The sequence below is a fragment of the Desmodus rotundus genome, chromosome 4 (genome assembly GCF_022682495.2).
Source record: "Desmodus rotundus isolate HL8 chromosome 4, HLdesRot8A.1, whole genome shotgun sequence".
In the NCBI taxonomy this organism is placed as follows: domain Eukaryota; kingdom Metazoa; phylum Chordata; class Mammalia; order Chiroptera; family Phyllostomidae; genus Desmodus; species Desmodus rotundus.
The window spans coordinates 136,009,903-136,245,610 of NC_071390.1; the positions used below are offsets into that span (position 1 = coordinate 136,009,903).

Genomic DNA, 235,708 nt, shown 5'->3' on the forward strand with positions numbered 1-235,708 from the left:
TAATACCCCTAACTGCTAGCGACCTTAATTAAGGTAAACCTATCCCACCGGGTGAAGTGAGAAAGGAGGCGGAAAACCACTGTTTCCAGGAAGGCGACCCAGAGGGAGCAACCGGGCGCAGCCCGCTCGGGCCCTGCGGCGGCGGCGGCGGCGGCGGCGGGGCGGGGCGGGCGCGCGGGGTCGCCGGGCCGCGCGGCCGCGGTCGGCGAGGGCACGGGCACGGTCTCGGCGCCGCGGCAACGGCTCTGAGCTCCACTGCACGGGGCGGCGACGCTCCGCGCGCTCGCGGGGCGCCGGCCGTTTAGCTCGCTCCTAGCAACCGGCGGGCGCGCACCGGCGGGGCGGCCGCGGAGCGGGGCGCTGCAGGTGAGTGCGGGGCGCGGGCTCAGGGCGGCCCCCGAAGCCCGCCCCTCCCGGGGGCCAGGGTCCGCGGCCTGCGCTCGGCCCGCGCTGGCGGCTCTGCAGCCCTCCGCGTGGTTCGAGAAAAGGCGGCTTCTCGCGGACCGCGCTTCGGTCCCTCTAGCCCTCCTGCAGTTCTCTCTCCGGCCGGAGAGCCGCCCCCGCCCCTTTTCCCACCACCCGCGTCCGACTCCGGGCTCCCCGAAGACCCCCAGCATTTGCCCGGACCTGGGGATTTCCTGCTTCGTCGCCCCGCGTCCCCGTCTCCTCGCCTACTCGCTCTCTACTGCGCCTCTGGAGTCTCCCTGCCTCTCTCGCCCGCCTCGCCTTCCTCCGCGCCCCGCGCAGCTGGGCCTCCTTCTCCGTCCGCTCTGCGTGGTCTTCGCGGCCCGCCCCTCCCCGCCTGTCCCCGGACCCCCTCACCCTTGTACTCAGCCTCCAACTCGGACGCCTTTCGCGTCAGTTCTGAAGTTTTGATTTTCCTGTAAGTCTCAGTGAGTAGCTTTATCGTTCAAGTAATGCCGGTGACCCGCAATCGACGTTACCAGCCACATTTCTAGATCTCAGAGCGGATGATCACGTTCCCGTAGCCTCATAAACAATTCAGTTTTGCAGAAATTATACGTGAATGGGTTTCATTTTATTAGTGTAACTGGAAGCTTGTAACTGACCCTTAGGGAAACAAATTCTATTTTATTAGGTTAGTAGAGAAAATGAGTGCACAATTTATGGAAACACACACATGCACAGAAACTTTTGTCCTAATTTTACTTGTTAAATGTCTTTAACATCTTACATTAACTCAAAGATATGTACTGTGTATTCATTCACCTGCATTCATTTTAACCATGTTGCTTAGGCCAAAAGAACGCATGGACTGGCAATGGGGTAGTAGTAACTGGGGAGCAGCCTGTCTTGGTAAACTGTTAGCTTTTGTTACTTTTTTTTCACTAAGTTATACTGACTGACCATTTTTGAACACCACTGGAATTAGTTGAATAGGTGCTGTCGTTTTGGTTTTCTTGTTAAATGAAGCCATCAGAAATTTCTCATAATTAAGATGAAAAACCACTACGTTACCCTGTTTTCTTTTTAAAAATTCATTCAATTAGGCCTGCAAAGCACTTATCCTTTTAAAATTTTTAAGGTCTTTTGTACATGATCTCCTCTTCTTTGGGGGTGTTCATAGCCCTGCTGAGATTTTCTTAAGCCTTTGCTAACCAGCTTTGTTGAATCAAGCCTGTCCATTGCTGCAGCTCCTGGTTTACTAGATTGAGAAAAACAATTTAAAGAGATTCAAATATGTTACACTTAAATTTCTATAAACAATTTATCATGATGAAAAGAAGAACTTTTTGTATTTCTTAGCCCTTTAAGTGTTTTCCAGGGAGTGACTATATGGTATGTTGACTGTCACTGTCTTTTTTTTTTCCCCACATTTTTTTGCTGTTCAATTACAGTTGTCCCCATTTTTCCCCCATTACTCCCCACTGCCCTACCCCACCACTCCCGTTGTCTTTGTCCATGGGTCCTTTATACATGTTCCTTGACTTGACCCTTCCCCTTCTTTCTCGTGTTATCCCCCTACCCCTCCCCTCTTTGCACTGTCAGTTTGTTCTTTGTTTCCATGTCTCTAGTTCTAGTTTGCTTGCTTGTTTGTTTTGTTGATTAGGTTCTTCCTATAGGTGAGATCATAGGTGTTTGTCTCTCATCACCTGGCTTATTTCACTTAGCATAATGCTCTCCAGTTCCATCCATGCTGTCATGAAGGTAGGAGTTCCTTCTTTCTTTCTGCTGCATAGTATTCCATCGTGTAAATGTACCATAGTTTTTTGATCTACTCATATATGCAATCTATGTAATTTCAATTTTCTTGAAAAAGGTAAAAGAAGGGAATAATGCACACTGTAGCTTTATAGGATCACCAAAACAAGTCTTACGCTTAAGATTAAAAACAAACAGAACTGTCCACCTAAGTCTTTCTATGTAAGATAAAGCTATTGAATATTTGCACTTATTTGTTTGCACTGATTCTCACAATACTGGGAAACTTAAGAGTGTCACACATGCTCATCAGTTCTTGTCTCTGTGTTCAGCCTCTCCTAATGGAAACAACACCCTGGAATACTAAAGCAAATGCACAAAACAAATTTGTACCTTAACTATGTACATTTTATTTTACTAGCACTTTTATATGTACATGTACATAAATACATGTTTCAACCCTATCTGATGCAATACTCGGCTTTTATAGCAAATATATTGTAGTGCCTACTTTGCTATTCTGAAAACAAAATTATAGCTAATAATCCTACACGTGTGTAGTTTTAAATAATGATAGTACTCTAACTGTAAAATAAGGGAAAATTAAAAGAAAAATAATTGTGCTAAAGTGTCAGCATAGATAAATAATGAAGTAGTCAGATCCTCTAGCCTTACATTGAATTACTGCCGATGTAGTAGCTCTAAGTGAAACTGATACAGATATGTCATTGAAACTTAAATTGTGTGACCAATGGAATTCTATGCAGCAGAGAGAAAGAAGGAGCTTATACCCTTTGCAACTGCATGGATGGAACTGGAGAACATTATGCTAAGTGAAATAAGCCAGACGGTGAGGTACAAATACCATATGATCTCACCTTTAACTGGAACATGATCAACAGAAGAAAAAAGTGAACAAAATATAACCAGAGACATTGAAGTTAAGAACAATCTAACAATAGCCAGGGGGGAGTGGGGAGGGGACAGTGGGGAGAGGGGATTACAGGAACTACTATAAAGGACACATGGACAAAATCAAGGGGGAGGGTGGAGGTAGGGGAGGGAGGTGGGTTCAGCTGGGGTAGGGTGGAGGGATGGGGAGAAAAGACATACAACTGTAATTGAATAACAATAAATTTTTTTTAAAGTAAAAAAAAAAAAACAGAAACTTAAAGTATGTGACTAGTGTAGCCGTCAGTGGTGTGACTTTCCAAAATGCTGAGCTCTTGGTAAAGTTACATATAACATAAAGTATGTACAGCCTTCCTCTGATTTATATGAGAGTTGCAACCCTGGAGAATGCAGTATATATTAAAACTGAAAGAATACTTTCTGATTATTTGTGGAGACATAGTACTTACCTGAAGTTTTTCAGCCGCTAGATACCTGGAGGTTGTAGCAGAATTCTTCCATGTGGAGGCCTGTCCTGGGCATTGCAGGACATCTGGCATTCTTGACCTTCATCGCTAAATGCCAATGATGTTCTTGTCCTCTCCTTTTGATGATGAGCCATCTGTACAAAATATCTGTACTGCTCCTCAGCAGGTGGTACTGCCCCATGGGAACCACTGATGTAGATGTCCCTGTTGCTGGATTGCAAAGTAAATTCCCCAAGTCGTTTCTATGGAATCTTGCTACATCTATGCTTTCGTAATAATAATGGGGGGCTGCTAATTATATTCTATGTTTAACTTTATAACCATTCTTCTAATATTCTGGAAGATTTTAGTGATCTATGTTATTACAAATGAGGAAACAAGCGGTATAAATTATCTGAAAAAAGTCATAAATGTCCATTATGAATCAATGTCAGAACTTGTTTTCTAACTTGGTTCATTCTTAATGTTAGAGAGAGTGATATCTGTTTAAAAATCTTCTTTTAAAGACAAAATTAGCCAAAGTGAAATTTTTTTAATTTGAATTTCTGTTTTAAATTTTAATGCTAGACTGTTTTGGTAATCAATTTTGATAAATAGCCCCCCAAACATTCTCTTTTGTCCTTACATCTCTCACATTTGCTTTTAAGAAAGTTATAAATTGCAATAAAATATTATGGGCAGAGGGTACGGTATTTGGATTACTCAAATATTCTGGTTTATAGGATCAATATGTGGTATACCTATTTTTAGAGAAAATTAAAATTATATTTCACAATAATGTTTTTATTCTATTTCTTATTAATTCCTATGGCACTTGGGGGACTCTCAGAGCTTCCAGAATCAAGCTCATCAGTCATCTTTGCACTGATGCAGATGTGATGATGATAAGGAAGTCAGGGTAACAGAATTAATAGGATAACTTTAAACGATGTGTGGCCCAGCTCTAAAGGGCACATTGCTCACTTCAGTCCCAGCAGAGCTGCAAATCAAGGGCCACTTCTTTTTTTCACTTGGGAGTTTTCTGTTTCCGTTTGGGCCTTTGGAAATGAGAAAGAAGTATTCATTTCCGGGCAGACAGAGATTGGAAATTCCTTAAGTACTAGTCAGTTTTACTTAGCGCTGGTTTAATGAAAATTAACTATTGAGTTGAGGAATTAGATAATTAAAAAATCAACCTCTAAGATCAATAAGCTCAATGTGGGTTGGGTAGTACTAGTTTAAAATCTTGAAAATGAAAAAATTCCCAGTGAAGAGGTAGATGCTGTAGTCTCCTTCTCTTTCTATTCCAATGTAGTGTGTGTGCTGAGCTCAGCTCTGAGTATTGTTGGATCCATGGGCGTGGCACTGACAAGATCAGCGCAGTGGACCGCTGCTGGATATGGACCCAGAACCCTGGAAATTACCCCTCTCAATGAAGCCATATTGAAAGAAATTATTATATTTGTGGAGAGTTTTATCTATGAACATCCCCAAGAGGCAAAGTATGTTTTTGTAGAACCACTTGAATGGAAGACCGATTTGGACCCCTCAGCATTTGAGTTGGGTTATGTTGTCAGGTAAGCCAGTTAATTGCTTCTGGAATTGAATATCTTCATTGTACACATTTTTATTGATTTATTGTGGGTTTTGGACAAGTCATTGAACATCTATGAATCTCAGAAATCTTCTAACTGAAGAATTGCAAACCAGAATCACTCAGGTTAAATCTAGGATGTTTTGTTTAGCCGACACACTAATTTTCAATTTGAATTTGAATTTCCTTTGATAGGGAATGCATTCTCTATCCCACACTCCCAGCCTTAGCTGTCATTTGCTGTCTGGCCTCTCCACTCATCTGTATCACCTGCACGATGCCCGTAGGCATTGTTTTTGTGACCTCTGAGGTAGACATACCTTCTGGTATTTAAATCTGTCAATTTCTGGAGTGACACAGGGAGAATGGCAAATTTTGCTCAATATAAGGGGGGAACTTGTTAACAAATATTATCTTCAAATGAGAACCTTACAAATCTGAGATAAAGAAAATGTACCTCTACTTCACTCTGTAAGCCATCAATTTATTGCTTTTGAACATAGCTAAACTATAAATTTTATATAAATTTAAATAAACATTACAGAAATATAAATTACAGTTATCTATGATAATATATATATAATTATATATATATATATATATCATACTTTGCTTTGGTCAGCTTCAGTTTATTTTCCACTTCAGGCATTCTGGCCTTTGGTTTTGCATATGAACTTTTAAAGTCTCACATATCAAGAACAGTTCCCTAATTAGCCAGAACTTCCTATAAATGCCTTTTCCTTTTTTTCCTTTGGGGTTACTTGTGAGAATAAACTCAGAATTTTATATTTAGAACTGTAAAACCTTTCTTGAACTGCATTTCAAGAACTCTTTAGTTCTGATATCATGCTCTACCTTTTCTCCAAATATTCTGAAATCTTTTTACTTATTTTTATTTTTTACTGGTTTTTTTTTCCATTTTTTAATTTTATTGTTGTTCAAGTACAGTTGTCTGCTTTTTCCCCCATCCCCTCCCTACCACTTCTTCCACCCCCACCCTCAATCCTAACCCCTTTGGCTTTGTCCATGGGTCCTTCATACATGTTCCTTGACAACCTTTCCCCTTCTTTCCTTTGTTATCCCCCTCCCCCTCCCCTCTGGTTCCCATCAGTCTGTTCTTTATTTCAGTGTCTCTGGTTCTATTTTGCTTGCTTGTTTGTTTTATTGATCAAGTTCCACTTAAAGGTGAAATCAGATGGTATTTGTCTTTCACCACCTGGCTAATTTCACTTAGCATAATGATCTCCAGTTCCAGCCATGCTGTTGCAAAGGGTAGTAGCTCCTTCTTTCTTTCTGCTGCATGGTATTCCATTGTGTAAATGTACCACAGTTTTCTGTGTCAATCATTTACTGATGGGCACGTAGGTTGCTTCCAACATTTGGCTATTGTAAATTGTGCTGATATGAACATTGGGGTGCGTAGGTTCTTTTGAATTGGTGTTTCAGAGTTCCTAGGATATAATCCCAGCAGTGGAATTGACACTTCAACAAATGCTGTTGGGAGATCTGGACAGCTACATGCAAAAAAAAAAATGAAATTTGACCACCAACTTATACCACACACAAAAATAAACTCAAGGTGGATAAAAGTCCTTAAATATAAGTCACGATACCATAAAAGTTGCAGGAAAATCTCAGATATTCCGTGCAACAATATTTTCACCAATATGTCCCTTAGAACAAGGGACATAAAGGAAAAAAACAAATGGGACTTCATCAATTTAAAAAGCTTCTGCACAGCTAAAGAAAACATCAACAAAATGAAAAGAGAACCAACTGTATGGGAAATATATATTTGCAGATGATCCCTCGGACAAGGGTTTGATCTCCAAAATATTTAAAGAACTTACACGACTCCACTCCGGGAAGACAAACAGCCAAATTGAGAAATGGGCAAAGGGCCTAAACAGACACCTCTCCAAGGAGGACATACAGAGGGCCCAGAACATATAAAACATGCTCAGCAAATCAAGCCATGAAATCTTTTTTAAAAAATGTATTTTATCTCTAACTCTGCCTATGGTCACTTTCTGCCATAGTGCTTGTTGTTCGTTGTTGGTCCCACCTAAGTTCAGTGTAGTATCATACATTGTTCTTTTTTTAACCTTTGAAAGGTAAACTCATCTGCAAAAGCAATTGAAAACATGAACAACTTAGTACCAAGATAGATTTAAAGCAGATGTCAGAGGGGTATCAAGATTGTCACTGTATCTTGACTATGAACTAATTTGTATTCCAAGTACAAACATGACCACGTCTGAGGCCTCCTTAGGTGGGTTTGTTACACACCTCAAATTTATCACTATTTCTGTAACTTTGTCCAATTTCTTTTTGCTTTATTTATTATACTCTACACAGTATTTATGTCCAATGTTCCCTCTTAATCAGGATGCTTTGGTGTTTTGACACCATGTATGTTTTGAACCAACCACCCCTTGATTGTCTCCCTCTGTCAAATTTACAATGCAGCTTTTCCTTGGGCCAAGTCTTCTACCCTTCATTCTTGTTTGTGACCTTTGTCGATGACTTTGATGTTGGAAGGGATGCGAAGGTTCTGGTAGTGCTTGTTGTATTTGAAGCAAACATGCCTCTGTGGTTTGATAAAAACCAGGTAGGTACTGATTGCCCTGAAGAAGGCAAAGTCTATAGCTGAGATTTTGGTAATAATGGAAAATGCCAAATGCTTTCATACCAAGGTCTTTATCACGCCCCTTGTTCCATTGTGCGCCTCCCTCCCCTCCCCCGCTGCCTCAACCAAAGAACCATCAGCAACCCTTAGGGAATTGGAATTGACTATGCCTAGCCACCTAACAAGTGGTGTAAAACAGAGATGTCTTGATGGCTAGAGGAATGTATTAGTAAAACAGCCCCAACTACCTTATTCCTTGGTTTCCATCCACTCTCCTTGCTTAGCTGCTGGCCCTTAGCACACTGATTGTGCACTTATACCATACACAAAAAAAGAAGGAACCTTGTTTTTTTCCATACAGGATTCAGGTCTGTAAATACAGGTGGATGGCCAAAGTCATTATGAAGGGTTTGGGCTTGGAGTCTGCGTATGCTTTCTGCTAAATAGGATATCTTTGGATGTTTTAGAATAAAGGCATATTCTTCTTTCTATACATTTTCTCGGACCCCCTGTTGCAAAACCAAGTCACTTTTATCTGCACAGAAATTTTAGGTGCAGGTAAGGTCGAAGTAGGTAAGTTACCCTCTCTTCTGTTGATCTCTACAGATGCTTTTGGGAATATATGTATCCTTGTGGCCTCACTTCTCATTTGGTGGTGTGTATTTCCAAGTGCACTCTCTGCAGTAGTCAATGAAAATTTGATCAGCCTTCTTCATTAGGCTTTTTGGCATGTGACATTCAAACTGATCTTTGAGTCACACACTGAAAAGGCTTTACATTTCATCAGCTCTCTCCTTGCCTTTTCTGCTGGCTGGTTTTAACTGAACACAAAGGCACAGTGCTTTGCACATGTTGCATGATTCATTCTTTTCCTTTAGAATCATTCCCAGTGTGCAGCTGTTCAACCTGTAATAACATTTGTCATCATCTCTCCATGTTCAATTTGGGCGGGGGGAGTATCTCCACTTTCATTTTAATGGAAATCATAGGTCTCCTTATTACCATTTTCAATTGCTTTTGTTCTTGTCCGACAGGATGAGATTAATAATCTTCCTGAAACACCTCAGAATGAAGCCCAAACCCACTGTAAACTAAAGACAGATGACGCCGCTCAATGGTAACTCCATCTGTTGGCAGTCCACGCAGCTGGGGTGCTTTGATTCTTTGGAATCTAGCTTGGAAATTTATAAATCGGATAAGCACTCAGAATCACTTTGTAAAAATGTTACCTGTTCTTTTCTCTTTTTTTCTGGTAGAACAATAATTTTTTAATCACATTCACTTTAGCATTGCAATATTTCAGTAGTGAATCTTTCTCTGCTTTGTCTTTGTGACATATGTGAGTTGGGACAAAATTATATGCTGCCAAGGGTTCTGTGTGGATGCGGAGTCAGGATGCCTTGTGCAGTGGCCCTTTCCCCCACGTAGTAACGCACAAGTCACTCACCGTAGTTTTCTGGCCAAGATCATGAAGGGAGGAGTTACATGATCTCCAACCTAAAATAATGTATTTTGATAAAATTTTGGAGTCATTGTATAAGACCACTGGCCATGCTTTTGTCACTGGGCTCTTTGTTTTTCGCCCCTGAGAAATACTGAATCGTTTCTCAACTCTAGACTTATGTCCTATATGACTATTTACATGTACATTTATTAAGTAGTTACAATGTTCTGGACACTAACCTAGACCCTGCAGACTAAATAAATAAGACATTTTCCTGCTGAGTATTTTTAGCTCCCTCCCCCAATTCCAGTTTTAAAGTTTCTTGATCGGGTCAGTGGATTTCATTTACAGCACGTTCTTCTTGACCTTCATGAGGTGGGTGCAGCATTTTTCTTTCTAAGAGTTCTCTTTTTTCAGGTGTGAGGAACTGTGAGCCCAGAAACTGAAACCTGCTCTTCCATATCATCCTTATAGCTGGCTCTGTTAAGTTATGGGTTTCAGCTGGTAGGAGCAATGAAAAATGTCACCTGTGCCCCTCAGTTCTCCCTTTTTCCACAAGGAGTTTCACGTTCTCAAGTTAGTAGCTTGATATTGTTGGCATTCGTTCAGCCTATAACTTAGTTCTCACCATCCACTTAGCACTGGTGTTCAGCCCTGATTCCAGGCCTTTAAGAAACCTCCTCAATCCCAAGGACATTACTCCAAAAGATGTATTTTAGAAAAAATATACATTTTGTACACAATGTACATCACTGGCAAGTCTAAAACCATTTTATTCCTTCATTTATTCCTATTATGTTAGTGGAACAGCTTCTCTGTGTACTTACTATGTGAGGTACTGGGATAGAGCAGTGGGCAAGACTTTAAAAAAGCCCATGTCTTAGCTTCCTATTGCTGCTGTAACAAATTACTACATACTCAATGGGTTAAAACAACATAGCTTTATTATTTTATGGTTCTGGAGGTGAAAAATCTAAAATGAGTCTGTGAGCTAAAATGCATGTTGGCAGGGGCGTGTTTCTCCTGGGAGCTGAGGGAAATTCATTCTTGCCATTTCCAGCTTCTAGAGGCCACCTGCATTCCTTGGCTTGGGAGCCTGCATTTCTCTGACCTCTTTTTCCATCCTTGCATCACCTTCTCTGGCTTCACCGTTTCTGCCTGCCTCTTCTAAACACCCTTATTGGCTACCTTGTAACAACCTAGATAGTTCAGAGTAGTTTCCATCTCAAGATCCTTAACTTAATCCATCTACAAAGGCCCTTTTGCTGTATAAAGTAACATATTCACTGGTTTTGGGGGCTAGGATGGGAACAACTCAGGGGAGCCATTACTCTGACTCCCGCGGTTTCTATCTTCTTATTTCTGTTCTAGTGAAATAGTATTAGTAGTAGATAGTCTGAGTCCATCAGATTTACTTTTTCTGATAAACTGTTAATCTTCACATCTATTTATGTGCATTACAATTTAAACTATTAGATTGAATCTTAATATTTGGGCAGTTTTACTGGGGATATAATTATGTAATAAGAAACCTAGGCAGTTTAATCTTTTAAGTGATTGAAATCTATAGGAATATCACAGCCACAAAAATCTTAATATTTTTAAAATGCCAACTTAAAAAAATCATTAAAATGGACAGAAACACAAATCTAGGAGACCCAATAATTTCTGATCAGAAAGAGCCCATTTAGAAAAACTGCTTAAAATCCTAAAGTAAACCTAATTAAGGTGTTTGGAGTGGAAAAATAATCCACAAAGAGGATTTAGTTTGTCTTTGTTCATAGCTCTTTTGTTCATAAACAACACAGAGTAGGCAAGAAGATTTCTAACCACTTATTGCTGTAGTGTAAAAATTGTATAAATAAAATAACATTAGAAGTCCTCAAAACATGAATGGTTCTGTAGAATCAGTGATGTTAAAAGATGTCAAACACACTGTTAGAAAAACAAAAGCTGGTTGAGTTCGTGTAGGTGTTTAAGAAATTGCTTAAAATTTTCTTTCTGGGTATATCATATTGCTCACTGTGACTCCTAATGAATTTGGGGATTTAAAGTCCTGAGTGTGGATGAAAGTGGGAAAATGGCTGAGCTTCTAACAAGAGGTATTTATATTCTCTGTTTTATAATGACACATGGGAATAATTAGCTGAAATATCTTAAATTTAACTTCTGCTGGCATCCAGGTAACCCTAATCTTTCAATTTTCTTTTTTCATTTATAGTGCAACAACAGTCACATCAGAAGAAGTTGATAAAAATGGACAGCCTTTGCTATTTTTTTCTGTACCGCAAATTAAAGTTAGGAGCTTTGGACAGCTGTCACGCCTGTTATTTATTGCCAAAGATACAAAGCTGAAGGAAGCACAAGCATGCATTGAAGGTGATGTTTACACTCCAGTCTGTGATTTGAACTTTTAGAGATGTAATCTTGGGGCAAATAATTTGTTATAGTCTTTTGAAAAAAGTTCTGTTACCTAAAAGGTAAAAAGTAATATGTTCAGCTTCATAAAAATGTCATTAATTTTACTTGGCTGAAATGTTATGCTGATATCAAATTTCTACTTTAAAATGAAAGGCCTAATATATTACCAGTAGTAAGCTTCTAGATTTCTAATTTTAAAGAGAGCCTTCTTAGCTTCTGGAACAACCTGAGGCTTGTAGCCTCTAAGGTCCATACCAGAAGAGAAGACTGAGATGCGTGACCGGAATGCACACCGCACTGTCCCCTTGCATACTGCTATGACGGACGACGACCTCCTTCTTTCAAAGTGGATGTAGACCCTTCCTTTAGCGGAGATAGTCCCTTATAGTTTCCCTTCCTGTTAGTCTCAATGCTATTCCATTATAGGCTGTACAACTGCTGTGATAGTTACAGTCATTCAATGGGAAATATTTTCCTTCTGTATTAAGGGTGTATGATGTGCTCATTCTTGTCTCATATTCTAACATCGAAACAAGAATGTGACCAATTGCCTGTTACCATTGTGCTCTAAATACTTCTTAGGAAAAATACCTAATAATGTTATGTATATGTTTTGTTTTCTTGGAATCATCAGACCAGTGGGTCGCTCCTAGGCATAAGGTACCTGCGTTCTGCCACTCATCATTCTTTGCCCAGGTTTTTTTGGGGGGGGAGGTATTTTTTTTATTGATTATGCTATTACAGTTTTCCCAATTTTCCCCCTTTATCTCCCCTCTGCCCTGCCCCCCCAACTCTCCAGCATTCTTCCCCCTTAGTTCTGGGGGGAGACCCAATGTTCATGGGTTGCACATATAAGTTCTTTGAGTCCTGTGTTTCCTATACCATTTTTCTCTCTCCCCATCTGTTTTATGCCTACTAATTATGCTTCTTATTCCCTGTACCTTTTCCCCCCTCCTCCCCCCTTCCCCCTTCCCACTGAAATCCCTCCGCGTGATGTCCATATCTCTGATTCTGTTCCTGTTCTAGTTGTTTGCTTAGTTTTTGTTTTCGTTGTTTTTCTTTTAGGTTCATTTGTTGATAGTTGTGAGTTTGTTGTCATTTCACTGTTCATATTTTTGATCTTCTTTCTCTTAGATAAGTCCCTTTAACATTTCATATAAAAAGGGCTTGGTGGTGATGAACTCCTTTAACTTGACCTTATCTGGGAAGCATTTTATCTGCCCTTCCATTCTAAATGATAGCTTTGCTGGATAGATAATCTTGGCTGTAGGTCCTTGCTTTTCGTGACTTCAAATACTTCTTTCCAGCCCCTTCTTGCCTGCAAGGTTTCTTTTGAGAAATCAACTTCCAGCCTTATGGGAACTCCTTTGTAGGTAACTCTCCTTTCCTCTTGCTTCTTTTAGGATTCTTTCTTTATCTTTAATCTTGGGTAATGTAATGATGGATGTGCCTTGGTGGGTTCCTCTTTGGGTCCAACTTCTTTGGGACTCTCTGGGCTTCCTGGAAGTCTGTTTCCTTCGCCAGATTGGGGAAGTTTTCCTTCATTATTTGTTCAGATAAGTTTTCAATTTCTTGCTGTTGTTCTCCTTCTGGCACCCCTATAATTTGGATATTGGAACATTTCAGGTTGTCCCAGAGGTGTGTAAGATTCTCTTCACTTTTTTGAGTTCTTGTTTCTTCATTTTGTTCCCGATGGATGTTTATTTTTTCCTTTTGTTCCAAATCATTGGTTTGAGTCCTGGTTTCCTTCCTGTCACTGTTGGTTCCCTGAACATTCTGCTTTATTTCACTTTGGGTATCCTTCATTTGTTTTTTCATTTTTCAACCAAGCTCAATCAGATCTGTGAGCATTTTGATTACCAGGGCTTTAAATTCTCCATCAGATAGGTTGGTGATCTCCTCCTGGCTTAGTTCTCTTTCTGAGGCTTTGCTCTGTTCTTTCATTTGGGCCATATTTCTTTGTATTGGCGCAGCTGATAAGTTGTTAAGGGGGCGGGGCCTTAGGTATTCACCTGGGCAGGGCAACCCTCCTTGCTGCACTGTGGCACTGCCTGTGAGGGAGGGGCCAGAGAGGAAACAATGCAGCTCACTTGCTTGTCTCTAGTGTACTTTCCAACTCTCATGTGAGACTGGGAGTTTCTCCCACCTTAGCAACCACTGTAGCCCACAGTCAACTCTGAGTCTCAGTTTTGCCTTCAGCCAGCCCTGCCCACGCAGCCTGCAGCTTCCTCACCACAGCCATCCCTACAGGCCTGGTCCACCATGGTTTTTCTGAGTCAGCCGAAGTGGTCTGCCACCTTACCAGTCTGGTTTTTCTGGTTCATTTTTTCTTTAATTCCTTGGTTGCTGGAGTTCCATGCAGTTTGATTTTCTGGTGCTTTTGGTTGTTTATTGATTTTAGATTGGTGGTTATCCTCCTTGTGGTTGTGCGAGGACACGAAGGGTTTCTACCTACACCTCCGTCTTGTCCTGACCTTTGCCACTGTTCATTGTTGTGAGGTGAGAAGGTGGTCTTTTCCCTTCTCTTTTTTCATTGGATTTAGATGTGTACCTTAGGACAGTGGTCTCTTTTTATTTCTTGCCTACTTTTCCCTATTAGGCTGTCCTGTACACCAAAGCTGCTTTCATGAGGAAGAATGAAATCTTGAGAATAAAGCTAAACTCAAGAAGATAGTTAATAGGGGCACAATTGTTCATTAAATTCAACTTATATAAATTTAATACATAGACTGCTGTATATATAACAGCTAAATATGTGGTTTTTTGCTACATTTTACCCTTTCTAGGTATAACTCTTAGTTTTAGGTCCAAATTACATGCTACCTGGCAATTTGGGAGTCAGTTTTATATCTTTCTCCAGAATTCACCTAGTACTGTTTTTCATATATTTTTATGGATGACATTCATAAGGTTGATTAGTTGAGATTACATGATGGGAGGTACAAGGAAAGGAGACCCAACTTTCCTTGAATCTCCAGTCATGCAGTCTTTCCTCAACCCTATACCCTCTACTGTTTCCTGGTGGCACAGCCCATATCCTGATCAGGAGTTAATGCCATTACTGTGCTTCTCTTCTTCTCATTCAGGTCAGCTTTCTGAATTAGTCTCACAGCCATTTCCTTTTTCCTTGTCCAAATGCTTATATATTTCATCTTACTTGAATTTTTTCCTAAACATTTTTTTCTTTCTCTCTCATTTTCAATCATATATATTTTAACCTTTATCAAACTCTGTTTTTAGCATCTCTAAGTTCAACTTTCACATCTGTGTCAGCCTTGCGCATGAGTTGGTATTTACGTTTTTCACTGTAGTTTTGGTATGTATGTAAACACTGGTTAGATTACTTTTTCCAACTCTAACATCAAGAGACATTGAAAAGATAAGCAGTACAGTGTTAGGAGATTATAACATGGCTAAGATTAGACTAGGGGACGCATGCTATTTCCCCCTTTTTGTTGAATTTAGGAAGCATGTTATTTGGGAAAGAAGCATGCGTTTGTGAATCTTGAGCATTGGTATACACACTCACACACACACGCAGCTCTAGTGATGATTCTTCTGAGGAGGCCAGTATTTCCCTATCTTCATATCAATTCTGAATATATTCCTTGAATGCCTGTTTTGAATAATGCCTCATGGTCAGCTAAAAAAAAACAGGACTGTCTTGGCGTTTGTGCTATTAGGGAGATGATATATATACATCATATTACTGTATAAGATAGACCATCTCAAAAGGAAAAAAAAATTCCTAAATTCAGTAAATCTGAGAAGTGGACATCGATTCTAATTGGGTCGATTAGAGAAAAGCGTAATGAAGGAAACATAGCTGAATGGGTGACGGTGGATTTGTTCATCTTTGTGTTTCTTAGAAGAGAAGAGAATAATTGAATAATTTTTATTTACTTATTTTGGTCAGCTAATAGAAATCCTGTAGCAAAAATCCTGGGCTTCGATTACAATACAATTACAGAAGACTCATCTGTATTAAATATTCTCGATAAAATTACTGAAGACGATGACTCCGAAAGTGAGGTTAAGATGAAGATAGCCATGCTGCTTAAGGAAGTGGATCTGCACCTTCTCAACCACTCTCTAAAGCATATTTCATTGTGAGTATTAGAAAAAAAGAAACATATAAAATTAATTACAAAAAGTGCTCTTTTTAGGACAAAACCCCAAAACTATGGAAGTTATTGCCATTGATTTAACATTCAGTTTTATTGGAAAAAATTTTGTTTATCGCATGGATATTTCTAGTTCTAAAAATTATAATTTACTCTTACCATTGCTAAAACATTCTAGTAGGGTTTCATCTAGCTCTGAAGACACTAAGTGTCCTTAGAATTTCCAGAGTCTTTCTAAATTAAGACTCTTAAATAAATTATTAAATTATAACGCAAGTACCATGTAGAGTTTATCAGTTTTAAAACTTGTTCATTTTTCTAGTGTTTTCTAGTATTATATAGTATTATAATTAGGAAACAAAGTGAATATTTAAGTTAGTGTATTTAATGTATTAAACAGTAGTCAGTAATTCCTTGATGGTTTGACAGTGTTAGGAGATTATAACATGGCTAAGATTAGCTTCAACCTTGTTGTTATTGTATAATTCAACTGCGATTTTAATTATAAAAAATACTTCCCTTGACATAATGGAGTGCTGTCATGTGTTTCTTGTAGAGTTTGTTTTCAAATATTTTAAATTAATATCTACACATTTATTTCAGAGAAATACGTTTAAATCCGGAGGCAGTTAAGAATGATGTAGAACTGCTCAAATGTTTCTCAGGAAAAGGAGAAGAAACAGGCTTGGAATCTATCACATATACCTCAGGTTCATATCTTCTCAGATTCACTTATGTTATATATGTTTTCATAATTATTTTTCAAAATGCCTCAACAGCTACATTGAATTTAATACTTAAGAGAATAAAAACAAGCCCTGGCTGGTGGGGCTCAGTTGGTTGGAGTGTTGTCCTGGGTGAGGGTTTGAACCCCAGTTAGGGTAACCAATATATGTATCTCTGTCTCATCGATTTTTCTCTCCTTTTCTCTATCTCTAAAAGCAATGAAAAAATGTCCTTGAGTGAGGGTTTAAAAAAAATAAAATGAAAATGAAAACAATTTTAATATTTCCTCTTTGGAACCAACATATTTTACAAAACTCTAAACTGATTGATAATTGGTTTCAGATTATGAATTTTCAAATGGATGTCGAGCCCCACCTTGGAGACAAGTTCTTGGGGAAATGTGTTATGTGCTCGTGAAACCACATGATGTCGAAACTTTGTGCATTACTTGTAGTGCAGAAGGAGTATTTTTAAATGGTGTAAGTAATATTTACAAAACAGTATTGACATTGGTACTTAGCTTGGTGTCTGTAAGTGTAGACATGTCCCTAGAATTGAAACCCAATGACCATAGAAAATGAAATACTGTTCTGTGGGATTCAAGTAGATTCATTTGCTATATGTTTGCTGGGCCAATCCACAGCTGTCTCAGAATTAGCGCCAGTGTTCCCTGTGGCATGTCATTAAGTCAGTCTTCTGAGAAATGGCCTTCCAAGTGACTCATTCTACTTTATAAAATGGGCACTGAGATAACACAGAAGTGATCACTGTGGGTTCTGCCCTAAGAGTTGAGGGACAAAGGGAAGAGGAGCGGGGTTGTCAAAATGCAGATGCCTGGAGAATGTGCCCATGAAACTGGAACCCAGATGTCTGGGAAGGGGGCACTTCCAGGCTGTGCTGGTCCCTTAGGAGCTCAGAGAAGGGGCTCCCACACAACTGGGACTTTCACCTCTGGGGAATGGTGACTTCTGGTTGTGTTAGTCCCCTTGGAGCTCAGGTGGCTTCTGTGACACTGGGACCCAGACCTCTGAGGAGTGAGTGCTGCGCAATTACCGCTGGTCCCTCAAGAGCTCAGGGGAGGATCTGGGCAGAGCTAAGACTCAGAGCTTTGAAGATGGTGCCCTGGTAGGCTGATGATGGTATTTCTGGGGGTGGGGGGCTGATGAGCCCTGTTTGGGACTATATGTAAGAAAAAACTCTGGAAATTAGAGCCAACTGTTGCTATTAGAAGCAACTGCCACTGCCAGGGGTGTGGGACTGTTGCTGGGTTCGCTAACAGGAACAAGGGACAAGTAGGAGGGAGCATGTCCCTTCTCCTTCCACTTCTCGATGATCGAAGTGAACCTAACTAGGCAAAGGAGAAACACAGTTTTGCAGATTCTCAGCCCAGATATTGGAAAACAGAGTGTGGAGGGTTGGTGAGCTTCAAGCTGAGACAGAGACAGCACATAACCTTCTGGCTTTTTTAGATTAAAGAAACTTTGTTCTTTAAGAAACAAAGAAACTCATTTTGTTCACTGAACTTAGCTAGAAGGAGCTCAGCTTTCTCCTCTGCAACACCCTGTCCTCAGTGTCTTCAGTGTCATTTTGGATCTCACCAGAAAAATTCTGCAGGGAGGACCCAAGTCCTTAATGGGGACCCAGGTATTACAGGGGAGTGCTTGGAGAGTTGTCAACCCGGACTTGGGTTGGTATTGAATTGCCGGTGCTGTCTTCTAATTCCTCGTAGGCACCTTTCTGACGTGCCTTAGGGGCTTGCTTTTCAGCATGACACTTAACTTATTTCTGCATTCAAGGGGGAGATGACCTAAATATAATTTTGCTTTTGGTTTGTTTTTATACTTTAGAAAAGTGAAATCTCCACTTAGGAAATAAAGAGATTAAAAAAGGAATGGTTTTCTTTGACCTTCTAGACTGTGACAAGGAACCTATGCTTCTTATAAAAGGCTACTTATTAATTCACAGACAAGTTTATTTGATATGGAGATATCTAAGTATCCCTCTCAGTTAAAAAAAAGAAACTATTCAATAAAATGTATAATACACTACAGTTATATGTACGTATATGTTATACGTAGTTACATATATACATATGCATATATTTATATATGTTTGCTTGATGGGGAATATATATATTTATATATGTTTGTTTGATGGAGAATCTATATACATTTGGTTGATGGAGAATAACAGGGGTAGGAAAGAAGGGAGAAATGAGGAAAAGAAAGAGACAAGGAGAGAGACAGAGGCAGAGGGTAGAGGGACAGATGGTTGCAAAGAGATCATAACCCTAAAAAAGAAGCCCAGGGCAATCATGCTACACACAGAACAAGAGCATGTGACGAATAGAAACAAAGGCATTTCTGTGGTGACATTCTCATCTCAAGGCCTTTTATGACCTCGTCAGAAGCTCTTGAAGTCATAATGTGTTTTCACATTAGAAGAGCACAGAAGGAAGGTCTGTCTTCTATGCTGAATAGCAGAGTGCCCCACTGCGTATAAGAGGTACTCAGGAAAGGCTTGCTGAATGAATGAGTGATTGGATAACCTTAAGTTAAGAGGGAAGGGTTTCACCTTTACGTTTCATGTGCAAAGACTGCCGCATGGATCATTTAGAGAAGCAAACCAGATGTGCACTTGGGTTGTGATGCTTTGATCAGGTTTTTATATTGATATTGCATTAATAATAGCACCAAACTTTTTCTCTCAAAGGGCAAAACAGATGATGAGGGGGAGATTAATTATGAGCGAAAAGGAGCGATTTATAAAGACCTCATCACATTTTTAAAAGAAAAATCAGCAAAATTTTCAGAAGTTATGTCTAAACAGGTAAGTTTCACAGTCTCTTCAACTTTCATAGCATTATATTACTTGACAACTTTTTGTAGTATAAATTCTGTGTTGTTGGACACTGCTTCTAGTTATTGGAGTGTTTTACACAATAATGTAAAGTAAGAAATACTGTGAATGGGGTACTTAAGAATGTTTCTCATTTTCTTTAGTTGATAGGTATAATATTTCACTTTTTTCCATTCTCCCTTGTGAATGAATAACACTAAGAATAAAGGACTCGGCCCTGTTAGTGAAGCCTAGATGTTTTGATTATTTTCTTCCCATGATTACTACCTGACTGAATTGTCTTAATAAGTGTGCCAACTGCATGTGCATGGAAGTGTGCTTCTCTTGTGTTCTCCAGTGTTTTTTGAAATAGTGCTGAATGAAAAATTCAGTCAATGTAATATTTTATGAAATAAAGTTCTGGTTAAAGTTGATATGGGTAAGGAATGAAGAACTATTAATGTGATACGCTTGAGCCGGGCTGGTTCTCAAGCTGGTGTCAGCTCAATAGACCCCCACGAGACGGGTCATCAGGGGCATCTTCTTCCAGAGCACCCCACTTCTCCCCAGTCCGCTCCCGCTCTTGCCATGGCACACCTCTTTGTCATCCTCCTGTGAATTCTCTTTGCTTCCTAGTGTTTGATCACCTGTTTCCTGGACAGGTGAGTTTCCCTTTGTTTTATCATTATTGTTAGAAAATACATAAAATGTAAAAGTTGCCATTTTAACCATTTTAAGTGTATCATTCAATAACATTACTTAACACTCACAATGTTGTGTAACCATTACTACTGTCTCTTTCAAAGCTTGCTCATCATCCCAAACTAAAATTTGTACCCACTAAGCAATAACTCCCCAATCCTCCTCCTCCCAGCTCCTGGTAAACTCTAATCTGTTTCCAGAATCTATGAATCTGCCTATTTGGGAGATTTCATATAAGTAAAATGATACAGTTGTCCTTTGTGTTTAGCTTATTTCACTTTGCGTAATGTTTTTAAGGTTCATCCATGTTATGGCATGTTTCAGAACTTTATTCCTTCTTATGACTGAATGATTTTCCACTTACATATATATCATATTTTGTTTATTCATTCATCTATTGATGAACACACCTTTGTTTTTTGTGAAAAATGCTATGAGTATTGGTATACAAGTATCTGTTTGCATCCCTGTTTTCAGTTGTTTTGGGCATATATCTAGGAGTAAAATTTCTGGGTTATATGGTAATTCTGTGTTCTATCTATCCATTTTATCTATCCATCTATCTATCTATCTAGCCAATCTTTATTGAGAAATATGAATCCTAAAACTTCGTTCTTATTTTTCAAGATTGTTTTGGCTATTTGGAGTTTTTTGACTTTCTATAGGAATTTTAGGCCTGGTTTTGCCATTTCTGGGGAAAAAAATTAGGGTTTTGATAGGGATTCTATTGAATCTGTAGATTCTTTTTGTTTGTATAGTGTTGCCATCTTAACATACTAAGTCTTCCAATCTGTGAACATGGGATGTTTTTCCATTTGTTTGTGACTTTTTTCATTCCTTTCAGCAATGTTTTATAGTTTCAGGGTACGTGTCTTTTGCCTCCTTGGTTAAATTTATTCCTAAATATTTTGTTATTTTTGATCTTATTGTTAATGAACTTATTTTTGTAATTTCCTTTTTGATTGTCCACTGCTTGTGTATAGAAACACAAGTTACTTTTCAGTGTTAAAAAATCAGATCTGACTTTTAATGTGAAATTCAAAATTGAATCCTGTAACTTTCCTTAATTCCCTTTTAACTCAGTTTTTTTTGTAAATCTTTACATTGTCTACATATAAGATTTTTTTGTTTAAATCTTTACATTGTCTACATATAAGATTAAGTCATCTCTGGACAGAGATAGTCTTTTTTTCCAATTTGGATGTGTTTCTTTTTTCCTTTTTCTTGCCTAATTACTGTGGCTGGAAATTTCAGGACTATGTTGAATACAAGTGATGAAAGCAGGCTCCTTGTTTTATTCCTGATCTTAGTGGAAAAGCTCTCAGGCTTTCACCGTTAAATATGATATTACCTTTGGGCTTTTCATATATGGCCTTTATCATGTTCCTTTCTGTCCAGTTTTCCTTTTCTTGGTGCACCCCATCATTTTGGTAGAGCTGCCTGAGTCACAGAGGCACATTGGAGGGAAATTTGAGGGTTAGCATGTCTGAAAAATGTCTTTATTCTTCTCTCACAGTTGTTGTTTCTATAATGTCAGTTTGAAAATAATTTTTACGTAGAATTTTAAACGCATTTTTTATGTGACTGTTTGTGTTGGCTTTTGCCATCTAGTGAAGTCTTTAGGGTTTTCTCTTAGCCTTGATGTTCAGTAATTTTCATGATGATATGTTTAGTGCTGGCTGTTTGTTTTTCATTACTGATCACATATGTTCATAAAAAATGGAAAAACATTGTTTGTGTTATATCTTTAATCATGTTTTCCTCTCCGTTCTCTTTTGAAACTTACTTGTTGGTTGTTGGGTCTCTGAGATTGACCCTCTGATATTCTTTTCTGTCACCACCCATCTGCCCTTTCTTTGTTTCTTTACCTTCCAAACATTGCGTATACCTTTAAAATTTAACCTCTCTTGTTTTTAACATTCTGTTTATGGGTATTTATTTTTGCATAACACATGCTTTTATTTCTCTGGGGCAAAACCTAGGAATTAAATGTCAAGATCATATCATAGTTGTATGTTAACTTTTAAGCAGCTGGTGGACTGCTTTCCAAAGTGGTTGCAATATTTTACATTCACTCTGACAGTGTATGAGAGTTCCAGTTCTTCCACATAGTCATCAATAATTGACATGGTCAATCCTTTAATTTTAGACATTTTTATAGGTGTATACTGGTGCTTCATTGAATTTTAATTAGCATGTCTTAAATGCATCTTTTCATATGCTTATTTGTCATTAATATGTCTCATGTGCCAAAGGATCTATTCAGATCTTCTTCCTCTTTTTTATTGGATTGTTTGATTTCTTATTTTTGAGTTGTCAGAAGTCTTTATATGTGTGTTTGGCTATGTATTCTGTCAGTTATATGATTTGTAAATATTGTCTCCCAGATTGTGGCTTGTCATTTCATTGTCTAAATAGGGTCCTTCGAAGAGCAAGTGTCCTCGATTTTGATGAAGTCCAACTTGTTAATTTTCTTACACTGTCATAACTAATAAAGCTTTGTCAGACCCAACCATTGTCACAAAGATATTCTCCAGTGTATTCTATAAGTTTTCAAATGCTCTGTTTTACATTTTAGATCAATGATACATTTGAAGTTATTTTTGTAGATGATGTGAGGTATGGATCAAAGTTGGATCTAGTTGTTTTAGCACTGTTTTTTGAAAAAAAACTACCTTTTCACTTAGCATAATGCTCTCCAGTTTCATCCATGCTGTTGCAAAGGGTATAAGCTCCTTCTTTCTCTCTGCTGCGTAGAATTCCATTGTGTAAATATACCATAGTTTTTGGATCCACTCGTTTGCTGATGGGCACTTCGGTTGCTTCCAGTACTTGGCTATTGTAAATTGTGCTGCTATGAACATTGGGGTGCACAGGTTCTTTTGGATTGGTGTTTCAGGGTTCTTAGGGTATAATCCCAGCAGCGGAATTGCTGGGTTGCATTTACACAATGGAATACTATGCAGCAGAAAGAAAGAAAGAAGGAGCTCCTACCATTTGTGACAGCATGGATGGAACTGGAGAGCATTATGCTAAATGAATTAAGCCAGGCAGTGAAAGACAAATACCATATGATCTCACCTGTAAGTAGAACCTAATCAACAAAACAAACAAGCAAACAAAATATAACCAGAGACATTGAAATAAAGAACAAACTGACTAACCAGAGAGGACGGAGAAGAGGAATAATCAGGGAAAATAGGGGAAGGGTCATTAATGAACATTTATAAAGGACCCATGGACAAAGCCAAAGGGTGAAGGTTCGAGTGTGGGAGGCCAGGAGGGGTGGGGTGGGGGGCGTGGTGATGGGAAAACTAAGACTACTGTAACTGAACAATAAAAAAAATCTCCTTTAGCAAAAAAAAAAAAAAAAAAGAATAAAAGAAAAAAAACTACCCCTTGTCCACTGAATTACCTTTACACCTTTGTCAAAAGTTAGTTACCCATTTGTGTGGGTATATTTCTTTTTCTCTATTTTTATACTGATATCACACTGTCTTGATTACTGTAGTTTTATAATAAGGTATGAAGTTAGGTAAAGTCAATACTCCAATATTTTTCTTTTTCAAAGTCGTTTGGCTATTCCATATCTTTTGCATTTGCATTAGAATATTCAAGTCAGCTTGTAAGGATGTCACAAAGCCTGAAGGATTTGTGACTGAGGTGGTGTGGAATGTGCAGATCAATTTGGGGAGTACCCACATCTTACCAAAATTGAAGTTTCCAGGCCCTGAACATAGTACATATCCCACTTACCTGGGTCTTAGTTAGTTTCTCTTAGTAAGGCTTTGTAACTTGCTGTGTGGAGGTTGCGCGCATCTCTTGTGAAACCTGTCTGTATTTCATATTTGGGGACTATTGTTAATCCGAGTTTTCAAATTTTTACTTCTGATTGTTTGTTGCTACTATATGAAAACGCACCTTATTTTTTTATATTGACTTTATATCCTGAAACCTTGCCAAATTTACTAGTTCTAGTATCTGGTTTGTAGATTCTGGCAGGTTTTCTATGTAGATGATCATGTTGTCTGTGAATGGAGATCATTTTACCTCTTCCTTTCCAATCTGTTATTTTATTTCCTTTTCTTTCCTTATGCACTAGCTGGAACCTCCAGTACAGAATTGAAAAGAAGTGGTTTCTTGTTCCTAATGGCAAAGGGACAACTTTGTTTCTCATTAAGTATGATGTTAGCTGTAGGCTTTTCACAAATGACGTTCATAATGAGGAAGTTCCCCTCTATTCCAAGTTGTTGAGAACTTTTATTAGGACTGATGTTGGATTTTATCAAATGGTATTTCTGTACCTATTGAGTTAATCATGAGTTTTTTCTTTTTTTAATTTCATGTGAATTCCATTGATTTTTCTGGGTCAAACTTCATTTGTTAAGGATGTATTATTGTTATTGTATATTTTTGGATTTAATTTCCTTACATTTTATTTAAATGTTTTATATCTATGTTTATAAGATTATTGATATGTAGCTTTCTTTTCTTTAATATCTTTATCTGGATTTGGGATCGGAGTAATACTGGCCTTAAAGAATTTGTTGGGAACTTTTCCTCCACTTCAATTTTCTGAAAAGTTTCGTATTCTTTCTATTTTAAAAGTTTGGTAGAACTCACCAGTGAAGCCATATGCGCCACAAGTGTTGTTTGTGGGAAAGTTTTTAACTACAAATTCAACATTTTTACTAGTTGTAGGGCCATGGAGGTTATTGATTTCTTCTTGCGAGAGCTTTGGCAGATTGTCTTTAATTTGTCCATTTCATCTAAGCTGTTGAATTTACTGGCATAAATTTGTTCATATTATTCTCTTTTTAGACTTTTAATATCTGTGGAATCTGTAGCTACTTTTAGCTCTCTCATTCCTAATGTTGGTCATTGTGTTTTATTTTTTTCTTGATGCATCAGGCTAGAGGTCTGTTGGTTTCTCAATATCTTCTAAGAGCTAGCTTTTGGATCTATTGATTTTTCTCCATTCTTTTTTTTTCTACTTTGTTATTTATTATTTCTTTTATTTTCTAATTTGGGTTTCACTTAATTTCTCTGTTTTTTATCATATTTAATTTAATCTAGTCATATTTTTTATTGATTTTAGAGAGATAAAGGGATAGAGATAGAAACATTGATTTGTTGTTCTACTTATTTATGCATTCATTGGTTGATTCTTGTATGTGCCCTGACTGGGGATGGAACCTGCAGCCTTGGCGTATCGGGATGATGCTCTAACCAACTGAGCTATTGGGCTAGTCATATTTGTATTTAAAGGAATTTTGGTGGTTTCAGATGTCAATATTTTACTTGGAGCATATAAAAAAAGGGTCATAAACTAAAAATATTCACATTAATTAAAAGAATTCTTCTAAATCTACATTCAGCTATAGAAAGCTGTTCATCTTTTGTTTTTTTAATATATTTATTAATTATGCTATTAGAGTTGTCCCATTTCCCCCCCTTCACTCCACTCCATCCTGCCCACCCCCTCCCTTCCACATTCCCTCCCTATAGTTCATGTCCATGATTACTGTATCCATCAAAGCTATCATTTAGAATGGAAGGGCAGATAAAGTGCTTCTCAGATAAGGTCAAGTTAAAGGAGTTCATCATCACCAAGCCCTTATTATATGAAATGTTAAAGGGATTTATCTAAGAAAAAGAAGATAAAAAAATATGAACAGTAAAAATGACAGCAAACTCAGAAGGCTGGTCGTCTTTTGGATAAGGACATTCAGGGGATACAAGTCAGCATTTCATTAGGGGCAGGACAGTGGTAAAATGTAGGGCAGTCATCACTTTTTAAAAAAATTTTAAATGTGGATATATTTTATTTATTTTATTTTTTGTTTTTCTTTTTTTATTGTTGACACTATTACAGATGTCCCCCATTTTCCCTCTCCTTTGCCCCCCTCCACCCAGCCCCGCCCTTTCCCTGGCCTTCACCAAATTTGTTGTCTGTGTGCATGGCCTATGCATATATGCATGTCTGACGAATTTATTCCAGTCCCCGCTTCCCCCTCCTCTCTGAAACCTGTCAGTGTGTTCCATGTATCCATGCCTCTGGTTTTGTTTGTCAGTTTATTTTGTTCACTAGATTCCACATATGAGTGAGATCATAAGGTATTTGTCTTTCTCTGACTGGCTTACTTTGCTTAGCATTGTATTTTCCAAGTCCATCAATGCTGTCACAAAGGGTAAGTTTCTTGTCCTTTTTTTCTTACGGTCTAATAGAATTCTATTGTGCAAATGTACCACATCTTTTTTATCTAGTCATCTACTGATAGGCACTTGGGCTATTTCCAGATTCTTTTCTCACCATAGTGGTTGACATGTGGGAGGTGCACCCTGTTTTTTTTTTTTACATTCTATTTTTACATTGTTCAGACTGTTTTGGGTTTCTATTGCTCTTCTTTTTGTAGTTTCTAAAGGTGGTATCTTAGACCATTGATTTGAGAATTTTCTTCTTTTCGAATATAAGCATTTAATGCCATAAGTTTTCCTCACAAAACTTATGCTGCCTCCCACACATTTTGATAAGTTTTATTTTCATTTTCATTGTTTTGTGTATTTTTAAAAAATTTTTTTCTCGAGACTTCCTCTTTGACCTATGGATTATTTAGAAGTGTGTTGTTTAGTGTATAAGTATTTGGAGATTTTCCTATTATGTTTCTGTTAAGGATAGTTTGATTACATTGTGGTCAGATAATACACTCTGAATTATTTTAATTTAAAAATTTTGTTGAGATGTGTTGTGTGACCTAAGATGAAGGTCTGTCCTGGTGTATACAGGATGGGGCAAAAGTAGGCTTACAGATGTTTGTTTGGAAAATAATACAATAATTAATAAATAACTATACAAGAATAAACTCTGTGTTTCACATGCTCACAACTGTAAACCCACTTTTGCCACACCCTGTGCATTTTAGATGCTTAAAAAGAATGTGTATTCTGCTGTGGAGTGGCATGTTCTATAAATTTGGATTAAATTATGTGGTCTTTGGTGGTGTTGAGTTCTGTGTTCTTGCTGATTTTCTATCATTCGTTGAAAGGGGTGTATTGACATACTCCAGCTGTAATTGTGGATTTGTCTTTATTTCTCATTTTAGTTCTGTTTTTGTGTTTGTACCTCTACATATGCATTTAGGATGATTATATCTTTTTGATAGATTGACCGTTTCATCATTATATAATTTCTCTCTCTGTACTTAGTAATTTCTTTCTGAAGTCTACTTAATCTTTTTTTATAGTATATTTTATTGATTATGCTATTACAGTTGTGCCATTTTCCCCCCTTCATTCCCCTCTGCCCTGTATCCCGCTTCCTACCAGCACTCCCCCACCTTAGTGCATGTCCATGGGTAGTACATATAATTTCTTTGGCTTCTCCATTTCCTATACTGTTCTTAACCTCCCCCTGTCTATTTTGTACCTACCATTTATGTTCCTTATTCCCTGTACCTTTTCCCCCTTTCTCCCACCTCCCCCTCCCCACTGATAACCCCCTATATAATCTCTATTTCTGTGATTCTGTTCCTGTTCTAGTTGTTTGCTTAGTTTTTTGTTTTTTTGTTTTTTTTAGGTTCAGTTGTTAATAGTTGTGAGTTTGTTGTGATTTCACTGTTCATAGTTTTGATCTTCTTTTTCTTAGAAAAGTCCCTTTAACATTTCATATAATAAGGGCTTGGTGGTGATGAACTCCTTTAACTTGACCTTATCTGCAAAGCACTTTATCAGCCCTTCCATTCTAAATGAAAGCATTGCTGGATAGTGTAATCTTGGTTGTAAGTCCTTGCCTTCCATGACTTCTAATACTTCTTTCTAGCCCCTTCTTGTCTGCAAGGTTTTTTTTGAGAAATCAGCTAGTAATCTTATGGAACTCCTTTGTGGGTAACGATATCCTTTTTTCCTGCTACTTTTAAGATTCTCTCCTTATCTTTAATCTTGGATAATATAATTATGATGTACATTGGTATGTGCTTCCTTGGGTCCAACTTCTTTGGGACTCTCTTAGATTCCTGGACTTCTGGAAGTCTATTTCCTTTGCCAGATTGGGGAGGTTCTCCATTATGTTTTCAAATAAGTTTTCAATTTCTTGCTCTTCCTATTCTCCTTCTGGCACCCGTATGATTTGGATGTTGTAACATTTATAGTTGTCCTGGAGGTTCCTAAGCCTCTCCTCATTTTTTTTTTTTTGAATTCTTGTTTCTTTATTCTGTTCTGGTTGAATGTTTATTTCTTCCTTCTCCAAATTGTTGATTTGAGTACTGGTATCCTTCCCTTCAATGTTGGTTCCCTGTACATTTTTCTTTATTTCACTTTGCATAGCCTTCACTTTTCCTCTATTTGGTGGTCATAGTCAACCATTTCTGTGAGCATCCTGATTACCAGTGTTTTGAACTCTGCATCTGATAGGTTGGCTGTCTGTTATTGCTTAGTTCTATTTTGGGAGTTTTGTTTGATCTGTTCTTTTTTTGGCTGTATTTCTTTGTCTCATTGTACCGAGTTACATTGTAAGGGGTGGAGCCTTATTTGCCAGCATGGGGCAACCCACGTGGCTGTTTTGTGGTGCTGTCTGTGGGGGAGGGCTCCAAGAGGAAACAATGGCACTTACTCTGCTCTGGGCTGGCTTTCAGTCACTTCTCTGCTACCCACAAGCAAATTGGGCCCTGCTGGTGGTGATTCCCAGGTAGGTGGGTTTGTGTATGTTTTAGGACCCTGTGGGTCTCTTCCACGAGCTCTCCTTTGAGGCTGGGAGTTTCTCCCGCTGCTGCAACCCCCACAGGTTTTTATAGCCAGAGGTTTTAAGGCTTCCTTTTCACACGCTGGAACCCTGGGTTGCACAGACTTTCTTGCTCCCAAGTCTTTCCTCCCAGTTTATCTTCACACAAATGTGGGACCCCCCTGGTCCTCCAGTTGCCTCCTGGCCCACCTGTTCTCCAGCTGCTGCCTTGCTGGGTATCCTCTCTTCCCCGGCTCTCTGTCTTCACCCCTCCTACTAGTCTGAATGAATGTTTCTTCTTTAATCCCTTGGTTGTCAGTCTACCATACAGTTTAATTTTCTGGAAGTTCTGATTATTTTTTATTTTTAAATTTGTTTTTGTCCTTCTTTAGGTTGTACGAGGAGGCAAAGTCTATCTACCTATGCCTCCATCTTGGCTGGAAGTCCTGAAGTCTACTTAATCTGATGTCAACATAGTCACTTCTTCTTTCCTTTAACTAATGTTTGCAAGGTGTATTTTTCCCCTCCTTTTACTTTCATGCTACCTATATCATTATATTTAAGTTCAGTTTATTGTAGACAGCCTATAAATTGAGTCATTTTTTAAAATTGACTCTGTGAAACTGTATTTCCCGATTAGTGTTTTTAGGTCATTTACATTTACTTAATGATATGTTAAGGCTTAAGTCTGCTGGTTTAGTTTTGTTTTTTGTTTATTCTCTCTGTTTTTCATTTTTCTTTTTCCATTTTTTCTTTGGATTACTTGAACATTTGTTTGAATTCATTTTCATTTACCCCTAGTATTTTGAATGTATTTCTTTCTATAGATTTTTTGTGGTTACTATAGTTATTGTGTTATATTATGCATGCATAATTTATCATAATCTACTTAACACTTTACCAGTTTGTGTGAAGTATAAAAGTCATATCTCCCTTTAAGTCCCTTACCCTCTCATTTATAATTGTCTTTATTACATCTACTTACGTTGATAATTAATGAGACAATGTTTTTTAATGTATTTATTGATTATGCTATTACAGTTGTCCCATTCTCCGCCCCCACTCCACTCCATCCTGCACACCCCCTCCCTCCCACATCCCCCCTATAGTTCATGTCCATGGGTCATACTTATAAGTTCTTTGGCTTCTACATTTCCTACACTATTCTTACACTCCCCCTGTCTATTTTCCACCTATCATTTATGCTACTTATTCTCTGTACTTTTCCCCCTCTCTCCCCCTCCCACTTCCCTATTGACAACCCCCATGTGATCTCCATCTCTATGGTTCTGTTCCTGTTCTAGTTGTTTGCCTAGTTTGCTCTTGTTTTTGTTTTAGGTGTGGTCATTAATAACTGTGAGTTTGCTGTCATTTTTACTGTTCATATTTTTTATCTTCTTTTTCTTAGATAAGTCCCTTTAACATTTCATATAATAAGGGCTCGGTGATGATGAACTTCTTTAACTTGGCCTTATCTGAGAAGCACTTTATCTTCCCTTCCATTCTAAATGATAGCTTTGCTGGATAGAGCAATCTTGTATGTAGGTCCTTGCCTTTCATGACTTGGAATACTTCTTTTTTTTTTTTTTTTACACTAAATTTGTGGTGACTTTTTTTTTTTTTTATTGTTATTCAATTACAGTTGTATGCCTTTTCTCCCCATCCCTCCACCCCACCCCAGGTGAACCCACCTCCCTCCCCCCTCTCCACCCTCCCCCTTGGTTTTGCCCATGTGTCCTTCATAGTAGTTCCTGTAATCCCCTCTACCCACTGTCCCCGCCCCCACCCCCCACCCCCGCCCTGGCTATTGTTAGATTGTTCTTAACTTCAATGTCTCTGGTTATATTTTGTTTGCTTTTTTCTTCTATTGCTTATGTTCCAGTTAAAGGTGAGATCATATGGTATTTGTCCCTCACTTCCTGGCTTATTTCACTTAGCATAATGCTCTCCAGTTTCATCCATGCTGTTGCAAAGGGTATAAGCTCCTTCTTTCTCTCTGCTGCGTAGAATTCCATTGTGTAAATATACCATAGTTTTTGGATCCACTCATTTGCTGATGGGCACTTCGGTTGCTTCCAGTACTTGGCTATTGTAAATTGTGCTGCTATGAACATTGGGGTACACAGATTCTTTTGGATTGGTGTTTCAGTGTTCTTAGGGTATAATCCCAGCAGCGGAATTACTGGGTCAAAGGGCAGTTCCATTTTTGGTTTTCTGAGGAAATTCCATATTGTTTTCCACAGTGGCCTCACCAGTCTGCATTCCCACCAACAGTGCACGAGGGTTCCCTTTTCTCCACATCCTCTCCAACATTTGTTTGTGGATTTGTTTATGTTGGCCATTCTGACTGGTGTGAGATGATATCTCATTGTGGTTTTAATTTGCATCTCTCTGATGGCTAGTGATGCTGAGCATCTTTTCATATGTCTCTGGGCCCTCTGTATGTCTTCCTTGGAGAAGTGTCTGTTCAAGTCCTTTGCCCATTTTTTAATTGGGTTGTTTGTCTTCCTGGAGTGGAGTCGTGTGAGTTCTTTATATATTTTGGAGATCAGGCCCTTGTCTGAGGTATCATTGGCAAATATGTTTTCCCATACTGTTGGTTCTCTTTTTATATTAATGCTGTTTTCTTTAGCCATGCAGAAGCTTTTTATTTTGATGAGGTCCCATTTTTTTATTCTTTCCTTTATGTCCCTTGCTTTAGGGGATGTGTCTGTGAGGATGTTGCTGCGTGGAATGTCTGAGATTTTCCTGCCAATGTTTTCCTCAAGGACTTTTATGGTGTTACGGCTTATATTTAAGTCTTTTATCCATCTTGAGTTTATTTTCGTGTATGGCGTAAGTTGGTGATCGAGTTTCATTTTTTTGCACGTAGCTGTCCAGATCTCCCAACACCATCTGTTGAAGAGGCTATTTTTGCTCCATTTTATGCTCCTGCCTCCTTTGTCAAATATTAATTGATCGTATAGACTTGAGTTTATTTCTGGGCTCTCTATTCTGTTCCATTGGTCTATGTGCCTGTTTTTATGCCAGTACCAGGCTGTTTTGATTACCGTGGCCTTGTAATACAGTTTGATATCAGGTATTGTGATCCCTCCTGCTTTGTTCTTCTTTCTCAAAATTGCTGCAGCTATTCGAGGTCGTTTATGGTTCCATATGAATTTCTGCAATGTTTGTTCTATATCTGTGAAATATGTCATGGGTACTCTAATAGGGATTGCATTGAATCTATAAATTGCTTTGGGTAGTATGGCCATTTTGATGATGTTAATTCTTCCAATCCATGAACATGGTACATGCTTCCATTTGTTTGTATCTTCCTTAATTTCTTTCTTCAGTGTTGTGTAGTTTTCTGAGTACAGGTCTTTTACCTCCTTGGTTAGGTTTATTCCTAGGTACTTTATTTTTCTTGTTGCTATATCGAATGGGATTTTTTTCCTGATTTCTGTTTCTGCAGTTTCGTTGCTGGTGTACAGGAATGCCTTTGATTTCTGGGTATTGACTCTGTATCCAGCTATTTTGCCAAATTCATTTATTAGGTCGAGTAGCTTTTGAGTGGAGTCTATAGAGTTTTCCATGTACACTATCATGTCGTCTGCAAACAGTGACAGTTTCATTTCCTCCTTTCCAATTTGGATGCCTTTTATTGCTTTTTCTTGTCTGATTGCTGTGGCTAGGACTTCCAATACTATGTTGAATAGGAGTGGTGAGAGAGGGCATCCTTGTTTTGTTCCTGATCTTGGTGGGAAAGCTCTAAGTTTTTGTCCATTGAGTGTGATGTTGGCTGTAGGTCTCTCATATATGGCCTTAATTATGTTGAGGACTGCTCCCTTTATTCCCACTTTGCTGAATGTTTTTATCAGAAATGGGTGCTGTATCTTATCGAACGCTTTTTCCGCATCTATTGATATGATCATGTGATTTTTGTCTTTGCTGTTGTTGATGTGATGTATTATGTTTATTGATTTGCGAATATTGTACCATCCTTGCATCCCTGGGATGAATCCCACTTGGTCATGGTGGATGATCTTTTTAAGATATTGTTGGATGCAGTTTGCTAATATTTTGTTGAGAATTTTAGCGTCTATGTTCATCAGCGATATTGGCCTGAAGTTTTCTTTCTTGGTTGTGTCTTTATCTGGTTTTGGGATTAGGATGATGTTGGCTTCATAAAAAGAGTTTGGGAGTCTTCCATCAGTTTGGATTTTTTCGAATAGTCTGTGAAGGATAGGGGTTAGTTCTTCCTTAAATGCTTTGTAGAAATCTCCTGTGAAACCATCTGGTCCAGGGCTTTTGTGTGATGGGAGTTTCTTGATGACTGCTTCAATTTCCTTTGCTGGTATTGGTCTGTTCAGGTTTTCTGCTTCTTCTTCATTCAGTTTTGGAAGATTATATTTTTCTAGAAATGAGTCCATTCCATCTAGGTTTTCAAATTTCTTAGCATACAGTTCTTCATAGTAATTTCTTACGATCCTTTATATTTCTGTGGTATCAGTTGTAATCTCTCCACTTTCATTTCTAATTCTGTTTATTTGGATCCTCTCTCTTTTCTTCTTGATGAGCCTACTTAAAGGCTTGTCGATTTTGTTTATCTTTTCAAGGAACCAGCTCCTGGATTCATTGATCCTTACAATTGTGCTTTTAGTCTCTATGTCATTTAGTTCTGCTCTGATCTTGGTTATTTCCTTCCTTCTGCTTGCTCTGGGCTGTCTTTGTTGTTGTTCCTCCAGTTCTTGTAGGCGTAGGGTTAGGTTGTTTGTTTGAACTGTTTCTAACTTCTTAAGGTAGGCCTGTATTGCTATGAACTTCCCTCTCAGGACTGCCTTTGCTGTGTCCCATAGGTTTTGGGTTGTTGTGAGTTCGTTTTCATTTGTTTCCATGAAGTTTTTGATTTCTTCCCTAATCTCATTCTTGACCCATTCATTGTTTAATAGCATGTTATTCAGTCTCCATGATTTTGAGTGTTTTGGGTTTTTACCCTTGGCGTTGGTTTCTAGTTTCAGACCCTTGTGGTCAGAGAAGATGCTTGATATGATTTCAATTTTCTTGAATTTGTTGAGGCTTGCTTTGTGTCCTATCATGTGGTCTATCTTTGAAAAAGTTCCATGGACACTTGAAAAGAATGTGTATTTTGCTTCTTTGGGATGAAAAGCTCTGTATATATCAGTTAAGTCCATTTCCTCTAGGGTATTGTTAAGTGACACAATATCTTTGTTGATCTTTTGTTTGGAAGACCTGTCCATTTTTGATAGTGGGGTGTTAAAATCCCCTACTATAATTGTGTTGCTGTCAATATCTTTCTTGAAATCCTCCAAGATTTTCTTTATGTATTTGGGTGCTCCTATGTTGGGTGCATATATATTTACAATGTTTATGTCTTCTTGGTGGATTCTTCCTTTGAGTATTATGAAGTGACCTTCTGGGTCTCTCTTTATGGCCCTTCTTTGGAAGTCTATTTTGTCTGATATGAGTATTGCTACCCCTGCTTTTTTTTCCTGTCCGTTTGCTTGGAAAATTTGTTTCCAGCCCTTCACTTTCAGTCTGTGTAAGTCTTTTGTCCTGAGATGGGTCTCTTGTAGGCAGCATATGTGTGGGTCATGTTTTCTTATCCACTCAGCTACTCTATGTCTTTTGATTGGAGCATTTAATCCATTTATGTTTAAGGTTATTATCGATAGGTAGTTATTCATTGCCATTATTTCCTACCTGTGTTCCTCTGTCTTTCTCTTTTCCTTCCTTTCCTTAAAGCAGTCCCTTTAGCATCTCTTGCAGAGCTGGTTTGGTGGAGCTGTATTCTTTTAGACTTCTTTTGTCTGGGAAACTCTTTATTTGGTCTTCTATCTTGATTGAGAGCCTTGCTGGGTAAAGTAGTCTTGGTTGCAGGCCTCTGGTTCTCATTACTTGGAATATTTTTTGCCATTCTCTTCTGGCTTGGAGCGTTTCCATTGAGAAGTCAGTTGCTAACCTTATTGGGGCTCCCTTGTATGTTACTTCCTTTTTCTCTCTTGCTGCCTTTAAGATCCTCTCTTTGTCTTGGAAATTTGCCATTTTAATTATGATGTGTCTTGCAGTGGGTCTCTTTGGGTTCCTCTTGCTTGGGACTCTCTGTGATTCCTGGATTTGGGTGACTTTTTCTCTCCTCAGATTAGGGAAATTTTCCATCATTACTTTTTCAAACAGGTTTTCTATCCCTTGCTCTTCTTCTTCTCCTTCTGGTATTCCTATTATACGGATATTGTTACGTTTCATGTTGTCCTGCATTTCCCTTATTGCCTCTTCATTCTTTCTGAGCCTCTTTTCCTTTTCTTGCTCTTTCTGGGTGTTTTTTTCTACTTTGTCCTCCAGCTCGCTGATCCGATCCTCTGCTTCATCAAGTCTGCTTTTAATTCCTTCTACTGTGTTCTTCAATTCAGAAATTGTATTCTTCATTTCCTCTTGGCTCTTGTTGATATTTTCTATTTCCTTTTTCATGTTGATATAGTTTGCAGTGAGTTCATTGTAGTTTCCTTGTAGTTTCTGGTAGTTCTCTTTGAGCTCAGAGAGCTCAGTGAGCTTCCTGATGACCATTGCTTTGAACTCAGTATCTGATAGTTGACTTGCCTCTTTTTCGGTTAGTATTCTCTCTGAGGCTTCCTCCTTTCCTTTCATTTGGGAATTGTTTCTTTGTCTTCCCATTGTTTGTGAGGCTCTTCTTGTTGGCCTCTGCTTCTTAAATTGCTCTGTTCTGACTCCCTGGGTTTATGATATGAACTTCTATGGTAGAATGCCAATGGGATTCGGTGGTGCTGTCTCCTTACTCTCCTGTGCTCACTGGTCTTGAGCTGACATTTATGTGTTTAACACGGTCTAACTCTAGTCTTTTCAGCACTCCAGGTTTTGTTGACTCACCTGTGGGAAAAAGAGAAAGGGGGGGAGAAAGAAAAGAAAAGAAAGAAAAATAAAAAACAAAGATGGGAAGGAGGGAAAAAGGAACTAGGAAAGGAGGAAAGGAAGGAAGGAGGGAAGAAGGACTAAAGAAAGATCGGAGGCAAGATAGGAAGGAATTTTAACAAAAATTAAAACATAGAAATAGATAAAAGAAGGCAGGAAGAAGACATAAAAATGGTAAAGGATGGGAGGAAGAAGGAATGAAAAAAAAAGAGAGAGGAAGAAGGAATTCAGGGGGAAAGGAAAAAAAAAAAATCTTCTGCTGGCTTTAAACCGGTCAGGTTATTTCTGCTGGTGTCCTGTCTGTGCAACAGGAGGGGGTGGTTGGAAGGATTGGTTTCACTTTTCTCCCTTCCTGGGTCACACTCTTCACTGTTGTTCAGCCTGCAGACTCTCCTATCACTGCAGCTCTCCTCTGCTGGGTGTTCTGCCTTTGTCCCAGAGAGTTAGTAGGCCCTGCAGGGTGCGCACTTGTTAGGTAGGCGTTGTAGGTGTGGTCCCTGGCAGGCAATCAGGCTGTTGATCATCCAATCCAGCAGCTTTGTTCGTGGGACACGCAAGTGGCGGCTCCAGCCGCTTTGGCTTGGGACGCGTGCGCCGACTTGGAATACTTCTTGCCAGCCCCTTGTTGCCTGTAAGGTCTCTTTGGAGAAATCAGCTGACAGTCTTATGGGAACTCCTTTGTAGGTAACTGTGTCCTTTTCTCTTGCTGCTTCTAAGATTCTCTCCTTCTGTTTCATCTTGGCTAATGTAATTATGATGTGCCTTGGTGTGTTCTTCCTTGGGTCCAGCTTCTTTGGGACTCTCTGAGCTTCCTGGACTTCCTGGAAGTCTATTTCCTTTGCCAGATGAGGGAAGTTCTCCTTCATTATTTGTTCAAATAAGTTTTCAATTTTTTGTTCTTCCTCTTCTCCTTCTGGCACTCCTATAATTTGGATGTTGGAACGTTTCAAGATGTCCTGGAGATTCCTAAGCCTCTCCTCATTTTTCTGAGTTCTTGTTTCTTCATTCTTTTCTGGTTGGATGTTTCTTTCTTCCTTCTGGTCCACACCGTTGACTTGAGTCCCAGTTTCCTTCGCCTCACCATTGGTTCCCTGTACATTTTCCTTTGTCTCTCTTAGCATAGCCTTCATTTTTTCATCTAGTTTTTGACCAAATTCAACCAATTCTGTGAGCTTCTTGATTACCAGTGATTTGAACTGTGCATCTGATAGATTGGCTATCTGTTCGCTGCTTAGTTGAATTATTTCTGGAGCTTTGAAGTGTTCTGTCATTTGGGCTTTTTTTTTGTCTTGGTGCTTCTGTTACTTAAAGGGGCGGAACCTTAGGTGTTCACCGGGGCTGGGTAACGCTTGTGGCTGTGCTGTGACGCTATACATGGGGGAGGGGCTGAGAGGGAGCAATGGCGCCAGCTCCACTCTCTGCCGGACTTCAGTCACTCCCTCCACTACCCACAATCAAATTGGGCCCCTCTGGTGCTGGTTCCCGAGTGGGTGGGCTTGTACACACCCTAGGCCCCCGTGGGTCTCTCCAAGGACCTCTCCTATGAGCCTGGGAGTCTCTCCTGCTGCTGCCCCAACCCCCACGGATGTTTTCACTCAGAGGTTTGAGGCTTTATTTCCCTGTGCTGGAGCCCTGGGTTATGTGGTCCGCTTCGCTCCCCTCTGTTCCTCCCAGTTATCTGTGCGTGAATGTGGGGCCGCAGGGTCTGCTAGTGGTCAGACTGCCTGCCCAGTTTGTCCCACACTCCGCCAGTCTCGGTCGCCAGTCTCGGTCCTGCCACAGCAAAGCAAGTCCTCTCCACCCTGGCTGCCATCTCCGCCCCTCCTACCGGTCTGGATGAATGTTTATTTTTTATCTCCTTGGTGTCGGACTTCCTTGCCGTGATCTTCTGTGAGTTCTGGTTGTGCAAGGAGGCGCAGTGTGTCTACCTATGCCACCATCTTGGTTCTCTCTAATGAGACAATGTTATAATTTTTGCTTCAACCATCAAACATCATTTAGAAAACTCAAGAGGAAAAAGTGTTTTATATTTACCCCTATTTTTATTCTGACCATTGTTCTCTTCCTTTCTGATCATGCAAGTTTCCTTCTCTTACCATATCCTTTCTGTTTAAGAACTTACTCCTTTAAGGTAGTTCTGTTACAAGTTCTCTATGCTTTTCTTCTTCTGAGAACATCTTGAATTCTTCTTTCCTGAAGAATATTTTCACTGGATATGGTGTTCTGGGTTGACACTTCTTTACTTACAGCACTTGAAAAATGTTGTTCTAGTCCTTCTGGCCTTCATGGTTTCTCATGAGAAATCTGTTACTGTAATTGTTTTTTCCCTTTTAGGTAAAATATTATTATTCTCTCACTGCTAAGAATTTTCCTTGTCTTTAGTTTTATGGTTTGATTATTATGTGTCTTGGCATGGATTTGAAGGTTTATTGTGTTTAGGTTTTTTTCAGCTTCTTAAATCTTAGATTTATGTCTTTTTCCAAATTTGGAAAAATTTCAGACATTCTTAGAATACATTTTCAGTTTGACTTTATTATTCTTCTCCCTCTGGTTCTATGATTACATGCATGTTGGATGTTTTTGTTATGGACCCACAGATATTGAGACTGTTCATTTTTTCTAATCTATTTTCTCTTTATTGTTCAGATTGGATAATTTCTCTTGCTATATCTTCAAATTAATGGGTTATCTCCTCTGTCCTCTCCATCTTCTTGCCGAACCTATCCCGTAGTTACTTGGGTTTGTGAATTTCAGTTTTGAAATTTCTCTCCAGTTCTTCTTTATATCTTTTGCGTAGTTGCCGATACTTTCTCGTGTTTCATTTGTTTCGAGTCTCTTTAATTGCTCACTAAGGCATTTTAATGATGGCTGCTTTAAAATCTTGTCAGATTATTCTAACATCTATTTCATCTTGGTATAAGCATCCATTCATCATCCTCTCTCATTCAAGTTGTGAACTTCCTAATTCCTGATGCAATGAGTGATATTTTTATTGTCTTGGACATTTTGGCAGTTATGTTGTGAAACTTTGGATTTCATTTAAATCTTTCATTTTAGTAGGCCTTCTCTGACATCTCAGTGGTAGAGGTCTGGGGTTGTAGCAGGGTGAGGGGGAAAGTCCAAGTTCCCCACTAGTCTCCATTGACAGCTGTGGTGGTATGGGTGCTTCATTACTACTCTCAGGGTTGGAAGTCTGGTCTCCCCACTGGGCCTCTGCTGACACTACCCTGGGTAGGAGTGAGGGGTACTTTATACATTCTTGCCATGGGGCCTCCACTAACACCATGGGAGATGAGTCCATCACTGCTTGGGTGTGGTGATGTTACTGTCATTGTGATAAGTTTAGTGCCATTGTACTAAGAGAAGATACTTTGTTAGTATTGTAGTTCCTTTAAATATGCTGATGTTTGTTTTATGGCCCTGACTGTGGCCTCTTCTGGTGAATTTTTCCTAGTGCGTTTGAGAAGAACGTCTATGCTGCTGCTGTTGGCTGGCATGTTTTATAAATATCAACTAAGTCAAGTTGATTAACAGTGTTGCCCAGGTGCTCTGGATCCTTAGTAATTGTATTGTCTTCTCATTTTATTGATTACTGAGATAGGAGTTTTGAGTTCTCCCAATTGTGGATTTATCTACCTTTTCCTATTAGTTCTGTTTTTGCATCATATATTTTGAAGTTCTGTTGTTTAGTGAATATACAATTACAGTTGTGTGTTAATTGACTCTGTCATTATGTATCTCCCTCTTTATCCTTGATATTATTTGTTTTGAAGTTTATTTTGACTGATTTTAATGTAACTATTCCTACTTCCTTTTAATTGTTTTTAATGGAATATTTTCTCCAGCATTTTAGTTTTATATCTTTATATATACAGTGGTTTCTTTTACACCACAAATAGTTGTTTTTCTTTTTTATCCTTTTTCATTTAACGTAACTACTAATAGAGTGAATTTATATTTACTATGTTGCTAATTGTTTTATATTATTCCCCTTTGTTCTTTTTTCTTTTGTCCCTCCTCCTTTGTTCCTTTTGAATTGAGCTATTAGAAATGATTACATTTTATTTATGCTATTAGTTATGCTTTTAAAAAAGTTTCTTAGTCGCTGCCCTAGGGCTTCATATATATATACACACACACACACACACACACATACACATATACATACACATATACACATGCATGTATGTTTGTGTGTATATATATATGTGTACATATACATGATCTTCATATATAATTTATTATGTCTGACTTTAAGTAATATTATGTAATTTCATAAATAGTTTAAGAGCCTTACAGTAATGTATCTTGAATGCCTCTCCCTGTCCTGTAAGTTATTGTTGTCATACGTTTTGCTTTTACATACTGTTAAACCCTCAAAACACTGTTACTATTTTCTTCAGTAAATTACATCTTACAATGATTAAAAGTAATAGTCTTTTATATTTATTTTTACCATTTCTGTAGATTTTCATTTCTTTGTGTAGATTCATGTTTCTGTCTGGTATGAAATTCCTTGGGACTGAAGAACTTCCTTAACATTTCTTCCAGCACAGGCCTCCTGACAATGAGTTCTCTTGGTTTTTGTTCATCTGTGAAAGCCTTTATTTTTCCCCTTCATCTTTGTAATATTGTTTTTTCATCCCAGTGTAGAATATTGGGTTGACAGGGTTTTTTTTCTTTTTCCCTTTTAGTAGTTTGAATATATAATTCTCTTTTCTGATGGCTTGCATTGTTTCTGAGGAGATGTCCATTTTCACCTTTATGTTTCTTCCTGTGTCTGTAATGCCTTTCATCTCTGCCTAGGTACAGCTGTTCTCTTTTTCCGGGTTTCAGCAGTTTGAATGTGGTGAATCCCAATCAAAGTAGGGTTTGAATTTAAGTTTTTCTGGTGTTGGTGAGGAGTGAGGGGGTCAGCCCTGTGGTTGAATCAGTGTGTGCTACAGCAGAGGTGAAGTTTAGACACATTACTGTCAGTCTAACGCCAATGAAGGATTTGGATAGAAAGTTGCCTTTATTCAATTCGTGTCACTAAACACCACCAGTAAGATACATCTGACACTTCTTTTCCTGAATTTATCACCAATGTAAATTTTCAGTTAGCACTGGATAATTCAGAAGTGATGTCACTGTAAATATTACTCTTATTATTTTCTTTAATAAAGCATATTAGATTTAATGAAGAACTGCAAAATGGAAAGGATCAGCCAAATGAGACATCTAACAAGAAGGAATCAGATGCCTCACCTAAAGCTGTTAATGGTTCAGACAAAGGCGTGCTGGAGAACAAACAAATTAATTTGGGGAAGAGGCAAATGACCAAGAGATTAGAGCCAAGTTTAAACTGGAAGACCACTGTTGATTACAAAAGGTATGTAGACATTTGCATGATGAGATTTTTAAAACATCTCCAGTGGCCACATTTGCCTAATATTTCACACAACTTTAACTGATAGTAGAAGACTACAGAGTAGTATAAGAATACCTTCCTCCACAATACAAGTTGATTCCTTCCTGTTCCTCCTTCATATTTCAAGCGGAGAGATTTGACAGTCAGCAGGGTTAATGCGTAGGCCCATTTTCATGTAGTTGGTGAGTCAGGGCAAATAATATATGAAAAAGATATTAAAACACATGGAGAAATTGCATGCTCTTCTCTGTTAACTGGGAGGTGAATTTTTAAATTTGGTTTTTTCCATGTACTTATTTTTTTTCAATTAAGAATTCACTCAAGTATTTAATGAAAACCAAGTAAATTCCAGGGACTGTGCTAAACTTGGAAACATGGAAAATCAGATACAGTCCCTCCTGCAACATTGGGTGGGGAAGGCAAAAAAAAAAGGCAACTATAGGCAGGGAAGGAAGACACTAGATGAGCAGGTACCGAGGGAAGGACTTTTGTAATGGTGGCAGCCTGTGAAGCCTGCTCCCAGTGCACAGATACAATGAACAAATAGTTTGTTTGTTCATTTGTATTTGTTCATTGTATAGAATGCACGGCTGTGCTTGAAGGACGAAAGTGTGCCAGATGAGGCTGGAACTCATCATTATTCTCTGTGTCAGGAAGACACATCATTTGGGTGCATGAAAATGTCGGAATGTTTGTGTACATTTCTATTTTAATTTCCTATTAATCAGCATAAAGTCATCAATAAAGGTGTAATGTGTTTAGCCACAGATCCTCGCTAAGAGACACCCACAAGGAGAAACGTGGGGGGAAACCCGAAAAGTCAGCACCGTCTGTTTCACCTGGAAAGACACAGTTAGTGTGGTATGTTTCTGTTAACATGACTCATTTTTAAAAGCCATTTCTCACACAGTGGGCCAGCTAATGCTAATTAATGGCATTTGTACTGTTATATTGTGGTCCTTAGATACCTATGTTGACATTTACTGAGAATGTTGTAAGAATGATCATATTGAATTTCTTTCAGTGCAGAGTTACTGGAAGAAATGCCAAAAATCTCACATTATCACTTGGGAAAAAACTCTCTACTACAGTTATACTATTTTGGGGGGTGGTCAACATAATAAACTCTTCAATTTAACCATTTTTTCAACTTTTTATTTTGGAATATTTATGGATTCACAAAGCATTGCAGAGATAGTACAGAGAGGTCTCATCCGCCCTTCACCTATCTTCCCCTGTGGTCTGTGTTTGGGTAACTTTAGTGCCACATCGAAACCAGGAGGCTAAACATCGGCACAACGTATCTGTGTACATCTGTGCCGTCTGTCACGTGGAGATTGGTGTGGTGGCTGCCACAGTCAGGAAATAAAGCTATTTGATCACTGCACAGAACTCCCTCCTGCCACTCCTTCAGACTCGCACCCACCCACCCCCCGGCCCCCATCATTCCCAAATCCTGGCAACCATTCATCTGTTGTCCATTTCAATAACATTGTCATTTTGAAAATGTTGCATAAATAATATCACTCATTTTTGGTACTGGCTGTTTTTTTCATCACCATGATACCCTTGACATTCATTCATTGTTTGTCCCTTTTTATTGCTAACTCACATTCCATGATATGGATGTACCATAGTTTAGTTATTCGCCCATTGAGGGAAATTTTAGTTCTTCACAGTGTTCGGTCATTAAAATTAAAGTGGTGGTGAATAATCATGTACAAATTTTCATTTCTCTACGATAAATGCCCAATTGCTGACATGTATAGTAATTGAATGTTTCATTTTTTAAGAAATTGCCAAATTCTTCCAGAGTAGCTGTACATTTTACTATTCTACCAGCAATGTAGGTGACTCAGTTTCTTCTTATCCTTGCCAGCATTTGGTATGGCCATGGGTTTTATTTTAGCTGTGCTAAAAGGCATGTGGTGATGCTCACTGTGGTCTTAGCATTTCCGTAATGGCTAGTGATGTTGAACATCTTTTCATGAGCTTATTGCTCATCTATGTTCTTCAGTGAAGTGTCTCTGAATGTCTTTTGCTTATTTTCCAATCAGATCATTTTTTTAATGTTGAGTTTTGAGAGTTCCTTATCTATTTTGAATATCCTTGATTGGATGTATAGTTTGCATATATTTTCTCCTCTCTGTAGCTTGTCTTTTTATTCTCTTAATATAGGGTCTCTCATAAAACAAGTTTTTAATTTTGATAAAATGTAGTTTATCAATTTTTTCTTTTATGGATTCTGTTTTATGGATTGTAATGTCTAAGAACTCTTCAGGAAGCCCCTAGTCCTGAAGATTACCTCCTTTGTTTTTCTCAAACAGTTTTGAAAGTTTTACATTTTACATTAAAGACTATGATCTGTTTTGAGTTAATTTTATAAGGTATGAAACTTAGGCCAAGGTTCATTTTCTTTGCCTATGGATATCCAGATAGCCTTTTCACCATTGAATTGCTTTTGGCCTTTGGTCAAAAATCAGAGTGTACTCATGTGGGTCTGTTTCTGGGTCTCTGTAATGTTGAGTTGATTTTAATAGCTGGCCCCTCAGTACCACACTGTCTTTATTACTGTAGCTATATAGTAAATCTTGAAATCTGGGAAAGTGGGTCTTCTCACCTTCTTTTTTAAAAAATTTGTTTCAGCTATTTTAGTTCCTTTTCTTTCCACATAAACGTAGAATCTTGCTACATCTACTAAGAAACATGCTAAGGATTTTGATGTCTTCACTATGTAGACTCTTCTAATCTACGAACACTCTGTGTGTTCTATTTATTTAGATTTTTGATTTATTTCACCAGCATTTTGTAGTTTTCAGCATGCATTCCCTGTACAGGTTCTGTTAGGCTTATGTCTAGAACTAGAGGCTCCAGTGCTGTGTCGAAAAGCAGCGGTCAAAGTGGACAACCTTGTTTGTTCTCGATCTTACGGGGAAAGCATTCAGCCTTTCACTAGTATGTGTGATGATAGTGTAGGTTTTGCTCATAGTCTTTACAAGTTGAGGAAGTAACCCTCTGTTCTTGGTTCTCTGAGAGTTTTTAATATCACTTATGTACATGTTGCTGAAATAGTAACATTATAACTGCATCCGTGCTGTAGCATGAATACACTTACTATATGTTGTTATTATTCCTAGTAAGAGTGTCAGTAAGATTGAAGAAATTGTTAGTGAGAGCTCCTCAGAGAGTGAAGAAGATGAAGAACCACCTGATCATCGTCAAGAAGCAAATGCTGATTTGCCATCAGAATACTGGCAAATTCAGAAGCTGGTAAAATATTTAAAGGTAAGAAGGGCCTTTTGTATTATGTTTGCAATGTTTATATTAAACTCTTTCCCCAAAATGTATATTCTGCTTTCAAGTTTCTGTATATTTCTTTCAAATATGGGTTGTAGGCATCCCTATTTTTATTTAAGTGTGTACAAGGGAAGGTCTTATTACCTCAAGGAAAACAAGGTTAATTCCCAAGGAATCAGCTCTCTTCCCTAGCTCGGGAAGCCACCAGATATTAGGACTTACAGCTACGTTTTTGATTTGCAGTATGGTGTGATGGCAAGAGCATGGATTTTTGAAGTTGGACATGACCTAATTTTTCTGCTGTTATCACTAGCAGTGTGGCTGTTGAAAAAGTACAGTTTTGAGCCTTATTTTTCTGTACCCCTGGAGTAAAATAAATATCTATCTATAGGATTAGTTTAAGGATTGAAAAAAACATTTGTAACATGTTGCATAGTGTCTTATACATTGTAGGTGCTTAAAATATGTACTGATACATTTCCATTATTCTCTTTAGTAAGAGCACATGTGTGAAAACATTTTACATAGTAACCAGCCTTATAATGTTATATGTAAGTTGCAGTGGGAGGTGCAAATCAGGGAAAATGATTTGCCAAAACCCAGATTAATATTAATTTCTGATATCAGATAGCTGATACTGATAATACTTTATATCAGATAGCTGGTATTTAGGCCATGTCTAAAGCTATAGTCCAGAAGCACTTGTGAAAACAACATTTCAACTTTCAACTTAGTGTTTTCCTTATGTCTTCCATGTCTTTGGTCAAATCCACATGTGCATTTGCCAGTGGCTTTATATAATTAAAGATATTTCTGTGACTTTCAACAGTGCCAACGGGTACTTTTTCTGTGCCTTTGAGGTCTTCCCAAGCTGACTGGTAAAATAGCCTATTTGCACATATTTTTGCGAAGTCACAAAAGCTCTCTGCATGGACACAGCCTTATAGGCGTGTTAGTTGAAAAGATTTTCCTGCAAGAAAAATATGCTCCCTTGCTCTGATGGACACAGACAAAACTGCGGTTCTCGGGGGAGGGGGGGGGGGCGGGGGCGGAGTTTTCCTGCATTCTGAATCCCAAGGAAAGATAGCCAGGAAATTGGGAAAAATGGGAAAAAGTATTCTAATTCTCCTTGGGAAATTAAAATTTAGACATTATTAGTTCTAATGAATTTACCAACATCATTGAAAGCAAGAGTAGTTAGTTATGTTAACCTTGGTAATCATTCCACAATGTATATGTGTATCAAATCAGCACATTGTACACTTAAAATAGAGACAATTATATTTGGCAATTATTCCTCAATAAATTTAAAAAAACAAAGAAACTCTGACAGCACAGTCGAAGTTGAAAGCAGGCATTTCCCGGCGTCAGGACAGAAGCAGGTAGGAGAGAAGCGGTCCCAGTCTCCTCAGTCAGCCTTGCTTGTAGCAGTTGACATGCTCGAAACGTGTGTCTGCTGCTGACGGTGAGTCATCCTCGCATAACCATTAGCATGTTTATGTGCATAGTATACTTTGTGCAAATTCCAGTGGTGGCGTTCCAAGAAATAAGAAATTTGGAAGCAAAATAAGTCGTTAAATTTTAATTGAAATTTCCACCTGTGATTCTGTGTAGCCTTGTCAAGCTTGCTAAGTAGATCTGCATGTTGTGGTATTTGGATGTACTACCCAATAATTTTGCTGGCTTTTTTTTCAGTGTTTGAATATTATTACAATTTGTTCTTTCTAAGTAATTTAACAGAAGAAATGCAAAGAGGATGATGTGATTATGTTGTGGAACACTCCATTTTAAAACCAGACACTGACCTAAAATCTGAATTAGCTAAAAAGCAAGCCTTCAACGGCCAAGCCAGAATCAGGACAAGCAGATAAAATATTGCCATCATTAAAAAAGGAAATCACTTACGTGAAGCAAACCCTAATGTCCACCTTGGCTATGCTTGTGGGAGCCTCTTAACAGTTTGACCAATGTCAATGCAAAATGAAAGACTTTTTTTTACATCTGGAATATTAGTCATGAAACCAAAACCGACGCTGTTGGGTAGGACTATTAATGCTCTGTGTGCTTTAACATTTTCATTTTAAGAAGTGTATCTTATAAATAATATTTTAATCTTTCAATTTTAAATGGCTTTCATCGGGCAATTATTTTATATTAGTGTTTCCTTTTAGTGTTTTGCGGTCTCAAATATCAGGCAGAGATTATCTTTAAATAATGTTATTGCAATACATATAGTTTATTTTTTTTCACAGAAAAACCTCTGAAAATTTCTATCACAAAGAATGATTCAGTTTAATATTATGGAAATTATTCTGTAGCATAGTCATGATGATTATTTTTTAAATGTGAGAATTTAGGAAAATGTATGGAGTAACTTATGATTTCTAGAATTCCTGAGAATTTCTGGGAATTCTTATTCCAAATCTTGAAGAGTTATATCTGCTGGGCATCTGGAAACACTAGCATGGAGCGCAGGCTGGACTCAAGCTCCCTGCTCCTTCACCCATGTGACAGGTGTCTTTGTTTACAAACGATTTAGTCAAAGCTCAGCTGGGCATCGTGGCGGCAACATCCAGACTCAGGAGGCCTTCCTGACAGTACCATGATCCTTTAGTGGGCCATCGAGCTGCCCTTGATCTCTCCTCTACTTGTAAAGAGCATGTCAGCAGGGGGAAAGACTGGCAGTGGAGCATTTTGTCACCCGGCCTTGTGCAGCTTGAGCCAGATGAGTGTTGGTGGTCAGACGTGGCCTCTGGAAGATTTGGAAGAGCCCTGCTGTTAATTCAAAGAATTCTGGTCTATTGACTGTATTTCGTTATTAAAGGGAAACAAAGAGTCAAAGGGGAAGAAGCACCAGCAGGGCCAGGAACAGAATAATGGAGTAACAGTTAGAATCATGATCTTTGATGTCAGAGAAGTGTCGGTTAACTTGGAATCTGCCATTTACTAGCTCAGTGGCCTTGGAGTTGGTGGACCTCTCTTAGACCTAACGTTGGCCAAGATGGCAAATAAAGTTTCCATATTTTAGGATTATTATGCACATTAAGTGAGATCTAGTACATGTAAGATATTGGCAATAATAATACTTTCTCTTACACATTATCACCATAGAGAGTGTTTGGTGTGGAGACTTGACATACACAGGTGGCCCTCAAGTTCTGCTTTACGTTTTATAGCAACCAGCAAAAGGAGGGAAATGCAATGAGTGAGTACAGTGAAGGAAAGACCTGCCATAGCAAGGTAGAAATAACCCAGTTGCCCATGCGTGTAACCCATTCTGGTGATAAGAGTGGAAAGAATTTTCTCCCTGGTGACTTAACAGGGCAGGTTGTGAATGAGGTAGTGAATGACTTCTTCAATAATATAGCCTCCCAGTGAACATGGCAAAGAGGTTCTCCAAATAGTTTAATTATTGGATAACTATTTTAAGTTTTTCAACTATTTTAGGATAAGTCCATATAATACTAGGCCAAAAAGGGATGCACTATTTCTGTCCCCAAACAGCTAAGGAAAACATTTATTGATGAAGTGCTACTTAAGCTTGCACAAGCTCTTCATCTATAAATTATGTGCAAATGTGATACTTTTGGCCAGACAGTAAATTGCTTGGAATTATTATAGTTCCCACAGGTAAATATGCTTAGCATGGCCAATAAAATAAAAAGTATATCTACAAATGATTTCAAGGTTTTGACACAGATAAATGTTTTATATGGAGACACAAAAGGATATTAAAACTCTGTGAAATGCAAAATTGAATGTCTCTAGGTAATGTCAAAATAAATTTTAATGACAATTTAATTTATAAAAATATGCCTAAATGTAGACTTAAACTAGCAGAGAAATGTTAATGTTGACCTGACTTTCTACTTACAGTTTTCCAAGTACAGCCATGTCTGTGATTGTTGAAAAAAATTTGATGAGCTCATTAATACCCAAACAGGTCGATGAACTATAGCTTATTATTTATCCAGAGCTATGAGCTCAGATCTTGGCACTCAAGTAAAGGGAGTTTGTATTTAATTATTTGGCCTTAACATACATTCATTACATCTTGCAAGTTTTATATGTGTATATATTCTTTTAATCTGGATTTTTTTAGAAACAATTTAAACTTTAAACTAATGAATACTTTGCATTTTTATTCACTAACTTTCCAACTTCTTTTTTCCCACCTAGCTGATGACTCTCTACCCAAGTTCTAAATGAAGCAGTAAACTCTTTTTCAACTACCTTAGTGAGATGCACTTACATTCTACCTTCTTCTATCATTATGGTGCAGCATGTCTGTCTTATCAGCTTCTCCTTGAGTGGAGAGACCATATTAAATTTATGTTTTGCAGAGGTCTTCTTAGTGAGCACAGCCTTGCCTCTCTACTCTGCCCAGAAGGTGTGATGGGGAGAGCACAGTGTTCTTGAGGGACCAGGCTGTGCTGTTCTTCACGCTTGGGTCCTTGAGAGCAGTTCTTCCATCTGAACCAGAGTCATTCCTTCTCCAGTTGTCCTCTTTCCCCAACTTCCCCTCTCCTCCTTTCCCTGCTCCCTTTCTCTTTGTAGGTGTACTATTTTGTATACCTCATTTACTAGCTTTATATGGATATTATTTTTTTCCCTGGCCAGGACTGCCTCAAAATATTGCAGTTTGCTTTGGATCAGTTCCACAACTGGGGGACATGGTTTTTTTAAGGTGTATGCACCACACTAATTCTGTGAATCTCTGTAAAAATATAGAAGTTTTACTCATTTCTAGTGAGGTATGTGGAAAACCCCTTTGTGAAATAGGAGAGTCGGAGGATTTTTTGTTTGTTTGTTTGTAAATGTGGATTTATTAGTCACAGGTATTATAACATAAATTAATACAAATGAGTTATCTTTGGTAATGTGAGATAAAATGTTGAAAGGCCATAATTATAGATCTGCATTTCAGGCACATTGGTGTAAGTAGTCTTAAAGGGAAGAATGAATCTTGGGACCCAAGGTTTCCAGCCCGTTGAAATCCATTTCAGTGTGGATTGGGTAAGGAATTTAATACCATAGGATCAATAAATCCAAGAGAAAATTGAGAAGACTAGAGTGAAGCCAAGAAAATGGTTGTTAGCTTTTAGGTGATTTGGAGGGATCTCAGAACCTGGCTCCAAAATCACGCTTCATTCCCCTTCCAGGCATTTCCCAGGACTGTGCGTCGAGGATGAGATGTCTGTGCCATCCTGGCATCAGCGCCAGGCTCAGGGGGAGTAGTATTAGCAGGCAGGTTGGAAACATCTGCCCCTGCTCTCAAGTGCTTCATTGGGCCGCTCTATTTTTGAATACTTGCTCCAATAATAGAGGAATCTAGGGTCAAGCCCCAGGCCCATCTCCCCAGGTATACCTCCTTCCTCCTGGATGCCTATTTCTGCACCTGAGATTTTGATAAGAGTTCACCTGGGAGAGCAGGATGATGACAGCTCTGACTGAGAAAGCTGAGTCCGGCAAGGTGGCATGCAAAATGAATCCGAGTGGACAGTGACAAGGGCTCGTGTTGATAGTGGAGGTGTATTGGGGGCTTGTAATAGGACACTGGCCTTGGAAGCACAAAGAAATGACCAAGAAAGGAGGAAAGCCAGTTGATAAGGAAGGTTTGGTTTAGGACAGGTTAAGTTTGAAGACAGTGAACTATCCAAATAGATATAGCACATGCAATAGTGGAAATAAATGCCTGAAACTCAAATTATTCGTTAAAAATGAAGCTACCTGTTTGGGAAGTAGGGGAATGAATGAGACTGAGGAGTGAGACTAGAGCCTGAGTCTTTTTTTTTGTCTTTTTATTCATGATTTGCTGTGACTTCTTAATAGCAAATCAGAAAGTTCCTGCCTCTCACTTGGGTTAGTATTGCATTGGCCAAAAAGTCTGTTACATTTTCTCTGCAAAATGAAAGACACAATTTTTCATTTTCACCAATTACTTTATTGATTTGGATATTGTGAGCATGTCGGCTATCTCCCACAATTGGCTTCTAGTGGGAAGAGGCCAGAACTGCTGCTGAATATCTTCCACAACCCACAGCAAAGAGTCATTAAGACAAAATGTCGATAGTACCAAGAAACTTCGCAAGCCACTTTTGACATGTTTGATCAGTGACAGCATCTTTGCCATATACTTCACAAATCTTTTTTTGCATTTCAATTGTTTTTACCTTTCTTGAAACAATAAAACATAATGCCAAAAATTTGCATATTTTCTTCCATCTTCAATATTAAAATGGATGCACAAAAATTCATCAATTTTGATGTTTTCTTAAGTGCACACTGATATCAAAGCTGCCACAATACAGTTTAATGAGATTCTTTCAAATTAAGTTAAAGACTAGAGTTATCATATGGAAAAAACATAGTGGACTTTTTGGGCAACCCAGTGCAACTAAGGCAGTATTTTTGGGTGAGAATTCCTATGCTAGAACTGGTGGTCTTTCCTCTTATAAGCAGATTACATCATTGGCCTTTAAAAAAAATTAAAGTAACATTTTATTTGCTAATTTCATGCAACTAGCTCTTTGACACAAAAGATTAATTAAAGGAAAATAAATAATTTGGAAGATTTGAAGCAAAAAGAGAAAAATGTCTACTTTTAAAGTAAGTTTTCTTTGCATTGAAAGCCCCTATGTACTGAAACTCTAAGGAGCTGGATATGAGGACTGGGAATCGATGGGCTTTTCAATGTAAAAATCACAAGTTTGGTACCAGCCTTGGGTGTGATGCTGGGGCAGCCCTCGTTCCTGTGTTCTGGGGGAATAATGTGATGTCACATTATTGTCAACACCTGTCGCTCAGTGGAAGACGTGTGCTCTAGACTGCTGAGTGACAGCTTATGATGACAGCTGGACATCACCACACTTTCATCCTCTCCCCACCCAGATGTGCTGGTGAGGGTCCTGCCCCCTCTGTTCATTCTATGTGATCAGTTTCATGAAACACTGGTGGTGATCTCACTTCTCACGTGAGCCAGCGGTCTTGCTAGTTTGTCTTCTGTCATGTATCCACAAATTCAGAATTCTCAGGCCGTGAAAAGTGAAGATGCTAGGTGATTCCCCCCACGTAGCAGGGACCAGGACTCCCCTTTAGAGGGACATCTAAAATTGATCACCTCACAAATCCTGTGAGGCTTCCCAAGAAGCACTCAGGGTTCCCTCCCCAGCAGGTCCTGGATTATCAGCAGTGGCATTCTCATCCTTGAAAACCTTGGTTAAGGTTGCTTTTGTGGTGTTCAGTTTCATAATGATCTTTGATGAACTGATTGAACAAAACACACACCTCTTAATTGGTTAAATAGTTCTCAGTGGTAATTGGGAGTGACAGGCTTACCTACTTTCATGGTGCTTTATTGCGTTTCACAGATACTGTGTTTTTTACAAATTGAAGGCAAGACCATCCACCAGCAGAAATATTACAACTCGCTTTACTGTGATACTTTATTGCTATGGTCTAGAATCGAACCTGTAACATCTCCAAGGTATGCCTGCATATAATTTTCATCACAGGAATGTGAGGTACTTTGAGGTACTTTGCAATCAATTACTGTTAATTAAATTCCTTTCCTATTACTTGAGTTTTGGAGTGTCAGGTAGTGTGATTCTTGTTTCATTGGTGGAAAAGCTGAGAAATGCTGTACTCTGGGCCACACAGAAGGTGGCTGGGGGCCAGGACGGCATCCAGGTTTCTACCTTTATTGCCAATTGCCTGGTGATTCTGTCCTGCTGTCAAGAAATTCAGGACCCCAGGGGCTGGCAGGCCTTGCTATTATTGTAAGTTCCTATTTTCTCTCTTGTTTGGTTTTCTTCATTTGCGTAATCAGTAAACTAAACTGGGATCCCTTCTTAGCAAAGAAATCCAGTGGTCAATGTTGGAAGGCCTATGAGAGTGTGCTCTTCTGAGAGGTTTTAAAGAGAAGGAGAAGAATGTGATAGCGCAGTGTTATGATTGTTGAAAAGAATCTTTCAAAAATCAGAAACAGTGATTCCTGTCTGTGCACCCGAACAAACACCAGTAGTTAGGAAAATCAGTCCCACTGTCCTGAGAAACAGCCTTTGAGTGCACACTGCGTTGTGGCGTTGATGTGGCTCACTGTAGAAAACATCCGTGATGAACAGACGAGGAGGACCTGGTAAGCAGAAAAAAACTACTTGTTGGAAGCCTTAAGATATTTTCAATTCCAATATCTAACAAAATATCTACTCAGAGTTTGCATTTATGTTTTTTTAATAATGTAGTGTAAGAAGTGAGCACATTTTAAGTATTTGGATTATCTGAGATATGTGTTATTTCTATGTTTATATGGAGAGGGCAAATGCAAATTTATAGTTGTGAGTATAAAAAGCACAGTTTATTCTTTTATTCTTCATTTATTGTATTTATTATACAACTGTATAACAACTGTAAACCTACTTTTGCCCACCCCTGTATTGCCCACAAAAAAAAATTAATTCCTTTTATTTTTATTGCAAATAAGGTGGTGAAAGTGCTAGAGAGGCTTCTCATCTCTCCTAATAAAATAATGTTTTTAGTTTTGAGCTTTAAGCTCTCCTTGCCTCCTGGCTATCCTAAATAAATAAGAGTACAGAAAAAGCAAAGATAATTAGATGAGCGTGGTAATACAGGGCTACTGAATCATCACAGTTTACACCACCACTAGCTAGTATTACATGGCCACATCAACTTACCTACTGAAAAACAACAATATTAAAAATCACAAAGGAAGTGTCTTAAGCTTTAAATCTATCATTCATTTATGGATACACAGAGTGAACTATCCCAGCGAGAGCATAATTATATGGTACACACTGCCCATTGAATTATTCATAAGATTTTTGATTGGGGAGAATTTGGATATCTAAGGCAGTTTTATGTAGCTGTTTCCAGTGGATCTGCTCACTCATGTATTTGCAGCTACCCCATTTTTTGTTCTGCAAAGTATGCTTCCCCTTCAAATTTATTTGAGAGGCTAGAAATATTGGAGACAAGTAGCACTGCCTAGTTCTTAGTTTATATAATGTACTAGGCTGCTTTACTTTTTGTTTTAAAAATGTATATTCAGCCCTGGCTGGTGTGGCTTGGTGGACTGAGTGGCAGCCTGTGAACCAAAGTGTCGCCAATTCAATTCCCAGTCAGGGCACATTCCTGGGTTGCGGGCCAGGTCCCCAGTAGGGGGTACATGAGTGGCAGCCACACATTGATGTTTCTCTCCCTCTTTCTCCTTCTGTTCCCCCCTCTCTAAAAATAAATAAAATCTTAAAAAGAAAAAAAAAAGTATAGTCAATGGAAGCATATACTGTGCCCATGATTAGGAACAACTAATGTCATTAAAATGTCCATACTACCTACCCAAAGCAATCTATAGGTTCTGTGTGATTCTTATCAAAATACCAATGGCACATTTTATAAAACAAGAAAAAATGCAAACATTTATATTGAACCACAGAAGACCTTGAATAGCCACAGCAATCTTGAGAAAGAAGAACAAAATTGGAGGTACCATTCTACCTGAAATCAAACTATGCTGCAAAGCTGTAGTAATCAGAACAGCATGGCAGTGGCATAAAAACAGACAAATCAATGGAACAGAATAGAAAGTCCAGAGATAAACCCACACTTACTCAGTCAATTAATATTTGACAAATGAGGCAAAACCATACAATGGGGTAAAGACAGACTATTCAATAAGTGATGTGGGGAAAATTGGACAGACACATACAAAAATCTGAAACCAGACCACCTTACATCATATACAAGAATAAACTGAAAATGGATTAACGTCTTCAGTGTAAGACCTGAAATCATAAAACTCATAGAAGAAAACATAAGCAGTAAAATCTTGGACATTTCTCTTTGCAATGTACTTTCTGACATATCTCTTTGGGCAAGGTAAACAAAAAAATAGACAAATGGGACTACATCAAACTGAAAAGTTTTTGCTAAGCAAGGGACACCATCACAAAAAAAGAAAGACAGCGTACTGAATGGGAGAACATATATGCCAATGATGCATTCGATAAGGGTTAATATCCAAAGTTTATAAAGAACTCATATGACTCAACATGGAAGAAAACAAACAATACAATTAAAAAACAGACACTTCTCCAAGGAAGACATACAGAGGGCCCAGAGACATATGAAAAGATGCTCAGCATCAGTAGCCATCAGAGAGATGCAAAGTAAAACCACAATGAGGTGCCATATCACATCAGTCGGAATGGCCGTCATAAATGAATCCACAAACAAATGTTGGAGAGGATGCGGAGAAAAGGGAACCCTATTGCACTGTTGGTGGGAATGCAGACTGGTGCAACCACTGTGGAAAATAGTAGGGAATTTCCTCAGAAAACTAAAAATGGAACTGCCTTTTGACCCAGCAATTCCACTGCTGGGATTATACCCTAAGAGCCCTGAAACACCAATCCAAAAGAACCTATGCACCCAATGTTCATAGCAGCACCATTTACAAGTGCGGGAAGCAACCTAAGTGCCCATTAGCAAATGAGTGGATCAAAAAACTATGGTATATTTACACAATGGAATTTTATGCAGCAGAGAGAAAGGAACTCATACCCTTTTCAACAGCATGGATGGAACTGGAGAGCATTATGCTAAGTGAAATAAGTCAGGTGGTGAGGGACAAATACCATATGATCTCACCTTTAAATGGAACATAATCAACAGAAGAAAAAAGCAAACAAAATATAACCAGAGACATTGAAGTTAAGAACAATTTAACAATAACCAGAGAGGAGTGGGGAAGGGACAGTGGGGAGAAGGGTTTTCAAGAACTACTATGAAGGACACATGGACAAAACCAAGGGGGAGGGTGGAAGCAGGGGAGGGAGGTGGGTTTGGCTGGGGTGGGGTAGAGAGGTGGGAAGAAAATAGAAACAACTGTAATTGAACAACAATAAAATAGTTTTAAAAAGAATGGGCAGAGGACCTGAATAGACACTTCTCCAATGAAGACATCCAAATGGCCAATAGACATAAAAGATGCTCAACATCAGTAATCATCACAGAAATGCAATTAAAGTCACAGTGAGATATCACCTCACACCAATCAGAATGGCTATTACCAATTAATCAACTAACAACAAGTGGTGAGAATGTGGGGAAACAAAACCCTCATGCACTGGGAATGCAGATTGGTGCAGCCACCACGGAAAACCATATGGAGGATCCTCAAAAAATTAATATGGATCTGCCTCATGACCCAGTGATTCCAATTCTGGTTATATATTCAAAGAAAGACAAAACACTAATTTGAACAAATACAGGCATCCCTATGTTCTTTGCAGCATTATTTACCATAGCCAAGCTGCGGAAGCAACCCAGGTGCCCATCCATCATCAGTAGATGAGTGAATAAGAAAATGGTGGTACATAGATACAATGGAATATTACTCCACCATAAGAAAGAATGGAATCGTATCATTTGTGACAAAATGGATGAGCCTAGAGGGTATGATGTATGCTAAATGAAATACGTCAAAGGAAAAAATACCATGTGATTTTATTTATATGTAGAATCTAAAGAACAAAGTAAATGAACAAACAAAACAGAAACAGACTTATAGATGCAGAGAACCTACTGCTGGTTGCTACAGGGGAGGAGTGTTGGGAGGATAGGTGGTAGAGGTGAAGGGATTAAGAAATATAAATTGGCAGTTACAAAATAGTCATGGAGATGTAAAGTACAGCATAGGGAATATAGTCAGTAATAGTGTAATAGCTGTATGGTGGCATGTGGATACTGTAAATAGCGGGGGAGCACTTTGTATATGGTTGTCTAGCTATTGTACTGCACACCTGAGGCTGTAATTGAAAAATATAAAAACAAAAAAACCACATATTCATGTCCTGTCACAGAAGTTTGCATGCTGAAGAAATTCTAAAGGAGTAAGAGGTACGAGATCTGGTATATGTGAGCTTTCACTTTACATATGCTTATAAATCTGTTGTAATCATTTTTGGAAAGTGCATATTTTTAGGACAAATGTGAAACTTCATGTCCCTTTTTGGTCTGCTAGTCTCTGAGATTCCTGCTGGCAGGGAGGGGCTGTAACTCTTTTCCCAGCCTTTGCTCTGGGCTGTGTGGCTGTCTCAGTGTGACCTCCTTATAGTTGTGACGTGCAGGGCGGGACCTCTTTTGGTCCTTCCCTACTGCCCTCTGCATTTAATGGCTTAAAATAGTCTCAAATGCATTAGCATATGCTCATTGTAAATATTCAAGCCCTGTGAGAGGATGAAAGTGGAGGTCCCCTTCCAGATATTTCTGTCAATATGCATACACATTTTGTCCGTAAAACAGAGTCATACTATTTGTACATTTTAACTTTGATGCGTAGTGTTAAGTCTTGGTGACCTTTCTTATCTACTTCAGTCCTTTTCATTGTTGCATAGTATATTTCTCTGTTCCAGGTGGGGCAAAAGTGGGCTTACAGTTGTCTGCATGGAAAATAATACAGTAATTAATAAATAATAATACAAGAATAAAGTGTGTTTTGCATACTCACAACTGTAAACCTACTTTTGCTCCACCCTATATATATCGATAATGTAACAGTTCCCTTTTTGATAACTGGTTGGTTTATCTCCCAAATCAATTTTTGTTACTACAACAATGCTATAGGAAATATTTCTACATATTGTTTAATATGCAAACTATTTCTGTAGAGTAGCTGTTTCGAAGTGGAATCCCTTGGGTCAAAGAGTATACACATTTAAAATTCAGTTCTAATGGGAAGTGATTGTTCAATGGGTATAAAAATTTCAGTCACGCAAGAGGATTAAGTTCTAGAGGTGTGCTGTACAGCATGGTACGTCTAGTTGATATTCCTGTATTGTGCGCTTGAAGTAAGTTAAGGGGAGTGGTTTCATGTTAAGTGTTATTGCCACAGAAAAGGGGAGGCGTAGGGAAACCTTGGGAGGTGATGGAGTTGTCTGTTACCGTGAGTGCGGTGATGGCTCCACAGGTATCTACGTATGTCCAAGCTCTTCAAATTGTGTACATTAAGCATGTGCAGCCTTTGCATATCAATTATACCTCAATAAAGCTGTTTTAATAAAAAGAATATGTGCACAATAGGTTTGAGAAGTACTGCATTAAATGTTTTTTTTTTAATTTAAAGGGAAATAAGGAAAAGTAAGAAACCAACTAAGCTGGTTTATATAAAAAATATTTTTGCTACTCTACAGAAAGCAAACATCAGTTTACCCTCTACCAGTAATATACCACTGGTTTTCAACTTTGAATACAGAGTGAAATCAGCCAGGATCTTAACAAAACAAAACAAAACAAAACAAAACAAAGACCTTAGTGCCCAGGTACCATTCATGGACGTATTAATTGAATTGGTCTGGAAAGCATCTGGGCATTAATAGTCTTTAAACTCCACATTTTTGTATTTTGGCCAATTTGGAGAGGGAAAAATGTATATTGTGTGAATTTGCTCATGCTCGATTACTAGTGAGACTGACAATTTTTTTTTCATATGTCAAGTAGCCATTTTATTGTATCCCTTGCCTATTTTTCTATGTGATTCTTTGCTTTTGGTTCTATGCAGATTTGTTATATTATTTGCAAATACTTTCTTTAGTTTGTCATATGTCATTTTATCTATACTTTATTATAAAAACCTTAAAATTGTACATTAATCATTATAGCAACTGTTTTCTTCATGGGTTATGGGTTTTGTGTCTTAGGAGCTAGAAAAGTTTTTCTGAAGCCATTCTAGAGAACAGAAATATTTTCTATTTCCTTCTGGTGGTTTTAAAGCTTTTAAAAATGTTCAGGTCCTTAATCCATCTGGATTTCACTTATTTTTTTCTCTTGATGGATAGTCAGTTGTATCAACACATTATTGGTTCATTCACTCCTTGCTCTAAAGATCTGAGATGCTATCTACCTTTATAAGTACTATACTCACATGTGAGAGTTTGTTTCTGGATCTTTCTTTCTTGGTGGCATTGATTTATTTGGATGTTCCCATACCAGTTCCATGCTAATTCCTATAGCTTTTGTATATTTTAATACTTGATTGACTAGAGGGTTTTGTTAAAATATTTTAAACTAATTTATCAATTACTTTGGAATAAATTGCAATTTAACAATATTGAATGAGTTTTCCTATTCAGGAATATGGTGTGACCATTTGTTGAATTTTTGTGTACTTTAATAAAACTTACTAGTTTTTTATCCATATATTTCCAACACATTTCTTCTGAGATTTAATTGGATATTTTTGTTACTATTATTTTGATCATTTTGATATGGGAACATTTTCCAGATTACACATTATTATCCTTGGTGTATGGATGTATGGAGAATTACTAATTTTTTTAATGTTGCCCTGTCACCAGCCACTTTCCTGAGCTATTTTTAATAATTATCATAATTACTGTTATTCACTAATCCTTTTAGGAAAACCGTTACACTTGATACAAACTTTTCCTCATTGTAATGACTAGGACAGTCCAGAGGAGAGTTCTGTAAACGTTCCGTTTAAAGAGAATGTGTAGGGAACCCTCACGTTATTCTTTACCTGTTCTCAGTAAAAATTCTTAGCAGGCTTGGAATACAAGAATCTGAGTCAAATTTCTTTTTTCTTCTGGAACAGTATTTTCTTATTTTTCCTTCCTGGAGTTCTCTAGCCTCATCTCTTGAGTCTTACATTCATGAGGGCTGAATCATCAGTATAAAATCAGTTTGAAATAAACGGAAGGCAAAGCAATATATTTTACTACCTCAACTGACATGGTCTATGCCAGTCACTTTGAGCACTGACCTTTACCATTTCTACACTTGATCTTAGCCAAAGGCCGAGAAGTGATGGACTTTTACCATTTCTGATCCTGGGAGATGAAGAGCATCTGTAAGCCAAAGCTCTATGTTGGGCCCCAGGCCCTCTGTCGTCATTAATAAACAGTCCTTGGTGGGGCTCCCTTTTCTTGCTGAGTGGCATGTTTGGAGGAAAGAGTGCTGGGAGCATAGAAAGCCAGCTGGATGGCTGTGTGAGGATTGTGTCACCTCACCAGGTCTCACTCTCTGCCTCTTGACTGCAGCCAGTGGGGAACAGGGGAAGAGGTGCCTCTGTCCCCACTCATGCCTCTGCCTGCCTTCTTGTCTCACTGTTGACATATGGGGCTCTGACAGGGGCTGATGAAGACCCTCTGAGTGTGTTGCCTGTCAGAGATTCGTCTACTAGCTTTATAGGATCCTTTTCTGAACCAAGTTACTCAAAGTTTTTACAACACATGATAAGTCATGCTGGCCCCCTAATCCAAGTTATCCCCTTCTTTAGCCCCTTCTCTGTGTAGCTGCTGTCACCTGAGTGGTCCCCGCAAGTCCTTACTTGCCCCCTCCGGCCGGGGGCCTCTTCGGCCAGAGTGATTCTTAAAAACATACTCAGTTCATGTTAGTCTTCCCCACACCCCTGCAAAAAAGCAACAACCCTTGAATATTTCCTATCAACCTTTACATTAAAGGCTAAAATTTTCAACCTGGACTATTGGCCTGGCTGGCTCTGTTGCCCACCTTTTTCATTTCTGACTACTCTGCCACCACCCATTCTTTGGGTCTCAATCTTGCTGGCCTTGTTTAGGTCTTCAACAGGCCATGCTTCACTCCACTGCAGGGCTTTTGCACATGCTGTATCCTCTGACTGACGTGCTTCTCATCACTTCCCCCACCTCCAGGGAAAGCACCGGCTCTTTGTCCAGACCTCGGTCCCAGGCATACATTCCTCAGGAAAGCTTTCCCTGAGGCCCTTGCCTGGTTTAAGTCCCCTATTGCAGCTTCCATAGCCCCGTGCCCTTCTCCCTTATAGCACTTCTCATACTCAAAGTTCTCATATATTTGGATGGACTTAAAAAAATTAAAACCTTCTCCACTAAATTGTGAGCTCCATGAAGGCAAATACCATGTCTGGTTTTGTTTACCTGATGTCTTGCGTGTAACATTGGGCTCAGTGAATAGTAAGTGAGCAAATCTGTTGAGTGAAAGAATACAAAAATGATTTGAGGCAGCTTGCTTCCTGATTTGATCTTGAAAACATTCTTCATCTCAACTTAGTAAATGTTTATTTGTTCCTAATCAGCAATAAGGAGGCTGGGGGGCAGTATTGCTTTGTATGCCAAATAGGGTAATACTTTTGATTTCAAAGATTGTATTTAAAACAATGAAAACCATTACTTAGGAAAGTATCTTGTATTCATCTTGCCTTTCACAAAGAAATATTGAGAAAAATGAGAGAAAGCAGCATTTACTCAACCTTTGCGTGTTTGAAAATTGGTTGTGAGAATGGACAAATGCCTCCTGTTTGTAGAAGGGAATGTGAGCTGCAAAGTGTCTGCAGGTGGACAGAGCCAGGAGATGCCCGACGAGAAGCAGGGGAAGGAAGACAACTAGCAAAAGAATTACATTACTTTAAGGAGTAGAAAAGCTTATTGGAAGCATTCTTCAAAATCCTTCAGAAGCTAGTAAAATAATATTTTACTATGTTTTCTCCAGCTCTTAAAATGTCACAAATGCAAATATATGATAAAATGTGAAAATAAGGATTGGCAACTAATTACATTCTCAGGGGAGATTTCATTAGAAAAGGGCCATATCTGTACTGCCTCTCAGCAGTTAGATGTTTATGGCATCTGGTACAGGAGAACGAACATTTGAAAATCCTTCGACATAGCTGGTATTTAAAGGATAGCAATTGGCCAACATTTGTGGCTCTGTATGTTGAATATTTTGGCTCCAATCCTCTGGTATTCATTCTGAAAGATTTATAATCCTTCGGGGAGTGTGGTCAGTGACAAGGGTAGAACTAAATCCTGAAATGTGGAAAAACTAACTTTCCCTAATATAAAACTGTTCTAAAAAAATCCCTCAAGTCTATGACTATGTTTCCAGATTTTCAGAAAAAGCTCTTGATTTACAGAAATTTCTTCTCTATACGGATCTAACTTTTAATGATAAATGTAAATTTTCCACCTTTTGGCTTCAAAAATGGCTTAGAGGTAATTCAGAAAAATATATAATCTTACCTTTTGGGCATCTGCTGCAGTCCCATGACTTTAAAAAAATGTATTTTAATGGTTATAGTGTAAATAATGAAATAAAGTTCAAAGGATGGAAATAGTCTAGAAGAGAAAAATTAAGAGACCTTGAAATGCAATAGGAAACGACGATTGTGCTGACTGTATAAAGGATAAAATTGCTACCAAAGAAAATATAATGCAAGAATAGCAGTCAGGAAGGTCCTTGATCATGCACAGCTGACAATGTCGGGACAGAACATTCTTCTTCAGAGAGCTGGGCCTCTAGTGGGAGACTCTCTCGGCTTGACTGAGGCATGACACGCTATCTGACGTCTTCTCGTTTTCAAGTCATGCTTGAGTCTGAAGCCAATGCTTAAAGAGCTCTCTATCTGAAGCTCTCGGTTTGCAGTTTCAAACTTTTAATGTGGGAACCCAGCTCTGTTCCTTCAGGTACCCCAGGGGAGCTTTCTGCTTCCTTTTAACCATTTAAATTCAGAAAAAGAGCCTTGATTAATGAATTGTTTTTCTTCCTTGCTTTGCTTTGCTTTTTTCTACATTATTTTCTCGCTCAATTATGGTTAGCATATAGATTCTTCTTTATGGGTTACAAAATACCTGCCTTTGTTTTCCTACAAGAGGCACCGGGAGTGCCGGCATGTGGTGGTCCCGTGCCCCTAAGACAAGGGAGTTTACAAAGCTGACAGTGGTACATAGGAAACTTACTACTTTGTGTTTCAAAGCCAACTGTGGGAAACTCGGTGGTGGTACAATTTCTCTTGATACTGAGAAAAGGACATAAGAGCTGCAAGAACAAAGTTTATTATTTTAAGTGTAAATAATAAAATTAAGGCTCTCCTCATTCTAAACTTACTTTTGAATATAGGGGACAGCCTAGATTATCCAGAAGGAAAATTAGTATAAAAATGGAAATCGTGCGTGGTGTCACCACAGGATAGGAGTTCATGACATGGTTAGAAATATGGAGGGAATTTTCTGGAAAGGAGTAAGAGGAAAGGTTAAACTGTTCCAGCTTCACTTTTGATGCTTGCCCTCTGGTAATGTCATTTCAGTTTCTTATTTAAAAAGTAACATATTGTGTTGAATTTACAAGAGAATTTGTGTACTGGCATGTGTGTGATATGGAGGGCGTTGGGCAGCTTGAATATAATTTTCACTTTTGTGCTACGTCCATACATTATATATATGTACATATATATAACAGATATGGAAATAAAAGGTAGTGACTAGCAAATGAAAATAAACTTAATTTGTTGTGAGAAAGATTTATTTGAGATCATTGGTACTATGTTTTTTCCTTTCTATTAAATTTACTGGGGTGACACTGAACAAAATTGTCCAGGTTTCAGGTGCGCAGTTCTACAACACATGCTCTGTACACTGTATTGTGCGTTCACCACCCCAAGTCAGGTCTCCTTCCATCACCATTTAACCCTCAGTGCCCCCTCCACCTCCCTGCACCCCCTCGCTCTGGCAATCCCCACAGTGCTGTCCATGTCCATGACCTTTCTCTCTCTCTCTCTCTCTCTCTTTTTTGCTTACTCCCTTTACCCCCACCCCCACCCAGCCCCCTTCACCCTGAGAGCTGTCAGCTTACTCCCTATCTATGAGTCTTTTATAATTTTGATTGTTAGTTCATTTTGTTCATAAGATTCCACATATGAATGAAACCTTATGTTACTTGTCTGTCTCTGACTGGCTTATGTAACTTAGCATAATACTTTCCAGGTCCATCTGTGCTGTCAGCACAGGGGAAGATTTCCATCTTCTCTACAGCTGAGTAGCATGTCATTGTGTAAATGTACCACAACTTTTTTATCCACTCATCTACTGATGAACACCTGGGCTGCTTCCATATCCGGCTATTGTAAACAACACTGCAGTGAACTTAGGGGTGCATATATTCATTGGAATTAGTGTTTCAGGTTTCTTCAACTATATTCTGAGAAGTGAAGTCACTGAGTCATAAGACAGTTCAATGTGTAATTTTTTGAGGTAACTCCATACTGCTTTCCACAGTGGCTGCACCAGTCTGCATTCCCATCAACAGTTTAAGAGGGATCTGTTTTCTCCACATCCTCACGAACACTTATTGTTAATTGATTTATTGGTGATACCCGCTCTGACAGGGTGAGGTGAAATCTCCTTGTGGTTTTAATTTGCATTTCTTTGATGATTAGTGACATTGAGCATCTCTTCATATGTCTATTAGCCATCTGTATGTCCTCTTTGGAAAAGTCTTCAGGTCCTCTGCCCATTTTTTAATTAGATTGTTTTCATTGGTATTGAATTTTATAAGTTCTTTATACATTTTGGATATTAACCCCTTATGAGATGTATCCTTGGCAAACATGTTCACCTATTCAGTAGGTTGTATTTTCATTTTGTTGATGGTTTCCTTTGCTGTGCAAAAACTTTCTACTTTGATGTAGTCCCATTTGTTTATTTTTTCTTCTGCTTCACTTGCCCAAGGAGGTATATAAGAAAATATTTGCTACAAAACATGTCCAAGGTATTACTGCCTAAGTTTTCTTCTAGGATTTTTATGGTTTTGAGTCTAATGTTTAAGTCATTAATATACTTTGAGTTTATTCTTGTATGCAGTGTAAGAAGGTAGTCTAGTTTCTTTTTTTTAATGTACGTGTCTAATATTCCCAACAGCATTTAATGAAGAGACTATCTTTACCCCATTGTGTGTTTTTTCCTCCTTTATCAAATATTAATTGACTGTAAAGGTGCGGGTTTATCTCTGGGCTCTCTACTCTGTTCCACTGAACTGTGTATCTGTTTTTTATACTAGTACCCTGCTGTTTTGATTACTATGGCTTTGTAATATAGTTTAACATCAGACAGCATGATTCCTCCAACTTTATTCTTCTTTCTCAAGACTTTTGTTGCTATTCAGGGTTTTGTGTGGGGTTTTTTTTTTTTTGTGGTTCCATATAAGATTTTTGGAATATAATCACACCTTGGTACTTGTCAACTTGAGAACTCCTCAAACCTTGTACTTATTGCATTTTGGTGAGAAAAAAAAATGTTTCAGCACTCGGTGCTTGCTTGGGACTTGTCACACTTGTTAGAACATGTATGCCGTCCTGCAAGAGAAAATGCCTCATTGTTTGGTACTCCTCGGTTTTGGCACTAGTCATGAGTTCCTGAATGAATTAATGATGAGTGCCAAGGTACCCCTGTGTTTGTCCTAGTTCTGTGAAATAAACCATTAGGATCTTGATAGGAATTGCATTGAATCTGTAGATTGCTTTGGGTATAATGGACATTTTAATGATGTTATTTCTTCCTATCCATGAACACAGTAATATTTCCACTTATTTGTATCTTCTTCATAGTGTCTTATAAATTTCTGAATACAGGTCTTTTTCATCCTTGGTTAAATTTATTCCTAGGCATTTTATTGTTTTTGAAGCAATTGGAAATGGCATTGTTTTCATTTTCCTTTCTGTTAGTTCATTATTGGTGTATAAAAATGCAATTGATTTCTGGATATTTATTTTGTATCCTGCTACTTTACTGAATCCACTTATCCGTTCTAGTAGTTTTTTTGTAAAATCTTTAGGGTTCTCTATAAACGGTATCATGTCTTTGGCAAATAATTACAGTGTTACCTTTCCAATGGGATGCCTTTTATTTCTTCTTCTTCTATGATTGCTGTGGGTAGAACTTCCAGTAGTATGTCGAATAAGAGAGGTGAAAGCAGACATCGCTGTCCTGTTCCCTACCTGAAGGGGAACACTTGTAGTTTTTGCTCATTGAATATGGTGTAGACCGTGGGTCATATATCGCCTTTATTATATTGAGGTATGTTCCCTCTCTTCCCACTTTGCTGAGAGTTTTTATCATGAATGGGTGCTGGGATTTATCAAGTGTTTTCCGCTTGTATTGATATAACCATGTGAGTTTTCTTTTATCCCTACCCAAATATGTTTATTGTTGTTAGAGATAGAGGACAGCAGAGGGTAAGGGGAGAGAGAGTCAGAGAGAGGGAGAAGGAGAGGGAGAGGGAGACATTGATATGAGAGAGAAACACTGATTGACTGATGGGTTATCAAACCCACAATGTAGGTATGTTCTCTGACTGGGGATTGAACCTGCAACATTTTGTTGTATAGGATGATGTTCCAATCAACTGAGCTACCTGATCAGGGCAATCATGTGGTTTCTAGCCTTCATTTTGTTTGTGTAGTGTATCATGTTAATTGATTTGTGGATGTTGCACCAACCTTGTACCCCTGGAATTAATCCCACTCAATCATGGTGTATGATCTTTTTAATGTATTGCTGGATCCAGTTTGCTAATAGTTTGTTGAGGATTTTAGCATCTATGTTCATCAGGGACATTAGCTTATAAGTTTCTTTGTAATGTCTATATCTGGTCTTGGAATTAGTATATCACTATCTTCATAAAAAAAGAGCTTGGGAGTCTTCCCTCCTCTTGAAATTTTGGAATAGGTTGAGAAGGATTTGAATTAGTTCTTTGAATGTTTGATAAAATTCACCTGTGAAGCCTTTTGGTCCAGGACTTTTCTTTTTGGGGAGTTTTTTGATTGCTGCTTCAGTTTCACTAGGTGTGACCTGTCTATTTAGATTCTCTGATTCTTCCTGATTTAGTTTTAGATTTCAGTTCAAGGGGTTTATCCATTTTGTCCAGGTTGTACAATTTGTTGGCATAGAGTTGTTCATAATGTTTTCTTACAATCTTTTGTGTCAGTTGTTACTTCTCTTTCACTTTTGATTTTATTTATTTGGGTCCTCTCTCTTTTTTTCTTTATCAGTCTGGTTAAAGGTATGTCAGTCTTGTGTATATTTTCAAAGAACCAGCTGTTTATCTTTTGCATTGTTATTTTAGACTCTGTTTTTCTTATTTCTACTCTGATATCTATTACTTCCTTCTACTCACTTTGGGCTTGTTTGTTGTTCTTTTTCCAGTTCATTTAAGTGTAAAGTTAGATTGTTTATGGGAGATTTTTTTCTGTCTTGAGCTAGGCCTGCAATACTATAAATTTCCCTCTTAGGACTGCTTCCCTGTGTCCCACAAATTTTCTAATGTGTTCTCATTTTTATTTGTTCCAGTGTATCTTTTGCTTTCTTCCTTGATTTCATTGTTAACCATTCATTGTTGAGTAACATTTTATTTAGCCTCCATGTCTTTGTGTGTTTTTCAGGGTTTTTAAAATTGATTTCTAGTTTTATTCGACTGTGGTCAGAGAAGATGCTTGATATGATTTCAACCTCCAGATATTTGTTAAGACTTGTTTTTTGTCCTAACATGTGACCTATGCTAGAAAACATTCCTTCTATACTTGAAAAGTATGTAAATCTGCTGCTTTGGGATGAAATGCTCTGAAGATATCAATTAAATCCATCTGATTTAGTGTGTCATTTAAGGCTGTTCCCTGTTGATTTACTGTCTGGAAGATCTGTCCATGGAGGTCAGTGGGTGTTAAAATCCCATAATACGTCTGTGTTACTGCCAGTCTTCCCATTTGTGTTCATCAAGGTTTGCTTTACATGCTTAGGTGTTCCCATGTTGGGTGCATATATATTTACAAGAGTTTTATCCTCTTGTTGGATTGTTCTCTTTATCATTATACACTGTTCTTTGTCTCTTTCTATAGGCTTTATTTTAAAGTCTATTTTGTCAGATATAAGTATAGATATGCCAGCTTTTTTTTTTGTTTCCATTTGCATGAAATATCTTTTTCTTTCCTTTTAGTCTGGGTATATCTTTTGTTCTGAGGTGGGTCTCTTGTGGACAGCATATACATGGGTCATGTTTTCTTATCCATTCAGCTACCCTATGTCTTCCTATTGGAGCATTTAAGCCACTTACAATAGATTTAAAGTGATTATCGGTAGGTTTGTATTTATTGCCATTTTAATCTTTTAATTATGTTCCTCTTTTTTCCTTCTTTTCTTCTTCTTTTTCTTCTTCTTTGTCTTATTTTTCTTGTTTCTTCTCCTCCTCCTTCTCCAAGGAGGCTCTCTAACATTTCTTGTAATTCTGGCTTGTGGTACCAGACTCCTTTAGCTTTTACTTGTCTGGGAAGATCTTTATTTCTCTATCAATTTTAAATAATAGACTTGCTGGGAAAAGTAGTCTTGGGTATAGGTTTTTGCTTTTCATCACTTTGAATATTTCATGCCAATCTCTTCTGACCTGAAATGTTTCTGTTGAGAAATCAGATGATAGTCATATGGGAACTTCCTTGTAGGTAACTGTATTTCTCTGTGGCTTTTAAGATTCTCCCTTGTCTTTAACCTTTTCCATTTTAATTTTGATGTGCCTTAGTGTGGGCCTCTTTGTGTCCATCTTGTTCGGGACTCTGCACTTCATGGCCCTGTGTGGCTTTCTTTCTTCACCAGGTGAGGGAAATTTTGGGTCATTATTTCTTCAAGTAGGTTCTCTATCCCTTGCTCACTGACTTCCCCTCTGGTATCCCCAGGATGGGGATGTTTTTACATGTTATGGTGTCCCAAGGTCCTTTAAGACTTAAACTGTCCTCATTTTTTAAAATTCTTTTTTCTTTTTTCTGCTCTGATTGGGTAGGGGTTTTTTTTTCCTGCCTTATCTTCCCAATCACTGATTAGATCCTCTGCTTCATCCAGCCTACAAACTACTATTTATTTCTTCCAGGGTAGTCTTCATTTCAGATGTTCTTTTCTTCATTTCTGATTGGTCCTTTTGTATTGTTTCTATGACCTTTTTTTGTGTGTTGAACATTCATATTACCATTGCTTTGAACTCTACATCTGACAGATTGCTTGCCCCCATTTCATTGAGTTCTTTTTCTGAGATTAATCCTATTATTTCATTTGGGGTCTTTTTTTTCTTTTGTCTCACTGTTTTGGCTGCCTCTTTGTGGTTTTTGTTTGTATTAGATAGATCTGCTGTGACTCCCAGTCTTCATAGGGAGGCCTTCTGTAGTAGGTGTCCTGTGGAGTCTAGTGGTGCTGTCTGCTTGATCACCTGGCCTGGTTGCTCTGGGAATGTCCCTTGTGTGGGCCCACTTGTTGTAATTGAGCCTTGATGGCTACTGGCCTGTTCGTGCATGAGATGGATCCTCAGGCTGGCTGACTGTGAGGCTCAACCCTGACCCCAGTGTGTGAACTACTGTGCACGTGCTGATCGTACGATGCGGAATTCACCTCTTCAGGGTTTGTTGCCTGCCAAGATCCCCCTTGGGATATGCTTCTTATGAAGCTTATTGGATCCTCCTCTGATGTTTTCTATAGCTGGCCATTGGGTGTATTGGTTCTGGGCCTCTTGAGAGGTACTCTGGTGCAGGCCAATGTGAGATGCTGCCTCTGACTGGCCCTTGCCTACCTGTTTGGAGCTACCAGCAATCCACAGTTTGTGGCTGCTTTTGCTTGGCCTGGGTGCCTGTGGGAAGGACCCAGCTCTGCATCAAGGCTGGCTTTTGCCAGCACCAGACCTGGGAGCAGATCCGCAAAAATCCTCAGGCACCTTGGTGAGACCTGTCTGTCTATCTCCTCTGCTGGCTGCCTATATGGCTCAATCACTGAAAGAGGCTGTGGCTATATTTCTCAGTAGTATATAAGCTCCACATGGTGGGGCAAGAGGGAGACCAGAGTGCAAGTCTCTTGCTTTCTTCCAGGCTGATGCTTACAGAGGGGAATGCTCCATCCAAGAAAGATGGGGTTTACAGGGCAGGAGAGTGACTCAGCACAGAGATTCTGGTGACTGTCCCTTTAGCTGTCTCCTGAGAGCCACAAACCACAGACTCATCTCATACAGCTATAGTCTGCTCCACCCTCCTTCCGTTCGAGCCCAGGGTGAATAGCTGTGAATGAGCTTTTGTGCATTAGTCCTTTAAAAGTGTACCTTTGTTTGTAGGGGACTCCCAACTCTCCATGGTGGACAGAAACCTTGCTGCTTTTCACAGTTAGATGTTATGTGGGCACCTCTTCCAAGCTCTTATGCTTTGGGCTAGAGAGCCCAGCTTAGAGTTTAGACCCCTCGCTCCTTAAGGGGATCCCCTCACAGCTGAGATATCCCTCTGGAACTTCAGCCACTGCTATGGGAGTGAGGTCAACCTTTTTTCATCCCTACCCTTCCTACCAAGTCTTGATGTGGCTTCTTCTGTAAGTCCTTAGTTATAAGACTTCTGTTCAGCCAGTCTTCAGTTGGTTACTCTGGATGATTGTTCTGTTTTAGTTGTAATTCCAGTTTGGTCCCGGGATGAGGTGAGTGTAGTTTCTACCTACTCTGCCGTGATCTTGGATCCTCTAAATCTTGAGACACACAGAGCAGAGCATCTGGAAGCTGACCACATTGAGAAGGCTCTGAGAAGACAAAGTTCCCTGGAGCCCTCAAGCCTTTCCATCATGACTGCTGCCTTGAGGGTCACCGTACTGCCCTCTTGGATCCTTACACCTGCTTCTGGGTAGTGCAGATCTTAGCAGACAGCGTGTGATTTTAAGTTGAGGACTTTCACCGTTTCACATAAAGGAGGCACTTTCATGGCTTATCTTTGGCAAAAACAAATGTTCGACAACACTACTCATGCACTTTGGGGTCATTGTTATTTAAAATAACAGTTAACAGTTAATTGAAATAATCGCTGAGACACGTGAACACCTGACTATAAAGTTGGTACTATGTTTTGAGATAGAAAACTAAGGCTGTCTTTTATGAGCACCTTTTACAAAATAGTTTATTCTTAGCTTTTATGTCTTCTGAACTATTTTAGTGCTTATAGTGTAACTCTTACTTACCAGCCAGTCTTAAATGAGTAGAAATAATATGTACTATGATATGTTCTTCAGAAGATTTTCAGGCATTAATGCTCAGTGGACATTGCTAAAGAGATTCTGCAACAAATTCTGATTTTCATTTGCTAGCAGGTCAGCTTTACTATCAACATTAAATTTTTTTTAAATCTCAAAGATAGTTTTATCTGAAAGGAATGGTTCTCCGCTACTCTACATGTGTTGATTGATTTGCATGATTCTCAAAGCTGGGCCAATGGTTTGTGCATGACAGTGAAGCTTTGTCCTTCTATCCGGCTACCCATTGTGTCATCACCAGTTAGTAGAATTGCGTCCTCTTTCGTAACCCCGCAACCTTTACTCTACCTTCTCTCGTTTTCAATATGGATTGTTTTACTGCCTCTCACATGGTTTCCCTTTCTCCAGGTTTTCCTTATTGCAAGAATGTAGGTACATAAGTACATACATAAATCTGTGTGAACAATTTTCAGACATGGTTTGCACGGCACAGTGTATTGTTCAAGAGCTTTGGGAACCACCTGTTAACTCTGCGTAAGACTTGCATTCTTTAGTCGCTCCATCAAAGCTTGCCCCTTGACTATTTAATGCATTAATACCACCTAATGTTGTAGCTGTTTAAAGCAGACAGACCACCTTTAAAAACTGACTCTTAATTGGAATAATGTTTTATGACACTCTGTGCAGCTTTTTGTGTGTGTGCTTTAGGTCTACATGATTCATTTAACACATTATAACCCACTCAGAGAACTTTTAAAACAAGTAATGTGCGATGTGTATGGGGAGACATATTTCCCAGTTCATAGATTTATAACTGTTTAGAGAGTGATCTTGTTTAACCTCTTTGTGGCATGGCATTTTCCTAGGGAGGAAACCAGATAGCTACGGTGATTGCACTGTGTTCATTGAAGGATTTCAATTTAGCACAAGAGACCTGCCAGTTGGCCATCAGGGATGCTGGAGGTCTTGAAGTTTTAATCAACTTACTTGATACAGATGAAGTCAAATGTAAGGTGAGTGGCTCTGTCACAATGGATGAGGAACCTTGCTTATACCCTCTTATGGGACTCTTCTTAGCGCTAGGTGCCCACCACTCCTGCTGCCTGGTTCTCTCTTCATCTGCTATCGTTACTGATAACCTGCTATTTCTGCTATTAGCTCTTCTTCTCACCTCTCTGCTTTTCTTCTTTCTTTTCTGGTGCTTTCTATTCACGTGTGCTTCTTAAATAATGAGTATTTGTTTATGTAATTGAAGGAAAATACAGAAACTCTGTGTAACACCTGGGAATAGAACATTTTTCTCTAAAGTTATAATTGGGGAACGGTTTTTGGTAGACTTGGAATTTTTAAAGATACAGCACTTGTTCTGGATTAAGCACACTTTCATCTATAACCTTTTTTCCTCATTTAGATTGGTTCATTAAAAATCCTGAAGGAAATCAGTCATAATTCTCAAATCAGACGTAATATTGTTGACCTTGGGGGCCTACCACTTATGGTTAATATACTCGATTCTCCACATAAGAGTCTGAAATGTTTGGCAGCTGAGACAATTGCGAATGTTGCCAAGTTTAGAAGAGCCCGGTGGGCAGTGAGACACCACGGGGGCATCACTAAACTGGTGAGTACCCCTGATGTCATCATCGGCACACCAGCTGCCACAGAGATGTCAGCTCCCTGCTGTCCTTCTTTGTCATTCCCAGACATTAGATAACCACAGGGCATGTTCTGGGGATCTTTTTATATACAGTGTCCTTGAAAATTATTTTTGTATATTCATATCCACAAGTGGCCAAAAAACATATTAAAGCTTATTTTGCAAAGATAAAAAATTTGAAAAGTAGATGTACTTTTCACCTGTCACTTTGGTGGGGATACATTCATTTCTGTGTACAGCATTGGCGTGGGGCGGGGAGCACCTGTCCAGTAGAAAACAGTCTGGCAGCCCTTGCCCTCCAGTGTGGTGATCTCACCATGAGGATTGTCCCCAAAGGAACAGTCAGAGGGGCAGACATTTATTCATCTTACTGTCACTAAGAAGAGAGACAGCTGAAAACAGCGTGTTTTACAATATGAGATTAGTAAAACAATTTCCAGTCTATTCATAAGAAACATCTGTGTTCAGCTATCAGTACTGTATTTTGGCAGTTTATTTAGTAACAAGGAATACATATATATATTTAATGTTATATAAAACCATAACAGGATTAAAAACCAATGATACCTATGATCCCAATTTTTAAAAACCTACCTAAAAGGTATGGAGAAGATACTTGAAATAAATACAGAAATTTGTTCACAGGGGTTTCTCTGAAATGATTACCAATTTTTTTTCCTATTTTCTAATATACACCAGTTTATTATAAAGTGTTACTTTTATAATAAAAACCATGATTATTTCAATAACTGGCATGGAAAGATAAAGGTTATCTGCTCAACACCTTTGCCATGGCAGGAAAGACCTTAATAAAGTACAACATGGAAATTTCCACCCTCCTTAGTAAGGACCAGCAGATCGTGTGTCTGTCCCACAGCTAGTATTCACCTCTTCTGTACTTTAAATCCCTTTAAATCCCTTAAAATGAGGGACATATCATATACATTGTAGTATCATCCACAGTACTTAGTCCCATACCTCACACATTTAAAGGGGTAATAATTATATTTTGAATTAATACAGATTTAAAGTGAATATATGCACAGTGAAAGTGTTCAGAAATTTACTAAAAGAGACTATGTTCTCATTTGTAATCTGTAGCACACTATAAATTATAGTTATTTCCTTCAAAAATAGGATGGATTTATGGTTGGATAAAAATAAGATGGATGAATAGATGGTTAGCCATGTTATAAAACAAATATGGCAGAATGTCTATTATAGAGTCTAGATGATGGGTGTATGGATGCTGCTATACAGCTGCTGTGCAATTCTTTCAGCCTTTGCATATGTTTGAAAATTTTCATAATAAAATATTGGGACAGAAGTAATTATGATTATCATTATCCTCCTTAAATAACAAAATCATGTGGTAGACTCATGTGACTTTCCACTGACACTACTCCCATTGAATTATAAGAAAGAAAAATGTAGTATAAAACTAAAATTTAATGTTTTTATGGAAGTCATACATCACATTTGAGGGCCTGGAATTTGAACAGTGGCATGAATGTAGTCAAGATAATGACACATTTTAATTTAATTTTAAATAATAGCTAAATCAGGTAGAGGAAATACCAGTAATGGGTAAACTAATAATAAACTTGTAATTGCTGTGTTGGGAACACATCTGGGAAGACTAGGATCGGGGACGCACTTCTGGTTTGCTAGGTACTTGGGGAGGAAGTAGAGGCCCCACGTAAAACTGGAAATGAGGGAGACCACCAATGCACGGATGGAGCAGTGGGCTGGTTATGGCATCAGAGCAAGGGAACTAAGTCAAGACTAGAGAAGACAGGCCACCGTGGGGCTTCAGAATCTAGGTCAGTCTCTGGAGAAGCACAACCAAGACTGGGGCGAAGCATGAAGTCTGAGTAAGCAGGGAGAATGCGTCGGACCTGGACATAGTGCAGGATCCAATGCTGTTAGTCCTGCAGCCACTTTTCATGTTCCCCCGAATGTGCAGCATACTTGACCCTTTCACAGAAAATCATTTCAATCATTTCTTGAAATGTGTGTCATGTACAGAACTATGTGGTGGAATTATGAATATAAATAAAGGAATGTTCCTGACCACAGTCATGTCATGGTCTCACAGTGGTGTGGGCAGAGGGGATATAGGCAAAAATGTAAGGGTAAATACTAGGTATTTCATGGAAGTCAATACTGGGAATTAGTGGGGGAACAAAGAAGGGGTGGACAATCAACTCTACCTGGACAAAGAGTGTCAAGAAAGGCTGGAGAGAAGAGATGTTGCCTTTGCTGAGTCTTGCAAGGTGAGTGGGTATTTCTCAGGCAGACACACCAGGGAAGTGCATTTAAGGAGGATCAAGTCTTGTTGGTAAAGGCTCAGACCTGAAAACAACGTAAGTGCTTGGAAACCACAAGCGGTTTAATGTGACCAGACCTAGTGTGAGATGAGCTATGTGGTAAGAGGTGAAGATGGACAACTGTGGTGGTCACATAGGGCCCTATCCAATGAGATACAAAATTTGGACTTTATGGAGATGATGAGCAACTGTAGTGGACAGATTCTTTTAGACTGTCTCCCCTGTGTTCAAACCCATTGTCTTAGAATTTCTTCCCCAGTAGGTACCCGAAAGCCACATACTCTTCACTGATGTTCTTCCTTGGGCTATCACTAATTGGACTCAAGCTGGTTCTACTGTATCTCTCCCAGGGATTTGGAATTAGGAATTAGAAACTCTGCTTAGTCCAGGCTACTGCCTTGTAATCTCAGGATTTGTGGTTATGATTATGTGGATAGTATCACTGGAAAATTTGGCCTACAGAGAGAGAAGAATCGAATAGACATGTGTACAATGAAGACAGCTTTGGGGCAGGGTGGGGGGTTCAAGATGGCAGCAGAGTAGGTAGGTCTTGTGCCTCCTCCCAGAACTAAACTGGAAATAAAACTAAATCGGAGGACATTTACACCAAATTACCAACTAAAGACTATTTGAAGAGGAGACTTTTAACCAAGGATGGGCAGAAACAATGTCCATGCTGGTAGGAAAAGTGGGGTTGCGAAAGGGCCTGGCCCCACTCCCACAGGCAGCAGGCCAAGGTTATGGCAGGATATCATGGCTGAGGGAGGTTCCCCCTGAGAGAAGTTAAGCCAAGACCCCAGACTGGGCTCCCCAGCCCAGAGCACTAGAGCCAGGATCAGCTGCCACGTAGCATCCAGTGGTGAAAGGCAGCAGGGTTGCTATCTGCCAGAGAGAGACCATCTTGCCAGAGACAAAGCCATTTTTTTAAGGGGCCAAAGCACAAGATTTTCAATTGCAGCCACTCCACTAACTCTAGCAACCAGTGAAGGGAGGGCAGTGTAGACTCGAGTTGCCTGGGAAGAGTCTGGAGTGGGAGGGCTTGAGGAGAGACATGGGGGAGCGGCTGCTGGGATCCCTGTGCTGGGTCACTGCCCCCCAATATGGCAGCAGCCATTTCTCTTGACAGGAGCAAGCCCCTCGGGACATCAGCATGGGGAAAAGGAATTACCCTACCCTCCGGAATCCCACTTGCTCCACCCTACATCTTAACCTGTGCTGAGGAGATAGCTGCATAGGGAGAGTCTGGGGTTGTCAGTGACTGTCTGTGGGGTAGGCCATTTCCCCCACTTTCTCAGGAAACTGGTGCTCCCCCCTCATAGGGGAGCTGATAGATCACCCTCCGAATTTCTGGCAGACATATCCTCTGGGTTTCAAGGCCTTGCCCACATGCCTACTTGGGGCTCTGACCAGCCAAGGTCACAGAAATAATCTGGGTCAGACTCAGACTGTGGCTCTAGAGTGGGTGGACACACCCACCATCTTTCCTGAAGTCTAAATGGTACCTCCCCCTAATGGGAGATCCAGGGGTCCCATCCTTCCCATTTCACCAGTAGCCGTTTCAGAAACAGCCTTTTCAGTGACTAAGACTGACAGCAGGCTGGCAGGTGGAAGCAGGCAGAGGCAGATCCTAGGGGTTCCTTGGGACATTTGCTGACCTGCTCCTAGGCCCTGTTCTGCTAAAAGATGGCCTTAGAGCACAGCTTGGCCCCTCCAGGATACAGCTAAGCCTGGCAGAGGCAGCCAAAAGCTGTGGATTGCTTGTATCTTTGAACAGGTTGCTGAGGGCCACAGTGGACAGCATCTGACATTGGCTTACCCCAGCTTCAGACAACATCAGAGCAGGATCTAAAGGGAGACCCCAGCAGGCACCACATTGTCCTTTTTATTAGTTTCTTTCTTTTTTCTTTTTTATTGCTTTTTATCATTTTTTCTGTTTTTTAATTTTTTTTTGTTTCATGTCTTATTTTTCCCATTCCTTTTCTTCCTCTATTTTTCTTCATTTTTTCTTTTCTTATAGTTTTCTCTTTCTTTTTTTGTCTTTCTTTTCCTATTATTTACATGTTTTTCTCTTTCTTCATGTCTTTCAAATTCTTCCTTTTCTTCTTGTGTTTTTTTTCTTTTATTATTTTTTCTCTTCCCTTTTCTTACTCCTTTTATTTTGTTGTTGTTAGGGTTTTCTTTCTTTTTGTTTTGTTCTGTCAGCATCTATACAACAGCTTGCACAACTGATTAGTGTTGAGCCTCTCAGCCAGCCATCCTGGGGGAGGATCCAATCCATGAATTAGCCAACAACAATCAAGAACCACATAACACACACACAAGGGCCATTCCTAGAGCATCTAGCTCAGGACATCCAGGAGCCTGCACCATTGGGTCCCACAGGTCACCTACTATGTAAGGCCACCCCAAGAAGATTGGCAGTCATAGTAGTTCTATCTAATACATAGAAACAAACAGAAAGAGTCAGCTACAATAGGGATGCAAAGAAACAACACCCAAATAAAAGAAAGGAATCTCTAGAAAAAGAGCTAAATATAATAGAGACAAGCAATTTATCAGACATATACTTCAAAGTAATGGTTATAAGGAAGCTCCAGGAAGTTAGAACTACAAGGAATTTAATGAGACCCACAAGGAACTTAGCAAAAAGAGCCTTATCATGAAAAAAAAAAACCATAGAAACCTTGATTAAGAACCAATTTGAGATGAAGAATACAATATCTGAAATGAAGAATACACCAGAAGGAATTAAAAGTAAGGTGGAGGAAGCAGGTAAATCAGCAATGTGGAAGACAAGGCAGAAAAAAAAAACCCCAATCAGAGCAACAAAAAGAAAAAAATCCCTAAAAAGAAGGAGGGTAGTTTAAGGGAACTTTGTGATAACATGAAACATAACAACATCTGCATCATAGAGGTACCAGAAGGAGAAGAAAGTGAGCAAGGGGTAGAAATCCTGTGTGAAGAAATAATGACAGAAAACTTCCCTGTCCTGGTGAAGGAAAAAGTTACAGGAAGCACAGAGAGTCTTAATCAAGATGAACTCAAAGAGACCTGCACCAAAACATATTGTAATGAAAATGGCAAATTTTAAAGATAAAGAGAGAATATTACAGGCAGAAAGAGAGAAACAGTAATCTACAAGGCATTTCCCATAAGGCTGTGAGCTGATTTCTCAACAGAAACATTTCAAGCCAGGAGGAATTGTCAAGAAATATTCAAAGTAATTGAAAGAAAGGGCCATACTCTATCCAGCATGGCTGTCATTTAAAATTGAAGGTGAAATAAAGAGCTTCTCAGACAACAACAACAACAATAACAACAAAAATGCTAAAGGAGTTCATTACCACCAAGCCAGCATTGCAAGAAATGTTAAAGGGACTGCTTTAAGAAGAAGAAATAGAGATTTGAATATAGGTATAAAGAAAAAATGGCAATAAATAAGTACCTATCAATAACCTTAAATATAAATGGATTAAATGCTCCCATCAAATGACATAGAGCAGCTGAATGGATAAGAAAAGATGACCCTTATATATGCTGTCTACAAGTGACCCATCTCACTTGTAGGTACACACAGGCTAAAAGTGAAGGTATAGAAAAATAATCTATGCAAGTAGAAATGAAAAAAACCTGGGATAGCAATACTTATATCTGACACATAGACTTCAAAACAAAGGCCATAGCAAGAGACAAAAAAGGTCACTGCGTAATACTGGAGGGATTGATCCAACAAGCAGAAATAACCTTTGTAAACATATATGCACCCAATATAGGAGCACCTGAATATGTACATTAAAAAAAGAAAACTCTTGATGGACTTTAAGGGTGAGATTGACAGCACTGTAGTCATAGCAGGGGTCTTTAACACCCTACTGTCATTACTGAATAGATCTTCCAGACCAAAGAAAAAAAAAATCAACAATGAAACAGTGATCTTTAACAACACACTAGATCTCATGGATTTAATTGATATTACAAAACATTTCATCCCAAAGCATTAGAATATACATTCTTCAGTGCACTTGGAACATTCTCAAAGGTAGAACACAAGTTAGGACACATAATAAGTCTTAACATATTCAGGCAGATTGAAATCATATCAAGAATCTTTTCAGATCACAATGACTTGAAACTAGAAATCAACTATAATGAAAAAAAACCCTCAAAAACATTCAAATAATTGGACTTTAAATAGCACGCTGTTAAACAATGAATGTTGTTGGACAATTTCCAGTGAGATCAAGGAAGAAATTAAAAAATACCTAGAAACAAATTAAAATGAACATACAACAACCCCAAGTCTGTGGGACAGAACAAAAGCAGTCCCGAGAGGGAAATTCATAGCATTACAGTCCTACCTCAAGAAACAAGAAAAATCTCAAATAAATTATCTAACCCTACATCTAAAAGTATCTTGGAAAGGGAGTTGTGGGTGATTTTACTTTACATTTTCTGCTCTTCTGTATTTTTAAAGTTACAAAAATAACATTTCATTTTTGAAATTAACATTTAAAATCATTTATTAGATGTACAGCAATGTGAATGTATGTAATGCCATTGGACTGTATAACTACAAATGGTTAAAATGATAAGTTTTATGTTATGTATATTTTACCAGAATAAAAAGTTACGTTTATTAGAAAAAAAATAACTAAGAAAAAAAATCAACAAGAAAAGCTCAGAATGAGCAGAAGGAAGGAAATAATTAAGATCAGAACAGAAATGAACAATATAGTATATAGAAAATAATACAAAAGATCAGTGAAATGAAGAGCTGGTGCTTGAAAAGATAAACAAGATTGTTGAACCTTTAGCCAGATTCATCAAGAAACAAAGAGGATCCAGATTAATAAAATCAGATATGAAAGGGGAGAAGTAACAACAGACACTACAGAAACATATGAAAAACTAAATGCCAACAAGTTGGACAATCTGGGAGAAATGGACAAATTCCTAGAAATATAAAATTTATAAAACTAAATCAGAAAGAATCAGAATACCTGATTAGACTGATAACAACTAATGAAATTGAAGCAGTAATTTTTAAAAATCCCAGCAAACAAAAGTCCTGGATAGAATGACTTCACCAGTGAATTTTACCAAACATTCAAAGAACTAACACCTATTTTCCTTAAACTATTCCATAAAATTCAAGAGGAGGGAAGACTTCCAAACTCTTTTTATGAGCTTGGAAGCCAACATTATCCGAATTCCAAAACCAGATTAAGACACTACAAAAAAGAAAATTATAGGCCAATATCACCAATGAACATAGATGCTAAAATCTTCAACAAACTATTAGCAAAGCATATCCAGCAATACATTTAAAAGATCATACACCATGATCAAGTGGGATTTATTCCCAGGGAAACAACTTGATACAATGTCCACATATCAATAAATGTGGTAAACCACTTAAATAAAATGGAGGATCAAAACCACATGATTATATCAATAGATGCAGAGAAAGCATTTGATAAAATCCAGCACCCATTTATGATAAAAATGCTCAGGAAAGTGGAAGTAGATGAATCATACCTCAATATAATAAAGGCCATATATAAAAAATGTACAGCCAAATCATACTCAATGGGCAGAAACTAATAGCATTTTTCTTAAGATCAGGTAGCAGGGATGTCTACTTTTTCCACTCTTATTAAACATAAACATAAACTTCCATGATTACTGTGGAAGTCCTAGCCACAGTAATCAGAAAGAAGAAGAAATAAATGGCATCCACATCGGAAAGGAAGAAGTAAAACTGTCATTCTATGCAGGTGACATTAAACCCTAAAGACTACACCAAGAAACTACTAGACCTAATAAATGAATTCAATAAAGTAGCAGGATACAAAATTATCATCCAGAAATTGGTGGCATTTTTATATACCAATAATGAATTCTCAGAAAGAGAAACTAAGAAAACAATCCCTTTTACTATTGCAACAAAGAACTAAGGTACCTAGGAATAAACTTAACCAAGGAGCTGACAGCCATGTCTGTACTTGGAAAACAATAGGACATTGAAGAAAGAAACAGAGGAAGATACAAACAAATGGAAGCATATACTCTGTTCATGGATTGGAAGAATTAACATCATTAAAATGTCTGTACTACCCAAAGCAGTCTATAGATTCAATGCAATTCCTATTAAAATACCAATGACATATTTCATAGATCTAGAATAAATATTTCAAAAATTTATATTGAACCAAAAAAGACCCCAAATACTCTCAGCAGTCTTACGAAAGAACAAAGTTGGATAGAGCACAATACTAGATATCAAACTTTAATACAGAGTCATTGTAATCAAAACAGCCTGCTACTGGCACAAAAACCGGCTTATAGATTAATGGAACAGAACAGGGAGTCCAGAAATAAAACCATGCCTTTATGGTCAATTAAAATTTGACAAAGGCGGCAAGTGCATACAATGGAATAAGAACAGTCTCTTAAATATATGGTGTTGGGAAAATAGGACAATTATGTGGAAACAAATACAACTAGACCACCAACTTACACCATATACAAGAATTAAAATGGATAAAAGACTTAAGTCACAAAACCATAAAAGCCCTAGAAGAAGAAAAGCAGTAAAATCTCAGACATCCCTTGGAGCAATATTTTTGTTGATATGTCTCCTAGGGCAAGCGAAACAGAGGAAAAACAACAAGTGGGGTTACATCAAACTAAAAAGCTTCTACACTGCAGAAGAGAGGTGCAAATTAAGATAACCATGAGGTATCACCTCATTCTTGCCAGAATGGCTACTATTAACAAATAAATCAACAAGTAACGAGTGCAAGCAAGGATATGGAGAAAATCGAACCTTAGCGCACTGCTGGTAGGAATGCAGACTGATGCCCCCACTGTGGAAAGCAGTATGGAGTTTCCTCAAAAAATTAAAAATCAAACTACCTTTTGACTCAGCAATCCCACTTCTGTTATATATCCTAAGAATCCTGAAACAACAATTAGAAATATATGTAGCCCTATGTTCATAGCAAGGTTACTTACAATAACCAAAATCTGGAAACACCCTGAGTGCCTATCAGTGGAGGAGTAGATAAAAAAGCTGTAGCACATTTGCACAATGGAATACTATATATCTATTAAAAAGGAGAAATTCTTACCCTTTGAACAGCATGGATGAACCTAGAGATTATAATGCTAAGCAAAATAAGCCAGTTGGATAGAGACTGTACCATATGACACAGGTGGCAAACACAAGGCCTGAGGGCTGAATCCGGTCCTCCACCTTGTTTTATCTGGCCCGGCACCTTGTTTCTACCTGGCCGCAGTGCTGAGCTCTCGCTTAACTGTTAAGGAGTAGTTACATTTATACAGTCCTAAAATTACATTTGGCCCTTTGAGGGCAACCGTGAGGCTGATGTGGCCCCTGGTGAAAATGAGTTTGACAACCCTGCCATATGACCTCACTAATATGTGGAATCTAATGAACAAATAAAACTAATAAACAAAATAAAACCAGAGGCATGGATACATGGCAAATGTCAGAGGAGAGGAGGTAGGGGAATTGAATAAAAGAAGGTAAAGGAATTAGGTAAAGAACGTAAATGCATAGCCCATGGACATAGACAATAGTGTGGTAAAGGCCAGGGGAAGGGGTCGCAGGGCTTGGGTGGAGGTAGGCAAAGGGAGGAAAATGAGGGACATCTGTCATGGTGTCAACAGTATAAAATTTAAAAATAAATAAAATTAGTGACTTATATTATCAAGGGAAAAAAAAAAGCTTTGGGAGGCCTGGTTTCACTTCCTTTATACGCACCTCATGTAGTGCTGTATCCATATAAACTGCTTGTCTGTAACATCTCCAGTGCCTGGTTATGGCAAAGGAAAGAGAGGGTCCGGGCAGCTATGCCGTGTGATTTGGTTGGATTGGTAGTGCAGGTAGAGGGCTGTGTCTCATGGCTTTAGCCGTGTGGAGACCACTCAGTTCTCATTAGAAAGTTCTTACGGCTTTAGGGAGCCTGCTTTTCTGTGAAACCAGGGCTGAGGATGTGGTTTACAGATCATACCAATGTAACTGTTAGAGCCGCATTAAAAAAATACTGTCTTGGTAGGATTAAATTTCTTGTGGGAAAGAAATGTAAAAGCTCCCAAATCTGGAGGAAGCTATATCGACGGGTGTTGTCTCTTTGCTTTCATTGACTGCTGTGTAGTACGAAAGTTCATTTTAAAACATATTTTTCATGGAGGTGGGCTTGGTAGCAACCCTCAAGCTTCTGTGGGATGCATTAAATTTTATTGGAAAGATTCCCCATGTACACTGTGTTTATCTATTTTGTAGGTCGTTCTACTCGACTGTGCACAGAATTCTGCAGAACCTGCTCAGTCAAGTCTGTACGATGCCAGAGATGAAGAGGTGGCTCGCTGTGGGGCGCTGGCACTGTGGAGCTGCAGTAAGAGTTATGCGAATAAAGAAGCCATCCGTAAGGCTGGGGGCATTCCGCTGTTGGCTCGGTTGCTGAAGACATCTCATGGAAACATGCTGATTCCGGTGGTGGGGACATTGCAGGAATGTGCATCAGAGGTACCCAGGCCATTTGCCCTGAATTTCTTTAGCTAAAAAACAATTTGTAAGGTTATCATGACTGCTAAGGATTTTTTTTTTCAAATAAGGATTTTTTTTTTCAAAAAGTCAGCATTCTATTGAAAAGAGAAGATCACACTAGTAGACCATTAATTAACTTGGTACTTGTGTTGATTTATTTTTGAAAACACTGCCTAAATTCTCATACTGATGTTAACCTTGGACTTTAATGTATTTAGTAAGAAAGTTTATTCAGTATAATTATTAAGAAATGTAGGTGGATACTTACATGCATGCATTATATATACATAAATATTTACATTCATATTCCTAGGAGAACTACCGAGCTGCAATCAAAGCAGAAAGGATCATTGAAAATCTAGTAAAGAACCTGAGTAGTGAGAATGAGCAGCTGCAGGAACACTGTGCCATGGCCATCTACCAGGTAAAGCGGACCCTCTGCACAGTCTGGGTCTTCTTCATGTGGGGTAAGGCGACGTTTCTAAACATGAGATCTCAGTTTCTGGGGATGAAACTCAGAAATCTGCATTTTTTACCAGAATCCCAGGGATCTTCATGCACAAGAGGTCTGAGACGTACTGTCCTGTGCTAATGACAGATGCCCGTATATTTCAGAGGGAAACCTTCCATCTAACATGTCTGATTATTTACAATTCTGTAAGACACTTGTGTATCTTTGTCTGCTAACATGATTTACTTAGTGTAAAATAGCCAAATGTGTATATGGTGCCTCTATACTGGTTTTTGTATATCCCATCCAAATATAGTGGTCTTGGGGAAATGTATCTCCTACCGAGACAAGATGGATGAATGAGTGCATATGTGTGTATTCCTGTTTTATCTGTTTATTTATTTAGTTTAATCTCCATTCACTTTTGTGGGTTACAAATTTCATAGTACATCAGGTCCTCAAATAACAGTTTCATTCAACATTATTTCACTATAATGTTGACGAGATGCTGTAGTAACTTAACTCTTGTTTGTATCAATTGGCCTATGGTGAAATTCGTTTCATCATGTCTTTTTTGCTTAAAGTCACAGAACCTGTCAGTGATGTTAAGTGAGGGACTTACTGTGTACCAAGAAACAGATTACAATGGTAAAGGGGAAGAAAAGATGGCTGCTAAAAGATGGCCATGCCAGTTTCTGCCTAATCAGAATAAATTTCCTAGAGGAATTCATTTAAAAATGTACTGAGAGTGTACCCAAAAGATAGAGCCAGAAAGGGGGTTCATGTCAATAAAGTATTGCAATAGTTTTCTAGGGACGCTATAACAAAGTACCACACACTGTGTGGCTTAAGCAACAGATATGTGTTTCCTTATAGTTCTGGAGGCTAGAAGTCTGAGATCAAGTATGAACAGAGTTGGTTCCTTCTGAGGTGTCTGTCCTTGGCTTGTAAATGGCTATCTTCATGTTTACGTGTCATTCTCCCTCTGTCTTCACATGATCTTTCTTCAGGGTCCTAATAGCCTCCTCTTATAAGGAAACTGGTCATAATTGATTACAGTCCACCTCAATGACTTTGTACAATCTTGATTACCTCTTTAAAGACCCTGTCTTCAAATGCAGTCACATTCTGAGTTACAGGGGTTGGGACTCCAACTTACAAGTTCTGAGGGCATGCAGCCAGCTCATGACGAGGATATACAGCCTGGACTTTATGTGTGCCTCATATGAGTAACCATGAAGGGTAGTTAGAAATAGAGGTTAATTTTTGAAAGTTGTAACTGAACCAGAACAGAAAGTCACAAATAGAAGTTAAGCATGGCAGGTGCCTCATGGTGCATTACGATGAGGATGTCTTCTAGTGGCTCTCAGTGATGATGCGTTACACATATCTGTATCACGTGGCCTCAGAGACCAACCGTATGCTGAAGATAACAGCAAACCTTACTAAATTAATCATCTTTTGGCTCTATTATCTGGGAAGGATGATCAAGTGGGAACATCTATACCATACACATTTATTTCAAAGGATTTCCCCACATAAACATGGATAAAAATGTTTGAATAAAATATCAGTTCCTATTGATAGAACCCACTGCTCTGGGCATAGAAACTTTTTATTGGGGAAATTCCTCATCTCTTAGATTTGTGACTCACTGAAGATTGGACTGAATCCCTGTCACTGTTCTGTATTCTCTACTATGCTTTTCAAGACTCTGGGTCGCATCTATAGAAACCTTCCATCCATGTATGTGGCATTCTGGGTTTCATACTAACCTCGGCCTCTGTCTTGGTGGAGGCCAAGGCTACCTCAGAACTGGCTTGGGAGAATTACCAAAGTACTTTGTGTAGAAACTGCTAAACATCGCCAAAACCATGTAAGGGAAGATAGATAGACACTGTCTGTAGAGAAGAATTATTCAATGTGTTTTACTTGGAGGCACCCTCAAAAAATTAGACTCTCCAAAAAGAATTTTTATAGCTACTAGAATGGCAGCCTCTTAATAATCACTGAAATCTTGATATGCCTTGCTAACTAACACCCTCTGACTTGACTTTTTCTGTAGTGTGCTGAAGATGAGGAAACCCGTGACCTGGTTAGGCTGCATGGAGGACTTAAACCCCTGGCCAGTTTGCTCAATAACACTGACAATAAAGAACGTTTGGCCGCTGTCACAGGGGCAATATGGAAATGTTCCATCAGCAAAGAGAATGTAACCAAGTAAGAGAAGGCATTCTACATTCTGTAATAAAAATAAGGCCACCAAAACATAGTCTTGTAATTTAATACTATTTTAAGAAAGAGTTGATTCTAATGCTGCTACTATAGTTTTTATAGATGCACACTTTCGACTAAGTTGGCAAAATTAAGGAATTCTTAGAAATTAAAGACCCACACTTCCTATTCCACCAGCAGGCAATGGGTTTCTGTGCCTCAGTAGGGCTCAGAGGCTTGCTGACATAATCTTTATGTGCAAATGGGCTGTTTGGCATATGGGCAGCCACTTAAATGAGAAGTATTTCTCGTATTTCCAGCAGAGACATGTTGAGGTGAGGAGGCGAATTTCCCACTGAATCTTTAAAGGTGGAAGTAGTTCCATTCTTCTCCCTTTTATGAAGACAAGCAAGATGAGTCAGCTAAATGCCAACTAACCAGTTAATCTTAAAGAATGGTCATTTTGAAATCATTTCATTGAATTTCAAAATATTTGTGAACTTTATGACCATTTGACTTAATTTAATGTTCAGATTCATCTCTTCATTTATTTTTAGAGTTCTCATCCTCTATGAAGGATGTTCTGAGGCAACTCTTCCTTGTTTTATTGTGATGATTATCTTAAAAACAATCACATCTCCAGTTTAACACCACATAGATTTATTTTGCTTTGCTTATACATAGTGGTCTCTAAAATGGGGAAACAGTGGAATTGTTGCTGCTCTAATTTGGAAGAAGCTGGAGTTGTTTTAGAGGCTGTACAGCATGGTGGTTCAGGGCAGAGATGGCTGGGTGTGGATGCCGGCTTCACTATCTACCAAGCTTCAGATTAACTTTCTGAAAATAGGGATTATAATAGTATCTACATCGGAGTGTTTTTTTTTTAAGGATGGAATGAGCATATATTTGGCATTTAGTAATTTTTAGCTATTAATATCATTACTGTTAATTATCATCAGCTAACTTTATACCAAAAATAATACTGTTTTCCTCTTTCCTTCCCTCCCTACTTCTTTTTCTTGTTATACACTTAGATTTCGGGAATACAAAGCCATTGAAACACTGGTGGGACTTTTAACTGACCAGCCAGAAGAAGTTCTTGTGAATGTGGTTGGCGCACTGGGAGAATGTTGTCAAGAGCATGAAAACCGACTCATTGTCCGGAAATGTGGTGGCATTCAACCACTTGTGAACCTCCTCGTTGGAATAAACCAAGCTCTTCTTGTCAACGTCACAAAAGCAATTGCTGCTTGTGCAGTAGAACCTGAAAATATGATGTAAGTGGCCCTACAGACTCAATGATTTTGAGAGTATTAGGGGAAACAGGTAGTCATGGAATAGTGTCATCATTTAAAATTGGTGTGCACAAATGGTGAAAAAGTGAAATGTGTTTACATATAAATAACCACAAGGCTACCAAATCATGACCCACAGAGCCAAATTGTTCCCTTGGATGAGCTGGAAGCCTGAAGCTGGGCATACTGGGAGGACTTCAAATACCTAGTAACTAATTTTCCATGCAGAAACCTTAATCAACAAAAATTTTCTTAGTATCCCAGGGAAGAATTATCTGCCTCACTGAGATTTTAGGTAGTCCTAGGTAGCATTCCCATTGTATCCTTCTTGTTTTTCAATTCAAGTCAGAAAGCATATTATGAGCACCTAATAAGAGCTGTGAACAGATGAAGGGAAAAAAAAAACAAAGGATATTAAGCTCTGATCTTGTTCCTTGAGCAAATTATTGTCTAGTTAGGAAGACTTAAATGTGATACAATGTAAGAGCAATGTCAAGGTTATATATCCAGAAAAGGAGGATCCCATGTGGGTCAAAGTTGTTGTATTAGGATTCTTCTGAGAATCAGAAACAATGGGGAGGGGGGCGGTGGGGAGAGGAGAAAAAGCAAGACAGATTGATTGATTGATAGACTTTAGGAATTGGCTTATGCAATTGTGGAGGCTCGGCAAGTCCAAATTCCGATGGAGTAGGCTAGGAGGTTGGAGACTCAGGAAAGAGCTGTAGTTTGAGTTGAAAGGCAGTCTTCTGGCAGAACTCCTTGCTCAGGGCAGTTATCTTGTTTTATTAAAGCCTTCAACTGACTAGATGAGGCCCACGGATTAGGGATGATAATCTGCTTTACTCAAAGTCCACCAATTTAATGTTAATCGCATTCCAAAAAAATACCTTCATAAAAATAAGCAGAATAATATTCAGCCAAATATCTGGGCATCCCTTATCCCAGTCAAGTTGATGCATAAAAATGAGCTATAATAAGTTCACCGCTTCTCAGCCCAGCACTCGTACATGCATCTCAAACCATATTTGATCTCCACATAAATACAATAATGAGGTCACACTTCTGCCTAATTATCATGCATTCAACTAAAATGCACTAGTCATTTCCCTAGAAAGGGAAGCAAAGTCCTTGGGTGATGTTTAATCTTATTTATATCCTGTGACTTAAACATACCATGATGTAAAGTTAACAATGCTTAAAAACTGTGATATAAAGTCAATACATCTTATGTTACATGATAAAGAGGATAAGAGAGGGAAGAAAACAAAGATACACACAGACACACTTATAAGAAAATAGGAAGGAATACCTGACAGTTACAATCCTCATTTCTGTAACTGGTCACATGGCTGTCACTGGTATTTGTAACTACCTTCTTTTACTACCCATTCTGTATTCCCTTTCACATCATCTAGAACTTCAGTTCACTGTGGTTCTTTACCTGGTGGGGAGACTTCATTCTTGAAAGGTCTGGGTCATTTGTAGTTCTGCCTGGATTGGGTCTGTCGTTGTTCCTATTGACTTTCATCACAGGGCATAGTAATCCTAAGAGATGCTCTATGGGACCTCCTGTATTCAGATATATTCATCCTGCATGTGTTGTGGAGTAGCAGCCCAATTTCCCCTTGGTAGTCAGAATCAATGACCCCAGCCAGCACAGTAACTCCCTTCTTTGCCTATTGATTTAGAGACACGGGGAGGCCAGAGTGGCTGTCTTAACTTCCAATTGAGTGGCACCTTTGTTGTGTCTCTTGATGAAAACAATCCTCCCTTTGGAACTAAGACCTCTAGGCCATCAAAGCATAATGTCTTGAGGAAAGTAGTGAAAATTTTGCTAAGTAGGTCACTAGGGATAATAGTACCACTCCCGTTTCTACACCTTGATACTTGGACCAGTGAATTCTGACTGTGGGAGAAATAGCACCATATTGTTTATAGGTAGATAGCTCTATTGACCCAACCTGTAGAATCCCAGAAGTCCAAGAGCCTCCCTGCATTTCATCGTGTCTTTGTTCCCTTCAGTCCAAGATGGCAGTGATCTACTGAAGTGGTTGATTGGATCCGTGACTCACACCTGTAATCTCTTTGTCATATGATTGTCTAGTTATGACCCTGATGTTTTCCCTCTCTGGAATGCACTCTTTCATTTTTTACAAGTAAGCAGAACATTTTCTAAATTTTTACATTTTTTTACTTAACAGTTCTCTCTCCTCTTGCATTTTATTATAATTAGTAATGAATAACCAGGTGCACCTTTAACACGTTGTTTAAAAATATTTTCTGCTAAATATCCAAGTTTGTCACTCACAAGTTTTGCCTTCCAAGAAGCACTGGAACACAATTCAATTAAGTTTCTTGCCACTTTACAAGGATAACCTTTCCTCTACTTCCGATAGCACATTCTTCATTTCCATCTGAGATCTCATCAGAGTCACTTTTAGCCACTTGCACATTTTTGGTCACAGAAGCACCCTATTTCCTAGTACCAAAGTCTCTTAGTGTTCTAGGGCTGCCATAACAAAATACCATAGACTGGGTGCTTAAACAACAGACATTTACTTTCTCACAGTTCTGTAGGCTGTAAATCCAAGATCAAGGTGCTCGCAGGGTTGGTTTTTCCTAAGGCCTCTTTCCTTAGTTTGCACATGACCACCCTCTTGCTGCCTCCTTGTGGGGAAGCTTTGTCCAACAGAGCCCCCCACCCCCCGGCTGTTGTGGATGAGAATAAGTCTACCAAGACATGATATCCTTGGGGAGGAAAGGTAATCTCTCAAAGGAGAAAGACCATGAACTTGTTCTTCAATGGGCTTTTATTGGGTACAATTTGCCCAGGAATACAGGGCGTATATGTAAAGCTTATCAATCATTGTCAGGCAGAAATGATCAAACAATAGATAGCATTCAAAGAATTATGAGGGCTTATTTTGAGTCAGGATCAGTTAGCTAAAGGACCCATAAAACTTTGGGAAACAAACTCTTTCATGCTTGGACCCTTATCAAAAAATTGAGGGCATTCTTAGCAAAGCAGGTTTCACAGGATTTTATGCATTTTCTCCGGCCTGATCACCCCAGGGAACTGCCTGTTCCTGCCCAGGGCTGTACTGCCCTCTGGCATTGTTTCAGGCTTAAGTCAGGCAGGGGAAGTAAGGTGGCCAAGAGATTAGGAGACTTCTTGCAGACAGAATGAGGACTCAGGCTATGTCAAAGCTGAGGGGTGAGGGTCCATCACCCCCTTTTCTATAGCCCCACAAGTCCTTCCCTGATGTCCCCATTGTGACCATGCCTTTCTTAGGTTGTCCTCCCTTGAGGAATCTTACCCATCATTGGCTAAGCAGCCATCTGCCTGGGGCCAAGCAGGGTGAAGTAAAAGGGGGCAGAGGTGGCACCCCTGCCAGGAAGATAAGCTTTGTCTCCTTAGTGGCTTATGGTCCCAAGGTCTCTGTACTCAGCCTTAGCCATGGGGGGTTGCAGCTTCTGAAACCAAGCAGGGTTGTTCCCAACACCTCCTCACATGGTAGTTCCTTTGTGAATTTGCACCCCTGGCATCTCTCTATGTGTCCTCATCTCTTTTTATAAGGACAGCAGTCAGATTGGATTAGGACCTACCATAAGGTCTCCATTTGAAATTAATCACTTCTTTAAAAACCCTATGTCCAAATATAGTCATATTCTGAGGTACTCAACATAGGAACAGGCGGGAGCCATAATTCAGCCGATAACAGTTGTCATAATGAGTTCTCCAGATGAAGTGGATGACATCTGTCATTAATGAACAGAATCTATTTGAATGTGTGGAAGAATGAGGAAGCATGACTGAAGGACACATGAATGGAGACCCAAAGAGTAAAAGAGCATGCAAGGACGGAAGGACAAATCTGAGGAAGACAGAAGTAGGAGGTAGAGTCAACAAATGCGATGAGGTCAGACAAAGGAGAGACCTTGATGGCTAATTTTATCTTTCTGAAATCTCAGTATCACACTTTCCTGAAGCTGTGCAGGCATTTAGCCTAGCAGGTGTTATGGAGCAAGAGATCAGTCCCCATGTCTACCTTGCTACTACTGGATAAAGACAAAACCTGGTAGGGAAGTTTCCATTGTCTCAGTACTCTGGCCCTGCCCCATTTTGAGTTCTATGACTCTTCTGATTCCATTTAGAAATGAGGTAAAAGGCTAAGTCATTCAGACAATACTAATCAATAGAAGTTTTCAAGTTATTAAGGAAATAATTTAAACTTATGATTTGTATTAAATAAGTAGTGGACTTTACGACAGGGTAATACAAAGCCTACATATTTTAATAGGTTATATATTTTATTTTGAGTTATTTATTAAGGAAATTATATATATATATATTTTTTCATATTCCTACACAGCATTGAATTTTATTTTTCTAAACTGTAGATTTTGTAATATTTCCTTGGCACAAAAAACCTTCAGTGACTTCTCAGTGCTTAAAAATCAAACAAACAACAACAACAAACCCTTAAGTTCCTTAGCCTGGTATTCAAAGCATTTGCCTTCTGACCCCATTCTACCTCTCACGCTTCATCTGTTCCCTGCAAGTGATATCTAGAGTTATAATGTTATTTGTGTATTACTTATTCATTGAGCAAATATTTATCAAGCATCTGGAAACAGTGTTATTGAAAGAGAGCAAATGGGTAGGAGGTGGTTACTTTAGCTGGAGTGGAAAGAGGAAAGTGGAAGAGAGGAAAGGGGTCTCTGGGAAGGTAATATCTGAACCAAGACCTGAAAGATGAGAAGGCACCTGAGGGAAGATCATATTAGACAAAGAGTAGCAAACACAATCCCTGAAATGGGATTAAGCTTCACTTGAAATATTCTTATGGCTTTCATATAGATTTTATCATTGTCTGGTTAGTTAGTAGTATATGTTTGACGCAGATCTTGTCCCGCAAGATCTGCTGTTGAGGTTTCAGTATTCAAACACACATACACGTGGACTATAGAAATCCGGTGGGGGGAAAAGGGGCTACGTGGCCACTCTCCAAGTTAGAGAGAGACCTCTTCACCCCCGCCTGGACAGGCTTTATTGTTTTTCTAGGCCTCCTACGTCAAAGATGGTCCTCATTTATTATTCATAGGTTTGTTTGGGGTGGTTATCTTTGCAGACACAGGAGAGGAAGTCACTGAGTACATCAAAGGGGGATATTTGCAATGTAAAAGGAGAAATGGTCGAAAAGGCTTTGTCCCATACCTGGGGGGTCTAGCCCAGGTTCTGGGAAGATAAAGATACTCAGTAAACATTTGCTTCCTCAATTCAGGGTGAGGGAGTTTTTTAGCAAGAGCAAGTCTCATAGCAGTCTAAGTACAATGCAGGCCTGATTTCCCACTGGAGAACTTATCCATGGACGTGGGTCCTGCCCTCCTACTTCGCTCCCCACTGGTTTTCCAAGTGGGGGCTGAGCCACATTTCCCACGCTTGGAACAGTTCCCCACATATGTTTGTGTCACAAATCATCTTTTTGTGATGACTACTAATTTTGTAATAAATATGACAAATTTTATTTACATAGATTACAACTTATTCTTGCAAAGCTCCTGCTTCTATTCTATATCTTAGATTTAGTGATTTCCATATAAGTCATTTCTAGATTATCCAGTTGACACCTAAAAATTCATCATTACATTTATTTTCACAATGGGCCTCCAAACTCTTTTTAATATAACTATATTAAGTAAATTGTTTTAGTTATTGATTTTTAAGTTGATTCCATTCAAGAAAAGGCCAGAGGAAAGCAGCTACACGTATTTTTTATTTTGACTCTTACATAACGTAGGTTTTGAAGCAACAAAATGTAATGAGAGAAGAAGAATGACTTAGTGACAAACAATAGGCCTTAAGGACCTTTGATTGAATTGGGGAGACAAATAATTTTAAGATAGAGTAAGTGATAAGATGGCAGTAAATAAATAGTTTTTGGTAAATATGTAGAACTAATTTTTGGACTTTTATGAGAGGCTTGACTTCTGGGTAATGACATGCAAACTACAATAAAGAGCAAAAGTAGAAAAAAAATCGTATTACCCCAAACAAGGAAATGGCCACAACTCCAAATTTAAATGTGAACACACCTGCAAAATCCTGGGAATTATTGGCCTGTGTGTAGTATGCTGTCAGCTAGCACATGCCTCGCCAGATGGCAAGCTTTTCCCCCCAAATAAGTGTCATGGTCACGAGATGCACTGCAGACATTTCTTTCATAGAGACCAGAGACTAGGGGAGTGAAAGGGCCTTGGGAGAAATGAGGAATTTCCCACTACAGACCTAGTTTTGCCTTATAAAACATCAGGAGAAGTGGAGCCTAAGGAAAAGTCATGTGGACATGTCATCTTTATATTGCCTACAACAGTCTTCTAGGCCAAGGAGACTGCCAGAGATACTGAGGGAAGAATAGGATATTAGAGACCATGATTGCCAGATGAAAACACAGTGAAATTATAAATTCATAGAGGTTTGTAGTAAGCCAGATCCACTATTTGAATGCTCAAAACTTAATGAAGATGTGTTTCTAGAACAAAAAGAATTGCAGATTTTTGTGGGATTATGTTTGAAGTAACTTCATCTCAAAGGGAAATAGATAAATTCAGACAAATAATTTTGCCACAATTTCAAGGCCATTAATAAAACAGCTAAAAGAAATTATGTAAAGTTTTACAAAAAGACTTGACAATAAAATCTAAATAGTAGTAAAAAACAAGTTATCAGAGCCCAGGACAGAAATAGAAAAATCATCAAACTAAAAGCCTGGATAGAAGCAAGAGAAATAAATTAAATACATGGTATATAGGAAATATAAATGAAATTAAAAAGAAAAATATTTTAGAATTATAATAGAGAAATTGATAAATATTGAACCCAAGGAGATCTAGCATAAAAATAATTGGAGTTCCTTAAGAAGAGGTTGGAAGCAATGGAATGTGATCTTAATTAAAGGATATAACAGAAGAAAACTTTTTGCGCATGTGTAGATCAAAAGACCCTAGTAATATGTATACAAAATGGCCAATAGTTACACATCCTGATAAAAGTTACGCGCACTTCAAAAACAGAGAAAATAGAGGGAAAATTTAGTACATGTAGGCAAAAGAAGCAGACTGTGAGGATAGGTTATCTTTGAACTTCACAGCTTCTTTAAATGTTGAAAGACATTTGTTGAGTGATGAAATCCCTCAGATTAACATCCTGAGGGAGAGAAAATTTTGTCCAAGAATTTTACATCTAGCCAAGTCTGTCTTCAAATAAATAAGCAATAGAACATTCTCTGTTATATAAGAAATTAATGAATATAATACTCACTAGCTCTTGAAAAACTGCTTGATTACAAAAGTCTAGTCAATCAAGAATTTAGAATATTTTAAAATAGCAAAACTGTGGCTAAAACCTACAAGTGGACACCATTGCATTCATTTAAATATTAAGCTAATATATAACAATAGAGGAATTATCATTGGGGGATCATCTGCATTTTATAGATATTGATAATTATAATGTAATAATACAACTGACAAAAGTAAAAACAGTCAGTGCATGGTGGGTAAGTGCAAATTTTATCATATTCTGCATAAATCAATAGATACTGTACACAACATTATTTTTACCTATCACCTATCTATTCATCTCTCATCTGTCTATCTATCCTTTATCTACTATAGGCATAAAGTGATATCCAGAATAATTAACAGTAACTGTTAATGATTTGTATTTCTGGATGGTAGGATTTGGGATCATTTTTATTTTTTCTTCGTATTTTTCTATACAGTCTGTATTGTGAGGATGTATCATCTTTTCAAAATCAAAGTATTTGTTTCATACCTTGAACAACTTTATTTTATTTTGTACAGAGTATAATGGTTAAGAGTTTGACTCTGGAATCATTGTCAGGAAGGCCAGTATCATCACTTACCAACTATATTTCCTTCAACAAATTAAACTACTTGTTTCCTTGGTTAAATATACAAAATGGGAGTAGTAATGGTATCAATTCCATTGGGCTGTTGTAATGATTAAGTGAATATATAAAATGCTTGATATATAATAAGCGCTAGGTAAATGTTGGCTAGTATTGTTCATGTAGAAGTAGTGTCAATTAATAGCAATTGTAAATGATAATACATAAATAGAAGATTAAAGTCAGAACATATAGTATCTATACTTATCTACAGATTAGTCCCTTTATTCTATGTTTCTCATATTAAGTTAATTATGACATTTAATAATACCATAAATGTTGCTATAATTGAGAATAAGGGGGTTATTTGCTATAACTTGAGAACGAGGGGGCCCTAACTGGTGAGTAACTCACTTTAAACTCTCACCTACAATCAATGAGCTTTCAGAGTAGGTATAGGCATGTAAATAGGCAATTATAATTTAGGCCTTTGTGCATTACCTAATAAGTTTGGATTTTGTTTTAAAATCTGTCAAAGATTATGGAAAGGTTTAATGCATAACCTGAAGCAGAGAAACTTGTTAGGAGATCATCACATGCCAGAGGTGAAGGTGGCTTAAACTAAGCCAGTGAAATATAATATAATTAATATAATATAATATAATATAACATAACATAACATAACATAATATAATAAAGAATAAAGAAATCAACAGATTAAGAGATATAAAGGGAGAGAATGGATAGGACCAGGTGAATGATTGAACTAGATGAATGATGGAACCACTTACAGATACAGGCAATATAGTCAGAGGGCTGGTGAAGTAAGAATCAACTTCACAAGGGGAAAAACAAAGAGAAATTGTTCATCATTATATATTTAATGTCTAATCCATTTCCAGGCTCTGGGTAGGTACCAAACATTTATCATATTGTGAATGAATGGTGACTTCAATTATGGTTGGGTTGACCTTGAGGTTCCTATGGGAAATCCAAGGGGTGATGGCAGCTGGACAATTAGATGTTAATATCTAAAACTTACAATAGAGATGTGGGTTGGCCATATAGTATTATGAGCACTTGGTAGGCAAAGTTATGTATATATGTGAGAGATTGTGAAGAAGAGAAAGCAAAGTGAAAAATGAGAGAGACAGAAACAGAATTCTATTGAACCCAATCTTTCAAGGAAAATGAAAGAACAAAAGAAGTCCCTATAAAGGAACCGAGAGGGACAAGCCAGGGAAAATTCTAGAAGAATTACTGACAAAACAAAGGGAAGAGAATGTTTGAAGGAGATTAATATGGTCAAAAATGTCAAATTCTCTGACGAGACCTCATAAAATGAAGACTAAACTGACCTCTCATGCAACAAGGAGGTGGATGAATTCTTTTGGACTTGTAAATATGGTTTTCCCACAGTGTTTTTATAAACGTCCTAAGGCATTTCAGAAACAGTATTTTGAGTTCGGTAAGAATCCAAACAGCATTACACTTGGCACAGTATTTTAGACAGGGCTATTATCGCTAGATTTGTAGGATTTATTGCATCTTTGAGCTTTAAGTTACATGGTAAAGAAATTACAAACACTTCTCCCCTGTGTAAGTCTTAAATAATTTATGGGTTAGGAGCTTATTTTAATGACAAGCAGTTTTATGTTTTAATGATTTGTCTGAAGATGTCACTAAAACTTAGATCACGTATCAGGATAAACATATACCCATAGCACATTTTTTCTAACTTTGTGTAATAGAATGCATAAGCAATTCCCTTCCTTTAATAGTAATAGTTTGGCCACTGACCGGTTTCATATGTTGACTTTTTTTAGTAGTTTGGACCACTGATTTTTAAAAACTCAATATAAATTATTGAATATTAATTGTGTCCTTTTCTAGGATCTAAAATGGAACAGATATCTTGACATAAGTTTATAAAAATTAGGTTTATTTATGCTGAATTTTCCTTTCACATTGGCCTTTAATGTCTCTAATATGTATAGAATTCACTGGGGGTAAGTTGGCCTTCAAGCATATAAAATCACATCAATATCACAAAAAACAGGAAACACTAGTGTTTTACAAAATGTAATTTTCTAATAGAATACTATAAAACAAACAACAAAAAGTATTGCAACTCAAAATTTAAGGAATGCTTTTAATTTATTTCCCACATACTGGGATCTTTACCTTTTTTTTAATTTTTAAATTATTTTATTGTTGTTCAATTACAGTTGTCTGCATTTTCTCCCCACCTCTCTACCTGACCTCACCAAACCTACCTCCCTCCCCTGCTTCCACCCTCCCCCTTGGTTTTGTCCATGTGTCCTTTATAGTAGTTCCTGAAAACCCTTCTCCCCACTACCCTTTCCCCCCTCTGGCTATTATTAGATTGTTCTTAACTTCAATGTCTCTGGTTATATTTTGTTTGCTTTTTTCTTCTGTTGATTATGTTCCATTTAAAGGTGAGATCATATGGTATTTGTCCCTCACCACCTGAGTTATTTCACTTAGCATAATGCTCTCCAGTTCCATCCATGCTGTTGCAAAGGGTATAAGCTCCTTCTTTCTCTCTGCTGCGTAGAATTCCATTGTGTAAATGTACCACAGTTGTTTGAGCCACTCATTTGCTGATGGGCACTTAGGTTGCTTCCAGTACTTGACTATTGTAGATTGTGCTGCTACGAACATTGGGGTGCATAGGTTCTTTTGGATTGGTGTTTCAGGGCTCTTAGGGTATAATCCTGGTAGTGGAATTGCTGGGTCAAAAGGCAGTTCCATTTTTAGTTTTCTGAGGAAATTCCCTACTGTTTTCCACAGTGGCCACACCAGTCTGCATTCCCACCAACAATGTACTAGGGTTGCCTTTTCTCCACATCCTCTCCAACATTTGTTTGTTGATTTGTTTATGTTGGCCATTCTGACTGGTGTGAGATGGTACCTCATTGTGGTTTTACTTTGCATTTCTCTGATGGCTAGTGATGCTGAGCATCTTTTCATGGTACTGGCATAAAAACAGGCACATAGACCAATGAAACAGAACAGAGAGCCCAGAAATAAACCCAAGTCTCTATGATCAATTAATATTTGACAAAGGAGGCAGGAGCATAAAATGGAGCTAAAATAGCCTCTTCAACAAATGATGTTGAGAGATCTGGACAGCTACATGCAAAAAAATGAAACTCGATCACCAACTTACACCATACACAAAAATAAATTCAAGGTGGATAAAAGACTTCAATTAAGTCATAACACCATAACAGTCCTAGAGGAAAACATTGGCAGGAAAATCTCAGCCATTCCACGCAGCAACATCTTCACAGGCATGTCCCCTAAAGCAAGGGACATAAAGAAAAGAATAAACAAATGGGACCTCATCAAAATAAAATGCTTCTGCATGGCTAAAGAAAACAGCATTAAAATGAAAAGAGAACCAACAGTATGGGAATACATATTTGCCAATGATACCTCAGACAATGGTCTGATCTCCAAAATATATGAAGAACTCACGTGACTCCATTCCAGGAAGACAAACAACCCAATTTAAAAATAGGCAAAGGACTTGAACAGACACTTCTCCAAGGGAGACATACAGAGGGCCCAGAGACATATGAAAGATACTTTTTTTTTATTCTCTTTTAAAATTTTATTTAAATAGGATTAGACTAACAGAAAACTGCAGAAATGGAGAGAGTACAGAGTTCCCATGTAGCCATCACCCAGCTTCACCTAACATTCTGCATAACAGAGTGAAATTATAGAAACTTTTCATTTTTTTAAGTCCAATTTTTTCACTTTGAAGAGTGTTTTAAAGTTTTCTCCAAGTGGATTTTGTTCATTTTAGTTCAGTTTCATTCCTAAGTATTTAATCTTCCGTGTTGGTGGTGTAAATGTTTTTTTCCTGCATTTGTGCCCTTCAACTGTCTCGATTGTCTCAATGAACACTATTGAATTTTGTTTGTTAATTCAATATTTTGCTGCCTTACAGAAACTGAATGACCCACAAAGTCTAAATTTTATCTGGCCCTTTACAGAAACATTTACTGACTCTGCTTTAAGATATTCCAGAAAAAGTTTCACTTCTTTATAAATTCTTATTTTAAATTGATTTCTCTTATGTAATTTCATTAGCTAATTCCATAGTAAAATGGAATAGTAGTGGAGATAGTGGGCCTCTTTGCCTTGTTCCTGATTTTGATGGAAATGCCCCTAGTGCTTCTCTATTAAGTAATGTCTTGAGCACTAAAGTTTATATATTTTATATATTAAAAAACATTTTCAATTTCTATTTTTAAAGTGTTTTTTTAATCAAAAGTAGGTATGGAATTTCATTAAAGGCTTTTGAAGCATTTGTTCTGTATGTTCTGGTTTGATTTTTCCCTATAATTATGTCTATTATTATGGTGAATGATATTAATGGGTTTCCAAACACTGAACCAACCTAGCATTCCAGGAGTGTTTCACTTGGTCATAATGTAGTATTTTCTCAATGTGGTGTAGGATTCCATTTGATAATTTTTTACTGAGTATTTTTGTAATAATATTCATGATTGATATTGATCTGTAGTATTTTTATTACATTACTTTTTATTGTATTTTTCCATTACCATTTATCACTTCATGCCCTCTTCCACCTCCACACACTCCCCACCATCCCCTGGAATCCCCACACTGTTGGCTATGTTCATGAATTTTTTCACTTTTTTTTTCTTTTTTGCTCAATCCTTCCACCCCCCGTAATCTCCCCAGCCCTAGAGCTGTGAGCCTGCTCTCTATTAATGAGTCTCTCTCTCTTTTGCTTGTTAGTTCAGTTTGCTCATTGGATTCCACATATGAGTGAAATCATATGGTATTTGTTTTTCTATGACTGGCTTATTTCATTTAGCATAATATTTTCCAGGTCCATCCATGCTGTCGCAAAGGATAAAATTTCCTTTTTTTAAATTTTTTGGACCAGTAGTATTCTACTGTGTAAATGTGCCATAGCTCTTTCATCCACTTATCTATTTATGGTTACTCGGGCTGCTTCCAAATCTTGACTATTGTAAATAATGCAGCAATGAACATAAGGGTGCATATATTCTTTCAAATTAGTATTGTAGGTTTCTTTGTATAAATTCCCAGAAGTGAAATTGCTGGGTCACAAGGAGGTTCCATTTTTAATTTTTTCATGTAACTTTATACTGCTTTCCACAGTGGCTACACTAATCTACATTCCTACTATCAGGGCATAAGGGGTCTCCTTTCTCCACATCCTTGCCAACGCATGATGTTTGTTCGCTTATTGATGATAGCCATTCTGACAGGTGTGAGGTGATATCTCATTGTAGTTTTATTTTTAATTTCTCTAATGATTAGTGATGTTGATCATCTTTTCATATGTCTGTTGGCCATTCGTATGTCCTCTTTTGAGAAGTGTCTATTTAGGTCCTTTGCCTAATTTTTAATTGGAAGTTTTTTTGGTGTTAACTTTTATAAATTCTTTAAAATTTTTTAATATTAAACTCTTTTTCAGATGTATCATTGTGAATATTTTCTCCCATTCGGCAGGTTGTCTTTTTACTTGTTGATGGTTTCCTTTGCTGTGCAAAAACTTTTGCATTCCCACTTGTTTGTTTTTTCTTTTGTTTTTCTTGCCTGAAGAGAAAAAATATTGCTACCAGTAATGTCCAAGATTTTGCTGCTCATGTTTTCTTCTAGGATATTTGTGATTTTGAGTCTAACATTTAAGTCTTTATCCCATTTTGAATTTCTTCTTGTGTGTGGCATAAGAAAGTGGTCTAGTTTTTTTTTATATGTATCTGCCCAATTTTCCCAACACCACTTATTGAATAAATCATCTTTAGACCATTGTATGTTTTTGCCGCCTTTATCATATATTACCTATAAAGTGTGGGTTTATTTCTGGCCCCTCTATTCTGTTCCATTGATTTATGTGTCTGCTTTTATGCCAGTGCCATGATGTTTTGATTACTATGGCCTTGGAGTATAGTTTGATATTAGATAGTATGATTTCTCCCACTTTCGTCTTCTTCAAGACCAGTGTTGCTATTTGGGCTCTTTTGTGGTTCCATATAAATTTTTGGAATATTTGGTCTAGTTCTATGAAATACACCATTGGTATCTTCACAGTAATTATGTTGAATCTGTAGATTGCTTTGGGTGGTATGGGTATTATAATGATGTTAATTCTTCCTACCCATGAACACAGTATATGCTCCCACTTATTTGTATCTTCTTCAATTTCTTTCTTCAGTGTCTTACAATTTTCCAAGTACAAGTCTTTTTACTTCTTTGGTTAAATTTATTCAGAGGTTTTTATTCTTTTTGAAGCAATTGTGAATGGGATTGTTTTCTTCATTTCCCTTTCTCATAGTTCATTATTGCCATATAAAAATGCAACTAAATTCTAGATATTAATTTTGTATCCTGCTACTTTACTGAATTCATTTATCTGTTGTAGGACTTTTTTTGTGGAATCTTTAGGATTCTGTATATACATTATTACATCATCTGCAAAAAATAACAATTTTACTTCCTCCTTCCCAACTTGAATGCCTTTTATTTCTTCTTCTTATTTGATTGGACTTCCAGTACTTTGTTGATTATGAGTGGCAAATGTGGACATCCCTGCTTTGGGTGTTCCTAATCTTGAGGGGAATGCTTGTAGTTTTTGCTCATTCAGGATGATGTTGGCTGTGGGTTTGTCATTTATGGCCTTGATTGCATTAGTGAATATTCCCTCTATTCCCACTTTGCTGAGCATTTTTTATCATAAATTAGTGCTGGATTTTATCAAATGTTTTTATACATCTACTGATATAATCATGTGGTTTTTGTCCTTCATTTTGTTTATGTGTCATATCACATTTATTGACTTGTGGATATTGAACGAACCTTGCACCCCTGGAATAAATCCATCTTGTTCTTGGTGTACTAGTATCTTTTTGATGTATTGTTCTATTCAGTTTGCTAGTATTTTGTTGAGGATTAGCATCTATGTTCATTGGGGTTGTTGGCCTATAATTTTCTTTTTTTGTAGTGTCTTTATCTGGTTTTGGAAATAGAATAGTGCTAACCTCATAAAATGATCTTGGGAGTCTTCTTTCCTCCTGAATTTTTTGAAATAGTTTGAGAAGGAGGGGGTTAGATCTTCTCTGAATGTTTGTTAAAATGCACCTGTGAAGCTTTCTGGTCCAGACATTTATTGCCTGGGAGTTTTTTGATTACTGTTTCAATTTCACTAGTTGTATTCTGTCTCTTCAGATTCTCTGATTTCTTTTCCTGACTTAGTTTTGGAATATTTTATGTTTCTAGGAATTTAAACCACTTTGTTCTGATTGTCTAAATTGTTGGCATATAATTGTTCACAATATTTTCTTACAATCCTTTGTACTTGTTTGGTGTCAGTTGTTACTTCTCCTCTTTCATTTCAGATTTTAGTTATTTGGCGCTCTCTCTCTCTCTCTCTCTCTCTCTCTCTCTTTTGATGAGTCCGGTTAAAGTTTTGTCAGTGTTGTTTATCTCTTCAAAGAACCAACTATTGGTTTCATTGATCTTTTGTAAGGTTTTTATTCTCTCTCTTATTTATTTCTGCTCTGATATTTACTATTTCCTTTCTTCTACATACTCTGGATTTTGTTTGTTGTTCTTTTTTTCTTCACATATTTTTATTGTATTTTTTCCATTGCCATTTATTTCCCTCATACCCACCTTCCCCCACTCCCTGCAATCACCACACGGTAATTCATGTCCACGAGTACTTTTCCCTTTTTGCTTGATCCCTGTTTTTTTCCTAGTGCTTTTAAGTGTAGGGTTAGATTGTTTGCTTGAGATTTTTCTTGCTATGAGATTCCCTTTTAGGACTGCTTTTATTCCATAGATTTGGGGTTTTTGTATATCATTTGTTTCCAGGTAACTTTTTGATATCTTCCTTGATCTCATTGTTAACACATTCATTGTTTACCAACATGTTATTTAGTCTATATGTGTTTGAATGTATTTCGGTTTTATTATTGCAATTACTAGTTGTTGTTGTTGTTGTTTTTTACCATTGTGGACAGAGCAGATCCTTTATATGAATTTTTTAAGACTTATTTTATTTCCTAACATGTGGTCTATCTTTGAGAATATTCCATGTGCACTTTAGAAGAATGTATATTCTGCTACTTTGAGATGAAATGTCCTGTAAATATCAATTTAATCCATTTGACCAATGTGTCATTTAAAGTCACCATTGATGTGTGGATTTTTTGATAATCCTCACCTGAGGATATTTTCATTGATTTTAGAGAGAGAGGGAGGGGGAAAGAGAGAGATACACATTGATATGAGAGAGAGATATTGATCAGTTGCCTCCTGGGGATCAAACCTGCAACCTAGGTATATATGCTTTGATGGGAATTGAACTTGAAACATTTTGGTGTATGGGACGATGCTCCAACCAACTGAGCCACCCAACCAGGGCACTTTGTTAATTTTTTGTCTGGAAGATCTATCCATTGATGTTAGCAGCATGTTAAAATTCCCTACTCTGACTGTATTGCTGTTGATATTTCCCTTATATATTTAGGTGCTCCTATGTTGGGTGTGTATATGTTACAAGGATAATATCCTTTTGTTGAATCAACTACTTTGTTATTATGTAGTGACCTTCTTTGTCTTGCTATGGCCTTTTTTTGAAGTCTATTTGGTCACTTTGAATATTTCATGCCTGATATAAGTATTGTTACCCCAGCTTTTCCATTTGCAAGGAATACTTTTTTCCATCCCTTCACTTTCAGTCTGTGCGTATCTTTTGTTCTGAGTGGGTCTCTGGTAGATAGGACATATATGAGGCATGTTTTCTTACCTACTCAGTTACCCCATGTCTTGTGATTGGAGCACTTAATCCATTTATGTTTAAAGTTATTATTGATAGGTATTTATTTATTGCTGTTTTATTCTTTATACCTATATTCTTCTCTCTCTTTCTTTTCTCCTCCTCCTCCTTCTTCTTCTTCAGGCAGGCCGTTTAACAGTTGTTGCAATACTGATTTGGTGGTACTGAACTCTTTTAGCTTATTTTTCTCTTGTAAACTCTTTATTTCTCCTTCAAGTTTAAATTATAGCTTTGCTGAATAGAGTAGTCTTGGTTGTAGGTCTTTATTTATCATCACTTTGAATATTTCATGCCTGTGCCTTCTGGTCTGAAGTGTTTCTGTTGAGAAATCAGCTGAGTCTTATGGGAGCTTCCTTGTAGGTAACTGTCTCTCTCTCTCTTCCTGCTTTTAAGATTCTGTCTTTGTCTTTAACCTTTGCCATTTTAATTATGATGTGTCTGGCTGTGGGCCTCTTTGTGTCTATCTTGATTGGGACTGTATGCTTCCTGAACTTGTGTGACATTTTCCTTCACCAGGTTAGGGAAATTTTAGCCATTATTTCTTTAAACAGGTTTTCTATTCCTTTCTCACACTCTTCTCCTTCTGGTACCCCTAGGATGTTGTTATGCTTGATGTTGTCCCCAAAGTCCCTTAGGCCTTCCTCATTTTCTAAAATTCTCTTTTCTTTTTGATGTTCTGCTTGGGTGCTTAGTGTTACCTTGTCTAATTCGCTGATTCAAACATCTGCTTTATCTAACCTGCTGTTGATTCCTTCTAGTGTATTCTTCATTTATGATATTGTAGTCTTCATTTCTGACTAGTTCTTGTTTTTGGTTTCTATGCCCTTTTTAATGCTTACTACCTCTTTGTTTAAGCTCCCACTGAGATCATCCATTCTTGGATGAGGTTCTTGAGGATCCTTATAACCATTGTTTTAAACTCTGCATCTGGTATTTTGGTTGCATCCATGTCATTTAATTTTTTACCTGGGAACTTCTCTTGTTTGTTCATTTGGGGCATATTTCTTTGTCTCCTCCTTTTGTCTCTGTGTATTAGGTAGATCTGCTATGACTCTCAAACTTATTATGATGGCTTTATGATGAAGATGTCTTGTTGGGTGCAGTGGCACAATCTTTTAGATCCCCTGAGCTTGGTGCTTCAGGAATGTTTCTTATGGGTTATGTACACCCTCCTGTTTTGGTTGAGTCTTGAATGCTGTTAACCCATCAGGCTGGCTGACTATAAGGATAAACCTTTATTACTGTGTATGATTCACTATGCTGGGGATTCCCCCCAAGGCAGAGTTGTTCCATAAGGTTCTGGTGTCTGTCAAAATCCCCCTTTGTGTGTGCTGCTTGTGTGGCTAGATGGATCGAACTCTTGTGTGGTCTGAAGCCCACCACTTGTGGTGGTTCTGGGTCCACTTGGGTGGGCTTCAGGCACAGGTTGATGTCCGAGTTATGTGTAGCCAGCCTTTCTGGAACTATCACATTCTTCACTGTATAGCTGCATCTACTGCTCCTGGATATGTGTGAAAGGGGCCAATTTGTGTACTGAGGTTGGCTTTTTCCAGGTTAGACTGGGGATGGATCTATAAAAGGTCTGAAGCTCCCTGAGGTCCACCTCCACCTGTCAGCCACTCTGCCTTCCTCTGGGGTTGCCTGATTTTCCTCCAGACCCTATGGAAGAAGGACTGTAGAGTGGTCCCAGGCTAGCTGCTACCCACAGACCCTTCCACGGGTCATGGGCTCAGTAGGGTGGGGTGACTAGGGTCGGGAGGATGGGGCTGGTGGGTCCCCTACTTGGGGACCATGCAGTCAGGAACTTGATGAGGGGGAAATGGCCCCTATTCCAGAGCTAAACCACTCAGTCTCTGCCAGAGTCTCCAACTTTATCTTCCCCAGGAGAAGTGCACTGCACATTCAGGTTGGGTGCCTCCAGCCATTTCCTCTTCAGGAGCAAGCTTAGCAGGGCATATCAGAAGAGTCTCCAGTTAGGCATGGTGCCAGTGGAGCCCACAGGATGTACCCAAGTGCTTTATCCTAGTCCAAGATAATAGCTTCTGAGGTAGACTCCCAGCTCTGAGTAGCACCCCCACCTCTGGAACTGAGCTCATCAGGGTGGGGGCACTGGGACTTGGGAAGGCAGATCTTCACATTCTCCCCTTGCGGGTGGTGCCAAAAAGCCTGTAGGGAGGGAGTGGATACTTCGTCCCCTACCCAGAATAATATGGGCTGAACTCACAGGGGAGATAGGAGTGCCCCCCTATCCAATGTAGCTACATGACCCAGGACCCACCCATCTGATTCCTGGACAGAAGCCTCCCCAGGAGACATGTTCTGCAACTGTACCTTCATCCCCCTGTGTGACTGAACTGAGCAGAGCAGGGGCCATAGAGTGGCTGGGCAGGGATAGTGGTTTAATAGGTATGGGGGAGGTGCTGGCTGTGCACTCAAGGTGGGGAAGAATTGTCTTCTTTCCAAAGACACCCAGTTCAATAACTATCTAGAGTCTCCTCCAAGAGCTTCTCCAGAAAAAGAGCACCAGAAAGGTCTCTGCTGGGTGCAGCCAGCAGACCTCTCTGTGGGACCCGAGCATGGCAGAGTGGTGTCACCAGTAGTTGGAGGATTAAGCAGTGTAGTCTTCAGGCTGGTGCTGTAACAATAGGAGTGCTTGACCCTGGGAAGGTGGCATCTGGGTCTCTAGAAGACTCTCTTCTCTCCCAGGTAGACTGAATCCCTATTGATTTTCTCCACCAGATGCTATGCAGGCTCCTCTTCCCCTCTCTGTTGCCCTGGGTTAAGGATCCCTGAGTGGGGAGGGAGTTTTACAGCCAAAATATGCCTCTGGCTTCTCAGTGTCGCTCATAGGAGTGGGGGCCTTCTCTACCTCCTTGGTTATAATATTTCAGCTCAGCTAGCCTTTAGTTGGTTATTCACATTGATTATTCTATAATTTAGATGTAAATCTGGTCTGGGGTCAAGGGTAGGCAAGTATAGCTTCCACCTACTCTGCAGCCATCTTGGGTTTATTCTAGTTGGGTTGTATGAATTCCTTATACAGTCATACCTCAGTACTTGCTGGCTTTAGAACTTATCAAACCCTGTACTAGTCACATTTTGACAAGAAAAAAATGTTTCAGCACTTGGTACTTGCTCAGGACTCATGGCACATGGTAGAACTTGTATGAGTCAAATGCCATCCTGCAAGAGAAAATGCTTCATCATTCAGTACTCATAGGTTTTGGCACTCATCGCAAATTCTGGAACAAATTAATAGCGAGTATTAAGGTACTACTGTATATTTTGATTATTTACATTTTGTCAGAAATATAGTGTGCAAATATTTTCTCCCATTTCACAGACTGTCTCTTCATTTTGTTGCTTGTTTTCTTTGCTATGCAGAAAGCATGTATGGATACAGAGTAATGATATTTTTCTGTAAACTCTCAGAGAATGGCCTTGCTAGATATAAAATCCTTGATTACCACTTTCTTTCATTGAATTTTAAAAAATGCTGCTACATTGTTGCCTTGTTTCATACCTTTCTTTTTTTTTTAAGTCTGATGCTAGGCTAATTCTTTTGTCTTTGTAACTTACTTGATCATTCCGTCTGGAGGCCTTGAAGATTTTTTCTTTATTTTTATATTCTAACCCTTTTACTAGGTTTGTCTCAGAGTTTGTCTCAGAGTTGTCTCAAAAGTTGCTAACTATTTAGTTACCTAAATTGTAGTTCATAAGGAAAGACAGGATAAATGCTTTTATCTTCCTTTTGAAAGAAAATCAATTTTCAAATATATGTGTTGTCAGGAACGCTAGCAGCTTCAACAGTGATAATATGGGCTGTTTTGTTTTCTTTTTTTGAAATTGTTGTGAACTCGTGGATCTTCATGATTTACTTCAGTCCCTACTGTTCTTTTATACAAAATGTCTGGCATACATGATTCAAGACATGCTAACATCCTAATGTCTTAAGTTTTTCATTATTTCAAAATAACCTTAAAATCTAAAGGTCAGCTTTCAAATTTCAGTAAGTAGCTGCCTATACAAGAGTGAATTTCATGTTCCTTAGAAGATACTCAAGGAAAAAGTGTTTCTGCCCTGGCTGGTGGGGATCCATTGGTTGGCCATTGTTTTGCAAACCGAAAAGTCACAGGTTTGATTCCCAGTCAGGGCACAATGCTAGGTTTTGGGTTCCCAGTTGGGATGCTATGAAAGGCAACCAATTGATGTTTCTCTCCCTTTCTTTTTTCCCCCTTCCCCTCCCTCTAAAAATGTGTTTCTATTGTTTCTATTAATATTCTGTAAATACGTAGGATTTTAAGAAATTTTACATGATTTACCTAAATAATGTAGTAATTTTCTACAATTTATTCTATAAAATGTTTTTCTTCCACACATTATAAAATAAACATTTGCTGAACTGATTGTTACATGGTCTAGTGTTATGTGATCGTGTAATGAAAGACTCTTTTTCAAAAACATATACACAAGGATAGAATTAAAACTTACCATGGAATCTGTAACTCTAAATATCCTGTGTTCTGTGGTTTAAACATAATTATGTTGCCTTTACATAGTGCTTTTTAAAACAATTTTACATTTGGTTTATTTGTTCTTTTTAAAAAGGGAAAAAAAGGAAAACTGAGCTTGTTTGTATACAGAAGAGACTTAATCTCTTTGTGGCTGCCCAGATATTTCTTTACCACAGAAACAGTCTTTGTAAGGTTTATACAAGACATAAAATAGAATGTGTGCTTTTTGTGTTTGTATCATTAAAAACATTTTTACTTCCTTTTATATTTCTTTTGTTGTTTTTCATTTGTATACCCTTTAAAGAATATGGATTTGACTGAGATACCAAAATGCCAATTGAAAAGTATTATGTAAATCATTTAATCTTCTGAGTCTTAGTTTTCTCATTTTAAAACCAGCTCTAGGGACTTTCAATTTGAGGATTATGTGGATTTCATTTCTCCACATTATATCTCATCCAGCCAGTTGTGATATGGGCTTCATTCAATAGCTGAACAAGTGGGCTGTTCACTGCTATTTCCTGTGAGAGTGGAGAGTGTGTTTGTTCACAATGAAATTAAAAACATTTAAAAAAACTTTTAGCCCTGGCTGGTGTGGCTCAGTGGATTGAGTGCCAGCCTGCAAACCAAAGGGTTGTCCCTTTGATTCCCAGTCAGGGCACATGCCTGGGTTGCGATCCAGGTCCCCAGTAGGGGGAGTACAAGAAGCAACCACACATTGACGTTTCTGTCCATCTCTTTCTCCATCCCTTACCCTTTGTCTAAAAATAAATAAATAAATAAAATCTTTTTAAAAACTTAATTTTTGAAATGTAACATACATGAAGTACAAATGTAAATGAACACGTCGGTAAATTATTGGAAAGGGAAGACTCATGCAGCTGCCACCCAAGCCAAGAAGAATATTTTCATTACTCAAAAAACTCCCTGGCCGCCCCTCCTTTCACAGCCCACGTAGTGCCGCCTCTCCTCAGTCTAGAAGGAGCCTGTCTCTTGCCTTTTTTGGTAATTACTATCTTGCTTTGTTTTCATAATTTTATGCTTGACAATGCATCACTATAAAGTATAGGTTAATTTTGTTTCTCTTTAGAAACAAATGGAAATGTATAGAATATGTTGGGTTTTGTCTGACTTTTTGTTCAAAATTTTAGATTACTTATTCAGTTTGATACATTTTAACAATTTCATTCACTCATATAACTACCAGCAAAAATAAAATATAAAATACTTTCTTCCCCCAAGAGAGTGTGCTCATGCCATTATCTAATCCATCCCTACTCCCACCCTAAGGAAGCACCTTCTGATTTCCGTTGCTATAGATGAGTTTTGGTATTCTGGGAGTGGAATTTCTGAGTCCTAGGGTGGAAGTTTAACTTTATTAGAAACTTACAAATAGTATGCAAAAGTCGTCATACAGTTTAACATTCCCATCAGTGACAATATTTGGTGTTGTTAGTCTTTTAAAAAAATTCAGTCTTTCTAATAGAAAAATATAGTATGTCATTATAGATTTCATTTGCATTTTTCTTATAACTAATGATGTTGAGTAACTTTCCATGTGCTTATTGCCCATGTGTATTATTTTGTAGTCTATTAAGGTGTTTTGTCCATTTTAAATCGGATTTTTTAGTGATTTAAAGAAGTTCTTTTTTTAAAAAAATTATTATTTATTTTCAGAGAGAGGGGAAGGGAGGGAGAAAGAGAGGGAGAAAAACATCAGTGTGTGGTTACCTGTCACATGCCCCCAACTGGGGACCTGGCCTGCAACCCAGGCATGTGCCCTGACTGGGAATCGATCCAGCAACCCTTTGTACCACTCAATCCACTGAGCCACACCAGCCAGGGAGATTTAAAGGAGTTCTTTACGTATTCTGGATACAAATCCATTGTTAGACTTATATGCTCCCCTCTCTCTGTGTCTCTTTTTTAATCAGTCTCTCTGAGACAGTTCATGGCCCAGTGTTTTTATAACCTATGAGGTAAAATTCATTTTAAAACTCGAAAACAAAATGAAGAAGAATATGCAACAGAGATCATATTACCTACAACACCAAAAATATTCCCTATCTGGCCCTTTACATAAAAAGTGTGTTAATCCTTGTTCAAGTGGTTCATCGATGTTATTCATCTTACTTTTATTATTTTATTTGTACTTATTTGTGGTTTAATATTTTGCTGCTTTTTCTAGCTTCAAGTGAGAGTTGCTTTTGTTGGTATTATAGGTTAATTCTTTTCTAATATAAGCATTTAAAGCTATACATTTCCCACTAAACACTGTTTTAGCGCTAGTACACAAATATAAATTGAAATATAACAAAAATGAAATATAAATTTTTATTTTTATCCAATTCAAAATGTTTCCTACTTTGTGAGTTCTCTTTGGCCTGGGTAAAAATGCAAATTTATCCAATAATAATTTTAAATGTCTAGTTATTCAGGGAGTTTATCTTCCTAATACAAACATTAAGGGTTGTACACAGTTGCGTCACACCGGTTTTACAAACTTACCCTTCTCCCTCCAGAAGGGGCAGGTGTCTAATCCTTGGATGACCATAAATATTAACATTTGCGTTCATGCATTTTTCTCTATGTTTCAGGCAAACCTTCCCTCAACTGCCTTTAATGCACTCATTGAAGTTATGTGCATTTTTTTCAGGGAGGAAAGAAATGATAAATTATGTTTTATTGTACACCAACATGTTACGCAGAGTTGGTTAAGCCACTCTACCTTCCATGGTGGAAGGCAAGGTGGGTTTGGCAGACCAGCATGTGGTGTCCTGAGTCCATAGGAAATGTCTATGTGCAGAGGAAACCAGGGGTGGGATATCCAGTCCAATAAATTAATTAGAGCATTCTTTGGGGGCACAACTCGATGTGGGAAGCCAGTACCCAACAGAATGAGGGGGCATATGCCCACTGAGAACCAGTTGTTATGGGGTGACAGAACCTGAACGGGGTGAGGAGGTGTCAAGACAATGAAATAGCCTGGTGCGGGGAGTCAGAGGCAGAGCCGGGCGAGGAGTGCAGACACACAAGTGAATGGTGGTGGTCCAGCATGGGTTACTAGAACCAACATAGGCTAAAGAGAGCATCCAGATGCCGGGTCAGTCCAGCATGGTGAGCCAGAGTCAAACTTAGTGAGGAGAACTACCAAGGACACGGGACAGCGATGAAAATGGAAGATTGGTTATATAGAAGGAGACTGGGCAGATAAGTAAAGATGCAAATCAGTTTCTCACTGTCAGTGAAGGGAATTATAAGTGAAAAACAAGAAATAAACAAATCTATAACCATGGTAGAAAATTTTAATAGCCACTTCTCAAATTGATAAAAAGGAAAAAAAGTGAAGATGTAGAAGACTGAACAACACGCCTAAACAACGGGCCTAATCGATATCTATAAACCACCATACACAACAAGTGCGGAGTATACATTCCTTCCCCCAGTGCAAAAGGATTATTTAGAAGATAGCCCAAATGTCAGGGCCATAAAACTGCATATGAAAGAAAGAAAATCACAGAGAATATAATCTCTGACCACATAGTTTCAAACGAGAAATCAACCACAATGCAGTATCTGGAAAATATCCAAAATTTTAGAAATTGAGCCAGCCTTGCAAATAACCCAGGCCAAAGAGAGCTCATGAAGAAAAGTAGGAAATATTTTAAATTGAATAAAAATGAAAACACAATTTATATTTATGTAATAGAGCTAAAACAGTGTTTACAGGGAAATGTATACTTTAAATGCTTATATTAGAAAAGAACCTATAATATCAACAATAACAACTTTCACTTTAAGCTAGTAAAAGCAACAAAAATTAACCCCCCAAATATAATAAGTAAAATAATAAAAATAAGATGTTGATAAGCCACCTGTTTTCTGGTTATATTAAAAAAAGTGTTAGAGTACATTTTCTCTATAGTCCAGCACTCATAGTTGATGCATGGAAGGCTGACTGAAGAACTTCATTTAATGTTCATTGATAATGACTGTTTCTCTGTGCCGGGCACAGCACTAGGCACTGGAATACTGCTCCCCATCGCCCCCTGGCTGGCTCTCTCACCGGTGTTGTTGCTCAAGTGTCACCGGCTCTATTCCTCTATTTTATTTTTCTCCAGTCACTTTTCAGCTTTTCATATAATATATAGATTTCTCTTTATTTTATATATTTTCCCAAAAGATTATCTGTACTCTCCACGGTAGCAAGAATCTCTGTTTGCTTTCAGAGTGAAAAAAGTTTTCAGTGCCTCAAAATTTACCTGGCACACAGTGGTCACTCTGTTAATATTGACTGTAAGAATGAATTTTTTTTTCTGAGGAAAAGTTTTTAGAGCTTTTCTAATCATATAGCTTATAGAATTATGGAAGGATAGACTGTCATCCCGCTTAACCAAGGCCAAGAGTTCTGGAGCATACCTTTCCAGAGGCTTGTGCATCGCGTCTTTTCTCCACATTCGGCCTACCATAGCATAGCTTCTTTAAAATAAAACATAGGATATAAACATACAACCATCGAGAATTTTTTATTAAAAAGTAAAATTCTGGTTTAACCATAGTTTTTCACAGGAATGATCATTTCATTCTGATATTCATGTATGTTTCCATTTTCGCTGAATTGCTAGCTTGGTCTCAGAACCTATAGATTTCAGTGGCATCCTTTAATGTGGTTAAGAACATCAAGCTCTTTTAGGCCAAGCACATTTTTAGTTTGAGCCATTGTCTTACAACAGTATGTATCAGTGTAATTTTCAGCAAATATTAAGAAAGTTTTGGAAATCATGCAAAATTGTGGTTTTGAAATAGATGTATTGTCATTGCCAGAAAGAAATGCTGCAACCTTAGCCACGCCTACTATGTGGGTACAAATGCTTCACATTTGTTCCTATGTGTGGTCTCAACAGGCAGGCAGGCCAGCCAGTCTTCTTAGCAATTCTGGCAAATGTTAATATAATAAAAGAAACTGAGAAACATAAGCACTGTGCCTGTTTTGGTTTCTTTGGTTTTTTTAATAGCCAGAATATATATATATATATATATATATATATATATGTATTCATCTTTCTAGAATGGTTATTCTGCCAGCCATGCAGTTTGATTTCTATGAAATACTGAAGATTTTTGAAAACATAATTCAGTTTTATTTTTAATAATGTTAAAGAATTAATGTTAAATTATATTGATACTAAAAACAAGAAGAGTTAACATAGTGCTGAAAATGAATTCAGAGCAAGATGCTAATCAAAATTAAAAAAACTTTGCAAAAGTAGGTAGGCCTATGCATAAGAACAATGGTGTAAGTTAATGCCACCTATTATCCCATCATTGTACACACAAAAAGCAAAGTTGTACAAAAATTCTATACAAATGCACTTTCAAATTAGAGACAACTTCAAATGAAAGCTTACTCTACTGGTTAGATTTAGAATTTGAACATGGGCTTTACCAGTATGAGGTTAAAAATGAATGTACTTGTGTTGGAGAGATATTTTTTAAAGATTTTATTTATTTATTTTTAGAGAAAGGAAAGGGGAGAAAGACAGGGAGAAAAACATCAATGTGTGGTTGCCTCTCACACAATCCCAACTGAGTACCTGACCCACGATCCAGGCATGTGCCCTGGCTGGGAGTGGAATCAGCAACCTTTCGGTTCACAGGCCAGCGCTCAATCCACTGGGCCACGCCAGCCAGGGCATGGAGAGATTTTTGATTCATGGAGAAAGGAGACTATCCTGTTTTGGGTCCACCTGATACTCGTTGACCGCCGTGGTGCGCCTCAAGACAGTGGGCGATGTATGGTCCTTTGGTCAAGGAGATTACCAGTAACTGGGGAGATGCGAGGCATGACCACAGTAAGGCACAGCGCTGTGTTATGAGTGCCAAAGAGGGGGCAGCAAAACTCAAAAGAAGCTTAAAGGAGGGAGAGGCCAGAGGATTTGTGGGAGAGGCTTTGGTTTTAAAAAGGTGACCTTAAAAGGCAGATTATTATAGAAAATGACGGAGAAGACTGGGGCAAAGGCTTCAGTTGGGAGAATTTCAGCGGGTTGTGAGGAAACCAGTGTCTTCCTCACGTGTTCGTAGGGACCCCCCTGCATGGGTCTATTGCAACATTTATTCTGAGAGATGATAGTGGTCTCCCTCACGAGACTGTAATTTCCTGAGAGACAATTAAAATCCTCATTACTTGAAGATTCTGTATTTGTGAGTTTGTATCGCAGCTACAATTTATTTGTAACCCCCAAAATCAATACTTGGAGCACTTTTGCCCTAAGTAACAGACATGTGCAGAGTAATGAAAACTTTGCGTTGCCGGCTGAACATTTCCAGCCGAGGGAAACAAGGCCACACTCTGTCTTCTTGCTTTAACTCGTCCGGTAAGCAGGTGCCCTTTTCACAGCCCATTCGGTGTCATGTTCTTCAGTTTTATGCTTTGAGCTGGTGACTTTGTTTGCAATGGCCCCTGAGCAGAGTGCTGCAGAGCTATCTTGTCTAGTGTTCCTAAGTGCAGGGAGGCTGGGGTGTGCCTGACGGAAAATGTGTTTGATAATCTTCTTAGTGCTGTTGGCCATGGGTTCCTTGTTAATGAAGCAACCACATACATTCAATAAGGTGCCTTTAAACAGAAACACACACAAAACAAGGTGACACAGTGATCAGTTTATTAAAATGTTCTGAGCAGAGGCTTTCAGGCACAAAATTTTCTGTTTCCCCTAGGAGCAATAGTTCAGTGTTTACTAATTCACTGTTTGCAGTGACGCTATAGAATGTAACTACCCAGAGTAATGAGAATTGTATCTGTCAGTTCGGTGTGCTCAGCACCTAGTGTTTGGCAGATGGCACAAGAGGTTTAGGAGCAAATGCCTGCATATGGAATTGGGAGGAAGAAACCAGCTCACTGGAAGTGTTAACTACTGAGTTCGGGGACTGGGGTATTAATACCATGCAGGCAGTGGGAAGCCGTTTGGAGCCTTTCTCCTCGGGTGACCTTTGGGTGTTGGTTGAACATGCTCGGTGGTGTGGTGAACAGAATGAACGACCTGCGGCCGTGCTCTCGGGGAGCTACTGCAGCAGCTCTAAGGGGCCTTCAGGAAGGTGAGTTTCCCAGGGGTTTACAGGATCAATTGGAACTGAGAGAAACTGAAGCCACGAAACCCAGTTGTGTAGCTGCTGCAGCAATCCTGATACGAGGTTGTAAAGACCAGAATTAGGGTGCTGCAGGGAGAACAGAGGAGTATCCGGGTGGGGGGGATATCGAGTTACTGTGAAGTAAACATCAGCAGTCGATGACTTGGTGCCGAGGGAGGTGGAAGCAGAAGGGACAGAGAGAAACTCTGAAGTCTAAGTTTTAATTTTGTCCCTGACTTTGTTAGCTCCTGTGTTTGCAGTTTTCCGAAAATGTTTTCCTCCTCGAAGGTTGTTACTCTGTAATGTCCTGAGTTCTTTTACGGCATTAGCAGAGGGGTTACAGCCCTCTTCCTTTATAAGGAACCAGCTGATGAATTGCTTTGGGTTTGGGGCAAGAGCTGGGGCAATAGATCTGATTTTCATAGTTAATTGTGAAATTTTGCCAGGTGGAGAGGGGCCCAGAATTGAGTTACACTTTTTGTTTAAACTGAAAATGTGTGCCATCCAACTGACTTCCCCTCTAATGATAAGTTGCACCCAGCATTGTAGAGGTGAATATTACTCCTGAAGATTTCATTCCTACGTTGTGGGAGGGTCACAGATCTATCATTTCATTCACTGAGAAGACGTGTATGGAAAAATACGGAGACCTGGGACCCGCATTAATTATGTTTTCGGTAGCGTATGTAAAGCAGTAAGCTAAAAAGGTAGTAAAGTAAACCCTTCTTTGTAAAGTGCCCTGTGTCTATTTTTAACAGTTTCCATAAATCGAGAAATAAAGCTTTCTTTTCACTCAGTATGATATCAAAGAGCTTTAGGTTTAGGTTTAGTTAAACTTTAGGCTAAAATACTTTCTCAATGCACTTTTTTTCTTATTAAAACTTATTTTTTAAAGAAACGGTTTATATCTTATTATAAGTTATTTGCATTACCAGTTTTACATGGTTATGTGAAAATGACATCCTACTTGGAACCATTGGAATAATACATTTTTTATCTGGAAAATTCATCTCAGATAATCAAGAAATGTAGATGTTTTTATGTTGATTTTCAAGAAAAAATGTGAATGGCATTTTAAGCTAGTAGTATTTATTCCCTCTGTGGCTAAATACCACATGTGTTTAACGCAACTTGAGGTTAAAAATTAAAGGAATCGTGAAGTTCTTTATCTTTTCTCATCTGCTTTGAGTTTAACATATCTTTCTGAACAAAGCCATGTTTGTAGAGGATATTAAGTTTTGTTTAGCCTTCTCCTCAACTGTAAGTGCTCCGTGGTCCTTAATGCGAGGTTCTGCTCCCCGGACTGATTGACATGTAAACAGAAGACAGATGGTACAGAGATGACTCTGATGATAATTCATTTTTCAGCTAGTCATGAAGATGTTTTGATTACAGAGTATTTAAGTAATTATAACACAGTCTGCAATGAAAAGGGAGCACACGGAAAACAGTTACGTGTTCTTCGTGCCTAACAAAGGACGCACTGTGGTGTAATGATTTTAATTCCTAATGCTAGATTAGGACTGGAGGAGTTTAAAATATGTCACATTGTAAGGTAAGTCAACTAAACACAGACCAAATAAAAAAGGTAACTGCACAGTTTGGAGGCATAAATATTTGTTTTGGGAAGTATTTAGATGTTACTATATGAAAGAAACCAGTATTTTTGCATTTAGGTAACAGTCTGTGTACAGCTAATTAAAAAATTACATGGCTGGGTTTTAAGTTTATGTGAATCGTAGTTACCATGGAGCTTGCTTTCTGTGTCATGAATTTAAAACTGAAATCAGAACTCTCACCATGCAACAACATGCTATATTCCTACTGTTGTTAAAGTTTGGGGGGGAAAAATCCAAGCAAAATAACAGAAAGAGAAAAACTAAGTAGAATTGTGGGAATAGATAGGACACTTAAATTTCCATTTGCACATATGAATTAGTTTATATCTCTATTTTTTTTGTTTCACAATAGGATAATTGCTCGCTTAGATGGAGTTCGTTTGTTGTGGTCCTTGCTGAAAAATCCCCACCCAGACGTGAAGGCCAGTGCTGCCTGGGCCCTGTGTCCCTGCATCCAAAATGCTAAGGTAATAGCCCCCAGGTCAGTCACTTCTGGGATCTCTAGTTCTGTATTGAATAATGCCACCACAGGTCACTAATTGCTTTTGACTTATTTTTGGTCAGATTTATCTGGCGGGAAAGAGTTCTGAATGTGCCAAAATGATTTTTGAGCAATGCCTTTTCCTGGTTGGTTTTTAAATGCCAAATGAAACTGGGCTAAGATGGCAGTGCTTAGGAAGTTCTGCCTGGCTGGTACAATTGAAGCAAGTACCCCAGGTAAATCAGGGTGAAGAAAAGTTGGCCATTTTAATCTCTTGGGTGGTAAGAAATTTGTCTGCATTCATTAGCTGCTTGCAGAAGCACAAGACTGTTTCTATCTTATTTGTAGCCCAAAATGACAGTGAAAGATCACTACATTTTTTGTTACCTTGAAAAATTACTAAATTTTACACATCCCACTTTTTTATTTATCAATAAAGACTGGATATAAAAACCTCTAGATGAAAGTTTTACATGAATGAAAACGCTGAACTGTAAGTTTCTGAAGTCTTTTAGTTCTTCATTTGTAAATTTCATTATCTTTAAAGATTTCTCTTCAGCCTGTTTCAGTTATCTTAATTTTTTTTGCTATAGGTTTATAGATTTCCCTTTAAGACTCTTGTTGCTAGAGATATTTCTGTCTGTTGCATATTTTTATTTTATGTACTTGCTATTTATTGATTTTAGAGACAGAGGGGAAGGGAAACAGGAGGAGAGAGAGAAATATTGACTTGTTATTCCACTCATTTATGCATTTATTGGTTGATTCTTATATGTGCCCTAACCAGGAAATGAACCCACTACCCTGGCATATCAAGATGGTGTTTTAACCAACTAAGCTACCCAGCCAGGGCAATCTGTTGGATATTGTTATCTAAAGGATTTAATTTATATAATAAATATGACCCTAAATATCATCCTAAATATTTGTGACTATAAAACAGTGTTTTGTAAAAAGTGAACGGTGTTGTATATTAATAGTAGAGGGAGACCTATTACAAACTGGCTAATAGAACCATTTTTTTATAACAGAAAATGATAAATAAAAATAAAACACCTCGAATGTCAACCCACTGCACCATGGACAACAGGGTGGTAGTACAGTCCCGTCATAGCATACAGTGCAGCAGTAAAAAATGAGTGCATTTCAGCAAGGTGTGTACATCAATGTTGACATACCTCATAAACATACTGAGCAAAATAAAAGTTGCAGAAGTAGATACCCAATATCATTCTTATTATACAGGATTCAATGGGAATTTTAAAATGCAAAATTTAAATGATATTATTTAGGGAGCAAGAAAGCAGCCTGTTGGAGGAAGATCACTATACCCTCCTTGAAGCACACCCTCACTGGTTACCAGCCCAGCCCCTCTAGCATGGCATGAACCCCTACAGAAAGCTAGTGCTATTGGAGACAAGCCAAGATTAGTAAGAAGAACTAACTTCAGAGGAAACAAAGATAATGTAAGAAATAGAATGTAACATTACATTTTAAAAATAAATTTCCTCAGAGTGACCTAAGGGGAATGTTATGCCCAACAAGGCTCAGAACAAAGAAAGAAGTATTCATGGACTAAGACAGTGGTTTTGTAAGTTAAAAATATATTTGGCAAAACAGTAAATTTAATAGAAGAGACAAATACTAGATTGGATATGACTAAGTAATTATCTAGAAGATAAAGTCTAGTAAATAACTAAGAATGTAAAGTAAAAAAAAGAAAATAGGATTTGAAACTTGCAAAAATAAAGGCAGCGATTGAAAGGAAGAAACAGTCATTAAAAAACGTGCGGGGTGGTGGTACGGTGGGAGTTTCTGCGAACTGAATAGGTAAGGAGAGATTACAGTCTTCAGATTGAAAGGACCCACTTAGTGCCAAGCAGGGAAAACACAGTTATCCCTGCTAGATACAGATTCAAATTTGATGTTTCCAGAACCTAAAGGAAAGAAAAAAGTTACATAAGAACAAGAATTATACCAGTATTAGACTTAACATTATTTGCAACAAATTCTAAAAGAAAATGGACTTTTAGAAGAAAATATTGTTTATCCTAAAATATATACCCTGCAAAACTAGCATTTAACTGAGTGTAGTATAAAGACAGAATAAAGACATTTTTCTTTTAGAATTGTCAGGACTCAGGAAGCTTATCACAAATGAACCTTTTCTGAAAAAAATAATTACTTTAGAATATTTTCCAACAAAACATAAGATTCTAAGAAAAAGAATAACACGAATTATAGAAACAATAATGAACAAATAATTAGAATTTATAGTTAAATATGAATTTGTGTTGATAATATATCTTTCAAATTATTAAGAATTTCTTTAAAAGTAATAGTATAAAATAAAAGCAGATAATATTATCACAGTAACAATTCATATGATTTAAAAAACACATTAAGTAGTGGAAAGCAATAGGTAAAAATATACTAAAGGTTTTTACTTTTTCCAAAGAAGGATGTTATGGATACTGGTTGATTATCAGTAATTGCTGAAAATAAATTTATTTTTTATTCTTATTTTTTGAAGATTTTGTTTATTTATTTTTAGAGAGAGGGGAAGGGAGGGAGAAAGAGAGGAAGAACATCAATTGGTTGCCTCTCACCTGCCCCCTACCGGGGACCTGCCCCAAAACCCAGGCATGTGTCCTGACTGGTAATCAAACCAGCGACCTTTCGATTCGGAGGCCGGCACTCAATCCACTGAGCTACACCAGCCAGGTCTGAAAATGTAAATTTAAATGTAGAAGTCAATATTATCTTTGGTAAGATACCATTTTATATAGATAATATTTCTACTTAGTGCTGTTACTATGTGTAAATTATACCTTTAGTCTTATGGACTTTATAACTCCAAATCAGCCGGCTTATCTATCTGGCCTTAGGAGATGTTCCAATATGTTCGTATTCGTTATTCCTGCCCAGGATTTCTGCCCTGAACAGCTAACTGATCCCCTGTGCTCACAACCTGAATGAACCACACTCAAACTTTAAACACAACACAGCCTGCCTGTCTTCCAGCCCTTGGTCCCAAGGCCTAGACTAGGTCCAGGCCTCGGAGAAGAGCTCCTGTTTGTTCCATTTCTCTTCGGTTCACCTGCCCACTGCATGCTCTGAACTCCACCAATTCAGTGTTTTTGAATTCTTCTCAAGAAGAAACTTAGTTCCCTTACCACTCCTGGGGGAAAGATGGACTGATGAAGAGATCTCTGCTTGTTCCCTTCACTTCAAGAAGATTTTTTGCGTGATTCCTTTGTGAAGAAAAATCCCTATTGCTCCTGAAAATATAGGCCGTTTTAAACTTGGAGAACTTCAAAAGTGTAACGCTACAAACTTCGAAATCTGTTATTTGGTCTAGCACTCTGGGGGTATATTTTTAAAATGGCCTTGGTGCGGGTGCCATTTGGTGTGCTGTTGGGCGGGGCACTGCGGGGTGGCATTGGGGAGGCCGTGCGTGTGTGCGGGAAGGGCTGTGTGGCAAGTCCCAGTTCCTTGTGCTCCGTTCTTTAGGTGAACCTAAAACTACTCTAAAAATAGTCTGTTTTTTAAAAGAGTCTTTAAAAAGTCATTTGGAAGTCTTATTATTTAACTTTCTTTTATACTTGTTCAGTTTTGGAAGCTCTGAAGTGAAAATTTTAACTCTAATGCTTTGTTGCAGTCAGTGCCATCTTCAATGAGAAATTTAAAAGTTAAAAAAAGTGTTTTTCAAAATACACAAAACTAAACAAGTGGAAATGAAATGTATATAATTGCATTTTTAAAGGTTGAAGCATTTATACTTCTGAAGTCATTATAGCATAACACTGCACTGAGACTTTTGGGCCATGCCCCTATGTATTTTAGTAAGCTTTAAACAATGTTTCACATTTTGTTGACTAATGCTTTTCACACTAAACCAAATCAGTATTTAAAATGCATGAATTGTTGACCTATTTGTTTTATAATACTTATACCAAAATGAATCACAAATCAAAAACAGAAAAGCTTTTGTATTTGATTCAATTTTTAACTTATGACATAGGAATCTAAAGGTTGAATGAGCTTTTCTGTCAGTTTTACCCCTGTATTATATGGAAGGAGAGCAACATCGTCTGTTACTTTCTTTGGCTACCTTTCAGTAAGTGTAAAAGCCCCAAAATATAAAATGATGCCGGAGAGAAACATATTATAATGTTAATAATTAGTTATGGAACTCTGTTTATACTTATAAGCATTTACATTTAAATTTTCCATTTTGCCTTGAAGAGCTTTGTGGCAATACATAAATATAGTAAAATTAAAAGTGATGATTCAATTTAATTTCTAGGCATATCAAATAATTTCATTAATTCAATAACGGTTATTTAGCACCAGCTCTTTGCCAAACCCTGTGTAGGTACACATTATATTTCCCCCCCCCCTCGTTTTTCTTTTGCACCTTAATACTCATGCAATTAAGTTTCCAGTTTTTAAAAAACAGTGGGAGGCTAAATGAAACAAACTTTAATTTGAACCTTTCTAGAACGTTCTTTCACATAGGGAGAGAAAATAGTTACCTCTAACCTACTGGTAAAAATTTGAGCATATTTTCCCAGGGATGTGTTTAATAATTAACATTGTGTCATAGGTGAAAGGGCAGCATTTGCATTGGTCGTTTGTAAAATAATAGTGCATTTTACAATCAGTTGCCTTTTAGATTAGCTTAAATAATATGGGTTAAGAGACTTGTAAATGTCTATATGCATGGAGTTCTTTTATGATCTTATTTTACATCATCCTCCAAAAGTTATCCGACTTGATTATATTCAATTTGGCATCTTCCAGAAGCATTTTGTGTATTGTTTTTAGGTAAATTAAAATTGTTTCTAATAGGATTATAAAATCTCAGGTAGAGTAGGGGCAGGAGTGTTTTTGTTTTTGTTTTTGTTTTTTGAGTATGCTGGGCTCCCAGCTTGCCGTGAAATATTAGAACCAAATGAGATCTTGCCAGAGATGTTGGCCCATTCTTTCCTCCTTCTCCCTGCCACTCCCCCATTCAGGTAAGGTAATGACTCAGCTTTCTAAGAAAAATTGCCTTTTACTTTTTAAGAAAGCATTTCCCCTTCTTTTACATAGGATACTTTGCAAGTCATTTTAGACTTATTAACTTATGAGTCATAGGATTTGGCATGATTTTGAAATAAATAACTTCTTTGTCTGGGCTAATGGCCCTGACAGTAATGCTGCAGAAACCAGCCATTGTCGATTGTAGCTAAGAGTGATGCGAATGGGAGGAAAGCGCAAGCGTGTCTTCGGACAAGTTAGTGCCCCGTCAGGGTCCTGCGGCGACTGTCGGGCATGGTGAAACCTGAGCGTACAATGTACATGTCCATGTGGAATGGATATGGTGAAATGGCCATTGTGTGAAACAGATGTTACCCATTTTTTATATTGTTAACAGCATATGTATTAGAACGCGTTGTCAGCTCTATCTGTGAAGAAAATGAGATGTAATAATTAGTTCTAGTGAATGTGTTGCATCTTTTCCTACTTGGAAATATTTAAAGCTGCCTATCAGTGAATGAGCCAGGCAACCAAGTACCACAGTCAAAGACTTCAGTAATGCATTGCGGGGTAATTGAGACAAAAAAGATTCATGATGTAAGTTTGCATGTAATTATTTTGTTACTATGTGCATAAAACAAATAGAATGTAGGATTTTTCTAGTATCCTACACTTTCACTAGTTGACCAGCGTGTCAATTAAAAAGCTTAAAAATGTCCTTCATTTTGAAGAAAGTCAGTATTTAATAAATAGTTTTTGGTAGCTTATCAGCGATAAAGAAAATCTATTAGTGAAAAGGTATGTTTTGCCAGCTTAATTATCTGTCCTTTTTTTATATGATTAGAAAATCAAATTATGAAATGTATGTCTGTTTTATGGTCTTATATAAAACTCAAAGGACTATCTAAGACAAAAAAAAGAGCATCTTTAGCTTAAAAAATTACTCAGTGTTCAGTCTATTAAGAACTGAAAAAAAGAGAGCTGAAATAAAGTGAACTAATTACAAAAAATTCACTGCGTATTTTTCAAATGTTTATTTCAAAGTGTACCATTTAAAGTGTTTTCTGGGTTAGACTTAAAGAAAGTTTATGTTGTCGTTTTTCAGTTAAGATTGCTAAAAAGGACAGACATCCCGAGGTTTGACCTCTGTAGTGAGTGATCTTATTTAGTAAACTTCCAGAGCTTCAAGTCTGCTTGCAGACAAATAACCGCTTTGTGAAAGTGTGAGAGATTTGTAAATGAAAGTGAAAAGCTGTTCCTTTCAAGCTGAACGATCAAACACATTTTTTGAGAAAAACAGTGGTTGAACAGGTGTTTAGTATTAGGAGGTTGTGATGTAAAGAATGCAACAACCGAATCTGGCAAAAATCCATGTAGTGGTAAATTCTTTGTTCATAAGAAGCAAAACTCTATGCTGCAGCAAGTCAAATCAAATTTGTGCAAAATGCAGAATCTCATGTAAAAATGTATAATTGTGTTACATCATTTACAATCATTTTCATGCCTTTTGCCAACATTTATATAAAAATATCATTGCTTTTTAATACTTTTTTGTGAATATTGCAAAATAGTATTTAATTTCCTCAGTTTCTTTCATTAAAGACTAAAAGTATTTATTAAGAAAAAAGTAAAAGTTAATATTTTTATCCCTTTCAAAAGAAGTGATTCACATAATTCATATTAATTTGTAATCACCACTTCCTTATAAGCTAGATAGGAAACAGGTATTTTTATTTTAGAATAAGTATTCTGAATGTGTAAGACAAGTTATAGAATTAGTAAGAAAACTTAAATAATCTCTTTCAAATCAGTAATATATCTATGAGATAATTTTCCTTGTAAACTTCTTAAACTTAATTTTGCCACTTGTTTAGAAAATAATGCCTGGTTTTGAATGTTGATCTTGGAGGAAAAATATCTCTGGTAATTTTAAAACCAGTGGCTTAAGGATCAGCTCCAAACAGAGAAGCCAGTCAAAGACATTTGAGAATGATTACTCCAAGGAGAAGAGAAGAAATTAATTTCTGTGAGGTCCAAACACAAGCTTGGGCAATTTTAGTCAGGAATGTCGAGTGCTGAGTGTAGATGAGGCCAACTTCCCGACTACAGGTGTGACAGAACACAGCTGATCAAACAGGACAGGATTTGACATCACTCTCTGTTTTAACTTCAGCTGCCCAATGAGCCATGCCCAATCAGTAAGCCACAGAGAACCTGGAGAAGGCTTGTGTAGGCATAGCAGTTTCATACTAAGAATCCTACCGTAAACACATTTATGAGCTTGGATTTGGTCATGTTTGGGCCCTAGAATGTATAGCTGTCCAACAATGTGCCAAAGACTGTGCACCTATTTTTTTTTCCAATCTAAAATTCTTTAAAATGTAATTTGTGTTTTTCATGCTGCCTACCTATTTTGAGTTGCTATCATTTTTAACTCACCAAATATGTAGTTCTCAGTGTGCTGCCCATCTGGCCCCCAGTTCCTAAGATCCTAAAAGAACAAAGTGAACCACATTACAAATTATTTTCTGTGTGCCAGATTGTCAAGTGGGGATAGGAAGGGGCAAGACAAAAGAGAGGGTGTTAAGAAGCTTCCTGTCAGATCACAGCTGAAAGTGTTACTTTTGGTATTTAGCTGGAAGGGGGGAGCAAAGGGACTTAGACATTGAGCTTAATAACTGGAGAACAAAAAATAAACCTGTTTGCTTCACCAAGAAGCTACAGTTCTTCACGTCCTAGGGGATCATAGCATTCATAACATTGTTCCACCAAGGGTATTAACACCCCTTTCTTCCCCTCCTCCAGCACCAGATTGTTGGGGGGCACAGGGGAAGGTGCTGGACTATACAGGCCCATCAGTCTAACTAGGGGGTGTAAACCCATTTGGGGCTGGCAAAACCTTGAGCAGTTGATTGGTCATTTTGAGGGGGCACCCGGTCTGTCCCAAGCCCAAGCTGATGTAGTCCCAGGGGAACAAAGAATTTTCTCTCCCTCTCTCTCTCTCTCCCCTACCCAGTGACGCACTCATCCCATTTGTTCATGTGCTCTCTCACCCAGGAACACATGACTATGTGGGTCTAGCAGCTACCGGGCCAGTAGCAGATGGTGTGGGCTCCAAAATGACTAAGTGCTCTCCCTCTTGTCGGATGACCCACGCTTGTGTGGTGCATGCACCTATTCTCTCCGAAGCCACGCGGCCTTGTGCTGCAGGAGGGAGCATGAACACTGCAGCACGGCAGCGGAAACAAACACCGGAAACAAACACCAAGCTGGCCAGACGCTAGACTGGACTGCACTTTAACATGGAGCAGAAACTCTGGACACTGGCTTTTGCTTTAGCCTTGCCGAAGATAATGTTAGAACTTTTTTATGGCAAGACAGATGGAGATAAGATATTAGGAAGTCAGGAGTGAACCCCTTTAACTTTACATCATCAATAAACCAAATGACAGTCCCATCCTCCTGTGCCGGTCTCAGGAAATTCTCTTCCTCTAGACACTGCAAGAACTCATTTTCCCCCAATAACAAAAGGACCACTATCAACAGGTCAAATCTATTGCTTTCACTTGAATTTTTCTCCTTCTCTGCTACTGCTTTGCTATTCCATACTTGTCAGCCCCAACTTCAAAAAGGACTGCAAGGGAGTTTACTTGTCTAGGAAGTAGAACAGAGATGTAGTATACAAAATTGAAAGTTACAACTGAAGGTATAACCTATTCTAAATAGGTGTATACAAAATTGTGCCAACAATTAACTACTTATGAAACCATTTACCCATTTAATTTTGGAAGTACAGTTATCAGTAATGTTACTTTATTATAGGACCTCATCCATTAAATTATTACATCATTCTATCTACCTTAGCCAGGAACACTCAGGATCACACGTTGCACTTGATCACCATCAGAATTCATGGCCTCAGATATCTCACCGGGACCTTGGTTCCTTGTCACCAGGTGGTATCCCTCCATTTCTCTAGGCACATAGCTTCACACAAGAAATATCCACAGGCAACAGTTAGTAGTAGTATTTTTCTGTCTCCTTGCATGGACGTGGAAGCCCTTTTGCTACCCCTGTTTTCAAGAAGTGAACTATATTTGGGTTCCCTCTTTGGAATACTTCTATTATACTACTTCTAGACCCTAAACTCAGGATGCTCATGACTTCAGCTACATTGTACTTTGGATTATTTTCTTCTAGGAGTATTATACTTCAAGGTTTACAAGGTGTTTAGTCCATTTGGAGTAATTTTTTATACGATATAACATAGGGTCCAACTTCATTCTTTTGCGTATGAAATTCCAGTTTTTCCAGAATCATTTGTTGAAGACTTTACTTTTCCAATTGAATGTTCTTGGGGGCCTTCTGGTCATGACAGTATGATTTTGTTAAATATCATTTGCAAGAATAGCCAAGGGAGTATTTCTGGGACTCTGTTCTATTTTGTTGGTCTACATGTCTGTTTTTATGTCATTATCACACTATTTTGATTACTGTAGCTTTGTAGTAAGTTTTGAAATCAGGAAGTGTGAGACCTCCAACTTTGTTCTTTTTCAAGATTGTTCTGGCTATTTAGGGTCCTTTGAGATTATGTATGGATATTAGGATGGCTTTTTCTATTTCTGCAAAAAAAATTGTGGGGATTTTGATAGGGATTGTATTGAATCTATAGATCACTATGGGTCGTATTGACCTGTTAACAGTGTTAAGTCTTCCAGTCTATGAACACAGGATGTCTTTTTAAATTTTTTATTGTTTTTTAATTGTTGACATTATTACAAATGTTCCCCATTTTCTCCCCTTTGTCCCCTTCCACCCAGCCCTCACTACCCCTACCCAGGACTTCACCACATTGTTGTCTGTGTCCATGGGCTATGCATATATGCACATATGTTCTTGGGCTAATCTCCTCCAGTCACCCCCACCCCCTCCCTTCTGAGATCCATTAGTCTGTTCTATGTATCCATGCCTCTGTTTTTATTTTGTTAGTTTATTTTGTTCATTAGATTACACATATGAGTGAGATCATATGTTATTTGTCTTCTTTCTCTGACTGGCTTATTTTACTTAGCAAAATAATCTCCGGGTCCATTCATGCTATCGCAAAGGGTAAGAGTTCCTTGTTTTTTATAGCCATGTAGTATTCCATTGTATAAATGTACCACAGCTTTTTTATACACTCATCTACTGATGGACATTTGAATCATTTCCAGATCTTGGCTGATGTAAATAATGCTGCTATGAACATAGGGGTGCATATATTCTTTCTGATTGGTGTTTTGGGATTCTTAGGATATATTCCCAGGAGTGGTATTTTTGTGTATGGTATAAGAAAACGGTCCCATTTCATTTTTTAATGTTCCTGACCAATTTTCCCAACACCACCTATTGAACAGACTGTCATTTCCCCATTGTATATTCTTCCTTCCTTTGTCATAAATTAATTAACCATATAAGTGAGGGTTTATTCCTGGGTTCTCTATTCAGTTCCATTGATCTCTGTGTCTGTTTCTGTACCAGTTCTGATTTTATTATTATAGCTTTATAGTGTAGTTTTAAATTAGGGAGCATATACTTCCAACTTTGTTCTTTTTCAAGATTGCTTTGACTATCCAGGATCTTTTGTGATTGTGTATGAATCTTAGGAGTATTGTTTGAGTTCCAAGAAGAATACCTTTGATAGTTTGATAGGATTCAGTCTACATTGAATATGTAGATTGCTTTGGGTACTATGGACATTTTAACAATATTAATCATAAAGGACACATGGACAAAATCAAGGGGGAGGGTGGAGGTGAAGGAGGGAGGTGGGTTTGGCTGGGGTGGGATGAAGGGATGGGGAGAAAATGCAGACAACTGTAATTGAATAACAATAAAAATTTTTAAAAAACCATATTAATCCTTCCAGTACATGAGCATGATGTATCTTTTCATTTATTTGTGTCCTCTTCAATGTCTTACAATTTTCAGAGCACAAGTCTTTTATCCCCTTAGTTAAATTTATTCCTAAGTATTTTATTCTTTTTGATGAAAATGTAAATGGAATTATTTTCTTAACTTTTCCTTCTGCTAATTCATTAGTGTACAGAAATGCAACAAATTTCTGTATATTAATTTTGTATCCTGCAATTTTACTAAATTCAGCTAATTCTAATATTTTTTGGTGGAATCTGTAGTGTTTTCTATATATTGATATCATGTATCTGCAAATAATGACAGTTTTACTTTTTCTTTTACAATTTGAATGCCTTTTATTTATTTTCTTATCTGATTGCTCTGGCTAGGACTTCCAATATTATATTTAACATAAGCAGGGAAAGTGGGCATTATCTTGTTCCTAGTCGTATAGGGAAAGCTTTTTTTCACCAGTATGTTAGCTGTGTGTTTGTAGCTATTGATCTTCATGAGGTTTCCTCCTATATGATGAGTTATGTACAGTTTTCAAGGTTTTCTTTTGTCTTTCATCGTTTGATTATGATGTGTCTAGGTGTATAGTTCTTAGTTTAATGTATTAGAAATTCATGAAGATATTGGTTATAGAGGTTAAAGTTTCTCATCAGATTTGTAAAGCTTTTGCCATTATTTCTTCAAGTATTCTTTCTTGTTCTCTCTCTCCTCTTCTTCCAGAACTCCCATATATGTATGTGTATTGGTGTCCTGTTGGTCCCTGAGGATGTGCTCATTTTTTTTTATTTTTGCTCTTCAGACTAGGTGATGTGAATTGACCTATATTCAACTTTACTGAGTCTCTCTTCTTCCTGCTCAAATCTGCTGTTGGACCCGTTTAGTGAACTTTCTATTTCATTTCTTGTACTTTTCAAGTCCAGTATTTCTAATTGATTCCTTTTGTGTAATTTAAATCTCTTTACTGAATTCCTCTACGTCCTGATACATTATTATCAGACTTTGATTGTTTAAGCATGGTTTCCTTTAGTTCCTTGAACTTATATATATAATAGCTTATTTAAAGCCTTTATCTAGTAAGTCCAACATGGTAAAGGCTTCCTTAGCATCCAATTTTATTGACTGTTGTTTTTTCCTGGAGCATACTTTGGGACTCACTTTGTTTTGTTTTGTTTTTGTTTTTATTTTATGTCTCATGACTTTCTGTTGGACATCATTTTAAATAATATAATGTAGAACGTCTGGAAATTAGATTTCTCCCTTCTCAGGGGTTATGTTGTTGTTGGTTTGGGTTTTTTCTTTTGTTTGTTAGTTTGTTTTTGGCTATTGTTTGTTTGCTAGTGACTTTCTTGGACTAATTCTGCAATGTCTGTATTCTTTGTCAGCATGGTCACTGGGTTCTCTGCTCGGTTAGCTCACTAGTTAGATAATGAGTTGACAGAGATTTTCTTAAATGACTTGCAACATTGGGTTTCTCACCCTTTGGTGAGGGGCCCTGTGTGCGTGTTCTGGTGCACATTGGACACTCCAGCAGTTTACAACTCTGTCTTTCCCTTCACTTCTGCTTTTGTAGAGGCTCAGGATCAGCCAGAGGTGAGCAGGTAGGGCTCTCTCAGGTCTTTTTTGGGCATGTGCATAACCCTGTGTGCTTGCATGTGGCATTTTAGGTCTCCAGGAATATGTTGGAGTTTTTCAAAGCCCTCTATAGACATCTCATTTCCAAGATTTTCCTTTTAATTGTTTGTCTCAGCTGATATTAACATCTCAAACACATTTTTGTTAAATAATTGCCACTGATAGACTTTCCTCACTCAGTGAGCTGTGAGGTAAAGACAAGCCTTTGGAGTTTGTCCTAGGTGTTACCATTCAGTCTAAGTAGTGATCATTCTGTTGGAATGGCACTCTTTTGGGAGCTCCAAATCTGTTCCTCCCATTCCGTGGCTGTGAGGCTTCCAGCTTTCCCAGGTACCATGGCTGTAATGCTCTTGGTTTTCAAGGCTATTACAGAGCCAGGGATGGGGATGTGGGAATAGGCAGTTAAAAGAATACAGAGCTCACTGTTCTTACTAAGATTCAGGCATTTTTCTGGAATAAACATTCACATAAGCTTTTCATTTATTTTGACAGTTATGAAAAAGTTGATTTTGCCATTTTTTGCCAGAGTTCTGATTGTTGTTATATAGGGTCAGATCATAGAGGATCAGGATGCCTCTGTTTATTCTTAAACTAAATATGGGCATTTGGGTTAATCATTTTTACAATGATGCTATGCTTTTGGAAGTAAGAGCAATGCACTTTGACAATTGTCCAGATTGGCTATTCTTCACTTAGGATACACAGTACCTTCAGAGCTTTAAATAATATTCTCACACAAGGGCCCTATCCCTGTTCTATATATTGAGATTAAGACCTACACATTCATATTTCTAAGAAATCAACTCGTGATTATTATGTGAAACCTGGGCTGGGAACCACTAGTCTAGATCTTACTCATTTTGAATTCCACAACATAATATAATGCCTTATATTTCTGAGGGTCCTAATCTGCCAAATAAATGAATGAATATATGAATGAAAGTGTTTTGATGGTATAAACATAGATTTATTATCTAATGACAAAGATGTATTTTTGCCAACTTAATCCTTTTTAGATTTTAAAATAGGATTGAATATGTAGTAAAATATTTATTGCTATCTCAATTATGTATGTCAAAATAATTAGAAAATAATACTGATAGCAGCTATTGTCATATTCCAGGCACCTTGAAATATGCTTTTATGTATCCTTTTAACAACCCTTAAGAGAGAAATACTATTATTAGTTCTATTTTACAGAAGAGGAAATTGAAACTTAAAGAGAAGTTAAGCAGCTTGTTCAAAGCCATATAGCTAATGTGATGAAGCTGGGATATGCCCCGGTATTCTCACTGTCTGATTTAAACTCTAAACTCAGTGGTTATCAAACTTTGATACATGTCGGCATCACCTAGAGATTTCTGTAGACGCTGGCTCCCACTACCAGACATTCTGATGCAACTGGTATGGGGCACAACTTGGGCTCTGGGGATGTTAAAAATTCCCCTGCAGCACACTCCCATGTGCAACAAAGTTTGAGAACTAATGTCTGAGAAACTGTATTTTATACTTACCTAAGGAATTTATTTTAACATCAGAGTGGTTGGATAACTTTTTTACTCCAAAATATCCAGATAGCTTGCTTGGTTTCTCAAAGTATTATATAAAATTATATGAAATTATAATTATATAATTATAAAATTATAATTATATTTTCAAGGAAATATATAATATTTCCAAGAGGTAAATTGAAAATTTATCTTTTCCTTGAAAATTATTCAACCTAATTTTGCTAGAATTCCCATAAGTGCAGGATGCGGGAATCCTGGCCGTATAATAATTCATTTGTAAAAGATAGGATTTGGGCTGATTCAAAGCTTAATGTGAACAAATGGGGTAAAATGACTGCTGACATAGTGCTTACAGTCTGCCACACTAGCAGAAGCACTGTTTCTAGCTCACAGAATATAAGAATTCCGCTACCCTCTGCCCTAGTCAGACCACATCTGGAATTCTGTGTTAATCTTTGGGCACGTTTTAAGAGACACATTGATAAATTCTAAATGAAACCTATGAAAACCACTTAATATGAAAATTAGTCAAAGGTACACATTGCATAAGATAAGGTGAACCAGATACCTGGCTTCAAATATGAGAACATTCATGCAAAGGAAGATTAGTTACAGTTAGTATATTGTGATATTTTGGGTTAATTATGAGGTGAATTGACTTATCTGCTGAACTGGGAAGCTAAGCACTTATTTATACAAAAATGTGATGTAACAGACCCAACAAGTAAACTTTACAAAACAATTGGAGACTCTGTTTTGTTTTTATAAATACACTATTTCATATAGTTCAGTATTTTTTCTGTCATTTTATGGTCTCAAGTGTTGTTCTTAGCCTGATCCATGCATGCAGTGCACTCTTCAGATGCAACTGACTAGATCTTAACAAGAAATTACTTTACTCATCTTAATCTGTGGGTTACTGAGTACCAGTGAGAAAATTATTTAAATACACAATATTTTAAAATTTAAAATGTATATATATATATATATATAAATATAAATGCATATATATTTATAAATAATAGCTTTTTATGATATGACAAATTTGTTTAGCACCTGTACTTATTATAAACTTCTTTTAAATGCATCATTGCTTAAGAATGTCATATAATTAACTCTGTGAGCCTCTGGATACACAGTAGTGCCTCACGGTTTAGACCTCCTGATTAACAGGATATTGCAACTAAAGCAGCACCAGCACAGGACATAGTAAAAGGTGACAATCACCATTGCCTGTGGTTTTTAAGAAAATTATCTTAAATCAGGCTAGGGAAGTGGAAAAAAATCATGAAATTTATTTTCGTTTTATTTCTTTCTTTTTCTTTAGTATACTATTACATATTTTTGCAATAAGGTCGACTCAATTCAACAAAACAAAATCAATTATAACAAAATAATAGATGGTTTTAAAATAATATTGATATTACTAATTTTGTTTTCAAATAACTTTTTTTAACCTTTTTTTTATTGTTGTTCAAGTACAGTTGTCTCCCCACTCCCCACCACCCCAGCCATCCCCACTTCCCACCCTTGATCCTACCCCCCCCTTGGTTTTGTCCATGTGTCCTTTGTAGATGTTCCTGAAAACCTTTCCCCCTCTTCCCCCACCCCCATACCCCCTCCCATCTCTCCTCTGGTTGCTGTCAGTTTGTTCTTAATTTCAATGTCTCTGGTTATTTTTTGCTTGATTGTTTGTTTTACTTTCCTTACATATTTTTATGATTTAATTGGATAAAGGTGCTCTCAAAATATAATGCATTTTCTGCTATGTTAGACTATGAGGACCGTATCATTTATTTTACCTGAAATTTATTTATGTTTTCTTCAGTTCAGAAGCAAAGGGGTGATAATTGATGTTCTAATTTTGATTTTTGAAGAACTACAGTGGGAAGTGTAAAGTAATTCTAAATCAGATATATAGAGAGATTTATTTATTTAAAGCTGCAGGACTTACTTACTAGGACCAGAACAAGGGTAATTGTGATAGAGCTATAAGACTGTTTTCCTTGAGTATACAGTGTGGGGCAAAAGTAGGTTTACAGTTGTTTCTATGGGAAATGATACAAGGATTAATAAATAATACAAAAATAAACTCTGTATTTCGTGTACTCACAACTGTAAACCTACTTTTGACTCACCCTGAATATAGGTTGTATTTAGAATTTTAAAAATGTTTAACTTATTGAATATACTTTTAGAATAAGATTTGCCTGTTTAGTTTTGGTTTCTTGACATTCTATTCTAATGTGAATGTAGTATTTTTTAAAATTTTTACATGTAATGTACTATTTTAAAATCTTTTCCAAATAGTATATTATGCATTGTATGATCTTACATGGCATAAAGCAGGATTTTTGTAGATTTTCAGGATAAAAATGTTTGCCTTAAGTCATGTTGCACTTGCTTATATGTGCTTTAAAGTTGTATTATGTACAAGGTCTGCCCAGAAAATGTCCAGCCATTGTTAATATAACGAGAATGGTTTGTGCAACATTGATGTAATCTGGCAGCCAAGGAGAATGGACTGCAATGCGCATGGGTAACAATGATGACTTCACTGCACTGGTCAGTGGGGCAGTAGTTGCTGTTGAGTGAGCATGTGTACTGTGTGGCCATCACATTCAAAATGACTGAGAGAGTAGAGCAATGAGTCTGGATCCAAATTTGCATTAAGCTTGAACATTCTTCCATGGAAACTAGTCAAGTGATTCAGAAGGCTGCAGCTCTGGGCAACTGGTGATTGGCAGCTTTATCGTGACAACATACCCACTCGTGCATCATGTCTCAAACAGAGTTTTTGGTGAAACATCAAATCACCCAGGTGACTCAGCTTCCCTACAGCCCAGATTTGGTGCCCTGTGACTTCTGGCTTTTCTGAAAACTAAAATCACTTTTGAAAGGGAAGAGATTTCAGACCATCGATGAAATTCAGGAAAATATCATGGGGCAGCTGATGGTGATCCAACAAAGGATTCTGCAGAGTGTTTTGAACAGTGGAAGAGATGCTTGGAGAACTGCATGAGGTCCCAAGGTGCCTATTTTGAAGGGTCCTGAAGTGTCGTCATCCTACTTACAAAGTTTCTTATATCTCATATCTTCAATAAATAAATGTCTCTATTTTTTCATATTACATGGCTGGATACCTTCTGGACAGACCTCGTAATTCTCACCTCACCAGAAAACTGCCAGTTCTTTTTGCTGGAGGCAAGAGAGGGAGTTTCACACTCATTAGTTTAATTGCTCTATGCCAAAATATCTAGTTTTCTATTCATTAATCTTTAAATAATATTTTCCTATTTCATTTTAATAAAACTATTTTACTACTCCATATTCTTCATCTTATTTTTGTATTTGACCTAATTTTGTTTAATTTGAACTTGACATCTTTTCCTAGTATTCAACCATTCAAGCTTTACTTTAAAAGCAGTATGAAGGTGTTTCATGCTCTATTTTTTCAATTATTATTTTTGTTTGTCTTAGAAATGTCATTGGAAAAATAGCTCCATCATTTTTAGAATTGTAATCCTCTTAAGTTCTGAAGATTCTTCTCGCTATTTATAAACTAGGTGTAATCTGATAAACATAATTGTTGCTTCCAACAAGTTTAAGCCTGCAATGTATAGTGAGAAGACACTAAATAAGAAATCGGGAAATACAGAGTTTTTAGTTTAGTCACCAACTATTCATAAACCTTGAGCCTTCCTGTCTATAAAATTGGGATCTCATGCCTTCTTAAGGCAGACCTGTGAGGACAAGATGAGATATGTATGGAAGGCCTTTGTAAACTGCAAAAAAATTAGACCTCTTGTTATTACAATTAGTAGTAGTAAGGGGTTTTCTATTACAGATGAAAATTTTAATTGTGTATAAACCATATTGTACCAGTGGTGAAATTGGCAAAGACTAGTTTTTAAGATATGTGAGAAGGTGGAAAATGTGGTGAATTTGCCCAGTTGCCTAGCATTAATGAAATACAGTTTTGGCAGAGTAATTACTTTTTCCACCCTCAAATATACTGTCTCCCTTTCCATAAAAACTATGTGAGGCACGATGTCATATGTTTAAAATCTTTAAACTGAAAAAGAAAAAAGAAAGAAAAAAAGAAGTCTCACCTTCAAAACAAATAAACAAACTTTGGCAGGGTCTGCAGGCTTGAGTTGTAACGTCTCACTGTCCCACAGACTGTAAACATTACAGTTGCGCCGAGCCCACGATCTCATTGAGACTTTGGCTCCCTGTGTATCATACCATGCACCTTAGGAAGTTCTTGGATCGGAGGCAGATGTGACCACTTTCATTATTTTTCCCAGTTTTGTCCCAGTTCTGTGATTTACTGTGTTTCTACTGATAAAGCAGCAAGAGAACTAGGAAGTCCCAAAACTGTGAGAGTGACTTGATCATATCAACTTATATTCCATCTTACAGAGCTAATGCTCTTTACTTTTTAGTGTTTGTGACTATAGTTAAGTACTTAAAGTTATAGTCCCCTTATTTCTTTTATTCTTTCATAATTCGACAAAAATTTATTGATAGTCCCTTAAGTGACAGACACCGGACTATATTCCAAGAGAGAGTCAAAGAACAAAACCAGGGATCCCTTATGGAAGAACTCAGAAATTATTGGAAAAAGGATGCATAAGAAAATAATTACAGTATAATGAAAAATGGCTTTGGTATTTAAATGGCCAAGTTAGATTTTAGTGTTAGTTGATTTAGCAGCTCAACAATGTCATCAAGGACCCAGGCTATTTTTCCCGTTTCTGCTCTGCCAGTCTCAGTGTGACCTGTGATTATTCCTTAGTATAAATCCAGAAGATTCCAGAAGATTCCTAGGAGACATTATCTCAGAACTCACTGGCCATAATTGAGCCATAAAAAGCCCACTCCCGAACAAATCATTGACAAAGAGAAGGAGACTTTGAGAATAGGCCTAGTCCTGTCAAGGATGACTGCTGGAGTATAGAGGCACTGTCTCCTGATGCATGTGTGTGAGAGTTAGACACTCAAACAAAGTCAAGGCTTGGCATACACAAGGGAATGGGGACATGGATTCTGGAGAAAAACATCTACAAGGATACAGAGGGAAGGGAGTGACCAATACTGAGAAAGGGTGGGGGAGAAAGTATTATTTAAGCTACTATTTTAAACATGTATTAGAGAACAAGTTGATGGTTGCCAGATGGGTGGGGGGGTTGGGGGACTGTTTGGAAAAAGTGAAAGGGATTAAGAAGTACAAATTGCCAGTTATAAAAATAGTCATGTAAAGTACAGCATAGAAAATACAGTCAATAATATTGTAACAACTATAAATGGTGTCAGATGGGTACTAGACTTATCGGAGTGATCATTTCACTAGGTATATAATTGCTTAACCACTATGTTTTACACCTGAAACTAATGTAATGTATGCTACTGTAATTGAAAAATAAATTAAAAAACAGAAATAAAAAATAAAAAGAACAAGCGATGGAGAAATAGATGGTTAAGTTATTCTTGGAAGGAAGCTCATACATATGTCAAATACAATAGAATTTCAGGTGCCACAATAGAGACATGATTAAAGAGATACAGCATCTCAATTTAATCAAGAAGGGGAAAAACCTAGTTCATAAAAGTTTGGCTGAGAACGTAGCCTCTGATTTGAATATTCCCAAATAGAATAAAGGGGAAAGAAAATAATGTGAAGATACATTTGTATAGGAGGTTGGGCTCTAAAGTAAGTACATAAGAAAAAAAATCAGAGTTAAATGTATCCTTACATATTTCTGAAATCACCCATTCAGTTTACATGCAGTCCCACCATCCTGTAGGATTTTTAACTGTAAAGTCCCAGAACCACCATATTCGTCTAAAGGACAAAACAAAAGAAACTATGCCTACGTGGTCTATGCTGAAGACGATTCTGCTTTTAAAGTTACTTTTTAAAGAGGACTAAATATAAAATTATATTGTTTTTACTTGTCTGTAGGATTTACTGTATTCTATTTTAATATGAAACCTCTGTGATCACTTAAAAACAGGACTTCAAAATTTATGAAGCAAAAACTGATAGAGCTGAAAGGAGAAACAGAAAAATCCACAATTATGGTTGGAAATTTCAACACTTCCTTCTTTGAAGTCAATAGAAAAAAATAGAAAATAAATGAGGCTATAGAAGACCTAAACAATGGTACCAACCAACTTAAATATACCTGATAATTATTAAACATTCCATCCAACAACAGCAGAATGCATATTCTTTTAAAGTGCGTTTGGGACATTCACAAAGCTGGACTATATTCTGAATCATGAAACACACTTTAAGAAATCATAAAAATTAAAATCATACAATTTCTTTAACCATAATAAAATTAAACTGTCAATAGCTGAAAGATAGCTGGAAAATTCCCAAGTGTTTTGAAATTTAAAAGCATGCTTCTAAATAACCATGAACCAAAAAAAAACCGAAGTTACAAGGAAAATTAGAAAATATTTTGAATTGAATGAAAATGAAAACACAACATATTAAGCATTCTGGGATGCATCCACAACACTGCTTGGAGGAAAATTCATAGCATTAAAGACCTAAGTTGAAGAAGGAACATCTAAGTTTTTATTTTTAAAAACTACGGAGAGAGGGCAGATAAATCCCAAAATAAATAGAAGAAGGAAGTAATAGTTAGGAGAAGAAAGCAATGAAATTAAAAGCAGAAAAAAAAATAAATAAAAGGTTGGTTCTTGGGGGGGAAATCATTTTTATTGATTTTCCTTCCCAAGGAAAGAGCACTTCCTTCCATGTGGCATGAACCTGAGGGGAAGCAATAGTCACACCTGCAGAAATACATCTAGCCCCACCCTGTGGAGCTTAAGCTCTGCTGAGGAGTGTATCCAGAGCTCTTTCAGTGACTAAGCCTAACAGGCAATCTGTAAACAGAGGCAGATATCCGAGTGCTTTCAGTTCAGCTGGTACTCCCCCAGGCCTACTGCTGGTAAAACCCAGTCTTAGTGTATAGTTTGGTACTTCCAGCATGCCCTACGGCCCAGCAGAGGGAACCACAATCTGTGGATTGCTGATAGCTCCAAACAGGTTGTCCAGGGCCAGTCAGAGGCAGCATCCGATATAGGGCTGCACAGAGACTTTAAAGATCTTCCTGACACTAGAAACAAGCACAAAGAGGCAGACAAAAAGGGCAGACAAAGAAACACGCCACAAATGAAAGAACAAGAGAGTTCTCTAGAAGAAGAGCTAAATGAAATGAAGGCAAGCAATTCATTAGATACAGAGTTCAAAGTATGGATTATAGAAATGACCAAAACCATGTAAAAAGACATAGACACTATAAAAATGACCAGTCAGAAATAAAAATGCAATATATGAAATAAACAATATACCAGAAGGAATAAACACTATGTTAGATGAAGCAGAGTATAGAATCACAAATTGGAAGACAAAGTAGGGGAAAAACACTCAGAGTAGCAAAAAGAAAAAAGAATTAAAAAAATGAAGATAGTTTAAGGGAACTTGGGGACAATATGAAGCATAACAGCATTTATCATAGGGATTCCAGAAGGAGAAGAGAGAAAGCAAGGGATCAAGGACCTATTTGAATAGATAATAGCTGAAAACTTCCCTAACTTGAAGGAAAAGACACACAAGTCCAGGAAACACAGAGTCCCTAACAAGATGGACCCAAAGAGGTCCAGCACAAGACACATCATAATCAAAATGACAAAGGTTAAATACAAAGAGAGAATCTTAAAAGCTGCAAGAGAAAGGCAGTTAGGTGCCTACAAGGAAGGACCTGTAAGACTGTCATCAGATTTCTCAACAGAAATATTTCAGGCCAGAAGGGATTGGTAAGACATATTCAAAGTGATGAAAAGCAAGGACCTACAACCAAAGCTACTTTACACAAAAAGGCTATTATTTAAAATTGAAGGAGAAATAAAGACCTTACTAGACAAGAAAAAACTAAAGGAGTTTGTTACCACTAAATCAGTATTATAACAAATGTTAATGTGCTTTCTTTAATACTAATCTTAATAATACAAAGAAATAGAAAAACAGAGGAACATAGTTAAAAAATAAAATGGCAATAAATACATATCTATCAATAACCACTTTAAATGTAAATGCCTTTAAGACTACAATGAAAAGACATAGGGTAGCTAAAAGGATAAGAAAACATGACCTATATATATGCTGTCTTCAAGAGACCCACCTCAGAACAAAAAATACACACAGACTAAAAGTAAAGGGAAGAAAGATGATATTTCAAGCAAATGGAGAGGAAACAATCACTGGGATAGCAGTAGTTTCATCTGAAAGTAGACTTTAAAACCAAGGCATAGAAGAGTTAAGAGGCATAGAAGGACACTACATAATGATAAAGGGAAAAACCCAATGAGAGGCTAACCCTGGTAAACATGTATGTATCCAACAGAGGAGCACCTAAATATGTAAAACAAATCTTGATGGACAAAAAAGGAGAGATTGACAGAAACACGATCATAGCAGGGGATTTTAACACCCCATTGACATCCTGACAGATCTTCCAGACAGAAAATCAACAAGGAGTTGGTGGCCTGAAATGACACACTTGATCAAATAAATTTAATTGATATCTTCAGGGCATTTCACCCAAAAGCAGCAGAATATACATTCTTTCCAAGTATACATGTAACATTTTCTAGGATATACAACATGTTAGGACACAAAGAAAGTCTCAGTAAATTTAAGAAGATTGAAATCATATCAAGCGTCTTCTCTGACCAGATAGTATGAAACTAGAAATCAATCACAAGAAGAAATATGAAAAATACAGAAAAACATGGAGGCTAAATAACACTATTAAACAGTGAATGGGTTAACAATGAGATCAAGGAAGAAATCAAAAGATACCTTGAAACAAATGTAAATGAGAACTCAGCAATCCCAGAATCTGTGGGACACAAAGAAAGTAGTCCTAAGAGGGAAATTCATAGCATTACAGGTCTATTACAAGAAATAAGAAAAAGCTCAAATAAACAATCTAACTTTACACATAAAAGAACCTGAAAAAAAACAAAGCCCAAAGTGAGTAGAAGGAAGGAATAAAGTTAAAGCAGAAATAAACAAAATAGAGTCCAGAAAAAATATAAAAGATCAGTGAATCCAGGAGCTAGTTCTTTGAAAAGATAAGCGAGGTTGACAAATCTTTACCCAGACTCATCAAGAAAAAAAAAGTGAGAGGACCCAAATGAATAAAATCAGAAATGAAAGACAAGAAGTAAAAACTAACACCAAAAGATACAAAGCTTTGTAAGAAAGTGTTACAAATGACTATATGCCAACAAATTAGACAATCTGGATGAAATGGATCTATTCCTAGAAACATACGGTCTTCAAAAACTATATCAGGAAGAATCAGAGGATGAATAAACAGACTACACCTATTGAAACTGAAGAAGTAATTTAAAAAATTCTCAACAAACAAAAGCCCAGACTGGATGATTTCACAGGTGAACTTTACCACACATTTCAGGAAGAACTAAACACCTCTCCTTCTCAAATTATTCCAAAAAATTCAAGAGGAGGGAAGGCTCCCGACCTTATTATATAAGGCCAGCATTATCCTAATTCTAAAACCACATAAAGACACTACAAAGAAGAAAAGTTACATGCCAATGTACCTGATAACCATAGATGCTAAAAATCTTCAAGAAAATATTAGCAAATTGATTACAGCAATACATCAAAAAGATCATACACTGTGATCAAGTGGGATTTATTCCAGGGATGCAAAGTTGGTCCAATATTTGCAAATCAATAAACATGATATACCATATAAACAAATGAAGAATAAAAATCACATGATAATATCAATAGATGTAAAAAAAAAAAAGCATTTGATAAAATCCAGCACCCATTTGTAATCAAAACTCAGCAAAGTGGGAATGGAGGGAACATACCTCATTGTAATAAAGGCCACATATGACAAACCCACAGCTAACATCATACCCAGTGGGCAAAAACTACCAGTTCATTCTAGTTAAAATTGGGAACAAAACAGGGATGTCTGCTTTCACCACTCTTATTTAACATAGTACTAGAAGTTCTAGCCACAGCAGTCAGACAAAAAGAAGAAATAAAAGGCATCCAAATTGGAAAGAAAGAAGTAAAACTTTCATTACTTGTAGATGAAATGAAACTATATATAGAGAACCCTAAAGATTCCATGAAGAAACTACTAGAACTGATAAATGACTTCTGTAAAGTAGAATACAAAATTAACATGCAGAAATTAGTTGCATTTGTATACACCAATAATGAATTATCAGAAAGTGAAATTAAAACAGTGCCATTCACGATTGCTTCAAAAAGAATAAAATACTTAGGAATAAATTTCACCAAGAGTGTAAAAGACCTGTACTTGGAAAATTGTAAGACACTTGAGAAAGAAACTGAAGATACAAATAAGTGGAAGCACTACTGTGTTCATGGATAGGAAGAATTAACATCATTAAAAAGTCCATACTACCCAAAGCAATCTATAGATTCAAGGCAATTCATTGATCAAAATACCAATGGTATATTTCACAGAACTAGAAGAAATATTCTATAAATTTACATGGAACCACAGAAGACCCTGAATAGCAAAAGCAATCTTCAGAAAGAAAAATAAAGTCAGAGGAGTCATGCTATGTAATATCAAACTATGCCATAAGGCCATAATAATCAAAATAGCAGGGTACTGGGATAAAAACAGACATATACATCAGTAGAACAGAATAGAGAGCCAAGAAATGAACCCATACCTTTATAGTCATTTAATATTTGGCAAAGTATACAAAAACATACAATGGGGTAAAGATAGTTTATTCAATAAATTGTGTTGGGAAAATTGGACAGATACGTGCAAAAAATGAAATTAGACATCCTTCTTACATCCACACACAAGAATAAACTAAAAATTGACTAAAGACTTAAATGTTAGACTCAAAACCATAAATATCCTAGAAGTACACATAGTCAGTAAAATCTCTAACATTTCTTGTAGCTATATATTTTTTCTGATACAGCTCCCTAGGCAAGGGGAACAAAAGAAAGTATAAATGGGACATCAAACTAAAAACATTTTTGCACAGCAAAGGAAACCATCAACAAAATGAAATGACAACTCACCGAATGGGAGAACATATTCACTGATACATCTCAAATGTCCAAAATTTTAAAGAACTTATGAAGCTAACACCAAAAAACTCCCCGAACAATCCAATTAAAATAAATGGACAATGGACCTGAATAGACACTTCTCCAAAGAGGACATACAGATGGCCAATAGACATGAAAAGTTGCTCAATGTCATTAATCATCAGAGAAACACAAATTAATGCTACAAAAGGATATCATCTTACACCTGTCAGAATGGCTATCATCAATAAAAAAAACAAACAAGTGTTGGCCAGGATGTGGAGAAAAGGGAACACTCATACATTGTTGGTGGGAATGCAGACTGGTGCAGCCACTGTGGAAAGCAGTGTGGAGTTACCTCAAAAATTAAAATGGAACTTCCTTATGACCCAGGAATACCACTTCTGGGAATTTATCTGAAGAAATACAAAACACTAATTTGAAAGAATATATGCAGCCCTATGTTCATTGCAGCATTATTTATAATAGCCAAGATTTGGAAGAAGCCCAAGTGTCTATGAGTAGATGAGAGTTTACAACAGCCCTGGTACATTTACAGAATGGAATTCTAGTCAGCCATGAAAAAGAACGAAACCTTTACCCTTTGCCACAGAATGGATAGACCTGGTGAGCATTATACTAAGTGAAATAAGCCAGTCAGAGAAAGACAAAAGCAAATGATTTCACTCATGTGTGCAATCTGATGAACAAACTGAGCTATCCAGCGAAACAGAGACAGACTCATAGATAAGAACGGGCTGACAGCTCTTGTGGTGGGGGTGGGAGGATAGAGCGAAAGAACGCATGGACAGAACAACAGTGCAATGATTGTGTTGGGGGAGAGGGTGTGCTCGGTGGAGGTGGAGGAGGGTTAAGGGGGATAAATGGTAATGGAAAATACAATAAAAATTGAGCTATTAAAAAACATAGAAACAGACTCACAGATGCAGAGAACAGACTGATAGTTGTCAGAGGAGAGGGGTTCGGGGGTATTGGTGAAAAAAGTGAAGGACATAAGAAGTACAAACTGGTGTTTACAAAATAGTCACAGGTATGTAAAAGTATAGGATGAGAAATATAGTCCATAATATTGTAAATTCTGTGTGCTACCAGGTGGGTACTTAAAATATCAGGGGAATCAATTTGTAAAAGTAGATGATTGTCTAACTTTTATACCATATACCTGAAATGAATACAAAGTAATATCAAATGTCATCTGTAATTTAATTGTTTTAACTATGCCACCATCTTTTCAGAATTCCTCTAGTTTTTCTTGAAAGAAATTGTTCTGTAATTTTGTAATTGAGAAATTAAATTATTGACACATACAACATCTCTCAGAAAAGTTGATCTTTTGTGCTATACTTTGGAAGTTCCCCAATATTCTAAGAGACATTGTTTCTGCTTTTGAATTTATACCTTCATCAACCTCATTTAACCAAGTGTGCTGTAGGATTCACATAATTGTGATGTTGTAGAGTGGCTTTGGGATCAGGCATATCTGGATTCAAATATTCTGACACTTATCATTTTTCTTTTTACACACTCATTTTTCTAAGTTTTTCCTCATGGAACTACTACCAATACTAACTATCTCAAAGGACAATTTGGATTAAGTTATGTTGGATATTTGACTAAAGATTAATAAGTTCATATTTGCATTCTTTTGATTTGACTGCATACTAATACATAGAAGTATAATAAGGTGACAATGTAGAAAACATTTGAAGGTATAATAATTTATTTTATATTACATAAAAACTTTATTATAGAATTTCAGAAAAATGACAGTTAAATACTTTTATTAATATATCAGAATTTGGAAGTGTGTCCTAACTATCAAAAATTGTGTTTATATTTGACATTGAGAACAAGGTCAACAATATTGCTGACATCATTTCCCATAGCAACTGGGAGAGGCAACAAGTTGTGGAAAAAGACGCTTTGCCCTTACCCTTGGGAAGAACCTGACTTGGTCCCTCCTTCACCATTTACTAGAAGTTTAGTTTGTTTTATTATGCCCTCAGTGAGAGTTTCCTCTTATATTTGTGAATTTGCATGTAATCAAATTCAGTGAATGTTAATTGAGCATATGTACTCACTGCCAGACAATGGCATAGGCACTGGGCATACAACAGTGAATAACAGATAATTTCTACACTTTTGAAACTCACAGTTCAAGACAAAGGCAAAGAAACAAGCCACTACTGCAGAGTGGTAAGTGCTATTGTAATATGGAAGAAACAGGTAGGAGCAGCTTAACCCAGAGGTTCAGGAAAGGCTCCCTGAAGAAACTGGTGCCTTAGTTAGTAGCTAAGGCCGAGTAGGAATCCCCAAGCTAATAGGGAAGTAGACCCAAAGGGCAGGGGACAGGTACGAGCACATGAACATGAACCTTGTTCATGACTAACCTTGAGGACATGAACCTTGAAGGACTAACGCATAAGCAGTGTTCCCAATACTGGCTGAAGTTCAGACTCACCAGCAGAGTTTTTAGAAATAAAGATGTTTTTTATAGGCCCCACCCCAGACTTAATGAATCACATTTTCAAACAATGACTGTCAGGATTCTGATTATTAGCTCCTGTGGAGAGCACTGGAAAAGTGTGTGGGGTGTGGGGGGTTAGAGAAGGGGGTTCAAGGCGGGGAAAGGGAGGCAGGGAGGCCGGGGGCACACCATAAAGGGCTTGGAAACAGAGCGTGGATTTGGGTTTTATCTAAGGGCAGGGACAGTGATAGAAAGGTTTGAGGGGTGTGGGATGAGATGATCAGATTTATGATGTATAAGGGTCACTAAGTTTACTAAAACTTGGCCCCTGTGTCCCTAAGGGATACAGTCTAGTTCATGAGGTTGAACATCTTTGAACCTCAGCTTTAAAAGTCTATAATGGAAATAATATCTGCTTAGAATGGTTATTTTGAGGTTTAACTGAGAAAGTTTATCCAAAGTGCCTGATATGTATTTGGCACTCAAAAAATGTTAATTTCTATAATTTGAGAAATAGTGGATATCACACAGCCACCATCATACATCAGGGGAGGGCATTTCTGTTCAACCATCTGTTTTCAGATTCCTCTGACAATTTTGTTTCTTCTGCCCACACCTGGAACTCTGGGGCAGTGCCCACTTCTATCTCATATCCACCTTGCATGCCTCCACTTAGATGCCTGTGGGCACTTCATCCAAATTATGGGTTCTAACACCAAGTACCACCCTTCCCCACTCCAAGAAAACAAAACCAAACCCTGCCTTTCCAACCTTAGCACCACTAGGTCAAGTCACAAACATGGGTATCATCACTGAATCACTTGTCTTCATCTTCTTTAATCAGTCCTTACAAACCCATACCTTTCTCTCCAGGCCTAGGCCATCACCCTCATCCGAACTATCCTACCTCTTATCTGAACCAGTGAACTATCCTTTGAGTTCCCAGCACTGCTCCTTGCACCACCTTCAATCCTGCAATACTGACAGATCTTCCAGAGACAAAATTGGTAAAATCCCCTCCCCACCTCACACCCCTCCACACTTAAACTTCTTTACTAACTTTCAGCTGCCTTAAAGGGAACTCCAAACTCTGTACCAAGGCTTATAAGATGCGTCACAATATCACCTCTTAAGTCTCATTTCCCCCATTCCCTCTTTCCTATTTTATGCTCTTTAACCATTGTGAACTAGAAAAAATCACTTTCTATCTCACTCTGAGATCTGTATTTCACCACGATTCCTGTACGCAGAATCCCCCTCTGGTGTCAGGCCTTAGCTTACAAATGTCCTCTTGGTCCTCTTGGGATCAGTCCTTGAATCTTCACACCAGCTGAGATTCTTGTTGGATATATCTGCAGTATCTTTACCTCTTCCCTCTTAGGGCTCTTCATTATACTTGTAATTTCTTAATGCACAGATTGTAAGCAACATGATGGCAAAAGGTAACACAGAGTCAATCTGTGTTATTCAAAGATTTGAATTGCTCAGGAATTAACCTAATTGCTAAAAATTTTTGTAACTAATAATCTGTTCAGGAATCCACCTACTTGATAAATTTTTTACGTGAACATTTTATTTTTTATTTTTAAAAATATTTTATTGTTTATGCTATCACAGATGTCCCCAATTTTCTCCCTTTGCCCCATTTCACCCAGCCCACCCCCCATTTTTATAGTTAAACCCCATAGTTTGTCCATGTCCATGGGTCCCTCATATATGTTCTTTCACTAATCCCTTCAGCTTCTTTCAGTCAGTCCCCACCTCCCCCTCCCCTCTTGCAGTTGTCAGTCTGTCCCATGATTCCATGCCTCTGGTTCTGTTTTGCTCAGAAAATTAGGACAAAATTTGAACAAAATTAGTTTATTTTGTTCAGTAGATTCCTCTTATGAATGAGATCCTATGGTATTTGTCTTTCACTGAATGGCTTTTTTCACTTAGCATAATAGTCTCCAGTTCAATCCATGCTGTTGCAGAAGGTAGAAATTCCTTATTTCTTCCTGTTGTATAGTATTCCATTTTGTAAATGTACCATAGTTTTTTGGTCCACTCATTTACTGATGGGCACTTAGGTTGCTTCCAACACTTGGCTATTGTAAATTGGGCTAAAATGAACATGAGGGTGCATAAATTCTTTTGAATTGGTGTTTCGGGATTCTTTGGGTATATTCCCAGCAGTGGAATTGCTGGGTCAAAAGGCACTGAGGTAGATACAAATAAATGGAAGGATGTACCATGTTCATGGATTGGAAGAATTAACATCATTATAGTGTCCATACTACCCAAAATAATACGTAAATTCAGTACAATTTTTATTAAAATACCAATGGCATATTTTATAGATGTAGAATAAATATTCCAAAAATTTACATGGAACCGAAAAAGACCCTGAATAGTCTCAGCAATCTTGAGAAAGAAGAGCAAAGTAGGATCCAACACCTGATATCAAACTATACTACAAGACTACTATAATCAAAACAGTCTGGTACTGGCATAAGAACAGACACATAGATCAATGGAACAGACTGGAGAGCCCAGAAATAAACCCATGTCTTTATGGTCAATTGATATTTAACAAAGGAAGCAAGGATATACAATGGGATAAAGATAGTCTCTTTAACAAATGATGTTGGGAGTACTGGACTAGTACTTGCAAAAAAAGAAAAAGAAAAAAAAGAAACTAGACCACCAGCTTATACCATACACTAGAATAAGATAAAATCTTTTGTAACTCCAAAATCAATACTCACGTCATTTTCTTCCTTATTCATGGATATGCACAGAAAGGTGAAAACTTTGAGTTGCTCAATGGACATGTTCTTAGCTAAGGTTGAACAAAAAGACTCTCTGCCTTCTTGTTTCAGCTGTTATACTGTTAATTAAGTGTCCATTTTGCAGTCTGCTTAGTGAACATTTTCCACATTTTTGTGTGTTTGTCTAATGATTTTACTGTTTAAAATGACCCACAAAGATAGTGCTTTCTAGTGTACCTAAGCACAAGAAGGTTGTAACAAGCCTTATGGAGAAAATACATGTGTTAGATAAACTTCATTCAGGCATATGTTATAGTGTGTTATGCATGAGTTCAATGTCAAAGAACTAACAATATGTGAAATAAGATGCCTTTAAATAGAAAAACAGAGGCTTGCAGGAACCTAATGCTGTACTTCCCTTAGGAGCAATGGCTCAGTATTCACTAATTTCACTTTGTGCTGATTTTGTAGAACATATCTACTGAAAATAGTAGCATTCCACTGTATTTTGTTAACCTTTACATCTCAAATAGTCAACACACTGACTCATAATAGTTGTTCAGTAAATGTTCTTTGAAACTGAATTGCGCATATGTATGTCTATATACACACACATACACACATATATATAAACATAGAAATTATGTATAGTATAGAAATAAACTGAATTTGTTTTTAATGGCACAGGCATACTTCACAGATTCATCATTACTTTTTGCTTTTAAAACATGTTAAATATTAGTTTATTGTTGATATCTTTATTTTTGTTGTTATCTAGGATGCTGGAGAAATGGTTCGCTCCTTTGTTGGTGGTTTGGAACTCGTTGTCAATCTCCTGAAATCAGATAATAAAGAAGTTTTAGCAAGTGTATGTGCTGCTATTACCAATATAGCAAAAGATCAAGAAAATTTAGCTATTATTACAGATCATGGAGTTGTTCCTTTATTGTCCAAACTGGCAAATACAGTAAGTAATATGTCTTTTTATTTTAAATGCAAATTATCATAAGATACCATGGTATATATTTAAGCTCAAACACCTGGGTTCAAGTTTAATATCCATCACTTATGAAATATGAGATTTTGGTTAATTCATTTAATTTCTCTGAGACTAATAAATGCTGAAGTATTTTTAAACTGTACAGTGTTAATATGCAAGTACCTTTTCAAATAGAGGCTGTTTTTACTGGCAAGTAAACTGGTGACAAATATGTTATTGTAGAAGTGTTAACTATCATTGTCGCATCATTATTGTTATCCTTAAGATAATTGTTCATGACAACTTTAGAAATTAAATGTGCCTTCCCCACTGGCAAGCTTGGATCAATGGCATTCTTGAGCTAGGGGACTTCGGCAGTCACTGCACTGCTTATCCAGAGTTGTGTCAGATATAATAAGCAGACTTGGGAGATAATGACTTCACCATGACCAGAGAGATTTGGGCATAGTGTGGACTACCACTTGGCAGAGAAGTCATAGACCAGAAATTCAATCATGGTAAGTGTGTTTGGTGCAGAAGGGCCAGTCTAATACTGAGTTCCTAAGAATATCTGCCAGATCCAGTTAGGGACACCAAGCTGTTGCCTAAATTGAGAGAGCAGTACAATTAATAAACAGAAAACTGTATCCTTTTTTCAGTTATATTATACCTGTACAATTAATTATACACAAAAAGGATATAGTGTCGTAAAGAATACAGAAAGGAAGATGGCGGACTCAAAACACGTCTCTGTTTTGTTGCACCGTCTTCTCCCTCTTGGGAATCAGGGTGTGTTACTGATGTGGTGGTATTCCTAGCATGATAAAGTAGAACTCATCTATTCACCCTAGTTAAGTGAAACGCTCCCTTGCGAATGCCCTATATTCCTTAATTATATTTATTACTAAACTACTTGCAGACCTCTAATTTTGTCTGGTGAGTATATTTACTGAAAAGGAAATTGAACCTTGAGTAAATAATAATAATGCCAGCCAAATAACTAATGCCAGGTTCCTGATCACCTTGGAGTTCACTGACAATGTTCAGTTCATAAAATGAGAAATCAGGGTTGAAACTTTGTCCATTGGTGACTCACCAAAATCCTAGTCCCCTTCACGAGAACACCTGAGTAGCCAGCTAGTCCTTCTCTCTTGACTCATTGGCATCTTAGTGGGTAATAAGCGTCTAGTGCATGAACAGGATCTCAGAGGATCATTATAATACATATACCATCATTCATTTCCTTTATGAAGAATAATGATAAACTCAGGCGTCATCTAGCAGAAGCCATTTCATGCTGCTGTATGTGGGGCAGAAATAGAGTGGCCTTCGGTGAAAACAAAGCAGTGGCTCCACTGGTGCGTTACCTGAAATCAAATGACATCAATGTGCATCGAGCAACAGCTCAAGCCTTGTTCCAACTCTCAGAAGATGTCGATAACTGCATCACCATACACGAGAATGGCGCAGTCAAGGTACAGTTGGCTGGCTTTGTGGTTCTGTACAAGTTAGGCAAATGTAGGCTGGAAAGAAACTTAAGTAATGTTGAAGTTCTACTGGAGAGGGTATTTGGACACACAAAACCGCCTCCCTGGTGGGTCAGAGCTGCGGGTGGCCTGTGTGTTACCATGGAGCATGCTGTCCAGATTGCTGCGTGGAGAGAGAATTTTTCTAAATGAAAGACTATAAAATGTACTCAGTAAAATAAGTAATCATTCCATGATTTGAATTTGATTAAAGAAAATGTACAGTGTAGGAACAATCAATGGTATTCATAATTTCATTTAATATAGTATTTATTTAGAACTTAAATAATAAAATATAGGCATCAACTAAACTGCAAAGGAGCTGACTGAAACAGCCACTAGTCTGCGGTTGGACAGTCTTAAACATGATGGGAAAGTACCAGTTCAAAGACACATTTTTAAAAAATATGTCAGGGTGTCACATTTTTTTTGTCTTTAAGCAATGTAAAGGTAGGAGAGTTTCTGCACACAGACTGTAGTGTACCCGTGCATTATGTAGAAACTGCCTTAGGGCTTCTGTGTGGAATATTTTGATGACAATAAATATAAAAATACTTAAGAATACATGAACAGCTTACCTGTGTTAAGAAAAATTGATTGAAAGTATTGGTTTTTTTCTACATCTTGTTTACTTGTACAGTACAATTTTACTGTTTATTACCTCAGTTGGAGCCTGTGATAATGTATTTACATTTTGAAATGCATGCCCAAAGTGGGCTTGATCTTTTAAACAAGAGTTAATGAAATCTCCAGTTAATCATATCTGGTTGAATTTATACATGCTGAATAGGAAACATCTTAGGAGGAATAAGGCTCTTAAAATGATAACTGATAATTTTTGAAGCAATTATTTTAATTATCTTTCAAATCGATTATAGTTTAATATAATATTAATTTTTCTGAAATGAAACTAAATTTACATATAAATGTGTCAACCTTTCCATTATAAATCTGTTATTATAGCACGTAAGTTAAGTCAAATTAGTTTCTTCAGGCAAAAAGCTGGCATAAAAGCACCTTTTAAACTAAGCATTAATTTTTCAAAGTAAAACATAAAAAAGTATATTGGAATGCTAACTCCAAGCTGCTAATGAATGATGAAAATGCTGTCATACTTCAAAAAAGAAGACATTTCTAATTTAAAATTACTATATACATTCAATTCTTGAACAGGACTTGCACAGCCTAACATGCCGTAAGTACTCATATACAGTTAAAAAAAATGAAGCTATAAAATTTAATTAGTCTGGTAAAATATCTGACATATAACGTATGCTTAGACAATTGCCAGTACCTTTAAGGAAAGAATATCTAGACTACTCAGAAAATTTTAAAATGTAATTAGGTTTGCATTTACCATGCCATTAACATATATGCCATGTGTACATGCAACTCTCAATTATTTCTTCCAACGCAAGTCGATAGATAATCCAAATCACTTATGAATTGTATTTTGCTGTGAAAAGTGTTGAAACTGTGTTCACCCACCCACACAGCTTATATGTATTAGAAAAAGAAGATAATAAGAACGATTAGGGTGAGGGGACAGGAAGGAGAAAAGCAGAGGAAGAGTCTGCTGCACTCTAGGCCCTTTCCCAGGACGTTCCATGGGATGTCGAGGACCTCTCTGTCTTGTCTGTTTACATTCCTAACTACCTGCTATTTCTACTGCAGGATAACTATAAAGATAGGACTCCTTTTTAAAATGTTACTCTGTGGAGGCAAATCTTACCTGGACTCTCCCTCTTGGGGCCATGGGGAAAACATTCTCTGATTTTCTTTAAAGAGGAAAACAAAGTGTCATTCTGGGTTTACATAGGAAAACCGGGGTTTGGTGGTTGCTTGGATCTGGAGAATAAAGAAAAGGGTTGAGTCAAAATGACTCCAGGTTTTGGGCTAGATGAAGAGAGAGATTTCTTAGCCAAGATAATGCAATAAACTATTTGGCACAGTAGGATGGTTAAAATACCTGCAGTGAATGTGTCACAATGTGTCACTGCTAACATTTCTGACACGAAATGCATATAAACTTCACCCACTATTTTGGCAAACCGTGGCTGTTTTTATTCCTAATTGCTATGGAACCTTTCTAGTCAAATGCATGTGGCGTGATTTCTCAGGTTTGCAAACACTCCGGCTGCAGCTGCTCAGGAGCAATGTGGACAGACTCTTTGACAGTCACCAGAGTCATCTTGTCGCCCTGTTCATAACTGATTTGTTCCAGAGTTAGCTTCCTTCATCATTCAGCTTCCTCAACAGCAGTGGCTGGTGTCATGCAGTGCCTCTGTCCCATGCCTACTTACGTTTATTCTGTACTAACAGTGACAGAACAGGATCGAGGGCCTGGAACACACTGAGTTTAGTTTCTAATGCTCAATTTAAATGGTCAGTTTGGATTTTCAGTCAGACAGGGCTGTCCACTAAGAATATAATGTAAGCCACATAAGTAATACTAAATTTTCTAGTAGCCAGAATTTAAGAAAAGATCAAAGACACAGGTGAAATTCATTTTAGTAATATAGTTTAGTTAACTCAATATATCCAAAATGTTATTTCAACATATACTCAATATAAAAATACTAATATTTTATTTTTTGTATGTATTAACTATTCAAAAGGGGTGTTTTACAATACATCACAATTTGGACCAGCCACATTTCAAGTTGTCACCAGTAGCCAGTGGACTTCTAATTGGACAGCACAAATCTAGAGACAGGAGAGAGGAGAAATTTCAGGAAGTATCAGTGAAGAAAAATTAAGCCATGATGAGGGCAGAAGACGTGTTTTTGGCAAAGAGTATAGGGAAGCCTGGGAAATCTCTACGTTTTTCACTCACAGGGCGTGTGAAATAGGAAGAAGAGCTGTTAGGGTAAACCTAGGAAGTTACTAGGTTAACCAGGTGTTCCAAAAGCCAAAGAGTGAGTTTCCAAAAGATTTGTGTTCAAACACTACTAAGCAGTCAACAGGATTTCCTGATTCACTTATGTTGGAAAAGAATCCTGTGTTTGAGCCCTGGAGGGTAAGAATCCTTTCTATATGAACTAATAAACCCCCGGCTCTAGTAAGTACAATGTGATAGGAATAATTCAATCCTTACACCCTTTTTAATTGCACACAGACCTCCTCAAACGTATCAGCACAGGGTCTTGTATCATCAGAAAGCCTTATGAATGTGGATGCAGAGCTGTTGATAACTCTGCTGAAATATGAGAAATCTAGGAAATGTGTCAAAGTTATTACAAATTATAACAAAACTGTAACATAGGAAAGTAAGTGAAAGAAGTTGCAGGAAAAACTGAGCAAGACAAGCCATGTCCTAAGACAGAAAAAACCATCAAGTAGAAAGGCGATGAGCACCTACAGAAGGCATTAAGCTTCCTTCCCAGTGGTGACATTGGATCTGTTTTTTGCAAATGTCTATACCAGGCAAATGAAAGCTACATTATGGCCTATCAATTTGTGGAGAGCAGGGAATTTAAGAAATAGCAGAAAATATAACCAGAAGTAGATCCAGCAGTGGGAGAGTGAGGGAGAGCATTTCCATTGGGCAGAACTGAAAGGTGGTCCTGGCCGCCTCGCAGACTCAGCGCGAGTGATGTTGCAGAGAACCAAGAAGATGACTCCATAGTTTTTTGTAGCCTGGCACAGGAAAAAAATATTAAAGCTTTTGGGTCAAGAAAATAGACTTTAGAGACTGAGATCACCCAGGTGTTCAGTGTCTATATGCAGTTCACATATTTAAAGTTTGATTGAATTACAATATTTTCTATTCATTGAAACTCTTACTGTGCCTTTGTGGTGTTGCATACTTTCCTCACATCTCAAATATTTCCTTGTGTGCTGGGAATTGTCCACTTGGTGGGAATTAAATTACTTAGTAGGACTATTAAGTATGAGTGACTGTATAATGATTCCATATATAGAGTTTCTGATTGACTTTTTTCTTATTATCTACATTTTTCCTTTAAAGTGAGAAAGTAATTTATGACTACTTAAGGGTTTTAGTAAGTTTGATTCCAGTTTATCACATTTAACTTAATATCAATATATAATTAAATGTTTTTCTTAATTTCTTTCTTATTTTTTAGCATAAAACCCATAACTTTATTAAGGTATATTTGACATACACATGTATATTTAAAATGTAAAATGTGAGGAGTTTTGACACACACACACACACACACATCCAGTAAGCCCTTTTTCTTGCCCTTCTTGGTCCTGGGGCAACCACTGATCTGCTTTCTGTCAGCATAGATTAGTTTGCATACTCTAGAATTGAACTCAAATGGGATCACATAGTATGTACTTCTTTTTTGTTTGGCTTCTTTCACTCAGCTTAATTATTTTCATGTTCATCCACACTCTTACACGTGTCAGTAGTCTACTCTTTCGTTGCCGAGCAGCATTCCATCCCGGTTTGTTTATCCTTTCAGTGTTGATGGACATTTGAGTTATTTCCAATTTGGGGTTATTACAAATAGAGCTGCTATGAGCCTTCGTATACAAGTCTTGATGTGAACATATGCTTTCACTCCTTTTGGATAAACACCTAGGAGTGAATCGCTGGGTCATCTGGTAGGTATGTGTTTAACTTTCTAAGAAACTGACAAACTGTTTTCCAAAGTGCCTGTGCCATTTGAATACACTCCCACCAGCCGTGCACGAAAGCGTCCTCACCAGCACTTGATATGTTCATTCTTTGTTGTTTTAGACATTCTAATAGGTGTGTAATGAAATCTCATGATTTCAACGTCAGTTTTCCTAATGACTAGAACATCTAGTCATAATGTAGAACATCTTTTCATGAGCTTATATGTCCACTGCGTGACGCCTTTGGTGAAGTGTCCAAAGTTTTTTGACCATTTTTCAATTGGGTTGTTTGATACTGAGAGTAGAAGACTTAAGGATTTTCATGTTTAAATGGTGGTTAGGAATAATAATATGAAAGACATAAGGACTTAGAGTTTTAGTGTTCACACGTTCTGATCCCAAATCAGGAATTTTAGCAATCTACATAGAAAGTTTATAAGGGTATAAAATTAAATTGCATTTATACATTTAACATATATTTAGTATACATCTACATCAATTTTGTAGAAAATATTAAAACTACATCCAATTTGACTAGCTAGTAAAGGCAGTCACAGAAGGACTATTTCAGTATTGTTTGCTCCTTTCTCTAAGTGTTTGTAAGTGTGCTGCTCATCCAGCACTCCTCACACTTCCCGTAGGAGTGACTCATGTGGGAATCATGTTAAGATTCAGATTCTGAGCCACTCGTTCCAGTGTCAGGCCTGAGATTCTGCATTTCCCACAAGCACCAAGGTGCTGCTGCCGCCTTCGGTCTGGCACCATACTTTGTTAGCAAGTCCTTAGCCCTTGGGGAGGCTGCGAGCAAGGAAAGACCCCAGAACACTTGCCTCAGGCCACAAGCACCTTTGTCCCCTTTACAAACATTACCTCTTTCTCTGGTAACAGGAAAAGAATATAGGAAACACTGTTCTAGAAGACATATAGCATATTCTTTGATATCCTTTCAAAGGCAATAAAATTAATTGCATTGGCAGGAGTCTCAGATCTTATATTCCTATTTTCAAAACTTACAGCCTTGAAGATAGTATTTTAAATAGACATTCGTTCCTGTGCATGCTGGCTCTGCTTCAGTACAATGAATTCACCTTGCGTCTGCTAAGTTACCACCACCCCACTCCCAGCAAAATAAACTTCCTTCCCCATCTTGAAAGCTAAAGGGGAGTAAAGATAAAAAAGAGAGTTGTGTTTAAGTGTAGCAAAAGAACTAGATAATAATGAAAGTAAAATCTTTTTCATTTATGCAACTTCCTGTGTTCCAGATACTATTCTAAAAGCACATTTACACACAGTTTTTCTTTTAATCTTTTCCATTATCCAGTGAGATGGGTATTATTATCTCTTTTACAGATAAAGAAACTGAATTTCATAGAGTTTAAGTAACTTGTCCTAAACCACCCAGGTTATATGGAAAGGACCCAAGAAATAGGATTCCAGGGTCTATTCTCTTAACTTCCATTGCCAGGTAAACCTGAAGGTCCCCGAGGCATAGGTGGGGTGTGGCTGTGGGCATGGGTGTTTAAGGCTGTGTTTGAAAGACTCAGCCTGTTAAGAAACTACATCAGGAGGCTGAGCAGCCATTTGGGAAGGCAGAAAGAGAACGGGACTTGGTGGGGAACATACCTATATTGTGGCAGAATGGTCCCTGTCCTTGCTGTCCCAGCCCTCCCATCCTCTTGGGAAAATACATCCCAAATGCTCTATTTCTCTCCTTCGTTTCCGTGATTTTTCCAGACTCCCTTCCTGCCCTTGAAGCTTTTTCATAGTCTTAACTTATGCCCATTAAACATTACTAGTAAGAGTTATAGAATATGAAGTTAAGCCAAATGATTTTATGATTTAAGAAAATTATTTATATTTCTATCTTTAGATAGACATTAATAAGGGTAGCTACGTTTTCCAACGGTGGGTTAGGAAGCTTGTTATAGGTAAGTGGAAGAGATTAAAATTAAGTCCAAAGCTCATGTATTCAGGTTTTTTAGTATACACACAGAGCATAAAATACCACTAATATTTACTAAATTAACTAATTTAACCTTTATACATCATTACCTTTCCTGATGGTCTCAGCATACATCTTCTGTTTGCAGACCCTTCTCTCTTCTTGCTTAGTTTAGATGCACCTGTTCCAAGACGCTTTCTCAGACTTCTTGGGCTAAATAAGTAACTTCTTATTCCTCAGTTACTCTTCATTCAACACTTTTTGTTTCCTTCATAGCATTCACCACACTTGGTAATTACTTTGTCCATTTCTTGTTTTTGACCAAGCCCTTCTTATAGTATCTGTGAGGGTTATGAGACTCTTGGTCCTACTCTCTCCTGAATTCTGGGAGTGATGAATAGAAGGGCAGGTCCTACCTGTGTGGAGAAGTCATGTACCATATACTTATTATGTTCCTCTATTTTAAATTTCACCAAATAATTGGAGTCACCCATTAAATGAATAGTAAATATTAGAATAGTAGGCTGAGTTGTAAGAGATGTCAGTGCTTTTCTTACACTAATAAATAGCTAATGTAAATAATTATGTGCATTGTTTTTTAAAAATATATATTTTATTGATTCTGCTATTACAATTGTCCCATTTTCCCTCCTTTATTCCCCTCCACCCTGCACCCCCTGCCTCAGCTGCATGCCCCCCTCTTAGTTCATGTCCATGGGTCATACATATAAGTTCTTTGGCTTCTCTATTTCCTGTATTATTTTTAACCTCCCCATGCCTATTTTATACCAAATATGCTTCTTATTCCTTGTAACTTTTCCCCCATTCTCCCCCCTCTACCTTCCCGCTGATAACCCTCCATATGATCTCCATTTCTGTGGTTCTGTTCTAGTTGTTCACTTAGTTTATTTTTGTTTTGTTTTGTTTTTTAGGTTCAGTTGTTGATAGTTGTGAATTTCTTGTCATTTTACTGTTCATATTTTTGATCTTCTTTTTTGTAGATAAATCCCTTTAACATTTCATGTAAGGGCATGGTGATGATGAACTCCTTTAACTTGACCTTATCTGGGAAGCACTGTATCTGCCCTTCCATTCTAAAGGATAGCTTTTCTGGATAGAGTAACCTTGGATGTAGGTCTTTGCTTTTCATGACTTGGAATACTTCTTTCCAGCCCCTTCTTGCCTGTAAGTCTCTTTGGAGAGAAATCAGCTGACAGTCTTATGGGAACTCCTTTCTAGGTAACTGTGTTCTTTTCTCTTGCTGCTTTTAGGATTCTCCTCTTATCTTTCATCTTGAGTAATATAATTATGATGTCCCTTGGTGTGTGCTTCTTGGGTCCAACTTCTTTAGGACTGTCTGAGCTTCCTGGACCTGCTGGAAGTCTATTTGCTTTGCCAGATTGGGGAAGTTCTCCTTCATTATTTTTTCAAATAAGTTTTCAACTTCTTGTTCTTCCTCTTCCCCTTCTGGCACCCCTATGATCCAAATGTTGGAACATTTAAAGTTGTTCTGGAGGTTCCTAAGCCTCTATTAACTTTTTTTTGAATTCTTGTTTCTTTATTCTGTTCTGGTTGAATGTTTATTTCTTCTTCTGCTCCAAACCATTGATTTAAGTCCTGGTTTCCTTCCCTTCACTGTTGGTTCCCTGTACATTTTCCTTTATTTCACTTTTTTATAGCCTTCCCTTTCCCCCCTATATTGTGACCATACTCAACAAATTCTGTGAGCATCCTGATTACCAGTATTTTGAACTGTGCATCTGATAGGTTGGCTATCTCTTACTTACTTAGTTTTACTTTTTCTGGAGCTCTGATCTGTTCTTTCATTTGGGGCTTTTTTTTTCTCTGCTCACCTGTGATGTAAGGGGCAGAGCCTTAGGTATTTGCAAGCGTAGGGCAACCCACATCACTGCATTGTGGCACTGTCTGTGGGCGAGGGGTCCAATAGTGAACAGTGCCACTTGCTCTCTGCCACTTTCAGTCATTTTTGCCACTACTCACAAGCAAATTGGGCCCTTCTGGTGCTGATTCCCAGGGAAGAGTAGGTTTGTGTATATTCTAAGACCCTGTGGGTCTCTCCAATGAAATCTCCTGTGAGGCTGGGAGTTTCCCCCACTACTGAAACACCCACAGGTTTTTTCAGTCAGAGGTTTTGAGGCTTTATTTCCCCACATTGGAACCCTGGGTTGTGAGGTCTGTCTTGCTCCCCAGTCGCTCCTCCCCGTTTATCTGCATGCAGATGTGAAACTACCTACTTCACCAGCCACCAGCTGCTGCCTTGCTGCACATTCCCTCTCCACCCCGGCTGCCCATCTCTGTCCCTCCTACCAGTCTGTATGAATGTTTCTTCTTTAACTCCTTGACTGTTAGACTTCCACATAGTTTGATTTTCTGGCAGTTCTGGTTGTTTTTTGTTTTTAAATTTGTTGTTGTCCTTCTTTTGTGCAAGGAGGCAAAGGGCATCTACCTATGCCTCCATCTTGGCTGGAAGTCCTTTCTCTTGTTTTTTAAGTGTATAGTTAGATTGTTTATTTGAGATTTTTCTTGTTTCATGATGTAGGCCTGGAATGCTATGAATTCCCTTCTTAGGACTGCTTTTGCTGTGTCCCATAGCTTTTGAGTTGTTGTGTTATCATTTTCATTTGTCTCAAGGTATCTTTTGATTTTTTCCTTAATTTCATTTTTAATCCATTTATTGTTTAATAACATGCTACTTAGCCTCCATGAGTTTATGTGTTTTCAGATTTTTTCTTGTGATTGATTTCTAGTTTCATATTGTGGTCAGAGAAGATGCTTGTTATAATTCTGATCTTCTTAAATTTATTGAGACTTGTTTTGTGTCCTAACATGTGGTTTATCCTAGAAAATGTTTCATGTGCACTTGAAAAGAGTGTCTGTTCTGCTCCTTTGGAATAAAATGTTCTGAAGATATTATTTAAATTCACCTGATCTAGTCTGTCATTTGAGACTGCTATTTCCTCATTTCTGAAAGATCTATCCATTGATATCAATGAGTCAATGAGGTGTTAAAATCCTCAGCTATGACCATATTACTGTCGATCTCAGCCTTTATTTTTATTGATGTTTTCCTTATATATTTAGGTGTGATTGATCACTTTATCATTTTGTAGTGTCCTGTTTTTAGCCTTTGTGTTAAATCCCATTTTATGTGGTATAACTATTGACACCTCAGCTTTTTATTCATTTCCATTTAACATGAAATACTTTTTCCATCTCTTTACTTTTACCTGTGTGTGTTTTGTTTTTAGGTGGGTCTCTTGTAGGCAGCATATATATGATTCTTGTTTTCTCATCCATTTAGCTACTCTATGTATTTTGATTGGAACTTTTAAGCCATTTACATTTAATTGACATGGATAGGTATTTATTGCCATTTTATTCTTTATATCTATGTTCCTTATTTTCTTTCTTGTCCTTGAAGAAGACCCTTTACCACTTCTTATAATACTGGTTTGGTTGTACTGAACTGTTTTGAGTTTTTCTTCTCTGGAAAGCTCTTTATTTATCCCTCAACTTTAAATAATAGCCTTGCTGGGTAAAGCGGTCTTGGATGTAGGTCCTTCCTTTTCATCACTTCGAATATTTTGTGTCAGTCCATTCTGGCTTGAACTGTTTCTGTTCAGACATCAGCTGACAGTTTTCTGAGAGCTCCTTTGTAGTTAATTAACTATCCTTTTCTTGCTACTTTTCAGATTCTCTCTTTATCATTTTAATTATAATTTGTCTTGTTGTGGGCCTCTTTGGGTTTATCTTGTTTGGGACTCTCTGTGCTCCCCAGACTTTTATGTCTTTTTCCTTCACCAGAAAAGGGAAATTTTCAGTTATTTTTACTCAAATATGCCCTCAATCTCTTCTGGAACCTCTATGATGCAAATACTGTTATGAACCATGTTGTCCCAAAGGTCCCTTAAACTATCCCCATTTCAAAAAATTCTCCTTTCTTTTTGTTGCTCTGATTGGGTGTTTATTGCTGCTACCTTATCTTCCAAATCACTGATTCAACCCTGTACTTCATCTAACTTACTGTTTATTCCTTCTAGTATAGTTTTCATTTCAGACATTGTATTCTTTATTTCTGATTGGTTCTTTTTGTGATCTCTATATCTCTTGCCATGCTGTTGAAGGTCTCACTAACTTCATTAAGCATTGTTGTCATCATTGTTTTGAAATCTATATCTGATAGATTGCTTGGCTTCGTTACATTTAGTTCTTTATCTGCAGATTTCTCCTGTTCTTTCTTTGGGGCATGTTTCTTTGTCCCCCGTTTTGTCTGCCTCTCTGTGTTTGTTTCTGTGTGTTAGGTTGATCTGCTATGTCTCCCAGTCTTGGTGGTGGATTTATGTAGTAGGTGTCCTGTTGGACCCAAGGGCACAGTCTCCTTGATCACCTGACTGGGTAATTGAGGAATGTTTCTTGTGTGGGTTATGTGAGCCCTCACATTGGATTCGAGTTTTAATTGCCATTGGCCTGTCTGTGCATGTGGTTGACTCCCAGTCTACTGACTGTGAGGATCAACCTTGAGCACAGCGTATGAGCTGTTTTTGTGTGGGTACTAGCACACAAATGAAGCACAATTTGCCTCAGCAGGTTCTGGTGTAGGTTCTGTGGAGAGCTCCCTTTGGGTATACCATGTGAAGCTTATTGGATCCTGCTCTGATGTTTTCTGAAGCTGACACTGTGTGTGTTGGTTCTGGGGCCTCTTGGGCGGTACTCTAGTGCAGGTCAATGTCAGACCATGTCTGTGACTGACACTGAGCAATGTATTTAGAGCTACAAAGTGATCTACAGTTTGTGGCTGCCTCTCCTAGTCCTGGCTGTGGGATAGACCAAGCTATGTATCAAGGCTGGCTTCCATCAGCACCAAGTCTGGGGGTAGGTCAGCAAAAGACCCAAAGCTTCTGGAGATTGGCTCACCTGCTGACCACCTGTTAGGCTCAGTCACTGAAAGAACCTCTGGCAATACTGGAATTACATGAGGTAGATTCTCAGTGAGTCACTAGGAAGGGCGAGTAGTGTTCACCAAATTGATACATATTCAAAATTGGTGGCAATACTGGATTTGAGGCCACTTGGCAGTAGTCTCAGAATGCACCAAGGCTTGATGCTACTTGCGGGGTTCCCACAGGCCTTTGTGGTGAGGTGGGACGTCAGAGTCATCAGTGGGAGGCCATCAGAGTTTACCAGCCCCAAACAGGCCAACATTTGGCCATGTGTAGGGAGGGCTCTGCACAACTTGGGCGTGCTAGGGAAAAATGGCTCCATCCTAGATGCATACCACTTAACATGTCCTGGATTCTGCCTGGACCTTCTGGAAAGTTCAAGGTAGGCAGGGCAGGTTTCTGGGGAGTCGGGAGGTTGGTATTATTGGATCTCCCATGGGAGGGTGTCGCCGGTCAGACTCATGGGAAGGTGCGGGGAATTATTCCCCACCCCAGAGCCACACAACTCAGTCTCTCACTCCCTGATTCAGCCTACACCTCTATACCCCAGACCCAGGTAACTGATTACTCCACAGGGTGTGAGCTCCTCAGGGCAGAGGTGACAGGGAGTCTGGAGGGTGAGTTATTGCTTTTCCCCAGGCTTCTGCCATATGTAGGGGAGTGCTCCACCCAAGAAAGATGGTGTGTGCAGTTTGGGAAAGGGACTCAGCACAGGGACTCTGGTGGCTGTCCCTTCAGCTCTCTCCCCAGAGCCACAAAACCCAGTCTCTCCTCACACAACGTTGTTCCATTACTAGCTGTCCTTCCTCCACTGGAGCCAGTATGAGTGGCTGTGAATGTGATTTTTGTGTGTTGGTGTTTTAAGAGGGTGCTTGATTTTTTTGCAGATGTCCATCTCTCTCTGGTAGACAGAATCTCTGCTGGTTTTCACAGAGAGATGTGGGCTCCTCTTCCTGGCTCTGATGCTCTGGGCTTGGAACAGGTTTGGAGTTGAGACCCCAACTTCCTCAGGGGAAACCGTGGCAGCTGAGATGTCCCTCTAGATTCTCAGGTGCCACATGTGGGCATGCAGCTAGATCTTTCAATGCCTCCCCCCACCAGCCCCCACCCTTCCTACCAGCATTAATGTGACTTCTTCTGTAAATCCTTGGTTATAAGACATCTTTTCAGCTAATCTTCAGTTGGTTATTCAGGTTGATTGTTCTGTATTTTAGCTGCAATTCCAGTTTGGTCCTGGGAGGAAGTGAGTGTAACTTTTACCTACTTGACAGCCATCTTGGATCCTCCATACAACTAAAGAACTTGTTTATAACTCAGGCTTTGTGAGTTAAATGGATGTAAATTATAAAATGTGAGAGGTAATTATTTATAGTTTTATTGAAAATATTCCAGACCTAGCTATTGCCAAGTACTGATGTGGATTTAGCATTCTGAAATTTAAACAGTAACTCTTGGCTCCTTTTTGGTCAAATGCTTTGTGAGTAAATGTGGTATATTATTATAATGTCAGACTAAGTTTAAGAAAAGACACTCCTTCACCATTTTAAATCTGTGCAAAACAGTCTTCATTTCATGCACATATAAACCTGTGAAGTATTCATATGTTGGTTTTGGGATTTTAAACTTGAAAAATTACAGATTCTCACTTTTGTATCTGTCACTGCTGGCTCCAAACTTTAAATTGAAACCACAGGACATATTTGGCACTCACACCAAATTAATTCTTTTCCCCTGCATTAAATAGGCTGCTACTCAATGGTTAAGTGTTCAACTACATGGCCAATAACACTAGCACAGTAACATATCCAAGTCACTGTCAACTAGGCAAAGGCTGCCTGAGTTTGGGGCTGTTTAAAGTCAAAACGCTATCTGTCATTTTGCATTCAAAAAGGTCACAGCAACAGGTGAACACCCTAATCTTTTATTTTTGTTTAGCTCAGAGGAAACTGATGAAAGGTAACGACAAAAAGTCATTGCCATCTGAGATGTGAAATGACTTATCAGGTATGAGTCTCCCTTCCTGAGTCGGGTGAAACCGGCTATCATGGCCTGGATATCTGCTATTGAGTGTCATAATTTTCAAAATTGTTACCTACATATTCTAATAAGTTTTCCATAGAATCATTGCCAGATAAGAAAATATTTCAGGGTTCAGGATATGGGAGTCCATGAAGGTTAGATTTGGGTCTGGAGTTTTTCTTAATCATGTCACCAACATTAGTTACATTAGGCTACATTACAGCTTTTCTGATAGCACATGAAGAAAATGACATGACTGGGGAGTTTATCTTGCCTAAACTGTGCAATCCACGATTCCTTACATTTAAATAAGTTTGGATATCAAAGCATTAGATTGGCATAAGATGCTGTTGGCACATGTTAAAGCATCTTTTGGTCTCAGAGAAAGACACTTTTTCTGCCAAGCTGTAGGTCTATTGGCGCTGTTCTACAGTAGCTATGCCCTACAGCTTTTTTGGTGATAAATGATCTGTTTCAAATAAATGAAATGGCAGCCAACTCTGCAGAAAAAATCATTTTCAAAAAAAGAGACAGTTTTGCAGGGTCAAAAATGCACAAACAGTATGGTAAAATAGAGTATATGCTGCTCTTTTTCATGGAAAAGATTGCTACTGCTACATTTGCCAAATTCAATCAGTGTGCCAAAAAGTCGAGGAATCTGGCAGGGGCTAGAGAGTGCAGTTCCATCTTTCATCTGTGTTTCTTCTCTGTATTTATCTTGCTTCAGAAAATGCTGGGAATGTCTTTTCCTTCCGACTTGGCTCTTGTGCTCAACCACAGAAGTACACCAGGCAGTTTCTCATAATTGTTTGGTTACTTATGGTTCAGTCTTTAAACTTGCGAGAAATATATTCTTTCCATTGGAAATATATGAAAAGCACCAACAACTGTTTGTTTTCATTTTCCGAAAATTATTTCAGGAACAAAACAAAATCACTTTTATTAATTGGCAGCTACTTGACTCAATACACAAAGGCAGGAGGCCAGCTCATTATTTTTGGCCTTCAGCTGACCCAGAATGGTTTTCCCGTATAAGAAGCTATTCACAGATGCTAGACGTAAAAATTAATAATAATAATAATGGTATTTCAGACTTTATGAGTAAGTAGTTTTTGGCACTAAGAATATATCTTCTCTCCCTTGAAAACAGAAATCCTGTTATATACAAAAAGTAAACAGTGCTTGAATTAGCACGTTGGAGTCTTTAATGTACCAAAAATATGCATGCATTAACCTTCCCTTCTAAGGCTCCTTTTTTTCCACTTCCTTTAGGATCAATCAGTTTTTGTTATTTTAAAAAAATACAAAACTCTTAGGTTCTTAGGGGCTGTGTTCTCTGCATTTTTCGACCTATTTCCATGGTGTAAGATGTCTCTTTGAAATGTCTTTGGACACAAATTTAAAAGTACAGGTGCTAAACAAAAGTTATGTTTTTAAAATCCAGTTAATTATAGCATATGCAAATTTGAATCAGAGCAACTATGTCTGTGGTTCAGGGCTGATTAAACATAATGGCTTATCCGTATGGCTAACAAGTCAGGACTTGTTTATAATATCCTAGTTTGCACTGGGCTTTTAGGAAAAAGCACTTCCTTCTCTAGGTCTTTGTTTACCCATGAATAAAAGTAAGAAAAATATTTCTGAAGTTTAAGCTATCATTCCTTATAACCCAAGTTTAAAATTTGAATTCCTGAGGAGGAAAAAAGTCAGAAAAACACCCTAACGCTCCAGTTACAGCAATGGAAACGACGCGCAGTTCGAGAGGGTCTCTTTACTTTACAACATGGGGCTTAGTACTTACACCTCTGCTTACTGTGAGAAGTAACATAAAATATGCACACTAGCTATTGCAAATGTTGATATTTTCACTAGACCATGATTTTCTAATTGGGGAAAATCTGATCAAATTTCTGTGAAAATAAATTTCTAAGGTACTGTTTCTTAGATGGTCACTTGCCAATGAACCTACTTGTCAGAATGTCTACCTGTTATTTTCATTCTGTTTTGTATGCAGAGAAGTACAAATGAGAATCTCTTTGAAAATTGTCATCTTTTCTGAAGGAGGGTAGAAACACTTATCCAACATGTGTCATGGTCACTCAGAGACAAGTCTGCGAGCACTGGGGGGATGGGGGATGCCAGGGCACAGGCAGATAGAGGTGACCATGACTTGGAGAGGCAGCAAAGATCTGGTTTATTTTACAGTGAAATTGTGTGTTAACAACAGATTGTCACACATCTTTGTACATATCTGGATGAATATGCCTTTCTTGTACCAAAATAAGCCCTAGGTTTTGTATGTACAAGTTGCAGAAGTCCTCGCAGTGGGGCAGTTTGGGAGCTGGAAGTGGGGGACTCAAGAGCCTGACTTCTGAAGCAACATAGCATCTAGCTCTTTTCTGCAAAGCCAGGGCAGGTCCCATTTTTATACATACAAAGGATGTGTATATGATTAAAGTTATATAAAAATTATTATAATTCAATAAGAAGATAAATGACTCAATTAAAAATTTATAAAATACCCGAATAGACATGGCAGAAAAGATATAGGATAGCAAATAAGTACATGAAAAGATGTTCAACTCCCCTAGTTATCTGGGAAAAGCAAACTGAAATTTCATGAGAAACCACCACACACCTAGCAGAACAGCTAAAATTCAAGAGTGACAATACGAAGTGACCAAACCATGTGGTGGAATGAGAACCCTTGTATACTGCTGACAAGAATGCAAAATGATGTAACCACCTTGGAAAACAGTTTGCCAGTGTCTTAACAAAGTTAAACATGTGCTTACCATATGACCCAACACCTCCACTGGCATTTACAAAATATCTGAATAGATGCTGGCATAGGCCTGCCCAACAGAAATGGATACATATGTATACACAAATATCTGTATGTGAGTAGATAGAGCAGCATTATTCCTAATCACCCAAATATAGAAACAATCAAACTGTCCCTCCACAGATAAATGGATAAACAACAAAAGGTGTATCCATACAATGGAATACTACCCAGCAACAAAAAGAAACAAACCACTGACAGACAGCAACACAGATAAATCTCAAGACCAGTATGCTAAGTGACAAAAGCCCTATGTCTGTATTTTTGAGGCTTAGTCGTGATTCTCTTAACTATCCTCATTAGGTTTGACTTTTATTAAATCAATTGTCCGTGTTTCAGCACCATTTCAAGTTTTACCTGATAATGATTATTAATCAATCAATTGATAACAATTACCTTTCTTAAATAAAAACCACCAACATGGTTTACCAGTATTTTTCATATTCATTGAAATACTAAAGGAGGACTTCTGGTCAAGATGGAGGTGTAGATAAACATGGCTTGCCTCTCACACAACCACAGCAAAAATTACAACTAATTTACAAAACAGCTATCACCCAGAACAGTCAGAAAATTGAGCAGTATGGAAGTCCAACAAAAAGGAATTAAAGAACTCACATTTCATCCAGACAGGTAGGAGTGGCAGAGACATGAAGTCATGCGGAGACAGACTGGGCAATCCCACACCCACATGTGGTGGATATAATCAGGCAGGATACCTCAGGAGCAAGGGATCCCAGCCCCACACCAGACCACCAAGCCCAGGGTTCCAGTGCCAGGAAGATAAGTTCCATAACTTCTGCCTATAAAAACCAGTGGGGGTTGTGGCAGTGGAAGAAACTGTGGGATTCCCAGGCATCTCCTCTTAAAGGGCCCTCAATGGACTTAGGACTTATGCAGACCCATTCCCTCTGGGTTTCAGCACCAGGGCAGCAGCAGTGGCATATGGGGAGAAAATGAAGTGTCCGGCATCAGACCAGGGTGAGTGTCGGGGGACAGCTTCCTTCTGGACAAAACTCCAGAGACCAGGCAGTGGCATTGTCCCCTTTCTAAGCCCTCCTCCACACAGAGCCACAGAGCAGCAACACTATATTGGGGATTCCATCAACTTGGTTCACATATGTTGTCCTACCCTGGCAATCACACTCCATCAAACTTACTCGTGTGCTTCTCTACAATAGGCCACACTATTAAGACAGAGAGTCAAAGAAGCTCTACCTAATACATAGAAACAAACACAAGGAGGCTGCCAAAATGAGGAGACAAAGAAATATGGTCCAAATGAAAGAACAGAACAAAACTCCAGAAGAGAAACTAAATGAAATGGAGATAAGCAATTGATCAGATGCATAGTTGCAACACTGGTTATTAGGATGTTCAAGGAGCTCATTGAGTACTTAAACAGCATAAAAAAGACCCAGGCAGAATGAAGTTTACACTAAGTGAAATAAAGAAAAATTTACAGGGAAACAACAGTGGAGTGGATGAAGCCGAGAATCAAATCTATGATTTGGAATATAAGGAAGCAAAAAACATCCAGTCAGAACAGTAAGAAGAAAAAAGAATAATAAAAAAAAAACACCCCCCAACCAAAAATACAAGGACAGGCTAAGGAGCCTCTGGGACAACTTCAAATATACCAACATTCAAATCATAGGGTTATCAGAAGGAGAAGAGAAAGAGCAAAAAATTGAAAACTTATTTGAAAAAATAGTGAAAGAAAACTTCCCTAATTTGGTGAAGGAAATAGACATATAAGTCTGGGAAGCACAGAGAGTCCCAAATAAGATGGACACAAAGCACAAAGAGGACCACATCAAGACACATCATAATTAAAATGCTAAAGGTTAAAGATAAAGAGAGAATCTTAAAAGCAGCAAGAGAAAAGCAGATAGTTACCTACAAAGGAGTTCCAATAAGACTGTCAGCTGATTTCTCAAAAGAAACTTTGCAGGCCAGAAGGGACTGGGAAGAAGTATTCAAAGTGATAGAAAGCAAAGCCCTACAACCTAGATTACTCTATCCAGAAAGCTATCATTTTGAATGGAAGGGTAGATATAGTGCTTCCCAGACAAGGTAAAGTTAAAGGAGTTCATCATCACCAAGCCCTTATTACATGAAATATTAAAGGGACTTAAAAGTTAAGAAAAGGAAGAAGATCAAACCTGTGAACATTAAAATGGCAATAAATTCACAACTAAAAATGTCAATAAATTCACAAGCAGAACAGAAGCAGAATCATAGATATATAGATCACATGGAGAGTTATCAGTTGGTGGGGGGGGGAGGGAAGGAGGAGAATGGGGGAAAAGGTGCAGGGATTAAGAAATACAAATTGGTAGGTACAGAATAGACAGGAGGATATTAAGAACAGTGTAGGAAATGGAGTAGCCAAAGAACTTATATGCACGACCCATGGACATGAATTAAGGAGAGGAGATAGCTAGAGGGAATGGAAGGTACCATGTGGAAGAGGGGCAAAGGGAGAAAAATTGGGACAACTGCAATAACATAATCAATAAAATATATTAAAAAAAGAAATCCTAAAGGAAATGATGTCCTATCATAAAAGAATAATTCAACAGCTTATATGCACTAAAGCTGTCACAAGCCATTTCTTAAGAATAGGATCTGCAGAATTTTCTCGTGTGCTTCTTATAAGATATAGCCAATGATTCACATGTAAATTTAGGTAAATGTTGAAAAAATTGTTTTAGGTGGTATAGATTAATATAATATGTATAAGTGTAATTCAGGCTCATGTCCCAAAGTTAATTCATTGATCCAGTTTAGGAAATGGATAAATCTGAGGGAGAATCCTACGAATTAAATAAATAATACAGGGTGCAGGGAAATGAGCATGTATTTGGTGCCACACTGGACTGGATTTAAATCCCAGCTGCCTCATGGTTTGTGTATCAGAATGCTGTTTTTTTTTAATCCTCACCCAAGGATATATCTATTGATTTTAGAGAGAGAGGCAGGCAGGCAGACAGACAGACAGACACACACACACAGACATCAATGTGAGAGAGAAACATTGATCCGTTGCCTCCCGTAAATACCCCAAATGGGGATTGAACCCACTACCTTTTGGTGTACAGGACAGTGCTCCAACCTACTGAGCAAACTGGCCAGGGTCAGAATGCTGTTGTTTTTATCAGGAGTTGAATTCTGCCAGGTCCAGGCTGTGGGTGTGAGGTAGGTGGCTATCTAAAGGGTTCCTGCCAGGATTCAGGTCTTGTTCCTGGACACTAAACCAACTCAGACAGCAGCTATCAAGTCCTCAACCTCGATGTTCTCAGTGTGGACAGAGTTGGAGCGGCTGGCCCTCAGCAGCATTTCTCCTTGTCTTGAATGTTATGTGGATGGGCCCTGTATTTGTGGTAGGATCTTACCCTCCTTAGAGAGGCTGCTGGAAAGACTGGGCCACCTTTGAGAGTGGATCAGTTCTCCTGTGGCATGGCCAGGATGCAGAGGCCATACTCATTTCTATAGATATGAATGTACCGGTGCAGCCACCTCTGCACCTTAGGTTGTATGTTTTATTGGGACCTATATGACTGTATTTAAACTCATAGCACGTCCTAAGGTTCCTGGCAATATAAAGCTGAATCACACAGGATATTCAGGTTTCTGTCTTTATCTTCAAAATCTTTTTATGAAAGTGTCAGCTCTTGGGCAATTCCTTCAGAGATCGTATGAATCAGATATGTGTCCTCTGAATGCAGAATTGGGGCTGTTGGTAAACAAGGACACACGATAATTAAATAGGAAGCCTTGGCTTAAGTCTACCCCAATCAGGCTTTTTCCATAAAAAGCCTTTTCTGTGAGCAAAAACTCATAAAACTACCACTGTACCTTTAAAAACACTAACATGGATTCCCATGCTTTGAACGAGGCCTTGTGTGATCGGGCTCCTGCCCGCCTCTCTGCCGTCGTCGTCTTGCCCCTCTTTCCTTATCCTCCCTTGTGGCATGGAGTGCTGCATGCCTACCGACATCCATGCTCCCCTCTTCGATGGTAGTGTTAGCACAGCGCAGGGCTGTCAGCCACAGAATACACATCTCAGGCTCCCCTGAATCTCAGCGTGGCCATATGATTAAGTTCTCACGAATAAGAAGTGAGAAGTGATGCGTGCTACCTGTGTTTCTTGCCCTACATAAAATGATGCATGCATATATCCTTAGGTCTACCTCTGTTTCTGGAGGCTGAGGGATAGAGATCACTGGGGAGGCTTTGGACTTAGAGATTGGGCAACATGTTGAAGGTGGCAGAGCCTGCTACGGCCTGGGACTATTTACACTGTTACATAAGAGAAAACAAAATTTCTAAGGTTATTTAAACCATTAAATTTGGGGTTCTTCATGTGCAAACAGTTTATCCTGGACTCAACTTAACAGACTCATGGGACATGGCTTGGCAAGCATGGACGACTGTGGTGTGAAGAGAAACATGCTCTTGGGTGCAGGCAACTGTGTGCCAGGATGTGCCAGTGGAGAGCAGAGCAGGGCTGGATGCCTCTCAACTCCTCTGCGGGCACCCCTGTGCCCTGCACAAACTGCAAATCCAGAGGTGGCCCCACTGCTCTTTGCTTGGAACTGAGCTCCCAACCCCTGCCCCACACGCTGGGTTGCTCACGCCCATCGTGTAGGTCTCAGATGTACTCTGGTTCTTCAGAGAAGTCCACACTTACTCCCTGCCCCTGTCTGTGCTCTCCTAGGACTTGCATGTCTCTCCCTCTCTGTTGTGCTGAGTTAATTGCTCGTCTCCGTGGGCTGTAAGCTTCCTGAAGGCAGCAGCCAGGCCTGTCTCATCCACTTCTGCTCTCCCAGGCACAGTTCACACCGTGGACCAGAACCCAGTAAATCTTTGTTGAATTAAGCAGTGAACTTCATCCCATTTTTAGTCAGTCCTGCCACATTACCACACTATCCTAATACCAAAATACTCTGCAAAGGTGAAAACAAAAAAGATTTTGAGAAGGGAAACATATTGACATTAAGCTCCCAAGCTTGAATTGTTCGATTTGCGAACAATATATACAGGGGCTGAGTTCCTCTTTTGTGCATTTGATTTTTTTTTTCTTTTTTTTTTTTTGATATTAATTTTTTTGTTTATTCTTTTTTTTAAAAATATATTTATTGATTATGCTATTACAGTTGTCCCATTTCCCCCCCCACTCTACTCCATCCTGCCCACCCCCCTCCCTCCCACATTCCCCCCCCATAGTTCATGTCCATGGGTCATACTTATAAGTTCTTTGGCTTCTACATTTCCCACACTATTTTTACCCTCCCCCTGTCTATTTTCCACCTATCATCTATGCTACTTATTCTCTGTACCTTTACCCCCCTCTCCCCCTCCCACTCCCTTATTGACAACCCTCATGTTCTAGTTGTTTGCCTAGTTTGCTCTCGATTTTGTTTTATGTGTGGTCGTTAATAACTGTGAGTTTGCTGTCATTTTTACTGTTCCTATTTTTGATCTTCTTTTTCTTAGGTAACTCCCTTTAACATTTCATATAATAAGGGCTTGGTGATGATGAGCCTCTTCAACTTGACCTTATCTGAGAAGCACTTTATCCTCCCTTCCATTCTAAATGATAGCTTTGCTGGATACAGTAATCTTGGATGTAGGTCCTTGCGTTTAATCTTGGGTAATGTAATGATGATGTGCCTTGTTGTGTTCCTCCTTGGGTCCAGCTTCTTTGGGACTCTCTGAGCTTCCTGGACTTCCCGGAAGTCTATTTCCTTTGCCAGATCGGGGAAGTTCTCCATTATTTGTTCAAATAAGTTTTCAATTTTTTGTTCTTCCTCTTCTCCTTCTGGCACCCCTATAATTCGGATGTTGGAACGTTTCAAGGTGTCCTGGAGGTTCCTAAGCCTCTCCTCATTTTTCCAAGTTCTTGTTTCTTCATTCTTTTCTGGTTGGATGTTTGTTTCTTCCTTCTGGTCCATACCATTGATTTGAGTCCCAGTTTCCTTCTCATCACTATTGGTTCCCTGTACATTTTCCTTTGTTTCTCTTAGCATAGGCTTCATTTTTTCATCTGTTTTTCGAACAGATTCAACCAAGTCTGTGAGCATATTGATAACCAGTGCTTTGAACTGTGCATCCGATAGGTTGGCTATCTCTTCGTCGCTTAGTTGTATTTTTTCTGGAGCTTTGAAGTGTTCTGTCATTTGGGCCATTTTTTTGTTTGTTTGTCTTGGCGCATCTGTTACTTTAAGGGGCGGAGCCTTAGGTGTTCACCGGGGTGGGGTAATGCTGGTTGCTGCGCTATGCTGGTTGCTGCGCTGTGACGCTGTACGTGGGGGAGGGGCCGAGTGGGAGCAATGGCGCCCGCCTCACTCTCCTCTGGCCTTCAATCTTCCACTCCACTACCCACAATCAAACTGGGCCCCTCTGGTGCTGGTTCCCGAGTAAGTGGGCCTGTGCACACTCTAGGCCCCTGTGGGTCTCTCCAACGACCTCTCCTGTGAGGCTGGGAGTCTCTCCTGCTGCCGCCCCAACCCCCAGGGGCGCTTTCAATCAGAGGTTTGAGGCTTTATTCCCCTGAGCTGGAGCCCTGGGTTGCGCAGTCTGCTTCACTGACTGCCGTTCGTCCGGTTTATCTGTGGGCGAATGTGGTGCCGCAGGCTGCTACCCGCCACTCTGCCTGCCCCGCTCTCTGCCACTCTGAGTCCGGCCCTCTGGGTTTATCTGTGCAAATGTGGGGCCGCAGGGTCTGCTAGTGCTCAGACTGCTTGCGCCATTTGTCCCACACTCCGCCAGTCTCAGTCCCGCCACAGCCACGCAAGTCCTGTCCACCCCGGTGCCCTGTCTCCGCCCCTCCTACCAGTCTGGATGAATGTTTATTTTCTATTTCCTTGGTGTTGGTCCCCCTTGCTGTTCGATTCTCTGTCAGTTCTGGTTGTGCGAGGAGGCGCAGTGTGTCTACCTATGCCGCCATCTTGGTTCTCCGTGCATTTGATTTTAAACTCCCTATTTTCCCTGCTGCTAAAGAAGTTTAATTTTTCTCTCTGATTTTTTTTTTGTCAGTTTGTGTCCTGGAAAACTCAGGTGATAAATACAGGCAATCATTGTAAAGTATGACTATTGCCGGGTGCTAATGTTTTCAAATTGCTGATGATTTTTAGGGACACCACAAACTGGCTGCACAGTCCAAAGCATTTGGCGGTCATCGCTGGCAGCAGGAAATCGGACTGTAAATTTAGAAAGCTTTGCACCATATTCAGGAATGCACCTCCAGATTACCTCCAAATATGTCATGGTCACGTAGCTGGGGTTCACAGTGAATTTAACTACCCTTTATTATGTAGTTCGTGATACATAAAAAAACCTTCAAGAAGCACAACTGCACAAGGGAGGAAGCCAGTCTGTTGCATGAAGATAAAAACTGCATCACAGATTCCACCTCCCACCCCCAAGTTGGGAACATTTTTCACTGATGCTTGCTTTCCTATTACACCCTTTGACTTTACTGAAATTTAAAAATTATTTCTCCTATTCCTTTAATGCTCATTAGGATAATTTTCTCAGTAACTGCTTATGTCAGAGTAAATTGATTGGGTGAAAAGAGATGTTACATGAGAGCGTTATCAGACCGTGGGATCATGGAGAACAGGATTTGCATTACGAGCGTACCCTGTTGAAAGGCAACAACATTAAGTCCTCGTGCCCTATGTATTAAGCAATAAAGTTTGAGAGGAAAAAAATAACATTGCTGGTTATGTAACTCTGGTAATTCGTGAAGTATGCTAATAGCTGATGAGCTACTTTATACTGTGTTAGTCCCCAAAGCAGCAAACTGGTCATTCTGTAGATTTCCATGTAGGTTCTTAATGAAGTTCTATACTAAAGCAATTAAAAAGAAATGTTTGTGTGTCTGTTTATGAATGGGGACAGCACGATGGGGAAAGAAGTAAGCGTTGCTGTGGGTGGGGACCTGACAAAGGGCTGGGACAAGACATGGAGTAGACACTGGAGGCGACTCTTCCTCAGCCACATTCTTCAAGGGTCAGTACAGGAATAGTTTTATTGAACAATTTGAAAAGCCACACACACAATGAATTCTAGACTGCAAATACAAGTAAACTGTCAGGCGGAGTAAACCAGAGAGACCCAGAGTCGTCATACTCAGGCAAAAGAGTGACTGATAAGTTGGATTGCATACCGGAGAAAAATAATGTTAATACATCTAAAAAGGATTATGGGTTGAAATGAGTGAAAATCTGAGAATTTTGAAATCTGCTCGGCCTTGTTTGTGCTGGAGCTGAAATAGGCCAAGCATCCTGCCTTTAAAATACCATTTATTGTCTCAGCCCAGTGTTAGCTCCTAAATGTACTTGACAAGTACAAGTCCAATGTGGTCTAAGAACAATGGCATGCCATTGGTGGAGACAGCCATCCAGAAGGGTCAGCCACAGGTGGGTCCTGGTCCTCATAGACTGCTCATACATGTAGGGGAACCACACATGCCCGTGGGACACCCAGGGTGGCTTTGTAGAAACAATAAGGCCCTGTTTAGTAGGACCATTGCAGATAGAGGCAGTTGACAGGAACGGATTTCAGCATCAGGCTTGGGAGTGACGGCCCAAGGGCCAAGGAGGCCAGCTGGGCCTCAGAGAATGGTGGCTAAAGTGTCCAGGGACCAGGCCGGACCAGGCCGGACCAGTTCCCTGTCGGTGGGCGCTGAGGCCAAGGGAGGCAGTGTGCATGAGGAGTTAGAGCGTGGATCTGGAGCTTGGGTTCAAATCCCGGCCGTTCCGAGCTCTGTAACTTTGTGGGCAAGTAACAATCTTTCTATGCTGTAGTTTCCTCTTCTGTAACACAGGAATATTAATAACAGTATTAACTCTGAGTTCGTTGAGAGCATTAAATGAATCAGTATATATAAAGCACTTTGAATAGTGCCAGATATATGATAAAGTACTAATTGTTGAAATGTTAGATATTGTCAGTCCTTTTTTTCTTTTAATAATTTTTTATTTTACAAATACAGTTGACATACAAAATAATACCAGTTTCAGGTGTACAACATAGTAATTAGGCACTTATATAACTAATGAATTGATAACCCCAATAAGTCTAGGACGCAGCTGATACCATACATAGTTCTTATAATATTATTGACTATATCCCCTATGATGTACTTTACATCCCTGTGACTGCTTTGTAAGTACCAGTTTGTACTTCTTAATCCCTTCACCTTTCCTACCCAGTTCTCCAACCTCCCTCCCATCTGGCAACCATAAAAATACTCTCTGTATCTATGAGTTTGTTTCTGTTTTGCTTGTTTGTTTTAAAATGTTGGGTATTGTTATTATCTTCTCGCTTCTCGAGGGATACCTACCCTCCCTACCTTTCCTGGATCTACGATGGTGGGACTGGCAGGGAGTGTCATTTCGGGTGGAGGTTGAGAGATGACGAACTGAGAAAAGCCTGCCTGTGCTTTAGCTTATGTTCTAGAGACACCGCCCCCCCCCCCCGCACCTCTTTCCTGAGTCTGGCAACAACTGGGCATGTAACCACCAGAGAGCGGGGCAGCCATCTGTCTCTGTCTCCTGGGTCCTCCACTGAGAGGCAGAGAGGGCTCTTCCCCTGGTCACTGGCTGCCGCATGCAGCACTCCTCATCCTGTACACAGTCTGAGAGCTGGACTTGGCCATCTTCATAGTGCCTTGCATGTCACGCGGCAGGTGGTCAGCAACCTCCTAACCCAATTGAACAAAGGAAACAAAGACTCGCCCACCTGCTTGTCATACCCAAAAAGGCATAATGGAGAAAAAAAATGATTTAAAAGGAAAATTTTGCCACAAGTGTAAGATCTTAATTGAAGAAAGCTAGATTAACACAAAATGAGTATTGGCACAAATAAGCTACATTAGAACCAAATAAATTGATTTTAAAGGAAGATCGATAGTGAAGGGACAACTTCATTAAAATGTTCGATCAAGGACTGTGGATTGGTCCTGGAACAGGCTTAGGGATGTGATTTGTACCAGTTCTCTTAGGAGGAAACGGAGACAAGTCAGTATGATGCACAGTCTTCTACATGTATCATCTTTAAATGGAACTATTTCATTTCTCCTGCCTAAAATGTCTCACTTTGGCATATGACTTGAACCAGACATTAGGCTTAAATTTATCTTCTCTAAAATTTGTAAACACAAATTTTAAATCCTGGGAAGAGTAAGCAAGGTGATCACTCTTTCAAAACTCAGTAGGTATGTGTTTAAACTGTGTTCGTCCAAATGTCTAGCTGAGACTATGAGAACGCAGGGAAGGAGAGTGTTCAGGACTGAGGCGCGGTTAGTGGTTTGCGGCACCTGCGGGAAGAGTCGGTGTGCACTGAGCAGCTTTGCGTGGGCTGAGCGCGTCACGAGCAGGCTGACATCGCTAGCTGGGGAATAAGCAGCAAGGGGAGGCGTCATCCAGTGAGAAAGAAATTCCAGGAATAAAGAAGTGAGGACACCAGTGGTTAGCCCTACTCTTACTGTGATGACGAGCGGTTTGTTGTGAATCACGGAAATGGAAAAGGCACCTGGAGGGTCTGTAGGGGGAACAAGAAAGAACAGGCAGAGTTCTGGGACCCTGAGCCCTACTTTCTCTTCAGATGTCCCATTTTATCTCATTCACGGTGGGGCCAAAGTAGGTTTACAGTTGTTTGTATGGAAATAATACAATAAGTAATAATACAAGAATAAACTCTTTGTTTTGTGTACTCATAACTGTAACCTACTTTGGCCCCACCCTGTATGTATACACTTATGTATATGTGAATTTCATAGAAAAGTTAAGGTTTTGTTTGGGGTGGAGATGAAGGAAAAACCATTAAAAAAAAGTCACTGGCCTAGATTCCATCCTTAGAAACAGCCCTGCTGTTCTCAACAGCTAACTTGTCAAAAATCATGCAAGATGGGATCTGAAATGAACCAGATCTTTGCCAGAAGAGGAAAAAGAATCATTCTGCCTTAAAATCCATTCACTTTCTTTCATTGAAATTTGAAGTTTTTGAATCGATGACATGAAGAAGTATCCTTTTATATAATTTTAACAAACAGAAAAAAGTGAAATTGATACTTTAGTTATATAGGAAAAACTTTAAGGGTTATCAGATTCTTTTCATAGTTGATAGAAACATTAATTTGTGAAATTTTACAATAATATTTTTAGGTTCAAATTTCAAAGATCTTGGATGTTAGACATAGGTTTTTAAGAGGAATATTAAAAAAGCACAATCCCATTTGACTTACTCCTTGCAACAAATCGCATGAGCAAAGGAAAACATTCCCCCAAGGGCAGCACATGGTGAAACAGGCTCTCCAGGTGTGCGTGCTGACCGACAGGCTGCAGTGAGGGGAAGCAGGCGGGGCCTTGAGAATGAGGTGAAGTCAACCAGAGTTTAAGCAAAGCAATTATTGGGCCAAAAGTATCTTTTACTTAAGGTTTTTTCCCAAAAATTAGTCATTTATTTTCATCTTATGAGCTTAGTTCCAATTTAGTAGAAGCAGGGAAAGCTATTTCTTCGACATTGAAGAAGAAAAATTGTGGCTCTTTTCTCCAGCCTTGTGCTTTATTTTTTCCATATTAATCTGCTTCTGAAAGCTTAAAAGGAATCAAAATAAAACTGGGAAAGTGGTTTAACTGAAGATTCCCCCCACCCCTTTTCAATTCATTGGTTTCATCTCTTCTGGATGTCTTTTCCTTTTTACCCTCCTGGGGGGTAAATTTTACATCCAATAAGGTATTTTAAATATTAACATGTCTTTGGTTTTGAACTCCTTCTAATAATGTGCCAATGTTTGGAGATAAATATAAATGCAAACAATAAAACATTGAGAATTTAGACTGATTCTAATATTGAAGAATATTGTGGAAATGTTATCCATTTTAATACACATCCACATTTAGATAATTCTTGGCCTAGACTTACTCTTATATAAATAATTTTTAACATTTTCTTAGCTTGATAAGATGTAATTTTTACAATTTTACATCAGATTTTTATAAATTCTTAGCATTACCAAGACCACAGTTGCAAACTAAAACAAAATCCTTCCATGGACCACTTCCTTATATAATTTAGGTAATTGTTTTTTAATAAATAATGTGTGTCTTTTATGGTTTAAAAATATTTCTGTGCTAAATTATCACTTGTAAACCTACGTCTTTGTTAAGGGATATCCTTTGTAGGGATATTACTCATATGAACCTATTTCAATATTAGAAAGAAAATGAGCTTATAGGCAGAAAATACCTTAAGTTCCTGTCTCATAGCTACAAATGTATCTGTAGCTACTTTTGTAACATCTCTCTGGTCTTCAAGTGTTTCTCCTGACTATTCCCACCTACTGTACTCATGATCCCATTTTGTTTCTTCAGAGCTGGAAATTCTGACATTGGCTATTCCCTCTAACTTCTGCATATTCCCTCTTAATCTCTTTGCTTACTTGCTCATTTCCAAATGCCCTGTCCATTAATTATGTCCACTGTAGGATTCACTGTGTCAAAGGAGTAGCATTCTCTGAAGGTCCTGGTTGCCCCAGCTGCTCCTGGCTCTTCAGCCCATTACCACTGGCTTTCACCTGAAAAAATTCAGAGATTGCTCTATTAATAATCTCTAGGACTTCCAAATGTCCAAATCCAAATCCTCATGTTACTTCATCTCTCCAAGGCATATTATAATGTTGACCTTATTATTCCCTTAAAATGCCACACTTCCTTTGTTTCTGTGATCCCACAGTCTCCTGGTTCTCTTCCTACCGTTTAGATGACTCATCTGCTTTGCAGGCCTTACTTCTTTCTGGCCAAGCCACTTGTTTTAACTTTTTAAGTGACGTAAGTGATGTATGTTCACTGGAAAAAATTGGAAGCTCAAGATGACCAGAATGGAAAATAGCCAGTGCAGCCTGCCGAGAACCCCTTCGGGGAACTCGAATTTTATGCCTGGGCCACTGGGGTGCCACTAACATATTTTGAGAAGGGGAGTCAGTGTGTCCGTATGCCTTTCCGAAGTTTTTCAGGTTTGAGGCTATAGGAAGATGAGTTACACAGCAGTTCAGCAAGAGACAACAGTGGCTTCAACTAAGTTCATAAGCACTGGGAATGGAGAGAAATGGATGGACCCAAGAGACATGTGGGAGTTAAAAACAACAGGACTTGGTGACTTTTTTTGTGAAGAATGAGGAAGAGGGTAGAGAGAAGACATCTAAATGTCTAGGTTGGATGACTGTATAATAGAAGCAATCTGCTTGTGGAGGAAAATGAGGGATTTTATCTGGGACATACTGTCTTTGAACATCTTGGAAAATACAAAGTGGAGATGTGATTTATTCCTATAATATCGCATATAAATAGCTTGATAGGTATATCAAGCCTTGAAGACACATATTTGAGGGCCATGGTTCATAAAATAATGAGAGCAGACGACATTTCTCTTTGAGGGTGTACCGAGAAAAGAAAAGAGTATGAGGGCAGCAGGACATCCTGAGCCATGCCATTCGTGATGGGCAAAGAAGGAAGATTCCACAAAAGAAGGAATTAGAGTGTTAAAGGGAAAATATCCAAGCAAATCAGGAAAGTGCTATTCTATCCTAAAGGAGTAAAGAGAAGAGTGAGACATGAACCAAAAGTGCCTACTGGATTCATACCAAAATAATTCCTGATAACCTTGAAAAGGAGGTAAAGAAATTGAGGCAGCAAGTGGAGACCACTCTTTGAAAAAGTTTGGCCAAGGAGAGAAAGTGGAGATGACAGCTGGGAGGGCAGGGTAGGGAGCTTTGGTTCATTTTCTCTTTTGTCTGTTTTGTGTCTGGGACAGGTGCGTTGAGCATGTTTAAATGCTAACTGGCAACAGCAGGATGAGAGGGGAAGCAGTGAAGATAGTGGGAAAGAGTGGGGATAATGAAGTGAGCATCCAGAGGAGATGGGGAGGTAGAACACAGAGCCTGAGACAAGGAACTGAGTGTAGCCTGGAGGAGAGAACCCTCTTGGATAAGACAGATGGCGAGGAGGAAAGGATGGTACGCTCATGATGGGAATCTGTGGGCGTGATGACGTGGAGCCAGGCAGTTTCCCTTTCTGTGATTTCTATTTCTCCATCAAATAGGAGGCATAGACACGTGCTCAGAGCAAGAGAACTGAAGTGGTGGGTTAAGCGATTTGAAGAGAGTAGAGACGTTTTCAAATAGCTGCTGTTGAGAAGGAAAGTTGATGAGACAGACACCGAGGTGGGTTGCCAGGCAGAACTGAGGGCCAGCTGAGATGAGAGATCATGAACATGGGTGCCTTTACATCAATTTGTGAGTGCGGTTCGGAAGTCTGATTGAGGTCCTAGATTTCAGTTTGCAGTGTTGGTATGACAGGATGGTAGAGAGAACAGAACTAAACACAGTGACAGAAAAGCAGCTGACACGGTAGACCAGACAGTGCAGGCCCCAGGGCAGGGAGGCTGTAAACACAGGTAAGTACCTCCTCTGTTCTTGATCTCATTCTGTCTCTCTCAGAACCTGGAATTTCCTTTTTAAAGTTGAGCTTAAGTGACATATAGTATTACATTGGTTTCAGGTGTACAGCATGATGATTAGACGTTTGTATTATACAGGTATATTGTGAAATGATCACTACAATGATTCTAGTTTAAGATCCTGGAATTTCTGATAGAGGGCAATTAGAGGCGGGAATGGAACAGTATTAATAAGGCCCAGGTGTAACTATGAGAATGATTGACTAGCTCTTGTGACGTAGACGTGAAGATTGATGAAATTGAGGAGGTCAAGGTCTGATAGAGGAGAGGTTGTTTTCTGGGTCAAACTGCTTTTTGTTGTGTTTTAATTTGATAGATGTCATTGTAAATCACAATTTTACTACCAAAAATATATGTTCAGTAGCTCAGATATTAGCTAGGGCTGCCACTCCTCTTATCATGTAGGAAATACCGGCTGAAACACCCCTCTGCTTTCCATGCCCTGAACAAAGTCTAATCGGAGGGAATTCTATTTATCATCACAGTCTCCTCCAGCTTCTGACCATTTGCTTCGGGTTCTGTATTGTTCTGTGCTTGTCAGCATGTTGTCCCTCTCTGACATGGAGCTGACCTAGACTTGGAATTCAACCCTTTTTTCTTGCCCTCCCCAATACCTTCTACCCCCCAACAAAAACAGCAATCAAACAAAACCAAAACAAGAACATTCTTCTAAAGGCATTGTGTGAAAAAAAAAATCAAAGGTTGGAGCGATGGAAGGGAATGTGCACGGCAGCAGCCGCAGCGATGTTCAGGTCAAGTGCTAGGTCCGTGTTTCTGAAAAAGTGCCGTGCTGACTCTGACCTAGGCTTCCATTTTCCCAGTGAGGCAGCTTTCCCCTTCTCTGCCTTTTCTCCTTAAAAAAAAAGATTCTGCTAAATTCCCAATCTGAGTGATTTCCTTTTCTCTAAGCTGTACCTTCAGTATCAGCTCCAGATCTTTTTTGCATATCAAAAATTTGGCCTCATCATGCAATTCAGGCAAGAGATGAGAGTGACTCAGATCAGAGCCATGGCAGTTGAGAAGAGGTCAGACTTGGGGTACATTTTGAAGGTTGAGCCAACAGGTTTTGTTCGTGGCTTGGATAAGGGCTATGAGAGAAAGAGAGAAGTCAAGGATACTGCAAAGTCTTTGGCCCAAGAGCTGGAAAGATGAGTTGACCTTAGCTGCAATGGGGAGCCTGTGGGAAAAGCAGTTTTTGCCTGGGAGGATCAGGAGTTCAGCTTTGTCCATGTGAAATTTGAGGTGCACTTTCATATCCAAGTGGAGATGTCAAGCAGGTAATCAAGTAGTTCAGGTCTGAGCTAGAAACATATTTTGGAGGAGTCACAATTAAATCTACCTAACTGCACTCTTTGTTATGTATATACAGTAAGTCTTCACTTATCATCAATAGGTTCTGTAACTTAAAGTGAAATAACATAAAACAAAACCAGTTTTAATTAGTTAATATAAACAAGTGTTAAGTTCCTATACCATCTCATCAACGTTATAACAAAATGACATTATTCAAGGACCTGCTGAACTTGGTCTTGTTGTGACTGCGTATTAACAAAGTTCCTGACTGCTCTGTTTCCTAGAACATTTCACCCCACAGAAATGTTCTTTGACCTGCTACTGAGAGCCAGAGGATAGTCACGCTGAAACCCGAAGCAGGAAACATAAAGCAGTCTGTTCCTGCTACTGTATTTCTACAGGACCTGCAGGGCCCAGTGTACATTACGGCCGCCACAGTCCCGGACTACAGTAAGCCCTGACTCTCGGGGCTTGCTCATTTCTCCAGAAGGGCCTTTTGGAACCTACCATGAAAGCAGAACTTGACAGGGACTCAGAGACTGGGTCCTGCTGAGCTTCCCCTCAGGGCCTCTTGGCATTCCTTATGCAGAGGTGCCCACCCACACGACTCCCAGTCTGCGCTGAGTGGCAGTCACCCGACTTAAGGAGAGGGTCAGTGGTTCCAGCCAATACTGGTCATATTTGGCCTCATCAGGTTTAGTGTACAGTGTCCGAAGTGTGTTTTCACTGGAGTAATCAGAGCTAAAAACTAGAAAGCAGTTACTGTGGGCCCGGCCCCATTCTGAGAACTTTACAAATATAGTTAGTTTAAAAGCAATTGAACCCATTCCAAATGACACCATGAGCTTCTGCCCAGGACATACAGAGACTTCCTTCTTCCTTTTCCTCCAATGTAGAGTCCAGAGCCAGAGTCCCTTAATCTTCTCTTCCAGCCAGTAATCAAATTATTCTCCATCTCTAGCATTCTTTAGAAGAAGGTTGTTAGGGCTCTAGTATATATTTTGTTTCTACCGCCCAGTACTCTAGATGCAACACTCTGTTACCTATGGGTCTGTGGGTCTGTGTGTCTTCTCTAGCAGAAGGCTCATGAAAAGATGACATGGAGGAAAGACCAGAGGACAAACTTGAGTGTGAGCGAACATCTGCCGAGACAGGGCGCCCTACGGGACAAGTAGAGCCCCTTGCAAGCATTGCAGACCTGGGCCTCAGATCAGGTGAACATGGCAGGCACTCCTGTCACAGGAGGCAGACAGACACCACTGGAAGGCAAGCCACAACCAGCAAATGTAAAATGTGTTTTGAAGCCCAGGGCTCTGGGGAGCTGTCATATGAAATAAATTACCACGGATCAAAGTCAGGATGGGAAAGAAACTGCGGTGGGGTCCCCGCCGCCACAGCAGCAGAGCCAGTCGTGGAGAGCCGGGCAGCCACCCGTGGGGGGTCTGTCCACGTGCATTCCATGTTACCAGGCAGGGCAACTGTACTGCAGCCACGCACAGGGCTTGCAAACTAGACAACAGCAAACAGGCTCACAGTTCAAACCAGCTCCAGGGATGCAAGATCTTTCTGGAAAACCCGCTGAGCTCACTGTGCAGGCAGGTATTTCTGAGGTCTTCCCAATCTAATTAAAACTCTCATTTCCTGTCTGCATTCACCCAAACAAGGTCAAGTCAAACCACAAGAAAATCTGTTACCACTCAAATTGGTACATATTTTTCATACAACTGAAATATTACATAAAATTGTAAGCATGCATAAAAGTAAAAATTGAATGCAGACACCGATCCCCGTGCTACATTGGTGTCACCTACAGGGGACGCCAATTGAGGTCACAGCTGCCTGATGAGGGCATGCGCCTGGAGATCAAAGCCTTCAACACTGGAGGAAGTATTTGAGTCAGTCCAACCCACAAACCACGCTTTGTGCCCCTCCCCTGTCCTCATTCACGCCAACGTTGTAAAAAGTTATGTGTTTAAATGATGTTTTAAGGTGCCCTATGCAATTAAGTTTTAAAGCAAGGGGGCTAGTTTTCCAACAGTGTATATATGAAACTCCCAATAAACTTGAAGTCCTTGAGTGCACTTGGGGGAGAGGGAGGATTAAAAAAAGGAAAGTTTTTGAAAGGAACAAACTTCAAAAAGTTAAACCTGAGGTGTTTTTCCCCCTTATAACATTAAGAATATTTTCATAGTTGGAAAAGTCCACAGATCAAAAAATATACCCAAACAATGTGTACCGATTCTATAATCACTTGTACCTAATTTGCATCTCACTTTCCTAAGAAAAATACTCCTTTTAAGTAATTATTGCAAAGTATTACAAACCACCTTCACCTTGCCACGTGTGTTAGTGATTTGAAAACATGTGCTGCTGTTTACTTTCTGTCAGCTGCCCATCAAATGCAGGATTATGCCCTACGTTCTTGTTATGTGCTGTTTACATTTGTTTGAAAGCATTCCTCTGAGAACTCTGGTTTGCTTGTGAATCTCTTACGAAAAACAAAAGCTTATGTTCCTTAGCTTAATTTTAAGCCAAGACACATTCTACCTAAAAGTTCATACCCTGTTTTTCAGATGGTGGTTTGGGAAAGCAGTATGCCCTTACTCAATTTGTAAAGTATCATTAGCTACCTGGCCTCTCGGTGTGTAACAAAGCAATGAGCAACGTCCATTGACAACAAAATAAAATTCAGGAAAAGCAATGAATTCGAATAACAGTATCACCAAAGAGGGTCCTGGGAGTGCTTCTCAAATATGGAGCCATTCAGACCCTGAGCACACAAAAATCCTACACTTCTCGCACTGCGCCCTCGGTTGAGAATGTTCCGGGCTAGGGAAAATGGGAAGAGCAGGATAAATTAACCAGGGAAGAATAAATCACAGGCCCTGGCACATAGTAAATGTGGTAGCTAACTATTTCATGTTGTGCAAATGTTAGGTAACTTGTGGGGCAATGAGTCACTCAAGATACATTTAAGGAAGCAATGCTGACTGCCCACTGCATACTCCATTGTACACCTTACTTTACTCCTTTTACCTATTTTTAAAAATTTCCCCCTTGCCTGTACTTTAGTCCTTTAAAATACTGGACTGCTGGGCCCCACTGGATAAAAAGCTGTTTTAGGGAATGTTAACATTGACTCACCGCCACATAGGGTATAGAATGAACTCTCATGGTTCATGCAAGGAACTTAGGCAAAATCAAGTTCCCAAAGAGGAGCGGTCCGCTTACTGCATTCAGGACTAGAAGTTAGTCAGATACTAGAAAAAGCGATTTACAGGGTAGAGTCATAAAGGATCCTGCGTTGATTAAACATTGTGTTCTCACATCAAGCATGCGAATGCGCAGTAGGTGCTCCCTTCCTTCAGCAGCCCTTGTCTAGTCGCCTCCGGGAAGGGCCAACATGCTGCAGGCTGTCTGTGAAATCCAGACATGCCAACAGCAAGTCAAATACTATGATTAGTACATTTCATACTCACGAGTCTTTGGTTTGTGTAACATGAAATTATGTAACTGCATCAAGGGTTTGGGAATAAACGCTGCTGACTCTTGAAAAGCCAGCGGGGACCACGGAACACCCCCAGATATGAAGGAGTATGGGTAAAATGCAGACATTTTGGCAGACATCAGGCCAAGGGGCTGCTTTCCAAGGGAGCTGTGCAAGGTGGCGGCGGCAATAGCTGATGCCAAGTGAAACCTAGGTCATTGGTCCCCATGGAGGTCAACCCGAAATAAGATGGGGCCTGGAGCAAGTGCTGACAGGGCCAGACTGACCTCAGGACCAAAATTCCTGCTTCCTCATTCCTCCCCAACTAACCGGGGCTGGGCTCCAGGGAATAAAGGCCAAGATCGGACTTCAGAACTGGTGAAATGATCACCATGATAATGAACAACATTTCTGCAGCACTTACTTTGTTCTAGTCAGTGGGTTGATGAGATTCAAATGCACAACCTGTGTGGAAGCCTAGCCACGTCATGGTCCCAGTTGTGACACGGCCATGCACTCAGACACACAAAAGCCTGGCCACCAAGCAGCAATTGAAAGTAATTTTAATCCTAGTTTCCGCTCTTAAAAACAGGGAGCAAAACTCATGCACTGTCAAACTTTACAGTCCTCCACCAACAGAAGATGGGGAGGTTTTCCTAGAGAAGACCCAGAGGCACAGTATGGAAATCATTTGATTGGCTATAGCTTAAATGGTCGCCCTATTTGAGAAAGCCTAGTTGGCTCTTGGTAATTGGTTGTACTTAGGTTTCATTTTCTCAGATTAGCATGTGTTGAGTCTAGTTTAGATTTTGGTTTGCTTACATAGCCTACCAATGCACTATCACTACTTCATGTACTGGCCTCCTGGCTTAATTACATTAACAGTGCAAAACTCTTAAGGCATGAGCTTCCCCAAACAGCCCTGTTTCCCTTACTCAGAAGAGAATATTTCTTTCTCTTGTATCTCAGAAGAATAATTACATCTCTTTGTTTTTCTCTAGAATTTTGCCCCTTGTTGGTGAACTTCACAATTCAGAAAATTAGTCTGGAAGCAGTATGAATGAGTGATCAATTACAGGGGGAAAGGGAGAATACAGACAATGAAAAGCTGTTGTAAGCTTTACGAGGGTGGTGAGTGACAGTGAGAATAGAGAGAAGCAATAGGGAGAAGTGAATGACTTTGATAAGTATAAGCAGTTGAATCACAAGAATATGATAATTTGCTTGGTGGAGTACAAAGAAGATAAGAGTGGAGTAAGTGTGAGACAGGGAGATTTCTGGTTTGAGCAACTAAGTGATGATATCTATTTATAATATGGAAGAATATTGAGGGATTCTGGTTTAGAGAGAAAAACATTGAAAATTTCATTCAGAATATATTAAATTTGAGATAGCTGTGAGACTTCCATTTAGAGATGTCTAAGAAGGACTGGCCATGGAGTGTGCCATTCAAAAGAAGGTTCTGAAGTGGAGATATAAATTTAGAAGATGGCTCCACCTGAATGGTATTTGAAGTTAGATAGTAAAAGAAACCATCTGGGAAGAGAGAACAGAATGAAGACAGGAAAGGAATTGGTTCTAAGAAACTTCAGCAGTTTATGGTTAGGAGGAGGCTGAAGAGCCATCAGTGAGTTGTGGGAAGATAAGGACAAATGGAGATGGAAAGCCAGGGGAGTCTGGTAATAAGAAGTGGAGAAAATTTCAGAAAGGATGAGGTAGTCAGTTATATCAAACTCTGTGAAAGGGCCAAATAAGAGGAGGAATCATAAGTGTCTATTGTTCTTTGCAACATGGAAGTTATCAATAACCTTTAAAAGGGCTGTTTCAATGAAAAGCTGAAGGCAGAAGCCAGCCTGGAGTGAGTTGAATGGAACTTAAGACCAGAGACAGTGATTCCAGACAACGCTTTACAGAAATTTGACTATGAAGGAAAGAACATGAGTCAAAATGGGGGGTTTTGTTTGTTGGGTTGGTTGGGCTTTTTGCAGGTGAGGGGGTTGTTGTTTTTTAAGGAATGGAGACATGCTTGTAAGTGATGATAGGAAGGAATGAGTAGAAAGGACAGATTAAAGATGAAATAATAAGAAAGGGAGAACACGGTGGTAAAATATCTCTTAAGTAGAAGGAGAGTGGATGATACAAGTGAAGTGGTGGACCTTGATAGGAGAGAGACATCAGGAAGGAGAAAAGCTGGGCTAAATTGCAGGCAGGTTTGCAGGTTTGGTTAAGGTAGTTCCTGGCTTCTATCATGTTTGTGAAGGAACACTTAAAGGTTACCTGCTGAGAATGGGAACTGTAAGGAAAAGTTGGGGATTGGAGAAGAATGAAGATTTGAAGTATGCATTGAAAAGAGTGGGGAAGTGAGCTATTAGAGAGAGACATATTTAGATTGCTGGGCAGTGATGAAAATTCATTTAAAATTGGATTTCTCTGTCTTGTTGTATACATATTGCCTCCAATGAGACTCAGTTATTAGTGAGGCAGGAAAAGACGCAGTTGGTTATGGCTTTACTGGATGGATGTCATAGGAGGTCTAAGAAACTGGTAAGAGAATGATTGAAAATATGTACTGTGGAATCTGCACTGGTTAGGGAGGAACTGGAGACAGGAGATGGCTAAAAAAACATACACAGGCCAAAGCACTAGAGGTTGTGATGAGAACAAGCAAGTAAGTACAATGACCAAATCATAGAAGTAGAAATTGTGATTAGAGTGTTTGAAGGTTGGACTGTTGGGAGCAATGAAAATAAGGACCAGGGTGAGACCCAGAAGTGGGGCTAAAGTGCAGTGAGGATCATTGACAATGAGGGGGTCAAGGAAATGAGAGACGAGACATCCTGCCCTACCCCAATTTGATCAAGGCTTTCTCATATATACCTTCTAAGAGTTTTATATTTTTCTATGCTTATATAAATTATTAATCCACCTGGAATTGATGTTTATGTATGAGATTACCATTTTTAATTAATTAATTTGTTTATCCTCACCTGAGGACATACTTATTGATTTTAGAGAGAGGGGAAGGGAGGGAGAGAAACATCTATCTATGTGTGAGAGAAACATCAACTATATGCCTCTCACACATGCCCCAAGTAGGGACCGAACCTGCAGTCTAGGCATGTGCCCTGACTGGGAATCAAACTACAGCCTTTTAGTTTATGGACTATGCTCCAACCAACTGAGCCACACTGGCCAGGGCTATTTTCTTCTCTTTGGGTAACCACTGTCCTCAAGCCATTAGTTGAATAGTTTAGTCCCTGAATATATCCTGAATCCGTTCCTTCATGGTATTCCTGGTTCCTGCTTGACTCAATCCGTATCACCTATAGCCTGAAGTACTGTAGTACCCTTCAGTCTCTTCTTTCTATGGTCTGTATAAGTTGTCATAAAAGATATGAGAAATACAAATTTGACCATGTCACTCACCTGATTAAAGTGATTAAACAACTTTATTACCTTCAGAATCAAAGCTAAACTCCTAGTCTGGCCATATTTAAGCTGTGTCATAGCATTTCCCCTTATAGCATTTCTTTGCTTTTCAAATCATCGTTATTTTCTGACATTATCCACATTTGCACTCAAATGATACTATGTAGGTAATATGTGATTTGAATTAAATTTTAAATCTTCATCAGGATTACTAGTTATATTCATGAATGATAGATTTAAAAATTTCTAATTCATTTATTTGAAATTTAGTGGACATATATATATATTAGATGCTTTTCAGTTCCCTAAATTCCTGAGTTTACAATCTAAAGAAGGACAGAAAGCATTAATCCAAATATCTGTGTAAAGGGGAAGGACTTCAGTGTAGCAACATACATTTGAGCAAACTGCTATGAGAGCTCTGATGAGGGAGAAATGACATTTTGTTAAAGGGAAGTCCAGAGAGGCTTTACCCAAAACTTATCTGGGTCATGAAAGATGGTTAAAATCTAGAAAGTCAGAGAAGGGGATGGAAGGGCATTTTAGGTGGAGGGGTAGCATCAGTCAAGGCCAGAGAAGTGAGGAAGTGTGACCTTGGAGTACAAGATAGAGCAGGAGAAAAAGGAATGGCTAGACAGGTAAACCGAGGCCGTGGCACAAACGTCCGTGAAGGTTAACAGACTGGCTGCTAAGCTAGCATTGGGAGTCAATGACAATCTCCATTAAGGGACTGAAATAATTAGGTCGTGACGTGATCAGGTGGGTTTGAATGCAGAGATTAAATCTACGAGGATGCATGCGTGCTGTTCATGCATGATCCTAGGCGGTGGCCAGAAAATCTGCAAATTTCAAAGTAGAGTCCATAGCAGTTATATGACCAAAGAAAGGGGAAACTTGTGTAGGAATTTTATGAGAAATTCCTGCATCTGACTAAACATCATCTATATTTGTATTTGCCCAAATAGAATTACTAGTACTTTTTTGGTGACTTTAAAAAGTATTAAGTATTTAAAATTATTTTCATAGCCTGACATTATGTCTTTAGATTCGCAGTTTTATTCTTATTTTCCTTCTTCTCCTTATGTGTGACAGCTGCTACTGCATATGGTTGGGTCTGCTGATGAGGATCTCCAGGAAGCTGCGGCTGGCTGCATATCCAACATCCGCAGGCTGGCTCTTGCTACAGAAAAGGCAAGATACACTTGAAATTTGAACAGACATTACAAGCTACCAAATTTTACATGACAGAACATATTACTCCCATGGCCTGGAAGCTGACATTAGGAAACATTTATTAGCAAACCCTTTGCAAACAGACAAATGCCTGAATGAAAACACACAGAAGGAAAATGCAAAGGATGCTGATCACGCAAAAACTGCGTGAACAATCTTTTTGTTCTGTTTAACGTTTTGGGGATCTGCCATGTAATGAAATGGAAAGCCAATAAATTTGTGATAATTTTCTTGGAATTTGAGGATGTATGTATATGCTACATATGTATTTTTTCAGTTATGCTTTTGCATTTGTGATGATTTTAATAAAAGATTTGGCCTTCCTGGTGTGCAGTTTTATAGTGAATGAGTCTTTAGAATTCCCTTTCTGTGAAACCTATGCAATGGTCCTGTCATTACGGTTTTGTCTTTTTGATCACTGGCAACCCATGGGAGCGTTCTGAGGAGATGTGCTGACTTCACAAACTGTTATTCAATAGAATTCAGAGTTAAGCAGCTGGACTGGCGAGATCATCCCGAGGTCATTCCAACTTTATTCTAAATACTTTCAAACATCTGAGAAGATAATGCGTAGCTGTCACTGGACCAGATCATGCAAATCACAAAAGCATAAGCAATGCATGAGGGTTTTTTTTTTTAATTTTTGGACTTACACAGCATAAACAATATGTTTTATTTCCCTCATAGGATTTACCAACACTTTTATTGAAAGAATGAACGTAGGCTGATGTCAGGGTAATATTACTTCACATAAAAGTGCTTTGAATTTCTGAACTTGCTTTTAGCACACGAAGTACTTTTTTAAAAGCGGCTACAAAGGATTAATAGCATTTTATCAGGTTATAGAAACATTAGAAGCCACTAAAAAAATCACATATGTAACCTCAGTATGTTGAAATGTTTGGGAACTAACTGTCCAAGCATCTGATACACACCAGGAAAATAACTCTGTGTGCATCCGCCCTGTAAGCTGACAGTCTGGGTTGGCGCTTTACAGAGCAGGCCAGCAGGGTTGATAGGAAAATATGAAGTACTGTGTATGTTTGTCATAATTTGGAGAAGATGATTAACTAAATTGAATTAAATGTAAGTAATTTGTATGAAATGAAAAACCTGCACAGAAAAAAAGTCACACCAATGATGGTTTCTCTGATAAAAAGCTAAGGCATTTCTGAGAATTTTAAAGTTTTGTAAAATACCAACTCATCCTCATTGGTTTTCTTTTTCTTTTTTATTTTTTTATATTTTTTTAAAAATATATTTATTGATTATGCTATTACAGTTGTCCCATTTCCCCCCCGCCTCACTCCACTCCATCCTGCCCACCCCCTCCCTCCCACATTCCCCCCTATAGTTCATGTCCATGGGTCATACTTATAAGTTCTTTGGCTTCTACATTTCCTACACTATTCTTACCCTCCCTCTGTCTATTTTCCACCTATCATTTATGCTACTTATTCTCTGTAGCTTTCCCCCCTCCCCCTCCCACTCCCATGTTGATAACCCTCCATGTGATCTCCATTTCTGTGGTTCTGTTCCTGTTCTAGTTGTTTGCTTAGTTTGTTTCTGTTTTTGTTTTAGGTGTGGTTGTTAATAACTGTGAGTTTGCTGTCATTCTTAATGTTCATATTTTTTTATCTTCTGTTTCTTAGATAAGTCCCTTTAACATTTCATATAATAAGGGCTTGGTGAGGATGAACTCCTTGAACTTGACCTTATCTGAGAAGCACTTTATCTTCCCTTCCATTCTAAATGATAGCTTTGCTGGATAGAGCAATCTTGGATGTAGGTCCTTGCCTTTCATGACTTGGAATACTTCTTGCCAGTCCCTTCTTGCCTGTAAGGTCTCTTTGGAGAAATCAGCTGACAGTCTTATGGGAAGTCCTTTGTAGGTAACTGTGTCCTTTTCTCTTGCTACTTCTAAGATTCTCTCCTTCTCTTTAATCATGGCTAATGGAATTATGATGTGCCTTGGTGTGTTCCTCCTTGGGTCCAGCTTCTTTGGGACTCTCTGAGCTTCCTGGACTTCCTGGAAGTCTATTTCCTTTGCCAGATTAGGGAAGTTCTCCTTCATTATTTGTTCAAATAAGTTTTCAATTTTTTGTTCTTCCTCTTCTCCTTCTGGCACCCCTATAATTTGAATGTTGGAACGTTTCAAGATGTCCTGGAGGTTCCTAAGCCTCTCCTCATTTTTCCGAATTCTTGTTTCTTCATTCTTTTCTGGTTGGATGTTTCTTTCTTCCTTCTGGTCCACACCATTGATTTGAATCCCAGTTTCCTTTGCCTCACTATTGGTTCCCTGTACATTTTCCTTTGTCTCTCTTAGCATAACGTTCATTTATTCATCTCGTTTTTGACCAAATTCAACCAATTCTGTGAGCGTCTTAATAACCAGTGTTTTTAACTGTGAATCCGATAGATTGGCTATGTCTTCCTAGCTTAGTTGTATTTTTTCTGGAGCTTTGAAGTGTTCTGTCATTTGGGCCTTTTTTTTTTTTTTTTTTTTTTGTCTTGGTGCTTCTGTTACTTAAAGGAGCGGAGCTTTAGGTGTTCCCAGGGGCAGGGTAATGCTGGTTGTTGCACTCTGATGCTGTACGTGTTGGGGGGGGGGGGCCCAAGAGGGAGTAATGGCACCCGCTCTACTCTCTGCTGGATTTCAGTCACTCCCTATGCTACCCACAATCAAATTGGGCCCCTCTGGTGCTGGTTCCCGAGTGGGTGGGCTTGTGCACGCCCTAGGCCCCTGTGGGTCTCTCCAATGAGCTCTCCTGTGAGGCTGGGAGTTTCTCCTGCTGCCGCCCCAACCCCCACGGGTGTTTTCAATCAGAGGTTTGAGGCTTTATTTCGCTGCGCTGGAGCCCTGGGCTGCACGGTCTGCTTCGCTCCCCATCATCCTGGTTTATCTATGCGGGAATGTGGGGCCGGGGAATCTGCTACCCACCACACTGCCTGCCCCGTTCTCCACCACTCTGAGTCCGGCCCTCTTGGTTTATCTGTGCATGAATGTGGGGCCGCAGGGTCTGCTAGTGATCAGACTGCCTGCCCCATTTGTCCCACACTCGGCCAGTCTCGGTCCTGCCACGGCAACGCAAGTCCTTTCCGCCCTGGCTGCCTGTCTCCACCCCTCCTACCGGTCTGGATGAATGTTTATTTTTTATCTCCTTGGTGTTGGACTTCCTTGCCCTTAGATTTTTTGTCAGTTCTAGTTGTGCAAGGAGGTGCAGTGTGTCTACCTACGCCGCCATCTTGGTTCTCTCCTCATTGGTTTTCAAAGGAGGTTACAAGAGAGAATAATAGGAACAAGGAAATGATATTAATGCTAAGAACTAAATTTAAATAGCAGTGTAAATTCTTTAACTTTCAACAATAGATGTTTCTCATGTTAAAGTCACCAGGTAGCTTTGTTTCACTAACATTAACAATATATCTGGATGGCTTAGTGGGTCGAGCATTGCCCCATGCAGCAAAAGGCTGTGGTGGGTTTGGTGCCCGGTCAGGGCATATACGTAGGTTGCAAGTTTGATCCCTGGTCAGGGCATGTACGAGCGCAGCTGATCGATGTCTCTGTCACATCCATGTCTCTCTCTCCCTCCCTCCCTTCCTCACTTTTTAAAAACCAGTGAACTATCCTTTGGTGAAGATTAAAAAAAAAAAAAACATCTAGAGAGATCCAGGATGGTGGAGGGGTAGGTGGAAGTTACACTCACCTACTCTCAGGACCAAACTGGAATTACCATTGAAATATCAAACCTGAATAAACAACTGAAGACCAGCTTAACAGAACTCTTATAACCAAGGATTTACAAAAGAAGCCATGTTAATTCTGGGTAGGAAGAGGCGGGGTATTGGGGAGGAGACAGAGAAGTCTAGCCATGTACCCACATGCAGTGCCCAAGAATCCAGAGGGATATCCCAGCTGCAAATGTTCCCCCTGAGGAGGTTGGGGTCTCAACCTCACACCAGGCTCCCAAGTCCAGAGCACCAGTAAGGAAGAGGAGCCCACATAACATCTGACTGTGAAAACCAGCAGGAATTCTGTCTACCAGGGAGAGATGGGCGTCTGCTAAAAAATCAGGCACCCTTTTAAAAGACCAACACACAAAAATCACATTCACAGCCACCCATCCTGGGCTTTTCAGCAGAGGGAGGACAGCTAGGAGTGGAACAACATTGTGTGAGGAGAGACTGGGTTTTGTGGCTCTGGGGAGAGAGCTGAAGGGACAGCCACCAGAGTCCCTGTGCTGAGTCCCTTTCCCAAACTGCACACACCATCTTTCTTGGGTGGAGCACTCCCCTGCATATGGCATCAGCCTGGGGGATGCAATAGCCTCACCCTTTTGACTCATTGTCGCCTCCATCCTGTGAAGATCACACCCTGTGGAGGAGTCAGCTGCTTGGGTCTGGAGTACAGAGATACAGGTGGACTCAGTGAGTGTCAGAGACTGGGTAGTGTGGCTCTGAGCAAGGGGCCATTCCCCCACCTTCCAACAAGACTGGCTGATGACACCCCTTCACAAGAGATCCAATAGTTCCATCCTCCTAAGTCCCAAAGACCCCACCCTCTTGACCTCGGACTCTCCAGGAAATCTGGGCAGAAGCCAGGACAGACTTGAGTTGTGTAACTTTAGGACAGGGGCCATTTTTCCCTAGCATGCCCAACTAGTGAAGAGCCATCCCTCTATGCAGCCAAATCTAGGACAGTTTGGCCTGAAAACTCTGTTGGCCTCCCCCGATGACTCTCTGAGACACTGCTCTGCCACAAAGATCTGTGGGCACCCAGCAGGTGTCAGTTAGCCTTAGTGTACCCTGGGACTATTGCTGAGTGGCCTCAGATCCAACAGTGGCACCAATTTTGAATCTGCATCAATCTGGTAAACACCACTCACCCCTACCTGGTGACACAAGAGAACCTACCTCATGCAACTCGAGTGTCGTCAGTCTCTTTCAATGTCTGAGCAGGCAGCAGGCAGAGGCAGGTGCAATGGTTCTCAGGGTGCCCTGGGACTTCTGATGATCAGCCCTGGGGCTTAGTGCTGGTGGAAGCTGGCCTTGGTGTGAGGCTTGGCCCTTCCCATGCACACCCAACCCCTGCAGAAGAACCAGAAACTATGGGTGGTTTTGTAGCTCCAAAGGTTTACCCAGGGCCAACCACAGGCAGGGTCTGACATAGATCTGCGCCAGAGTCTTTCCCAAGAGGCCTCAGAACCAACACACCCAGTGGTGAGCTTCAAACAACATTACAGCAGGATCCAATTAGCTTCACAAGTGTCCAAAGGGAGATCTCAGCTGGCACCAGACTCTGCTGAGGCAAATTCTGCTACGTGCAGTCAGCACCTGCACAGCAGCTCGTACACTGTGGTCAGGGCTGGTCCTCACAGTTAGCAACCTAAGGGTAACCCCACACAAGGATGGGTGAATAACAATCCCACCTCAATTACAACAGGAGGGCTCACATAAGCCACACAGACATTCCTGGAGCAACCAGCTCAGGTGATCAAGGAGACTGCCACACTGGGTCCCATAGGACACCTGCTACATAAGGCCACCACCAAGACTGGAAGCTCAGCAGATCTACCTAACACAGAGAAACAAATACAGAGAGGCAGCCAAAATGGGAAGACAGAGTAATGAAAGAACAGGAGAAGTTTTCACAAAAAGAACTAAATGAAATGGAGGCAAGCAAGCTACCAGATATAGAGGTCAAAACAATGGTTATAAGGATGCTCAAGGAACTTAGTGAGAACTACAACAGCATGAAAAAGTACATATAAATGATTGAAAAAAAACAAATGAAGAATACACAACCATAAATAAAAAACAGGTTAGATGAAGCAGTAGATTGAATCAGTGACTTGGAACCCAATGTAGCAGAAAACACCCTATCAGAGCAGCAAAAAGAGAAATAATTTAAAAATGAGGACAGTCTAAGGGACCTTTCGGACAACATGAAGCATAACAACATCTACATCATAGGTATACCAGAAAGAGAAGAAAGAGAGTAAGGGATTGAGAGCATTTTTGAAAAAATAATGACTGAAAACTTCCCTTTTATGGTAAAGGAAAAAGACACACAAGTCCTTGAAGCACAGAGAGTAGATGAACAGATGAACACAAAAAGGACCACACCAAGACACACAATTTAAATGGCAAAAGTTAAAGACAGAGAATCTTAAAAGCAGCAAGAGAAATACAGCTGATTTCTCAACAGAAACATTTAGGCCAAAAGGGATTGGCATGAAATATTCAGTGTTGAAAAGCAATCACCTATAACCAAGACTACTTTACCAGTCAAACCTATCATTTAAAATTGAAGGAGAAATAAAGAGCTTCCCAGACAAGAAAATTAAAGGAGTTCATTACCACCAAAACAGTAGTATAAGAAATGTTAAAAGGTCATCTTTAAGAAGAAGAAAGAAAAAAATAAGAGGAACATAGTTATAAAGAATAAAATGGCAATAAATACATACCTATCAATAATCAATTTAAATGTTAATGGCTTAAATGCTCCAATGAAAAAACATAGGGTAGCTGAATGAATAAGAAAGGAGACCCATATATATGCTGTCTACCAGAAATCCACCTCAGAACAAAAGACACATGCAGACTAAAAGTAAAGGGATGAAAAAGATCTTCAAATGAAAATGAAGAAAAAGCTGGGATATAAATACTTACATCAGACAAAATAGGCTTTAGACAAAGGCTGTAATAAGAGACACAGAATTTCACTACATAACGATAAGGGCATCAAACCAACAAGAGAATATAAGCCCTGTAAGCATGTATGCACCCAACATAGGAACACCTAAATATCTGACAGACATCAAGGGAGATGTTGACAATAATACAATCATAGTCATAGTAGGGGATTTTAACACCCCAGTGACATTAATGGACAGATCTTCCAGAAAAAAAAACAAGGAAATGACAGCCTTAAATGACACAGATCAGGTGGACTTAATTGGTATCTTCAGAGCATTTCATCCCAAAGCAACGGAATATACATTCTTTCCAAGTGTACACGTAACATTTTCTAGGACAGATCACATATTAGGACACAAAACAAGTCTTAATAAATTTAAGAAGATTGAAATCATATGAAGCATCTTCTCTGACAACAATGGTATGAAACTAGAAATCAATTGCAAGAAAAAAACTGAAAAACACAAACACGTGGAGACTAAATAACGTTACTAAACAGTGGATAGGTTAACAGTGAAATCAGGAAGAAGTCAGTAGATACCTTGAGGCAAATGAAAATGACAACACAACAACCCAAAAGCTATGGGACACAGCAAAAGCAGTCCTGAGAGGGAAATTCATAGCATTATAGACCTACCCCCCAAAACAAGAAAAATCTCAAATAAGCAATCTACACTCGAAGAAAAGGACAACAAAGTCCAAATTGAGTAGAAGGAAGGAAATAATGAAGCTCAGACCAAAAGTTAATGAAATAGTCTAAAAAAACAATACAAAAGATCAATGAAACCAAAAGCTGGTTCTTTGAAAAGATAAACAAGACTGATAAACTTTTAACCAGACTTACCAGGAAAAAAAAAGAGAGAAGGACCCAAAATATAAAATCAGAAATTAAAAAGAAGAAATAACAACTGACACTACAGAAATACAAAGGATTATAAGAAAATATTATGAAATATATGCTTACAAATTGGACAAATTGGAAGAAATGGATGGATTCCTAGAAACAGACAATATCTCAAATTGAATGAAGATGAAACAGAAAATCTGAATAGACCAATTTCAACTAATGAAAGTGAAGCTGTAATCAAAAACCTTCCAACAGAAGTCCTGGCCCAGATGGCTTCACAGGTGATTTATACCAAACATTCAAAGAACAACTAACACCTCTTCTCAATTCAAAAAAATTTAAGAGGAGAGAAGGCTCCCAAATTCACTTTTGAGGCCAGCATTATCCTAATTCAAAAACCAGACAAAGACACTATTAAAAAAATAAATTGTAGGCTAATATCTCTGATGAACATAGATGCAAAAATCCTCAACAAAGTATTAGCAAACCAGACTGAGCAGTACATTAAAAATATCATACACTGTGATCCAGTGGAATTTATTTCTGGGATATAAGGTTGGTACAATATCTGCAAATCAAATAATGTGATACATCACATAAACAAAGTGAAAGATAAAAATTATATGATCATATCAATAGAGGCAGAACAAGCATTTGACAAAATCTAGCACCCATTTACGATAACAACTTTCAGCAAAGTGGGAATAGAGGAAACATACCTCAACATAATAAGGGCCATATATGACAAACCCACAGCGAACATCATACTAAATGGGGAAAATCTAAAAACATTCCCTTAAGATGAGGAACAGGACAGGGATGTCCACTTTGACCAAAATAGTATTATTGGGCAGTATTTTGGGGGGTTGGGGTTAGCGTTTTCTATCTTGTGTAGAAAACAGTAATGGAAACATTCAATATTTCTTTCAGAACTGTATAAATATGTCTGTAATATTAGTACTTCCCTTTAAGACAAAAATACATTCATAAAAGGAATATTATTTAAAGAAACAATTCTAATTAACCTATTCAGATTCGTAATTGTTAGGAGAAAAACACTATAAAATAATGTCAACTTATATAATGCTGTAATAAATCATTTTGTACACAGTTTAAAAATACATATAGAAATCACGGATTATGACAGCTATAGAAAATGAATAAAATATATTACTGTCATATCTTTTATTAAAGGATGATTTCACATTGTCTTAAGATTTTTAAATATTCTTGGAATGGGTGGATTCTGAGAGTGAAGGGAAGCAACAGGCAAAAAAGAGCAGCAGCACAGAAGAACTGGGTGGACGGTGGGGAAGGAGGCGTTCTCCTTTGTAAAATGCTTGATAGGAGGAAGCTGGGGCTTCCATTTCTACAATGAACAAATGCATAAATTAAAAAGAACTCTGCCAATTTAAAAGAAACTAAGCCCTTTAAAATAGAGACAGGAAATTAACATGAAAATCGTCTTTTGTATTTAAAAGAATTTAACAAATTTTTTAGACGCTAGATGTGCAGTAAAAAATTAGAGTAAAGGAGAAGCTGAACTTAAAGGTCATTTTTTGGCTTCGTGCGTGTGTGAAATGGCATAACAAAAACTAATCTTACTAAAAATATGTCAAAGTCATAGACAGCACATATAGCTGTCAGAGAACCAACACGGGGATATCACCCCATTTCTTTGCTACTGCGTGCTGCGAGAGCTTATTTTTTTCATTAGCTTTTGTGTAAGATTTTTTTTGTATTATATTGATTTCCTGCTATTTAAAGCTGGCAACATTAATTCTTTATTAGTTTTCAGAGACAGGGTTCATTTTAAGGTTTTATTTTTCCCCAAGACATCCTGGGAATCCAATATACTCTAGGTAATAGCTGGCTGTTTCAGTTGAAAGGAGTTTAAGGTAGAAGGAATTTTAAATAGATATTCTTTGATCTTCCACTCTCTTTAGTTTGCAAGGTTTCCTTTTAGAATTCCTTGCCACGATCATTCTGCCATTCTCAGTCAATGTTCTTTTATCTGTGCTCAGGATGACTGGAGCTAAAAATAAGTTGTTTCTTTTAAAAATTGTTCTAGGTTCTGAAAGTGAATGTAAGGTTACCTTTCTCAGGGGGTGGCTTTGGGAATCCTGTTACTTTGATAGATTTCACTATTACCACTCTCCATCTCTAAGGCATTTGCATGGAATTTATTTCCACTCAGGAAAATGAGAATCTCAGTTGTTGATAAACAGACAACCAAGAGCCCTAAGCACATCTTTCCCTTTTCTTTTACCTATCAGGGTTAGTTTTAAAAGATAAAGAAAATTTTGCAGTCCAAATAATTGAAGATGTTTAATCTCTTTCCATGGAACACCTGGGAATGGAATAGGCTATGTCCATGACTATAATTCAATGAAAACAGTAGGAAAATGCACTTATTTCAGAACCTCAGACCCTCAGGGCATTAATGCCACCCAAACCCTATGTTCCTTTTGTATTTACTTGCAGAAAGTGGAATTCTCTCCCTCGGTGAGAATGGAGTAGAAAGCGAACTACATTTTATGTAATGCTACTAAATGCAGGCACTGGTTTTAGGTGCTTCCTACATGTGATCTCATTTAAAATACGGGAAAATTAGTCAAATAGATAATCTCCTTATACTAGAGTCTGTCTAAATGGGCACAGTCATTCTGCAAAGACAATTTGGCAATGTACACCAAAAGCTTTATAATTTTTGGATTATGCCCAAATAAGGGTGTTCACCACATTATTCCTTATAACAGTAAAAATGTTAGGAAAAAATTAGGTTAATTTAATTATGGTTCAACCACATGATGCAACATGTTGTAGAACAATAGTTAATGACATAGAAAGCTGTTCATAAGATGTTATTAAATTGGGAAGCAGGTTCTGAAGCACTATATACACAGTGTGAGCATATTTTTTGAAAGTTGTAAACACATCGCTTGCCACAATGAAAGACTATCAAACTTATACACACAAAACTGTGATTGTTTAAATGAGTGATTATTTCTGGGTGGTGGAATAAAACTGATTTTTGATGTCTCTACTGCTTATCTGTGTTTTCTACTCTATTTCATAATGAACATTGAGTTACTTTTTAAGAATTAAAACCCTCTCAATGACTTTTACTTTTTTATTATTTGGAAAATTCTCAGGCAGGCATTCTTCCTAAAACTAACTTTAAAAGAGAGATCCTCTGTTTACAAATGGATTGTGCAACCAATATATAAAATATTTTTGACAAAATAAGAATCATAGCTTCAACTTCTAAAACACTATAAAATACTTTTAAACTATAAAATATATATTTGTAATAGCTTTCAGCTACAACTAATAACAGTACAGTATAACTAAAACATAGTACGTGGCTTATATGTAAATTCTGAACATTTTCTTATTAGGTTTTAATCAGTTAAGCAACTGAACTCTATTCCAAGAGCGTGGAAAGTGGACAAATAAAAGAACTCAAAAGGTCATCAATAGATTGCTTCATCCAACATTGTTGTTTTGAAAAGAAAAACTGATTTTGATCCATCCATTTGTTTATTCTGTTACAGGTACCCACAACAAACACTACTGTAGTGTACTGTCTCTGTCTGTGCCTTGCCTGCATTAACCAATAGGATTACGCTGCCAACCAACACGCGCCAAACGCGAGTAAGTGTGGTGCCTGTCGGACACCCGTTCTCCTTTGAAGTGCTCTGCGGCTACGTTCTAATTGTTGCATCAACTTCCCCTCCTTCCAGCAGTTAATTTCCTTTCCCCCCTCCATTCTGATACCTGTTTCCCGCCTCTGCTCCCATTTTCTCTAACAAATGGTTATTACATCTTCTGACTCTTAAAGTGTTTTATGCTTTAAGTTTTATAAGTGCAAGATGTAAAGCTAATATTTAATATGTTTCTGATGCACAACTGTCAGGGCTGACTTGAACTCATGTAACAGATGGAATGCTTATACTCCCAAGCCATTATTTTCAAGTTTTCAAGTAAAATAATTTACTTTTTATTTGCATCTGTCAAGACAAAAAGAGACATTTCTTTGGCCAGTTCATGCACCCTGATTTATTAGTTGATAAAAGACATCCTTTGCAAATTACATAATTGGCCCACGATGTTCAGAGTTAAGATTTGTCATTGAAGTTTAGATTTATGTCCCAATTTGTTTTCTTTATTGAAAGGTATATTAGTATATATCCGTATGGTTTATATAGGCTTGAAGAATCAATAGCTGGTTGGCTTGCTCATAAAGGAAGACCATATGTCACAAAGGCAGTTCACACAAAAGAGTGTGGATAGTTAAAAGCAAATCCTTTTTCACTATTGGAAAGAAAACTGACCATTGTCAGTAGATTGGTTACAGTAGCAATTTCTACCTAAATATCCACAAGGGTCAGGCAAGTAATATATTTGAATGAAAAGATCTAGATTATTTTTTTAAGTAATGCTAATACAATTGCCAAACGACCTTTAGCCTCCATGTCTGGGAGACGCTGGGGAGTGGTGAGACTGTGGAGAACTGTAGGGCACAAATTCCTGCTCATCGCTACCTGTTTCCCCTTTCCCCGGCTCCCAGTAACCACTGTCCCGCTTTCTGTGTTTGCAAATCTGACCACTCCAGGAACCTCCTGTAAGTGAAATGATAATATTTGTCCTCTTGTGACTGCTTTATTTCACTCGACATAATGTGTTCAAGGTTCATCATGTAGCATATGCCAAGTTTTCCAGATTTCCTTCCATTTTATAGCTGAATACTATCCCACTGTATACATGCACCACTTTGTGTTTGTCCATTCATCCATTGAATGGCACGACTTACTCCCCACCTTTTCGGTTATTATGAATGATGCTGCTGTGAACATGGGTGTTCAAATATCTGTTTGAGTCTCTGCTTTCAATTCTACCCAGAAGTAGAATTGCTGGATTGAGTACAGTTATTTTTAAGACTTAAATATTCAGCCCTGGTCTGAATGGTTCAGCTGGTTGGAGCATCATCCCAAGCACCAAAAGTTTGTAGGTTCCATTGCTGGTCAGGGCATATACCTAGGTGGCAGCTTTGATCCTAGGTTGGGGTGCATATGGGAAGCAATAGATTGATGCTTCTCTTTCACATCAATATTTTTGTCTCTCTCCTTTCTCTCTTTCTAAAATCAATAAAGATATCCTCAGTTGGAAATTTTTAAAAATTCCATTAGCCTTTGAAAAACAACTATTCAATTCTATAATAAGAAATATTGGCTTGGGGCATCCTTACCAGTAGGATCAGCGCAATGAGGGTACACTCACCAGCAGCTCTCTAAAAGTGACTCTGTTTGTTAAGCATTTCAACAGTTTCACAGTCACTGACTCATAGACAAAGAATCCCCTCAAGTCACTTCAGTCAGTTCAGTATATTTTTAATTCTGAATGAGCCAACTTCTCCCAATATGTGACTCAGTGAGTGCAAATTAGGCATTTCAGCAAGTATAGTCATACTTTTGGAAAAATAGTAAGGACTTACAACAGTGCCACTAATAGTACCAAAATGGCCTAAAAAGGCACCTAACTCTCATAAGTTCCACTGTGTGATGTTTAGGCTAAGCTGAAGGGCAAATGTGAGCTTTCTGCAACTCCCGCATACAGCTCCGTATTTTCAGAAAGCAGAAGAAGCTGGCGGCCTCTGACACATTTGTGCTATAGCCGTGAGGACTATTTCTGTGGTGGGAGCTGCCATGACAATTTGCTCCATTGGCGTTGTGGGCATAATCCAAACCTGCATACAGATGAGCCCATAAAGACGGTGAGACAGGTTCCCTGTTGGCTCACAAAAGCCGTGCTCTGCTCCTGCACATCTTCCCCTCCACTGCAGAGGGAACAGGGCCCCAGCCAGCCGACCCTCGTCTAGCCTGAAGGTTGTGCACACGTGGGGAGGAGCTCCCCATGAGACCGCGTTTTGCTTTGAAGAGAAAGTGTTGCTTTTTAAAGCTTTGATGGTCGTTCCTAAATCTTCACTTGCAAGGTGTAAAACATTAAGGGATCACCTTAATTATTTTGTCCTGTTTGAAGCAATAAACAGCTGCTGACGCTGATTTAAAACAGAAGACAGGCTTACACATTGTATTCTCTGTGGACAGTTTATTTGGATTATTCTCTTAAACTGAACTAATTATGAGCTAAAACAACAAACCTGAAGGTGCAAAGGAGAGTCTTTTCTTCTCCGCCTGTGAGTGTCGTGAATGTGCGAGACAGATGTGCTCTGGCCGAGACCTGGGCCTGTCTTCTCACAGTGCTTCTGCAGAATCCGCTCGAACGGACGTTCCCTGCACTCTGGCGGCAGGGAGTTTTAGTTTTGGATAATATGGTTAATGATTCTTCAAAAAGGATATTTCTTATTTATGCCGTTGAGGCAGAGGACTCACGCTTCAAAGAAGGAATGAGGGATTCCTTCTGTGCACAATAAACCCCCCATTTTATATTTTAAATCAGCTTTATTGAGATTTAATTAAAATACAAATAACTGCACATATTTCATGTGTACAATTTGATGAATTTGGCCATATGCAAACTCCCATGATATTAGCACCACATCAAGGTAATAAACATATCCAACACCTTCCGAAATTTCCTTGCGTGGCTTGTGTGTGAGTGTGGGTTAAGAATACAACATAGGAGCTACCCTCTTAACGACTGTAAAGCGCGCAATATGTTGTAGTACCGTCTTCTGTAAGCAGTGATAGAACTTACTCATGTGGCATAACCGAAACTAATACCCTATGACCATCTCCCCATCCCCCACCCCCAGCCCCTGGCAACCATTACTGGTTTCTCTGCTTCTGTGAATTTGACTGTTTCAGATACATCACATAAGTGGCATCGTGCAGTATCTGCCCTTCTGTGACCGACTTATTTCACTCAGCATAATGCCCTCCAAAAGCAAACCTTCCATTTATTCTTCAATTATCAGATGTAGTCCTGGGCCTTTTAGTCAGAGAACAGGAGGATTAACATGAATGTTTTTGATTGCCCATCCCTCAAAGAAAACTTTAATGTTCTAATTTCAAAACCTCTCCCCTGTCTTCTCTCTCACGATTCTCCTTCAAATATATTCTACATGTACTCTGGTCAAAAAATAAAATCACATATGTTGACTCAGATGTGCAAAAATTGATGTAATTTCCTTTTATCTTTACGTGTGTTTCCAGCGATGCTTGAAAAACTTGACTTTGCCCATTAAAAGCGTCTAGTTTCTCTTGATTTATAACAGCTCCCCTGGGTCAACCACTTCAGCTTTCAGAGCTTTCCCCCTTCTCAGGTATTCTCCCCTTCCTTACCTCCCTCTCCTCTTGGCATCTGTGGCCAGGGGGAGTTCTGGGAGGCACAGAGGAACCTCCACCTAAGTTGTGTCATCTTGTTCTTCTTGCTGGTTCTCCCATCACCAGCTTCCTCCGCCCTGTCATTCTGCAGAGAGAGTGGCTTCCCCTGGTCACTAGGTATCCGTGCTGGTGACCACTGCCATGTGGCTGGTGTTTGGGTGTCGCGCCGGCACCTGTGCTGACACCTGTTGTCTTGCAGGGATTCTAGTCAAAAAGCCCCCATCCAGCAGCTACACTTGGGAACCCCTATCTCTTTGGCATCGGGGTGAGTCTTCTCAGCGTGGCCAGGCCTCCCCAGGGACTGGGACCTGCTATGCGGAGGGACTTGGGAGGCTTCCCTGGGTTCACCGGCTCTGACACTGCCTTCAGGCAGTGTCAGACATAGTCCTTTGCTGACACTGGAGTTCTCTGAGAGGACTGACCTCCTCCAGGCTCTCTCTCACATTTTTTCAGTAATTTTTTTCTTCTCTCATATTTTTTATTTGCCTCAGATTCCTAAGTAGGCCAAGTATTCATGGGCAACCTCTTTCCCTTCTCTTCCTTACACTCCCAGGCGCTCCTCCCAAAGCAGGAAAGGATTTCTCTCTCCGTTGTGTGGTAGGAACTTGTTCAAATCCTACTCTTCATCCTGCTCCTAGGCCAACCCTCAAAGCATCAGTTCCTTACACAAAAACTCTGCTCTAAGAGGTCTGAGAAAACTTCTTACTCCTGCTTAAAAGTCTCATTTTTTGAGACTATTATTTATCTACAGACCAGATTTTTTAATCTAGTTTGAAACTCAAAGTTGAGCAAGGACTTCTTTGTTCTGGGTAGTGTTCCAGCTCCCTGTCCCTGTAAGAAATCATCTTCAGCTTCTAGGCTTAATAGAGGAAGGCTGCTGGGTTTTAAAAACAACCAACTAACCAAATAAATAGAAAACAACTCTGGAAATACTAAGGAGGAAAAATACACCATATGGTATTTCAAAGTATTGCCCACTGTGATCAGCTGCACTAGACTCTCTCTTCCCCAGATACGCTGGACTGCCCCGCTTCCCCATCCTGCCTGTGTTTCTCTCTCCAAATACATCCAGGAATTCAGTTTTAATTTCATACTTGCTTTGCTGTTGCCTGGCTTTTTACATTGGTTGATGAGCTGAATTCTCCTTTGATTCCAAATGTTTTAAAAGAAAAGTTTGCAATGAAAATGACTTCTTACTGATGCTGGAGCTGGACTGGTGTACCCATACTTCTTTTGGCAGCCACCTTACACTTTCAAAACAAAGGAAAATGCACAACATATGTATGGTAGCTAGAAACTCTCTAATAAATCAGTGTTTACTTCTACTTGCCGGAAGATCTCTAGTGTGCGGCAATGACCTTATCACTACAATTTAGATAAAATTGGCCTAAAGCTACATAGAGTGAAAAATTCAGTACTCTTCCACTATTTCTAGGAATTCATGACAGAACACATTTTTCCAAGTTACATCATGATTCTGGTCATGGCTTGTTTCCTCCAAATTTTCAATTCTTTCAAGTCTTACCACTTACAACTTCTCGCACTTCTGTATTTCCTTCACCCCCCTTATAATCTCCGATTTCTGAAAAATAGCATTCATCCAAATACGAGCAGGACACATCTGTGGAAGAATCTGGGGTTAGAGAAGGACTGAAGAAAGCATTACTTCATAGCCCCAACCTCAGCTCTGTCTCCCAGCCTCTCACCGTCAAGAACCTCTCTCTGAGGTCATCTACCTTGTTGCGCTCCTCCCCGCTCACCACCTATTTTCTTATCTCACTGCCTTGCCCTATCCTAGCATCTCCTCCTAATCCCCCACGATGCTAGCCTCACAGACTTAAATATTTCTGTATCAATCAGTGGGGGTTTTTTTGGTGAAGCATGTTCTATTTTTTAAATTTTTAAATTTACGTTTTATTAAATGTACTGGGGTGACTTTGGTTAACAAGATTAAATAGGTTTCAAGAGTACAGTTCTATGATACATGATCTGTATGTTGCATTGTGTGCCCACCACCCGGAGTCAAATCCTCTTCCATCACCGTATTTTGGCCCCTTTTACCCTTTACTGCCCCCAAGCCCTGCCTTCTGGTGACCACCATACTAGTTTGTCCGTGTCTATGAGTTTTAGTTTTATATGCTACATATGAGTGAAATCATATGGTTCTTAGCTTTCTCTCACTGACTTATTTCACTTACCACAATATTTTCAAAGTCCATCCATGTTGTTGCAAATGGCAATATTTCATCTTTCGTTATGGCTGAGTAGCATTCCATTGTTTATATGGACCACATCTTCTTTATCCACTCATCTATCGGAGGACACTTTGGTTGTTTCCATGTTTAGGCCACTGTGAATAATGCTGTTATGAACATGGAGGTGCATATATCCTTGCAAATAAATTTTCTCAAACTTTTCAGGTAGATACCCAAAGGAGGCCTTGCTGGGCCATATGGTAACTCTATTCTTTATTTTTTGAGGAACCTCCATGCTGTTCTCCACAGTGGCTCAATTGTCTTTTGTTGCTTCACAAACCATTCCAAACAACAACTTATGTAGCTCATGATTGAACTGGTCAGCAGTTTGGATTGGGCTCAGACAGGACACTTATGAATCTGCTGTCAGTGGAAGGTAGTCTTTGCTTTTTGTGGCTAGACTCTCATGAGTCTGGGGCCTCGATTGGGACAAGTGGCCTGACTTGGCTCCATGCATCCCTTATTCTCCAGGAAGCTAGCCTGAGCTTGCTCACATGGAGGTTGAACTAGATTACACAAAAACAGGGGGAAGCGCCCAAGACTGCTTAGGAGCAACTGGTATACCATGTCTTCAGCTGCACTCTATTGACCAAAGCAAGTCAGCAGTCTCCACTTGATGGAATGAGCAACAAAGGCACACAGCAAAGCAGTGAGCATATTGGGGTGGGGGTGGGATGAGGAATAATTACAGCCATTTTGGCAAATAACTTACCACAGTTTCTTACTTCTTTTATACAGAACTATTTAATTCTCTTTGCCTCACTCTGAACCCAGCCAGCACAATTCCTAAGGACTATCATTCTCTCATTCCACAGTCAAAATAATCCTTAAGTTGTTTTTACTACAAAGACATTTCCCCCCAGATTTTTGCAGCCACCTGTTAAACTTCTGGTTTTTTGCTTCCCAAGAGCACATGGAAATAATGCTAGCACATGCATGTCTCATGCTTGTGCTGGGCAGGGGAGGGAAAATTGTACAAAATAAAAGTCATTGTTTGGCTCCTGAGTTATGGTGATAATTTAATTTTTAATCTTCAAAATGTATGATCATAGTGACTTTAAAATAAGCAAACATGATAAAAACATATTTATAGTTGCTTTATTTTATTTTACCCCATAGAATTACATGAGGACAGTCATCCCAGTACCCCAATGTGGTCATCAGACAGGCTTCTAACTACCCTGATATTTGCTGTAGAACGTGGGTCAACCGCACACCATGAAATAGATTTCAAGTACACTGGAGATCCTTACTTGTTAAAAACTGTATCATAAGGCAAAGATCCTTTCTATAATTCAAGTTTAATGGTGGAGTTAATAAAGAACTAAGAAAGAATTGAAACTTCTGTAAAAGTAATAAGAAAAAGTAACATTCCTTTCCTAAGGAAAAGGAAAGAAGCTGATGAGGAAAAAATAATCAATTCTGGGAAAGCAAATTTCAACAAGTTTAGGACACTGGCAGAAAAAGGACTTGATGGGAAGAAAGGAGTCCAGAAGAGCTGGATGCTCTTTAAACAAACAATTTTGGCAGGTGAACAAACTATATGGGAAGTGCAGGACAGGGAACAGCCAGCCAAATTGGCAAAGCAGAGCTGTGTGAGGTTCTGAAAGGCAAATTAGAAACCCAAGAAAAGACATCCAGCCAGATCACCAAGGAGGAACAAAAAGAAGGGGCACAAGTGTGTAGGGACCACATCAAAAGTGAGAAAGATAATGATGCAGGGTGGACATAAAAGGCATCAGGCAGCAGTTAATTAGCTGCATTTAGAAAACCCAAGTTATTATTGACCATGTTACCATTTGGCTAAGTAATCAGTCCTGGACTTCATATATTTCTCTGCAAGCCTGTTGCCTGGCACCACAAACACCATCAACTAAGATACATTCAGTCGTAAACAGCAGAAACTCTAACTCGAAATGTTTTTTTCTTTTTTTTTAAATGAAGGGAATTCATTGGTTCCTGTAAATGTGAAGTCCAAAGGTAGAGTAATCTTCAGGTAGAGTATTATCAGGGTTTGAATTCTATTTTTCTGGAATTACCTTGGCCGTGCCCTCTTCTGAATGTTGGCTTTATTGTCAGATGGGTTCCCTCATGGTAGCAAAATGACTGCAGCAATTCCAAACCTCATCTCCTCACCCCACATGGTTCAGATAACTTTGTCCTCCACCAGCCACTAAGCAAACTGGGCTTCATGATGACTGAACTGGTAACATGGATTGACTTAGGCCTAGGTGTGTCCATTCCTGAAGAACCAATTGAGGGGTTGGATTTATGCTGATGTCCTTGGGTCATGCAGAGACTGGAACATGGGGCTCCATCTCACCCAAACTGCCTGTCCTCAGTGGGGAAAGTGGGCAGTGGAGGGAAGCAGCCATTCAAGTGCTGGTATTGGGCAGTTTGGACTGTGGAAGAGTAGAAGGAATAGACTGCTCTGGTTTGGGTGCATAAAAAAACAAGTGATCAGAGACAAACCTATCATGTAGCAAACCATGGCAGGGTAGAGAATAATCTCAGGGGTGAACCTTAGTCTGGATCTCTCCCCCACGCTTCTGCCTTAAAGAAAATTAACAGTTTAATGTAAAGTGTGAATAACTGCTGTGCAGCCTTAACTCTCTAAGGTACTGTCATCGGTATGTATGTGGGGTACAGAGATGGGTATGAATCCCATCTCTGACCCTGGATATTCAAAAAGCTCGAACGTAAAGAGAAGAGTGCTTACAGCTCACCTCAAGATAAAGCTGAAAACATTTCAGTGCAGATTCAGTTGTCCGATATGTCATTATTGTCTGAATAAAGTCTATTTAAATTTCAATGACATTTAATTGGTGAGAATAAATGTGAGTGATGCACTTTTATGCTCCTAAATTAACAGTGGTTTCTGGTCTGTAAAGGATAATTTCACTGTTTTCCCTACAACTATGAGTCTTGACATATTTGCAATTTCTAGAAAAACAATTTTATTTCTTAAAGAAATGGTTTAGAGCCAGCCTCTAAACTTCATTTGCAAAATAACAATAATTATATCTACTTCTTATAGTGTCATGAGGATTAATATTACCACTTCAATTGCTTATAAACATTGCATTATTGATATGTATAATGACTAATTTTTGCTAACATTTAGCTTGCATCAGTTTTTGCTTTTGAAAACTGGTCTTAAACATCAAGAAGTTTCCTTATTTTTATTTTATTATTGATATATATATTTTTTAATTTTCACTTGAGGATTTACTTATTAATTTTAGAGTGAGAGAGAGGAATGGAGAGAGAGAGAGAGAGAGAGAGAGAGAGAAGAGGGAGAGACAGAAACACCCATGTGAGAGAGAAACATCGACTGGTTGCCTCCCACATGCGCCCTGCCCAGGGATTGAACCCGCAACCTTTCTGGTGTACAATATGACTCTCCAACCAACTGAGCCACCTGCCCAGGGCAAGAAGTGTTCTTATATTTTAAAGGCAACTGCTTGCAAAATTAAAAACAATTAAAACTTAAAAAAATTATAAGGAAAAACGTGAATAAAACCAAGTACATGTAACAAAATATTAAAAAGCCAAAAAATTACAAAGAAATTAAAAATAGCAAAACAAGATGAAAGAATTGCAAATATGTTATTAAATGAATATGAATGGATGAATGTACCTCTTAAGAGATTAAAACCTTGTGTTTGGGTCCAAACAACTGAATTTTATTCAGTTTATATAAAGCCCTACAAGAAAAGTCTCACATAAAAATTAATAAGAGATGCAAAAAAGAAATTAGGCAAATAGTTGCATAAAGGCCCTGGATTCTTTCCGATTCTCTGCTCTGACATCCTTTGTTAATTTTTAGGCTTATAGCAAGATGGTTGTAGCACTTCCAGGTGCCATACCAGAAATAGCAATATTCAGGTGAAGACTGCAGACCATGGCTCTTGCTCAGAAGGCAACTCTCCCAGAGGCTCTCCACCTACCAGCACAGTGCATTTGGGCCAGCGCTGGATCTCACGCCCAATAACCAATCAACTGAAAACAGAGTGGACTCACCATTCACTTCGTTGAATGAGAAAGAGGTGGCTACCCGGACAAAATTGAGGTTCTGTTGGAAGTAAGAGGAAAAATGAATTCAGGTTGGGCAGTCAGTGATGATTGCAACACCAAAAAAATATTTACCAAAGGAAAACTGAAATATACTAAGCAGACTTAATGGGGGGGGAGCATTGTTAACGATTAAGAATTGCTCTGATTAATGATAAGTTCATCAGGAAGAATATAAATTCAATCAGGAAGATATTCTGATTCCGTATTGACCTAAAAACATAGCCTTGAAAATACATGCAGCAAAGAGTAAGTAGATATATGAAGGGAAAAATTAACAATCTAAAATGAGATATCATAGTGAAAAAATTTTAACATACTTTTCTCAAAGACAGATTCAGCAAATCAAAATTTAGTAAGAATTAAAGAAATATAAACATCAGAATTACTACACTTGATGTAATTGATATATACATGTGATTACATATATATATTCTATATGTATGCAGTCCTACAAATATAGTAAATCCATTCTAATGTCAAGCACACTTTGAACATCTTCAAAAACTGATCATATATTTGACCACAAAGCTCAAGTCAACAAAAGACAGTACAATAGAGCTATAGATATAATCAATAGCTAAAGATAGACCCCCACACAAAAAAAAACCAACTAAATTCAGGAATTAAAAAAAGCACTTCTAAGTAACTCATGGGTTGAAAAAAAATTACATTGAAAATTACCATATAGAAATGATTAAAAATGTTAACCCAACATATTAAACACACAGGATTATTTGCAAGGAAAATTCTTTTTCAGCAAATTGGACCTAATCTTTCTTCCTCAGCATATTCCTGTCCAAAATGTTGATAGTGATAGAAAAATTTAGGAAAAAATTTTACCTCTTCCATGTACATGGGAAGACTGGCCTTTGTTTTTTCTTTCCCTGGTTGTTTTCATGAAGTCTCAGCTAGAGTCCATAGGCTGTTTGTTTTCTCATTATTAAGCATTTTTGTGGCAATTTTATAGAAACAGGCTGTCCAGTAATGGTCAGCCTTCCTGCGCATAGGAATGCTTTCCTTGTCCCACCACAGGGCTCTCAGAGGAGTGTCCTGCACCCCTTTGGCCAATCCACAGAGAAACCGAAATGACCAGGTATTGCCAATCTGACCATCTCTTCATGGACTCTACCATTACTTCAGAGCTGCACACTGGCAGCCTCTTATTCCTAGACCATCCTCATATGTGAACTTAAAAAACCGATAGGAAGGACAGGCATTAGTTCAAAGCCATGTGACATTTTTCTCCCAGCAGTAACTCAGATGAATTGTGTGATTAACCTGATACAGGGAAAGAGGAAGAAAGAAATTAGCATTTCAGTGTCTGCCCTGTCAGAGAGAAATAATAAACTCCAATAAGGAGGGTAAATAGAATAATTTCAGCTTTCAGGATACATTATAAGAATAATACTTTATTATTTAATTGAAAATGGATTTCTCCTCATGACTACTTAAAATGCACAAATATTTTTACAGATCATCTGTTACAGTAAAGAGTGATTTTGCATATGGTTGCATTAAGGAAAACCTATTTTAGTTTCCTTTGACTTCATTCTAAGATCACAAATGTTGGCACTCTTAACTGAACAAAGGATAGACTTCCTTAAGTACGTTTCATGATAATAGCTTTCATTTTATTTTGGTTGGCTAGATGTACGTTGCCTCTCCAAGACCTCAATTATATAACCTGGGATTTCCATATTGTTTTTGACAGAAAAGTAGAACAAAAATAAGTTATGCAGACCAAATTTGAAACACATGACATGGAATTGAAAGGACTTAGTGATGAAAACGTTGTCTGAGTTAGTGGTAATCAAATCTTGAAATAGATTTCTTCTTAAACAAGCAAACAGCTCAAAGTATTTGGCTTTGCATCACTATTCTTTCAAGCTTGAAAAGATTACGCTGCTCCATCTCTCACTGTAGTATATTTACAGCTGGACTTTGAAACTGATGCAGTAAACATCAAACTCTTACTCCAGTCTTGAGTTATACTCCCCATTAAGCAGCCTCTGCAAGGCTCTGGCTTCAGCATTTCGGAGAGCAAGCAAGACTTTGTACACGTGAGGGAAAATAACAAGGTTCTGAAAACCAAGGGCTGTTGCAACAGATGTTCTGCTTTTGTTGTTCCAAAGGATTAAGCTGCTTTAATCTCCTAATGCTGTAGAGCCAGGTTATACTCAACTCCTATTCAGTATCTATCATTCAATACCTTACAGGCTTTTAATCTATTTTAGGGTCATAAATGCTTTTGGGCATTTGATGAAAGCTACGGAACTGTATCCTCAAAATTTTGACTCTCATTTGAGTGGACTTGTGGACTCATAGTCACTCATGGACCCCAGTTAAGAACCCTGACCCTAAAGAATCTGAGAGTGCAAACTCTGGAGAAAAGTAGTAGTTTTTCTTTAACTTTTGGAATAAGAGATCCTTTAGTTGAACAATGGATGTGCACAGAGGCCTTTCTATTTTAGTTAAATTGTTAAAAAAAGGATTCAGGAGGATTTTCAAAGAAAAAAACATGTGCAATTGTTAGAAGCACTTTAACATTTGCAATCTTTTCTCTTTTTTTCCCCCAAATCAAATCAATCTCAAAAATAAATAACTAATGTTTGATTAGGTTTCATGCCCAAAAGGTTTAATTTTTTTCCTTTTTATTCTACTAAATAAAATTCTAACTCACAATTATAGGTCATCAGAACTGGCAGAAAATATTTTATGGCTCTGACAAGTGGTACTGGATATTTGGATTGAAATTATGGAGAAATTTCCAGCTGAAGACTACTTTCAGCAGTCTGTCAAAGACGAAATCAAGGAACATAGCACACTCAAAAAATGGACTATTGTATGCTTCTAGTTGGAAGTTGGGGCAAATGGTTTGCATTCTTTGGTTGCATTAGACCCTGGAAAGCATTCCCACCTCTGCTACAGCATATGTATGTGGTTTTATAATGCGCCCAACATGATGTCATTATTTTTTCCTATAAAGATGGAAGAAAATTGAGTACTTGGTGTTTGAAAAGAGGCATACACACAGTGATAAGCTGTTTGCACCACAGTTTGATTTTCGCAAGAAATCCTCTTTTCTTTTCAACATTAAAAAATTACGTTATTTTTAGTTCTACAGCGATGGAATCAAGCTATTAAAACCTAGTAGACTGCAATACATTGCTACTTTAGCTGACCATTTGAAATCATGCGAACAGTATTTACCAACATTTTTTTTAAAAAATTGAAATATACAACAGTTCTTTTGAAGTTGAGGCCTTTCTCTCACTTTACAGGTGTGACAAAGCTGAATAGCATATGCATCATGGGTCTGTTCACTGAGCACACTGACCACGACTTATGGCCAATAGCTATAATTTGATTAAATCTCCATTTTCCACTATTACCCAAATATATATATGTATAATCAAGAATAGGAAGCATATTAATAGCCATTATATCAGCTAGGATAGATATTGCCATAGGTCAAACCAAAATACAGAGTCTCCATCATACAAATACCCACACTGGTACCAACGGCCTGTCCCATAAAATCATCAGATGACCCTGCTTCTTCTCTCTCAGTGTACTGGTGTCCCGGACAGTCGACCTGGTCCGCATAATCCAGGAGAGCCCACCAGACACGTACGGAGTGTGTGGCAGGAGGAGAAGGGAAGGGGGGCTACTGATCTCATAGGTTGCACATATGACTTATGCATGCATCCCATCCAATAGAGGACAGTCATATGCCCACACTAGCTGCCGCTAGAGAGGCTGGGCTATGTCACCCTCATTCTGAGTGGCCACGTGTCCAGCTAAAATAGCCTAATACCATTTTTAAGAAGGGAAACGGATATTGAGTACAATTAATAGTCTCTGCCAGACTCACCCGCTATTGCCTGAGAATCAAGCGTTATGGGTTTGACTCTCAGTTCAGGCAGCACTTGTCTTCCACATGGAACTTGTGCGCCATCAGATCTGTTTCTAACTGAATTTTTTTGTTGGTGGTGTGCACGGATCATAATTGTTAACTAACCAAAAGTGGTTTTGTCTCTTATAAAGATTTTTGGTGATAAACAGAAGTTTAAAAAACCATTGAGCATTTTTGACTAATTCTTTCATAGCACATATTTTTGAATAAATTAATATTAAATGCATAAATAATTTAATCTAATTGTAAAGCAAAATATCTGCGGACACACACACACACACAATTGGAGAGCATTTAGGTCCAACTCAAATTGAGCCCTTGTTGGTTCTGGTCACAGAGACTTCCAAGGGGTGGTGCTGGCTCGCAGCCCCGGTTGTCTAGAGTCTGCATTTGGGGGACAGACTTAGGGGATTATCAGTTGGGGTTTTTTATTGCACATAGTAGAAATTGACTCCGGCTAGCTTAGAGGGATAAAGAAAGGAATTTATCACAATGATATGGAGGTTGCACATAGAAGAGAAAGCAAAAGGACCAGATTTCACAAAAAACAGAAACAAAGGTAGGGCAGCCCTGGAGATCCCCTGAGAGGCCCTTCAGGACACACATGCTGTGGTGAGTTGGCCCTTGCCACGCTCTCCTCCATCACCGTGCTCTGCATTCCAACTCCTGGGAGCGGACGCTGAAGCTTAGAGTTACGCACTGGATTGTCATGTGCACTGTGCCACTAACTCACACGTTGAAGTCCTAACCCCCAGTACCTCAGAATGTGACTATTTGGAAAGAGGGTTTTTAAAGAAGTAATTAAGTTAAAATGAGGTCATTAGGGTGAGCCCTCATCCAATATGACTGATGTCTTTATAAAAAGAGGAAATTTAGACAGAGACACCTAAAGAGGAAGAATTCTGGGTGAGCATGAAGACGGCCGTCTAAAAGCCAAGGGTAGAAGCCTCAGAAGAAACCCTGCTGACACCTTGATCTTGGACTTCTAGCCTCCAGCACTGTTATAAAAATAAATTTCTATTGTTTAAGCCACTCAGTCTGTGGTTATTTGTTATGACAGCCCTATCAGACTAATTTATTTGGATTACCTCTTCTTACGACTTCACAAAATGAAACAGAGGCCATCTAACCAAAGAAGGAGAAAGAAGAAGGGGGAAATGTCCAAAATAGAAAACATGATACATACCTCCAAGTAGTTGAAGGTTCTTCTTCCTATGGCAGAGAGATTAAATTTATTCTGTTACTCCATAAAAGAAAATTAATGTCAGAAAAAAAAGAGGCGAGATAATGGAGACAACTGTATTTGAACATTCATTTTAAAAATGGTTTAAAAAGAAAAAACAAAGAAAGAAAATTAGCCCTGTCCAGGCTCAGTTGGTTGGAGCATCATCCCATGAACCAAAAGGTTTGAAGTTCGATTCCCAGTCAGGGTGCATACCTAGGCTGTGAGTTTGATCCATGGTTGAGGCGTGTATGGGAGGCAACCAATTGATGTTTTTGTCTTACATTAATGTTTCTCTCTCTCTCTCTCTACCCCTTCCTCTCTCTCTAAAATCAATAAAAACATCCTTGCATGAGGATTTTAAAAAATGTAATGTTGTTGGAAGTTCTGAGAAAATATATAATAGCCTAAATATAATAAAGAATTGCCCAGTATAATAAAGTAGAATCAATTGCCTTGTAATATAGTAGTAATTAAAAACAACTATTATCACCTTTATAGGTAATATCAATTGAGTACTACTATGAGGGGGAGCCCAAAAAAATCAGAAATATCTTCTGGAGGGCAGGCCCCTTGTAGTACAGGCTTCCCTGCTAGGTGAGTGTTCTAGGAACCCATCTGTATCAGCTGGCAGTGTTGTGAGAGGCTGCGTTCAGCTTCAGTGAATATTTTTTGAAGACTCTTTCAATGCCTTTGCCCATTTCACGATGGGCGATTTACAAGCGCACCTGCCCACACCGCACTGAGTGGTCAGCAGTTTTTGACCAAACAGCATGACCCCTGTGCCCACCCTCCCAACTCACCCCATCTTACCCCGATTGACTTATTTTTGTTTCGCCAGATGAAAAAAGTTCTCAGAGGGTAATGTTTTGCTGATGTGGAACAAGTGAAGCAAAAAATGGCAGAAGCACTAAAAGGCATCAAAATCGACAAGTCCAAAAATTGCTTCGAGTAGAGGAAAAAAAATCTCAATAGGTGTATTGCATTAAATGGAGAGTATTTTGAAGGTGATGGATGTTTAAAGATGTAAGAATAAATACACAATTTTTGATAAATAATAGCTGTGCTTGTCTAGGGTTCCCCCTTGTATGTGCCAGAACTGTGTGGGGTACCTCCCTACATTATATTATTTAATATGCCAAACAAACTCAAGCCCAAGTGACCATTATTATCCCCATTTATAAAATGATAACACTGAAATTAGTAAGTGATAAAACCAGAGGTTCAACGCAGCCCTATCTGAATTTGGAGCTAGAATTCTTATCCTAGCAAGCAATACTACCATTAACAGTATTCAAACAGCACCTCAACCTGTTAAGGAGGCAGAACTCATCATTTCCCTGTTCCAAACCTGTGACCTTTATTCCAGTTCTTGACTTCAGGAGACGCTGCACTTTTCTTTGTTTCAGGCCTGGTTAGTGCGTTCTTGAGGGAAGCAGAGACTTGGAGGCTTCAAGAGCGGTAGTCATTGAGAAGCTCTGAAAGGTTAGGACATTGTCGAACTCCACGCTGTACTGTGTCAGACGGGTAGGAATTGCCAGATCAAAAATGCTGGGATTGTTCCCAAGATTTTAACTCCTACCCAGGTTGCAGGAAAGGTTCTTCAGGCAGTGATTATAAGCTTTGTGTCTTCTAATCACTCTGCTCTGCATCTTGTAACCATTCAAGTGGCTCAGTAATATTGTTTTCTAAGAAGTCTACTTTTTGAGGTCAGACTGAAATGTTTAGAGCTATCTCCTCTGTAATGTATCATTCCTCTTAGGATAGTAACTGCCAGCCTAGGCTGTGTGTTAGAAAACCTGGGATTGCTGTGAAACAATCTATTAGCCTGGGCCTCATTCCCAGAAATGGTAATTCAGTTGGTCTGCAATGGGGCCGGAGCATGGGTATTGTTGGAACTTGCCCTCAGTGTGTCTAACAGGCAGCCAGGGATGAGAACCACTGTCTAAGAACTATGTAATCTAACTGCACTTCAAACTAACAATGAAACTCCATTTTTCTACAAGAAACCTACCTGAACCTTTTCTAAGTCATAAGAGCATCAGACACTGTCTCTGGCTTTTATCCTTCCTAATGAAGGTCTGATCGTATTAATAAATCCGTCTTGTCAAACAAGGTGGGCATGAAACTATTTCTCATTCACTACCAACAGTGCAGGAGATTCCTGATATAGCTGCAATATTTGACCAAATTATGTCTATGCCTTTTTGTTCTAGATTATTATACTTTCATATTCTATTTTAGTTAAAAACATTATGTGCATGAAAGGAAGTTGCTTAGAAATGGAGCCTAGTTGTGTGGTAACTTGTTGCGACACAACCGCATAACAGCCACAAACCCTCACTGACGGAGAGTGGCCGTGTTCACAGCTCATGCCTCTGGGGCAACTTGAGGATTGGCTCAGCAGTTCTGCTGATCTTGGCTGGACTAGTTCACAGCACTGGGGGTCAGCTGGCCATTGTCTGATGCAGGTAACTAGAGTGACAGGGCTCAGTCCACATTTCTCACATTCACCATCAGGCTCGCCCAAGGATATTCTCATGGTGATGGGGGAGGTGTCAGAGAGCAAGCCACTGACACCCTCTTCAAGACTTTGCTTGTGTCAGGTCAGTGAGCATCCCATGAGCCAAAGCTAGTCATCTGACTGAGCCCGGTGTTAGGGGATGGACAGTCACTCCACCCACTTGCAAGGAGAAGGCAAAAGGTGTGAGCACAGGAAGGGAGAATTGATTATTATTGTAAATCTACAGCTGTTGGAAAAATAAATCCAATAATATGAAGCTCTGAAATGGAGTACAGAAACGAAAGATGATGACATGGGGGAAAAAAAAAGTTGGGAATATAATTTTAAGCATAAATGGGAGATCAATGGTGTAACTTTGTCAGCCTCCAATCTGCTAAATAAGAGAAAATGTGAATGAAGAAATTACCTCCTACTTTCTAACTCCTTTCTATTTAAAATATGACTGTTTAACCCTATGGAATATGGATACATTATAATGTATTAAAAGAAACTTGTAGAAAAAAACATGTCACTGTGAGGACATTTCAAACTAAGCAGTTAAATTGTATCATAATATGTCAGTGAAGTCACTGAAATTATTGGGGAATAAATATATGTTGAGTTAACCACTAAGGAATACATTGATTAGGTACAACAAGTTATATCCTAAAATCTCTTAATAATTTCAAAATCAACTTTGAAATGCTATTCTATCAAATTTGATATTTGTTTACCTGATTCTAAGCAATGAAACAGGTGTTTGGCACAACACTATTAAAATAAGGAGCTGGCATTTTGCTAATAGCTCTGAAAGGCAGCTCCCTGGTCTTCTCCATTTCAGTTAGGTGTTCCTTTAAATGACTTCATTCAGATACAAATCTAAATGAAAGTGGTTCTCACACTTTTTAATCATCCTAAATTTTGCCTGGCTCTTGATCTGAATAACCAGATACAGTTTTTTAAACTTTACAAAAATACTTTAAACTGACTTCATGATATTTAGTGAAAGTATCGCATTATTTTGAAGATTTGGAGTACAGAAGATGAGTATCTGTGTTAAGGCTAAAATTTCTTTCTCTTTGAATCAGATTAATTACAGAAACAAAGAAAGGACATATTACCAACCATCTCAACATAGGACACAGAAAAATATAAATCAGTGGCAGAATTTTAAAATCTGGCATAGCTAAGATAATGAGAAATTACAAAGTACACATAGTTTTTTAATGTTTAACTATCATTTTTTCACATTAAGGAGTACTTTTCCATAAATGTATTATATATATATGTGGTATTGGGACATAAGTACTATATTTTTTAGACAAGAACATTCTGTACTTGAAGAGAACTTAGAGGTCAGCTCATTTGGCCCCTCCACTTACATATCTGGGAAGTAACCCTCAACTAGGCCGAAGGGATCTGCCCAAACTCATGCAGCAGTTTAACCGTCACCATAATATCTCATACTTATGTAGTTTGTGAAGTACTTTGCACTCACTATGTCCATTAATTTTAATAACACCTTTGTTAAAATATGGAGTACAGTTCTTACCATCTTTATTTTTTGCACGAATAAACCAAGGCACAGAGATATTACATAATTTATCCAACATCACAGAACTGTAAAGAGACACAACAGTTCCATTCTATTCCTCTGCTGCCTGACAGCATCAAAGTAGCCCAATTGGAAATGCAAGTTAAAAACACAAGGAGATGCCACTACATACCTATTAGAATTAGAAGGTTTATCAAAAAGACTGACCATAACAAGTGATGGTATGAAGTGGAAGAAATGGGACTCTCCTATCCTGCTGCTACTTCAGATAGAATTTGGCAATTTCTTTAGAAGTTAAGCATACCCCTACCATATGACTCAGCCTTTCCACTCTTAGGTATTTACCCAAGAGAAGAGAAGGCTTATGTCCATGCAAAGGCTTATATATAAATGTTGATAGTAACTTTTTTGTAATACCCATAAACTGGAAACACAACAATATTGATGACTACCAAAATAAATATACTGACTTAAAGAAGCCAGACCAAGAAAAAAAAAAAGGGTACATAATTGATAGTTCCATTTATTTAAAACTCTATAAAATTTAATCTTTAGTTACAAAAAAGCAGATAGGGTATTAGGGGAGCAGAATGATCCAGAAATAACAGAAAAGGCCAAGAGAAAACTTGGGGGTGATGGAAATGTTAATTATGTTGATGGTGGTAATGGTTTTGTAGAATATATATATTTCTCAAATAGTATACTTTAAAATATGTGTATACGATATGTTTCAATACATATGTCTACCTCAACAAGTGTTAAAAACAAAAAGTGGCCCAGCTAAAATCAAGATTCTGAAAAATCTGTTTAATTGTGCCTGAACTTGCTAGATCATACTGATCCAAACAAGTATCTTTCTACTTTTTTAACTGAAATAAACCACAGTGATCAAAAAGTACAGATATAAGAAACAAAATGGCGGCATAGGTGAACACAGCTCGCCTCCTTCCACAACCACATCAAAATTACAACTAAAATATAGAACGACCATCACTCAGAACCACCAGAAATCAAGTTGAGTAGAAGTCTGACAACTATGAAATTAAAGTAATCACATCCATCCAGACTGGAAGGATGGGTGGTGGTGCGGAATGAGCTGGTCCCACATCCATGTGTGATGGATAAAAATTTGGGAAGGATATCTCAGGACTGAGGAGTCCTAGCCCCACACCAGTCCCCCAAGCTGAGAGTTCCAGTTCCAAGGAGATAAGTCCTCATCACTGTTGGCTGCAAAAACCAGGGGAGACTGAGTTGATGGAAGAAATTTTTGGAGTCCGAAGCTGTTCCTCCTAAAGAACCCATACACAGACTTACTCAGACTCACTCCCTCAGAGCTCCAACACCGGGGTAGTAGCTTGGAAGGCACCAGTGGCACTCAGGGAGGAACTGAAGTGTCTGGCATCAAGGCAGGAGTTGAAGGACTGTTTTCTCCCAGACAGAGAGGCATGTAGAGTCCATTGTCCCTTTTCTGAGCCCTCCCCTCACAGAGCCACAGAGCAGGTGAGTATCATATCTGAGACTCCATCAACCTGGCTAACACTGTTTATCCCACCCTGGAGATCCCTGAAACTCCATCCCACCCAACTTACTGGCCCACCCAAATTGGTAACTGTGACTTTTCCATATGAATGGCTGGTATTGGCTCATGCTTCACAACTTCCTAAATCCTATCTAACAAACAACAGTCAGCCTCAGTAACCCCTTAGCCCCTGTACCTCTTGCTAACTGGCTCCAGCCTAATTCATAGCTGGGCTTCACCTGGGAATCTTCAAGCCCAGTACAAGTAGCAGCCATCTCTGATTGCTTTGTAGCTCATGCATAGTGGCCCTGGGCAGAACACAGGTGGTGGCTGACCTTGGCCTGCATCATCCAGGAAATCCCAGAGCCTAATCACCCAGTGGATAGCTACAGACCACTTTGGAGCACCAGCACCCTGCCACTGCACAGCTGATCCTCCATGGTAGATTAAGGTTGATTGTCAGTGGTCACAGACAGTTCTGCAGCTGACTAGCCTGGGTAAAGCCCTCCCATTGTCCTGCCAACAGTAATCAAGGTTCAACAACAGGAAACTGTACTCAGTCCACAGGGATGGCACACCTTGAGCACCCAGCTTGGGTGATAGGAGAGGCTGTGCCATTGGCCCCTACAGCATGCCTACTACATTAGGCCACACTACCAAGACACCGAGTCATAGAAGCTCTACTTAATACATAGAAACAAACACAAGGAGGCTGCCAAAATGAGGAGGTAAAGCAACATGGCCCAAATGAAAGAACAGATTAAAACTGCAGAAAATGAACTAAACAAAATGGAGATAAGCAATCTAACAAAAGCAGATATCAAAACACTGGTTATAAGGATGCTCAAGGAACTTTGTGAGGACCTCAAGAGTATAAAAAGGATTCAGTCAGAAATGAAGGATACACTAATTGAAGTAAAGAACAATTTATAGGGAATCAAAGCTAGAGTGGATGAAGCCAAGAATCAAATCAATGATTTGGAACATAAGGAAGCAAATCAGAACAATGAGGAAAAAAAAAAAAGGATAGAAGCAGTCTCTGGGATAACTTCTAGCATTCCCACATTCAATCCTAGGGGTTCCAGAAAGAGAAGAGGAAGAACGAGAAATTGGAAGCCTATTTGAAAAAAAAATGAAAGAAAACTTCCCCAATTTGGTGAAGGAAGTAGACATACAAGTCCAGAAAGCACAGAGTATCCCCAAAAAGTTGGACTCAAAGAGAACCACACCAAGACACATCATAATTAAAATGACAAAGGTTAAAGATAAAGAGAGAATCTTAAAAGCAGCAAGAGAAAACAGAGAGTTACCTACAAAGGAGTTCCCCTGAGAATGTCAGCTAATTTCTCAAAAGCAACTTTGCAGGCAAGAAGTATGCCAAGTGATGAAAAGCAAGCACTTACAACCTAGAGTACTCTATCCAGAAAAGCTATCATTTAGAATGGAAGGGCAGATAAAGGGCTTGCCAGACAAGGTAAAACTAAAGGAGTTCATCATCACCAAGCCATTATTATATGAAATGTTAAAGGGACTTAAAATTTAAGCAAAATAAGAGAATCAAAACTATTAACAAAATGGCAAAAAATATATATCTGTCAACAACTGAATCTAAAAAACAAACTAAGCAAACAACAAAAACAGAGATAGAATCATGGATACAGAGAGTGTTTTGATGGTTTCCAGATGGGAGGGGAATATGAGGAAAATGGGCAGAGAGGTGAGGGGATTAATAAGTACAAATGGGCAGTTACAGAGTAGCCATGGGAATGTAAAGTACAGTACAGGAAATGGAGTAACCAAAGAATGTACACATGACCCATGGACATGAGCAATGGTGGGGGGATTGCCTGAGGGAGTGGGGTTGCTGGGTGGAGGGAGGCAAAGGGGGAAAATTTGGACAACTGTAATAGCATAATCAATAAAATATAATTAAAATTCAGCACAGAAAAACCCCTAAAAAACAAAATAACATTAACATTGTCACACTTTTATGCCCTTTGCTATACATTCTAACAACAAGAAATAAGTGGTGTGTTTTGTTGATTTGCTTTGTTTTAGTGAAAACAAGGATTCAATTAGAGAGGCACACTTAGGCCAGGCTGGTGAGAGTGCAAATTAAAACAATCTTTTGGGGACCTAATTTGGTATAGCAGTTTCAAGGACCTTAAAAGTCATTCTATTGTTTGGTCAGGTAATTACACATCTGGCAGTTTAAACTAAGCAAATGACCTCAAAACAAAAAGATTTGCACAGAAGTTGCTCCTCCAAGCATTATTTATAATAGCCAAAAATGGAAACAAATTTAACGTCCAGAAATAGGGGAATTCTTTTTTTGTTCTTTCTTTACCCAAGGAGACATGTTCATTTTATATGTATATAAAATGAACATATATAAAGAGAGAGAGAGAGAGACATCAGTGCGAAAGAGAAACATTGATCGGTTGCCTCCTGTACACACCCTGACCAGGGACTGAACCCAAAACCTAGGTATATGCCCTGAATGAGACTCCAACCCGTGACCTTCTGGTATACAGGACAACACTCCAACCAACTTAGCCACCTGGCCAGGCCAGAAATAGAGGAATTCTTAAATAAATCATGTTGTAGTCAGTCAGTGAGCTATTCTATAGCAAATAAATAGTTAACTTGTAATGGTTTTAGAGAATCACCTGAACACTTTCCTGGAAAAAGTGAAGCCAAATCACAAAATATCTTTTCACTTAAAACTAATGAACCAAACAAAAGTAGGTAAAAACAAATGGAAAAAAAAAAACAAAAAACAGCACTCAGAGAGAAGTCCCACTTCTTATATTGATACCTGAAAAGTGGAAGTCAAGTCCTACTTAAAAATACAGAAACCAGTAAATTATGTCATTTAGATGAGCTCCTAATTCTCCATTCCTGAGCAGTGGGGAAGTGACAGGGAGATAGAATGCTAGTGCTGGGGTAACAATAGCTGGGGTAACACCTCCAACAACCAAGGCTCCCCAGCAGCAGCCAGCCCCTCAGCAGTCCCAAAGCCACAGCTGCCACCACAGCAGCTACCACCACTCCCCAGCTACAGCCCTGCTCAGAGCCCACAAGGGGCAGGCAGCTCCAGCAGAACAGCAACATCCCTGGCTCCAGCACCAGTACCAGCACCCTGCGCCCATCAGTGGCTACAGCCCTCCACAGCCGAGTTACAGCCAGGGAGATCACAGCCAGGACTATACAGCCCCGCCACCTCCACCTCCACCACATGCCTATAACTATAGGCCCCTACACCCACCCCACTGCCATCTCCCACCACACAGACCTGCCCTCAGCTCAGCTGTAACCAGTATCAGCAGGGTGCCTAGCAGTGGAACCAGTACTATCAGAACCAGGGCCGGTGCCACCCTACTACGGGAACTGTGGCTGCAGGAGCCACATCGGGAACACACAGAGGGGCACAAGCTCTCACAAGCCATTGCACTGCCGAGGCCTCTTCCAGCTTCCTCCACAAGCACCCACCAGCACCCACCTCCACCCTTCACCTGCCCCCACGGGGTCCTGTGATGGATGGGTCATCCCAGGGCTGTCTCCCTCCAGCCCTCTACCTCCCCTCTGAGGGGTGTTTTGGCTGGGCATTTTCCTCTGGATTCAAACAGGCAACAAGGACCTTTTATTTTCTGTTTCTCTCCCCAGCTCCTCTCTCTTCTCCCTCTTCTTCCTTTCCTCCTTTTTAACAAAAGACCCCCAACACCACCACCGTGGTCATACAGTGAGGCTACCGTGGCTGAGGGGAGGGCCATTCCTGTCCACTGTCCCAGCCCTGCTCCGGCTTCTCAGCTTCCCAGACCCTCATGCAGTTGGTTGTAAATTCTTCCAGAAGCTGTTTCACTGTCTATTTTTCAGGAGCTAAAAAAAAGCAAAAATTTCAAAAAAAAAAGTTTAAAAAGCAAACTGTAGAGGTAAGAAACAGTGGCAGATTTTTTTGTAGTTATGCTTTTTTTAACTTTTAGAATTTGTCCATTTTTACTATGGGTCAGCTGTTGATATTTCATCAAGATAACCTTTACTTTGCTGAGCTCAGGCAACCAAGGGAGCGCCACATCCTCCAAACCAAACCAATCCACGGAATCATCTTTAACCTAAATTTTTATATGTAGTCTCAGTTTCCTGTAACTTTGCACAGAAACTTCTGTGTTGCATTAAATTGTAACTGTTTTTTATATTTGGAGAGATTGTGACTATTGAATTTGAAACTTTTTATTCCAGGCATCTTAGTAGTTTCTTATTGGAGCAAGGGGGTGAGAGGGAGGAAGGGGTGTGGGGGATCTTCCACTTCAGAACATGAAGTTCCCCCCACTGCCTCTGCTCCAGAGTCCAGAGGCCCCCCAGGTGTCAAATCCAAAAGTTTTTCCTACAGTGATCCTCTAATTGTTTTTTAGCAACCCAAAATGAATTGCTAAAGATAAGAATATTATAACGCCCTACATAAGACATAACTATATCAAATTTCAGTGTTAATTTGAGATTTACTTATCAGTAATATGCCACATTTTGTCAGGTATCTAACAGTTATAGTAACCACTTCGCATGTAACTTTAGAGGAAAAAAGTCTAATTCAATTAAAAAATTAGATATGTCATTTGAAGCTTTTGAGAGTATTTTGACATTTCATTTAAATAATAAATAAATATTTTTAAAATTGGCAAAATAGGTGTTTCTATCCATTTTGCTCATACCAGTTTGAAGCTCAATGTGGTTTTTTTTCATAATTCTTATCCAAGGATATGTTTTTAATTGATTTTTAAGAAGGGAAGGAGAGAGAGATACATCAATTAGTTGCATCCTGTATGTGCCCCTACCGGGGATTGAACCCACAACCTAGGTATGTCCCCTGGCTGGGAATCAAACCCCGAAACTTTTGGTCTACTGATGATGGTCCAACCAACTGAGCCACCCAGCCAGGGCTCGCTGTGATTTTTAAGACAGTTTACTGCAAACACTATACTGAGAATAAGATTGATATCGTCTCTCCCTCCAAAACTTGCTGTTGTCCTTTTCCACGTCTCTACCCCGTGACACAAAGGACTGGATGGACTCACACTCCAAGGAAAGGAACTGGGGGATGTCGAAGTGGAAGAGAAGATGAAGTGGTCTCCCCGATGACCGAGGGAAGAGCAATCAATCCATTCACCAAAAACAACTGTGGGAGTGTTAATTTTGTCCCCCCCAAAATCTGTAACTTTTATCAATACCATTTTGATTGGTCCGAGGTGTTACTTTCCTCACAATGTTCCAGAACAAAGCTTGCCCTTGCTCTCTCTGCCCCGGAGGCCATCAATACAACCGAGAAGCCTGGATGTGCCGACAGGACCTCCAAACTGCAGGGTGACCTTCCCAGGACATTGAGTCTACAAGGGTTTTTACACCCAAAGCCTGAACCACTTTGCTTTTTTCCCTGAAGCTTGTGCCCCAGTGTGTCACATGCAAGATGTGAGTACTTTTACCCAGGAGTTGGTCGGTGAATTAAGAAGTGGTCATCTTTTGAGATATTTTGGAAATGAAGGAGTTTTCTAAAGTGAGGAAATTGGGTAGAGGTAACTGGTGGGGAAAAGAGGTTTTAACCTCCTCCTTTGCTTCATGGTTTTCCCTTTTCTTCTTTTTGCCACTTTAGTGCCCCCCCCTCCAATGTTCTCTGAGGAAGGAATGCTCATAAACAGCATATTCTTGTTATCAACCTCCTCTGTAAAAGCAACCATTGCCTCCTCCCCCCCCAACCGCCCAAGACAGACAGGGGAGCTGGAGCTGCCAAGTGTCTGTGGGTTTAGGGTCTCTCCTCGCCCAGAGGAGGCAATGATTTAAGAGACCCGAGGCCCTCCCCACGGCATCACAGATGACAGGTTTCTGAATACCGTGTCTTGTGGACATTTTGAGAAAACTGTCCTAAGCAGCTCACGAGTTTCTTCCACGTTCCACATTTAAAAGGGCCTGTTAACACTGAGCTGCATGAAAAAATTATACTCTAGAGGAATTCCCTCCCCACTCCATGATGCGATTAACATCTGAAATAACTCAGATTATGCTCCAATGAGGAAAATTTAAGAAAGGCTCTCTTGAACATTAAAAGAATCTACTTGTTTTGTAATCTGCACTTTTATTTCCAAAAGACCTTTCATTCCAGGTCTAATTCTGTAAGATCCTCCAGCGCTGCTTTTTTTAGGCTGCAAACTTTGATGTTAGTATCCATCTCATTGGTGGATGGCCGTGAGTTCTGAAGCGCTTTGAAAGAAGTTCTGGCCTGCTAATCGTAGGGACACATGAGCTTCCTATGTCAGCCCTTTGATGATGAGAACCCTTTGATTTGGACACTCGGAGGTTTGCTTACAGTTACTCTGCCAGGGTTCCTCATCTGAATTCAGCGGTTTATCTTTTTCTTTTCTATCTTTATTTTTAGAAAACACTTTTTCCTTTTCCTTTGATCTCTGTATGCTCTTACATTGATTTTAATTTAATAGTTACCTAAAACAAAGGAAGCTACTTAAAACTAATAAAAAAAAAAGAAGCATCAATTCACAGAGAAGAAAAATCTCCATGTTGAAGTCGGGCACATCCTATAGACAGATCCTGTGACTTGACTTGAAGAAGCTACAGTCCCTCTGAGTTGCCTGTTTCCTCATCCATAAAGTGGGATTAATCATAACTGAGGCAGGCTTTCTGAGAGAGCCTCAAGAAGAAAACAAAACAAAAAACAAACCCTAGTGTTGACACAAAGATTCAAATGTTTTCTGATTTAATGTTACTGAGTCATCTACAAACACAAAACTACGTGTGAATTCTTTATGCTAATGCTTCTTATACCAATTGTGTTAGTCAGCTGCTACTAAAATAATGCTGCATAAATGATAAACCCCCAAATCTCAGTAACTACCATATTTGAAAATGAAATATTTATTTTTCTTATTTGTGGTGCGGTTCGGCTGATTTCAGTTGTGTTAGGTGAGGATTAGCACCAGGTTACAAGTATTGGGTTGGCCAAAACGTCTGTATGTTTTTTTCCACAAAATAAAGGACACATTTTTCATCTTCACCAATAACTTTATTGATTTGGATATTTTGAGTATGTCAGCTATCTCCCACATGGTATGATGCTGATTGTTCTCAATGTTTCAATTTGATTGCTATCAACTTCAACCGGTCTACCCAACCATGGAGCATCATCTGGCGAGAAAGCTCCAGCACGAAATTTTGCAAACCAATTTTGACACATTCAATCAGTCACAGCACCTTCTACATACACTGCACAAGATTTTTCCTGCATTCCAGTTGCTTTTTTCTTTCTTGAAATAATAAAGCATAATGTGTCAAAAATGCCACTTATTTTCTTCCATCTTCAATATTAAAATTGCTATACAAAATTTACCAATTTTGTGAAACAAAGTTTTTTTTTAATGCACACTGATATGACAACTGTCACGATGCAATCTAACAAACATTGTTTCAAATGAAGTTAAAGACAGCTAAGCACTACTAGAGCCATCTTATGGAAAAAACCAAATTAACTTTTTGGCCAACCCGATAGCTTCGGTCTGTTCCCCAGATCTGCATTCCTGGATTGGAAGCTATGTGGGAAATGGGTTTTTAGTTTGGTTATATTTTGTTTGTGGGGCCTGGGAGGTATTTTTAATAATGTATCACAGGACTTCAAAGGCCAAACCAAATCATGAACACACTTACTTAAAGCCTCATCCTGTGTCACGTTCATTGACATTCCAGTGAAGCCGTCTTCCATTGGGCAGGGAAATACGCTCTGCTTCCTCTAGTGGAGGTTCTGCCAAGCTCCACGGCGGTGAGCGTGCAGGTGTGAATCTCTAACAAGGAGGAAGTGAAGACCTGAGAACAACAGTTCAGCACAGTCACCCTCACAGAAACTATTCACTTTGCTCCCTTAGGTGAGGTACTCTCCTATTGCCCCTCAAAACATGCCAAAGCCTTAGCAATTTTTATGACATCAGACTCGTAGTTCAGGATTTGTGCTATATATTGGGGCCAGCCATGGCTCCTCTTGATCTAGATATTTATAAACAAAAAAGACAAAGAAGCTGTCACCCTACAGGTCAAAATACAATCATGATACAGGGATAGTGTAAATTATATGGTGATTACTGGTATACTGGAACACCAAAATCCTATTATGAATATTTTGACCGGTTTTCCCAGGGTTTGGAGCATTCCTTTACTCAGCCCTGGCTCTGTCCCCTGGAGGCAATGCCCAGTCCACTGTTTTCTGTGGCCCCACTCTGCCTCAGGTATGGCCTTTCTTTCCTTCATTCTTCCTGGCCACATTTGAAGAGAGCACTAGAGAATATGAGCAGCTCTCTCTCCTACAGACCTCTTTTAATCCAGCATGGCGGAACTTTTGCAAGCACAGCTCTCAAAAACCTGCTGGGTTTTGATGTAGTCAATTACTGGCAATTCCATATGCCAAAGGTCACACATAAGTTTTGTGAGGTGTGTCTTCGTAAACTTAATTACAAGTACTTTGGGTGCATCAGGCATCAGAAGGACTACTTATTCAGTCACTCTCCTAAAAGCCATTTTTTCCAGGTAGAAGTACCTACTGTTGACATTGCCTTGCAGTTTGTCTTCATGAGTTTGTGCCTGGATTTTGTCATTTCCCTGAGGTTTTTTTCAGTAGGTCTTTCAAATATAAGGTATTTTTCAATTTTATCTTTTACGGGTTGGAAACAATTTTATTTATCCACCATACAGCTTCTGGAATTTCTTGGCTGTCTACATTCCCGCTCCATTTTGACTATAAACTGGCTAGTTCTTTTCTGAGCTCATCACTTTCTTATGGTGCCTTTTCAAATGCAGTGAATGGCAGCCTGTTCCCATTATCAACATTTGATTCAGAACCCCCTTGTCCAATGCCACAAATTCATGTAGGTACATTTTTTTTTGCCTTCATGTTATTGAAAGTGACAGTTTTGCAAATGTTTCACTACCACCTAACAAGCTGCCTTTTTTCTAGCCTCCTACAACATTTTGCCTTCTCTCGTGAGAGATACTGCAAAGTCACAGGAAACGAGCCTGGCTATATAATTCAATAATAGACAGGGAGTGAAAAATTGGGGAGAATAATCCAATTTATCCACTGATGTAAATCAACACAAATTTGTAAATTTGTTAAAACACTCATCAAAACAACAAAACTCAAAGAAACAGCATTAACAATGCAATACTGTCTTGCTTATACCAAATCATAACTCAAAATTTGGTGCATCCTTATTTTGAACTGGAGTTTTGCAAAGCCATCATTCATTTCATTCAATAGGGCCTCTCCTTGGCATATATGTGTCATTTACATAGTAAGTCTTCTTGTGTGCCTTTCTCATTAGTCACCTCAAAAAAGCACAATGAGATATAGTGGGTGTGACTCTTGTGTTATAAGTAATATTTGATTATAATCCAGAATATTCTCCTGTGTTTCCTGTCTTCTCAGCCTATTGATAGGGATGCTTATTGACTGGGAATGCCTGCGGGCACTCACTTGGGCCGCATTATTTGTAGAAGGCCACACAGACATTTCCCCCAACCAGAGCCGATGTGGCTGGACCAGCCCTTGGGGTTGTAATTACAATTGCAAGATGAAGCGCATCTTACCAATGACCATCAGGGAACTTAAAAAAAACAAGGTTTATTGTTCGCAGGTCCTTGAGGGAACATAACAAACCAGAGGGCCACACACTGAGGTAGTGGGTAGAGAGAGGAGGGAGGGAGCACGAACTTGGGGATATAATTTTATTGGGTTCAAGGGGTACCTAGGATTTTGTGGGTTTATTCTTTATTGATGAATTTAAAACATAAGAGTAGGAATTAGGAATTGGGAAGAGAAAATCAGGGTCACCCAAGTGGTCAGTTATCCCAATTGACAAAAGCTTTTAAAACGGAAACTTCATGGGTGGGGCCACCTAGTTCCTTATCGAATTGTTTAGCTAGTAACTGGGTGATACAGCTGGCAATATGTTTATTCACAATGGTGACTTTGGAATGGACACTTCTGCAATCAAAAGCTTAATGTCAGGCACTTACACTACACCGTGTTGAACATTTTGACATTATTTCGACGTGAAAACACAGCATTTTAAAATCTTACCATTCATGTACCAGTGCGAATATGGTCTGTGGATCCCCCAGCTGAGAACATTGATCTGAAGGGTTATTGGGGGTTGTAAATGACATGACATTGTTTAAAGGGCTTAACACAATACTTGAGTAAGTGCTCACTGATTTTCAGTTTCCTTCTCTTCCTTTTTCACTTTATAGATTAGAGTTTCGTAGTCCACTGTGAGTATTAATTTGTTCAGCTCTGCCTTCAGGTGGAACATCTGTATAAATCCAGCTTTGTGAATATTTTTAAACTGAGAGCTTTTCCATCTGTTTTAGAGTTATAGCCATCCGCATTATCCTCACTTGAGCTCTTAATGAGATATGTGTGATGGAAACAAGACATTTTAATGTGTAAGTATTCACAGCCTCCCCATTCCTGTCTGTGCAGATTCTACCCTCTTCCGCCATCCGAGGCGTTCTTTCTTTGCCAGTCTAGTGTGATGCAAAATTAGACGACAGAGTTACCAGGCCAGGGATGCACGAAGAAAGGGGAAAAGGTTTTGGATTTCTGGGTCAGCCCTGGGTTCTTTCTTGTAGAGAATCCAGGTAATGAGCAAAGCAGAAATGAAGCTCAGTTCTAAATTGGTTTAAAGTAGAAAGAGCTTGAGGAGGAGGCAGGAGGAAGAAGACAGAAAAGCCTTAAAATGTGGATGTCAGGAGAATTGGGGGAGTTTTAGAAGACCCTGGAATAAACATAGAGCATGAAAAAGTATGGAAGAGAGGTGATATTTTTTTAAAGTATTATTGTGGGTTATAACATAAACCTCCTTAATATTTCTGGAGAAATACACATAGAATATTAAAATTCCTTGTAAATTACTTAGGGCTGCTGGAGTATATATTTCTTCAAGTGGAATGCTATGTTCAAACTCATTTATCTGAACCCTCCCTCCCCATACATACATTTAGGTCACATGCTGTCCTTCCTAACTCAACAGCCAGCATCAGGATTTCCCTTCCTCTGCCAAGCTCAGCAAAATCAACAAGGTTCCTTTTCTAGAGTTTCTGCTGTGTATCTTGTGTAAAACTTTCACCTGAACACTCTTTCAAGAAGAGAAAGTTACTAATATTGATATTACCTGTAAACACGGGTGCTCTCGTCAGACTTCAAAGTCCATTTTAAAACTTATAAATAAGATGATTTTATGCACACACACAGAGTTACATAGTGTTGAAAAGAGCTAATTGATCCTCAGTCCATGCTCCCTTATCTAGCCACACAGCTCGAGACTGGATTTCCCAGCCTCCCTTGCAGCTAGTTGGCCATTGGATTCTTTGTGCCAGTGGAAAGTAGCAGAGGTGATTATGTAAGTTCCGTATCCAACACTTAAAAGAAAATTGTTTGCTACACCTTTCTGCAGGCTTTATTGTGGACAAGGAGCTGAGTCAGTTTCAACCACTTGGATAGAACAAGACCGTAGTAACAACAACTCAGAAAGAACCTGGGGGTCTCCATCATCTTCTGCCCACCCAACTGGGCAACCACTTCCCTCCAGACTGCATGAGAAAGAGGTATACTTCTACTGTGTTTTAACCAGTGACTTACGGTAGGATCTTTCCGTACAGCTTAGCCTATGCCATAATCAATACATTTAGGATATGTTGCTTTCAGTTAGGGAGTTGCTGACTAATGTAACTAATGTAGGGCAATATAAGTTCTATATACTACTTTCTGTATTATGTAAACAATCTGTTATAGTAAAAACTACAATTATCGGGGTTCATCCTCAGGTTCAAGAAGTACCATGCACTGGTATGAGAATTTATCTCTTCCTCTACAATTATGCTGTGACCGATTAAAAATTGAAACAGATTCGTAGTCACAGAGTGAACTGGTGGTTGCCAGAAGGGAGGATGGTTGGGGGAATGGGTGAAAGAGGTTAAGGGCTTAAAAAGTACAAATTGGTAGTTACAAAAAGTCACGGGGATGTAAGTGAAGCAAAGGGAATATTGTCAATAATACTGCAATGACTCTGTGTGGTATCAGTTGACCCCGACTGGAAATATTGAAGGGAACATTTTGTAAAGTGTATGATTCTGTAACCACTAAGCTGAACACCTGAAACCAACACAAAATAAAATTTAAAATAAAAAAGTGACAAGAAAAATCAGAACGCATAATAAATAAATAAGAAGATATTCAATAAATAATTTTTACTGAATAAATGAATAATCATAAATTAAAATATGTACTACATGAAGTAAGGCTATTGGGCTTGGCTCAAAAAAATCTAAATGATGACTTTAGGTACAAAATATAAAATATTACTTGGTTTTTGAAACACAAATTTCTGCACATGAAGTTTCTGTGTAGGAAGTAATTTGGCATATTTGTGATATGAAATAGAAAAAAGTAAATTTCATTAAAAAGTAGTACAATACATCTAAATCTAGTTACAAAGTGGGGTTTAAAACTGATAACTAAAACAACAACTACAGGCTGGACGGCCATTGTGCACGACATCCAGATTACATCCACAGTCCAGCCACTAAGCTACAGACATAGCTGTCTTAATTGGTTTTACAAATATTTCTCAATACCAATAATACCAAAAAGGTCATTATTCTCATCCTGACCCATGTCCCCAACCCTCTCTATGATGATAAGCTCTCACTGGGCACCACTGGTTCTCCTAGAATAAGAAGAGAAAGACTGAACTAAGCTATAGCCAAGCCATTTACAACCTTGCTGTTGAACGTGCGGTGCTGGGGCCATCAGACCTCCCAGGAGCACATCAGGAAGGCAGGATGTGGGCTGCAGGGCATCAGAATCTGACTTGCCTGCTACCACTAGGTGACTTTGCACGCATGCTGAAGCCTGAGAATGCTGCTTTTCAGTTTTGCACGGACATCAAGTAGCAAATACACTACTTTATGCTGAAAGTGAGGCCAAAACACTAACTACCTAAATAAAATACTTCTAAACTATCTGCAAAAATGCAGTAATTCAGGTTAAAGATCCAGAAACCATAAAAAGAACTAAAATTAAAATATACATAAAATGTCCTAGTGTTGCAGACCCTTAATAAATTGTCTGAAGGAATAAGATTATTAGTTTTGACAAAGTTTAATAGACTGTGTAGGATCTTATTGTTAGG

At 38.7% G+C, this 235,708-nt stretch overlaps 1 protein-coding gene across 6 annotated transcripts; it reads left to right on the forward strand.

Moving 5' to 3' along the window:
• Positions 1 to 203: 203 nt before the first annotated feature.
• Positions 204 to 190,852, forward strand: ODAD2 (outer dynein arm docking complex subunit 2). 6 transcript variants are annotated; one of them, XM_053923511.1, is made up of 22 exons: positions 204 to 366; positions 4,837 to 5,098; positions 7,585 to 7,726; positions 8,779 to 8,861; positions 11,410 to 11,567; positions 15,526 to 15,718; positions 16,337 to 16,443; positions 16,802 to 16,938; positions 19,172 to 19,288; positions 40,808 to 41,013; positions 41,815 to 41,913; positions 44,190 to 44,337; positions 71,045 to 71,191; positions 71,590 to 71,799; positions 82,477 to 82,719; positions 83,054 to 83,164; positions 85,257 to 85,411; positions 86,440 to 86,682; positions 117,099 to 117,213; positions 148,471 to 148,659; positions 149,925 to 150,146; positions 190,388 to 190,852. In XM_053923511.1, the coding sequence occupies exons 2-22, from the start codon at positions 4,875 to 4,877 to the stop codon at positions 190,499 to 190,501; spliced, it is 3,363 nt and encodes a 1,120-aa protein (XP_053779486.1). In that variant the 5' UTR covers positions 204 to 366; positions 4,837 to 4,874; the 3' UTR covers positions 190,502 to 190,852. The 6 variants fall into 6 exon arrangements, with proteins under 6 accessions (XP_053779486.1, XP_053779487.1, XP_053779488.1 ...); XM_045195559.3 differs by lacking the exon at positions 204 to 366 and adding an exon at positions 445 to 883; XM_053923512.1 differs by lacking the exon at positions 149,925 to 150,146.
• The last annotated feature ends 44,856 nt before the right edge of the window (positions 190,853 to 235,708 follow it).

Bases quoted from the DNA above. Each gene is read 5' to 3' on its own strand.
- ODAD2 (XM_053923511.1), top strand. From the start codon at position 4,875: ATGGGCGTGGCACTGACAAGATCAGCGCAGTGGACCGCTGCTGGATAT. The intron at 5,099-7,584 runs GTAAGCCAGTTA...TTTACAATGCAG, and splicing joins GAGTTGGGTTATGTTGTCAG to CTTTTCCTTGGGCCAAGTCT. The intron at 148,660-149,924 runs GTAAGTAATATG...TCCTTTATGAAG, and splicing joins TGTCCAAACTGGCAAATACA to AATAATGATAAACTCAGGCG.